A 286,802-nucleotide genomic window follows, 5' to 3' on the forward strand; every position below is an offset into this window, starting at 1 on the left:
CCCATTTATCAATGATCCCTTGAGTACAGGAGCTTTCTTCATTGCCCCAACTGGATATTCTTGAAGATTTTACTATAACTCACTGGTTCAGCTTTAACCACAGCAGTAGTAACGTAATAATTAATATCAATTTCTTGTAAATGCTTTGTTAGTAAATTTAGAAAATAATGATCTCTTAGTTACCCAGGCTTTTATCCCACTGTGTACCCATCCCAGAGCCTTTGCTTACACAGGAGGCTGACACAGTTCCCTATACACCATTTTAGTTGCTCACATAACAAATAAATACTTCATACATATTTTACACACATGCTTGGCACAAAATGTAGAAGTGCACATGCACATGAAACAGGAGTAATATAGTCTGTTCCAGTAGATGCACCCAGTCCCACACACGTCTTCAGACCTGTAGGAGGCAATGCAGGAACTGTTTGTGTTCTGTGGGAAAGAATTGAGCTGCCTTCTCTCCTCTCCCTCTTTTCTAAAACTCAGCGTAAAGCAATGTTAGTAAAAGTGTTCTCTCTTAAATATAAGGAATGTCAGCTGGCTTGAAAAGCACTACCCTTGCCTGCACTTAGAACTATCTGAAAGGCTTCACCTGACAGATAGGAAGACCTTGGACAACCTTTCCTAAGAGCAGAGCAAGGGATAAAGATGCCATCAGCAGAGGATTGGTAGCAAGCATCTGGAATGGCTGTAAAATTTCCAACCAGCTCAGCTGTTTGAAAATAAATGCCATCCCCAACCTTATGGAACTGAGCTGGTACATCTTCAGACATCCCTTACATAAATCTCTTGTACACTCAAGAGATTTATGATAAACACTTGCTCTTTCCTTAACCTCCAAAACCTTTTCCACCTGCTGAATAACTCAAGAGTCTTTCCTCTCACCCAGCCTGTTCAATATCTATATAAAGCCTCTGGAGAAGATTCGGTGGCACCATAGACTGACTTGTCAGCAGTACACATATGACACCCATCTCCACATTATCTTCACCTCCCATGCAAATAACACCATTACTCAACTCTTCAAGGGCTTGACTAAGATCAGCAAATGAATGAAGTTGGCAGAAGCTGAATTGCTGCAAGAGCCTGGGCTGACGATGACATAGGAAAGTATTTTACACTTTGATAATGTCCATTGCTGGCATTAAGATTTAGTGTTAATCTGAATTCCATCATCCTGAAAACCCCATAACTGTTGCTGCAAAAGCCTCAATCCTTCAGCACAATTTCCAATCAGATAACTGAAAAGACTGGACTTGGCCCTAATGCTTGATTTCTACAATGTAATGGACTTAGAACAACCCATGCAAGAATGCTCCTGGCCATTTACTCAGCAACATAAGACCACCAAACAAGCTTAAGCTGTGCTCTTTGCTCTGCTAACTACCTAGTCCCAGCTTAAATTCAAGGCTTTGCTCTTATTTTCAAAGCCTCCATGACTTTAGCAAAAATTGATTTAAGGGCATCCACACCTCTGTAACATGGCACCATTGAAACCTAACAGTTATACTGCTCTGTAACAAAATAAATGCTCACTTTGGAGGGTGTTTGCATCAGGGACAGAGATCCCCTGCTGCCTAGGACACAACCTGCAAGAGACACCCATAAATCTCAGAAGTGCAAGAACAAGAGAGAAAATCCAGGTTGATTTTTTTTTTCCTTTCTCTGTTCCAACTGTACCAAATCCATCAGCATGAACAAGGAGTCCATGTCTGAGAGACTGGAGGAAGTCTGACTTCCAGGGGCCTCCACTGGGAGTTCCCTGGTGTCTGGTGAAAAAGTGAGCTGGGTTGGTAGCATGTTGATGCTTCAGCACAAACAGGCTCTTTCATGCACACATCCGCCCCTTCTTTCAAACTCACAGGAACTTCACTTTCAGATCTGTATTCTGTTGTCAACAGGCTCAAACTTTTGTGGAGATGAGAAGGGAAGGCACATGGAATCACATATACAGACAGACACACATAATTTCAGATGCTTTGTTTTACCAGGAAAGAGTTATTGGCAAAAGCACCTTATGTAAAAAATAGGAGAGGAAATGAGAAAGAGGGATGTCAAAGATGTCTTGTGTTCATTCTCATGAGCTCATGAAATGATTGCAGGCAGACAGATAAAGGTATACAGGAACATCTGAGGAGTCATTGCTTTCCAACACACCAGTAACAGCCAGCAACTCAGAACCTGGAGAGAATCCTACAAACATTTCCAAATGACAAATGAGTCACTAATGATAATTAGATCTGACAGAAATTTATTTCCTCCTAGAACAAATCCAAAGATTGCTTTTCAATTATATGAGATGCAAAACAAGGCAAAAAGTTGAGATACCACCGAAATACACCTGAATCCATGTCCATAACTCACTGCTGCACAGGGAGAGGACGTTGTTTTAAGGTTGCACTCCATGTTACTTTTTCATTTCCTGACCACTGCTCACTTGCAATGCATCTAACTGTGCTTGAATTCCCTGCCAAGGAAAGTAAAGCAGAGGTGCCCCAATAGGGGAACCAACCCCACATGTATCTATACACTATTCAGAATAAGTGCCCTGACAATGCAGAATTTTATGATGCATCTAGCATTCCATGAACCCTCCAGCTGGTCTTGCCTGGGAGGAAAAATATGCATGCATGAGCAGGGATACCATTCAGAGACACTAAAACAGGTTCATAATAAGTCATCCTGTTTTCTTCAGCACAAAAATAAACCCATATCAGGGGGTTTTTTTCTGACAACAGCTGGCAGTAACTTTGTGCATTTCAAATGAAGGTAGACGACTTTTCAAATGGTTAAAAGGTGTGTGAAGTTTGAAAAGCTGGGAAGTCTTGCCAAACTTGACAAAACTTTGTTGAAAGGTTAAACAAAAGTTTCCACTGCAACAACTATTCTGCTTGAAATCTGCCTAAATTTGTTCAGACCTTTGGGCTCATGTGACTAGAAGTAAGTGGCCAAGCAAACCATCAGAACTGAAACTTGGAATCACCAAAGAGGCCCACGCCAAGCCTCTGCTTTGGTGGGGTTATGTCTTGTCAGGCTCCTCCAGTGCTTGATTCCAGCAGCAACATTTGGGCTGGCACATCATGCCAGAGAGACAGCATTTTTGTGTTACAACTGAGAAAACAAGCAAAAAAATAAAAACAAAAATTACACTGATTTAATCATTTGGTAAGGCATCATCGTGGAAGTGTCCAAATTTTAGTGCAAACCACCCTCCTCCCCATTTTCTCCCAAAACTCTTATCTTCTGTTCTTAAACGGACAATTCAGAAAACAGCCAGAGTGCTGCTTCTTTTTTCCTTGTATCCTCTGCCACGCTTGCACATGTGCTTATCCAGTAACAGGCATCACTAGTGAAATGGGATTACGTTCCACTGGTTAAGCGCATGAGCACAGCCCTGGGTGGGGCTGCTGGAGGATCAGCTCTTAATAAGGTGTCCAATTTATAATCTAGCAGGGCGAAGAGCAACTGGCTCTCAGAATGAATAGCTCTTCTGTCTCACCATCTCCTGAGGCTGGCTGCTGGGCCGGCCCGCCTCATCCTTTTTTTTTTTTTTTTCCCCTCTCTGTGTTTCTCTGATGCTGTTATTCTTTTCACTAAGTTTTTGCTGGAAATATAAAGAGGAAGGAAGACAACAAGTATCCACCCGTATCTGGTCACACACTGCAAACTGCAGCAGGATGAGCAAACGCTCTGCTAGCGCAACAAGCGATACACCCTCGCTATTTACTTTTTCCATGGAAGTTTCGTTTCAGCCTAGCACCCTGCTCTCGGGGACCGCCTTTGCGCCCAGCGATGTCTTTAAAAGGGATGCTCCGCGCAGGACGGGCCAGCGGGCACGCCCAGGGCGTGCGGCCGGGGGCCGGCGGGATGCGGTGCGCGGGTGATGCTGTCCCCGCCGCTGTCCCCGCCCGGTGCACCTGCCGGGAGCGGCTCCGGAGGCGGATCCCGGCCCGCGCGCCGCTCCCGGGCACAGCCCCGCACTCAGCCGCGGCCGGGACACCGCCGCCGCTGCAGAAACACCCCGCGGGAAGGCTCGGCGCACCGCTTCTGCAAAGGCTGGCAGTGGCACACCCGAGCATCTCTCTCTCTCTTTTCTCCAGATCTCTGGCCTAAGATTCCCCCTGTCCCGGGAGGCTTGCCGCAGAGCCTCCCATACCTCCAGGAGGCACGTTTAATAGATTTCCTTTCCATGGCGATGAACTTTTCCAGCCTCGGACAAAGCACACGTGCAGCGTGCCGCAGTCAGGAAGGGCTGCCCCTCAGGAGTGACTGCTCCTTGCTACCCACCGGCCTCCTCCCTTTCTGTCTCTGCGCTTGCACTGTGTGCTGTAGAATGACTCTTTCCTGTTTGCAGCACTTAAACAAAGCACAACAACAACATCCCTTAAATACTTGCTGAAAGTACCACCTGAAAACTTTCCATCATTCCGTGCTTCCCCCCTTGCCAAAGCAAAGTGAAAGGTGATACCACCAGCCACTCGATCAATCTCTGTCAGGGTCGGGGGCATCTGGCTCCCGTAAGATTTTTTATAGTAGGAGTCTGCTTCTAGGACCATTGGCTCTTCTGCAGCAGGATGCTGTTTTCCAGATCTGATTTAAGATGAACTCCAAAAGACCAGAGAGAAAGAAGAAGCGGGGAGTGTGCACCCAACTTCCTGGAAAAGACACCCGAGCTGTTCTTGTAGCCTCCTGCAACCACACTCCATCCTCCCCAGCCCCTACAGCTGGTCCCAGCAAATGCCGGCTCTGAAGGCACGGGAAGTGGCCCGCAGCTGGCCTGGGGAGCCTGCCTGGTTTCAGCAGTGTTTTCAATTACTAGCCTGCTCAGCAGCCACATCATGTTCTGTGAGAAATGCTAAGTGTCACTAGCAGTCTCCTGGTCCAAAATGTTTGGGAGAGCCACTGTTCTGTCCCCAGCCTCACAGGGACTCTGCATCTGGGAGGAATGCCTGGGATGGAGAACACAAAAGGACAAGCTGGACTGGAGCACCCATTATGCCATTGAAAAAAATGAAAATAAGATGTCAACAACTTCTATGGGCCTAATTGTTTCTTCTCAAACAGATTGTTAGCTTATGTGAATCAGGGTAGCTCTACTGAGTAAACCAAAGAATGGAACGGGGGAGGGGGATAGCCTTGGGATCAGAGAGGCACAATATGGGTCTTTATCCCCATTGCTTGCTGGCTACTGAGTAACATTAACTTCTTGCCACCCCACCCACGCACCCCCCAAGAGATAGTGGCAGGAGAGATGAAGAGACAGAGCGCAGTAAGTCTGCCTAAGTTTCTGCAAACACTGCCACACAAGGACACCTGAAGGACTGGGGCTTGACTCCCTCTCTCTCTCTGCACCTGCCCTTGCTGCTCAGCTCTACCATCAAACTGAAGCACACAAAACTAAACTGACTAAAAACCAGAAACTGTCATTTTCTGAGCCAGATTTCTCCCCTGAACTGGTCTGCCCTACAGCCACATGCACTTTGGACCAGGTGTAAAGATAATACAACTACTTTTTTCAGTATTTGAAGAGCACATCACACTGCAGCCTGGTGAAACACTGGGAAATCCCACAGTGAGCCACAGACTAGGAAGCTGTACTTTAATTTCAGAAAAACAGAGATCAGGCAGTGAGTGAGTGATGCAAAAGCACCTAGTCAGATTTCTCCACTGGACCTTCAAGAGAAAATAGGTAAAACATCAAGCACAAAGGGCAGCCTGACTTCTCCAAACACAAAATCAGGACAAGCCAAATCCTGTCCAATTGCACAACATTAAAGAGTGATTCTGTGCTCTCTTACCTTATGCTAAGGAAACAGCAATGTTCTGACCTGCAGTGATTTATGTGTAGCAAATTCGTGCCATAAACAAGTGAGAGAAACCAAAATCTCATGCCCTAATCCCTGAAAGCAAAACAAAATTCTTTATGGTCAGCAAGCCTGCTGATGAAGGAGGTAATGCTTATCCTTATTTGAATCCAATAAAAACATCCAAACAAGAGAAACAATGCTCTAAGAGTTTTCTCTGTTACATTTGCAAATAATGTTTAAAAAATAATTAATCATTCCACATGCTTTATAAAAATTAATTTATCTTGATGTCTCCCCAGCTGGACTGGTGTTACTTACTACTTCCAGTGAATGCAGGAGCAAGCTGAGTAAGACAGACCTGGCCCTGTTTTTTGAAGTAACATCTAATTTTCAGTGCACTTCTATGTACAGGCAGCTTCTGTTCATTTTGGCTAGAGCTGTAAGTGATTAATACACATGTAAGACAGATTCTGGATATCTCAAGCTGCAAGGCTAAAATTAAAGCCCATGCTTGAAATTGTGATCCAAAATGACTTGCCCTTGGCTGGGCAAGGCAGGGAATCTGTTGCAGGATCAGGAAAATAAGCCAAGTCTTTAGATTCCTTGGGGCTTGTCTCCACAAGAAACCTAGGGAAGCAACACAAAATTGCAGCATGCCAGGAACATTCTCCCCAGGTGGACCCTTCGGTGTTCACTGCTTTCAAAGAGCAAATTTTAACCCATCCAAAAATTCATCCCATCCCCCACAAACACAGAGAGACCCACTTCTCAGTGCTTAGCACCATCATTTGTTGCCACTTTCTGAACTGAGAGGTGCTCGTGGCAAGAGAAGGATGTGGTGACTCCAGAGGTAGCAATAAGAAAGCTAAGGGTAGGTTTCACTTTGGTTTCGGCAGAAAGCTTCCCCACGAAGGTGTTTTGGTTGGCAATCAGCTCTGAAGCAGCTTACCTGTGTTTCAAAGATGGGTGAGCCACCTCCCACTCAGCACACTCAAGGTCGTGTGTACCCATTTTAAGCAGACATATGGAGGATCTGAATAGCTGCCCACACTAGCTGGAGGACAATGCCAGCTCAAAGGAGGAGCTGTGTGGTTTCATGCTAGTACCAAGCGACATTTGTCTCTGCAATAAACCCTCTAAAGATAATTTAACAATATCTGCACAGGGGACTGGGCTACAGATGCACATCCTCCCAAGATGAGGTGCTGCTGGAGAAGTCTATCAACCCAGCCTGTGACTACCATCCCTACAGGCCTGCTCTGCTCAACTATGCTTGCATGTTTTTCACAATTTTTCAGGCTGAATGAGGTAGGTTAGAGGGAGCCTAGTATTTCAACATTACAAGCTGCCACCAAATGACAGGAAGTGGTCAACTCACAGCTTACTCCCTGGATCTGAAGCAGCAGGAACCTCTGGCACTAGGGGAGAGCTGGGGACAGAAACTTCTGCCACAGCCTACGTGAATGTCTGTGGCCTAAGTGCAGGGTAACAGTGTCCAGAAGTTCATCCTCTGGCTTGTCACATGCCAGCTTTCACATGGAAATGAGCCTGGTGCTAATGCATTAAGCCCTGGCTAACATCTAAAATGGTGTGGGCATAACACTGCTATTATTTAAATTTTGAACTTGGTATGATATAGCTTGACTGGCAACGATCAGTGCAGACTAGGTCTGCCAAAACTGGTGGGTGCAAAGGAAGTGCCACAGTTCCCTGTGGTGAGGATGGCAGCCAGCCACAGAGTGACCACCCAGTGGGTGCATGCACCACACAGGCAAGCCTGAGGTCACTTCACGGTCTTGGTGGACTTGAGAAGAAGAGGAACACTTCAGGTTACAGACACACAACTGTTTGGACTGTAGCAGAGCCCTCTGGTGTAGCTCCCCCTCACTCCTCACAAACCCACACAGAGACTTACACCTGCTGTCCCATGACATCAAGTCAACTGTTTGTGTAGCTGAGCTCCAAAGACTTTTTTTAAGGACCTTTGGGTTAAAAAAAACCCCACCATGCATTCTCCCTGAAATGCATGTCTTTTCTTTGAAATGGATCATTTCACAGGACTGGCTTAAAGGACAGCCAGACAAACAGCTGTATCAGCACAGCCGCTGGAGCAGTAACCTGGGGCAGCGGAGAAGGAGCCGGCTGGAGCAGCCACCTCCCTCAGCTCTGAGCTAAAGCTGGACACCTGTCTGTGACCCAGCTCCACCTATACTTTCCAAAGTGTCTGTTTTGGTTTGGATTGCTTTTCTGGTGGGTATTTTTTCCCTTACATTTCCCAGATAACTTAGACTTATGTAATTGTTCTTTCAATTTTCCTGTAATCTGTTTCAAGTCTGTTGTCCCATTGTCAGTCAAATCTGAAAAAGTTTCAAACATAGCATGACCCTCTAAATCTGTCAGTGTCTGGGTAGAGGCCCAGACTTGTGTAACCTCTGCAAGGGGAAAAGCAGGAGAAACTCAGCTGCTACCCAGTGCTGCCCTTAGCTGACACATGGCTCTGGCCTGTGGCTTCAGAGGGACAGGGAGGGAGCTGAAGTGGTGAATTTGATGCTCATCCTACAAGGCTAGGCTTTGTCACTGTAACTGCTCACGCACAGCCTGCCTTTATCCAGACTTTGCACCTCATGGCATGTAGACTTCAGTGTATACTTGTGTTTCAAAATAAAGCATACTGTCAGAAGTTCCTTCTCTGAGTCATTAAAATGTAGTTAGTACTTTTAAATTCACTCAGTTACTTCTGCATTCAACAAAAGTACTACAGATATCCTTAGTGAAAAAAGGTGATATTTACTTCTGTGCAGGGGCTTATGTGTACCATTTGTAAATTTGATGACTGATGCTGTATTTATACTGCTAAAATGGATTTTCTGGAGGGAGCTCAACACAGAGATGAATTTCATCTAACATGAGAGGAAAAAGGTAACTTGTCAGCCAGATAGGTTATTCTCTGATCTATAAATCAGAGAGAATAAAAATGCATACTGTATTCCCGCCTGCTCCCACACACTCCTGCTTGTCATCGCAAGAGCTCTTTAGTGCCCTGAAATACAGCTTGACAATAAAAATTAATTGAAAGTGTACTACAATCATTAACTTTTGGAGCTTCACAGTTTGCCCATCCTTAAATAATGCTGGTTATAAAATCCTGTTTGCACTACAATTCCTTGGCTCTGTGCCATGTAGCATGTAGAGAAATCAGCAATATGTGCAGCAGGGACTTTGCTGGCTATAATATGAATGCACATAATAGACTTTCTTCTTTAGCTCAGCAGCAGAACACTGACTCAGATCTAGAGACCAGTTATAGTCCCAGTGGTGTTTACTCCGTGTAATTAGCAGTATCAAGTGTGTTGTCTTTTGGGTAGCCTGATTGTTTCCATATGCATGAGCACCTTCTGTGAACGAAGACAGGGCAAGAGGCAGACAGCACTCCACAGCATTGCGGGAAGCACATATGTTTTAAATACCTTATCTCTACAATTAAGAAGAGTTTAGCAATTGGTCATATAAATCTTGGGAAATGGGGCCAGCAGAGAGAGGAAAAGACCTTCTTTCCAAGCAAGAACTTTGCCTGGGTAACTACTTGAACCCAGGTGCTGGAGATGGCGCAGACATCTCCCTGCTTGCTGATGGGAGAGCAGAATGAATCAGTAGCTCACGCATTGCTCCGGGAGGGAGAAGGCTGTTGATGCTGTGTTGGGGCCCGGAGGAAGACAGGGCTGGCATTCGAGGTGGGGCGTGCCTGGGAATGCTGCACAACATTCATCTTAGGGGCAGGTACTTGCTGAAATTCCAATTACTGAGAGAGATGGCTGAGGCAGAGTGAGGCCTTCTTTGCCTTGCAAGGCAATGCATTCTTTTTTACCTCAAGCTAGTGTTTCTGACCTGTCCCAAGGTAAAAAAGCAACTTCAGCCTCACTGCAAGGCAAACCAGGCAAGGTCAAGTGGGGCTGCTGCTGGACTTGCCTACATCAGCAGCAGTTACAACAGGGTTTAAAAAAGAAAAAAAAAAAATCCTTGAGCACAGGAAAGACTGGCTCGAAGGTCTGTTTTGAAAAAAAAAAAAGAGTATTAAAAAAGGGGTTGTTTGGGCTTATTTATCCCTTGTTCTCCCTCTCCCTTCCACACCCCAACACTGCCACATGTGTCAGGCTCTCTCACTCCAACCCTCAGGCCTTTGCCCTGTGGCTGGCAGCATGGCTGGAAGCTGCAGGGAAGTGGGGAGGGACAAGGAGAGCCGTTTCCATTGCAGCCTGGCTCCTCCTGCTCCGTGCTGTCCTCAGGATCCTCCCCAGCCTCTCCTTACAGCAGGGCCCCTCTGCACCGCACCCTTAATGACGGTGTGCCTCGAGGCATGCCTTGCTGATTGGGAAAGGCTCTCCCAAGACATTCCCTCGCACACCTCTTTTTATGGCTGCAGTAGATGACTGAATAAAAGCCACTTTAAGTAACTGTCTTGGGCTGTGTGCTCCATGTGCATCCCAGCATCCCAGGACAGTCTCCCCTCCACGCTCTTCCATGTGTGTGTCTGCTTTACCACTTTGCTAACAAGATTTCAGTATCCATTCGGTAGCACACCACTCCATCTGTAACCTGGACTCACCACAGGAGAGTGCGTGGCCAGGATATCACAACTACTTGGTTGTCATTTTTGCTGCTGCAGATGTGGTAAAGATTTAACCTCAAAACTCACCTTGCAGTGCAGAAAACACATCCTTGGAGAGCACCTTTAAATTTGAGCAAGTGCAGCTAGGCTTACTGGCTGTACCAACTTGCATTACCTAATTTCACCTGCCCTTCTCTGCTTCTTCTAGGAACTACCAAAAAAGCTCCCCAAGCAAGCTTTTTAATTACAAAATCTTCACTAGAAAATACTACAAAGCAATATTATATGCAACAAATCCAGAGAAAACATTCTTCTCTACATGTCTTCTTGAAAATATCTTGTACTTTTTGATTTGAATAGAATTCTGGATGCCTAGTAAGGAAAAAAATAATTTCTTGAAAAAGGAATATGCTGCTCATGGTCGATCATTCATTAACCAGCCTAGCAGTTTGTTCCAATCATGTCTTCTGACATCAGGAATGAGGATGCTACTATTTTAATAATAACCTGTCAAACTGTTTTGCAAATACTCACTGCATTTTAATTTCTTGAAAAGCTCTGAAAAGGTGAAAAATGCATTTTCAGCACAGCTACTGCTGCCTATTCAGAAGAGTATATTATTTCAAACTCAAGATTTGTTTATCTCAGTGAAAAATACAGCACTAAAAATTAGTTTAGTAGTTTTTATATCTATCACTGTTGACATTCTGCATTTATTATTTTCTCAGTGGTTCCTGCCTGGCATTTTTTCTATTTTTTCTTTTCACATTTCCAGTTAAACATCTGCCACCGACAAAAGCACTTCACAGCATGCAGTCACTGTCATTCGTGGTCACAACAGATGCAGGGAAGCCCAGTGTAATCACTCAAACTGAAAAAACATTTTTAGGCAGTGAAATACTCTGTGTGCAATCTTGTGTCCTTACAAACCTCCCTGCAGGTGTGTAACTCTTCCCTAGTGCAGAGGAATGTTTAACGATGCTTGAGGTACTGCTACCAGCTTAGTACTCACAGCACACCACACAGTGCACGCTATTTTAAAGCTTTTGTAAATAATAAATATGTTTTGTGGCCCTTTTGTGTGTAAAATGTTAGGTTAATTGAGAATTTAGTTCAAATTTAGTAAGTAAAAACACAAATGCACTTCATAGTGAGTACCCAGACCTCTGCTACATGCACATTTACATAGAGAGAAAGAGAGGATATCTGGAAAACCACTGTTTCCACTGTGATGGAAATAATATACTGTTTATGTGTCATGTTATTTTGAGTCATTATTAATCTATTACTCAGCCAGGTTTGTAAATGTGGTACAGCACTAAACATTTAGGGTGACATTGAAGATTCTGGCCCTGGCCTCCACAGATGTAGGCATATGTGTAACATGTGCTGAAGTGCTTACAGGAATGGAGCAGAAATATGTATCAAGCCCAAACTTGAAAACAGGTGGGTTTAAGTTATACAAGGACAAAGAACAGTGAACTAATTTTTCAGCAGACGCTTCTAGCATTCAGAAATTAAATGGCTCTTTTTTTTCCAATCTCCACCACCCAAAAAAAAGAGCCCCAAAAAAGGGTTGAGAGAGAAACACATGAAATCTAAGTCATAATTTTAAAACTGAGGCTCCTTTTTACCATGGAGGAGGTGGGAAATCATTTTTTTTTCTTTTTATTCACCAAGGGCTGCCTGTCCAGCATGAGCCCAGGTCCCCAGGCTGCGGGACAGGAGCACTTCCTTGGTACACACCAGGGCACTCCTGCAGGCTGGGCTCCACATCAAGGAGCTGGTCATAGCTGGTATTTTGCAATAACAGAACTGGAGAGGAGAGGAGAGGAGAGGAGAGGAGAGGAGAGGGATGTTATCTTAGCACGTCTCATGGCCACCTCGCTGGGCTGGTGTATCTCCCAGCAGCTGGGCTCCCCCGTCCCCCCGGCGCTGTTCCCGCCGCCGTGCCCTCAGGCCCGGCACATCTGCATCCTCGGGGAGCTGCCCCTTGCAGGTCCCGGTGTGTAGGGAGCTCCCAAACCCAGCAGGGACCCGGCCGTACTGGGGGCCACCCTCCTTTCTCCTGGCCTCGGGCACGGCTCGTTCCCTGAAGGGAGCCAGGAAAGGCGGAGCCGGGCTGGCAGCCCCCATCCTGGACCTCGTGAGCCCCAGCCCCATTCCAAACGCTGGCACCCTCAGGGTGGCACCTGCCCCCATCTTGTCCACACCCCCTTCCCAAATCAGGGCCCTCCCATGGCCTGGAGAGGCCTCGGCGCACAAGGCCGGGGATAAGCGGCCTCCTGGGGGAGGTGGGTGCGATGTCTGCCCCGGCGTGAGGCGAAATCCCTCTCAGCTGCCCGCAGGGAAAGGGAGTGTCCGGCCCAGGGGAACTGACGGAGCGCCCTCCTCTTACTCACCTGCCTGCCCGCCGCTTGGGGAGGCGGGGGGAGGTGTCGCAATTATCTGGGGAAAGGGACGAGGGCCAGGAGCCTGAAAGTGGGACAGGAATGGCGGGGTTGCATGAAGGAGGTGGGCGAGGAGGGGAGCAGGGCAGTCAGGTGTGCGCATCCAGGCTGACCCGGGGACGAGGGGATGGTGGAAGGGGCGCTGGCAGAGGAAGCTCAACACTCGTCCAAGAGCGGCTGGGAAAGCAGAGGGAAGGGGCACAGCCTCACGCTGCTGAGGGTGCAGGCATGGATGCGGGTCGAAAGGGCCGGACAAAGGGCAGGAGCAGCACCGCTGCACAGACAGGCTGGCGAGAGGGAATTCCCTCCTTTCCCGGAGGTCCCAGTCCCCCCTCCCGCTGCCCGCCTGCTGCTGGGGAAACCTGCGCTGCTGCTGCCTGCTAGGAGACAGCTCGGGGCTGCGGGTGTGCGAGGCTTGCTAAATGGAGGCTGTGCTGCCCTGCTGGCTGCTGCTGGGCTCGGGAGGGAGGAGGAGAGGGAGGAGGAGGAGGGAGGGATGTGAAAGTGGGTCAGGAATGTAACTAGACTCTGCCCCCCTCGTTGCAGGCGCAGGCGGCGCTGCCTTAGCGATGGAAAGCAGGCATTTCAGTGTTGATGTTCCCCAGTCCTGGCGGCTGACGGTTACTAGGGGATCCTGAAGGATGTGTTTCCCTGTGACCCTTTGAGAAGAAAAACTTAGTTGCCGCAGTAACCAAGTTTGGCGTGGATGCAATGATGCAGTAAATAGCATAGGTGAGCCTTGCTAAATGGAGGAGGAGGAGGAGGAGGGAGGAGGAAGCTGGAACTGTACAGGCTGGACAGCTCTTGCAGTCGGGTCAGGAAATGTTTAAAAATATCCCAACGAACTGTATTAGTTAAGTACACGACTTTTACATTTTCTCATGCAATAAAACTCTCCGAATTTATCACCTATTTTTGGTAAACTGCTGAGAAAACAGAGATAGAAGTAAACTGCCTTAGTGATGTAGCATCAGGTACAGACCTCATCCACAAGTGCAGCCTGACCAGCCCTTTTCAATGCAAAAAAATTTGTTTGATTTTCTGAATTTTTGAAAGCTAAGGGGTGTTAAAGAAGGTGAAGGCTGGCTCAACACCTTAAGTTTTCATCCATCTTATTTTCAACATTCTTACTTTAGACTAACAATTTTCAATATTGTTACTTAGATTAAAAGAAAACCCATCAATCCTGCTTCTAAAGGAAATTCACAAACTACTTTCGAAGTGGAAAGCAAACTAAAATAACAAGCAAATAATTTGAGGGCTCTTTATGCCTAATTTCTCCCTATGCCCTCCATTTGATTTCTATCTGATTTCTATCTTCATCTAATAGAGAAACACTTTCATTCACAAGAGTAGGAAATAATTTCTCAGAGTTGGAATGAAGAACTGAAAGGAATCACAGAACATGTATACTGTGATACATCAATTTCTTCTTTAGTTTTCTTCCAGAGTTGTGTCTTTTCTTAAACACTGGTATCCTAAAGAAAGAATGGGTTGCTGTACCATGACTCATTCTGCTCCCAGCCTGAGGACCCACAGAGAGCTGAGCTGTCAAGGTTACAGATGCATCAGGAGTGAGGGGACACACGGACTGTCAGTGCAGGCCACACAGCAGATAGGGGTGCATCCAGTCAATGGATGAGGGTGTTTGTGTACATTTCATTAAGGGAACAAAAGTCACTGGAGCAAACGGTGCAGCTATTCCTTTTACTCCTTTGAATATTTGTCAAGGCAGTATTGCTGTGGATAAACATCCCTTTAGCTTATTCCACCTCTGAAAGCTATTCAGTGTTTAAAAGCAGACATGCACTTTAATTCAAGGACATTCAAGGATGCATAATGAATGTTACTCTTCTACTTTTTCCATGAGATAATTTTTCCAGTTGATTTCCCCTATCATTTTCTACTAAAAGATGAGATTAATAAAAAAAAAAAGGATATAAGCAAATTGTGGTGAAATATAACTAATATATTGTACTACTACTCCTGTTTTACTTTTAAAACAAAGTAGAAACTAATAATAGTTTAAGTGCTATGAACCACAAATCTTTTCTTTAACAGAACTCAGTGGAAGGCCTGGGTGATACCTTATAGATGAATGTAGCCTATTGACTCCATAAAGGAAAATATTTAGACAGTCTTCATCTACAGTTTTAGGATCTGTAATGGCTTAGGTATCTCCTGCTTATTTTTTTGGTAATATTTTGGAATATTACTTGGTTTTGTCAACTTTCCTGGCAATGCAGAGCAGTCAGTGGACAGTCTTTCCTCCCATCTGCTTGCCATGGCCTCTGCCATTGAGCTGTCTTGCAGATTGGGGCAGGGGCATCCCACGAGTCTTTGTCATTGTCAGTGAAAATGCCAGGTTAGAAACTTTCTCTCTGGAGACTCCCACAGAAAGTTTTGATGGTCCCACCTATTGCCAGCATATTTTCCCTGTGTGTTGAGGCAAGCCAGTGAGCTGGGAAAATTAAACATTATAGAATAAGCACTTGTGCTACCAACCATTCCTTCCCTTACTGGCAGGGAGGATCTGGTTTTGTTGTTAGTCTGGGGCCCTGTTTATGCCCCTCTGGCCAAGCAAAGGGCACGCTAAGCCTTATGGAAATGTGAAAATCCTCCTGTGCTCTGTGCAGGAGCATGGTGTTTCCTATCCATTCCCCCCGCCCCTTTCTGTAGGGATGATGTGTGAGGAAGGAGGTGTGGCCAGAAAGTTGCTGCTTTCTAGTTTTTCTTGGCTCTGGCAAAGGCCTTTCTGTTCAAGGGTAAATGACAGGGACCTTGATGCCACTCTAAATCTGCAGGGATGTCTTAAAGGTCCCCAGAAGGACCAGATTATGTGACAAAGCATGAAGCACAGCTTAGGTATAACAGAGAATTTGATCTTAAACTGTGGCTGCTTTAAACAGCATCTCAGACTAGACCTCTATTGCCAACATTTGGGCATGAGCTTAGTCTGCAGTGAGAGGCTGGTGGTTAATGCACAAGTGTGGAAAAAGAAGCATGGGAAAGTTCCAGGTTTGATAGCTAAGTCCATCTGCCAAGGTATTTTTGCTTTGTTTTTGCTTTAACTTGCTTTGTACACTGGAAAATCAGGAGGGGGGAAAAACCCCACTATTTAAATAGGGCTTTTTCTAGCTGTGTTCAGCTGAGTCCCATGGTTATTAGACAGAAGAAAAGACGTATTAATTTTTACCAAATCATGTTATAGCAAGCTAGTGTGCATAGTTTAGTAAAATACTTATTTTCTGAGTAATTTTAGCACGTCCTGGCTTTTAAAAGCATAATTTCCAAAATAGATAATAATAATATTAAAAAATATATTAGCTCTACTTAGAGTAAATATATTTTGCTTCTACCTAGCAGAGGAACCATTTTGCATCCTACTGAAGTGGCTTCAAGGGGAGGATAGGACCTTATTAAGATAGACTCAAAGATTTGACCACATGCTATTTTTGAGCTTTAGTTCCTTGGTCTTACCAGGGTGAGTTTCAGAAACTTATGTGTGAACCGGATGAAACAATAGCAGCAAAGGTAGGATGCCATACCAAGCTGAATAAGGACCTCAAAGCCCATTACCATTTTAATGATGACATTGTTAAGCAAAGTAGCTTCAAGATTAAATCGTTTGCTTAATTAAGAAAAACTAGCTACTTATCGAGTGTTTTACCTCTAGCAACCAAAATACAGCAGTGTTTTCTTTTGGAACTCAGCTCATGTAGTTTCAAAGATGTTTGCAGCTGAAGACTGCCAGTCACTCACTGCACTTACGAAACAGGTTTAAAAGCAGACACGAGTAACAGGATGTGACATAGGCGCTCCTCAGCACAGCATCTGACGCATCCTTGTACTTTTCTAATTACTTTGAAAGAGGCTGCTTAAGTCTGGAATGCAACAGGTCTCCCTAAAGTTTGAATCCAACAATAAAGCCTTAAGAAAGGTGTATCCCCGCATGTATCTTATTGGGAATTATTTCAGTGAACTTTTGCTTATCAGTATTGAAAAGATGTGTTAAAACCAGTCTGACAACTTTTTTTTTCGTAACGCCATGTGCTGGAGGGCCTTGAGAAAACACTTTTGAAACAATATCAGAGTTGAGCTACTGAAATGCTTTGAACAAGAAGAATGTTCATTAAACATATTCCCCTGCTTTTTGTCCTGTCCCAAACAACAAAAGTAAAATATTTTACAATTTATAGCCCCTTTTCCAGTGAGATGCTACAGCAAGAGCTAGGAAGATTTGCATCTTGCAAGTAAGAACACGATGGACTTAAAATGTTTAACCTACTCTGCTTTTTTTTCAAAATTTTAGCCGTGAATTTACTGGATCCTGTTTCAAAACATGCATGCAAAAGCCTTAATTACCCACCCAGCTCCCCTTATCTTAATTCACTGTAAGTCAGCCAACACCCACGGGAGAGGCTCTGCAGTGACTGGACCATGAGAGATGCAGACATTTCGTACTTCACTGGAAACAGTCACTGTGGTATAATCCTGCTTTCTCCGAGTTCCTATTAACTAGCACTCCTTGAAGTGAAATTAGGTTTCATTGCCCAAGGCTGTACTCTTTTCTCTCCCGCAAAAGGGCTGTGCTTCAGGTCACAGGTCTGTGCACGGGTCCTCCCACCCAAGCCCAGGGCACAGTGAGAGCGCCTGCCTGACAGATCAGCTCCTCTGCAGCCACCTGGCAGTGCCTGTTCTGCACTGAAGGTCTGAGGAGGGAAGACATGGATACAGAATTTGCAAAGCACACCAGCTTCCTGACTCCCCATTTTCCAGCCGCAGATTTCTCAGTACTTCTCAGCATCCCATTTTTGGATGTGTAACAAAGCATTTCAGGTCAGAATGGGTTAATTCAGCACCTCTGAAAAGTACAGTCTGATTGTGTACAGCTTGCTCTGAAAAAAATGGGACTGAGTGCCACAAAACCAAAAAAAAAAAAAAAAAAAAATTAGAGGAAATTGTAGATGTCACTTTGCGGGAGACATTTCTGACACAAAAACTGATGCAAACAAATAGTAGCACCATGCTAGAGTGAGAGGGACTGGGTTTGAAGCATACCAGCTAAGACTAAACATGAAATTCACCTAGAGAGTAAGAGCCTTCCAGTACAGCAGGTCAGCAGCAGAACAATTTAAGAAAAATCAGGATATTGAGAGAAATGTATTACAAAAATGTACGGCCTAACTCTAGAAATGCTCACGAGACATGCTACCCAGCAGGGAATGATAAAGGAAGAATCACCTTTACATCTAGGGCTGTTTTGAAGAGCTGCCATTGATGGTGGTTCTTCATAGACATTCCTGGGAGCCATGTCTGTGTCTGTTTTAGTAACTAGGAAATAGATGGTGGATCCTGCTATTGGCAGGACCTTTTACACATCCATCTTGCTATTTTCTTTGAAGTCTTGGGTAATCGCAAACAAGAGTCTCTGTAGAGATGATTTCTGCCACACAGGAAACACCTGTACACTCTCCTCAAATTATTTCTCCATGTGACAAACGCACACCAGCTCTGCTGTGTCACAAGGTCTTTTCACCCTAAAAGTTAAGGTCAGGAGTGAACCACATTAAAAAAAGGACTGGATAAGGCAAAATCCTTCCCCTAAACCTTTCTTCCTTTTGCCTCCTACTCTGTCTTCTCTGGTTTTTTTCCCCCTGTATTATTCAACCCACAGTTTGCCTTCCTAGCAGCATCAATCATTCCCCATGTTTATTTTTGTGTCTGTTCCTGAGTCGTCAAGGACCAGCAGATTATTTTTTTACTACCAATGTGTGTAGAGCAGAGCCACAGGCTGGTTTGCACTCAGAAGCTGTAAAAGTAGGAGTGTACCAATCATTGATGCAATTTCTGCAATTTCTAAACATTTTTCTTTAAACATGATTATACAGCTCACACCTCTCTTCCTTGATTAACTGGATCCTGCTCTATTTCATGCACTGAAATGCACTCTTTTGATACAAGCTAGGAGAGGGGGCTCCTGTTCCTGGCTTTTCTACATCTTGCTGATTAGCTGCCCTCTCACTGTCTCTGTTCCTTCAGCTGTGCAGCAGTACTCCCAAAACTGTCTGTTTTATTATAAAGTGAGTTAAGATTCTTGATGAAGAACATGGGATTAAATTAGACAGCCAGAGCTGTTGCAGAAGTATTATATATGAGTATCACTGCAGGGAGAGTTCTCCAACACCTTATTAGTACACACAAAGCAGCAAGAGTTTATTCAAGGTTAGCATCTTCTGCTCTTAAGCTTGGCTATGGTCGAATAGCATCTTAGATAAGAAAATACTTGTGCAGCATGATATCATTAGTGTGGTCTGCTTCAGACCTTGTCAAGATCCTAGCAGAAATATTTGTAATAAGGAAAAAAAAAACCTAATTCTCTTTTAACCAGTTATTAACCTCAAGACAGTCTATACTTACAAGGAAGTAATAAATGGTGTACAAAGAGCCTCTCTTCCTTTGTTCTCCGAAATCAGGATGGTTTCTATTAATTTAAGTGTTCCTATTTTATTACTAAGTGCTTCTGTATATATCTTAATATTGTACAGAAAACTGATAGTAGGTGAATTACACAGTTTTGAAATTCCTTACAGTTATTTCTGTAACTTTATCTTTTCTTGGAGCAGGCCTCAGAAATTAGTCTTATAGGATGTAGCAAATGTTGGATAATTCAGGAACAGTTTTATAAGCTCTTAGATCTGTTGGTTACACTGCCTTTTTTCTTGCTGTTGAATATGCCCAGCCAGACACTGAAGATTTTTTTTAAGAGAAACACAAAGTAACTTGAAATTTATATCCTCCCAATTAAAAAAAACAGTAATTCATTGCACTGAGTCATGTAAACAACTTTGATACCAGAGGCACTGCTCCTTAATCTGATATCTGAATTTATGAATGGATATTTTCGGTTTCATTTTTAAAAGCAACTGAAATGCACATGCAGATTTAGGGTTCTGGATAAGGGAGGAAAGTAATTACATTGCATCTTCACTCTTCTCCAACTCATCCCCTAAAATATAATTTTGCACCAAAGCAGCAGTGTAAGATGCATAACAGTTGTACGTGTTGTACATTTATTAATCTGAAGCTGAGCCTTTTCATCCTTACACCATTTTACCTCCAGGTCCTGTCTGGGTCAGACACACATTTTCCAAAGAATGCCCCAGAAAGCACTCTGCAGGTGATATTATAATTCTGGATATTCCTACAATGGACCAGTGTGTCTGTCTCATGGGACCGAGAATTTTGCTTTGTAGAGTTAATGTTAATGCCAAATGATAAATAAAATGCTGAAATGAAAAGTAGGCCCCAAAGAATGGAAAGCACTGTAATAAGTCAACATTTATATTTCTAACTGCAGATGCTGTGAGGTCTGCAGGAAGGGTTTATGGATGAGACACAGCCAGCAGGCAGCGTGCAGCATCATCACTTTGAGCAGGTTCACCAGAATCCTGCAAAGTCACAAAGCACACAGCTATTCAATGCTTAGGTTAATAGCTCGTGGAGCATTCTGATATTCAGAAGCATTTGGCAAACATCTAGTATTACTAGATGTTTAAAAGTGTTTGCAGGTCACTTTTACAAGGGGATGTCTGTTACACAATATTATTAACTGCTCTCTCTGCTGTTATCTGTGCATTAACCCCTTCCACTGCACCGGGAGACTATTCTGGTGTTAGATAGCTGACTCCATCCTCTAATTTTTCATGCATAGAGACTATAGCAGAATACCTCTTTAGGAGATCATTTTGTCATTGTGTGTACAAATAATTACTGTTTGATAATCAAAGAAAACCTTACTGAACATATAATTTTTCCAATTATCTATACAAACACCTCTTTACTTACGTCACTCTTCTCTAAAGTATTTCTTCATTATATTATTTGTATTCCTGAAAGCCATTTCTTTTGTGTTCACAGCAGTGCTCCTATCTCCCCTTAATCACAGTGGTTTCCACCACTTTTCCCAACTGTTTAGAATTCATTGGAAACAATCTGATTTGTTTCCTTAGTAATAGTTTTCCAAGTGCTTCAACATGCTGCAGCATATTTTACAAACTGTAGAAGATTCTAAATGAATATTTCTCATCAAGTTTCACTTTTAAACTAATCCCAAGATGCAGGAAAATATTTCCATTGATTTCCATCCTGTTTTCATCAGAGATCACACAGCTGGTTATATTAATCATGCTATTAATTTCTAAAATGAGATGACTGTAGTTTGGCATCTAATTTGTACTCACATGCTTAAGTTTCAGAGTTGCTCAGCAGCCATAGAAGCAATGAATGTGCTCCACACTTCTGAAAATCAGGCTGTGTAAGTGCCTAGAAAATACAGCATCAAATATTTGACTAGGGGCATCCTAATAGAAGAAAAAAAAAATAACCTTTTAAAAAATTTATTGAATATGGGTGAAGTATTGCTTCCTAGCAGAAAAAGAGCACATGACTCAATGGATCTCATGCTCATTCAGAAGTGGCAGATCTGATATGCATATTTATAATGTTTGGCAAATGTAGTGATTTTTCCTTGTAAAAACTATGATGTAATTGCTAATCCTACAGTCTGATTTTACATATTTGTTTCACTTTTTAAATTCTAAAAAATGTAATATTGTGTTCTGTAAAATTTGGAGAGAAACAGCTGGCATTGGGAAATGTGACATTATGTATTTTACTGATCCTGAAAGCTTAGTTTAGGCCCTCCTGATTACATGAAGTTCCCTCTTCTCACATAGCCCTGGGATAATTGGATGGTATAGCATTCAAAAGCCTTTTGGATGCTAAAATAATCATGCATTAACCCTACAAACATATTTGTGCTTTGATGTTCTCACCACTTAGCTGCTAGCCGAATAATTACAATTCACTTGTGATCAACTTTCATATGGTAAGAGTGATAGCAATGATAAAGAGAGTGAAAAAGTTGCAATACACTTGACATGTGTTTTTAGTTCATATGAAGAGGGGACATCAATTTATAGGAATTGATATGGAGCACACCATGCAATTAAAACTTTTGTTCCCCATTTCATTGCTGGAGGGAAGTGGAGTTTGTGCTCGGTGGTGGGGAGCAGCCACAGGAACTGGTTGTGGCTCTCTGGCTGAGATAAGTTTATGCTGTTCCCTTTGGCAAATCATTGTCTTATAAATTCCTCCATGCTTTGTTCAAAGTACAGCTGTGTTTCAATAATAACTTATTTCTGTATAATTCTAGTTTAGTGGTTTTTATTACATATGCTGCTAACATTTTCACACGAGTATCCCAGCTGTACAGCAGCCCTCTTGCAGTCAGCACTAGCCCAAAATCATGCCAGGAACTGTCTGTATTAATTTCCATGCTACCAAACTTTTGTATACTGAACTATGATACACCACTCCCATCTTACTTTCTCTTGATTCCACTGTTGTCCCAGCTCTCCAAAACTCACCACTTTTATGCCAATTTAACCTCGATTTACTACCACAAGATTTTGCTGTTGTTCCTACTTACATGCAACATACATGTTGTTCCTATTTTATCCATGTACCAAGTTTTGCAACAGCTCTCAGTTTCCAGATAGGAAATCTGAGCCTGTTCATTCTTTTCCAGTGTGGTTTGGTAATGTGGTGTTCATCATAGGACAGGACGAATGATACCAGCTCTACTGAATCACCACATTCAAGTTAGTGCAGGGAATATTTCCTCTGTTTTGCAGTGTCATTAAACTGGAGTCTAGACCAGGACCATCAACAGGGGATCTGTCTTTGAGATTATCCCAAAAAAACGGCATGGACTGTGGTGAATTCTGTCCATTGGCTGGTGGACCAGGGAGCAATGGAAAAACATCAGTCTGGAGTTTACTGATTAAGTCTGTGCCTGGAGAACAACAGACTAGTTCTTCTGAGGTGAATCACTCCCATTTACAGCAGAAACCACAGTTCTGAATCTCAAGTCACATAGGAGAATATCAACTACAGTCCTTTTTTGCATATAACCATAGCAAAACTCTCTAAATACCAGATAAAAACAAAAGCAATCTTACTTTTCAGTCAGGACACTCATTTTGCTTTCTAGCCTTACTTAGCGTGTGTATATGTGTGTGTAGGGGGATAAGCAACTGTGGAGGGAATTAGTGTACTTCAACAGAAGGTCCTCATTTTTACATGAGGACCACTGTTCTGAAGGCTCTAAGATTAATTCATCACATTCATTTTAATGTGTTTTTTTTTAAATCAGGCTTTTCATCCAAATCTCAAGAGGCAAGAATACAGTTCTCCCATCCACTGTGCCACTGGTCACCTTAGCAGTGTTCTCCTCAGCCTCCTCTTGGATTATCTGCTATATAACTCTTATTCTAGTGACATTAGGCTCTACCCCCAGGACTTTTCTTGGGGGTCTTTTGTGTGTGGTTTTTTTTTTAATTTGTTTATTTGCATTTAATAATTTTAAAAATAATTTTGCTAAATTATTCAGGTTGCTCATTTTATCTTCAGCCATTTCTGAAAGGGAAAGGTCATGGAGGAAAATAGCACAATGAAACAAGCTCAGAAGGTGTATATTAAATGAGCACATAAGATTGTTCAGGAAATTATTAGAGAAAATCTTATCTGCAGTTGCCATTTAATCCAAATTTATAGCTCAGAAGATTATTCATCTGCTGAATTTAAAGAGCCACAGCAGTCTATTACCAGCTCACAAGAGGCTGCAGGAAAAATTTTGCATGAGTGTTAGGATTTCAGGATATTTTCATAGACATTAATCAAAAGAGATTTAATCCTTTGCTGTAAACACTGATTGCAAGCTAAAAATTGGGAGTTTCTGCCCTTTCTAGTTACTTGGAGTTCTTTTGAGGAAGAGGCTGATGTCTGTGCCTTGTTCTTAGAAATCATTTGTTTCAAGAGTTGAGATTTCCACACAGTGAATCATTTCAGGTAACAGCTCTCTTGCACTCATTTTGATAAATAGGGGTTTAGGGTGTTTTTCCTTTTCAAGTTTCAGTTCAGTTAGAGTACAGCAAAGCAATTGAAAACAAAAACAAAAACAAAAACAAAAACCAAAACAAAAAGTTTATCTAGCTACCAAATCTTTCCTCCCTATATGTTCATTAAGAGAAGTTTCACCTTCTTTGTATTGCACAGAAGGAAAGAAGATTATGGAGAATATTATCTGTTAAGTTGAAGACAGGAATGCAGAAAACGTATTGAGAATACTTTCTTGTCAAGAATCCCTTATTTGAAAACAAGTGAATGTTGAATGATAAATAAAGGTAAAAGGACTTAAATGCTCTTACCCACATTGCCCTAAATTCATACACTTTGCAATTACTGAGTTTTCTTTTTGTAGAAGCAAATACTTTCCTGAATGAAAGCTTCAGAAGTTATCTAAAAAATGTCTGTATCTTACACCCCTCTGGTCTGAACAGCTTTTCATTTGCCAGGAAAAACCTTGTGCTGACAGTTTTTGCTGTGGTGGTGGAAGTCATGTCAGTAAAAGAATTCCTTTTACCTCTCTTAATCATGTATCCATTATGGGCAATCTGTTAATAGGCCATGGCTGTTTTGACAAGCAAAGAGCTCTCCTGGTGTAGTTACAGCCCTATACAGTGCAGCAGAGGCATAACTACCCCCAGTACCACTTACAACAGCAAAACTCTGCTTTTGCCAGCATGGTTATCTTATCATTGTCTGAATGACACAAGCTGCGCTGGTGAAAGTATGGTTCTGACTGCATAACTCTGAACATTCGCTGCCTTTGGTAGCACAGCTGGATTGTAAGCTCAGTGCAAACCATATCCCTTTGCACATCTGCCTGCAGAACTTTATGGCATAGACCTGACCCAGTGCAATTTTGCTTCTCATTTAAGGAGGCACAAAGCACAATTTAATAGGTACAAAAGCATAATGACTCTTTTCACACTCATTTACCTGAGCCCCACCATTTTCTTCTGCCTCCTCCTTGATTCTTTGCCTACTGCATCCATTGGCCATTTTTTCCTGGTAGTTTTGTTCTTCTCTTCTCCAAATCCTGTCATTGCAGCCTCCCCCAAGTTATATTAATCTCTGCCCTTGAAAGTTGTCCTGCTTTTTCCTTCCCTGCAGGGTAACTGCTTCCTTGCCTACTTTCTTCATGACTGCTGCCTCACTTCCTATTGCTTCACTTCTCTGCTGCTTGCTGGCCCTCTCTGCTGCTGTGTGAGTGCATCTCAAAGCACTGACTACCATCTTCTCCCTGGAACGGGGATTTCCTTCTTCCCCACCCCCTTTTCTATTTGCACCCTGTAAGCTATAATTAGCTGTGACCCAAAGTTAAGAAAATAAAAATGCAGGCGAGAAAAATCAAGAGAAACATCCTAACAGCAAAACCAGCAAGGGTACAGCCCAAGCTCCCAACAGAAACTGTTGAATTCTCTGTAACTGAGAATACTTGAAGCTAAACCAAGACAATACTGAAAAGTGTACTGTGCAGGGAATTACTGTGGCAGCCTCAGAAAATGGATAGTAGGTGTTTTCCACCTCTAATCTATGATACCAAAAGATAATAAGTGATGTTTCAACTGGATATTGCCACCTTCCTTTAGCTGCCACTCTCCTCCATTTGAACAACTGAACGTGACTTTGCTGTTAACATAAGCATTTATTTTGTTCTTAAACATAAGCATTTCTTTTGATTGTGAGAGGTTTCAGAATCCACTCTCCCTAACAAATGAGACACAAGGAAACACACAGCTGGCTTACTACTTGCCTTCAGGAGGGAAAATAATCACATTTAAGCTAACAATCAATTAGGTGCGAGAGGCTGGGTGGTCAGTAAGAATGAAACACATTAGTACCAAATCACAAGCTGGGCATTAAACACTGACTTCTTTTTGCACACCTGTGGGGTTTTTTTTTTTTTTGCATTGCCAGGCAACAAAAGTTTCTGGGCAACAATGCAGAGTTTTAAAACAAGTGAAAGTATTGCAGTGGGTGGTTTTGCTTATTGTTCTTTTAGCTGTTCTATCTCTACACTTGCACATGGATTATACAACCTGTTTCTGAGGCTCTACATTAGTGATCACAGAATTGCTTGAGAATGTAAATGTCAAACATCTACGCACTAGTTTTTTCATGCTATGTTTTCAAACAGTAGGCTGTGCTGCTTCAAAATTTGCTAAATAATTAAATATGCAGGAGGGAATGTTACTTAGTTTCATTCATTTAAAATATGCTATTTTTCATACTCCTCTTTGAGGAATTTGTGTTACCAAAACTGAAATAACACTCCTGTGCCTCTGTTTTTTGTTTTGGCTATAAGGCTGAAAGATATGTCAGCAGATTACCCTCTCAGTCATTCTCTATAGTTATGACCATATATCCTGCAAGAATAGGTTTAGGCTGGTGAACTTCTCCTGAAAGGGTTTAGAAACACTGGTTATTGTTACAAAAGTTTAGGTGAATAGTTTATGCTACTTTTTACCTCCTGAAAATTAGAGTTGGGGAAAGGGACTAGTTCAGTGTTACAAAAGTTTAGGTGAATAGCTTATGCTTTTTACCTCCTGAAAATTAGAGTTGGGGAAAGGGACTAGTTCATCAAGCTGATCCAGTCCCCAGAAGCAGGGCTGCTCTGCATTGCATCCATCTGCAGGAGACTCCCACAGTGAAAAGAGAGAAGGCGATGGGACCAGCAATTATTGCAGCCAGAAACTTCAAGCAGTCCTGCAATATGTCCTACAGGCTGTGATCTATGGGGGGGAAAAAAAGTGGTGTGGGTTTCAGAAACACTATCTTCATATTTCCATAGGAATCCTTAGCCAAGAGGTAGTCTTGGCTGGCTAGGTGAGTCAGCTCAAGGACTGTTTTGCACTGTTGAAACGTCTCAGAGCCAACAGGGAGCAAACACTTACACATGATCTTTTGCTGTTTTGTTATCGCTAACATACTGTCTGCTGAGAAGAGACACCCAGCAGAGAGGATGGCTTCGTGCCTGGAGAACTACACTGGGATTTTGGGGGAAATACTGGTTTTAATTCCAGCCCTGCCACTACCAGCCTGTTGGGATGTGCAGGAAAGTGCTTTTAAGCATGCTGGGATACATCAGCTTTTTTTTTCACTCTGTAAAGTCTAATGTTAAGATAAGTTTGGACTGAAGCTTTGCCTAGCTCATCCAACGCTGCCCTTGAATATAGTGAGTGGGGTTGTTGCAGGAACAAGTTCCACCACTCCCTTGTTCCCCCACTGCCCAGTTTCCAGAGGCCAGGTAGCTGAGCATGGTGGTGCATCACATTTCCCTGCATGGGGAAAATGGGAATGCTGTAGGATACTGTGTCTTCAGACAAATGTTCTGAGAGAGTTTGCAACTCATGTATTATGCTCTTCTGTGTGGTTTTCCAGTGCACAAATTCATAAAATTTTCCAAGCAATTTATAGGAAATATATTTAATTGAACTTTCCCCATTTTGTTTTGTATAATTACCCTGCCTCTATGGTGGTCACATTTGTCAGTTCTCGTTAGTTCTTAAGGGCTTTTTGACCCAAGAAACCTGTGTCTTGATGAACCCTTCTAAGCAAAAAAACCTTCAACCCATGAGAAGACTCAGCAATGGCATATTCGTTCATTTAAAGAAATAACTGGTTGAAACATAAAGGAAATTCAAACATTTCTTTTAGGTGTTAGGTCTTATAGACTTATTTCTCAAAGCTCTCAGGGTTATATTGTCTGATCCTCCAAGCAGGCTTTTCCCTGTGTTAGTATGTCAGCCGAGTTCTCCCTCTTGGCACGAGTGAGGACATCAGGAAAAGGATGGCAGCAAGAGGACGCCGGATGCTGAGCAGGCACAAGCTCAGGCAGGGCATGGGGCCTCAAATGCCTCTGACAGCCTCTGTGGCTGGACAGCCACAAGTCAGGGTGAGGGAGCTGGGGCTTGGCAGCTGCCCTCACCCAGCAGTCCTGAGGTGTGGTAAAGTCAGGGCCCAGTCCTGCCTCTCAGCATATAAAGTGTGCCTGGTTAGTCAGAGAAATGCCTTACTCCAAGCTGCTTTGGCTGAAAGGGACGTGTAAATTTGCAAGAAATTACAGTAATTTCTAAACACCGTGATCTAAACCAGAGAATGTTGATAATGTCTCATAAGATGGGGGAAAAAAAGATTTTCTAGCTAACGTTTAACTTCTCTCTTAACCCTAATGTTAGCTTTAGTCTCTGTGCTTTAAGACATCCTCAGGTTGTGGCCTTGATATAAGCTATACATCCTGTTTTTCTTCTCTCCTTGAATACCTTTAATCAGCATCTCTGATATTTAAATTGTGGCTGGGGGTGGAGTCGTCCTTTTCTTGGGACCACAGCAGGTGGCTTTTGTCACCAATATTGCTGTGTCATCCCGTGGGGTCAATGAATCTGGTAACACACTAAACATCTTCACAAAACTATTGTTTTTATTTCTACTATTGCTCATTGTATTTAACCTCATTGTGAAGGATCAGAGAGGTGTGTGAGGGTTACACAGAAGCTAGAGAAAGTCTTCTTGCCCCTGAGTGTGCTTACAATCACTGTAGGTATTCATGTCCCAATATCCAGAAAGTACAGAAAATATGAGTAGTCCTAGGAAAAAAACCCCAACTTTTTATTTATCTTGTTACAGAGTGGCCAGAGGAGATGGGATGAACCACAGTAATGCAAATAGTGAAAAGTGCAGAGTGAAGAGGATAGCTGTATCATGTAAGTCATGTAGTACCATTTTGGGAGAGTCATTCATAAAAGTGGGGTTTATTAGACAGAAATTACTTCTACCTTCTCTTTCATGGTAATAAGTAATAGAAAAAAAAGAACCATTTGCTCAACACTTCACATTCAGTACTAGACCACAGTGGTGTTTTACCTCTCTGATGCATTATAAAAGTTCAAATGACAGAAGGCTGAAAAAAGGAATTATTTCATTTCTCTTGCCCACCCATAGCCCAGAATAATTAATTCCTTAACTGTTAAAAGACATATCACTTTTTACTACTTTATAAGCCCTAATAGTTAATGGGTGTTTTAAGTTATGTAATAACTTTTTTTCATCATTCGGTTTGTTTTTGTTTTTGGGGTGTTTTGTTTTGTTTTTGGGGTTTTGTTTGTTTGTTTGTTTGTTGTTTTGGTTTGTTTTTTTTCAGTATTAATGTAACACACCCTAATAGTTAATGGGGGTTTTAAGTCATGTAATAACTTTTTTTTCATAATTGATTTTTTTAATTTTAATTTTCAGTATTAATGTAACACAGTATGTACTGGTTCATGCTTCATTCCATCTTACAGAAAGAACAGGGATAAGTGCTATAAAAATCTATCTGCATATTTTCTCCCAAGACTAAAATCATTATTTTCTTCAATGTGAGTTTTACATGTCCACCTTTTCAGAGCAGATTTCAGATGCTGAATTGAGAAACACTTGTTCTTCTATTCCATATATCTGCTTACTAAACTTCCCACATCGAAGGGCTAATGATTTTTTTTTCCAATTTGAGTTTTACATGTCCACCTTTTCAGATGCTGAATGGAGAAACAGTTGTTCTTCTATTCCATATATCTGCTTACTAAACTTCCCACATTGAAGGGCTCTTAAGCACCTCCAAGGTTATAAAATACATTGAGGATGGGAATCTTCATGTTAAGGTAGTCCAAAATGCCTCCAAAACTATTCTAGAAATATTAGGCAGAGGTTTATGAGACGTGTATTGCTAACCTCCAAATATGATTACCCACACAGGAATTTTCACCAGTTTCAACTGCAGCTACTTGTGTAAATAAATGGGTGTGCAAACCAGGCCCATTCTCTGTGAGTTTGCATGTGTGTGCCATGAAGGCTTAAATCACAGCAGACTTCCAATGTAAATAGAATGTTTCAAGGGCTGAGCCTGAGATGGATAAACTGCTCAGGTTTTTGATTAATTGGATGCCTGTCAGCAAATGATACTGAGTAAAGCTGCTGAACTTACCAGCAGTTCTACCACTGCAGATTGGCAGGTACAATGGGGACAGAGATGAAAAGGTTAAAGATACTTTTATTAAGATAAATTTATTTTTAATAATTTCCTTTTTTTTTGTTTGGTAAAATAAGAACCTTAGAACAATGAGAATGTACTTTCTCTCATGTTTGTTGCTAATATTGTGGGGTAAACTATGATATTGCTCCTCTATCAGTCAGCCACTCTGCTTGGGTAGTACTACTCAGAACTCAGTAGAGAGCACAAGTGGCAAAAATTGAGCCCACAGAAACCACCACATCATACGCATGTTAAAGCTGCAGTTTCACGTTCTGAATATACGTGTGCTACCTTTCAGTTCTGCAGTTGTGGCATTTCAAGCTCCCAGTTCACCAGACCTGTGCGTGTTTTACTCGTGAGCCCAGAAGGGAAGAGGTTTATTACTGATGTGAACCACAGCTCATGGCTTTGAGACAGGACCTGTGTATTCCTGACTTGTATGCCTTTATCCAGTATTTGAAAAAATGGTGCAAATGAAGTTAATCATGACACCTCACACGCAATAGTCTGTGAAAATAGTCAGTTGAGGGCTTACTGCCCCAACCTGGAATTTCACCCTGTTTTTCAGGTGAATCCCTTTTCAATCAGGAGATAGGATACCATGTAAGTTGGCACAACCCTTTTGCCTAGAGGCCATGACTTGATTTCTTTAAAAAACGGGCAGAGACTCCAGGTTCCACATCACCAGTAACAGCTTTAAAAGGCCTAGTTTTAGTAGCTCTAGATATAGTGTAAATAACCATTTCCTTAAAGGTAAACTGGCTCCTCCTATACTTATTAGGCACTCCTCGGAAGCAGGGTTGGTTTACTTTTCTTTTTTTCTCATCGAGGTTTCAGGATGGAGTATTGCCAGGTATTTTGTTTTTATGTACTGTTATTATTTGTCACACAACTCTAAACCGGTACCACCTTTACAGTGAAATCCTCACCACTCTGAACACCTCTCCATCACTTGTTAAGTCTCCGACACCTTTGAACTTCTACTGCAGGGAAAGCGACGGGAAGGATGGTGCGTACGGTGCCGTGCAGCCTAACTACCTGTACGTGCCAGCGGCCGCATCTTGCCTTTGATCAGGCACCGCATTTGCACCTCGTGTTCCTGTGCTGATGTTCACGGTCCTGTTACATTTAACGCGTCCTTTAGGTCTGGATGGATGACTGACCCCTGCGGGGACCCAAATCGCGCAAGGACGAAAAGTTTCTGAGGAGCTAAACACAACCAGAAGGTGCCTCCTGCCCGCGGAGCAGCGAGCTGCGCTGCCCGCGGCCGCTGTACCTGGTGAGGCACCGGGCTGGGAGGCGGAGGAGGATGCACAGACATTTCCACGGCAGCGCAGAGCCCCGGTGAATTCCTTAAAGCCGGCGGCGCGGCACCGCCACCGGCGGCTCCGGATGCGCTCCAGCCCCGATCCGGGAGAGCGGCCGGCCGCCGGGGGACACGCACGGCGGGCCGGGAGCGCGGCCGGCCNNNNCCGCCGGAGCAGCGGGAGGGCGCGGGGCGCCGCGTGGCACCTGGCCGCCCCCCCGCTCCCCCCGCGCCTGCCCCGGGCATCCCGCTGCTGCGCTGCCGGGCGGAGAAGGGAGGGACGGAGGAAGGGTGGGGGGGGAAAGTTGTGCTCACTCCTCTCCTTGGAAGCGCCCCTCCCTCCCCGCGACGAGGGCGAGTTAGAGATGCTATTTGCAACAGGCTGCTGCTGCTGCCGCGGTAGCGCGTCCCCGGGAGAGGAGCCGGAGCGACACGTGATGTGTCTCCTTATCAGGGTGCGCGGGGCAGCGCGGGGGCGGGCAGGGGGCGGGGGCGCCCGCGGAGCGCGGCGCGGCGGGGTCCCTAACCGTGCCCATCTCTCCCCTCCAGGGAGGCGCGGAGGACGGGAAGTTAGCGCGGAGTTGATGAACTTTGCACATCCACAGAAACGCCATTTTGATTCCTTTTTCCGGAACAAGTTTGCGGCTCCCTCCCGTGCGCGCTCCCCCCGGCGCGCCCCCGCGCCCCCCCGGCGGCCCATCCTCCCGGCATGTCGCGGCGCAAGCAGCCCAGCCCCAGCAAAGTCCGGCGTAAGTACCGCGGGGCTGCCCGGCCGCGGAGCTCCCTCACAAAGGGCAGGAGCGTGCCTTAACTCTGGAGTGATCTATTTCTTTTTTTTTTTTTCCTCTTCCTTTCTTTTTCTTAAGGGGGGGCAGGAAGAAAGATGAGGAAAAATAAACTTCTGGGAGGGGGCAGGCGCGGGCGTGAGGACGTTGCAGCGTGTCGGCTGGTCGTGCGACTTATTTAAAAAATGAAATGCTTCTCAGAGGGGGGAAAAAAGTTTCCTTTAAAAAAAAAAAAAGGAGGAAAAAAGTTTGGCTGGCAGCGGTGGAGATGATGATGAGTTCGTGCAGCCTCCCTCTTCCCTTCCCCCGCTCCTCCCTCTCCTCTCCTCCCTCCGCGGCTCCTGTTTTTTTTTTTTTTTTTTTTTTTTCTTTCCCTTTTTTTTTTCCCTTCCCTGTTGCAGACTTTCTACCAACCAGCGGCACCAGCCGCGGCGTTTTGCCTTCAGGACCTGATGCTCATCCATATTAAACCGTCTGAGCTCAGGAATCCGGCCAGATCATCCCCCCCCTCCTGCTGCAAAGTTTATTTTTAACCAGCCACCGCCACAATTTGGATGGGGCTGCGAGGAAGCAACATCTTCTAGCCCGGCTCGCCCCCGTCTCCCGAGCTTGCCTTTTAACTTTTCCTTCAGGCTTATTTTCCTGCCGGCGGTGGCGGCGGGTCCCGCGGCGGCCCCTGCCCGCTGTTCCCGGCTGGGAGGGCCGCGCCGGAGCTGGGAAGTTGGGATGAAGGCGCCCCTTCTCCGCAGGTAGAGCCGGCTTGCGCCGCGCATCTCTCCGCTGACTTTCCGCTCCCCCGGCAGGGCCGGGCGGCCGCGCCTGCCTTTCCTCGGCACCCTGGTACCTCTCCCCTCTCTTCTGTACCCCTCTTCCGTACTTTATTTGATTTTTTTCGCCTTTCCTCCACTTTCTCCACCCGCCCCCCCGTCTTCCTCCCCCTCGTCCCGGTAGGGACGTGCGTGTCCTTTCCCCTCCCGGCCTGCGCGGCGGGGGCGCGGGGGAGCCGTGCCCGGGGAGGGCGGGGGGCGCTGCCCCCCTGGGTCCCCCCCGTCCCGCTGCCTTTGTGCGGTGCCAGGAACACATCCCTACGCGGCGGGGCCAGCGGCGGGCAGGGACGCCTGGGCGGCGTCACCACTACAGGAAGGAGCCGGGCAGCATCCGAAGCTGAGGAGGGGTGTCCGGGCCCTCGCCCCCTTCAGCCCCATCTTGGCGGGGGTGGGGGCAGCGGCGAGGCAGAGGTGACCCCCTCCCTCAGTGGCGGTGTTTGAGGTGAAAACAAAGTTTGTGGCGGCGCGGCTGCCGCCCCCCCGGCGCGGTGCCCGGTGCGGATGGGAGCCGGCCGAGCCCCTCTCTGGGCGACTGCGCTCCCTCCCCATCGCCGTTGCTACGGGCCGGACACCCCCGGCGGCGCCGCGGGGGCCGCGCTGAGGATGCGAGGCAGCTCCTCCTGCCCAGCTCGTAGCACACGGGCTCGGCACCCCCCCGCCCCATCCGCCCGGGGTGAGGGGGCGCGGGGGTCGCGGGCCGGGCCGGGCCGGGAGCGGGGCGCGCCGAGATGCTGCAACTTTTTTTTTTTTCAGCAGAGGAGGGAGGGCGGTGGATTGAACTTTGTCATGTCGCAGATAAGTTTCCTTTGGCTTCTTCTCCCTGCACTTCTCCCCCGCCTCCCTCCGCACGCACGCTTGGGGTTTTTCTTTTTTTTTCTTCTTTCGTTTTTTAATAATTTTCCCCATTTCACTTCTGGGCTGCGATATCTTCGCCTGCTCGGCATCCTCGCGGGGTTGCGCAGAAGGAGGAGAGCGCTTCTCCTGGCTCAGCACATTTCCCTGCCCGGGCCGCTGTGCTGGGCTGCGCACCCCGCGGAGGCCCGGGCGCCTCCGTGCCCCGCCGCCCTCCCACGGCCGCGCCGCCGTGTCCGGCCCGCAGCTGATGCTCTGGTCCTGCTCGCCGAGGAGCCAGCATCCTGCCCGGGAGCCACTGGGCTGGCTGCTGCAGGGAAGGCGGGGGGCATACCAACCATTCAGTTTTAATCCCAACTCCCTCTTTCGCCTGTTTTCTCTTGGAGATAAGATCAAGTGTATTTACTTATTTGAGAAAGTAAACATCTAGTTCAGTGTGATTTGGGGGCAGTGGTCTAGGAGAGACAGCCAGTGCAGAGGATGTTTCCTACCATTCCAACATCCAGCCCCATGGCTTGGAAAAGAAATGGCTTACTAACAACAGGAGCAGTTGCTAAATAACGCCGTGTTGTCACTCCTGCAGTGCACAGTAGACAGCTGTTATGATGGCTGAAGTTTTTTCGTTGAGGTCGGTCGTTTTGACACAAGCACTGAGTTTTGTTACCGCAGTTCCTGTTTTCCACAGGGTCAGCGTGCGTGAAAGGGATGCAGTGACTCAGGGTCAGGCCAGCCATATTTGTTTTAGGTTTTAATTTTCTCTTTGAAGACTTAAGGGTATATAGTCTTTTCTTGGTGGGCCTGCATAATGCCGATTAGCCTTAACCGGAGTTGGGTACATCCAGGAAAGAATAGGCCCTTTTGTTTGTTAGAATCCCAGAAACAGCATGAATCCATCATCCAATCAATCAGAGTACCAGGGCTCTCCCTCACCTGCCGGCAGGGACGCATCCAGCCTCTCATGCTGCAGGGCAGCTGTTCCCGACCGAGTGTGGCCTCTTTTGCTCCCTCACCTTCCTCCTCCTGGCATCCGTATTTGGAACTGAATTAATATTGTGTAGTTGGAAAAATATCATCCTTTAAGTGCAATTGGGTAAACTTTTATTCTCCTTTCACTTCGCAGACAGCTTCTAGTTGTCAAATTTTTGTTTGCTCATCAGAAGTGACTATTTGTGTAGCCACTCTTACACATGTCTTTTGAGAACTAACAATGCTAAGGAATATATATATTTATTTGGCTTACATAGCAGAGAGTTGACTGTTTTTCTGGGGTTTTGGGGTTTTTTTTGGTTTTTTTTTTTTTTTTCCCATCTGGATCTGGGTGTTTGAAGCATCTTATTCTGTCTTAGCTCACCCAGGTTGTGATCCCATTCTTAACTCTTTACAGTATTCAGTAACCCTCTGACAAAATGGCTTTTCTTTTTGATTGAGGATTGGGAAGTAACTTCAAGTTTGAAAACTGGGAAAACTGAATCTCTTCAGTACCTGTCAGTAGTATATGTGATCTCTTTTGGTACCAAAGATAAGTGCAGTGTTTCCCAAAGTGTACAAACACTGACCTATGTAGTGCTTTCCTCACTCCTTAAGGATATTATCACTTTGCCTATGTTGAAGTAACACTACAGTCATAACAGTAGCTTGACTTTAGGCTGTGAAACTTTCTTCTTAAACAGAAATGGTTTTAATTGCTCTCAGTTGGATTGGATTTCTCATTTAAATAAAAACTGGTGATGCACTTACACTGTATAGATTAAAAACATATAGATAAATCCCTTTGGTTATATTCATTATCCCTTGTAAAAGTAGGTGGTGCTTAGAAGGTCATAGGATAAGTGTTGCTAAGCAGCTAAACAGAAGGATGCTAAAATTAACCTGAGTGTTTTTGAAAAGGATTCACTTTTTAAGTTGCAATATTTTTTTAATTGACTTAAAATACACCTTTTGATAGTAAGACATCAAAAAAATGTATACCTAGATGCATAAGTAAAGCTTTCCAGGGGACTGTGTCAAATGTTCAAATTATCTACATATAGAAGTAATTCTACCCTCCCCCAGTACACCTAAATTTTACTAACATCGGGCCCTTGATCTGTGCCCTTTGCAAATGTCCCTCCAGAGTTATCTGTTGCTCCAGGAGCATCTGATGTATGTTGGATAGCAGCCTGTAGGGACAGTCTTGGGAAAAAAGAAACTGCAGAAGTTCCCCAGGAACAGGCAGAAAACAAGTAAATCCTGTTAGTCTGAAATCTATGCATGTGTGGAAAAAGCCCCTTTTAACTTTTTGATGAATGATGCCTAAGTTTGGAAATCTCTGTTTTAGGTGTACACTCTTAAAACATGTGAAATCATGCCTTCCTCTTTCAGCACGATAAAGGTTGTTTTGAAATGAGTGTATTATTGGACCGTGTTACGAGACCAGTTTGCAACTGCTGCCTTGTTGATGTGGTAGCTTCTTTCTTGGGAGATAATTGTCTGTAGAGGAGGATAGTAGTGCTGCTTTCTGTTCTCCTGAAGGTAGTGAGAATGCTTCTTGCTCTCTGTCTTCCACCTCCTTTCTGAATTCAAGCAAGATGGACAGTCATAGGGTTACAGCTTTAAAATATGCCTTTTCAACAGCATTCTACAACTTGGAAAGGGGCCAGGAACTGCTTCGTGTTCTTTTGAGAGCAGCTTTATCATGGATGGAGTGCTCAGGTACCCTGCAGCTTTGCTGGAAAGTCTTTTATGGAGCAGATGTAAACTTTGAGGGTGAGAAGGAATTGCCTTCTGAGACAGTGCAACAGCTTTTTTCTTGTTTTGGGGTAGGAGACTTGAGTAGTTGTTGCTCAGCAGTTAAAGCAGATTTTCTTTGGGAATGCACATGAGGAATCCTTTCTCGGTGTGCATTGTTTTATTTTGTTTGCTTGTTTGTTGCTTTCTTTTTTAATATCCTACATAAACCAGCACCTGTGGGAGCTGTGGCTTCCCCCTCTCCCCCGCGCACATTTAGAAGAATCTTTACAGGCAGTGATTTCAAAGGCAGAACTTGGGTGACATTCTGGGAATGTCACTCTCTGGTGATACACTGAAAAGTTAAGGTATTTGTGTGGAGCCAGGATGGGCTTGAAACTTGCAGAGCTTTGCCAGGCCAGGTTTGGTTATCAGCATTTGATTACAAATGAGCATAGGTGAGGTTGGCTGAGGTGGGAAGTGCTGGCTGTGTTCTGGGGTACTTCTGAACAGGAATTTCAGGAGCATTGACTCTTTGTTCTTCTTTGGTGCAAGAAATCTGATGATGGCTTATCTTTGATGTCTGCCAGTGATGTTTTTCCCACCTGAAGGTGTTCCCTCCACCTCACCCTATACCACCACTCTGTTTTGAATAGCAACATTTGAGGGCCAGTGACTTTAAAGAGTACAAACTTCTGAGACTGCAGTACCTCAGCATCTCACCCTCCTTCCTTCAGTGTTTTACTTGGAGCAGGGTGACAGAAGTTATTTAGAGCTTGTGCTAATGCTTTATTATGAAATGTTGAAAGCAGAAATAATTGCCAGCTGGGGCATATGCTCTGGGCTCCTGTTGAGCGACTTGTTCATGTTGTGGTGGAAAAGGGTCAGAACAAGGAAAAGGGCCTGGACAAAAGGGAGAAGAGTCAGTGGGATACTTGGCTTGTGGCTGCTCTGGTATGAAACCTGTCAGAGCAGCCTCCTGCAGGCAGAGAAGAATCGTCCTGATGTCACTGAGCAACGCCTGGACCTGTGCTTCCTTTAGAAACAGCACAGGCCTTCAAGTGTGTCTTGCTCTTTTTTTTCCCCCCCTAATAATAACATTTCAGCCTTCAGGTTGGCCAGCCTAGCAATCAATAAAGGTGGTTGCCTTTGACTAGGTGCTTTACAAAAATACATAGTTGATGGGTGGTGACTGTTTATTCAGAATGATTCAACTAAGTAAGGCTAAGGGAATCTGAATACCTCTTTAAAGATGCAGAGAGAGGCAGCTGTTTCAACAGCAGGATTCATCTGCAGAGTCCCAGCCATCCACAGAGGTGTTACAGCAAGGGAAAAGAAAAACTGTCAAAATCCCCCAGGGCATTGTTAGGCTTCTGAGCTAAAACAGGTATTCCGAGGACCATTAGAGAGGGAGGCCTTTCAGGTCTTGATGACCTCTCTTGTCTCCTTTGCAGCCTTCCTGTAGAAGCATGTGGAATGCAACTTTCAAATTCGTTTTCCTGCATCTAACCTTCCTGAGTAAAAATGTTTTTTGTTGAATCTTATTTACTTATATACTCTCAGGATTTTGAGAGATCCTTTTCCTTTTGAAGAAGACATCCCTACATCCTGCTGTCTGAAATTTCTTTGAAGATCCATTTGCACAAGGGATGTTATTTGTGTAAGGCTCTGAAAGTGTGGGAAAGGTACTTGCATGCAATGGCCAAGTAACTTCCCAGTATCAGCTTTGAAAAATGGAATTTAGACTTTCAAGTCACTCTGGATAAAAAGAAATGTGTTAAGCTTCTTGGAAATTTTCTGTGCTGATGTGCCTAAGTTACTTGTTAATTTGGTTCTAAAAGAGAAAGATATTTTGTGATTAGTAGTGGAAATTCCAGCCTCTCATACATCTCCACTTGGCATCTCCTGGTAGATACTTTAACAGGTGTTAGCTTGTGCTTTCTTGAAACAGCACAAATGTACCCGTAGGTGTTTTAGGAATGGGGACTTGCATTATCTGTCCTTTGAAAATGGAGGATGATCAGCCGATGACAAACTTTTTTTAGTTAATTTAGGTATGTGCTTCCTGTATGAGGATAAGAGAAACAAAATGCTCACATTGAAGTGTGGCTGGCTTTTGCTTTTATTGTATGTGGTTAGCTGGCTTTAACTGGAGCCCTTGTTAGTCCTGTTTCATACAGCAGGTGATGTCAGTGTTCAGGTGTATCGGTACCTGGGAGTGCTTTGTTCAGAGCTCTTGCATCACAGCAATAAATTCCACTGCTGTGTTCAGGCTGGACTCCTTCACACTGGTAACATTAAGGCTTGGACAAGAGAGAGCTGCTTTGGATTTTGTACCAATATGCAGCACTACTTCCTTGTTAATTTGGACCACTCACAGTTTTGGCTAGGGAAAGACCCTAGTTTAAGTTCCTCTTTTTGTTACACAAACTGTATTTTCTTAATTAAATTAAGTTCATCACATCTCATCGCTCTTTGTGTTTTGAGAACATGAGAAGCAACCAGGTCATGAATACCTGTGTGCTGCTCCTCACCCAAGTGTGCATTTTTTTTCTGATGTTGATGCAGTTGCCAGTGTATTGCGGAAACACACAAGGTTTCTGTGGCATCTATGTGCATGTGCTTACCTGCTTCATCCCCTCCTTTTCCCCAAAAGCATTAAGGTATCCTGAAATGGTCTTCAGCTGGATAACTTGCAGCACAACTCACATACTTAGCTGTGTGTGCATCCTTATGCTTTTGGGGGTGAGGGAGGAGGCTTGCTTTCATAGTAAGGCACTGAAGGTTCAGGAAGGGGAAGCACGCACCATAGAAGGCAGCTGTAGAAGAGCTGTAGCTGGATTACGAAGGGATTCCATTCGTTAGGTTTGACTGTATTTTCCAGGGGAAGAACTGTGAGTGCAGTGACAAGTGCTTCTCTACAGAGATGTAACTTACATCTTGTATTTAGTTGTTGAATATATTTTATATTGGTCTGTTCTTCCAATCACTGCATCATTTGTTTTTCTACCTTATCAGATAGCCCAGCCAGGTGTTGCTAAGTACATCCTACTGTATTTCCAAGTTACAGTCAAGACTGTAGGCATTGGCAGCTTCTGGAAGAAGTCTTGGACCAACTTCCCAGCCCTTCCAGCAGATAATACAGCAGACATGCATTACCAAGTATGTCTTTTCTGCTTGGTAAGATCTCCTGTCACTCTCTGGACTGTCAGGAGCCTGACTGTCCATGTAAAAGGGTAAAGAGAGCTGTATCACAGTGCCCCTGTTTCCCTGGTGTAAACTTGCTTTATTGTTGGAAACTGCTTTTGTTCAAAAAGTGAAGATTTCTTTTAATATCAGTGTTGCCTACACTTTGTGGGAGAAGTATTCTCCATCCTCTGTCTCCATTCCTCCTTTTTGCAAAATTGCTGTGTCTTTTTTGCTGAGTGTGCAGTGAGTACTGTGTACAGCCAAAGCAGGGGGTGAATTTCTAGGGGTGAGGGAAATGATCCATACCTCAGAGTGGATGCCAGTTACTTTGGGAGGAAGCCATGCAGGTTATAAACTCGGCAGAAAGGATCTGGTGGATTCTGTAAACTCTGTGGCCTCAGTAAGTGCAGTTTCAAGCAGTTCCCAATCTCTGCTTGCAAAGCTTTTGGAACTTGTAAGCTCTTTAAATCTAGTGACTGAGGATTTTCCATGCTTCCCTTTTCCCTTGAGGGAAAAAAAAAAAAGTTAGAAATAAATAGTAAGGTTACTCATTTTAAATGCTCAAAAACCAACAAACTAAAGTTGGGGTTTTCACAGAACAAGTAAGTAGATAAGGTGAACAAGGATCATGCCCCATTACAGTTGCTGTTCCATGTTTAAAAAATCAATAGATATGTAAATAGTAGGTAGAAGTAGAAAACGTGTCTTCATTTGAATCAACAGCAAAATTCTTTCAGGCTTCTCTGGACTAAGATTTTATGTGGGGTATATACAGCTGAAAGCTCTTGAGAATTTATAGTATGAAAGATGCCAGGAAACTTTTAAAAACTGAAATACTAACAGTGTCTTTGTATTTTTTTGGTGTTTGAAATTCCTATAGGTGTAGTTACAAAGTCAGTGCATCTGTTTTAGGAGGTTATTTGATAAACAGCAAATGGAATTTGCAGTATCATAGTCTATTTTGACTAAATTCTTCCGTCCAGGTTTTGGGCATCGTTGCAAGTCTGGCTACTGCTGTGTCTTTTTTTTTAATCCTAGAGGTTGTGCTTTTTTCTTGAGTGTATTCAGTCTAGTGAGTAGGAGTAGGACTTGTCCTTCCCAGGCCTGTGCTTCCCTGCAGGAAAAGGGGAATGTAGAGAAATCTCCCCGAGGATGGATTTGGGACAGAGATGGCCCCTGTGTGTTTGGGGCCAGAGTTTTTATTTGCACCATTGCATAACTCAATCTCCATAGAAAGAGATGTGGGTTAGTGGCTTTGCAAGGCCACATAGGCCACAGGCTTGCACGTGGCCATGGTCTGCCCCGAGCCGACGTGTGCTAGCACCACATTGTAGATGTACTGATGCCTCTCTGGGGTTGTCCCGGAGATTCAGGACAGAAGGATCTGCTGTTGCCTGACTTTCGACCTCGTGCATTGGCAGCCTCTCTTGTGCTTGCATGGCCTGAATCGACTGACTTGCAGTAAATGTTTCCGTTTGTGTGCTCGCTGTCTTTTCAAAATGATTGCTAAAAAGTATTTGGGCCAAAAATAATCTACACTGGACAAGAAGATGCCAACAGCATGTGCAAATTGCATGCTGTAGTTACTGTCCCAGCTACTAATTCAAACAGAGCTGCACAGATGTGGATTAGGAAAGTCCAGACTGCTGATTTAAAAATTTCCAGTATTTCTGGTAATGGATGTTTATGTGAGCTGCCTAGTCCAAAGACCCAGGAAATGATCTGGTGGTGGTCTTTGTTTAATTCCTGGTATACAGATGCCAAGTGTTATACTTTGATTTCCTACGCTGTAAACTCTTCAGGGCAGGGATCAGCATTCAATTACTGAGTTTTGAAAAGCCACCTAACACACTGTGGAACCGACCTGCACAGCACTACCTCAGTATAAATGTTTAATTATAACTATCTTCTTACCCCATAGTGGAGCCTTTCCAGATACCAAGGTAGAGGCATGCTGGGAGCCTGCACTGCTCCTGCTGAGGTGTCTCCTCATAAATAGACAGCTTTGGTTGCAAAGCAGCATTTGGGCAGCTCTCATAAACACCTGCTTTGCACGTGAGGGACAGATTATTTATTGATTTCTTTTCTAGGCAGTATAGGTGCAAGTATATATACCTGTTCAGGAGTCTGCCTCTGGTTGTTTGGTTTAGAAGCAAATACCTAGCTTTAATATGTGTTCTAAACCACCAGTCAAATCACATTCTTCTCTCTCCTTTTTGCTTTAGGTCTGTACGTAAAAGGAACAAATATCAGGGTTCTGAAATTAGGAAATTAGAAGGAGAAACTGGGAATAGAAAGATGTCACCCCCTCAGTATGTCACCTTCCCAAGATGAAATGAAGAGCAGTTGCTGGCTCTTACCATTCACAAAGTAATTTCATTCTGTTGCCTTGAATGACTTCTGTTGTAGTTTTAAACTGCATTCTTAAATCATCCCAAAAGTGATGTATGTATCATTCGTTATGTTTATACAGCATAAAAGCATATGGAGTAATGGAAACATGTATGAATTAGACCTCCAGAGAAGACTCCCATTTTAATCAGGTTACTTACTTGGATTAATCCAACCCAAATTTAAAACACATGGGCTCATGTACTAAACTAGTTGCACTTTCAGCACTCCAGGGGCCTGTCTGGGAGTTTATCTGTGCGTTGCTGTAGTCTGTTCCAACCACCTTTGCAGAAGCAGTTTGGTGTTACTAAGGTTGGAATAAGCTGATGTCAGATTTTTGTCCACAGTGCATAGCAAGTAGAGGTCAAACACTTGTGCAGCCGGTGATACTATGACTTGTTAAGAATGTACGCAGCAGGTCGCTTTTCAAAACATCTTTTGAAAAGCAGCCTGTGAGAGCAGTGCCATGTAGGAGAGACACGCATCTTCCTCTGGCATCAGCAAATGGATGCATCCTATCACATTGGACTGCTGAGCATGTTTAGTCATGTTACTGTAATAAGCTCTGAGAACAGGAATGGGTTCTGCCCTGTTGTGCTTCGGGAAGATTTGAATGAATTTGACTGGTTTGTTCCAGGGAAACTTGTGTTTCTATGTGCTGCTTTTGTGCTCAGTACAGAGAAGTAAAGAATCGCATTTGTTTCCGTGGCTGAAGGAGTGTTCCTTTGCACTGTAGGATTGCTAACATTACAGTACCTAAATTCTTACTCTTTCAAAGAGATAAAACTAAAAGCATGACTCCCAGAATTATCAGTGTTTCTGGTGCTGGTAGTATACAAACCTGTTTGGTTTTGGGACTCCCCTTTGCCCAGATGAACTTGAGTATTAGGGAGCTTTCTTGTGCTTCCAGCCATAGCCCTCAGGCATCTCTGTTTTTCCTGCCCTGGTGAATCATCCTCCAACATACACATATGTAAATTTTAAACTGTGCCTTGGTGGGGGTTACCAGGTTACCATCTTCATCCTTATTTTTTTTTCATCTTTTCCTGATAGCACACAAGGTATTTTCTGAATTTGCTGGGGGGGGGTTGTGTGTGTGTGTGCATATGTCAGTGGCAAGTCTAGCTCAAGCCAAGCACTGATCCTGCAGACACTTTAAACACAGATACAATTCTGCTTAAGCAGGTTGTTCCTTTAAAGTCAAAATACTGGCATGGGCAAAAGTTAGGGGAAGTGTTTCGGGATTGGGGCCTGCCTTAAACTTTAAGAAAAAGTATTGGTGACACAAGCCAGAGTCTTTAACCCGTGTGAGCCACATCTCCAAACTCACCTCACCAACTTCTGAACTTCTTTGGGAGGCACTGCTCAGCCCAAGGAGTTGCCACAGCTCTTGCAGCCTGAGAAGAGTCAGTTTTGAAGAGAACTGGCCAGAAATATGGCCACGAACTCAGACTTCTCCAATACACGGTGTGGGCAAGAGTTAAATGAAAGTACTCCAGCAGCTCATGTGCTCTCTGTGTGCGCATACTTTCCTAATCTTGACATGGGGTCTGAGCTGCAGGCTCTGAGGGTGTATGTGAAGCTGGCTTGGCTGTCACCTTTTCACTCCCTGGATCTGGCTGTGGCTCAGCACAGGGACGCACCCCGCCGCTGGGATTACTGGCTGCAGAGAGCCAGCTGCCTAAAACCTGCCCGCCTGGGACAGGCTGGGCCCAGAGGTGCCCTGGCACAGCTCTCCTGCCCTCACACTGCTTCCTGCCCTCGTGGGGAGCAGCAGAGGGAAGAAAAAGTGCTCCACTGGCCTCCCTTTTCTGTGCCTGGAAGATCTCTTGTGCTGTTTTGTGCATGTGGGTCAATCGGGACGAGCTTTCTGCTCCTCTGTCATCATTTGGCTGGAGAATAGCTGCCTCCATGGATGGGTCTGCTTTAAAACAGGAACAGCTGTATGGAGTGGTCTCCATGCTGGTGGGCTGTCCCTGCACATGGGGAGAGGAAAGGCAGAGCACGTGCTTTTCTCCTCTAGGTGACAAAGTCCTAAGGGCAACTTGGTCTCTGGCTCTCCGGGAAGAGAAGCTGCAGTTCTTTCAATCCACAGCACCCTGTCAAAAATCACTGAGCATTTCTGACCATAGGCTGGAAATGAAAGCTGCCAGTCTTTTTTTCCACTTATGTTTTTTCAGAGAGGCTGCCAGTGGCCACCTTGCCCCACCCTGCAGACGTGTGGGCGGGAGTGGGGGTAGCCAGCAGGAGGGAACATCACCAAAAAGGCAGAGTGATTTGGCTCGTGGCCACACACAGGAGCAGGAACAGCTGCCTAGATGGCCCCCGGAGCCTCACTGATGTCAGCATAACCAGCGCTCCTTAAAACACAGCACCGTGTGGGGGGGGTGATGGGGAGCAAGGCTGGGAGCAGCTTGAGGGGGTTAAGCAGAACATAAAACCACTTCCACAGTTCTTTTTTTCTCTCCCCTCTTCTAAACAGACCTCTACTTTCTATAGGAATGTGAAGGGTTTGGGTGAGTGAGAGTTAGGAGGAATTCATAAAACTAAAGCAAGTTACCGAAAGCAAAGAGCAGAAGGAATATGCATTGTAAAATTTGCATGTGGCTGCAGTGTGTCTGTTTGCTTGGGTTTTTTCCTTCTGAAAGAAGTGTGGCTAGGAACAGTTCGGCACTGTTGGATAAATCTGTCAATGCTGTTCCCTCCTTTGTCCCCTATGTTGTCTCTGAGAACCTCTCACACTGTGACAGATCATACTGTCAAAGACCATACTGTGTTTGAAAAGTATCTGGCTTGCCTTGGGATGCTGTATGAAATACGGCAGGATGTGGCATCCTGCAGGGAGCATGTCATGTGCGCTTACTTGGCCTCCTGCATGTGCTTGAGCAGAGGAAGGGAATGCACATCAGAAGAGCCCAGTTGTTCGCAGCTTCCTTCCACTCCCCTTGCTTGTTCCAGAGAGGCGGCACTCCGTGTCACCCCTGAGGTTTACCAAAGCTGCCTTTCCTGGTGTGCTGATAACCAGGTTCCCTGATGGAGATGCCTCTGCATTGTTCAGGGTGGAGGGGGGGTTTCTCTCATGACCTCCATGATGTGGGATGCACGGTGCAAAATTACCCCTGTCATAGGTACTGGACTGGATGAATGTGAGTTCCTCTCAGGCCAAAGATGCCTTTTTCCAGTTTAGTAGCTAACATAGCAGTTTCCAGAAGTCACAAGAGAATCTGACATATAGCTGGAAGTGCTGAGGGAAGAGGATACCAGCTTTTCCAGAACTGTGCAGCTCAATCACAGAACGAGGTTGGACTGGACATGAAACTGGATTCCAGGGTGACGTGGTGATTGCAGCCTGTGCCGGCTTTGCTTCTTCCCACATCTGGGGAGTTGATTCTCCCAGTAGGCCTGTGCCAGCATAGTCCTGCTGCTAGTCTTGTGGTGTTATCCCAACACAGAAGTCGTGCTTTGAATGGCTTGCAAAGTCATAAGCAGCACGCAAATCTAGGCGACAGGGGTGAGCAAGCCTACCCAGGCTTCTTGCAAAGCTGAATTTGCAAAATGCTTTCTCCATCAAGCGCAATGTAATAATAAGTTGCAGGGATTCTGTCTTGAAAAACAAACAGTGAAACACAGGCATTGGCGGGGGAGGCTGTTGTGCTCTTTTATAAGGCTCTTGCTTTTTGTTAACTCAGGTTAACTTTATCAGCTGGATTAATTTTTCCCGTATAATTCCAGAATTATTGTAGTAATTAGGAAAAATGACATAGGGTCATGGCCTCATATGTGGCCGAGTAAGCATATAGTCACATTCTTTTCAACTGGAACAGTGGCATGAAGAATTTCTTTACTGAAGGTCAGACGGAGACAGTAAGGCAGAAAAAGAGCCCAAATGGTGTGAATCCAGTCCTGTGTCTCCACCATTAGATCATGCTTCCTGTCTAGGCTGATGAACCCACATAAAAACCTTGGTTCACAAACAGATGACATTCAAGTACTACCAGCATTGTAAAATATGGCTAGGACTAATATATTTGCTCTGACTTTCATCTTGAGTGCCTAGTGGAACACCTGTAAGTATTTACATTTTAACATGAGCTTTTGTGCTTGTGAAAGCAGACAGTTTGACAGCAATGACCTCTCACACAAAAGCCTGAATAAGTGATGAACTTCCAGCAAATCCATGACCCGAACTCTGCTGGATGCATATTGAAGGTGACAAGTTAATGTGGCCTGTGGCAGTACCAACAAGAGGCCTGGCTCTGTGCTGGGCTCTTCTGGTGGAGGTGGTCCACAAATGAGCCTCTAACAACTGTTCCTATCCAAAGGCCTGGAATTAAGCATGCCTGTATTCACTGCCTGGGTGAGAACCCCAGCAGATGTTTGATGCAGAAAAAAATTAATTTTTTTCTGAAGGTTTCTTGTTCTGCTGATCTGCTCTGGCTCTGGATGAAGGGCTTGGTTTATATTGCAGAGGAGGCAGAGGGGTGGATGTGTCTCCTCCCAAGCGGAGCACTTCAGAGTTTGCTGTGTTTGAATTGAATTGAGTGGTAGTCAAAACTTCAATTATGGGCATCTCCGGAGTTGTACGTGTCTCTGCTGCAAGCACAGTAACCACGGGCCGTCAGACAGGGATGACAGCCTGGTACAGTAACCTCTGAAATCACCCTGACCTCAATCACGTTGAAGCTGTGGCTCTGGTGACATTTCCTCAGGACTGCCCTGTCCTGGAATGAGCAGTTCCTGCTACCTGCTTCTCCAGTGAAGCTTGGATTCAGAGCAGAGAATGCTTCCTCAGGCTGGCAGAAATGCCTCTGGATCTGTTGCAGGAGGTACTTTAGTTCTGTACTGAATGCTATAGAGTAGGTCATGCTGTGTTTTTTGCCTGCAAAACTGAAAACCAGTGGGAATCCTGATTGTGTCTTAATACCAGGTCAGACCCAAAGCTTGTCAAGCCCAAGATGCTGGTCAATGTGGATTTATCAAAAGAGAGTATGGCAAGAGGGCGTCTATTAGTAATGGTTTCCTAATGTAGTCTACCAGCAACATGCTTCTGGAATCCCTCAGGCCAAGGGGTATTTATGTAGTTAAAGTAGGTTCAAGAATCCTTTTTTTTGTGAGCTTGTTCAGTGGCTTTTTGACCCTGTACTGGCTCTTGGTATGTTGTGATGGTGAGTTTTGCAGTTTAACTGCATGCTCTGTTGGAGAGGGGCTGAAAAATTGATTTTCTGAATCTCTCATTTTATGTTTTCACTTAATACTATTTAGGACTTGTACTAAGGGAAATAGCAGGTATTCATTTGCTACCAACTTTCTCCACACCTTTCAGTATTTTCTGGACCTCTGCTGTATCACCTCTGCAGCTTTCCTCCCAGGTTGGAGTCCTAATCTGAGTATCCATTATTATGCAGAATTTGTTCCATACTTTTGATTACAACATTCATCAATGCTTTTAAAAGCTTTGGTTTGCCTAGTTAACATCTATCACATGCACATGCCAAAAATACTTTATTTGCCTAGATATTTATTGCTGTAAGACATATACTTGGACAGGCTTTAAAGATTTCCAGGTGCTGCCATGATTCTGCAGCAGCTTTTTTGTGAAACTTTCTCTATGTTGGCAAGTCACAGTCAGAAGATGATGATTGGTGAGGTTGTTTGTAGGTCTGGCTCAGTTACTTCCATCCTGATTGCTTGAGAACTCCCTGTTTAAATGGTGCTTTTCTTTCTGTTTTCCTTCCCAGATATACTGCTGGTTTCTATGAGCAATGTTCCTGTATCCTCTCACTTAATATGCCCCCCTGCTTCCTCCCTGCAAATGGCAGCCTGAAGCATGCCCTGTGTATCTAAAACCTTGGTGAATACAACTTACCAGAGACAAGGGACATTTGTCCTTGCTCGCTCTGGGTGTTTTTTTAGGTTCCACTTAAATGGAGAGATATTACCCACATTAAAGTTTGCCCACTTACTGTGCTTGCCTGCTGATTTGGGATGATGACTAGGACTCGTCCATCAGTTTATTCTTGGCTGGTATCAGAGGAATTGTTTGGAGCTCACTGAAGTAAAATTAACATATTCTGCAATTCTACTGTTTCTCGATCCCCTTTTTTGTATTTGCTAGTTGTGAACCCACTTGGCCACCTGTAGGACTGACTGGTCCATGTTGGTGGACTTTGAGATTTTATTTTTTTACAAAGGAAACAATTTTGGTTCAGTGCTAGGCATAGTGCTAGTATTTACTTAGTGAGATTGCTTTACAAATCAGTGCTTACGAGGCTGCCGAAATGCAGCCGCTTGTGGAGAGTGAGGAAGGAGAGGTTTGGATCAGGTCATGCTAACCCCTTTTTTCCTCTGTGTGCTGCACATTCTTCACTGCTGACATGGCCTAAGAAAGAACCTTGCCTTTTAAAGCTCTACCTTAACCTGCCCACCAAATGATGTATACTATTTGATTTGTGTTTAGCTGTTGAAAACTTTATTCCAAGATGCCTGAACTGGGAACTTAGTTGCAAGGGTGACACTAGTGATTTGAAACCTCCTGGTAGGGAAAGCCTTCCACAGTGGGAACTCAGTTTTATCTAGGTTGTTTACTCCATGTACTAAGCCTCTCAGGATTGATGAATGTAGTGGTCTGAGGAGAAACAAGCCCTGTTCATCAGGTAGTTCTGATTTATGATGATAATCTTTGAAGGTTGCTGTGTGTAAAACCATTGTAAATAAGTTGTTCAGCACTTAATACTGAGCTCTGTAGGCTTTGTGAATTATATAGTATTTGAAAGTAGCAAGCACATATGTTTGGAGAAAGGGGGAAGGGGCTGTTCTTTTAAACTATCAGGTTGTGGGTGTAGGTCTGATTGTTGAATTCAGAGCTCCTCTTGTATTGTTCTGCTGCTGCTGTATGCATTTAGTGGCTTAAATTTAATATTATAAAGGTCATGTGAGGAGCAAGGAATGAAGCCCTAGCATGGTATATGCTTTGCAGGTGTCTCTCTGCTCTTGGGTGTTAGCTCAGGAAAACCTAAAAATAAACATAAAATAAAGTCATTGTGTATGTGTAAGCAGGAGGGCATGTTTATGTTGCTTTAATTAGAAGTGTTTTCTTGACTGCTTGTTTTCTTGGGGTATGTATTCAAAATAATAAATATTTTAAATACCTTAAAGGTATTCCCTAAAGTGCTAGGCCAGAAAGCTGATAAGGACTTTTTGTATTTGTGTCTTTTCAAAGTTCAGTTTTGGCTCAGTGGGTTCTCTTAGCAGATTTACTGTGCAGCTGATGTAGTTGTGCTAGAAGAAGGAGGTGAGAGGAGAACAGAGGATGACAGGACTTCTGATTGCAGTGCAGGTAGAACAGATTTTAAAAGCCCAGGCAACCATTATTAAAAAGACCATTGCTCAAACCATCAGAACCATCATGTCTGCCTAGTGAAGCAAGGGCCGGGATGAAAGGTGGAAGAATCAAGTGGAATGCCTTTTTGCCAGTTTATCTTTGGACGGTTGTTGAATCAAACATGGATGCAACAAGATGCATTGCCTGCTGGGATGGATCCTTGATCCTGGAATCAGTGCTGCTAGGTTAATGGATTCCTGTAGACAGAGCCTCATTCAAGTTTGCTGTGTGGGTGGGGGGTGATTAGCAAACTGTTGTATCTGTCCTTGTCTATAGGAACTGCATCTGCTGTGTATGTTTGGCTTAGTGTCTTTGCTGTCTTGGAGCTGTGATGTTGAAAAACCAGCACAACCATTTTGCATTTTTTAAAAAATGCTTCATTTGTAACATGTAGGTTCTTAGCTGCCCTCAGCCTACTTGAGGGTGAGAATGAGCATCCCCTCCATGGCTACTGTTAGTTCATAGGTACCTCTGCTGTGATTCCAGTAACTGTAAGAGTGGCAGGCTTATGTTAATAGAGCTATTTTCCCCTCCCCTTTTCCTTTTCCCACTTGCCCCTGTCTTTCAGGTACATTGTGGTGTTTGCCTTTAAAGGTTGTGTTTAACACCACTTGTATTCAGGCATCTTCCCTCCACCACTTCAAGGCAAGTAGTCTTCCAGGTATGTGACTGCAAACAATGCAAAGGGAAACATCTCAATGGAGATCTGTTCTTGATGTTTTTTATCTCTTTGAAGATTTTTTTAAGAGTCTTTTGATATTTAGGTATTTTCTCCCAGCTTTCCCTTTTCTGGTGTGTCTTTGCCTCGGTAAATAAAAAAATTCATAATGACATTGAATTAGTGACTTCAGAATGGATTCCTTGGCAACCTAAACGGGCATTTGACATCATAGGATGAAGAAGTAGTAAAACCAGCTTGAAGAGGTTTGGTTGTTTGGGTTTTGGTTTTTTTTTTGTAATTTGTTTACCCCCTCACCTCTAGCAGTTCACTCGTGCTGTTGTAATCTTCTGAGATGCTGATACAAGTGTTTGTGGGGTTTCACTCTAAGCCTTATCTCTAAAACGTTCTGAGTAGCCAGACCTCTTTAATTTTTTGTGTCTTTGAACAGTCATTCCTCACCAACTTTTGTTTTGATCAATAAAGGGAGGGCAGTCATAGGCTTTCCCTGGCGTGGAAATGAGCAGCTGAAGGAAGGGAAGAGCTTCTGCAGAGATGTCGATCCTCAGTGGAAGCAGCACAAAACTATGTGCTGTTTCTATCAAGAGGCTTGAGAGTTTTAGATGCAGAGATAGCCTCATCTTCCCACCTTATCACACATTCTTTGTTTTTTCTCTTGATGCAAATCTTGTTACTGCATTAGCTGTGTAAAAAATTCTGGAAATCAGGTCTCTTTTAGCTGTTCTTTCTGTTTCCAAATTAATTTCCATCTTGAGAGAGTATCTTTCTTAATCATGCTTGATATTGTGTAAGGAAATCATGTTTCATCACGTAAGATTGTGGTCCAGGTTTTGTTCTGACTGGACTGGTACAAATCTGGCGCATCTTTGCCAGTGTTGGTGTGTCTTTTGTGAAAGAAGTCGGTTTGAGTAGCCGGGGGCAGAGTATCAATCACAGCCCAGAAATACCAGCTTAAGGAAAATAACCTACATCAGTCTTCACTCTTTTGTTGGAATGCCCAGGCTTCTATTATAAGATATGAAACTAAACATATGCTAAAAGCCAAGTAAGTACAAAGACTGCAATACCACATTTCCAAGAAAATTGTCGTGTTGCAGAGGAGCATGGACTGTGAAAGGGCCTTATGGTATCTGCACATTTAATACAGGCTCTATTAGTAGCTATCTTCAGTTACAATAGTCTCACTTGTTTTTAGATTTCTGCAGGGGTTTTTTTGTAACTGTTTGGGGGAGTAGCATATAAAACAGGGCAGCATGTAGAAATCTAAAACTCCAGCCAAAAGACACCTCCTTTTTGTGTCTCTGTGTTGCAGCTGTCTATCTCTTGGCAGCAGGCAGCCTGTGTAGAATGTGAGGTTTTAGCACTGAAACGTGGAAGAGAGAATTAAGGGGTTCTGAACTTCAATCATTCTGTTCTAGAGAATTTCAGTCCTCACCATTGCTTAGTTATTTGGAGACTGTAGGGTTGTTTTTTTTCTTTTCAGTAACTCCTTCTGTTCACAGTAACAGGAGTGTCTCATATAAACTGAGACAGGTTGCTAACTCTTCACTTTCCTCAGTTCTGAGTTTAGTAATCAAATTAATTGGAGCCAGTTGCATGGATATCCAGCTGGGAGGAAAGGCAAAAAAGAATGCATGAATGTATTTTGTTATGGGTAGAAGAGGAGTAAAGGAGAGACTTCACTTTTTCTGCCATGAAACACTTTTGTATAAGCCAAATAAATGCTTTGTTACAGGGATGTCAGTATGGGACATTTTGTTTCTGCATAAATTATGGATTACATCATAACACCTAGGGCATGGTTACACCTTTTAATCTCCCCTTGTTCCACCTGGAAAGGCAGAGGATTTTGTGAGATGAGCTAGTGTAGGAGCTTCCCTCAACACTGAGTTTTTGCATTTTGGAGGAAGCAGATGCATGCTTTTCTACCAAGCAAACAAACTGAAAAGGGAAAAGTATAAGACACTGTGAGACTTTCCATTAAAACCTATTCTTTTTAAATTACTTTGTGCCTTCAGTTATGCAGATGTTTAGAGAATGGAAACTGTGTACTCAATGCTCTGAGAAACTGTTTGGGTGCTGATCTCCATCTTCCTGGTAGCTTAAATCCACGCCATTTGCCCAGGGTTTCCATTATTCCAGCCTGGCCTGAGATGCGGGTTTCCTTTTAGCCGAGGCATTTGTATTGCTGTGGTTGTTACATCTGCCCTGGGCAAGCAGAGAATGCCAGCACAGGCAGTTCCATACGCTGGTGGCACTGCTGCCTCGCTGGCACGGGCTGGGCTGCTGCTCTGACGGAGAAAAGTACGGTTAAAGTTGTTCAGCTTTTTAGTGCACGGATAAAACCAGACTTTTCGCTTCATAGACAGTGTTCGACCTTTCTGAATCATGTAAGTTCTGGTGTGCAAAGGCCGTGCGGTGGTGCTTGAGCAGGTTTCAGCTTTGTTTTGTTGTTGTTGCTGCTGTTGTTCGCAACTTTTAACACGCAGCTTTAAAGGCCTTGCTCTTGGGGAGGCTGGTGTTGAAAGGGGTGGAAATCATCCCGGGGAGAGGAAAAGGACAGGCTAACCTTGGCACCTGGGGCCTGGCTATTATGTTGCACTTCCTCTGCGGGGCGGCGCGGGGCGCGGGGCCGCCGGAGCGATGTTCCCACAGCAAATGGAGGAAGTTCCTCCAGCAGCAGCAGCAGCAGCGCTTCTGGATCTCCTCTCGCCTGGGGGATGGGGCAGGGTGGTGAAAGAGGGCTAGACAAAGCACCGAGGGGAGCGGGTGGGAAAAAGAAAAAAAAAAAAGAAGCCAAACAACAACCCGGATCTTTCAGCTACGTGCAAAGCTCGACAAACTTTTCGGAAATGTGAATACTTCGCGTATTCACCGTTCTGGGGAGGGGTTGGGGAGCACGAGAATGTTTCTTTCCCTGGCGCTGCTGGCGGCGGGGAAGGTACCGGGGAAGGAGCCGGGAAGGATGGAGGGGGGCGGCCGCTCCTCTCTCGCTGGTTGCTGACTAAACAGTTCTGTCAGCTGGCAGTCGGCGCGGCCTGGGGATTTGCGATAGAGCTCCTGGAGGGTGGGGGCGGCTGCGCGGGGGGAAGGGAGGGAAGGGCCGGCCCTGCTGCAGCCGCTGCTGCTCCCTCGCCCTCGTGGCACGGAGGCCTGGGTCCCCTGGGCACGGCCACGGGGAGTTTTGGCCCGAGGCAAAAGTGATGTCCGAGCGAAGGGGATGTGCCTGCATCCCTGTTCGTCTGGGCAGTGGGGCGGTGCCTTGAGTAGCAGCCCCGGCCCGCTGAAAGCCTGTCCTGTGCAGGAGCGTGTTCCCGTCCGACTGGTACCCGCAGCTCCCTCGCCAGCTGTGTCAGAGCCCTCTGGAGCACGTGCTCCTGCCAAAACTGCCAGAGCCGGGTGCTGGGGTGCGAGGAACACGCTCCCATCCCAGCTGGGAGCAGGTTGTGGATGCTGCGGGGCAGAGCTGTGTTTGCCCCTTGGCTGGGCTCTGGCTGGCACTCGCAGTGACAGTGCCAAGGGCAGAGCAGGAACAAGGCTTGGGCAGTGCTCGCCCTGTGCTCTGCCACAGGTAGAGACTGCCCCATCTAAGCGTGGTAGGAAGCAGGCAGTGAATCCTGGCTGCTGTTCAAGTTTAATGTTTCCTTTCTCGGCCTTGAAGGCAGATGGAGCCCAGGGTAGCCCTTGCACAGAGCAGGAGGTATTTACAATGATTCTTTTGGGTTGGTAATGTTAAATTCCTATTTTTCTGCTCCTCTTGTTTTGTTTTCCATAAATCGTGTGCTGTAAAGTTGGAACAGCCTTGGAACAGCTGCGGCTTTTCACCCATATGCTTCCCTCCCCTCCACCCCCTATTAGGAGTAAGTGAAGGATGGGTTGTATGTGAATCACCTCCATACATATTTCACTTCTCCTGTCCCAGCAGTGCAAGACAGAGAAGGACCCTGTCCTGACAGGCAAAAAGGGTGTGTGTCTCAATTGTTTGAGGTCAACTGAGTTAGCCGAACACAATTAAAAAAAAAAAAAAAAAGCTCTCTTGATGCTCCTTAAGGTACAGCCTACCATGTCCAAAGCCGTGTTTGTGGCTGTGCAAGACCAGTTAATGTGCTAACCTGCATCTTAATGAACATTAAGGTAGGTTTTTAGTAATGTTAGTCTGACTCAACGGAGCTACCATGGTTGTAGTCGTGAGTGAACCTGTCCAGCCCATGTGGACAAGCTTGCTGGAGGCTTTCGTTTGCAGGACAGCACCAGCCACTGACGGTCTGAAGGAGATCTGCCTTTTTTTCCCCTTTTTATTTTGCCAAAGCAGAGTGTGCTGTGAAAGATGAGTGGAAGGCTATAGAAAAGTGTTTATATTGTGATGTGGAAATCTACAGATCTCGCCCAAGAACTGCTTTGTTGTACCTTTGTACAGTTCTCATCACCTCAGTGCAGTTCTCAGCAGGGTGTGTTGTGCCTGGCACTCCTTCACAGCACACCTGGATGCCCTTTTATGCAGGAGTCAAGCAGCAGTGTGGTTTTGTAGGGCCTTGCAATCCTTTCCTAAGTGGCCATATGGACGAGCTGGGCAGCTGGACTGCTGTCAGTTTGCTCTCAGCAGTGTAGGTGTCTGCAAGCGGTGTGGGAAGGTTGTAAAGCACTAAAGTATCTGAGTGACACCTCAGTGTCCATTCTGCTTTAAACACTCCGCTTGTGACAGGCCACAAGAGTGAAGCCCTTTGTGAGAGTGTGTTTAAATTGATAAAACTTGAATCCTTAAATATTTAGCTTTTCCCTGTGGTTATTGTAGGTAAAAAAACGCTTCTTTGTTGCTGGTTTTTTGAGCAGAGAAAAAAGTCTTGAGGAGACAGGGAGACACTGAGAGGTGTACATCATCTGTATTTTAAAGCAGGCAGACTGTCTCTGTGAAAATGGAATTATTTTGAGAAGAGGGGGTATATAACTGTTTGAGTGCTTAGGCATATGGTCTGAAATGCTGAATAACCACAATCCTCACTGACTTCACAAGGAACGCTTCTGGAAACAGCTCTTGATGCATTGGGTACAAAGCACTACAAGTGCGGGTAAACAGTTCTTTAAAATATTTTGGCACACTGAGAAAACTTCAGAGAGTGCTACTTGGAAGCTGAACACTTGACTTTTCGTGGATAAGATCAGTTTAAATAGGTGTGTTTTTCTTCCTTCTGTGTGTATGAGAGAGGGGAACAGGAGGGCAAGTAAAAAAATCAGAGGAAAAGACCTCATTGCTGACTGGGGAGACTTGTTTGACCTTCTGAGCCCTGTGCACTTGTCTGTGGTTTGCAGCCAAAGGCTCTCACTTTGAGAGCGCCTTGCTCCTCGTGCTGAACTATTTTTTGACGCAGTGAATGAATGCAATATGTTAACACTCCTGTAAGTCCCAGAATTGCTTGGCTGCCCCTTGCCCTGCCTGCCTTGTGCTGGCTGAAAAGGTACCATTGTTTGTTCTGCAAACAGTGGGTGCTGGTTGTTTCCAAGGTGACTGCGGCACTGTTGCTGCCCTCTAGTACAAAAAAAAAAAATTGTCATTAAACACCTGAGAGCATCCCACTGTCACCAGACAATGGGAGGGAGGCAGGAGCTGTCTGTAAGAGCTCTCTGGGCTGTTACAAAGCAGATGGAGAAAATGCCAGTAAGCTAAGAAGGGGTGATGCACACATTTGGTCTGTGCTACAAAATAGTGTTCCTAAATAGTGCACGGATACAGCTGTTGAAACTGCTGATTGTTTCTGTCTGTGCCGGGAAGAAATTATGATAAATTTAAAGCCTCTGAATAAAACGGATTAACTGGTAGTTGTAGTTTGAGTTTACAGTAGTAATATTCTGCTTTTTCACTTTATTGATAGGATGTTTTGAAGACTGCTCAAGCCAAGGATGTGTGGACTTCTAGAGGGAAAGCTAAAAGAAAACACTCAACAGTTCTGCTAGACTTGCAGGTTTTCAGACTGTTTTGGAAAACAATTATTTGGGGATAAATATGCATCCTCCAGAAAGAGAACCCCAGTAGTTCTTTCATTCCTTTTGTATATTCTTGAAAGGCCTGTGGTACTCAGAACAGGGACTGATTTTGAAGTGTCTAGGTGGATGGATTTGAAGAATTTTTTCAGTCTTCTCCTTGAGCTGCGTGCCCATCTACTCATGCAGCTGTTTGGGGTGGGGGGGATGAGTTTAAAAAGAAAAACAAGCTAACGCTTCTTTTTAATTGGTCATGGATGCTGCTAGCAGAACTTTGCCTCCCCCTGCATCAGGTTTAGTACAGTTCATACGCAGGTTTCAGTAAACATTAACCACTTTTATCAGGGCTCGCAGCATGCTGAATGGTTAGCAAAGAGCATGTACTGAGAGAAACAGAGAAAATGAACAAGTCCAAGGTCAAAAGGATGGTAGGTTTTCCTTTATTAAAATAAGGGGTGGAGAAGGTTGACAACACTTTGTGAAAAAAATAGGCCTGTGTGAAAACACGATGCTTGTCCTTAAGCTTTCATCTGGGTGAGAGTATGTGGGGGTACTGCAAGGAGGATGTGCATCTTGAATTTTTCTTCTGCTCCAGTGAGATGACCAGAACAATCAGCCCTCCTTGCACTCTTGCTGACTGACAGCTTAGCTCCTCGTGACTCAGATCAATCCAGAGCAGAGTATAAGCTTTGCTATTGCTTGTTCCGTATTTGTAGGGGCCTGTTCCCACCCAGCGTCCACAAAGATCCCACTGACTTCTGCAGTGCACAGCCAGATAGAGATCACAGCTCCCTCCCTTCTGTGCCTGCAATGATACAAAGCCATCCTGGTTAGGAGGGGTGGTTAAGGAACTGTGGTTTAGCATTTTGCCTCATCTTTCTTTCTCTTGGGTGACTTGGATGTTTCTTTATTGCATTTGAGGGCTACAGTGCTACTAACTTTTCTGCAGAATGAATTGCTGTAGTGATTAAAAAACAGTTGATCAGCTTAGCAATGAAAATGAGGTAATTGTGGCTAAATTAATGAAATGATTTTACGTTGCGGTCTGGAAAAAAAGCATTTTGAAAAGAGCATGTAATCTGCCCTAATGAAATTTGTTGAAGCATCTGATGCTGCAGTTCAAATTGTAAGTTATTTTTAATTGTGCAAATCAGCATATCCTGTCCCTCCTAGCTCCATTCAAATAATACTTTGCAAAAGAAGCAGCAGCATTCACCTATGTATTTCCTAGAAAACAGCATCACTGAGAGGTTGTACCTCATTGGAAAAACACAGATTTAGTTAAATGATACATCAAACACAGAAGAAATCCAAACCGTGTGTGGCTAGTCTGACAGTAGTTTGAGAAACACCCTACACTGCATGCCCCTCAAATCAGAAACGGGTGCACAAAGTTAAAAATCTCATCTTTGTGGTGACACAGATGATTCAGTGCAGGAAACGAGAGGAATTTCTTTCAGCAGTTAAGCATTTGTGGGGCGGGGGTGTGAGGAGGTCATGGTGTTCAACGCACCCGGTTAGAAACCTTCAGGCTCCTTTCCCTACTACGTTTTATATTGATCCAAATCAGGGCTGATACTGGAAGCATCAGCACGAGAGGCAAATTCCATCCTGTTTGTTCCACCTGGATCAGATGGGAAGTAAAAGAAAGAAAGGAAGAGACTTTTTGTTGGTTTTAAATTTTACCTGCAGACATTAGCATCCTGCTCAAAACCATCCCTTATCATGGAAGGTGCAAGGACTCACTCTGGCATCTGAGCTGTGGGGTGGCTGGGCCAGCGCATGGGAGGAGGGTCACGAGCAGGGCTGCAGTGGTGGCCCATGTTCTTCCTGCTGCAATGGCTGCAAGGTCCCAGGACAGGCAGAGGGAGAGCTTTACATGCAGGCTTGCCATTACAGCTTCTTGAAAGATGCCCTAGTTCATCTAAATATAAAATATGGACTGTGGTTTCAGTCTGAAATATTTGTGGGATTTTACAAAACCACTACAAACAAACAAAGTAAACAGCAGCAAAAAAGTGACACATTTCAGGCAGGATACTTTTTTCCTTTTTCTTTTGCAAGGTGATGCGGAGACTTGTATTCTGTGATTCAGTTTTCAAAGTAAGGACATTTCTCAAATGGAGTACATCTGTGTTCATCCCTTATTCACAGACTTCCTAAAGAGCTTTATATTAAAGTTTTTCAGGAGGTTGGGATGCAATTTTCTTTTCAACTCTGTTGATGTTCTCCCACAGTTTCCCAGGTGGTTTTGTTGCCTTCTCCAAATTTAAAACTAACAAACAATTTCCTAGTAAGTTGATCATGTGTTGTATTAGAAGCCTTTTAAAGCCTATGGAGGGAAATCATGTATGCCACTTGAATTCTAGAATGCAGAGGGCAGGTTTAATGGAAGCATGTACAAAACATTACATGTATGTGTAGACTTTTGCTTGCCTGGGAACTAACCAACGAGTAAAAGTCAGACAGTTTTAGATTGTTTTGATGCATCTGTAAAAGCTTTTGCTGTTTTGTATTTCCTTTAGGTCTCTAGCTGATAACCAGCATTAATGAAGTGGCTTTTTATACAGGTCTATTGAAATTATTTATGCAACTGCAGCACAAGCTTTCTTGCAAAAGCAGTCGTTTGTAGTGCACACAGCTGGTAAGCAGAAGCATTACTGTTCATTCTCCAGTACCTCAATAGCTATGGCTCTGTTCTCCCCACTGTAGCTTGCCGTGCATGCTCCCAGTGTTTATTCTCAACTCCAATGGACCTGCAGGTTTTGGCTGCTTCTGGCACTGAGGTGCAGGAATGACTTGCTCTCTCTTGAAGAACCACTCATCCTGTTTTGGCTTTTTTTTGGTTGTTAGTTGCTTGCTTGCTTGCTTGGGTTTTTTAAAACCTTAGTGGAAAAATACTTTTACTGTCAGTCTGTGGGACCACAGTCCTGTTAACCTCTGAAATGGTTTCATAATAGGCTCTCAGAAGACTATTAGGTGCACTGGGGATAGGAAGAGTTACATGCATCCCCTTTTTAGATATCTTTGCAAAGGCTTCAGTGCCAGAGGACTCTATTAATAATGTCTTAAAACGCATGCTCTCTTGATAACAGAGGGACTCATTCTGTCAGCCAGAAAATTTCTGTCGTCTCTCCTTCACCTGGGCTTGCCTTGGCTGTGGAAGACAGTGTCAGTTCTCCCAAACTGTTGAGATAAGTTTTTAGGAGAAAACTTATATTGGGCAAAATGTGAGAACCTCTGTGCTTCATGAGCACCAGGAGGAAATAGGGTGCACAGCCTTAGGGCACCCAGGAGTGCTTGGGGAGAGTTGTTTCTTATTACATGTCAATGTGCAGGTGGGACTTAATTGTTTTGGTGTCTTATAGGAGCTGCCACTGACTCTCCCATTGAATTTCAGTTATGGTGCATGATGTGAGGTTTTTTTGCTATATTACTTAGCTCAGTAGAATGGAGCAGGCGACAGGTATTCATTAATAAGCCATGCTGCTTAACTGCTCAGCTCTAAAGGGAGTGCTTTTGCATAGACTTGCATGGGTGTCTCGTGCATCTTAGGGACAGGTCAGATTTGCTTTTAGAGATGTCAGGTGTGTGTGGGGCTGATTTGCAGTGTCTGGCATTTCAGCTTCAGGAGCCAGAGCTCCCTAGGCCAAGGGCAGACTGGACAGCATGCTCGCATCCTGGAGCAAGACCTGGACATCCATAGACCTGTTTGGGCTTCCCAGCACAGGGTGCTGATCAGCTGGGCTGTCCAGATGGACTATACATGGGCCAGAAGCTGTGAATTGAACATCCCCAGAGTGAGGTAGCATGGAGCCTGGAGGAGGGGCTTAGTGCACAGCAAAGTCACTGCTCTGGGCAGCTTAAAAGACAGGATTTTTTCCAGTCTTGAAGCACTCGCATAGGGTCTTACATTCAGAGCACTAATGATTTCCTTGTTGGGATTCAGACTCTTTAAAATTTTATTAAAGGAATTGTCTGTGGTGACATTTAGCTAGCACCAGATGTTGGCTTTTAGTTACCAGTGTGGAGGTGGCATGGCTAATAAAGGCAAGGGTAAGAAACTTGTGAGAAACTGCCTGTCACATGCAGCTTTGTGTACTGCAGCCTGCATGATGGCTGTCGCTTCTTCATGGGCCAGCATTCTACAAGAAAGCTTTTTCTTTTCTTCTTTTACTTCTGTACTCTTGACTGGCCAAGTGTTTTCCAACCACATGTCTTTTCAGGTGGTCTTGCTCTTTTGTTAGAGACTAGCTAATGGAAGGAGACTGCAAAGGGAGCTCAGTGGTAGATCTGGGTTTTCTTCCCTTACATTTTGGTATTTCTTCTGAGCATAACTTTTCTGTAGATCATACTTCTCCCCCTCAACGTCTTTTGGCCATACCCTCCCTCAGAAATGTCAGCAAGCGATTGTTTCCTTTGCAGAGCTGCGATCCCCTAGACAGAGGCTTTTCCAGTTTTATGAATGCACCATTTGTTGCTGAGGGCACAACTGTTCGATATAACTGGCTGCATCCCACTCTGCTTGGGCCCAGCATGCACTACAGCCAGGCTATGCATAAACCAGATTTTTGTATTAAATGGCACCATTTTGTCCACAGCAGCAGTCTGTCTGTCTTTTGTGTGTGCGTGTGTGAGACTTGCAGTTTTCAGATGCAAAATATATAAAGAACAGGAGTTTTGCAGAAATATGTGTTGCTCAGTGAGTGTATCATGCTATTTTATGGCTTATTTTTCTTAGGGAGCTCTTGATGAGTGATATTTCTTCATTATTTTGTGTAGGTGGGCCAAGGCAAAAGCATATTTTAAAATATTTTATAAAATGGATGCATGGTATACTATTACAAATGTAGTTGTTTTGTTGGGGACATACTCAATTATAACTTAAAAGAAATTACATGTAGCACTTTGAAAGAGGATATGCTCATTTATGGTTTATTGTTTGTCATCAACCTGCTGTTTATCTCTCCCACCACCACCTTTTCTTGTTCAGTGTCACAGTGACTGTATAGATGGAACCACTTAAAGATGCGCTGCACTTCATATTTTTAATTATGTCTAGGAAATGTCATCTTATACCAAACCTGATGCTCTTTCTCACCACCTGCCCTGCTTACCCCCCTTCTAAGGTCAGCAGAATTTACTGTTTTCAGCTGAAATGCTGTACAGGAGGGGCTGCTGTGCTGGGCCAGGATGTGTCGGGGGAGGCCAGAGGGGCTGCACATCTGCCAGCTTCCATCCCAGCTGGGATTTCTGAGCTCAGGTTTCTGCGGCACACACACACCTGTGATGTTTGGTTCACAGCTAAAATAGTGCCACAGCAGCCCTCTGGCAGTCTGAGATGTGCGTGAGTTGGGGGTTAGTTGGGTACCATGCTGGTGGAATGCTCTTTCTCTGTCGTTTCCTTCTCGGTCCTGGAAAGCAGCTTTTGGAAAGTGCCATCTCCACTCTCAGTTACATGAGCACAAGCTGTAAGGCAGGGAGGTTCCATGAGACTCTGGTCCCAACAGCTGAATCACAGCTTAGGGTTTTAGTCAACACTGCCTTCCTCATTTGTCTCAACGCCAAAAGTTTCTCTTTAGAAGCACAGTGCTCTCTTTTTCCCACCTCACTTTTCTCATACCTGTTGAATCCCCTCCAACAAATAAGAACACCTCAAAAGGCAAGCCCACCAGTTTAGAAATTACTCATTTGTGCTTTAGTAAAAATACTTTCCAAGCTCCATCATCATGGTGTTTGAGAAATGGGGAAAATTGGAAACACCTATGATTTTCCCTCTTTAATGAAGGCAGCACTGAGTAGAGATGAGGAGTCCCCACTTCATGCCTCTCCTTTGGGTACCCAAACGTGTCTGGGCATCAGTCAGTCTTGCCTGTAATGTCCATAATTTGTCCACCAAAAAGAAATAATAAAATTAATCCTTTAAATGTGGAGGTTTCTACACATACCCCCCAGCCTCACCATGTTCCTTCATATATTTACTGCCCACATAATGTTACCCATGGGATGAGGGTGGGAGGGGGAAGCTTGTTCTCTTTCATGTGACTGCAGCACAGTTAATAATTGTACCAGACTTCAGGCACTCGCTTGACCGAAGGGGTTGATCAGGCTCATAATCAAACAGTTTTTTCAGGCCCATCTTCATGCCTCAGCATCCCAGTAGATTCAGAGAAGGAGCCAGATCTGCTTACTCTGTGATTGCTCATTTGTTATGAGCTGGCTGGCATATAGCACAGAGACAAAAGCCACCCTGGCCTGAAAAGCTCCCAAAGAAAAGCAGGATAGTAAATACATCTGTAAAACAGTGTTCGGGTTACAGACTGCATGTATCTCATTTGCTCTATATGCTCATATGCTCACTTGCTCCATCTCCCTGCCCCCTACCTTGCTGTCTTAAAAAAGGGATGGCAAAATGTTTTGATAAATGCATCAACTGCTAAACGGTTGATGTGTTGGGGTTTTTTTTAAAAAAAGAGGAATCTTTGCTCAAGCATATGTTTCCAACACTTTAATCTTTTATGGACTGCATACTTGCTGTGGGAGTGGAAGGGGATGTTTCAGGCTTGCTTTCAGTGTACTTGGGAATCTTTCCCACAGCATGCAAACTCCCCAGAAAACATGTGAAATAACAGCCTGGAAACCAGGAAGTTTCTGATGCCTCACACTCATTGCTCTGAGGGATTTGCTGTGCTCTGGAGGTCATGGAATAATCTTTCTTTTTTGCTGGCTTCTCTAAGTTTATTTTGCACATGATGGAGGGGTATGTGTGTGCTGCTGAGCTTTTAGGGGTCCTCCTTTCTGAAGCATGCTTTTGCTTCTGGTTCTTTTGTTACTGCATTCCCGTGATTAATGTATCTGACGCTTAAAATGGCTACTGAACCACCACCAAGTTCTTGTCACTGGTTACTGACTGCTTAACCCCTGTCAAAAACCACCCAGCACTGCTTGGACTCGATGCTTTTGTTGATTAGCAGGTTTATTTCTGATTTTTGGGCTGTTCATTAACGCTGTGAATACTGTACACAGTGAAGGCATAAATCTGCTATGGTGGTGATGGTATGTCCTGGTGCTGTGCTCACTGCTGCTGCTCCTGCACTGTGCTCTGGTTAGATTTGTGTGGCATGCAATCTTCCAGGTGTGTGTTTTGAGGTTTGAGACTTTTTTTTCCCTTTGTTTTCCCACCCCCTTACCACTTTGTATAGTTTTAAGTTTTTTTGAGGAGTTGCTAATGTCAAAAAGCAGTGATGAAGGTGAGAAGTCTGGCACCTGAGGGCTGATGGTCCTGGTGAGTTGACAAAGGAAGATCCAGTTCCCTCCAGTAAAGAAACTGCAGCCAGTTTCAGTCTGTGATGAACTCAGCGTTTTGTTTTCTGGCATCTCCATTCCGTGTGCCCATGTTTGTGCTGGAGTGTGATGGAGCGTGAAAGGAGTCAGAGGAAAGAAGGGGTTGCAAGCTTGGCTTTGGATGCCAAAAGAAAAACTATGAACAACCTCGACCAAAAGGAGAGTTAACCGGAACATGCCACAAAACAGGTTAGGCAGGACGCAGAAGCCAGATACGAACCTTCTTCTGTGCTTTAAGGCATCTTCAGTACACCCTCCTCCCTCTACCCTTTCAGGATTTTCCCCCCTCCTCCCCGTTATGAAATAGTCCTGTGCCAGCTGGGTTTGGACGTGGGGCAGGCGGATGGTTGCAGCGCTGGCTCCCTTGCTGCCAGCTGTTTCTTAAGAAAGAGAGGAGGGTGCACTTGTCTGTGCCCGTCATCCTGTGGCAGAGGCAGCGCTCGGTGCCTCATGTGCCTGTGTGTGCCTTCATCCCCTCTGCCGCCTCGCCCTGCAAACAGTCCCAGCCGAAAAGTAGCGGGGGAGGAAGAGCAGCAAGGAGACAGGGAATGCTGCCGGGTGGAGCTTAGAGGGCTGATCCTCCACGTAGTTAATCATTACTTGCCACATAACCTGTTCCTGTTTTCTAGAGGTTTCACTGGCACCCTCATCCAGAAGCCTATGAGGAATATGTGAGACTGTTTTCTGAGCAGGATGGTTTGCCTTGCAGCAGGAAGCCCAGCATCTAATATGAGACATCATTTCTTCTGTAACATGTTTATGCCTAATCATTCAGTAAACATACCATATATAGTCTGTTTTGTGCTTGCTCTAACACCCTGCTGCAAGGCGAGTTTGCTGGTACCACACAGATTCCTTAGCTCCTGGTAACTGCCTGACAAATAGGATGTTGCCATATGTAACATAAATACTCCACACAACTCAGTTCTTTTACTCTCCTGCTCATGGCATGTTTTTCTCACTGTGGCAGTCTTAAGTCTGGCACTTAAAAACTGAGGGGATTACACAAAACAAGGTAACTTTTCAAAGGATGGACCAGATCCCATATGCGCATTTTTTTGCAGAATAAAGGTTCCATGCTTCCCCTAAACATCAGATGTTTGTGTTTACGAATCAGTGTTTTGGGGACGTGTTTTTTTTTTCTTTTTTCTCTTCTGTCAACTTTAAATGCTTGCTTCATCCTAGGTTATGGATCCCAAGTTAAAGCTTTGTTGACTGAGAACTCTCTCTTTTAATTATTTTGTTGAATTTCTTCCCTTAACTCTTTCTCTTGGCCTTCTTTCTGTTTACCCTGTGCTAGCAGGGTACTAAGCATTGCAGAGGACCCGAGGAGCAGCACTGTGGCTGGATTCACAGCTAATCAGGTCTCACATACAGTTTGCCTTCAGGTTGTTTTGTTTGTTTGTTTTTAACATTGTGAAATTGCTTCCATAACATCTGCCTATTTCTGTGCTAGGCAGAAGTAGCTCGGGAAAATGATATGAAACCTTCCTACCTACACCAGGGTGGGGTTTTTCCTTTTTGTGCCTTCTCCATCTTGTCCCGTTTGTTGTTGTGTGAGAAGACAGCGCAGTGGTGTGGACCCCAGATAACCTTGCACAGAGCATTCTGGCTGTCTGCTTGGTGACGCCTGTTAGTGTCTGAGTTCAGCAATGTAGTGACTAGCAATGCCTCCTGTACCACTGCGATGGTTGCTTAATCAGGTGCAGGGCCATACAGGTAGATTTTCCTCTAGAGGCTTGCTCCTTACTTAGGCAGTGCTTCCAGAAGGGAAGCCTTTGCAGGGGGGAATGTTTGGGTGTTACATAAATGGACAGAACATGCATTTCTGGGACTCGTCTCTCATTGGCCTGGTCAGAGTGAATTATGTCTGACTGCTTGGCAGTTAATTGGACCATCCTTCCCATTTCCTAAGCTGATAAGCCCCTCACTGTCTGCCTCAATCAGGCTTCTTTGTTTGAGAAGTTACTAATGCTGCAGAAGAACAGAATAACTACTTTCCTGTAACCAAGTGAGGGGCTCTGATAGATAAATCGATGAAGATTCACCCTATTTCTTCAGCCAAATCCTTTCACGAGGCTTACTTGTACACCAGTAGCAGTTGACAGGTACTGAAAAGTAGGTATAGCCGATGTATTTCATACGTACCTTGTCCCTTTTTGAGAGATTGGTATTTGTGATTAAGCGTTCCTACGAGCACCTTTGTGCTGGCACATCCAGCAGCTGTGCTGAATACCACGGGGGTCTGTAGATGTCTCTGTGTCAGGATCGGGTCTCAGAAATGGCTTTCTTTTACCACAAAGCCTTCAGACTGGGACTGTCTGTCTTAATGTGTCTGGATGCTGCCTAGCTTAGAGTGGGTGTTGCCAGAAGGTGAGTAATAAATGGTGATTAATCGTCTCTGAGCTGTGGATGTTTGTATGAAAAAGCACTTGGCTAAAGGCTGTGCTTCAACAAGCTCATCAAAATTGGCCACGCTGGAGACAATAGTACAGCATCCCAAAGGCCTGATTCTTCTGTCTTTTGACTTGTTTTGTTTCAGCTTTTGTGGATTTATTAAATCTGATTGAGGGAGAAACATGGGTCCCTTTGTCTTCAAATATCAGTAAATATCAGTTGAGTGATATCAGTGTTATAGATTGCAAATGGGCTGAGTGATACAGAATCAGGGTGCACTAAAAGTAAACACCCTTTTGTTAGACTGTTCAGTAATCTTTTTAATGCAGAGGTGTGGTTATGAACCTTACCGGTAGGCATCCTTGTGTTTGTGCCACTGAGTCTATGGTACAAATGCATAAGAAAGATGTATATGTACCAATTTCTGTGTTAATTATAATATATTGAAGTTGAAAAGTAATTTTCTATTACAGGAGACCATTTATCCTTTGCAGTCAAAACAGTAAATTAATATAAAACCTAAAGCCATAGTGATTTTTTAAGTAGTTCCCGTTCTGAGTTTACATCCTTATTTGAGCAATGCATTGCATCTGTGTGATTGTACAGTTATTTCTAAAATTTCCTGAAAAGAGGATTCATCACAAAAATCTTCCTTCTCCCTCCATCCTTCAGCTGTTTCTGGCAGCTTTCAGGGTCTGAAGCACAGAAAGCAGGTATTGCAGGGTTTGTTCCTTGCACAAAAATTAGGACTGTGACTTTTTGTTCTTAAAAACCTTTCCAAAATGGGGTTTGTTTTGATGTAGTCAGAGAGGATGTACTTCTGAGTTGGTGGTGTTGAGCCCCGGGATGTCTGTGGCATCGCGGCAGGGTGATAAGAGGACATAGTCACTGTTGAGCTGGGTGGCTCTTAGTGGTGTCCATGTTTGAGGAATGTAGTTATGCCTGAGAAATGCAGGAACCCAGGAGGGCTGAACACAGGGCCTGGTCCATAGGACAGGATCTGCTGGAGGATCTGAAGGAAGCAACCACCAGTGGTGGCCAGATCACATCCTTTCCTCTCGAGGACTTACCTGCAGTCATCAGACCCCAGGCAGGTAGCCAGAGACTTCTCCTACTGTGACTTCTTTTATTAGCATTTTTATTGCCTGACAGCATTCAAGGTGATGGGTGGAGCATTTGCATTTTGGATTTCAAAGTTTCTGGAAGAGAGTTTGGGATGTGTGCCCTGTCTGAACATTATCTTGGCTGGTTCCAGACCAGCCAGCAGACACTCATTCAAAGGCCTTGCCATCTACCATGGGATCAGCGAGCCTCCGGCTTTCTGAGCAGAGGTGATGAGGAAATGAGGGTGAGGAGGTGTCATTGTCCTACAAAAAAAAAAAGAGTTGAAAAGGAAAAACTGGAAAGCAGGCAGTTTGTCACTGAATTTCTCAGGAAGAAGGGATCTGCGTGCTCAGCGGTGGCCGTGATGGCCCCCGTGTGCGCGGGGACACAGCGGCGTAGGCAGGGCACAGCAGCACGCGTAGGCCGCACTGCAGTCCTGTCCTGCCAGCCGGGAATGCAGAGGAAGCGGGAGGCAGCCTGCCTTCTCTCAGACAGCCATCAGGGATGCACAAGTTTAGGAAGTGTTCAGCCTCAAAATTAGGGCAACTTGAAAGTGAATTAACTGCTGGGCCTGTAAAGGAGCTGTGTGTTCAGGTGTGTATAGGACCTTAAGCACAGAAAGGTTTGGGGTGAGTCTGGAAAGGGTCCATGTTTGAGGAATGTAGTTATTCTGGCTTCCAAGGTACTTTTTTTGTGTAGACAGCATGGAAAACGATTGCAAAAACAAGTATTTCAAGACACTTACTGAGATGGGAAACTGGCAGTGTTAAGGCTGTGGCTCTTGGGCTTATGTGACTGTGAGAGAATTTCAGCTTTTTTCTGCTTCCTTTCTCCAAACATTTTCTGAGTTCTGAACAATCTCAAGTGGAATTTATCCTGTGGGCTTAAAGTCAGCAAGCCCAAAAATGCATTGAAAATCTCTCTTGACTTTTAGAATGAGGGTCCATGACAGCAACTGAACTGGAGGAAAAGAAGGTACCTTTAATATTGGCTGCCAATTCCACCAGTTTAGTCTCAGACCTCATCTGCTGAGACATCACACTGTCTGCTCTCACCGTTTTGGAGCGGGGGTACTGGGGCTAACCAGACTAGTTTTCAAGGAGCTTAGTCAGCTTTCAAATTTCCAGGTGTAGTGAGAGTCATCAGGGAGAGGAATGGAGAGAGAATGTCAGTAAGTTGCTCTGCATAAAAGAATCTGGGCCGCCAGGAGGATTTCCAATTGGAGATCACCAGGCAGCTTTGTTACTGCCCCTGTTTTCTCTTGCATGTGGCTCTACAGAGCTTTAACCATTTGTGCTTAAACACTGCATGACAGGTGTTTAGCTTCAGGCCACATTTGCTTTTGAAAGAAAAGTAAGTAGTAAAAAAAAATTCTTCAGCCATTTCTGAGAATGAAGATGACAGAAAAGTGACTCCAGGCTTCAAATTACTTTCATGTTCCCCTTTTTTATAGAAAATAGAAAAAACCTGCAGCAAACGTTGAATCCCTAACAAAAGGGGAAAACATTGACCTTTTCTTCAAGTTCTCAAAGCTGTAATGTTGGGGCATTGAGATTTGAGAAAGACAAAGTGGGTGGGAGATTGGAATTATAGCATCAATTGAGTAAGTTTTTTGTTATCATTGCTGATAATGGCAATGGTGATTTCTCCAGTGTGGTCTGGTCCTAATGTCTTTTGTAATTCAGAAGTAAAAGGGGCAGTGTATGATCCAGTGGAAGCCAAGCATCCTCTGGATGCCTGTCTTGCTTGCAGAGCAAGCATATCTGTCTTGCTTACAGAGTAGGTAATTTCAGCTCTGTAAAGACTGAACTTGGTAACCTAGTCCCACATCTTGAGTAAGCACTTTAGTGATCTTGTGCATATATTTCTGTATTTGTTCACTCTTTCAGGTACAAAACGTATGTGGGGAATGCGTGATTATTTCTCTTGCACCTGTGATGTACAGGTATAGGTATAGAATTCCTGACTGAGGGATTAGTGTAAGATGAAAACACTGTTCTTGTGAATGTTCTTTACTCTGTAGGCACTTCTGCTCCATGTGGAGTAAGGGTAGCTTGAAAGTTGTCAGACAAGATTTGCACTCCTTGCCAAACACCACTGGTCTCCTAAATAAAAACAAGGGCCCAGAAGATTGTAAATACCGGTGCATGTGATGTAAACAAATTTCCTGATTCAGGGACCACTACTGAAGCTAATGGTTCTCCTCCATAGAATGAACCTATTAGTATCAGTTCATTAGCAAGACTGAGGCCTTGATTTGTAACGAGCCCTTAACTATAATTTGCAGTAGCCTGTTGACTGTATCTTACTAAGCTGCTGTGGGTGCAAGAGGGAAACCGATTGAGGCTGGAGTAATACTTACCTTTGCTTCCAGTCAGAAGTATTTAGAGCAAAAAAGAAATGTGCCATACCTGTAGGATCTCCAGTCAGCTTTCCTGCAAACCTTGGCCACAGAGAATTAAATACCCCTGGTGCTCAATACACAGGGCAAAGGCTGATGCTATATTTAAAAATACGTGTATGAAAATGGAACTGGAAGTTACTGCATTTGCAGGTATCATAGCAAGGAAATTTTTAGAAACCAGACCTGAAAGAATTTGCAACAGAGAGTTTCTCAGGATACTCCCTGTCATTTCTCATTTGCTTTGCTAAAGTGTTAAAAGAACCCCTGGTTTCTGTAGTTATGGGTAGCAATAAATTACTTTATGGTTTTGCTTTGATTATATACCAGGTATATGTATAATATATATTTTTTTTGCTTAATTATGTAAGGGGGGACTGTGGAAAGAGAACTTTCAGTTCTTTAACAAGACATTTGATTGAAGTTAGTTACTCATGTTTAGCACCCCAGAGCAATATTGAATAGTTCTGTCCTCTTCTGTTCTAAAGAACTCCTCAAAATGCAAGAAAATCCCTCTTTTGGTTGTTTTCCAAGAGGGAAAAAACTGAATTAATAATGGTTTAAACAGTTTAGTGATTCTTATTCCATTTCTTGCAAACTTCTCCCTTGCCCCTGAGCCCAACCTCTCTGCCCCTCTCCACTAGCCCACAGAATTACCATGCAACTAATTTTAGAGGTGGACTTACACGTTTGTTTAAAAAATGCTGCAGTCTCCATCTCTGGTAATCCACCAGGTGGAAGCAGATGTGTAGAATATCTGTGCATGTATTTGTAAGTCTGGGTTTGAGCAGATTTGGTGTTTCTAAGAGGGCAGTGTGTGTACAAAGACAAGGGAACCTTTGGCAGTGAAATACCATCAGTAAAGCACAAATTTGCAGTTAACCACTAGCAGGGTTCATTGGTGGTTTTCATTCATGCTGGGTAATATTGTGTTAGCCAATTCTTCTGATGCATGGTCAGACATGACTTGCCTTGCTGTTCTGAATTGCACTAGGGAGAAGAGTATCAGGGAGGGGATGGAGAGAGTAAGATAGAAAGTGGTTTCTTAGAGTTGGGTGCTCTTCTTGTGCTAGCAGAGCTTTTGCTCTCAACCTCAAGAGTGCTTTTCTGACCTACAGACTTGCTCATCACTTACTGATGTCTTCCTTGTGTCCATGTCCCCATTAACGACCTGGCAATCCAGTACCTCTGCTCTTGCAAAAAACAGTACCTTTGAAGTTTGGGCAATATCCCTGTAGTGTTTGGCCCTCACAGTGATTTTGCTTTGAGTGTATCTTGGTTGGGAAATACACTGATAGTGCTAAGATTTTTCTTTTATTTGGTTGAGGGATAGGTAGGAGGGCAGGGTGAGTCCTCATGGTGTCAAACAGGAAGCTTGATGTAGCTGAAAGTGGCCTCCTTGAAAGCAGCTCTCCAGTCTGCCAATCTTCTAAAGACAGTCATTTGGAAAGGGGCTGTGCTACCCAGATTTACAGTGTCTGCTCTGTTCTGTGTAACAGAAATGCTGCGGTTGTGTAAAAAAAAACAAACAAAAGACTACTGCTTTTGTTGCTCTTCTGCAGGGTTTGTTGATGGGCTCTCCATTGACCTGTTGCAAAAAAGCCTACTGCTTTTGTTGCTCTTCTGCAGGGTTTGTTGATGGGCTCTCCATTGACCTGTTGCACTAAACTTCATGTCACTGCCTGACAAAACTGGGCTCTTAATAATTTAAAGTTTACTTACAGAGCAAAGCCTGGACAGTACAATGTGTTGAATTGGATGAAATTATTTCCTTACTGACTTGTACTCTTTGAGATTTGCTTAATTCCAAACATGTTATAGAAACAATCAGATTTGCTAAATGTGAAGATATTTGCATTTTAAGTCCAGAGTTGCAAAACTGAGTCCTATACTTGTACTCTGTTCATGTTGGGACAAAAATAAAATGGAGGAGAATCTGAAAGAAGCCTTTTGCATCTCTTGAGGCCCAGTGGGAGCTGAGGGTCAGGATCACTCTGAGAATTAATCAGAATCAGTTCACTAGAGAGTATGATAATACAAGGAAATGATGGTATTGCAATAATTAGCAGAATTATTGCTATATTCAATATTGCAATAAGTAGCAGAAACTTTAAAAATAAAAAGAGAGTGAGAGAAAGCCTGCGCGTAGAAGTGGCCTGAAGGGGAAGTGACCAAGACCAGCTGAGAAACACAGAGAATGGTGATTCAGGAGTGCTGCTTCACTGCATCCGTGAGAAACTCCTGTCTGTCTTAGGAAGGGGAATGAGAGAGATCACAGTTCTGTACAATCTCACTTCTTAATGCAGTTTTGAATAATATGAAACAGTTCTGAGCCTTCCACTTTTCTTGCAGACTGAGGATTTTAAACAAGGAATGCCAGTCCTGCAGAAAAGTGACTGTATTCACAAATCTGAAAGCAGCATGTGACCTTTCTTGTCATTTATAACAAGCCAGAACTTTGCAGAAATCTGCCCAGGCAAACTTTTGGTCCTGCTGTGCCCCAGTGCAATAATTATAATGCAGAAACAGCTGATGGGTCACGTCTCCAGGCCTGCACAGCGTTATGACTTGCTACCTACATTCCATGTTTAGCTTTGAGAGATCAGATGGTGCCAGCAATGTGAGCTAGCAGTGCCTGAGGACATGCTCGGGGCAACACGTCCTGTCCCTCTGCAGCTTTGGTTTCTTTTCTCTACTTCTGTCCCATCCTATCCCCTTAAGGTGATGCATTTTACAATAAATACCAATCTCCCTAGGAGGTGAGCTGCCCCTGTGGAAGCATGTGTACCATTCCCACTGTGCTGTATGTTAAATCCAAGGGCCCAAGGTTTGTAAATATTGTTTCTAAAGTATCTGGGGACTCCAGGTGAGCTGCTTGCCCTACTTGCTGGTGGCCCTGGAGCTGTGGTTGGTACATGTGGCACACGGTGGCAGGCTGTTTCAGCATTGTTACTGATGTGATTTAATGAAGCATGAGTGGTATTGGAGGGGGTACATTTTGTCTTTGTGCATGGGAAAGGGTCATTGACAAAAGTTTACAAACAAACAAATGAGTTGAAAATTAGGCTTAGTTCAGCCATGTGCGGGAAGGGAGGTGGATATTTTGAGTTGTGTTTGTTTTGTGCTTAGCACTGTGCAAAAGTTACACCCAGTCCTTGATGTAGGAAAAATTGGATAGGTAAGCAGAAAAGTACTAGCTCATTGCCTAAGACTGCTCTTGCTCTCCTCATCCAGGGATGCCACGGGAAAGGTGCAGTAGAGACATTTAAACTGTGGTCATTTATTTTATTATGAACTTATTTTCACTGGGTTTAATTGGAAAACTGACTTCAGGTATATTTTTAAATATTTTAATGGCAGAGCTGCTGCAAGTGAGCTCTGAGTTGGAGGGAGGGGGGAGCAGAAGGAGGGAGTCTGGAGATGGAGTCGGTTGTGGGTTTGTTCCACTACATCTTTTCATCTTTCCCTGGTACTGCAGCACCGCAGGAGTAGAGTTACCGACAACATTCTTGCTCAGGTCTCTCATCCCTCACTCAAATAGAGGGTGTAATTTGACTATGTCTCAGCTCCCATGTGTGAAGGCTGTTGATGAAACTGTATGTATGTGCATTTTTAAGTACAAACAAAAACCAAACACAAACAAACGCAAATCTCAATTCAGATCTGTTCCATGATCCTGGATCACCATGTGGTTGTTCAAACTCTAGAACTGGCATGAGGCCGGAGGGAGAACACGTGGCCAGAGCTGTAGGGGTAAAGTGAGGACTGGCAGTCTGTCCTTCTGAATGACAGCTGTGGCTTACATCAGGTTAAATCAGTCTGTACGCTGCAAGCTGAGGCAAAGCAGAACGGACTAAAAGCAGGTTTTCACTTCTAGCCTTGAGTTTCCTGCAATCCTACATCAGCTTGTGGGGGTGCATGTATTTCTGCATCCCAGCTGCCATGGAAAATGAGACATCTTCTTACAGGACAGTTCTCACAGCCAGTATTTACCGAAGTTTTCCTGATTCGAATGGCTGTGTCCACAGCTGTCATGGATAGATTGTGAATCTGGATTTTTACCTCCTGCTTTTCCATTCCCATTAGCTGTTTCTGCCTGCACACAGGTTAACAGTGAGGCCTGCTGGGCTGCTTAATGGGTGGCCTGGCGCTGCCTTTGGGCTGATGCAAATCATTTCTATTGGCCAAGGTTATCTCCTCCTGACCTTGTAACCAGACTTCAGCCTCCCGTTGGCACGGTAATTGTGAAAAGAGGGCTTCTGAAAGAATTCCTAAAGGCTGGAATATCCTTTCTGGTTTTGTGAAAACTGTGGGGTTTTTTCATCATCACTCTGAACAGGAAAGGAAAGTCCCTTAATGTTAAGTTTGCAAATTCAGAGAAGGTTGTGTTTAAAGATACCTTTTTAAAAAAATCCACGGTGGAGACTATAAATTTAGTATGGCAGGAGGCTGCTGTGCTCAATCCACTTTTGCTGCTGTACTTTCTTGGTTGCTTGCTCACTGCACACTGGTAGCTTGCTGTACAGGATACATGGCATCTGATTTCTTCCTAGCCATAGCCTTTTGTACCAAATGTCTTTTACCTTGGTTGCAGTTGGTTCAGTTTACAGGACTAAATGTGTTTGCATGCTTTTGGGATCAACAGGGACTTCTGTTACCTGTGTGATGGAATGAGGCAGAGGGATTAGTGGGGAAAATGGGGAGAGAGGGAGGAGTTGAATGGGGTTTCTTTTCTTTTCTGGAGTCATGAGGCTGCTCCCGTAGCAGAGAGGGAGCATAGTACATGGAACCTGAAGACCTTTAAAGTGCATGCTGAAATGGATGCTGGGAAGATACAGTACAGTGCTTGGGCACAACTCCAAGGCTCCCAAGGCAAGTAATATTTAAACAAGCTGAACAGCCCCTTTCGGCAAGCAGCAGGAAATCCAGCACTGAGCTTTGTGTTGTTGCATGGTCAGCAGAAGATAAAAGCTCAGGCTATGCAGCTGGGGTTCCCTCCTATCACTGGATGGCAAACTGTTAAAAAAAGATAAAAGAACAGAAAAGGACAGGGGGTCGCCTTACTGAAAAGCATTCCTTCATATTTTAAGCCATTGAAGTACTTTGAAATACATTAAGCCTGATGTAAGTCAGGAACAGTGCTGTTGGGGTGTGCTGGAACTTTTACATTAGTTGGCAGGCAAAAGATGAGTTTGTTCCTCTGCTTCATCAGAGATAAAGATTTAACATGGGTAGGACTGTGATATGCATAGGTGCCTCACCACAAGCCCCACAGCAGGCAGGAGCTTCCCAGAACATTATTTTTTAGGAGCATGCATGTAATAGTGGGTCTGCTGCTGACTTGAGGTCTCATTCTAAAATTCAATCAGCATTCAGCCATGTACAGCCTTTCCAGGTCCCACATTCTACAGCTCATCCTTAGTTAGGAACTATTTTAACAATGAGGAAGAGAATTTAATTGAATGAGATTGCTAGTTCAAATCTTCTAATCAGTATTTACTGTATTCCTCCCCTCCGTCCCTCCTCCTTTTTTCCTGCATCACAGCACTAGTGTCTTGGGAAAGAAAATGCTTCGGAGCATTTGTTACCAATTTAGCAGCAAGTACGTGCTCAAATTTGGGATTTCTGAGATCTGTGTGTGCCATATGTAGTCAAAATGTAGTACTTGCAAGTTCCAGTAGAAGGGAATAAACACAAATTTGCTGTTCTGCAGATAGTGTTTCTTTAATCTAATGAGACTTACATTTGTGCAGCCTTTTTGTTTTGGTAAGACGGTTAACCGTCCTCCCTGGGGTGCCTAATTGCTTATCATGAACTAATCAGTCCCCTGGGTATATGAAGGGATGAAACACTGCCAAGATAGAGCCTGTGACTTCCCCCAGAGGTGTGATAACCCTTCCAATTACCCCACCCTTCAGGGAGCTTGCTTACTGCTGTTTTAAAGACCTTGTTACATCAAAAATTGTCCATGTTTGGAGATTTTAGGAAGTTTAATGGAGTGTATTTACTGATAATCTTTTGAACCTGTAAGCTCTCATATTTTTTATGTCAAATTTATGTTGAATATTCTTTCAAGTTTGGTGTGAAAACACTGAACATGTTTCTGCTTATGAAAGTGCCTACCTTCATAGCCCCCATGGCATGCCAGACCCTAACAGATAGGGAAAGGTCCAGTTTCTGTCTTCAGCTGCTATTGGATAGGAATAGCAAAATCTTCTAGCTTCAGAAACCCCATTTGAAGTTCACATGAAGAAATAAGTGAAACAAATCTGCTGGTGACTCTCTTCTAATTTGTAGTAGAATGATAGTTTCACATTACTGTGTGTGAAATGAGTGGGTAGATTAAGAGAAGTTTTTCACCTTACAGTAAAAAATAATTAATTTAACTAGTGGTTTTGCTTCCATTCTCCTTTCAGTTTCCTGTTTTAACTCATTCATAATATATGCTTGTCTGCTGTACAGGTTGAGATGGCTATTGATTGCCTGAATTCTTCTCTTGGAACTCAACCATTCGATATAAAAAGATACCTGAGGCATATAAAGCTTACTACAAAACAATAGTGTTTGAATTGCAAGTGGAAAACAGCTCCCACTATTTAGCATCTGAGTGAAAATATGAGTTCTTGTGTTGAGGTTTCTTTGTCCTTTACTTTTGCTCTGAGTGAACATGATTTTTGTGTGAAATTTGGAGGATTGAATCTGTCAGTTGAGTAGAAAGAACAGTTTGTTCCTTGAAAGAGTTGTAACCTAATCAATGAATAATATCAGGGTTTTTTTTAAATGTTGTAGTTATTTTAAAATAATTCAGGTTTTCTTCACTTCTGGTTGTAGAGTATATTCTAAGTGACCTTAGGAAAATTGATGTAAATAAAAATATTGTTGTAGTGTGTAGTGGCTTAAAACTTTAAAGCAAGGTGATTTCATGCATTGAATTAAAAGAAGGTGGCTGTGTGGGTGTGTGTGTTTATATGCCTGAGAAAATGTAAATGTGGAAGCCATCGCTCCTCAAAAGAAGTGTGACTTTCAGTATCATAGGTCTGATTATGATATTTCAATGTGCTATATGTTCATATTTGAAAGTGATTAGTCAAGTTTCCACTGGCAAACTCTTGCTGTCCTCCTGCAGAAATTGGGGTGGGTGCACAGGCCACTTGATCACTTTTTGTTGCTGTTTGTTCATTTTTCTCTGATTGCAACTACTACTTTACCCAGAATTGGATTTAACCTATACATAGTCCATAAAAGTTTGTTTTAGGCTAATGTTTTTATTAAATATTTATCAATGGAGTCAGCAGAAGGAAATTAATTTCCCTTTTCATATGTGAATTGTTTCAAGAATTATCTGTATCATCTGTTTAATGGAAAAGTGTGAGGCATTAGCAGTAGAATTGGTTTTTTGGAAGGAGAGGGTGGTTTTGGACTAGCAGCAGACGTTTTTGGCTGGAGGAATAGCAAATTGAAACTTCACTTACTGAAGAAACCTGTTCACAATTTTGTCTGTTCTTTTTTTTTTTTTCCCCAGCGTTCCTGAAATAAACTTCCTGCAATTCTTTGCAGTGTGCAGGTGTCCAGACTCCCCTTTACTCATGGTCGCCTGTGAAACCCGTCAGGCAACTGAAGGCTGTACCTAAAATTCTGCTGGCAGTGCAGCACACTGCAGGGGCCTTGATATAGTTACGGTGGACACCCTGTGCAGCCACAGCTGTAGCATCCCCTCGTAGTCCGAACAACTGAGTATTGCGGTCCAGGAGTCTGCACGTGTGGAGGACTGCCTGGAATAGAAAAAGGAAAGCTGCAGAGATTGTAAGCTGCTGCTTGATCCGTGTGGCTCTTGTGCCGAGGAACATCAAAACTTTGCTGGATGGATCCGACAGCTCGTTGCAAAGTAGAGGGTCAGTCCTGCTGGTTATTTGCAGTTATTAACCTTAGTGGATTTTAATTTTTTTTGTTTCCTTTGTTTTTATGTTTTTCTCTGTATGCCTTAAGAGGATTGTGGCCTTGCAACTAGAATGCTCATGTTCAGGAAACTTAAGGCTGTTCCTACTGAAGGGCTTTGAAGATCAGCAGGCATTTCCTCCAGGGTTTACAGCATTGTGGGAGGAAACATTCCTTGCAGAAGTCTTCAGGCCTATCCGCCCGACTTTGGTCATTTCTTACCTCACCAGCACGTGGATTATGCTGTTTGCAGACTGTCTAAGCTGCACGATGACCTTCATGGATTCCTCATGAGCTTTTACAAGGCCAGGCCAGTGTACTTTGTAAAATCCTTTAGAAATGCCTGCTAGGCTTTTAAAGTCCCAGAGCATAGACTATACTACAAGGAACTCAGAAAGTCAGCAGCTGGATATGGTTGTGGATGAAGGAGGATTTGGTGTGTGTGTATTCAGTTCTTGTTTCGAAAATACATTTTTTTTCAGGTCAGATAGAGATCTATTGTTCCTGAGAAGGCTTCTTGTACTCTCTGATAAAGCTGAGGGACTTCTGAATTCCATAAGAAATTGATGAACAAGATCCCTATGCCCTTTCTTTGCATGTGTGTTGCACATTCATTTTGATGAACCTATGCTGTTTCATTTTGTCAGTGTGCTGGAAGCACCTCCCACAGGTTACTTCCACTGCATCTACTTCAAAATAGAAAGAAAACTCATACTGAAGAGTACCACTGGCAAGTAGCTCTGCTGTTTAAATTTTTCCAAGTGGCTTTCCTGTGTGAATCTCAACTTGGAGAGTCTTGCCAGCACTATCTATTGCTGTAATTAATTTACTTAACTAAAAGAAGAAAGAAAAGAATTTAGAGCTCTGCAAACAAGCCCAAAGGCTACTGGCCAGCTGGTGTAAGCCAGTGGGGTGTGCTCACAAAATTTGTGGCACCTTGTTCATAGGTGGTGGGAGAGAGCTATTTTTCTGAAGGCTGGATTTCTTCTTCACCTGGATGAAGCAATGAACCTCAATCTGAGGTGATCTTTGGTACTTTGGCATCTGTGGCAAATACATATCTAGAATAACCCCCTGTAAAATTAAAACTGCTAGTTTGTATCTTTCAATTCTGGCTCACAGTATCAGAACAATGTCAACTGATGGTTGTCTGTGCTTGATATCACATGGAGATTATGTAGCTGGTTTATATCTGTTCCTGGTCCTTAGCATACTGTAGGAGTTGGTTGACTTGAGATCTACTTGTGCCTCTTATGGTGGGGGGCAGATGTTGGCTTTGGCTTGTGGGCTTGCACAGTCCGCTTGGCATGGAGATCCAATCTCAGAAGGAGTGCTACCAGTTATCTTGCTCATGAAAAAGCTGTGTAGGCCCTTGGGATATTGCAGCTGGAGGCTGACATTACAAGTGCTTCCTAGCGTGGATGGGAGAGGGAGGGCTGTACAGCATGCTTCTGAGTCTCTTTGCTCCAGCATCTCTCTCTCTCTCTCTCTCTCTCTCTCTCTCTCTCTCTCTCTCTCTCTCTCTTTCTCTCTCTCCCCTCCCTGTGGCCTATGCTTCCCCTCTGAAAATCTCAAGCTAAAACTCTCTAATTTAAAACTATATTTTGAGGGAAGGGGGTAGAGATATGATTTGTGTTTCTGAACTTTTAAAGTTATCTTGGTTATAGATTGTTGTTGTTGTTGTTTGGAGGATGTGATAGGGGGAATCGTTTCTGTGCTGACCAGAAACAGAATACAGGAAGATACGATGTTAACAAGGTGGGGGAGAAAAGGAGGTGTTTGTTTAGAAAAAGCCTAGTCACTAAAGCCTGTGGGGCAGAGGAACCCTGCTGATAACACAGATGAAACAGTCTGCCTCTTTCCTAACTTTAGAGGAGTGGAGCTTTTTAATAAATGGCTGCCATGTGGCAGCTGTCTCCCAGCTTCGTGAGCCTGGCAGTAGTTAATCCTGTCAGCAAGTCATGCTCCCTGGAAAAGAGCAGTGAGAAGAGCTTCAAACTCTTGAATCATTCTATCTTCAAAATATTTGCATGTTGAATCTGCTTAAAACAAGTTTGGTAATTTGATGTAGGCTTCCATCTTTAAGTAAAATTAAAGTGCAGCTGTGTTGGCTTTTAAATAAAATGTTAGAAATATGCTGAGATACTGCAATTTTTTTCTTTCTTTAAAAAAGTCATTTTAGTTTTGGAAGTGTACTGCATAGAGAAGGGAAACTGTGTTGCTATCCCTGTATGTTAAAAAATTACAGGTTGAGCATTTGAGATCATGGTTTTCATTAAATGTTTGAGGCGTTAAAATTAATCTGTTTACTTCAGTTTGCTCTTTTTATTTTGCTGAGCATGTAATGTGTTTGTCCTTTTTCCAGAAATCAAAAAAACTAGAATTTTGACTTTAAAATTTTGAGATTTTGTGCGGTAATGTAGCACCATCAGATTTTACAGGCTCATGATAAAATCTTGGTGGTTGACAACACTACCACCAGGAAATGGGTTTAAATCCCTGTAATTTCTACTTTTTCTTTTCTCATTTTGCTGTATTATCTTGTGAAGCACAAAATGTTTTGGCAAGATAGCTGGTACAGTGCTCCAAGCAGAGAGTGCGCTGGCATCTCCTGTGTGATTGGGCTGCAAAGGATGAGTTGGGAGCTCTGCAATAAGGAAACTGATGCTCTCCCCCTTGGGCTTGCCTGTGTTTGCTAGCATATGGATGCAGTTAGAGTGGTGAAACACCATGTGGGACATAGCTACTCCAAGAGGAGTTTTTTCCTGGTCTCTAGCTTATCATATTTTCAGAATTATTTTTGTAAAATTGCCTGTGCATTCAGTTTCTCTGTGAAACTCTTCAAATACTCATCTTGGAGGAAGGGAAGTCCAGCCCGAGCAGCACACAAGAAGCAGGGCACTAGTACAGAAGATTTTCTGTGTCTTCCTCAGTGTGATTCATCCTGCCTCTGTAATCCCTGCTGAACCCGTCCTGCACACACATGCAGCTCTGGCTACATGCGAAGAGCAAGTGTGAGGGGGTGAAATGTTTGCTTGTTTCTCCCTCCCAAGATTTGCTTTAAACCTTCACCTCGAGTGCTGGCTCTGAAGCTGCCCTTGGCTGAGCTGCTGGCCGTCAGGGTGAGGGACAGAGATGGGAACAGGGACAGGCCCTTCCTCCCTCCCTCTCTCCCTCCCTCCCCAACAGCTGCAGGCACCAATTGCCAGGGAGCAGCCCGGCCGCATGGTTTCGTGGCTTTCTTCCTCTTGTTACTAATGTGCCTGCTTGTTTCCGTGATGCTGTGCAGAGGAACAACCAGACGGATTGTCTCCTCTCGGGGTGGGTGCCCAGGCATCTGCACAGCCAGTTGGTATGGCACAGGAGCCCCTGTTTTTTCAGTGACACCAGGGGCTATTGATGGCAGGCTGGGGCTGTGCTGCTGCTGCTGCACAGATGCTTGCTCTTGGCCCACCTTAAAAGGACAAGATATCCCGTGGTTTAGGCTGGCCATATATTGTCGGGGATGTCAGCATCTCCGTCACAGCTACCCAGCTGAGCCCAGTCCTGCTTCACCCGCCCTGCGTGCCTGCAGCCTCTCCTCAGTCAGAGAGAGGGGTGCTGTAACTCGGAGTATTTGAAGGGGATGGGGGGGTGTCTCTTTTCTTCTCTGTTACTCAGAAATGTTTTCCATCTGGTCTCCTAGTGCAGCATATCTAGCTCACCCGTTGTGCTCTCGGACAAGTGTCTCGTTCCCTCAGCACAGTACTTGCTTAGGCACACAGGTGATGGGACATTAACCTATAGCTCTCCCCACGTCTCCTCCAGGGTTTTAAGTCAAGTGGGTTTGTCAGGGCAGCATGAAAATGAAAAAATTCCCCATGCAACAAACAGACAAAGCTACATTTTGATTGTTTTCTCATTTTGCAATCCCCTCTTGCTTGTCTGAGATGGCAGCAGCAGCAGGTGATGAGGTTTTGTCTCACAGGGCTGTGCTTCCCCAGGATTGCTGGGGCTCCCCTCGGGCAGGTGCATCTCCCTTTCTTCGGCCTGTTGGGCACAGACACAAGCATGGTGGGGTTGTCCAATCATCCTTGCTTCAGGTTCCCCCATCCTTCTGCTCTCTTGCCTCACCCTGGGCTCCTTCAGGGCGTGTGGGCAGTGGTTTTGGCAGGCAGTGTGATGCCACTTGCCTGACCTGTCCTGCCTTTGCAAGATACTTCCATCCCACCTTCAGGGCCCACTCCCTCCAGTCTCTGGTTCTTCTCTGGAGTCCCACCCTCTCCCACACCATCTTCCAAGGCTGTCCCCTTGCCCAGTGGGATGTAAGCCAGCCCTGGCCTGAGTGAAAGATGCAGAAACAGGACCAGGGAAGACTGGTAGTGTGGGGAGAGACCCCAGGCCATGTCCCAGGGAGTGTTGCCCTGCTACAGCCAGTGCCAGCTCAGGGGAGACGTGAAGGGACTTTCTCGTGTCGCCACTTCATCTAAGGCAAATAAACTGGAGTTAAAGCCAAGAAACACATTGACTTCCTGGAACTCTGCGAGCCGTCCGCACAGCTGTCCCCACTCCCCGAACACATGCAAAGCAGAGCTTATAAGGACAGACAGTATTGCTTTTGTGTCCTTCCTCAGCCAGTGGGGAGGGCGCAGGGGAGGGGATGTACTGGGTAAAGCCCAAGGCCTGTCTTGTTCCGTGTTCCCCCTACGTTGCCGTGATTCCCAGTGACTGGGGGAAGCCAGGCTCCTTTCCCACTGGCCTCACAGCTGTGCAGGCAGGCAAGGATGAGGATGGAGGAGTGTTTGCTGTTGCCAGCATGGGAAGGAATGTCTGCTTAAAGCCACTTGTTTACTCTCCTGTTGCCCTGACTTTATTTTGTTGTCTAAATGTGGTGTTCATGGTCCCAGGTTTGTTAAGCTGTCTTCAAATCTCAGTATCCTTTTTGCTTGAGCAAACTCTTGAAGCTAGCTGCAGTTTTGTGACAAAGGCTTCCTGGAGGACCAGGTACCCACCAACAAGGTGATGCAAATAGCAGAAATGAGGAGCAGCTCACAGCTCCCTTTGGTCAGGGGAGAGAATGCTAAGGTATTAGAAAAGTCTCAAAATGCATCAGCAGTTGCTGATCCTAAGTGCAGCCGTAGGTTTTCGCAGTTCTTGTAGTGCTGTGTGTTGTGTGTGGCACTGTTGTCCCCAAAAAGAGCGGTGCTGGTCAGGACCTCAGTGCAGGCTCAGATCAAACTCTGTGAGGTGATTACCAAGTGTGCTCGGCTTTCCTGTTGGGAGCCAGGGGCTGTCAGGTTTCGCTTTCGCTCTTGGTGGCAGAGCAGCTTTTGCCCGAGTTCTCTTTTCTAGCCTAGCACGACCACAGGCTCCTGTGTGAGGGCTGTTCCACAGCACACAGCACTTGCAGAAGGTGTAGACATAGCTTCTTTATTCAAGTTAGCAAATGAAGCACAAGGCCAAGAGGATAGGCATGAATTTTGTATTAAGGCTGCCCAGTAGCTGTGTGCATTGCTGTAGACCAGCTGGACCATAAAGGTGAATTTTACCCAGGAAACCCCTGCTTTGCCAGTATAGTGTCTCATTGTTACATTAGTACAACTTCCTTGTTTCCAGTGTATTGCACCAATGTAATGCCAGATTATCATGGTGACTCAGAGTTGTTCACTAAAGGCATTAGCTACGTTCAAAATCTGCTATGCTTTTTTGGAGAGAACCTTCTGGTCATCTGAGCCAAAGTCCTGAGGAGTATTACTAGTCCATAAGTCACCAAAAAGGGATTTTCAAAAGCTACATAAAAACTGAATGTACACATATATATCCCATCATGCTTGCAAGGAAATAAAACAGGAGGAGTAAATATGTTTGAATATTTAAAATTTAGCCTAACTGTTAGGTGTTATAGTAACAGCATGCAAAATAGTCTGGAAATAGTCTGGGATCATCTTGTTCTTGTTTAGCGCTTCTTCTCCTGTCCCGCTCCCACCAAAAGATCGTCCAGAACTCAGTTTTAAGGCATGTCCATGAGCATGTGGTTCACTTGTTTATTTCATGTCTGGGTATATCTGTCTGTGTACAATGTAGACATATGGATGTTGTAGGCTCACGTGGTTATTTCAAGGGGCAAAGTATTATATCTGCACTAACACAAGGAAAATAATTGTTTCACTAATAGCTCAGAGTTTATAGAAAAGTCTGTTTTCTTTGATGCTCAGAGAGTACCCTTCAATAGGTGTTACTTCTTTTGGTTGTTGTTTTTGTATTTGGTTTTGAGTTTATTTTGTAGAGGAAAATTGTTACTTACAGGTGCAAGTTCTAAAGCTTTGGGGTAGCATTCTTAGTTTTTATTGTGAAGTGAAAGAGCGGCCACCAGATATTCTGGTGCCACTCTCTTTCTTTCTGTTCTTCCTTTCCCCATGGGCTGCCCTGTACTGGTGCTCCAGCAGTGGTGATGGTGAGGTGATGCTCCCAGTGATTTTCTGCTGTGGGGTGCGGAGTCAGCACCAGCACTTCAGTAGCAGGGGCAGAGTTGGTATTAAAAAAGGTCAGTTGGGAAAACTTTGTTCATTTGGTTTTCCTTTGCCTTGAGGCAGTGCTTTGAATAGTGTTAGCCCTTTTTTCTTCCCACACGATGCCTTTTCACCCTTTTTCCTTCCTGCCAGCTTTGACAGAAAGTTATGTTCAAAAGGTAGTGCGGGTGATAGCGCACATCACTTTTGGGGTGGGAGTGACCATTTGTGCTTGGGAGCGTTTGTGCTCTGGGAGTAAAATCTGTTCCACTGTGTAGAAGCTTAGTAGGAGAGCAGTGCATCAGAAGCAGTTTGGAGTGCAGTGTAGCGATTCTTAGGTATTATAATCTCAAGGGTAAACAGTAAACTTTGTTTATTCAAATGCGATATCTCTCTTTGAAGTTCTGTTCTTGTCTAAATTTGTATACTAGCAGGTCTGGCCTTCATTTAAATGATCCTTGGGGTTTTTTCATGCCACTTAGGGGAAAAAAAACAGTGGGAAAGCCTTGACTAAGCTAATAGTATTGCTAAGATGGAAATGATGAAGAAGGCTCAGGATTCCTGTTTGGACCTCATGGGAAAAAGTGGTTTGAAATGCATGGTGGGGGGGTGCGCATTCCTAAACCTGTCATTTCTTTTCCTTATTTCTTCTCCTCCACTGCGTTCTTTACTAAATACTACAGTATGTTTAATGAAACCAATAAAACTATTTGGCCAAGAGTGTTAATCTTTCCCTGGCCCAATTAGTGCATGGCTTCTACTTTTAACGTTAATGTAGATTTTTTTTGGAAGGCAGAACAATAAGCAGCTTTGTGCTGTGTGTACCAGGTTTTCCCCCTTCTTGCCTGTATTGTGTGTTTCTTCCTATCTATTCCAAAGGGAGAGCTCATGTGCAAAGACAGTGGAGCAATCTGGAACAGAGACTTGTACCAGCTCCCAGGGGCCAGGACGTGCTGCTCTGTGCTTGTGTAGCTGCCTCTCAGTTGCAAGTCAAGTGACTGTGACTCTGAAGACTCATCATTTTTTCTCCTTTCTTCTTCCTTCTCCTGTGGCCTCTGTTCTCCTTTTTGCTTCATCCATGGTGCTGTTCACCAGAAGGCGAAACAGCTGTAGCTGTTTATAGTGGTCTTCAAACAAACAAACAAACAAACAAAAAACCCAAATAAATACACATAAGCAAAGGGGGAGTTGATGGGCTCGGCTTTAACATACAGTGGAGTCACACTTTATCCCAAAGGAGGAAATAGGTCTAGCAAGTGTCTTCCTGTACAGACTGAATGGGAAGCAACAAGGTGGTGGTGGTGTTTTTTTTTTGTAAGCTCTGCTTTTGCAATGTCTTTCCCATTAGCTGGTTGTGTGGGGCATCAGGGGTGGACCTCTGTCAGAAGCAGGAGCTTTAGGCCCCTCAGGGCTCTCTGTGGGATGGAAGTTGCCCCAGTTTCAAGTTGTCAGCAACCTCATCAAGTGGAAGGAACACTTTCCTGCAGAAAAGACAGGTCTCTTGGTGTGGCCATGCAGAGAGGGCTACATTGTCTTGTTTGGTCCTTTCCCCCCCACCATTTGTCAGCACTCTTGCTTAGTCACTTGCTCTCTGCTTTTCCTCCTTTTCACACAGGATGAATGTGACACTGGGGGGTTTCTTCAAAGTAGAAGATGACTTGAATGCTTGTGACCACTTCCCTGTTTCCTAGAGGCTTTGGTCTGATGTTGAATGTAACCTGAGGCTGCGCTGTTTCTCAGCTTATTTCCTGTTTATCCTTTTTCCTGGAGGTCTTTGTTTTCTTTTGAGGAGAGGGAGGAAGGAGGCTCTGTCAGCACAACTTCCACACCAGGGCATTTGGTGTGAGCTGGGAGGGTTTACAGTCCTGAAGGCAGCATGGCATAGGGCATCTGTGCTGGGTGCTGCCTGTCTGATGCCCTGAGTTTCATAGGTGCTGTAGAAGAAAATCCCAACACTTCCCCATCCTCAATGATGGGATTTTTTAAAGAGGAAAAAAAAAAATAAAAACAACAAAAAACCAACCAGCCCAAAGCAAAAAAAAAAAAAAAAAAAAAAAAAAAAAAAAAACCAAACCAAAAAACAACCAAAGAGAAGGCTGCAAGAGAAATCTCTCAGTATGTTCCTGCCTAGAGGCACTCTGCCACGGGTTTTCCCACAGGAAGGAGTGATTTGGCCCAGGGTTCTTATTGTTTCTATATCCTATTACAAATAGAAAGTTATGTTTCTGAAATTGGTGTGTGCTGCTCATGCAGTCTTTGTTTCAGTGGTGCATTTTTGTTTCAGTGGAAAGACAGTGGAAAATACATAGGTAAATAAAAGCATGCAGCAGCAGTTCAGCAGTCTCTAGACTGCTTTCAAAATTGAAAATGTTTAATATTCAGAAAATGGTTTTAGGGACAAGATCTCTGACTACATATATCTGCTTGCCTTTGGAAGAAAATCTTTGGATTCAGAAAAGAAAAATAACTGTTGGCTCATAGAAGCTATGAAAGGCTGTAACAGTATAATATGTAGTTTTCCTTGTAAAAAAAAGCAGAGAGCAAGTTAGCAGGTTTTTATGAAATAGTAGGTAAGGTTTTTTAATGTGTATATAAGCCTGCCTGTTCTGCAGGCTCTTTCTGACATTTCCCATTTTCAATATTGCTAAAAGCAACACTAGGAATTTTCTGACTGTAGTTCTCTGGTAAGCTACTAAGCTGTCTTAAAGTTACCTTGGCAAACACAGGAGTCTTCACAATTACACAATAGATTTTTTTTCCAGGATGTATCAGTGGTGACATTAATGTGCTAGGTATTGACTGAAAGAGGAATGATTATGTGTATTTTGGAAGGAATGGTGTATTTTGTTTGTTTAGGGGTTTTTTAAGGACTAAAGCACTTCCTTTTTTTTTAACAGAAATACTTCAAAATAGTTCAAACTGGTCCTTATTTTTGGTAGTGCTAAGCAAATGGAGCAAGCACTTTTATATTTAGGCCAGTCTTGAAAGTAATTCTGTTGCTTATTCTATTCAAAAGTAAGTCAGCTACCACATAAGTGGTTGAAATAAGATGGGGGCAGGGGGAAAAGAAATAATTATGTTGCTCTTGAATGAGATGGACCTTTTTTGAAAACAAACAAAATTAACAGTAAAGTTACAGCAGTTGCAGCAGTTAAAGCCAAACAAATAAATGGCTCCCATAATTACTGGAGGAAACACAGAAGGATGGGTGTTTGGCCTCACCTTGGAGCAAGAAATCCCTGTGTCACAGGGATCACTAGTAGTTTCTTAACAGAAAAGTACAAAAATAATTAGAGAAAAGTTACTTTGAGTTGTTCAGGTTAGTCTGTTTTTCTGGTTTTGAAGGTGCAGATGGAAGGCAATGTTTGTTAAGTGGTCAATGTTTTCCTGAGCCTTACGCTACCTGGGCTTAGTCAGGTCTCAGGTTTTGTCTCTAGACTGCATCTGTGTGCCACTCCTTACAAGGCTGGCAGCTACATGTAGAAAGGTTGAATCCACTGCTGTGTCTGGCATGGTGTGAAATGAGGAACTGCTTGACACACGGTGGGCCCTTTCTTTTTGCCTGCCTGTTCTTGGGTGCTCCAAATTGTTGGCAGTTGGGGTAACACAGTCATTGATTGTTTTCAAGTGCTGTTCAAACAGCATTTTGTGTTGCATGACTGATTTGCATGTTATCCTTGAGAATATAATTTTTAAAAGAAAGAAACCCTGTTAACTATGGTTTGAAGGCAGTTGTCTCTGTTCTCTTGATAAAAGGAAAACCTGTATTGAGCTTACTGGTTTTGATTTGTAAATCTGAGATGATTAAATGTCCACAGTGTGTTTGTTTTTATAATGAAATAAACATTTTGCTTGTAAGGTTATAAAGGTGTATTTCTCTGTTAAAAACGTATCAGTAGTTTTCCATATTACAAATAACCTTTTCCAGAGGCTATAGCCATGAGTGCTGTGGGCAGACAACTTTTTCTCATGTGTTGATCATTCCTCATCACTTCTAAAAATGATGTTTAACTGCCCTGTCATTCTCCAGAGAGAACAGGCACCCTTCCTTAAACCCCAATGATAGCATGATAAGTTTGTGGTTTCAGAAAGGGGTGTGGAGGAATTCTCTTGGTACATACAGTGGTTACTTACGTCTTCAACTTGTGTGGGAACCTTGGGTAGTGGATGTGAGGAATGTGCCAAATGGTCCCAGAAACCTCTGTAGTAATTTTACCAACTGCTAGAAGGAAGAAGGTGGCCACCATGAATTCATGTACTGGAGTAAATGTTAGTCTTCCAAGAGAGGAGGGGAGCAGTGCATGTATGAGATTGAATCACCTAAATTCTCTAGGCACAGAATATTCTTCCAGCTTCTCAATCAAATGTCACTACTGTCAGTGACAGGCTAGCTTGCTCTCTCTTCCTCTTTTTTTTGCTACTTTAATGCTGCAACCAGGCTGGTGGGGTTTTCTTTGTTTGCCCAGGTTTTCCCCCTGGTAGAAGCAGCAGCATCTCCCAGCCCAGTGCCTGGGCACTCATGAGAGTCGGTGCTTGGCTTCACTGGTGCTGCTGGTATGCTCCTGTCATCAGACCTATGGTAGTCAGGGGAGCCCTCAAAATAAAGGGCTGTAGTCTTACTTTCATAAAATGGTTTCCATAAAAGCTTACTCCCTTTCTCTTTTTTCCTTCTCCCTCATGTAGTGCTAGAGGGTGCTGCTGAAGAAGAGGCTGAAGAGCCAGACGCAACTGTACATACTACACTAAGTGAGGAGACCAGCAACCCAGAAGAGAGCCACAGTCAATCAGGGGAGAAAGATGAAGGTAATTGGTTCAACTGGCTCTGTGACTATAAGTTAGGTCATTGATTAAGAATGTAGAAACATTTCTCACCCATCAATACACCTTATTGTGTGAAGAGTACAAGATACATTGAGCAGAAGCACTGGTGCATACATTTCTTTTCCCATCCCTAACTTTTATCTATTTGAAAAGTATAAAATAGGTTAAACAGAAGCATGGGCACATAAATTCTCAGCTACCACTGCAGGCTTCCAAACAAAGATTTTCTTGGCTCACAGTAACTTGGCACCACATAACTTAGCCTCAAAAAACCACCTGTTTATAATCCTCAAACTTATGTTCCAAAGACAGTATTATGCAGAGATCAAATGTTCACAGACAAACGTGTTCCTCCTTGTTCACCCTCACATACTCTTCTGTTGCAGTGACTTTCTCACAACACACATTAAGATTCTGTGCTTTCCACCAGAGGTGACAGAGGAGTAGACTTGCAGGGTGTTCCTGTTTCTTAGGGAGACTTCTTGAGGGGGAAAGGAGTGTTTAATTTGAAAGCCTATTCCTTTTCAAACCTGTAAAGAAAATAGAAGGCCTTTCCTGTGTGTTTGATACGTCTGTATGTTGAGAAACCCGAGATGAGATTTTAGGTGTATTAGAGATAGGAGCATCCCTGCTACTTACAGCATGTGGTGGAGAAGTTCGAACCTTGACAGCTTTAGCTGTGTCGTTAGTCGTGTATGTAACACATATTCTCCATGGACTAGTATGGCTTGGCATACCAAAACCATATATGTGCCATCTGTGGCAGTAAAAAGGCAATATGGGGGATACAGGGTTTTGTTTTGGTTGGATTTTTGCTACTTTAGCTTATTCCATATACAGAGCTGGTTTAAACCATGCTTAAAAGAGAACCCAGTACCCTACACTGTTACTAAGGCCTTAGTTGTGCAGTTCTGTTTAAAACACATGCCTCTTTGAATGATTGTGCTTGCCAGAGTGTGCATTCATCAGTAGTGCTCTACTATTCCATAGTGATCACAAAGCAGCACAAATAATTCCATTTCACAGCAAGAGAGTATAAAGTAAATCACTCTATAAGCTCCATATTGAATTAAGGTTAAAAATTAAGGAAATGGGCGTGTCCTATGAGAAAAATGTGCACATTGTGCTATGCATCCCAATATGAGAATCGTGGAGTCTTGTCCTGTTATAAGAACTCTACTTATTATGGCCTATTGGCTGTGCTCCATGATGATCCAGCAGAGTGTGATGTGAGTTACAGGCAGCTGAAAATACTGTGGATTGTTTGGAGTTTTTTTTTAAGATGGCCTAGGAACTCCTATGTGTGTTTTTGTTTTTAATTCCAGAGAAGCAGCTGGAAAGCTTAAACAGCTATAAGGTATCACCAAGCTCACCAAACAGTTTGGACGGAGCAGACTTGTCCTCCATTGATGCCATGATGTCAGCAGTGATGAATGTGGGGAAAATAGCTGAAAACGGCGGAAATTCTCAAAATGTCAAATCTCCCTCAAAGTCTCCTGCACCAAATCGGATTGGCAGGAGGAACCAGGTACATAAACCCAAATGCAGGGAGGGCAAAGGGGAGACAAGCAGCTACTTGGAAAGGGATAAGATGTAATTTATGTTTCTTTGATTGTTTTGCCTTTTCTCCCCTCAGTGGTTGTTTCTTACCCTGTTCCTCTATGAATGTTTTCTGGTATCTCTCCAGACCATAACTTAAGAAAACTGTGAATGAGAAGGGTCCACATGCTTGGATTGACACACAAAAAACATTTGAGCATGAGCTCCAGTGTCACGCAATGTTGAGCTCGTCTAGCAGATGCCCCTAGCAGCAAGAAAGTCACCTAAGAATTGCCATTTTGTCCTGCTGCATCCTTTCTCCAGGCTCTTGCATTCACATAATCTCATGAGGGGTGTAGCTGCCCCGTGGAGGGTTCAAGTAATTTATGGTTAAAGGTGGTTCTGGAACAAAACATTCATGAGGATGCTCAGTTCATATGTGTAGTGTAAGGTGAACTTCTTGTTAATAAAAGCCTGAAGAGCTAGTGCAGAATGCCTTGTATGAATTTTGCAGAGTAAATATATGTAGCTTTTATCAGGTTTTTTCCATTTACCCGTTGATGGCACCAGCTGGTAGCAGTATTGATCTAAACAAGTGAAAGGAGTGAGTCGTATCAGTTAAGCTGTAGTTATTTATATCTGTGTTTTTTGCCTGCTGGGCCAAGCTCGACCCAAGAAGGTGCTGCAGAATATAAAAAAAAAAATAAAAAATCCCTGTGGTCATTTGACTTCAGAGCTTGAGGTGAAGCACAGAGACTTTGTAAATGAATCAAGATGTAACAGGGACCAGAAAGGTTGAGAGGCATGACTCATGTGATGTTCCTATAGTAGTTTATTAATAGCTTGCTGAGTAGCTGCCCAGTTGATAGACTTACGACTTGTCTTGGATTTTCTAGCATGAAAGGAGTTAAAAGCCATTAGCTGTAAATGGACATCTTTAAATGAGGAATGGGCAGTATACAGACAGCTGTGTTTGTGGGATTCTATTGTCTAGCACCTGGCTCTAAGTTGTATTTACAATGTTCTCACTTAGGGGCTCCTCTGCTTCCTTGATTTCATCATGTGAAGTGAGGCACTGGAGCCCAGACCAGTCTCAGGGCAGTGCTGTTACACAGCTGTCCACCGGTACACCATGTGGTCTGGCTTCAGGGAAGTTTATTAGTGTTGGTGACCTTTATTCCACCTGGTATTTCGGTGGGCATCGAATCAAAGGAAGCTCGAGAGTAAATGTGACAGGATTAAGAGGGATTCTTACAGCATAAAAATAAATAAATACATTGAAAACATAGTAAATTGCCTATTTGTCTTTTGGCCGAAAGATTGTTAAAGCCAGAGGGGCAAATAGCTACATTACTGAGAAGATAGAAGTGAGATGTGAAATACTAAGTGGGTATCAGTCTTGTTAGCAGGCTCTAATACAGCAAATTTCCACTTTCAGCATTAACAGAATGAAAGCACTGAATTGTTTTAGTGTGTAGCAGTGCAGGGACCTCAGATTCTTGTCAGAATATGCCCCTTATTATAATTTCAAGGATAATAACAGCTGATTTTCTGGGTCTGACTGCTGTTTCCCACGAGCTGGCAGCGAAACATTTTGCCCTGAACCTTTGTCCCAAAGTCTATGGTTCTCTTTATAATGCTGACTTTATCTTGGCTGCCGTCTGCCCATAGCATAAAAAGCATGTTCCCACATCAGCCTGCATGTATTTCAACTTCTCGTTTGCTTCGTTCTTGACGAAAATAAAAAATGTGACAGAGGTGTTTTTTGGGCTGGAGAAAAAAAGACAGACTTAATGCACAGCTCCAAAAGCATTTGCCATCAGTTGAATGCAGAGCAGTTGTGCCAGATTGACTTACTAAAGGGAGAGTAGCTGACAAATGAGCTGCTAATTTTATCTTTCAGTTCAAGAACTGTGTTTTCACCAACTTGGCTCTGGTGGGGTAGCTGAATGCTGTGTTTTAAATTGGTGAATGGGGGTACTCTTACAGTAGGGATGCTAATGTTTTTTGGTCTGGATTGGGTTAGTCAACGGATTTGCTTGAGCTGTGTTACGGTATGCAGCTTGTAGCCTGTCTGACCACTGGAGAAAGTTTGGATTTTAGTTAATAATAAACCTCAGATTCAATACTAATCAGCTCTGGCTGAGCTATAGTGTGTTTCTGATCTTTGCTTCAAGGTTGAACCAGTAATTACTCTATCTTCTGTTAATTCGCTGATTTGAAGAGAAGGCAGTCTGGAAAGCAGGCTTTGAAATCATCAAGTGCATCATGTAGAACTGCACTCGTTTAAAGAAGAGGGGAACAAAAATCAGTAGTGGGTTGATAATTTTGCAGAAATAGCCTGGGGATTAAACATCATCTGAACTGTCAGCACGTATGCAGGGATTTTCCTCACGGCACAGTGTGTTTGTGCTGTCTTGAGCCAGCTTTTAACAGGCTGCTGTATAATTGGAGCTGAACATTACTCCACAGTCAGGTTGCAAATAGTAAAATTAAAGTTGTATTAGTGGGATGGAATGAATGTTTGTGAATTACATGTTTGTATATAAAAAAATGGGGGAGGGGCACTGAGATAATGCATTTTAATTTTCTTTGAGTGTTCAGACTTCATATATAGTAAAATTAAAGTTGTATTAGTAGGATGGAATGAATGTTTGTGAATTGCATGTTTGTATATAAAAATGGGCGAGGGGCACTGAGATAATGCATTTTAATTTTCTTTGAGTGTTCAGACTTCATAATGGCAGCCTTTCTTGCTTTCTTTCTAATGTTTTGCAAGTGCTAGTACATTAAACCTTGGCCTGTATGTGTGGCCTATGGTGATTACCTTTGGGATGTAGAGGCTGAAATGTAGTTGGAAAACATGTACAAGCAAAAGAATGGGGAGGAGTGGGAGAACCTAATCCTTTAATTTTAGAAACAAAGTCTGAAGACTTGTTTTCTTCAGAACAATGGTAAAATAGCTCTTCATGCATGTCCACAGGTTGCAGAGCTTATTGCAAAATTATTATGGCCCTGTTTTTGAAAACAAAACATAATACAGGTACTTCTTAAAATGGTTCCCCAAATCATGCAGAAGGGAATGGAATATTTCCTCAATGAGACATAAAAAAGAACTTTCTCTAACTCTGTGTCAGCATCTCACTATCCTGATGTGCTAGCGAATTTGTCACAGAGACTTGGGTTAGTCATTCACAATGTTGTTTGTGAATGCTTGTGTCTGACAGCCTGGAAATGGTTGCTTCTCAGTTGATGACTTTGGAATATCACTGAGGAAAGAGAATTGTGTGGAGAGAGGAAATGCATAGACACACTCATACCCATCAACTTGCAGCTAAGGAGCTGCTGAGAATGGGTTCTGCTTTTTGCTTGTTTTCAAGCTTTTACTAATTATACTTAAGATAGCCACAAAGAACTTCAGTAGAAAATGTCACTTGGCATAAAAATTATGCTTTCCCATTATTTATGCAGAGATGGTTTTTGTACTGTCTTGTTACTAGAGGTATGCATCATTCTAGTGGAAAACTCTGGTTTAATTTTGAGTGTCAAATCATCTTCCTTATAATACACAGGCGTTGGTGCATAAGCCATGCCTGGCTTCTGGTGAGGTTGTGAAAATGCCCTTTACATCATCCAGTAGCCGTCCTTGTGGACAAATTAAGGCAAACAGCTTTGGTTCCTGCAAGAGTGTCATTTCATCCTTGGCTGGAAGAGTGGTGGCTTTGCTCAATGTCTCAAGGGCATACTTAAATCAGGTTGAGCTCTCCGTGTCGGCTTCATTGTTTGTACTCGTGGTTTGACCATCAACTCCTGATTCTCACCTGGGCGGAGAATGATGGGGTTCATAATGGGTTTTTTTGGAGTCACGTACACTCCTGCATTGTCACCTCTTTCTTGCTATGATCTCATCAGATCTTGCGAGCTTCAGAAGGGTGGGGCCTGGCTGGTGTGCCTAGATGTGATGCTTCCAGCAGAAACACAGGATGCTGAAGGAAATGGTGCTGATGATTCAGTAAATGCCACTCTTCCTTCTGAGTCAGCCATGGAGAACATGCAGCCCCTACAAAAGGGCACCAAGATAGTGCTTTGCCATCAAGATGAGGTGGAAAATCTGAAGTTCTGACAACTTGTGCTATTAAAAATCTTCGGGAAAAATAATGATGTTTGCCCATGTGTTCTGATGATGTTCCAGGAATTACTTTCTGGTCAGCTAAATTCCTCCTGGCAGTTCGAGCTCCTTGCAATTGCCTTCACTTCCTGTCCTAAATTGCTACTGCTGAGTATCTGTGTGCTGTTAAAACAGCTGCTGTACTTCTGTGATAGTTGAAATGGCCCCTGTTTATAAATTCAGAAGTTTCTGAAACTTATGTGAGGGCTCTGTCAGATGATAAATGTGGGTTGTTCTTTTAGCAGAGGCCTTTTGTACTTGGGATGGATTATGTTTTTCCATCCTCATCACTGACAGCTTTCTAGTCCTTTTACACTGATATTCCTTCTGATTGTTTCGTTCTCTTTTGTCCACAGGAAACAAAAGAAGAGAAGTCTTCCTATACCTGTCCTCTGTGTGAAAAGATTTGCACTACACAGCACCAGCTAACTATGCACATTCGTCAGGTATGCAGAGTACCAGCTCTTGGTCTCTTACTTTTATTAAGAGTGTTTCATTTGCCAGGTTGCATTCTGCAGTGGTGAAAAACAATTCCATGTGCAAGCCAATGAAATGCTCCCATTGTTTTGCTTTTATTTAGCCTTCTCTTGCATTTTCTTCAAAAAGCACACCCCACAAACCTAACCCTGAGGTGGGTAATTTTCTTCCCTTCCTTGCCTGGCATTCCACCCCCCACCAAGTGGCTCAAACAAGGATGTGTGTCCTGTTCTGCATTGCTTAAGGTATCCTAAGGATCCGGAAAACCACTTCCATCATGAGGCCTAAGTCCTGTTTTATTATCCTGTTTGAGTACAGATCTTTTTACTGGTCATGCAAATTATGAAGCAGGAAGACATAATTTTTAAATCAACTCAGTGTAGAAGAGTCTCTCAGTCTTTCACAGGATATAGCAGTTTTGGGAGTTGTTTTTTTTTTTTTAACTGGATAATGCACTTTTTTGTCATCTACAGGCCTGTTCTTGCTCCTCCTGAAATATATGCATACTTAATAAGGAGGTTTGCCCTTTTCTCTAGCAGAGGGTTCTGCTTTGGATGCTAAGGTGTGGTTGACAACTGGCTTCACCAGATACTTTTTACTTCAATTTTTCCTCCTGTACTGTAACTGTTACTTAATTATTTTTTTCTTACTCTCCTGGTGGTTTTTTTATGTGAAGAAATTTTTTTTTGTATGTGAAGAAATTTTCAAGTCTCTGAATGCAAGTGAGAAAGAGTGGTACATATAGCACAGTAGCTAATAGCCATAACTTTACCTTGTAATGCATTCGTCTGGGCATAGATGTCTGTATGTACACTCAGAAGCAGCTTAGTTTTGTTGTCTTGCTATGCAGTAAGTTAAAATTTAATATCTTTAAAGAGAATTTGTTTTTAAGTGTCTGTCTTCTGCTGTGAAGTTCATAATTCCATCTTCTTTTCTTACCACTCGTACAATCCCAAACCACTGCACAGCTTAAAGTATCCCAAGGTCCCATATGTCTGATGGGTTGTTGCTGAGTCCCTCTGTATCCTCTTCTGCTGCAGACCCAGCAGAAATGCTGCATTGCAGGCTGTATGAAACAGCTACTTGTGCTGGTGCATTAAGGGTTAAAGATGAGGGGGGCTGGAGTTGAGGGAGGAGGGCTGGGGAGGAGAGGTATCTACAGGGCACACCCTCATATAAGGTGTTGTGCCAAGTAGCTCTTTAGAGCTGCTTAATTTAAGATGTTTATAGTTCTTGCTGATATTTTACTGGCACTTCAGAAGGGGCATTCAATGAAAAAAAAAAATCATTGCTTTCTCCAGCATAACACTGACACTGGAGGGACAGACCATTCCTGCAGCATCTGTGGAAAGTCTCTGAGCTCAGCGAGCTCCCTTGATCGCCACATGCTGGTGCACTCAGGTGAAAGGCCTTACAAATGTTCAGTATGTGGACAGTCCTTCACCACCAATGGAAACATGCACAGGTGAGTGCTGAGCGTGTCCCAGGAGTTTGGAAAGGAAAGGATTACAGCATAGGGGGCTGGTTTTTTTCCTTGGAGAGACTAGCAAAGACACTTAGGCAAAGTGTCTTTAGCAAAGACTAAAGACACTTGGGCAGGAAATGTGGAGTATCTATGACCTACAAATGTGGCATAACACACACTACAGCTACTAGGATGCTTAAGTAGTGGGAGGAAATCAGAACTGAGTAAGATCGTCTAGCTTTCTTTAAGTATTATCAAGAGTTGTTACAGCTTTGCTTTTTTTTTTTTTAGTAATAGTAGTACTATGACAAATGGATTTTTCTCAGGGGATAAAAATATATAGCCAAGCTATATAGTAGATTCTAATTCCATAGCTTCAGAGTCATGGATTCAAGTGGTTGTATTGGAACATCTGGGGTTTTGTTGGTGTGATGTACCAAGTGCCATCTTTGGTATTTTTATCTTGTTTCTAAATACATACATCAACATTTGTTTGCGCTATAGATCTGGCAAAGTCTCTGCAGTCCAAATTTCCAAATGTAGTTTCTAATGTAGGGATGTAGCAATATGTACAGTTGTCAGTGGGGGAAACAAAATGTTAAAGCACATGGATATTCCTTCCCCTCTCTCATCCCTTGATTCAGTATTCATTTATTTGCATGGGTGAAACATCTCAGAACTGATTAAGACTTTATGGATTCCCACATAGCTTTAGTCCCCATATCAAAGAGTTTACAGCCTACAAAGGAACTGTAAGACAGGTGAGGGAAAATAATATTGCTTACAAGCAAAAGGGCAGGAGTGATGGTTACAGATGTTTCTGTGTGGAAAGAAAAAAGTCTTGTTTCCCTGGTTATTAGTAATAATTTTCCAAGCAGTGTGCTGTAGGTGGAATGAAAGGGTGATTTTGATGACAGTAAGAATGATAACATAGTCCTGCACAATGGGAGCAATACCTGCTTGCAGCGTTACCTTCTCTGTATCATTTTGCTCCTGTTAAACACTTGGTGAAAAGAGAGGGAATGTAGTTTTGTGGTTCTGTATTTATTTAAGATTGATTAGAACTGGGGAGAGTTAGCAAGATAGATAAAAAATGAGAAGGAGAGAACACAAAGAGATACTGGCCTTGGGCACTGAATAAACCACACATGTGACTCATCTGACCAGAGGTGTTGTGAGCCTCGTTTGCCAGGTCGGGTCATTACTCTGCATGACTTGGGGAAGGCAGGGCCACAGCTGAGTTGCAACTGATGCCACTGACAGTGTCCAAGGGTGACTTCCAGTGGTGGAACTCTAGGATGGTCAGTCACTTGTGTCTGAATGGCTTGCTGAAGGACTGCTTGTGTGGTTTGAGTTTTTGCTCACTGGGCATCTCTTTTGCTCTCCTAGAAGCAGGAAAGGGAGGCTTCCCGTGAAACTTGACTCCAGCCTGTAAGAGATTGATGTAGTCATCTTTGCTTATACAGATTTCCCCATATAGAAATTCTTAGCATGCTTTTGTAACAAATTTATAGCCAGAATTGCCAGACTCGGTGACTTGCCCAAAAGAAGTAGAGATCAGTACCTTCTGATGAAAAGATAGTTTGGTTTTCATTTTTTCTCTTAACAAGATGATGCCTGAAGTTACCAGGATGGAGTGCTGTATTTACTGACTGCGCAAGGAAAATCTTGATGTTAAAAGTCTTTTTATCTGATAGGTGCCTCTTGGTTCTGTTAAGCTTCTCCCTGTGCAGGTCTGCCCTGCAGCAGCAGAAGGCTGTTCCTGAGTCTGGAATCTCTGCAATGAGTGACCCCAGACCCATGACAAGCAAAATCCTGAGCACACTGAAATATGCTGGTTCTGCTAGAGGAGAGTTGTGGTTGGCAGACTGTGCCTTCTGGTCTTTCAGTGAATAACCTTTTCTCGTTGCTATAACCGACTGTAATACTGGCTCTTGTTGCTGGAGGAAGGCATGAATGTGCAAGCAGGCAGATGAGGATAAATGCAAAGTGAAATCAAATTTTTTATCTGATGCTATGACATACTTGCAAGGAAGATGTTATTTTGCCCACCAGTACCTCCTTCTGAAACAGGTATTTCTGGTCTGAGATGGTGTGAAGTAAATTTCTTTTTCAGGCATCTCAAACTTAGCTGTAGCATCATGTCCAATGGACTGACAGTGCTGTGGCTGAATGTGTCTCACTCAAAACTGCTTCTGCCTCAGGATTCCAGAGCAAGGACCTGTTTGCCAGGTCCTGCCTCTTGTGTAAATCCTGCAGGCCACCTCTGTGGTGGTGCCATGTCTGTTCTTCTGTACCAGCTAGATGATACTACAAGTCCATCTTTCTTGTCTTTTGTGTGCAGTTCCTTTTTTATTCTCTATTTTTGTGCTACAATATCTAAGTAGTGACAGATGTATGTCCAAACCAGCAAAAAAACAACAACAAAAAATTTCTCATGTGCCCCTGGCAGCCAGCAGGGTGGTATCCCTGGACCATTGCACAACATGGGGTCAGAAAGAGAGTTACAGGTTCAGCAGAAATTTGTGATGTGCTGGTAAGGAATCAATGTAACTTGTGAAGGTCATGCAGGAGCTTCCCAGGATTTACTGCACTTACACCAAATATGCTTAGTTTATAGGAGATGAGCAAGGGAGAAGTTGGTCTGCTGGTATCTGAGTGGTGTGAAAAATGTGTAGGCTTATGCCATGTCCATCCTCTCTTCTCTTTTTCCCCCCTGCCATGTTCTGGCTCTTATTTAGCTGTCCATACTATTTTTAAATCCAGACTTTTAAAAGACCTTTTAGGGGAAAAAGTTTGATGGAATGGTTTTGTCCAGGGAAATACTGTGCCATTGGGAGTACTTACTGCTGTTCCATCACAGAATGAAATTTCTGATCTGTCTTTCAACCTCAAAACAGCCACATCATTAGGCATTCAGCTGAGTAGAAGAGGGAAGGACACAAGTTTTGGTTGCTTTTTTGGGTTAGAAAATGATTACCAATGTTGTTAAACTCTGAAGTGCCAATCTTCTCAATCAAAAGTATTTTTTCACCACCTTCACTTTCCCAAGGGAGGAAAAAAAACTCCAGGTCTCTTACTTGATGCTCTTTTGCATTAGAGTAAAACTGCTGTGCAACCGATGAACTTTTTGTGGTGTGAGTGAGAATGCTGTTTCCTGCACATCTCTTCCTTGAGTTACAGTAGCTGTGCTGGGGTGTTGCATGTACTCTTCACTTGTGAAATCAATGCTGGCCTTCCTGACTCCCACAATACGTGCAACACTTCATTTGTAAATGAGTCATAGCATCTCACATGAAGTCCAATTTCTTTTTGTTGTGCTCCTTGGCTCCTGGTCAGCAAGTTAAGTTGAATGGGCACGGCAGACCGGGGTGGAGTGGGAAGGTTCTCTTGTGCAATACCAGTAAGAAAAAGAGGTTAAAACTTGCTTCCTTTTCTGACCAGTGTTACTCTTGGCCAGGATTTTCAACAGGGAACCTTGAGCCCAGGGTATCTCAGAAAACTCTCTTACTGGCTGCCAAGCTGTTCAGGAGTGACCTGTGGGGACAGTCATATTTGGAGAGAGCAAAGGTCTCTGGAGAATGCTCAATGTCCAGAACAAAAATCTGATTTTCTCATTCCTCCTGATGTGCTGTCAGACTCCCAAATCAGTGCTGCTCCTACTGTTTGGGGACGGTTGGTGCAATCTGATACAACAGCTGGAAGATCTGTTAGTGCCTGGTATCAGCATCAGGAATTGCTCTGGAGAAGAACACCTGGAGATGATGCTGAGTTTTTTAGAGTTTTGTTTTTGACCAGTATTAGAAAAAGCAAGTCTTCTTGGAAATAGCAAGCCTCCTAGAATCAGGAGCTGATTAGATATTTGGGAGCATTGTTTTCTTGGGGCTTTTTAAGAATCTGGAGGAAAGAGTTAGATTGTGGTAGTTTTGAGTTCAGCATTCCTGTAACTGGCACTGTAATGATCAGTACATAAGAAAATCTGCAATTTAGTATATGCCTTATCCTCTCCCTCTTTGCTAGAGAGACAGACCCTGTGGCTTTCTCTCAGTCACAGTGAATTAAAGTTGAATACTCCTATCTCCATCAGGAACATAAACTATATAGAGGGGAAGGGGGTGTATAAAGAGTTTTTGTACTGTGTAAGAGCTGGGGATTTCCAGTGTACAGTCTCCACTCAGAAGATTGCAATACGAAAGACTTGCCAAAGGTTTTCCATCTGTACTGTCATAGTAACTCCCTAGGGAGTTTATCTGTGAATAATCCCAACTCCGAGGAGTCCTTTTGGGTCTAGGCTCTGACACCAAATAGGAGGTTTCAGTCTGTTACTCCATCTCTAGCACTGCCTCTCCCCAAAATGCAGGCAGAGGAGTTAGGCTGCTGCTGTGGTTGTAGTGGTGGTTTGTGAGCATTAAGAACAGACCTTGAAGTAGAGAAAAAAATTTTCCTTGACTTACTGTGTTGCATTCAAATAGAATATGCATCAGCCTTCAGTGGGAAGGGCGATGCCTCCACTTTGCTCCAAAAGTGTTTCCTTTGGGGGTAGGATACTTTGCCAGCAGTTCCTTTTCCATTTCTGTGACTAAGGGTAGTCCATGCCTATCACTTTAAAGTCACATTTTCCTCCCTGCCAAAGACATGTTCTCCATGCAACTAGAAAATGTTAATGGGGTATAAATGCCAAAAGGGAGGCGAGAAATGACCTTCCTGCCAGTTTCCAGTGGGAAGCTATTAAAGGCTCTGTGGCAAGTCTGAAGAGTAAAGGGATAACACATGTGTTTCAGGCACAGCTTTCCCAGCTTGGTAAATGAAGGAGCATTGTCCATGGCTGGTTTTCTCCAGACTGTCCATATAAGTCCAGTAATGCAAACTAACTGAAGTGTTTCATTTGAAACTAAAATGGAGAAAGTGTCTACTTTCTTTCTCTTCTTCCATTCCTTGCCCCATACATGACAAAATTATTCAGAATGGCTTTTTATTTACATCCTGCTTAGGTACTTGTGGGCTGTTTATGTACCATCTCAGGAGCAGGTCTCAAAGTTGGGGATTTTTTTTTTTTTTGGCACATGTGAAATACCACATGCAACAACCACATGCAGAAGTCTTTGAAAGTCAGATTGGAAGATCTGGATCACAAAAGCTATGCTTTGAAGCATTCTTACAAAGGGTCCTATCAAAGAAGGTATTTCTTCTTTTAATTAAGAAGGTACTTTCATTTCTCAATCTTACTTTCAGTACTAGATAGTTTTCCCAAACTTCTGATTTTAATATGCCATGGAAAGATAAACAGCTGTCTTTTTAATCAAGGTATGGTAATATTCTGATCTTCAAGTCTTTCTGAAACAACGCTTTATATGTGCACCTGTGTGTTGCTGACTGAGTTTCTTGAGAAAGACAGAAAATGCACATGCTGGAGGGTAATTGGGAATTTTGACATTTTAACCGGCCATCTTCGCTGGCACATAAAGAGAGTGCAAGTCTGGAAGACTGTAATGCACTTCTCAGAAAATGAGTGCTGGATCCTGATAAAGGCATAGGGGTTGGGGTGCATACACTTCAAAGGCAAGAGTCTGTGTGTCGTGTGCAGGCATGCACACAGGTCACCTGTGACTCTGCAAATGTCCAATAGACAGAGTGTCCTCAAGGTCTGGCTGAATCCATCCTCTCCCTGCATTCCACCTGTGAATCGCTCCCATGTTATTTATGGCATTGGCCTGCTTCCAGTACCTTGTGTGTGCTTTGTGGGGTGCAGCACAGTAACCATGCCCAGCTTCCAAGTACAAATAGAATCTCTGTAGTCCAGCACGTGCAGGGTGGCATTTGCTTAAGATGGAAGTTTTGGAGGCAGAACATAGCCAAATGTGATGAAGACCTTTTTTGCTTTCCCAGAAGAGTAGAGGAACTGCCTTATTACAACATGGTTTGCTTTCTGGTGGTTTGCAAATGGAAATTTGGTGTAGCTTTGAAAAACTGAACGTACAAGATCTTGAAACTAAAAACAAATAAAAAAGGAGCTCGCCACACAGAAAATGATTGACACTTCACACATGTGAAAAGGCTGTCTCTCATTGTCTTGTACAATAGAAATGTCTCTTTGGTCATCTCCTAAGGAGATTTTATTTCAGTGTAGTAATTGGTAAGCAGTGCTCTTAAATATTAAGAATGAGGCTGTACTACAGGCTTTTAAATCCATTTCTTATATCTGAGGGGATGATTTAACCACTGTCAGCATACTAGTGAAAGATAAGCTTCAGCAAATGCAAGTGTCCTAATTCTTCAGCAGGGATAATGAACACAAAAGACTAACTTCTGCTTCTAGTAATTGATGACTGTATTTGTGAGATACAGGTGAGATGGGATAGCTGATTTGGTTTTCTTTGCAGTTAAGAATGTTTGTTACATTTTTTGCTAGTACGTTTTGAAAATAAGGATGGAGAAACAGGTGGAAGGAAGCTTTTTGGCCTCTCCTGTCAGCAGATAATACCCAGAGTATGTGTTTGGTATTCTGCTGGAACCCCCATGTTTTGAAGAAGGTTAAATTAGAACAAAAGAGAGGAAGAAAGCCTTTTCAACAACAATACAGCAGTAAGAGAAGAGTCTGTTTCTCTGTGTCTTTGATTTGAATTAGAAGTCTACAGTATTTTTAATTGTTCCTTGAAGAAACTTTTGTCTGTCTCACTGTTGCTGAATAGATTTACTTCTGGAAAGACTATATATAAACTTCCATTTAATTAACATGGCTCACAAATAGGGTGCTCAAAAAAACCCCTCCACCAGTCTCTTCAGCAGTAAAAGACTCTGGATGACCTCCTGTGCCACAGAACCTCTATGAGCCCTCAGAGCTGAAAGGAGATGCCACGATTTCAGATGTGTTACATGCTGCTTGTAAGCTTGGACAGTATCCCCCTTCAGTTATCATTAAAGAACAGCAAAGGAAGTTAACACAAAAACATGAATGCTGAGATCTGATTAGAATCAAGTGAAGCAAGGAAGTGCAGAGTTAAGATTTATATGCAGACCTTAATTAGCTCCATTGTTCTTGAGAACCTAAGCGTACACAATGAGGAACATTATACTTGCATCTCCAGAGCTCCTCAGTACCTAAACATAAGACTTCAGTGTGCTTTTCAGTCCTAGATTTTCTGTGTGTCGCCTTTCTCTGTGTATTCCTCTGCACAATTCTAATCTTGTGCATTGTAAGGCTGTGGGTTCTTATGTTTTGGTTTTCTCTAAGGCAAAAGAAGGGGACACACTTAATGAGTTTCATTTTCTGGTGTGATTTTTGTCGAGGAGAAGGTGGTCTGATGTGGCAGGGTAATGCCACCCTCCTCACAGGCAGTAACATGAATCTCCCAGAACAGAGCGTATTGAGCGTAGCTTAGTGCTGCTTTGTTACCCATGTCACAGTTCAAATAAGCACAAGCCACTTGACAGATTAGACTCTAGTCTCAGAGCACATGGCAGTGCAAAACCTTGATCTTTCCACATAAGTACCCTTTCAGGAATATCACCTCCTCTGAAGGTCCTCCTCTAGAATTCTCAGGGATGTTTCCTCCCCTTCTCACCTTGAAGAGCTACAAAATAAATACAAGCCTTAACTTAGCAAGCACTAGAAAATCCAGGTGATCTTTGTGAAGAGTTGAGTTGCTTTTAGTCCTCTGCCATAAACCTGACATGTGATTCTTGTGGACATGTTAGCTCTCAAGGTTAACAAATAACGTGTTGTTTTGTTCGCTTTTTGGTTGGTGGTTTGTCTTGTAGCTTGTACTTCGGTTGGCTGATTCTGTGTAGAAAATGCTGGTGGTGAGAAAGTTTGCAGAGAGACTTTGTATGTTAAGGTAATCTTTGTTCAGCCTGTTATGCATGCATATCAGAAATACTTGCATCACTTTTCTTATGAACATGTATTCCCTGTCCTCCTATCCCCTGAAAAGATTCCTGGGCAAAGTACCCACGAGAATGAGGAAAAAGTCTATCACAAACTGCATTTGTGGTTGCTGTCATTCCACCTTTAATGTATGTCTTCCAGCTTTACTTTTTTCCCCCCAGTATCTAACCTGCTCAACCTGTTCTAGTTCAGCATGCTGGAACCAGCAAACAGCAGAACATACCCCCTCTCAGGGTTAAAAAGTTTTTTTCTCTTTCTCTCCTCCCTTCTTTTAAAAATAGGCTATTCCATAACAGTAGATAGACAGCATTGGGTGAAGCTTCTATAGCTGTTAAAAAAAAAATTTAAAAAGCAAGTGGAATCCTGTCATTTGGACTTAGCCAGATCCTTTCACTCAGGTTGTTGAGCCATGATGCTCATATGCATGATGTACACAGCTTAGACAAAGACACAGTCTTTAAAGTAGTAGTGCCATTATACAACTGCTAATAGCACACAATATGCAAATACTGCTTTCTGTTTCTTGAAGATATCTATAGATATGTCGAGTTCTTCAGACTGGTCTCTTAGCTGTCTTAGCTGAAGTTTGCTAAACACTGTAAGTGATTTTTTTTTTTTTTTTTTTTTGTAAATCCTCAGAGTCAGCTTTCCAGTGCTGACTCATGTGGAAAGATCTCTTCAAACAGAGAAGGTGTTCAACTTCTGTGTGGCTCGTTTTTTACACCAAGACACTTCAGTGGTATCTTTTTTGACAGTTTCAGACAGAGGAGAGAGAGTAAGGTGACAGTTGTTCAGGACTGTATGAATTCCACTAAAGTGGAATAAAGGGCTAAAGTTCTCAAACTCCTGTAAAGTAGCACAGGTCATACAGGGACTTTCGTTTCCAGTTTGACTAAACAGACACGCAACAAGATGTGAAACTTCTTCCTAGTGCTTCTCTCCTCAGCAAGGGAACACTCTAAGGAAGGAGGACCACATGTTCAGGAACAGGAGAGGAAATGAGCTGAGCACGTGAAACCGCTTTTGCTAGGATGCCATCCTCAGCGCTGGGAAGTTTGCAGTTTGTGTGTGTAGTGATAACCTTTTACTTCCTTGCCCCTTGAGATACTTGGTGGCTGCTGATAGCGGGGTAATGTGGAGAACCTGCTTTTAAGGAAGATGTGCTTCCCTTATCTCGTGCAGCTTCCTTGCGTGCGTGCGTCTGTTGTGTGTGCGTTTGTGTGTGTGTGTGTTGGGGAGAGATACCCTGCTCCATCTGCACAGCGTCCCCAGCACTGCTGGGGCCGTCTGTGTTTTCCTTCTTGAGCTGTGTGACGCAGCAAGTTGTTCTGTGCTGTGCCATCAGGATTGCTCAACAGTGGAGTGGGAGAGGGAACCAACAGCAAGAGGGCTTTGCCTGGTTTTGGGAAGTTGCTGAGGCTTATGTTTGCTTGGTTAAGAAAGGGGTGTGGTTCTGGAGGGAAGGCAGGACATACCTAGGGCTTCTTCGACTGTGTTTGCTCTTTAGGATAAATCTTTTCCCTGTTGTGATATACTTTCTCTGATTTTCTCTTTCCTTCCCTCTCCTTTTTCCTCCTGTTACTAAAATTTAAAATGGCCTTAATTATCCTTACCTCCTAATAACACTTGTTTTCTTTAAACATGAAGTTTCCTGAAAAATCAGCAGTGAAGTAACTGAATAAGGTTATATAGTCTGGTAACTAAAGGACATGCCTGAAAACCACAAATCTCCAAAAAGATTGAAGGAAACAGTTCAGAATGGCCCAGGCCAGATTTTTGTACTTTTAAAAAATATTACTTTTGCTTGATTTTACTGTTGTTAATACACTTTTTTTTTCCAAGCTTAAGGAAGTATGGTGGCCTGAGAAGGATCTTGTTTAATAAAGGAGGATCTTGTCCCATATAAAAGTTTCTTAGAGCTTGGAAGTCTCCTTGCAGTATTTGGCATTGTTAATTTAGGTCTGCTCTGAACATAGTGTAAACTGTGTGTGACAGCTTGGTGAAGAGTTACCGGGAAGTTCATACTGCATTTCCTCCTCTTTTGCCCTCCCTTATGCCAGAGTTGATGCAAACTGGTTTCTTCTGCAGTCCTTTGGGAAGCTTTGCTTTGGAGGCATGGTTTGAATCACTTCCCTGTCACAGCATCATCAGGCAAATATTTGTCTCCCTTTTTTTTCTTTGAGGTGTTTGACAATGTCGCTGTTAGGGAATAGGAGGAACTTTGAGCCAAGCTGGGAATGCAGTTGTATCAATTTCAGCCTGTTTGAACTTGCTGAGTCTGTGTAGCAAGTAGTTGCTTAAATGTGAATGCAGAATAATTATTCGAAGTGGTACCCCCCTCGTTGGATTTGTAGATCATTATCTTTCCTCTCAGGCTTACAACTTGGCTTTATTCACAGCAAAGCAAATTTTTCTCTAGGATAAAAATATAGAATGCTCTGTTTGCATGTGTGTGTATCATATATCCTTAGGTATGATGTATTGGCAGCTGCGTGGCACTGGCTAACTTTGCAGAGTGTCCCGGCAGCACTGAAAAGAGATTTGAAATCTGTTATTCAAATTTAATCACTGGTGGCTTTTTCAGCCTTAGCACACCCAGCCAGCCTTGGTGGATCTGAATAACAGCACTTCTGTCATCCCAGTGATGCCTTCTGCCAGGAGAATCTCACTGTGCCGGGAGCCAGGCGGTGTGGCAGTCGCTGTGAGCTGGGGAGGATGCTGGGGCCATGTCCATGTGGCACCTGGGGGATGCTGAGGGGCAGATAGACCCTGTACCACCACACACTGCCATGTGGAGAGGCTCCCCAGGGCCACGCTGGCCTTGGTGGGCAGCGCAAACAAGTGCTGCAGACTCCGTGAGGATGATGAGGTGTGCTGCCGTGCCGGCAGGGTGGCACTGCCTGGCTGCCATGGGAAGCGCTAGCAGGGGCATCTCCTGCTGGGCCTGCTTGCAGACGTGGCTGAAATGAGTCAGGACATCCCAATCTGATCCTTCCTGGGACCTGTTTGCCCCACCCTACCCTCTCCCTGCAGGCACTGCAGTGACTTTCCTACCAGCACAGCCATAGAGGCCTCTGCTGCTCAGCTTCCTTTGGTTTGTCCCATGCTAGGGGTCAGCACTGGTTACCTCTAGAGTATATGGGGGTGCTTGGAGTTTGTTTTGAAATTGCTCCACAGTTGTAAGAGGGAGTTTCCCCTGTGACTGGGATTTTGGTATTTGTCTCATGACTTGCTGTGAAGAGTGTGTGTGTGTTTGAGGGCTTTTTGGGCCATTTTTGGGTTTTTTTGAGGATACAAATACTAAGCCAGAAAGAGAAGACAAACAGAAACTTGTCCTAGTACAGATCATGTCTGATTTGCAAAATTACCTGCATCTTTTTGCTTCCTGTAATCACAACTGGCAAGGGCAGAGTAGATTGCTCTCTTAAGTGGGTGATGTTGATAATTAACACTGGAAATACATTGTCAATACAGATTCTCTACATGTTTTAACAAACAAACAACTGACTAAACTCTTTAACCCAAGGGCATAATGTTACTGCACTTTTGACTTAGGTTTCAGTCATATTCACGAGACTCTTAAGGAGGGACTTAGCAGCAGGGTATTATATTATTGTTCCTAAAAATACTGCTGCTTTACTTTCTCTTTGTTTAGGATTTACTTCCTGTATGCTCAAATGGCAGGAGCTTTGAAGAGAAGTTGCCTGTGTTTTCCTACATTTCCAGACAATTTGGGCTAAAGTATAATTTTTTAAGAAGAATGAAACAAAAACAGTACAAAGATAATGTGGCATAAAAATATCTGAAAGGAGTGTAATTTTAAAGCTTTCTTTGAGACATTTTGCATTTCATGGGGCATGAAGTACATCATGGTCCAAATTTCATCCTCTTGGATGCATCCTGCACTTCTGTTCGTCCTTATACCATGTCACTAAGTCAAAGCTTTAACAAAGCACGCTGTTTTTTTCTAAACAGAGATGTTTAGTCATGTTCTGAAGGATAGACTTTTTTAAAAAAAAGTATTGAAAAGGGGTTTTATGATTCTTTAGAGTTTGTTTACTGCTATTTGGGAGGAGCAGTGTAAGTGAAAGATCTTTAGACACAAAACAGTGAAAGACATAAAGCAATGGAATCAGCTGAATTGTACTGACCAGCTCAGTCCTTCCCAGACCAGCTTGAGAACTTGAGTAATTCTTTTTGCTGTAAGGGGGAAAAGAAATTGTATTGTAAATAAGGTGAAGGATGGAAAGCACTGATTTTTATTTTTTGCCTTTGATTTGAATGATTGGATGTGTGGCTTCCTTGTCTTCAGATAAGTATCAGATGTATCAGTGGATTTTCCACTTGGTTTTGATACCAAACTGCCTAGAAGTCACGAGGGAGATGAGGAATAATCATGTGCAATACAGTAGAGTATAGGGTACATCTAGTGGTAAAGTGGAGAAACTTATAATAATATGTGGGATATGAAGCCAGAACCTGAACTTGATACTGTCAGATGATCTCTCTGGACTGATAATGCCCAGATTCATTGGCCTCCCCACCGCGTTTCCACAGACGTGAGGGAGGAGGAGGGTGTTTATACATACACTGGATTCTGTGCTCAAGAATTAATCTTGATTTAGATGCTGGGACTTTCCCAACCAGGCCTCAGTGAAATTTCTTGCTGCTCCCCCTCTGGACATGCTGCTCCTTCTAATCAGACCTACCTGGCATAAACCTCTCATGGCTGAAAGCCAGCAGTGCTTGTGCTGCCACAGTTCTAAGGGAGAGGCTTAACCCTGAACCCTGCTCAGGGGCTGCAAATGCAACCTTTTGTTCCATACCTTCCTTTAGGCTGGGCCTCTCAGACAGACAGGCTTTTTTACTTTGGGACCTAATACACATCAGGAGGCATGGAAACTCAAGGTGCAGCTAGAGTGTACTCTTTTCTCCCCAGAATTAAGAGGTGAGTGATTCCCACACATGCCAAGGGATGATTTCTATCCAAGAGCCAAAGTGGTGCTGATCAGGTTATCTGCATGCAAAGCAGAAGCTCCTGGTTTTGTTCATAATTCAGTGGGACCCAGAGCCAGGAGCAGCTGCATCTTGCATTTGCCTCCTTCAGGATGCTTTGGCTGTTCATTCTAGCCTTGAGCCAGCCAGTCAAAACCTGCCCACGTTCTGGTTTTGGCATTGAAACTGCAGGCTGCCCTGGTTTGAGACCTCCAGAAAGCTTATACCATCAATATGCAAATCCCCTTGGCATTATGAAAATACATCAGCCCTTTTTAGAGATCTAGTAAAAACTGGGATATGACCAGCAAGAGCTGCATGTCCCTTCAGAAGTCACATGCTCCCGTGCCCTCCCCATAGTCACCTCCCACAGACACTGTTCCAACACCATCACAAGAGAAAAAGGAAAAAAGCACTTGAGTTCTGCATTTGCCTATTACTACAGAAGTCTCTTCTTCAATGTAAAGTAGCAGAATATTCAGTTGCTGCTGTACTAGTGGAATAGTCACCCTCCTGAAATCATGCTCTGCATTATAGTGTGGAGCTGGAAACTTTTTTTGCCCATTTGTCTTAAAAAAAAAAAAAAAAAAAAGGCAAAAAAAGCCAGGGGAATTTTTGTGCACTATCATCTTAGTCATCCTGCTCATGCGACCCTGAGAGGGGAGAGGAAAGTTGTTGCAGAAGAGGGGAAGTGGAAGGTGATCCTCAGTGGGAGGATGGAATGAAAGGCGGTCAAGAACTTGAAAAAATGTGATTTTGTTGGGAGGGCTGACTGGCACACAGTCCTAGCAGAGTTGGATCCTCTTGGCTCACCTGTGGAATTCTTTATGTAAGGGGCACGGAAGAGATTATGAGGAGAGCTTATTCTCATACAGCTTTGCTGTGTAAAACGTAGTAGATAGCAAGGTATTTCAGGTTTTTTGCATAGCAGTTCTTCAGCATTAGGAGTTTAGTTCAGAGATGGATCAGACTGTGTTTGGAAAAGACTTAGTTTCTTCTTCTCGTTTTATATTTATTTTTTGCAAATTTTTCTGGTTCTTTCTCTGATCTAATTTTAAATAGAGTTCCACCACTTTCTTTGAGAGGTTAATCAAGGCTAGCTAGCACTTAGTGCAAATAAGTCCTCCCTAATATTAAGCTCAAGTGTTTATCTCCTTCCTGTCATCCTGTGTATCATGGTTGGATTTTAGTGTTCTACCCTCAGCACTGTCCCAAGTGCATGTGTACTGGCATGCATGCTGGGGAGACTGTGAGGTGCAGATTTCAGGGCTGTGTACCTTCCTGAACTTCTCTGCTGTACTTTGGTTGCTCTGTAGAATGGCTCAGAGCCACAATTCATTGATGTAATTTAGAAAGAAAAATCCAAGTTTCATCTGCTGTTATTTTGGATGTCTTCTGAGCTGCAGTAGTGGTCACCTTAAAGCTGCTGGCACTTGTAACTTGCATCTGCAACTGAATGTAAGCATTTCTGTACATATCCTTACTTTGCCCTTCTTTTTTTCTGAACTACATTCTCACTTAAAGTGTTGAGTGTTTATTTTTTGGAACTGATGAATGTCATATCGTTTTTCTTTATCACTGTAAGATGCTGAAAGCCAGCCTGACTTATGAGCCTGTATTTTACATTCTAAGTATGCCAGTGTTGTCAGGCCAAAATATGTTGTTATAGTCACAAAGGGAAAATAACTTCTAAACACAGCTTTGTTCCTGTTCGTCTTGTATCTTGGCAGGCTAAACAGTGAGGTTGAATATTTTCAGTGTTACATGTAAGATCTAATCAAGGCAAACTCCTCTAAAGGAGTAAGGCAACACAAATACTTCCCCCCCCCCACCCCCCTTAATTATGGTTAGGAAATTTTTTAAGTAGAAGAAGCCTCAGTGAAGGGAGTGTTTGAAAGAAAGGTTGTGGATGTGACTTGGCATTTGCTGAAGTTCAGCCTGTGTTGGGTGATAAATGTTGTCTCGAGGCAGAATGACATCCATGTTGCAAAGTAAAAGAGAGAGATGAAGATTGTGTCTATCCTTTGTACTTCTTGGTTTTATCTTCCCGCTTATCTTGGGGGATAGCTCTAGCAATCTTTTTCCTCTCCACCCTTAACTTGATGCAGTGAAACTTGCTTAACCTGCTAAAGGAACAACCTGCTGGCTGTAATGTGGGCAGGTTGCGACTCCTTGAGAACTCTGGAACCTGCTGCTTTGGTTTCAGAATTTTCCTTTTTTTCCTTAATGATCACATGCATAGAGCTATCACAGCAGCTGTGATGTTTGACCTACACAGTAAAAGTCAAAGGTGCAGTCAGGGTGTCTTCCTGTTTATAGCTCAATAGCTTAGGCTGCTTCCTTTCAAATATGCAAAACTAAAACATGAAGGGGGTCACCACATTCCTTGCTGTGGTATGGATTTCTGCTGTGGCTTTTAGGACATGGCAAAAGCAGAGACATTGCAGGAGTGAGAACTGCAAGCTGTTGGGCTGCCAGTGACTGACACCAGACATAGCAAAGCCCCCATCACTGTGGTGCTGTACCCATGTTAGCAGGCCCTGCCTTATTGGCAAACTTTACACTTGAAGCACAGCTAAACTGCTTTTGGGACTTGCAGGAGCCAGTGTATTTGCATGCAATAGGTCATGCCAGGCAGACGTGCTAGGTTGGGCTGACACTAACCTGGAGGTCCCAAGGCTTCTCCTGTTGGTGTGCTGTGGATGTGCCATTGCATCTCTCTCAAGTAGGAGCCAGCTCCATCAAAACAAGCAGAGTTCAACAGGTGGACAAACAGCAGGAGGAAAGAACTTAGCCCTAGGGAAGCTGTTTTGCATAGGTAGCTGCTAAACAGGAGTTGTGCATACTTGTAAATGGTTGGAAAGAGACTTTAAAATGGGAAGAAAAAGTCCCACGCCCAATGCATAGTAGTTTTCTTGTTGTTTGTTTTCAGGATGAATGTGATTTAGCTTGACTGATGTTGCTCTCTAGCTATCTGAAAAGTAACTGGCCAAGTAGAGTTAGCTGTGCTTCAGCCAAGCTGCCAGAGGGTTGAGCAGTCAGGCTGCGTGTGAGTGCCTGGGGTGCAGGCACAGACAGGCAAGCAAAAGCCTCTGTCCTCACTTTCAAGAGATCATTAAAACTGGAAAGCAGTCTTTACCAAAAAGAAGTAATAAAAAAACCAGACAAACAGTCCAAACTTCCAGGTTTTGCTTTGCCTGTGCAGTTGAATATTTTGATTTTTTTGTTCCAAGATGCTTTCTGAATTTTATCTTCTATCATTGTGGACAAGAACCCCTTGAAAAATAACTGGTTTCTTCTCTTTTATTCTTGTGTGAATACAGACAACTGCAGCTCAGGCTGCTGTTTTATCACCCATGAAAGAAGCTCTAGCTAGTACGAGAAGTTAGATCAGTGTTACAGGGGAAACAAAAAAACAGGATTGAAAAAAACCAAGGCAGTAGGGTATCTATTGATGCCTTCCTGCAGATTTTGTGAGACAAGGTAGCACTGGATTCGTGTGGATAAATCAGTTGCTGTGGTGCCAGAGCTACCAGAGGGCCAAGGCAGGGGAGTGCACAGCACTCTGTGTGCTGTGTCAGCACTCTGGGTTTTCTCTGGCTTCTGTCAGACCTGGAGAGAGCCAAATGCTCAAACCTTCAGCATTCCTTCTCCTCTCAAATGGGTGATCGGCAGGGAAAGAAGTCAGACAATTTCAGCATCACTTCCATGATTCTGTGCCCAATCTGCTGGGCACATCTGCACACAGATGTGACTTAGAGGTGTCACCAGTGTCCATCCACCAGTTGTGCAACCAGTGAGAGTTACGGGGGATCTGGGGAAATGACAGGTTTTTTCCTCGTGGACCTGATCCTCCAGGCAGCCCCAGCCTCGATGGATGCTGAAAGCAGACAGTAGCTGAACAGGCATTTTCATCTTGCATCGATTCTGGTACCTGTGGTGCTTTTGGCTTGAGGCTGTTCCTGCACAGCACCCTGCAGTTTGAGACAGACTATAGTCTGAGACAGTGATTTAGATTTTTTAAAGCTTCTGAGATTATGAAAGGAAATACTAAAAAAAAGCATTGTGTGATGAGACAGTCTTCCCAGCAGCTCCAGTGGGGTCTGCTGTGGGTCAGTTTGGTCCAGTGTGTTATCTCAAAGTATCATGCCCTTGGCATGCAAAACTAAAAGAGATTTTATGTCATAACACTAAAGCAGTTATGAGGATGTGCAAGACTTGTGTGGGTTACAACATTCTCGCATGTTAGAACATGATATTGTGCAGTCATGTTAAATGGCACTGTCCTGAGATGAGTTGTGGATTCTGAAGGATTTGCCCAAGTGCCATTAACATTGTCTCCATTGTGTTTCTTTGAAGTCAGTCTGGAAAAATGGCAGCTCCCTCCTGCAGTAACATATCTAGCTACTAGGAGCAAAAAATTTCCTTTGTATCTAGGAGCATACATTTGATTTTATTTTCAATAGCAATATAAATTCGAAGTGAGGTTAAAGACCATATCTTTAAAAGAAAAGAAAATGGAAATCGGAGCTTTGAGTTGTCAGAAGAAAAAGCATGGCAGCAATACCTTCTATCTAACTGAAGGGAACTAGACAACAGTGTCTTCCTCAGGTTGCAAACACAAAAAACCAAGAGGCAAATGGTCAGGTAAACAATTACTCAGGTATTGCTTCCTGAGTAATTCTGTTCCTTTCCATTTTCATGTGTCTTTGTAACAAGAAATAGTTGTTTTCCTGGGAAAGCAGGTTTGTGAACTTGCCTTGGCAGTGCAGAGTTTTGCAAGCCATACCTAGTGCACTGTAACAGTGGGACCAGATAATCCTGACTTCAAAGCTGCACTTGAAATTTGATACTGGGGTCCACCATTGTGTTAAGGATGAGAAGGAAACAAATATATTTAAGAAATATTGCTCTGGCTTTGGCATATATAGATCTATTTGAGGTACAGTTTCAAACTCTAGACAGAGAGATGGTTGAAGATGAGGTGCTTTTTTTGCACTGAGAGAAGTGGATGCTAAGCTGCAGGCTTTTGCTTATTAGACTGCCACAAGACAGGGAGGGCTGGGTATGTGGATTGCTGAGCAGGTTTAGGCAGAACCAGGATGATGGGGAATGGGCACAGCGCTCATGGAAGTAGATGTTAGCAGGGCACGTGTCGTGCTGTGAGTTGGGATGTTGGGGAAGGCTTGTGGGCTCCCTGCTGCAGCCCCTCACAGGCCCAGGCACTGCAAAGGGCCCATGCTGGATCATGCCCCAGCTATTTTTCAGAAGTTCAGGCCAGTTTGTGGGATCTCTGATGGTGTCCTTTAAAGGCAAACCTTAGAAGTGGTGTTGGCATTAAAATATACATTGGACTTCCTGCCCTGGATTTGCCTGCTGACGGTGTCTTCTTCCCCCCCCCATTCAGGCACATGAAGATTCACGAGAAGGATCCAAACAGCACAGCGAGCACCACTCCCCCCTCGCCGCTCAAGCGCAGGCGACTGTCTTCAAAACGAAAGTTCAGTCACGATGCTGACCTGGACAGAGAGGAGAGGACACCTGCAAAAAAGGTTCTTTATGGGGCATGAAGCAAAAGATGTTCCTGGTTACCTCCTAAATTGTCAGCTGTTTGGTTTGTGCAGTCAGCACAGGCTTGTTGCAGCTCTGTATACGAGTTACCTTGCTTATCCTGTGTAGCCAACAGAGTTGTCTGGGATTGGACATTATTTTCTAATTTCAGAGATTGAAATAATTCAATTTTTAAAATTCTTTATTGTTTAAATTTTTGAATTTGCTTCTGATTTATAAGTAATTATTGTTGGACGACAACAGAATGTACTGTTCTTTTGCTGCTGCAGCTTTTCCCCTAGCTTTTTTCCCCCCTCCCTTCTATTTTGTAGTATTCTTGGAGTATGGTGATTTAAACTTAAAAAAACCTCAATTTTTACTTCAAAAGCAGCAGCAGCTAAAGTCTGCTTTTGTCTAGATTTGGAGGGAAAAATAAAATCTACAGTACATTTCCCTTTCATAGTAGCATAGTCCTGCCTTATTGGAGTTGCAGTAGTGACCAGAAAATATTTATTTGAGGGCGAGACGTTTCCATTTTTAAAATTAAATATTTGAACACATCTCAGTCATTTGTACAAAATGTATGGTGTCTGCCAAACTTAACTTTCTACTTACTATCTCTAAATGGCAAGCTAGTAGCAGTTCCATTTAGCACAGTGTCCGTTGCTCTGTGCATGCTTTTTCTCCTTCTAATCAGAAGAGAAGTATAGAAACATGCAGAAGTTCATTGCTCCTCCCTGAACCACTTGACTTAGCAGTTGGCAGTATCTCAGTGGCATAAATAATTTAGGCTGACAGCTCCCCTGGCTTTCTAAAGGGGGAGGAATGCTAGTTCAGTGGTATATGAACACATGATTTTTTAAGTTCTTCAAATCACAATTCCTCATTAGAACTGATATATCTGTGACTCAGCTGCACACTTTATCTTCTACCGAGCCTCCTTTTCTGTCATGCATGTTCTTACACATGTGCCAAGGCTCTGTCACTTTTACCATCACTCCTGAGGAATGTTTTTGTATTTGCTTGCAGCAAGGTTACACATGAAGCCTGCAACTTTTTGTAAGAGAGACTTTGAATGGATTGCAAGTTTGGTTTGTTGCTTACAAGTTGGTCTAGTGAGGTTTTTTTTCCCCTTTTTCTGAAGGTTGTCGAGGATGGCCATTCCGGTGAAGGGGATAAGAGGGCTGACGATGAAGTTTATCATTGTCCAGTGTGTTTCAAAGACTTTTTTTGCAAGTATGCGCTGGAGTCCCACATGGAAACACATCCAGATAATTCATTGAGGTAAGACATAGTACCCAGAGTGTCTCTGGTCACCAGACAGTCTGAGGAAGCCTGCTGTGGAAGGGCAGGAGCCCCTCAGCCTCCTGCACTCTTAACTGCCCCACTTTGTGGTTTTGAGCAGGTTTTTAAACAGTTTGCCTCATATTGTGTCATCAGGGTGCTGTAGGGCTTAATTTTATTATTTTTTGCAAGTACAGGAAATCTTGCCAGTTAATAGCTGGAAATGTTTTTAGAAAAAATTAAAGCCCTTCTTCATCCCGTTGAAACACATCACTGTTACATAAAACTGTAAAATGCCAACATTGCAAAATTTTAACAAGATAAACTGAAGATGCTTAAAACTTGATTAAAAAAACTTGATAAAAGTATTGAGGTATCATCCTATGAGAGTATTCTGTTTGAGGAGAAGGCAGCAGCTGGATAGAAAGGGTTTTTCAGTCATTGGAGTGAGTGACGGTAGATGAGTTTCTGGTTTCAGACTTTCAACAGAATGTTTTATGCTTTTCTGCCTTTTGAGGTTAGGGAATTATGTGGATTTTGGCTTAAATGAGCATTTCTTAACAAGAAAAAAATTATTTATTAATTGTTCGGGAAGGTGCTTGAATGTTGTGTTTTGATTCAAGTAATTGCCTCTGGGACTCCTGAAACTGTTTTACTTCCTGTTTTTTACCATAGAAAAATGTAGAGCCAGATACATGAAAATATAAAAGAAATTTTTCATGTCTAGTTGCAATATATAGAAAGGAGATTGTCTGTTTGCAGGAGCTTGTCAATATTTTAAACTTATTTTGAGACATTTAACTCTAATGATCTTTTTGAATGGGTGAAGAATTCAGCATCTTGAAGTGTCAACACTCACTTCTGGATACAGGTTCTTAACAGAATGGCATGGAGCAGAGGCATCCCATTCTATTAAATGGGATTAATTCTATTAAATTTTCCCTTTCCTAAGTTTTTGTTTAAAAAACCTTGGTAAACACATGTAAAATATTTTTAAAGGTGTTGTTAATGTTGCAGTTACTGGGGAAATGAGTTGAAAGCTTGGTCCATTCAATAGTAGTTAATTAAACATACTTTGCTGTTTCTGAAGTAAATAGGGTAAATTTTCATTATAGATCAAAGCTGAAACAGTTGTTCTCCGATAAGAGCTCTGCAACCCCTACAAAATAGAGTCTGGAACAATTTTGCCTTACACTTCATGCTTTAGAGAAAGCAGCTGACATATTAGGTCATTACCCTCACTTTGAAGTTTCTCTGAAGATTGGACCTCCTTGCAAAGTTATACTCCATGGACCTGAGTGGAGAAGTGGATTTTCTTGCTTTGATAAGATAATGGAATAAATACCCTTCTAGCTTGACTGCTTTGCAGTGTGCTGTGGCAAGGCAGAAGGACACAGTGGCTGTGCAGACATGCTGTTCCTCTTTATGCAGCTCTTGCTCTAGTATTAGACTTGCTTTGGGATAATATTCTCCTGAAATGGGTTTTGCTACCCTTGATTCTGTTGAGCAGCAAAGATTAGAATGTGCCCCTAAATCAAAGTCACAGTTGTCAAGCTCTGTGGGTATGATTTAACACTAGTGCTGGGATGCTTATCTTTATAGAATTGTCTAGGTGATAGTAAGGGGGTTTTTGTCAGGTATTTGCCTCAGCCATTTAAGATGTGTCAGTGAAGACAGGACAAGGAAGATGTGGTCCTCTCTGGGCAGCTAATATATTAAGGTGCAACTTAGCCTGCCCATCTGGTTTAAACCACACCTTTTGTCCTAGTCTAGACAAGTCAAATGACACTGTCTGCCTGGCCCAGCCTAACAGAAAATCCTCTAGTAAGCAGAGCAGTTTGGATTGCTGTTAAGGTGACTCTTTCATCCCAAACGAAATGGGTTAAAATCCTTGGCCAGCAGGGGCTGTAATCCCCTGGTTCCCAGGGTTTTGCAATACTGTTTGTAGGATTCAACAAGACACAGAGAAAGTAGCATGCCTTTCTCAGTCCGGAGTACAAGTGATTGAAGTCCTTTCGGTGAGGCCTAAGGGTGGTTTTTTGAGTGAACGAGACAAAGAAAGGAGAATATTTTGCTAGAGTAGCAGAGCAGGAGACCTTTGTATACGGGTGTACTTGTGGCAGGGAAGCAAACTGCAGAATGTTAGAAGGCTTTCATCAAATCCTGTTGTTGCCTTATTGTAGAAGACAAGGGGAAGTAACTCTTGTTAAAAGTTCAGACAAACAAAAAAGCACAGTAACTGTGTTGTGAGCAAAGGGCAGGGAGTCTAACACCCCCAGTCTCCTTTTATTGCCCATATTGTAAAAGCAGAGTCACTTGATGAGGAACCTGAGAGGGAAGGTACTGGATGTGTATCCCAGAGCCAGATACTCTGGCTCATTTGGTGGTTCATTTGGAGCTATTGCAGTAGGCAGTAGCCCAGCACAGACTGTTTTGTCATGAACAAAATAAGTGATGCTCAATCTGCCTAGCCAATGCCTTTCGTTGTAAAGGACAGGTCAAACATCCAATTCCTTTTGGCCCCCCTAACTCCTATATAAAGGATTGCAGACTGGCTCTGAAGCAGTGCACCAGTGTGCACTGCCTTGATGGTGCCACCAGCCTCCCTTCAGGCATGCATCCCCAGCCGTGGCAAGGTGCCAGGGTGGCAGGAGCTCCTGCTTGGCTTCCCTGTGGTTATTTCATCCTGCCATTTCAGTGCTGCTGTGTAGATACAGCCTCTTGGCCCCCAGAGTCTGTCTGTCCCCACCACCTTCTGCTAAGCAGCAGAAAAGGTAAGGCTGTCTGGCAGCCCTGGGATTAGTACGTGAGCAGCTAATTTACAGGGTGGGCCATCACCCTTCCAGATACAGTCAAATGAACAACCTTAAATCACAGGGTTAGCTGTTCAAAGTCAGATGAAAAGACACTCCCCATTGTCTTGCCCAGAACTGCTTTTTCATGTAAAACCCAGAGCAGGGAGCACCTTATTGTTTACTTGCAGCAGAATAAACAATTCTTAATCCACTGATTGTGTGAGAGGGGCTCCTGCTTGGGAGAGTATCTCTTGATTATGTAAAATCCTAAATCGTGCATCTTTGTCTCCTAATTACGGTAGAAACTGCCCTAGTCTTGAGACTAATAATGGGGCCCTTTGTCCCAGTGACAATGGGCTGTGGCACTGCATCTCCTTCATGGCATTACACCCCCTGGTCAGTCTCTGTCCCTTTGAAGCCCTGTGTCCTGCACCCTAATTAAAGACATGAGCTGGCCCCCGGCAAGGTTGTCTGCAATGCCCATTAGCAGTGGGAGGTGGCCCAGGAGTGCTTTCTGACCCTCTTGGCCTCTCTACCTGGATTATTTAAAGAAGTCTGCTTCCCTGCAGCTGGGGCCTCAGGACATGGTCTATTTTGGTGAGTTTGTATCTGAGTGTTGATATAATTAGCAGAGAGCTAAGACACTGCACAGCCAATAGGGAAAATGAGAAACCTCACAGAGCAGGGGAGTTTCTCTGGAAACTTTAGTGGCGCAGGGTTGCTGTCAAACGTGAAACTGTGCTTGTAAAGGTCACCTGACAGCTCTGAGCAAAGTCAGCAGAGGAAATGTGAGGATTTCCCGGGGAGAAACCTCTCCAGATGCTATGCTGGGTTTCTCCTCTTTCTTTTGCAAATACAATGGAACAGGCCTAGAGTAAAATGTGTAGCTTTTAAAAAAAAGTATATGAGCTATACAATTCGTTTAGTGCAGTATGCTGTACCAAGAGCTAAAGTATTTTTAATTTTTCTTTCCTCACAGCAGCAAAGAGACAATTATGCAGCCTCTCATGTCTAGGTATCTTCTGGCGGAGAGGAGGAGGGAGCTGGCTGTGGTGTTGCAGTTACCTCCTTTCTTAGACTCATTCCAAAATCATTTCTCAGCCAGGACAGTTGTGCACTTTGAATGTGGTAAAAGGCTGCTTCTTAATGAATATCATGAGGCTTTCTGATCGCATCTGGTTCAGTGTGGTATTGCCTCCAGTTACAAGATTTGGTTTTGCTATATTTTTGTAAGACACAAGAAATAAGTAGACACTGCAGTGTGAAAGTTACTCTCTGCCTATGTCACTGAGCTGACCTGGTGACCAGAACCAATAGGTGCCTGTTGCCATGAATGAATTCAGGGGAGATTAAGTTTTTTGACCTTCTATATAGCCTGTCCAAGCAGTGATTTAATATATTAAGCTTTGTAACTTGAAAATCCTGGGCATATTTTCACAAGGACAACAAAAGCAGTTCTCTTCCCCCAGGGTTATGTGCTTCTGTAAAACCTCCAAACAAAGAACACCAAAAGCTGTTCACAGCCTGCCTTGTTCTTCAAAACAGCCTGCCCAGGTTTTGCTGAAATTGTGTAGAGGTTGAACACTGCCATGGAAAGCTATTGTTTTGAACAGCTCACAGATCAGTAACTGGCACAGCAACAGAAAAGCTCAGGCCCTGGACAGAAAAGTGTTAGGAGTCTCACCATTAGGATCTGTGGTCATCTGCCTCTAGTTTTGCCAAGATGACCACTGTGAGTTCGTGTTTTTGAAAACAATTACAGGTGAAAAACGCTGTCATTGTTTCTTGGTGTTACCTGGCTTCACCAACATGGAGTGGACAACTTAAAATGCCATAGCAATGTTCTTCTGGACTCTGTGGGTAAATTGAAGATATCTGTCACGTGCAGCTTGCAATTCAGGCAGGTCACCAGTTTCCTCTTTTGCCAGTACATCCACATTCCTCAGTGTGTGATGGGATGCTGCCAGGCACCTGGACCTATGTCCCAGTCTTAAATCATTTTAGATAATCTGCATGAGCAGCCCCATTTAAGTCAAGACAAGAGGGAAGTGGGTTTTGGGTGAAAGAGATACCTTTCTACTTAGAAAATGACATGTTTATTGCCCAGTTACTATTCTTCAAGGCAGTTCTGCACCCTGGCTTTAGGGAGATAAAATAGTCAAGAAAAGAAATGAATGGAGATTGAAAATGTATGGAGATTATTTCAGTCATTAGCACCAGTAGAAAAGACTAGTACACTATTAGGTTGTTTTTGAAGCAGCCGTCTGACCATGTAAAAGTACATTGAACTGAATATTAAAAGGGAAAAAAATAAAACAGCCAGGAAAAGACCCTTAAGTGTCGTTCCTGTTTTTGCAAATGCCTATCTAAGCAAGTTTAGGAATTCATTTTCTATCTGTTCTCTCCTTATATAGTAGGGATAATCCTTCTGGCTTCCTTATTCTGAAGCACACTGCTCTCTACATGTGTCAAGCCTTTTGTGGGAAGAGAGTGTCAGTGATGCTACAAACATGCAGGAGTGAGGATGTTTGAAAACTAGATGTTGTTTGCAGTTAATTTTACTGTGAGACAAAACTGTGGATTCATGGTGGGAAGAGGAAGCTTCTTTCTGCTAGTTGACACTGCTGTTATTGGAAGCAACTTGAAGGATGAATGACAAGTCATCTTCATTCGGCATGGTGAAGTTATATACTACTTTTCTCTCTGTCACAACTGTTGATGTGCACATAGCCTCATTCCTTGTTAGCATTTCAAAATAAGAACCATTGTGCTCTTTTAATGAAGATGAATAATTTTGAGGTTGTTGTATCCTACACTGTTGTTCAGAGGGATGAAGAGCACTCCAGCATAGACATGTTCATGGACCTCTTTGAGCTCTGCTTTTGGCATCCTATATTTTGGGCCCAATACTTCCCTTTTTAGTACTGAGATTGTACTAGCAAGGACAGTTTAGGTAAAAATTGCTCTGGAGTTATTGAGAACTAACATAATTAATGCTACAAAACTTGTTACAGCCAAAGATGGAGGTGATACCCTTCAGCTCTCAAGCTGTTTGCTCAATGTCTTTCTGATAGAAACTAGGAACTGACTCCTAATCTCTTGCTGGCAGCATTTTCAGTGCAGGAGCAATTCCATGAGACAGCTGATGATGATGAAGTCCAGCTCTGGTAAATGCTATGACCAGAAATATGCTGTGGTACAATGCAATTCTTGGTGAAGCAGAGGAGAGGGTAGGCAAGCAAGCTGGTGAATGCATCCTTTTACTGAGCAAATGGAGAAGTAGAATCAGTGGGTTGTCTTGCAAAAGCAGAACAGAACTGCATGTTACGTGCTTTCTGAAGTTCCTGTTCAGAAAAGAGAGCTGGGAAACATCTGAAGAGCAGCGCGAGTCCAACGCCGGCCTAGAAGTGGTCAGCTCACATCAGGGAGCTCATTGTGTGAGGAAACTGGGAATCCAGAGCAGCTGGATAAAAATATGGGCTGGTGAATGGACACAGGGAGTGATGCTCTCATGTGAAACTGTGTGCCCTGTCACATGGTATTGAATATCTTAGCTTGGCTGCCAGAATAGAAAGTGGGTAAATGCAAAGCTGACTGTAGAGGAAAGCTGCTTGTAAAAGGGCATGCAGGAGGGAAAAGGGGCTGAGCCAAAATAGGTTATTAGCACGCCTGCCTGATCCTAAGGAGGAGGATTTGTTTATTCGCAGGCTCTCTTGGAGTGCTGGGTGCTGCGCAGCGTGTTGGCAGTCATGTCTGCATGCTGAGCATATCTTAACCTGCAAATGTAGATAAGGGCAAGGGGCTGCAATCCAGATTCAGCTGCACCTATTGGTGAGCCCTGTTCTGATCAGTGGATGCTCATAGGATAGAGAAACCCCTGGAGATGTATTTCTCCTTATGTTACTCATGAAAAGCAGCGGCCTTTTTTTAACATTGTAGACACATAGATATCTTTTTTAATTCTTGCTGTTAATTTAAAAATTACAGAAGTACTTGGCTTTCATATTTGAAAGATGTGTTAGAAGATAGGAAGAGCTTTTAATTTCTTACCTTGAAAGAATATCAGAAGGTTCACATGAGTTTGTGTGCACAAATAACTGTTGTGCAGCTTCTAATTTTGGTAGCTGTAGAGGACTATTCCGGTCAGGCTTTTTTGCCCCCCAAATATGTTTGCCCTAACTATTAAACCCTTCATTGTTTAAGTTGATCTTCATCTCTTTCTCTGTGATTCTGTCCAGCCAAATTGTTGACACTTCTGTTTTTTAAAACTTTGACCTTTATTAAGTAAAAAAAGTAATTATGAGAAAATGCCTACTTTGTGTGAGTGTCTGCAGGCCATCTCCCCTTTTCCCATTATTTTGTTATAGTTGCATGTTAATTGTGTTGAAGTACTACTGTTTCTCCAGGGTAGAGGTGTTTAAATCTGGCACTGTTGAACTGTTGCTGGTAAGTGCAATTCATTACAGTGTTAGGAAGAAGTTTTTTCTCATTTTTCTTTGCTCACACACAAAGGAAGTTTAAACATGACACGGCATGGCTTGTGCCTTTTTATTAAACCTTACAGCAATTAATTTCACTGGAGTTACTGGTGCAGACACTGGCTCTGCTGCATGCTGACAAATTTCTGAAGCACAACATCACCCTGGTTTATATCGGGTCTGTCCTGGCTTCTACACGATACTTTTCTTGCCTGGACTACAGTGCAGCTGTAGGAATGTACATAACGCTGTGCATCCCTCTATTAATAGAAGGGCTGGTACAGGGGGTTCAGCCTTGGCTGCACCCAAGGGTGGCTTCTTTGAGGGAGAGGATTAAAGACGGTGACAGACAGAACACTGGTAACAAAATCAGATGCCCAGTGGGGTGGTGGAAGGGGGGGAAAATTTAAAAGAAAAGTGCCTCTTTTGCCGAGGCTGTGAAGCAGCATGCACTGAACATCTCGCAGGCTGTGTCCATTCCCTTAGGCACCAGGGAAGGGAGCCTCTGCAGCTGGCAGGGAGTTGGCTCCTGGTGCTGCTTGTGGTTCCAGCACAGCCCCATAGTGGTGGAAACATCTTGCAGGCTGTGTCCATCCCCTTAGGCACGAGGGAAGGGGAGGGGAACCTCTGCAGCTGGCAGGGAGTTGGCTCCTGGTGCTGCTTGTGGTTCCAGCACAGCCCCATAGTGGTGGGCGAGGTCGAGGTGGCAGAGCAGCAGGTCCTGCGGGGTCAGACACGCTGGGGAGGGAGGCAGGAGCGAGGAGCACTGCTGCTTTTCCATCACTCATCTGCAGCACATGGGAGAGATTAGTGCGGCTGTTGGATGTTATTTCCCAAGGCCCTGGGTGTGGAGGCCAGGAAAGGTTATTTTTTGGTTTTCTTATCCAAAAGGAGATGAGTATCTGGACCTGGGTGGGGTTGCACAGGAGCAGAAACCAGTTGGCTCTTTCTCATCTCTCTCACTTTGCCTTGTCCCAGAAGAAGTGAAAGAGAAGCAAAGGAATGCTTTCCTGAAGGGGAATACGTCTGTAACCTGCTAGCTTTTCTTTCACAGATGGTGAAAGCCCTTGTGTTTAAAACCATCCTTTCCCCATCTCCCCCTCCTTGCCAGGCTCCCCTGCAGCGGGACATTGCTGGTGTGGAGGCTGGGAGCCTGCTCCCACCACCGGTGTGGATGTGAGTCATCAGCAGGGAATCACCCATCTTTCTCCTCTACCCGGTGGTGTTATTTTTAGGTCTGCATAGGAATTTCTTTGCTCATGAGAGCCACATTAATTCTTCAAATAACTTTAAGAGAGAAAGGAAAATAATAGCAACAGAAGTAGAAAAATACACAGTACCAACTGGGAATTTCAGTGGGAGGAGTTAGACAACTTCATAACTTAATTGTGTATTAATGACTTCTGTCTCAGGATATGTTTCATTCTTTTTGTTTGTTTTCCTTGCTTCTGTTTGTGGAAGTTGCTAAAGAACACAGACGGGAAAGGAACATAGTGGTACCAAGCCTTTTATTTTTGATAAGGCCTGGAAATTAAGACTGTTTTTATTTGTTAACATCCACAATATGGGCAACTTTGTATTAGTGAGCTGCCTGGGTGAAAACTTCAGGTTTTAGTCTGTGTGGTTTCAGAAGTGGAAGCAGAATAATGGTAAAAGTCACTTGCTCAGCAGTCTCGGGTAATGCAGAGCATAGTGTTTAGTTTAATTTCTTGGTAATGTAATGGTAAATACAAATATTTGGCATTTTTGTCTTGACTACTGAAATTTAAAATCTAGCAGGATTTAGTGGTTGTTTGCCTTACTCTTAATCAAAATCAAGACTGATTAATTTTGCTAAAAATTTGGCTCTGCATTTTCTTTCTGAAATGTCTTTCTATTTCTTAAAGAAGAACAGCTATTTCCTCTACTGACAAGTTGGAGTTGTCTCAGAGGAGAGTGTAATGCAAGGCAACAGGCACTGCTTATGTAAACTTTTCTTGCAGAGGTGCCACTTACAAAGTGTAGCAAATCCTGCCTTGCCCCCTTGAACGAAAAAGCTTTGCAAAGCACTGACTGTTTCTTAAAATGTTTTCTTGTTAAAATGATTTTATATCCTAATTAGCATTACAGATTTCAAGAATACTAACTTATTTTAGAAGAAAGGCTTTTAGTGGTGTGTTTTTACAAAAGATGCATGCAATTGTCTGCATTTAGAAAATTTTAAAAAGAAAAGAAGAGACAAAGGTGCATTAGTGTAATAATAATTAATCAGACCTGCCTGGTGCCATACATGGCCTGAGCACCGAGGGCAGCCTGGTTGTTGCATTTGTTATATTTTGGTTCTGCTTTTGTGTTCTAGGAGTTCTCTTTCCTTACCTGCTTGTTTTTACATTTCTGCCAGTGAGCCACAGCCTTAGTATTATATTTGCATTGTTGTAGATATGAGTAAGTTCAAAACATAAAGGCAATTTAGAATTAAAGTAATTTTAAAGGGACCTTAGCTGCTAAAACCAGTTTTTTCCTTTTTATTTTAAATTTAGTCTCTATACTTGGAACTGAACAGCTTTTTTCTCCCTACTTTGTAATCATATTTATAGAAAAATTGAAGACTGTGGCCAAGACCAGCAGTCACATGATAACACAGCAACTTTTATTAGATACATCTGGAAACTTACCTTGCAAGTAGAGTGCTTTTATCTCTGCACAGGTGTTGAGCCACTGCTTGGCCTGTTGTGCTGACAACTTCAGAACCTGTTCCCATCACTGTTCTCTGCAGCCATGCTGTCTGTGTTTGACTTGGAACTGCACATGAGCAGACTTGTGAAATTTTAAGGAGAGGGAGACTTTTCTGTTGGGTTTATTTATGTTGTTTTGGAGGTTTTTTGGTGTGTTCATGTTTTTTTTGTTGTTGTTGGGTTTGTTTGGTTGGTTTTTGTTGGGTTTTTTTTAAAGTTCATCTTGAGCAAACTATTACCATGTGTTTCAGATGCTTTATTTGATATGCTGGACTTTTCAGACTTTCCACAATTACTAAATTTTTTTAAAAGCAGTTTAAACAATATGCAAAAACGTTCATGTCACCTAGGATTCTTTTCTCTTTTCCTTTTTAAACTGTAGGTCTAGGTTTAAAAGTACTATAGGCAGTGACACTACTCAAAGATAGAAAATAGTACTGATGACAAAACAGAAATTAATAGTTAGACTTCCTTAAAAAAAAACTAATGCTTCCAGTTAATGCACTGTTAGTCACTCCACTTACTCCATTTTAAATTAACACAAGACTTAGTCAGTGCAGTGATGCTTGCCTTAACTAGTTAGGTTTTGACACTTAGTAGCTATCAGCTTTTCTTGGAGGTGCTAGGAGTCCATACTTGGATCACAGAGGAAGGCAGAAGGCATCCACAGCTCCTTCCTGTGTGGTTCTGTAAGCTGTGCCACCAGGGCAAGGTGCTGAGCCTGGGTGCAGTGCGTTTATATGCCCTGAAGAGCCCTGCAGCTTGAGATGACAGGCATGATTTATCTGTATGTTTCTTTTTTCAGCCAGGTGCTTCTTTCTGACCTAATGAAAAATGAGCTTAATCTTTCTCCCACACTCTCCTTTTTGTTTGCTGCTTCTTCACTCACAGCAAGGAAAATAAAAGATAAGGAAGAAAGAGAAAAATAAATATGCTTAATAAAAGAGAAAGCTTATATTCCTTTTATAAGATACATTACTTTTGTTTGGGGGAGGAAAGGTGGTTCCCTGTGCATGGAAAACACCATTTTTAACTTGCAAATTTTTACTGTCCTGAGGCTAGCAGTTGATACAGGTGTACTGTGAAGGACTTTCACATGGGTGTTTGCTCTGAAAGATTAGCTCTCAAGTGCAGCTTTTGATGGGAGACCCAAATAATAAAGTAGTGCTGAAAATCAGTGTGTTGCAAGAGGGAGGTGAGGTGGAGTGCAAGATGAGCAAGGTACACCTCCCTGCTGTGTGGGATGTGTGGCTGTTTGACAAGGAGCACTGGCTCCTGCTCAGCCCAGATCCTGGGGTACAGTGGCAGGAATCAGTGCTCCCAGGAGCTCTGTGGTGCCATCACTGTGCCTGCCTGTAGCTGTGCCTGCCTTGTCACACACAGGGGGATACAGCTGCTGCCCTGGGTTCCTGGGCCCAGGACAGGCCAGGCACGTTGGGACCCCAGAGATGCTTCAGGATGCCCTGAGGTCAGGTCTGTGTTCCTTTGCAGAACAGCTTGCAGTGCTTCCAGTGGTGCAGGAGAATTGTTTCCAAACCCTCCTTGTTTGTATATTGACATACCAGGAGGAACATGTCAGAAGCACTGCTTGTTTTCATGCAAGGTATTTTCATCACCTCTAAAAGCAATTAATTTCAGTAGCCTGCAAGTTCTTCAGGTGACTGCTCATAGTTTTTTAATGCTCTCTGGCCCCTAGTGGTTTTGGTGGTTGTGTTTTTGTCTTCACTGAAGATGAAAGCTTTGCATCACAGAATAGGTGCTGCTAAGTGAGCTGGAGGAGAGCTGTAGATCCTGGTGCTGAAGAAGTACTGTGTGTTGGCCATCCCACCCCACCCCCCTGAGACTGTTGTCACACTTGGCATACCTCTTTGAGTAAACATTAGCTTTGTAAATGGCATTGGTTTGGTATTTAATGGAATGCAGGAACTATGTCAGCAGTAATTATACAGGTAGGATGCAAGTGAATTGACAGGAGGGTTAAAACAGATTAAACCTTCAGTGCATATTTATGTCCAAGCTTTCTGGGTACTGTGATAACAATGGCCGTGTTATATACACTTCACACTTGCTTCTTTCACCACTCAGGGACTGTGAGTCCAGTTGCTTTGTGGGTGACTTGGTTATCTCTTAGTTTTCAGAGAATAAAAAAATGGCTGTGGGAGTTTATGTAGTGATAAAATGAACAACAATGGGAGTTTGTTAGGGATAGGACAGGGAGGGCGTGGTTTCAAGATTTTGTCAGAAGTAATTTCTAATTGCAGGATGTTTTTTTAATGAGTAGGCACATGTCCTTTTCCTTGATGTAGAGAGCAAAGACAGCATGGGGAAAACCAAGGCCATGGGCACATGTGAAAAACTCCTAGTGCATATAATATTCTCAGTGACAAAATCTGACTGCCTCAAATCCACTGGTATTTTGCTTCTGGGGAACCCATGCTTTGGCTGGGAGCTGGACCTATAACCACAAGGAACTTGAGGTTGTGTGAAACTGTGTGTCACGTATTGAGTGCAGAGTGGACATGACCTGTCATGCTGCAGAGCTCACATACCAAATATTTAAAAGGCAATAGGCTTGATGTGTTGACCAAATGTTGCTGCATAGGCCTTTCTGCCTGCAGCATAGCTTTGATTGTTTAATGCAGTGTTTTATGTGAGAACCCTTGTTTAGCTGAATTTGAGATTTGAGAACTTAAGGAAAACAAGAAATCACAGCGATAGAGTGTGGGTAGGAAAAGACAGTGCTTCTGCATTTTTCTTCAGGGCAAACTGGCAGTGAAGGGGGTCTAAAAGCGTCAGAAGTGTTGAACCTGTTTCAGGTCTTGCTCCTCTGAATTTTTCTCCCATTCAAGGAGCAGTAGTTTTCCTTTTCAAACAGTCTATTTCTCATAACAGCTTTAAAAAATATATGTTTAAAGTTTATGGAAGGCAGTGTGATGAAGATTCACACACAGGTATTTGTGTGGCGTGCAGTAATAAGTTTTAAGTAGTGGATGTGAAAGGTGCTGCTTTTACCTTTGCTTTCTACTTATGTCAGATTTAGGCTTTCCTTGTTGCTGATTTTTTAAAAAATGTTGTTTATTTAACAGGACTTTTCAGTAAAAATGCAATTGTGTAAGGCCATTGAAATATTTTTCGCTGGACAATGAAAAAGTTTTCAGAAGGCTGTTATCCCAGCTGCCATTCTATGGTTTGCCCATGTGAGATTGTCAGTTCTCATGTTCTTTAAACTTCCAGTGGACTTACTAGCCAGAAACTGGTAGAAAGTGACTGTGACCAAAATGGCCTTTTGTGGTGATAGGTTTTGACATGCTGTGGGTTTATTTTGTACTTAGCAGGTTCTTGGTATCATGGGGTGAGAGGAAAGAGGATGTCCCAGTGCAAGAAGAATGCTAGTTCTTAAGCTTGCAGCAGTCAAGTAAGTCATTTCTGTTTTATTCCTCTCCTTTCCAGGTGTGACATCTGTTGTATCACCTTCCGTACTCATCGGGGCTTACTGCGCCATAATGCAGTTATCCACAAGCAGCTTCCCAGAGATCCCATGGGAAAGCCTTTCATTCAGAACAACCCTTCAATTCCAGCAGGCTTCCACGACTTGGGATTCACGGACTTCTCCTGTAGGAAGTTCCCCCGCATTTCTCAGGTACTCTCTCTTGTTAGTAGCTTAAGGTGCCAGCTGCTACAGTGCTGATCTGATAAGGTCATTGAAGGATTCATTCTGCATGTAGAATATTTTGTGGAAGGTACATCACCACAGTTTGTGTAGGCTTTAAGCACTTCATGCCTCTCCCTTTTCTTTTTTCATCTAAAGAATACTGGCACTGGGTAATGTGCCAATAACATTACAGTTATCCACTGTAATGGCTTTTTCACCATTACAGTGGATAACTACCAGTGTAAAGATGTATAAAAATTTTGAAGGAAAACTTGGATTATGTTGGATCCTTGCCCCTTTGAGCATAGCCAAAAAATCCTACATCTGAAATCAACATGGAGTACACATGGTAAAGAAGACATTATTTATTTTAGTTTACTTTAACAAGGATGTAGTTGGGGTATGAAAGTTTTTAATACAAAAAACTTTCATACCCCAACTACAAAAACCTTGCTAACTAAACAGTGACATCTTCAGTGATTCCCTCACAAAACACTCCACGATGTTCCTCATGTAAGGTTTGAGGGACAGTGGATGGGGAAAGACAGGGAGGTGGTCTGTAAATATTCTTCTGAGAGCTATAACCCTTCCTGTTGGGTGATAAGATTCCACCCTCTGTCAAACTTTGCCTATCTTAGTCTGGGTCTGGATGAAGCTGCATTATCTATTAAAAAATCAACAGCACTATCCACCAGGACCATGCTTAGTTTCTGGACTTTTCTTAATCTTCTGGGGTTAAAACATTTATTTCCAACTCTGTTGACTGCAAAGTGGTAGACTTGAAATTTGCTGCTGGACCAGGGGAGCATGTAGGTCTTTCTGTCAGTCTGTTACAGTTTTAGTATAAAACTTAAAAAATCAAAAGAAAGAACTTTTAAAACAAAGTTTATTTCTTTTGTAATTAATGACAGACATTTAAAGTTATTAAGGGATTTGAATGTTGGTATTTTCCTTTTGTAATAATTTTGCTTGCACTGTGAGAGAAGATTTATAAAGTATTTAGAGTCTGTAAAGATCTTGCCAGCCCTCTATGAGTATTTTTCTTGGGAGAATAAATGTAATCAGACTTCCTTAACCAAAAACCACTCTGCTTTAAGCTCTGAGTTTCATTGATCTGCTTTTGGGGGGTTTTATTTTGATTGGCTTACATTGGTTTAGCTTCTTCTATGCCTTTTTTTTTTTCTTTTCTTTTTTTCTTCCTCCTGGTTTCTTTGTAGCAGAGCTAGTCTACTGCCTGGCTTCCTTGCTGTGTAATATGCTGAGGCTCCTGTCCTGTCAATGACACAAGAGAAGTTTCTGGTGGGGAAATTTAGGATGGAAAAGAATTTGAGAGTCTGAATAGCTTTCTGAAGGAGTTTACCTTTATAGAAGGGAACTTGTGAAGGAGTTTACCTTTATAGAAGGGAACTTGTGGAGAATCAGCCTCTAATTCAGAAACACCCCTTAGGAGACTAAAGGCTGTGAAGTGGGAATATCTCCCTTCCAGGTAGGGGAGGGCTGCTCTAAACCTCTTAACTTAGTCAGTGGAAGAGAGAGTGAACTGTTTATGTTTTGCAGCAGCATGTGATGCCTTTCCAGTTTGAGATTCCTACTCTAAATATTTTTGCATGTCTTGCAGGTCTGGTGTGAAACAAATTTGCGAAGGTGCATCAGTGACTTCCATCGATTTATTTGCGAGATGTGTAACAAGGCATTCCCCATGCTTTCAGCACTCAAACTGCACACAGAAACTCACGTGGTGGATCAGGGAAAAGACAAGCACAAGCCACAGTCCACAACCCCACCCAGTGAGAACCCAGACCAGAAAGCCTTCATGGCATCCTTGGGCCTACAGTACACCAAAGACATCAAGCCTGTCAAGCAGGAGGACAATACACAAGACGAGGTCCAAGAAATGCGGCTCAGAGCTCTGAAGAGTAACCTACCTCAGGAACCTGGCAGCACCAGTCTGCTCAGCCTCTCTCCTCTGGAAGCTGCCTCCATGGGAGGGTCATTTTCAGTCCTTCCCCCTACAAAAGAAAACATAAAGCTTCTCTCGCTGCAGCCTTTCCAGAAGGGTTTTATTATCCAGCCTGACAGCAGTATTGTGGTGAAACCCATCTCCAATGAATCTGCCATTGAGCTGGCAGACATTCAGCAGATCTTGAAGATGGCTTCTTCTGCTCCTCCTCAAATCAGTCTTCCTCCACTTTCTAAGGCACCTTCTGTCCCTGTGCAGTCTATTTTTAAGCATATGCCACCACTGAAGCCAAAGCCTTTGGTAACACCCCGAACAGTTGTTGCAACCTCTACACCTCCTCCTCTTATCAGTGCCCAGCAAGCCTCCCCTGGCTGCATCAGCCCAAGTCTCCCACCTCCCCCTCTGAGGCTGATCAAGAACTCTGTGGAGTCTGCCTCCAACTCTCATCTCCCCCAGGCAGGAGCCAAATCAAGCCCTTCCTCACAGTTGCTCCTCCAACCCAAAATAGAGCCTTTAACTCAGCATGAGATGAAGACACAGCTGGAGCAGGACAGCATCATTGAAGCTCTCCTGCCTCTGAGTATGGAAGCCAAGATCAAGCAAGAAGTCACAGAAGGAGACCTCAAAGCCATCATTGCAGGGGCAGCAAACAAGAAGACCCCGACCATGAGGAAAGTTTTGTACCCCTGCCGTTTCTGTGACCAGGTGTTTGCCTTCTCTGGTGTCCTGAGAGCTCACATCCGTTCTCACTTAGGTATTTCCCCGTACCAGTGCAACATCTGCGACTACATCGCGGCTGACAAGGCAGCGCTGATCCGGCACCTGCGGACGCACAGCGGGGAGCGGCCTTACATCTGTAAAATCTGCCACTACCCGTTCACAGTGAAAGCCAATTGTGAGAGGCACCTGCGAAAGAAGCACCTGAAAACAACCAGGAAGGATATCGAGAAGAACATTGAGTATGTCACCAGCAATGCCGCAGAGATGGTGGATGCCTTCTGCTCCCCGGACACGGTGTGCAAGCTGTGTGGAGAGGACCTGAAGCACTACCGGGCCCTGCGCATTCACATGAGGACGCACAGCGGCTGCCAGAAGAAGAAGCCGTTCGAGTGCAAGGAGTGTGGCACGGCCTTTTCGGCCAAGAGGAATTGCATTCACCACATCCTCAAGCAGCACTTGCATGTGCAGGAAAAGGAGATTGAGAATTACATCTTAATGGTGGACTGCAGTGCCCAGGAAAGCCAGACAGACCCTTCTTTATTGGAGGACAGCACTTATATGGACCACAAGCCCATGACGCCTTTCCTGGAGCCACAAAACGGCTTCTTGCTGGGAACATCATCTCACGTTTCCATCAAACGTGAACCTGTGGGCAACTTCCCCATGGATTTTGATGAGCCATTGGATTTCTCTCAGAAGAGCAAAAGCCTGAGTGCTGTGCAGGTGAAGCAGGAGAACCTGTTTGGTTCATCTCTGCCCCTTTATGACTGTTCCATGGAGCCTATCGACCTGTCCATCCCCAAAATCCTGAAGAAGGATAAAGATGATGTCCCCTGTGAAGCCAGGAATCAAGAGCTGGCTGCTTCTGGGAACAGTGATAAAGCCTATAACTGTCTGCAGTGTCCTTTGGTTTTTGGTGCCAACGGGAACTCAGAAACAAACCGGGGTGTCAGACATCCCCAGCCACTGAAAGGTTCATTGCATTTGACTGTCCCGACCATTTCCCCGGCTCTCCCTGGCAATGCTGCCTTGCTGAGACCCCTGAGGCCTAAACCACCACCACCACCTCTCTTGCCAAAGCCTTCAGTAACTAAAGAGCTGCCACCATTGGCTTCCATTGCACAGATCATTTCATCTGTGTCTTCTGCTCCCACTTTGCTGAAAACGGAGCCTGCAGATGCCAGTCCCAAGGCAGTGAGCGGCTCCGCTGGGTGTGACAAATCAGGGAATGCCAAAGCTAAAGTGACAATCGTGACCACCGTTCAGAGAGACTCCAGCCTGCCCAGTGACCTGTCTCAGGCTTGTGATCCAGAGCAGACTCCCGTTGCTGATGCGGGGCTGACTAAGAAAAGAGGTAGAAAGAAAGGAACGAAAAATAAGCCCAAACTTAGCAGTAGTGTGGATCTGGAGTCAAGTGGGGAATTTGCCAGCATAGAGAAGATGTTGGCTACCACAGACACTAACAAATTTAGCCCATTTCTGCAGTCCACTGACAATTTCAAGGAAGAAAGTGGCAGAAATGGAACAAGTGAGGATGAGAAGGAAACTGCCAAGGATAAGCTGCTGAGAGGGAAGAGGAATGCTTATTCAGACTGCCTGCAAAATATCCCCTGTCCTTACTGTCCTCAAGTCTTTCCATGGGCGAGTGCCCTGCAGCGGCACATGCTCAGTCACACAGGTAAGGGTGCTCTGTGCTCACAGTAGGTTGTAGCCCCTGAGGTTGTTCCCCATGGAATGGCCTCTCCATGGAGGAATCTTCCTTTGTCTGCTGTCTGAATTGTGTTCTCCTTTATTATTTTGCTAATCCCTAGCTGTTGCTGTTGAACAGTGGTAGTGGTAGACTTTTCAGAAATAGAATAATCTCTTTTTCTTTGAGTATCAGAGGGTAAATAAAACCGTTAATACTCATTTGATTTCAGTGGAATAATTTAGTGTAGCTGGAAAGAGGCTCAGGTTTCAGTTGTTTTGCTATTATTGTCTTGTCTTGAAGGGGAACATGTGTGTTAAATATTTAATTGTGCCTTACGTGGTTTATTTGTCTGCTTCTGATGGCTGTTTGTTGGCATCAGTAATGATAAAAAAGATCTCTAAAAATGAGAGACAATAAGTGTAGAACTGGGCAGGAAAATAATATAGTGCTTAGCATTTTTTTTTTCTTGTGGTGGCTTTTATTTAACAGATCAAAGGAGGATGTGAGAAATGGCTCATCCTCAGCATTACGTAATAGCTTGCCTCTAGGAAAAGTTTCTCCTCAGTGATAGACAACTTAAGGTGGGCACATGCCCGGAGGTGTGGAGATGTGTATGGAATCTCTAGCATTGTGCTGCTGTGTAAGTAACCTCAGACCTGGTGTAAACAAAAGGAGGAATTGGGTAGGGAGATTTATTCTAGGTCTGGGGTTATTTTTTGTTCTTCACTATAAAGGAAATACTGTATTGAATGCTGTGCAGATTTGAAGTTCCCTCATTCTTCCACCCACACTGTAATAAAGTAATTAGTAGATTCTCATCCTGCTCTGGAGGGAGAGGGCAAAGCTCTGCTTGCTGTTGCGCCCTTCAAAATCAGTCACAGTTGTTGATATTATTTACTTCCTTATGCATCTCAGCTCCTGGCATAAAGACTAAAAATCAGGGATTTTTATAAGAAGCATAGGGGATTTGAGTATGGCCTTAGAAAAGTTAGCCTTTTTTTGGGGTGGTTTTGTGGGGTTTTTTTTTGGTTTTTTTTTGGGTTTTTTTTGTTTTTTGTTTTTTTTTTTTTTTGTTGGGTTTTTTTGTTTTTTGGGTTTTTTTGGGTTTTTTTTTTTGGTGGGTTTATTTTTTGTTTGTTTGTTTTCCTTTGTTTTGTTTTTTTGGCGGGGTGGGGGTTAAGAAAATGAGGTTTCCTGAAATGACTGATGCATGTCTGTGCTAAAGAGGGAAACCTGAAGAGGTAAAAGAGGTTAGCTAAAGGGTTTAAAGGGAATCTGAGCTGTGGAGCAGTCCCTATTACAGTTTGCTTTGGGTGACACGAGGACATAACTTGAAAGGTATCAGTGCAACAGTGAGGCTATTGTTTTCAGGTCCACAGAGACCAAATTATTTCATCTTATTAAGCATACAGTTTACTTTGTGGTGAAGGAGAACGCTTTACTCATATCTCAATTGTTTTCCAACACCCTGGTCTCCAGAAAAAATACATAGTTACTGAAGAACTGTTCATGAGACAGAAGACAATGGAGAGACTTTTCCCAGACTAAGAGGTTTGACCTGCTTATTGATGGCAGACTTCCAAGGTAGCAGCACTGGTGTAAACCCTTAATGAAGACAGGAAAATTCACTCAGCCATGAATTACACTGGTAAAACTTGTCTCCCTTACGACCACCAGGCTTGGAAGGAGGCACTGTCCTTTTAGAAAGCCTGCTGGAATCCCCACAAGGAGAGCAGGCAACTGTGGCCATAAAAGGACTAAATCCTCGCTACAGATACAGGATTTTTGGTGATACTACAGCAGTGGCATAATCACATTCCAGTTGGTGTTCTCTGGCACTGATAATACTGAACTCTTTTCTGATCATCATCTTGGTGTTGAGAGGGACTTGTTGCTGGAGGACCACCCCACAGCAAGCTTTGGCTGGCCTTGGGGCATCTGCCTTCAGATGGCATGAGTGTTTTCTTTCTAAACTGGTGATTTCCAGCAGCTCCCCTGTGGCAGCAGTGTCCATGAGGCCTGCTGGAGGGGAGGGGGAAAGCTAAGCTGGGAAGGTGGAGGAAATTCAGGCCAGGGATGTGGAGCCAAAGCAAGCCTGAGGATGCATTCAGGTGGAGCAAGCCCTGCATTTTTGTGGTGGGTGTCAGGTGCTGGTGGCATGCAGGGAGTTTGGCAGCTCTGTGGTAGATGCAGCAGTTTGTTGGCTTTATCTTCTGGATGGGCAAACTGGTTTTCTTGTGGAGAAATCGACAGTGTTCTAGTACAGCACAGTGTTCCTATCCCCACCTATTGCACAGGCAGATAGCTCTGTTTTTTAAACTGAGTTAAGGAAAAAAATTATTTGCTAATCTTTGTAAAGAGAAAAAGTGAACTGTTATTGTGTGTGTTTGATGGCTGCTCCCTGACCTGGGTAGAGAAAGGCTGAACAGGCTGATGTGAATGGGATAGATGAGATTCCTGGTGATCTGCTTCCAAACTGCATCTGTTGGATATGTGATCCATAGACAATCACAGCAGGCAACCTAACTGTTTAACACTGCTATCAAAAAACCCCCAAAAACCCAAAGCAGTTGTTTGAGCTAAAAAGCAGCACCTAGCTCTTCTGTGTCTGTTTGTAGGAAAGTTGTTATTGAGGTAATTCGTGTAAGTGGTCTAAGTTAGGATGAGGAAAAGGTATATAATTCTGAGCATTTAAGTGCAATCTGTATATTATGAGTTTTGAATTGCTATATCCATACAGACATAAGAAGGTTTTTGCAAGTCTGTCATTCATGTTCAATAACATTTCAACACAGAGGCCACCTTCCATGTAGTGTCAAGGTCTTATTTCCCTTTTGTAAAAGTGCAAAAATGCGCATGGTAGCAGTGACCCACATCCCTCATGCAACCAGAAGTGTCTCTTGTGGAAGCTTTTGCCCTGCTTATCCTTGCCTTAACACCACTGTATGTTTGGGGTTTTTTTACATTCAAAAACATTTCCATGAAAAGCATACACCTTCCTCAGTGGTTTTTTATTGTAATGGTGAGCTCACAAGTGGAACACTGGGAATTTGGCACAGCTTGGTTTTATACAGTGCCTAACACAGTAGCTGTGTTTTGTTTGAACATGCTTGAACACTTGCTTTTAATACTTTCTTTCTTTTGATGTCTTTAATGTATAATTTACTTTTCTATGTTCAACACAGTTTGCTGCTTTTTTTTTTTCTCTTCCCTGCTGCTCTTGACTTCTTAAATTCTCAGAATCGTGACTAAGATGTGCCCTGCAGGTGATGCAGTTGGTTCTGCTCCTTTTTACAGGATGTGGATCAGACTAGGTTCAGTATAACATTACAGTAATGGTGGTTTTTAACCACCCGTTTGTTATAGATAACCTAATCTGTTTGCAGAGAATCACTTGAGAATATTTTCAGAGGGTTACTGGCAGATCTTACTTGGCCCAAGATTAAATTTTGTAAAAATTGAGATTTAATAGCAGAGAGGATTTTTGGTTTTGCTTTGTTTTGCTGCTACAACAGGAACAAACTGTGCAAGGAAATATCTATAAACAAAATAAAGGAATAAATAAATAGAAAACTCTTACATCTAGCCCATGAACTTGAATGATTCCTGTTGATTGGAGTCACCAAGAAAAAGAACTTTGAGGCATTTTTATTCTTTGCTTGTATGATTTAAGTCAAAGTAAAATTGTAAACATCTTTACTTTGCAACATTTGTAGTTACCATGGTGAATAACGTGTTTCTGCTAGGACAGCAGTGGCAGGAGATATCTTGAGGACTGATCTTGCATACTTTGATTAGTCAGGTGACCCTTTATACTGAAAAAGACACTCTTCAAATGACTGGCTACTATGAAATGTCCAGACTAGGCTAGTAGTGCTGTGCTGCTAACCAAAATTTACAGTCAGTCCCAAGTCAGTATTTAGGCACAGATGCGCTTTAATACAGGCCATGACTATTCATATGGAAAAATTTAATAAAAAAATCAAGTCACATTGACTTTTTAGGTTATCTTCCAGTGAATAAGTGCATTTTATCAGAAGAGCAGTTGCCTTTAAGGGACAAATACAGAAGGCAGAGAAAACTGCTGTTTTTGAATGTTCTGGTTTTGTGCCTTTAAAGGTGACATTTTTGGAAAGCATTGCAACTTCAGGTGGGAGGATTGGAGTTTGCACAGTAAGTGGAGTTTTTGTTTGGGTTTTGAGACCCCCAGCTAGGACATCTGTGTGGAAAGAAGTATATTTTATCTGTTGCAAATATTGGTCTGCATGACAAATATTTGATTGATACAAACATTTTAAAGGCTAAAAATATGAGAAAATTGTGACCTGAGATGCAGGTTGAGTTTCAAGTAATTAATCCTCAGCTAATCCTGTCATTGCATGCTTGAAAAGAAATGTGGAAAGGAATTGGGCTACCATGAAGCAAAAGGATTTCTGCTTGACTTTGAAGTTTCGTATTTGCATTGTGAATGAAGCCAGATAGAAGTGCAAAAAACAGTGATATTTGTAGCCATAAATTTATGGGTGAATTAGCAGGCATCTAAAAGGAAAGAGTGACTTGAAAGCTTACAAAAAAGCAGTACCATGATACAGCGAAAAAGTTGTGTTGATACTGGAAGAAAGTGAAGAGAAAGAAACAGCTCCTGAGATGTCTGCAAGATGCAGGGAATCCCTGGTACAGGTTGAGATGTTAACTAAAACAGAACCAGCTTTCAGAAGATGAAAGTGAGAGAGATACCCACAATGTTGTGTCAAAGAGGCTGCTGGCTGTGGCAGGGGGTGGGTGGTGTGCCTGTGTTTTCAGAGGTTTTGGGTGTGAGGTGTAAGGTGTGACAGGAGCTGATCTCTTTTTACAAGTAACTATCCTCTCAATTTCTTTCTTCATCACAAAGATATCTTGCAAGATTGCCTTCCTCATTGCACTGCATGAACGTGGCTTTTCTTTCAACTTTTCCTGTGTTTAGTCCCCTCCCTGTTCTAGTCATTTAAATGAATTACAGACATGAAAAATTTTCTCTTAAGAGAAAATAATTTACTGCTCATTCAACATATGGGTCTTGATTCCACTGAAGTCAGTGGAGAGATGCCCTGTGGCTTTGATGGAAATTTTATCCAATTCACATAGGTGATAGGCATTTCCAGAGAGAGCCTGCTATTGAGGAGCTTGCAGTCAGGATGTTGTGGTTGGTCACCAAGTAGTAACAGAGGCAAAGGATAAAAAACCAAGGAAGTTTCTTATTACACACCAGGGGGATATTCATACATTTTATCTTGTGTCAGACCAGAAGCCCTTCCCCTCTAAGATATGTGTCATTTCTACCAAATCTAGCAGAATTTCCACAAACCTGGAGTTGCCAGCTGCTACCTGAGAACAAATGTGTTTATCCCCCAGCCCAAGGAAGAGGAGGTTGCATCTCACAGTGGCACACACAGTTTTTTCCCTGCTATTCAGAACACCAAGGCCAAGTTGTAATTGGTTGGGCTGAACGCTGCAGACAAGCAAAGCATTAGAATGTGAGAAGTGCCCTTCCACATTGGAGCAGTGGTACTCCTGTCTCCACTGGTAGCAGGAGGATGTGCTCTTTAGTGTGAGCATGCAGACACAGCAACTTCCTCTGGCCTGTTGCTCTTAAAGCTCTATCAGCATCCACAACTGCTTCCTTGGGGTTGTGTGTTTGAGGGCACATCCCTGCCCACTCCCTTTACAACCTGTTTGTGGAGTGCTGTCTGCAGGTCCTTCCAGCTGTCTTCTCAACCTGCTGATGCAGTCTGGTTTAAATTTGGCTGCTGCTGCAGGAATGATCCTGGAGAGACATCAGCAATGGTTTCGAGTCCTCCTGCCTGGATGTACCTGCCAGTACTATATTCAGCATCACATAGGCATGGTTTAGATTGTTTAACCTTGTGTTAATCTGCGTTGAAGCTCACCTACCATCATACTGCCCCCTCTGTCTTGTCAGTAGTGAAAGAGGTTGGCTGTCAGACCATGCAAGGCTCTGTTGCAGGCAGGTGAGTGGCATTTAGCCAGAAAGGAGGAGCTGACACAAAACCAAGGGTGGGCACAGTCACTCCGGGTTTACCGTGCTGACCAAATGGGATGGGTGCAGGAAGGAAGCTCAGCAGATGGTGGTACATGTCCCTTGCCTGAAAACTGCTTGCACAAGGGAGCTGTTGCTGTGAGTTATTCACACCTCCAGTACAGACAGTGTCACTTTGTGTCACTTTGAGTTGGTTTCATGGGAGAATTGTTGGAAGTAACAAACTTAAAAGCAGCAAGAAGTTGGCTCTGTCCGGGTAGTTAAGATTACAAATGAGTTATTACTCTCAACCCTAGGGTAGCTGCTGATCAGATTGCACAGTGTGCCCAGGATTTTGCTCTTACATCTCCATGCACCAGTTTGTTTGGGAAAGTCTGCTGTCTTGCCAGCCTCTCTCATCCTTTCTGCTTCTTTTAATACAGCAGGTTGTCTTGCAGTGATTCAAATGTGGTAATACAGGTCTCAGTACTAGTCTGGCTTTGCAATCTGCCATGCTGGGGACCTGTTACGACATGGTTTGATCTTGCCTATCATGAAGAGACTAAGTTGCCTCGTTACCATGTTCACAGCCTGTAACTTCAGAGGGCTGTAGCACAGTGTCTGCGGTGCCACGTGGGCCCATCCTGCCTATGCAGACAACAGATGGCTACAGCATGAGAGAGGAAGACTCATGTTATGACATGATCTCCTCTGAGAACAAGAGTCTGCAGGAAGGGCTCTGAAAGTGCTCACCTCTGACAGTTTTCCTGGCAGAATAAAAACTTAAATGTCCTCCTTGAGTCGATTGAAGACTTTCTTTATAGTCAGAGGGGTCCTAAAGCAGCTCAGCTGTTCAGTGGTGTGAGGAGGCAAGCATTTCTAAAGCCTCTCAGACGAGCACTGGTGCAGCACGTAGGGTGGGTAGGACACGGGTGCAAGGTAGATGTTCTCAGCAGCCGGCGCCGGGCTGGTCAGGGTGGTTCGACCTGCCCCCGGCAGACAGAGCCTTGGGCCATGGTTGGATAACACAAAGTGCTTATTGGCAGTACTGGCTCGACCTGTTCCCAACTGTTCATCCCTGCAGCTGTAGCTGACCCAGCTGCCCAAAAAAATTAAAAGGGCAAGGGGAGGGACTGGTAGTCATGAGATCAGTTCCCGGATCTGGCTGGCAGTACAGCCCTAAAGGAGCACACTGATGCAGCTGAGGTGTGGAGCTAGCATCATCTTCTGGGAGGCACTGGGGGTAGATGCTGTTGAAATTGGCTTTGTTGTCAGTGCTTTGTGTCGTCCAATAGCAGCTTTAGGCATCAAGGAGGGAGCCCAGATCCGATAGTGCACACAGTTATAGTTACCACCACATGCACTTTATAGCACAGCTTAGCGTTTATAAGTGGCTTCACCAAGCGGTGGTTAATCTCTGTTCAGAATCATTCTACAGCTTTGGACTTGTGGTCTCCCTCCATTGTCAAAAAAATTGGATTTCCAAGTCCGAGGAAGTAAACTAAGAATTTGAAACTGTGGCTAAGTTTAAAATGAGTTGGTTTCTTTTGGTGCTGGCTATAAAAGGTGGGTAAGCAGCATGCTCAGGGCTCACGTGCAGAGTCCTTGTGAGGGCTGTCCTTGGAAGTGAGTGGTCATCTGGATTTCACTGTATGCCAGAAGGAAAGGGAATGAAGGGAGATGCTTGGATGGTGTTTGGTCAGCCATAAATGAAGGAAAGCTTTAGGGAGAGGTGTAAGACAGGAAGTGCAATTCAATAGAGTGTCAGTGGGAACAAGTTTATAGAGGGTTTCTTTTGGTCTTGTTTTAAACCAAAACAAAAACAGGATGGTGGTTTTAGAACAGGATTCAGAGATGAGGAGGCTGTGTAAGTGATGGGGCTTGCTCATATCCTTGCTACATAGGGAGGAAGGGAATGGTCTGAAGTGCCTGAAGCAAAGTGAGGACATTTCCCCCAGCTCACAGCAGTGAGACCAGCGGAGAGCTGTCCTGGCAGAGAGGCATACAGGGAAAATGTGGAGCAGCTTAATTCATTGCCCACTTTCGTCATGTTAAAGCAGCCCTGCCTTTGTCTCCTTAGAGCTGTCTTAATGCTCCCTTCTTGCAACAAAATACAGTTGACAGAGATGTGGGATAGGAATGGGGTAAGGGATTATCTCTTACATAATGGAGAAAGAGAACTTAATAAGGAAAGATCCCTTTTGTAAAGAGACTTGCCCCTAATGTGACAGGGTCGAACACAACTCCTCTGTGTTAACTAGACCAATATTTACAAAGTATACTCAACAGTGAATTTTCTGATTAGCATTTAGCAGAATTCATCTTTGCTCTAGATATCTGCCACGCTGTGATCCCTCCAGAAATCATGTGAGCCCTGGGTATAGTGGGGGACTTTTTCCAAACTGTTCTAGCTGTCTGTACCTCTGAACTACATTTGTGGGTATTTCTTAGAGGACAAAGGGCTTGAAATCGTGTTTTCAGTGTCAGGCAAAGTTTAACAGCTGCTCTAGAGCCAGAGCTCAGGGTATAAAGCAAGAGTCATTTGCTGCTGGGGTTGGCCCGAGTGCTAGAGCTGTTGTGTGAAGATACTGAGGAGATGGTGTATAGCCTGCTGGCTGTATTGTCAGCTCTACAGCAAAATGCCTTTCTGCTGAATGGTGCAATCCATCGTAAGCTCAAAGGGTGGGTTTTGCCCCTGCTCCCTTAAATGTAGATTCCCCCATGGTAGGTGCAGTCAGAGCTAGTCCTGAAAACTTTTCTTCATTACTTCAGCTACTCTGTTGAAGGTACTGGGGAGTCATACTGTGTGTTAAAAACAGAAAGTGGTTTTTTTCCCCAGAATTGTTTTTCTTTTTCCCCAGACATATTCGGTTCCATTTACTGTAAATAGTCCTTTTCTAGCTTGAATATTTTCATTTCAGAAGGCTTGAAGACACAGCCGAAGCTCTCTCAACTGTGTGAGGGATGATTAAATATTTGATTTGAGTGTGTGCAAGTGATATAGTGAAGGTGGCTGAATTTTATTATTTAGAATGTTTACAATAAAAATGGACGAAGATAAAAACCCAAAATTTTTCAAGTGGGATCTCTGGGTTTAAAAGATGTTCTCCAGTTCATGGGTGGAAGTAGAAGCAGCATTGTGTGAGTCCAAAAAATCCCAAATTTACTAGAACTGCTACCACCTAGTGGTGGCTGCCTCTATTGTAAAATATAAAACAAGCTGGGGTTATTTCAGTTAATGTAAGGAAGATAGTAAATCATCAGCTCATCTGACTGATAATGCCAACTGCTTGTACCACATCCATTTCCAGTGGTCTGTTTGCTCCACTTTTGGGGATTATTTATGTGATGGGTTTTCTAACTCTTCTCTTGGGATGTTAGGAGTGTTTGTCAATAAACACTTGCTTTAGCACCAAAATGTTTTTCATTACATCCTGTTTTCTCTACTAACTCTGTAGCATCTCAAGCTCTACTATCTATTCCACCATAGTTCCAGGAAAAAATAAAACCATGTGTAAAAAGAATCATGCCACCAAGCTTCCCACCTTGATCTGTATCTCCTCTTTCATCTGAAATTTTTCACATTTGATGTCCTTCTTCATAATTTGGTTTGCATATGTAGAAAAGCAGTTCCCTCCTCTTTCTTGCCACCAATAAAAGATGAAGTGGATTCTTCTGACTGGGCTGACAAAAGACTGCAACTTGATTCATAAATAGACTTCAGCAAAACAGTCTTTCCTTTCCTCAGTTTGAAGGAAAAATTATTTTGGCTACCTTTATCTAGTGGTTTCTTCCATGCAAGCAGAAAAGTTTTTGGATTCCCAGATGAAGTCCTTGAGGTTTAGCTTATGAATACATCTCATGAGAAGTTCTTTTTTTCCCAGGAGCTGATGAGGCAGCAGCTGAGTTACCAGTGGTTTTTTGTTGCCTTCTTCCCTATGTCCTTACTTCCTTGATCTTCTCCTCTTTCTCCCTTACCCTGCACATCTTTTTTGACTCTGGTGTCAGAATTGAGATCTTCAGATAGTATCATGTCACCTTCTTCTCTTCATTTTGGGGGAGTGACACACTGGTTGCACATGACAAGGTAACGTGCTGCTCCCATGGTTGCTGAAGAAGTGGCAGTGGGTGGGAGCCTTGAGAAGTGGATTTTTCCACTCTCGTCCTCTTGATTCACCAAGTGTAAATTCTGTGGGATAACAAATGGACTGGAAAGCATTTTACAGCCTTAGTAAGTGAAAAATGGGAAAGAGGCAAAAGAAACAGCAGGCCTTTCCTGTGCATCCTGTTTCTTTCACTGCCTGGAATCGAGTGACTGCTCTGCAACATAAATCATCCAAATTCTGGAGATGGGAATTATCCATGTGAAAGGAGCTCTGTCTTGTTGGAGGGATGTTTGCCCAGATCTGAAGGTTCAGTCAAAATCCTCCTTGTGTAAGATACAAGCCTGCTGGAGCTGTATGGCCATCAGGGTTTCTGTTGCTGCAGTGGGCATGTCAGAAGGAAGAAAACAGTAGTGCAGGCCAGGTCTAACCTCTGCTGGAGTGAATGCAGCAGCTGCCAGTGAAAGACTACCCTTGAAGCCATGCCTTGCACTGCAGAAGTCCCACACTGGACCTGGCTCAGTTGTCTTCACAACCATTCACATCTTCACAGCTCCCCTGCTGCTATTCCAGTTTATCAGAAGCAGAACTGGGCTCCTTCTCACCCGTCCCCAAATAACCAGGATTTGTGCAAAGCAGCTCACTTTTTCTCCAGCTGCAGAACCAACTGCACGGGTTGGAGATAACCACAGAGCAGCTCAGCTGGTCAGGAACTGCTGCTTTACGTGAGGTGCACGCTTGAAGTTTCCTAAGGGGCCTGTGAGACTCCTTCTTGACATGAAAAAGAGCAGCTCTGGTTTGTGTAGGGGAGGAGGAAGAGCACTCCCCTAAGCATGTAGAAGTGTCAGCATATCCCTGGCTATGTCACCACCTGAGTTTTGAATGTCCCTTCAGGGCTGCCAGGCCCACAGGAGCTTCAGAAGAGAAGGCCTGTGTACATTTGTGTTCCCAGGGTTTGGAGTGGGCTTTGCCCTTTGTGAAGGCACATTGTTTAAACTTAAGAGTTTGTTTTTCTTGATGTAGAGCTCATGTGTTTGCCTGTGCCAGTACATCACTTACCTGTGGACCACCTAAACCTTGAAGTGTTTTTCTCTTGTGCACAGGAAAATGTAGTTGCAGGCTACACGTACAAGAACAGAATAACAGCTGGGAAGAGGCCCAGGGCACAGAGGAGAGGAAAGAAGGAGATAGAGTTCAAGTACAATTCACTAAAGAATCAGTATACTGTAAGAAAAATAATATATTTTTCCAAATACTAGAAGCAGAAGAAAAAGCTATGGAAAAATTGGAAAATCATGAATGATATATGACATTGAATGTTGAAATTGGGACTTCTGTATTGAGAGTTTTAAGACACAATGGTTTTGGCTTGCTCTTACCTTGAGTGCCACCCATGAATATTCTCCTCACTCACTTTGCTTCTGATATTTGTTTCATGTTGAAAAACAGGACAAGTCTCCCCCTGCATCCACTGTTTTCTGTTTGGTCAATAAAGAGTTACAGAACATCTCTATGGGTACGATTAAGAGGAGCTTTTTCCCATCTTGGTTTCCTTGTGCTCTTCACTCATCTCCATCCTAACAGAGCTCACGTGGCTTCCTGCCCCTCTCCCTAATGAACCCCCTCTGTGCTGTTGCTGGCAGCCTTTCTTCAGCCTAACACACATCCCATCAGGGGAGCATTTCCTGACCCCACAGGGGATGTGACAGGGCAGCCCACGTCTGCTTTCAGATGTCCCCATCCTCACATTCTGTGGCCTTACACACAGATTAGGGCTTGCTTGCGTGTTCTAACGGGCAAATAATTAGATGAGCAATGAACTTTGTGTAATCCACTGTCTGTGTAAACAGATCTGTTCTGATTAAAAGGTGAGATTACTTTTTGTGATAGGTCACTTCTCCCCCTTAAACTCCCCCAAGAAAAAGCATATCAAGAATTGCACACTATTAAGTGATCATTTGCTATTACCAGAAACACTACTACATTTTGACATTTGTTTAATGGCCATTTATTATCACTAGTGAGGGGAGATGGGACCAGTGTAAATTGTGTTGCAAGACTACATTCAAACTAATAAGTGCCTGAGAACCATCTTCTTATCTTCTGTTTTTACTCCTTGCTTAGGGAAAAAGCCTGTAATAGGAAATCTGGGCAGTTTGCAGACAAGCACATGTTGTACTGTGTCAAACAGAGAGCTTGCACTGCTCTCCTGGAGTTTCTAAATCCCTGTAGTTACTCAGCACCTATCGCTCTTGCAGATGAATGTTGAAATGCCGGGTGGGTTGTGGGCTCCCTTTGCTGCTTGTTGTCAATAAGCAGGAGGCGGGGTGGAGGACTTGAAGTTTCAGCTTTCAGAAAGCGCCACTTGCGAACTTCGTGTCCTGGAACAATTCCTGGGAAGTGGCACTGGGGATGCAGTTACATCAGCAGCAGCTGTGGCCTTCAGAGCCAGACCAGCTTATTTCCTATTTACTAATACACTATTTGTGTGGAGCTTGGAAGGAGTGCAGCTCCAGCCCTCTGTTCTCCTTAAGCACCTTACCTGTTTCAGTTTTTTGGGCATATGTTACATCTTCAGCAACATTAATACTGCAGGGAGGTAAGTAAGCGGAGGACACCATTAAGGACCACATCTTAGCTAATTTTTGTCTTCTTGTGAGATAATTGTGAAACAGCAAAGCCTGTTACTGTCCCCTGGCTTTATGTTTTGATTCCAAGTGGCATATCAGAGACTCGGGTGTGGACAAACTTCCACATCTTCCACTTTCATAGTGTAGACCCAGTTTTTTTAGCCAACTTTTGTTCCTGTCTGCACTAAGTATTCACATTTAGTTGTACCAGGTAGTTGTATGAGGCCGTTACATTTCCTTGGAAGAACATTTCTTGCTACACAAAAATTAGTTTGATAAATATGTGGATTGTGTATTATTTCAATCTGTTCATGTTTTTCATACACAAGTTTATTAGTAATACATCCATGTGTCTATGGTCAATTTGTGACAGTGACCTCAGCTCTTCTTCGGTGTTTCAGCATATTGTGTTCTCTGGTTAAAAGTGATTACATTAAAAATTATTGCAGGAAGCTGCTGATTGTGAGTCTGTTTTGGAAAAGAAAGCATTTTGTAAAAGAGTTTGTATCATCTTGTTAATTGGGTTCTGTGGTATTTTGATCTCTTTTCAGCTGTAAGTTACTGGCCTAGGTCACAGACAAGAGAAACAGATGTTGGGATGCTTGATCAGAAGCAATGCTCTTGGGTCCATGTGCAGGCTCACTGGTGGTAGTTGGGAATCATCAGGGAACATCCTACTGAGAGTTTCTCTGTGTTTCTTTGCAGAGAGCCAGGCGGATGCAGAGACACTAGCTGCAGGAAACAAAGCCTTGAACCTGAGCTGTGGCGAGAAGGAGCAGTCAGAGGAAATGACAGAGCCACCAGAGAGTGAGCGCGGCCCCAAGGAGGAGCAGAAGGCCGATTCCCTTCTGGCAGAAGAGGATGCTGAAGAAAAAGTGGATGGATATGAAGAGGGCCCTGAGGAAGATTCTGTAAGTAACAAAAGTCTTGACCTCAATTTTGCCAGCAAATTAATGGACTTCAAGCTGGCAGAGAGTGACCAGAGTGCAGGCAGCAGTTCTCAGACTGAAAGGAAACATGCCTGTGACATTTGTGGCAAAACCTTCAAGTTTGCTGGCACTCTTAGCCGTCACAAAAAGGCCCACATTCGTGAGGACAGAAAGGATGAAAGGAGCAGTGAGGATGAAAGCAAAAGCATTCAGGATGATGCAGGAGCTCCCTCGATGCAGGACTCTGGTCTTGAGCAGGAAGAGTCTCCGCTGGACTTGAAGGTAGTGGAGTCTCCTGTGGACTTTGAGGCAACAGGAAAGGAGAATGAAGAGAGCGAAAGCGTCTCTGAGGGGGAAGGCACAAAGTCCACTGAGAAGAGCAGTGATGACAAACCAAAGACTGATGGGGCTAAGAGTACTGCAAAAGCAGACAAAAGAAAGAAAGTCTGTACTGTGTGCAACAAGCGTTTCTGGTCTCTGCAAGATCTGACGCGACATATGCGGTCTCATACAGGTAAGAGGAGGCTTGAGGGCAGAACAGACCATGAGGTGCCCCACCAGACTGAGGTATCTGCTCTGGAGGTGCCCAGTTGCTGCTGGCACTTGAGGTTGAAGACACTGCTTTTAGTCCTAAAGGTATCTGCAAGGTGTCTTCTCTGCCCCAGTCCCCCATGCTGCATAAAAAGCCTATGGAAGGAGCAAGAATTGCAGCCACTGCCTTATTTTCAACTCCCAAACTGTTTTTCCCCATGATTGCTTGCAGAGTTCAGAGGTGAGGGCATGTGTGGAGATCCCTGGGCAGCTTCTGACTCCCTTCTTGCCATGTGTGTGTGGCTTTACTTCTTCCCAATATTTTGACCAGCAGTGGAGAAACTGTATCATGAGACTTCACCTCTGAGTCAAAGTTTAGAGAGAGAGAGAAAGAGTCTGGTCTCATCTGATGATCTGAGGCTAATATGGATAACATGCTGGTGATGTGTGTGACCTGCTGCTTGGGTGGAAGGCAGAGATGCAGTGGGCAGGGAAGGTGGAACACAAGTAGTGAAACACTTGCCCAGTGACTTCACTGGGCAGTGGGATTGCTTTATGTGATAGGCAGATTGCAGCAGTGCCTTGCAAATGACGTGAAGCCATGAACCAGCTCAAAGGTGAATTAATCATTCATTCTTATTAATTATGTATTTTACCTGCCAGCAAGGTGCTCCGACATGGGAAAACTGGTCCATTTTGACATTTTATGTCTTTTGAAGGTTCTCTCTGCTGAAGACAAGATCTTCACCATTGACAAAATATTTGTGTTGTAATTGACAGTGATTTTTAGAAAACTACACCAAAGAGTAATGCCTGAATAGGTTCAATCCTTCTAAATCATAAATATTCACCTATTGAGTGCAAAACTGACCTGTTTTCTTCTGCCACTGAGCCACAAGTGAAATGTGACAGGTCTCATTCTAGTGCCTATTTTCATACAAGTGCAGAAGCTTCAGGGAAATGCTGATATCTAAAGTACTGAGCTTTACCCCCAAACAATGTGTGCCCATGGACGTTTCCATACTCTCTGTTTTAATTGTTTTCATTGCATGCTGGGTTATTGTGGGCTTTGTCAGTATGTTTTTTTCCTGTTTGTTTCTCTTTCTTATTTGACACTTGAAAGATGTTTTAACATAGAATAGGTGTGTAACAGGAACCTGGCACAGTGCTATCTTCAAATTCATAAATGTAACTATGACCTACCCCCACTGTCAGATCAATGTATTTTCAGCTGAGGATTTTGCACCAGTGCTGTGGGTTGACTCTTCTCCTTGTCTCCTTCCCACTTGTTCAACTGTAAAATACTGTCAGGTTGTACATTCCTTATACTTCAGTTTTAATGTGTGAGGTTTTTTAAAGATACCTGCAAGGTTTTGGGATTTGTTTACTCAGAAGAGGAACATTTGGGACACACTGAAGTGTGCAAGAAACTTCTGCCTGCCTACCTCTTGCCTCATTCTGATGCTCATTGGCACAAGATGATGTCTTGATGGAATTGCAGCACTGAAAAGTCTTTAAGAGGCACAGTTGGAAAGGGAGGACAGGTTGGGGTGAGACCTTTGGTTCTTCAGGGCAGACAGCACCTTGGGACAGTGTGCGTGGTTTGTATTTTGGGAGAATTTTGTCTGTGGGGCTGTGGTTGCTTTGTTTTTCAAAGAGTTCCTGCTGAGGAAAATATTCTCCCTCTCCACATCTGTCTGGGGCTGACCTGCAGCAGAGAGCCCATGTGGTAGGCTGATTTCATAAAGGCTTTTGAGTTCCAGAGATTGACTGTAAACTTCTACCAGAAAAGTGGCTGACTAAATTAAGCAGGATGCTAGTGAGCGCCTGATGCTTACAGGGTCTTCTTCCCTCCTCAGTGCAGTGCCTTGCCAGGATTGTCTACAATCTTTCTCAAGCTTGTAGACACTTAGTTCAATGCTCCATTTGTGCTGTGGACATTTACCTGTATTCAGGCTTGCATTCCAGTTTGCAAGTTTTGTATTCAGCCAGTTTGCTAGTACAGAAGCAAAAAATCTGCATAAATGTGATGTTTGATGTAGGTACTGAATTTGCAAAGTGCAAAGTGTTTCATGCAGCTTGAAACAAGAGGAAGGCACGTGTGTGACCTCACAGCTGACTTTGTGTTGTCATTCTCTTCCAGGTGAGAGACCTTACAAGTGTCAAACCTGCGAACGGACCTTCACTCTGAAGCACAGCCTGGTCCGTCACCAGCGCATCCACCAGAAAGTCAAAAACGCCCGAAACCATGGGAAGGAGAGTGACAAGGAGGAGACGCAGTCGAGGTGTGGAGAAGACAGCGAGAATGAGTCCAGCCACAGCGGCGCCAACCCCATCTCCGAAAGCGAGTGCGACTCCGCGGGGGGCGTCGGTAGCCACTCGTCCCTCGCGGGGAGCCGGAACGAGCCCCTGGCCGACCTGGTCACGGACTCCCCCTGCGGAGAGGAGAGGAGCGGCGCCTGCCTTGCCGAGCCCACCAAGAGCGCACAGAAACACGCGGCAATAGACCAGGAACCGCGGGGCAGCTCCGAGCACGAGAGACCCTCAGGTTTCATCCAAGACTTGCTGGAGATGCACAACGCTCCGTCTCCCATGAATCACATCCTGGCCTCTGCCGACAGTGCGCCTCAGCTCTTGGGGGTGGAATGACTTGCTAGGAGGTTGGACACGTCTCGGCAGGCAAACTGAAGCCAGCAGAGCAAGGTTTCTGGAGTCTGGTTTTGGAAGAGCGACCTTACAGCTATGGGGAGAGTATGGCAGACTGGACCTGGTGCCATATGCCTTTCAGTATAATAATGCAAGAGACTACCGTATATACTGATTTGAGTGCCTTACTACTTTATTAGATCTTTTGGTATTATAGATTTTTTTCAAAAATGATTTTAATATTTTAAAGAATTATTTGGAGAGGACCCTTTTTCATTTAAGCATTAATGTTACCTTTTGTATTGGTGTGCGTGAGCTTGTTCTTGTATATCTGTGATAGTCGCTGTGTTTGTTCTCTGAGCTGGAAATGGGGCAGTGGGGTGGGAGGCCCTTGGATACCATAGCCAATAACTGGAAGAAAAATGATGTGAATTTCATATGAAATAGTCAGAGGAGATGCAGAGGAGACGTTGATTTATTGTTTTTTTTCTCAGTAGATATTCTTGCATTTGCCACATGGTGGAGCATTAAGCCTGTTCCAGGCATGAACAACGTGGCAGTTGAAGGTGTTCAAAGTGGTTCAAGCCAAAAGCAGGAAACACAAATTAATTTCAACCTCATGCTTGTTTCCACTTTTCAGCATTAGAAGTGGTCTTCTAAATCCTAGGGGTTTTTTCTGGCCGTCACGGACTGAGCGTGTATACAGAGAAGAGTTACATAGCAACGTAACCTATGGAAATTATGCACCCGCTGTTACATATGTTTGATTTGCTTCAGTATATTATTATTATTATTATTTTATTATTATTTTATAAATCCATCAGTTCGCTTGTCTCTGCAGTCAGCAGAAGCCAATGGGCAATATTTGCCCACGGAGATGCGTAGCGCAGCTTGGATCCCGTCTCGGAGTGTTCTTGACTCATCAGCTTTCACCAGCCTCTCCTCCTCCTGTTGTTGCAGCTCTTCTACTGTACTTTCCATGAACCCCTTCCTCCGACCGGAGCGTCCCGCGGAGGCCAGCGAGGTACCGTGCCCGTGCGGGGGCACATCTCCCTCGCGCCGGGCACGGGCCAGAGAGGCACCGCCGGTGCCGCAGTGACCTCGCTGCCGTCACGTCGGTGACGGTCACTCACAGAGCAAAGTTATTCCGTCTTCCAGTGGAAAGCAAGAGAGAAATGCGAGCCTTACCCTCTCGTCTTGCTTCTGTCGTGTTCTAAGAGCAAGAAAATACTACTGGTAATAAAACTACAGATATACGACATTTAAAAAATAAATAAAATTAATTTAAAAGAAAAAAAAAAGAAATAAATTCTTCCTGAGATTTTGGGGTTGATGCTTGAAGACTTGAGGTGTGTGTCTAAATTTCATATCAGTAATTTAACCCCTTTAATGCTGGCAGCTGGAACTTCTCCGTATGGCTCCTGTTGCCGGCAACAGGTGACAGACACTCCAGCCACCAATATTGAAGGAGTTAAATGAAATGTATCCTACTGTAGCTGCGCATTTTTAGGAGTGCCCAGCATTTTTGTTGTTCTTGTCGTTGTTGTCGTTATTGTTGTTTGTTAATTGTCCTTCAGTCATGACCTCTGGGACAGACAGAGCCATAATAGCATTGCCGGAGCCTCACTGTGCTATTCCACCACTGCAGTCCCCAGCCCAGCCCGCACTGTGACCCTCCCTCCTTCCCACCGCAGAATCGCTTTTCCTGCTCTCACCAGACATGGAGGAAGTGGGCCTCGGACCCAGTCTATATTATATAATATATATATATCTATATATATCTATATTTTAAAAATTCTCTGAAAAATTTCTGGAGACTGAAATCTCACTGTCCAGAATTCAAAGGAAGAGAAACGTTCTTGAGTAATATTCTTGCAAATAGAATAAGAAAAAATGGTTGAGGTATATGTGATTTCTATTTTTTTTTGTGTTTTGTTTATTTTTTTTTTTAATTTTTAAATAGGGATGTTTGAACCAGTTCAGAAACGAAGCTAATGCCAGATATAGATAAATCAATCACAACCAATGATTCATTTGAAACTCTACCCAGGTGCATTCTACTTAATTAAAACCAGTTCACGCATCCCTTAAATTGTTATTACTATTATAATTATAATAATAATTATTATTATTATTTTGGGTATTTTTTGGTTTTTGTAATTTTTTTGTTTGTTTATTTTGGGGTTGTTGTTTTGTTTTGGGTTTTTTTTTTTGTGGTTTTTTTTTTTTGCAACTCTCCACAAGAAACTGCGCAATACTGTGGGGGAGAAGCCATTACTAAACTATATGCTGCAGAACAATGTAGCAAGTAATTAATTCCCAGCAGCCTGCCGGGACATCTGCTAGCAATAATCACTATTGATTTAAAGCTTTATTTAGCCTTTATCTATATCCTAGTAGAGTATAAGGTCTTGCCACATTTTATTGACATTTTTATTAGTTGAGTTTGACTGAGAACTGTTGCTGTTGTTGGGGTTTTTTTTGTTTCCCTTCCTCCCCCAATATTAAACTGTGAAATTTATAATGTGTTTAAACTATGGGTGAATCTTAGGCTTTAGTTTGCATGTTCAGCTAATTTGTCTCTATACGATTTTCGTTTGAATCTTTTTATTTTTTTTCCTCTCTCAGGGCTTTTACAAAAAACAAAAAAACAAAAACAAAACAAAAAGAAAACAAAAAAAAAAGATCTAAAATTCTTTTGCCTGAGTTGCAATGGACTTAACATGGAGATAATTCAATCACTACATTAAGCACTTGACTGTGAAAGCGCAAAAAAAATAAAGGAAAAAGAAAAAAAAAGAGAGAACCTTGTTTGAGGCTGTTGTGAAATAACTTTAGGGGGCTATGTGACAGTCTGATTCCATTTTCAGAATGATTCATCTTCTCTTTCCTCTCTGTGTGTCTCCTTTCTCTCTCTTCTCTCTCCACGAAGGAAGTTTAATCCTAGTGATTTCATCCCATGCAGGAAACAGTAATAAATGTGTAGAATTCATATTTTTCTAAAGGGAACTTAAACTGCTGCTACGAATTGTGTACAAGACTGGTTTATGCCACATGAACAGAGAATCACACATAGTTTTGGTACTTTTATTCCTCTTTTTTCAGTTGTACAGTACTTCCAAATTCAAAATAAAAAGTAAAACTTGTTCTGTATCAAACCATCTAAGCAATAAAATGTTATATTTAAAAATTATAGGTTATGAAATGGGCGTGGCTCTTCTTGTGGGTTTGTGGTGACTTATTCTCTGCCATAGCTCTGCTGGAGCACAGTGTGAAAGCTGGAGTTTTTGCCAGTAGATCACTGCTTCTCTTCCTTTGGTTGATCTGAATTTGAGCTGGAGATGATTGCAGCACTCTGAAAACTCGTGTTCATTTTGACCACCATTTTCTGGCAGCCAGGCCCCTTTGAAATGCTGCTTGTCTCCCGGTGCAGTTCCTCAATGCAGCAACTGAAGACAGCAGAAAATGCTGATTTTCCTGCATAGGCAGGGTCGGGATTCTTTTTCAATTAATGGTAGCCCCACGGTCACATAGGTCAGCATCCTCTCAGCAGGTAGTGTACCAGTCACTTTTTTTATAAATTAGGTAGGTTTCTGCTACCATAGTTTCCTTCTTGCATAAATGTTTATGGCTGCAAACTCTTCAGGATGTATTCAAAAGCCACGTGCATATTTCATAAACAGAGACAAATCCTTTGTTTTAGCTTGTCAGAGCTGCCTTAGCTGCATTTTATATGCCTTCCTATAAATAAAACCCATTTCACAGGACAGTGAGCCAAAGAATCATCTGAGTTGTGCATCCAGCTCTCGAGACCAGGGAATTGCAGTGAAGCAAAGCATCCAGATCTTCCTAAGTCCTGCTGCGGTGGTGCTTTCTGGCAGAGAAGTGAACCAGGTTCAGAATGAGAGACAGACCTGGGGGCTGGACTGCTGCTGCTTTCCTCCCTCAAGCCTCCTGCACCTTCCCAATGGAGGTCAAAATGCCTCACAGCACTTGCTCTGCTGAGGACCTTGGTCCCTCACCCCAGGGAGGGACAGGTTAAAACAGAAGCAGCCAGCCAGCCAGCTCAGCCCCAAACCAAGGACACCTGATGAAGTGGGGCTCTGAAGGCTCTCTGGGTGAGCTCATGGGGTGGAAACATCATTTCTGAGGGAGGAAACCTGCAGAAAATAATTTTCCCTCTCCCACCCACTGACCTGAATCGCCTCTCCTCTCGTGAGACTGATGGGAAGCTCGCGTCCAAGTGCCCCGAGGACCTGTCAGGAGGTGTAAAATCAAATGGGATGAGTTTATGTGGCTAGGAGTGATGGTGACTAATAACTTACAAAACAGATGACTTAGAGAGCACTTGGTTCTTGGCCATGGAAGGGTACAATTGCAGCCCTTTTCTCCTGCCTCAATTTGACAGTGACTATTGCTGAGTTGGGAATTCGCCTGCTCTTCATGCCTTGGACAGGGTATCACCCTGCAGGCCAGCTGAACTGTGCTCCTTGCTGGCATTTCCCTTTCCCTCTTCCTGCCTCCATTCCTTCCCACACTAACACCCATGGCAGTGACAGCTGGAGCTGGCCTGAAACACCAGGTTAGCAGAGGTGGGGAGGTGGTGGTGGTGTCCGTGTGCCTCCTCCAACTTGTGGCTTTCCTCACCTCATTCCTTAAAGCTTTTTTCCCACCTTGGGAAGGGTGAAGCTGAACTTAATTCCTGACATGGACAGGGAGAGTGGTACCACCCCTCTTTGAGGCACTGCTGTGCTTTGGGAGTGGAGCCACATGCTGGCCCACAGCATTAAAGTTTGGGGAAGACCCAAGTCCTCTACCACCACAGGGATTCCTTGGCAGCAAGGGGCACCAGGAAAGTGGTTTTTCTGAAGTGTGGAGTGTGACACTGTGGGGATGGGCAGGAGATAGCAGAATTGGGTGAAAACTGCCCCAAAACAGAATGTGGAATCTGGTTGGAGTGTCTTTTTTTTTCTTTTTTTTTTTTTTTTTTTTTTTTTTCTGCGAAAAAGATGCAAACAAGTAAAGAGAAAGGAATAACGTTGCTTTTCATTATGCAGCTGTCTCAAAGTAGCCAGCATTTGTGAGATGGGAGGGCTGTACACCTACACCAAGATCTTCAGAAAGTGAGTGCTATGAGAAATGATTTGCTGTTGACACTTAACAGTTTTGGCCTGTTCTGTTGGAAAAAGCCTTTCTCAAACAAAATGAGTCACAATTCAACTAGCAAAGGCAGCCAGGGACAAAAGTTTACTTGAAACCTTTCCTTCTTCACAAGTCTCCAGTTTGGGGAATCATACATGTCATTTTCTTTCAGCATTTCTGTAGTTATGATGGGATTGAAAATGTCACTTTTGGAAACTCTGAAGTTCAGGATTATCTGGAAAGGGAGACTCAAGACCTGAGCACAGAATAACCAGCATTTTCTGTACGTCAAAGAAGCACCATTTTTCATCACCCACTCTGGCAACACACACAAAAAAGAAAAGGATGGAGAAATGTATTGGATTGTTCAGTTGGAACATCTCTTAACTGCTGGACTGTGGAAAAAGGGGCCACACCAGGACTTCCCAAAACCTGAGTACTGGAGTAGCCAGCATCAGGAAGGGAAGTGAGTAAAACCTGTACAAGGCACCAGCATCTTTGGGTGTCGTGGGTCAGCTGAGCCCTGCAGCTGAGGAGGAGCTGCACTGAAGGACTTTCTCCCTTTCATCCCCTTCCTTGGCAGTAATTAATGTGCAGGGGAGAGGCTGCACCCACACTGCAACAGCCAAAGGAGCTGTGAGGGACATACTGGGATTTGGGCTCCAATCTGTTGGGAAATAAAGGAATTGACTTAGATCTTGAAAACCTCCTCCATGTCAGGGAGGAGCTGAATGATCCATGAAAAATGGTCTGAGGTTGGAAAGGGGGAAGAGTGTATACCAGGAAAGGTCTAACCTGCCAGTGGGATGGCTTGATCTGCACACATATCTGCATCTGAGGGTGGGTGGTGTCTGAGCTGGGAACATGATGGGTCACTTGGCTGTGTGTGCTCTGTAGGCTGGAAGCACCACATCACTGCAGAGATCCCTGGAGTCCTGGGTGTGCTCTGGAGTTCCTGGGTTTGGCCACCAGCCCCACATTGGAGCTGCCCTCTTTGCCCATGTCCTCGTGTGCACACTCAGGGAACAGAGGAAACAAACATCCAGGAGCATAGTGTTGTCCCTGTCTGGAAACTGGTGACTGCCAGTACCTGCAGATTTGCTGGTGGATCAGAGGATTTCCCTAGTCATGGGCAATTAGTGCCATGCTGGATCACAGGATTAGAAAAACTGGAAACAACCCTAAAATGACAGGAGGTACAGTACAGCTGGATTTCCTGAGCCAACAGCTCTGCTGAGAGTATGTATGGTCAGTCTGTTCCTCTGGTTTTGATAAGAAACATTAACACATTAACAGGTTTGTTCACAGAGCCCCTGTCAGAGCCTAAAGCATCTCCTCCAGATGCAGGGTCTTGCACTCAGCAAATTCAGACCTCTTGGCCTTTCTCCACACAGCCTCCATGGTGTCCTTCCTTGTCCCCTCAGTTGAGGATTGTGTTTTTGCAATGCAGTTTCAGGGAATGCATTTTTAGGTGATTTAAACTCTTCTCACCAGTCCTGAAAGGATGATTTATGCCAAGTAAGCCCAAGGTGTTTCCCCCACAGGATGAGTTAGTGTCAGACACAGATGCCGTGTGTCCTTGGCCCTGTGACAAGTTAGGGACTCACTTGTCCAGTGGTGTCCATGTATTTCTCAGGAACTATCAGAGGACTGGAGGGGAAGGGAAGGGGCAGGGGCAGAACAGCACAGGGAGGAGTGCTCTGGAACAGAATACCTTGGTGTTTTTAGGATTTGTCACCAGCTGCACCACTACAAGAGGTGCAGAAGCTGCAAGAGCACCATCCCTGTGGGCCGCCAGGCCTCAGCAGTGGCTTCACCTGGGCAGGGAGGCCTATTTAAAACAAGGAGAGGGGTGAAGGTTGGGCTGTGGGCAAGGGGACAGTTGTTTGTGAGCAACACCAAGTTCTGTATTGTAAAAACATGTTTATGAGGCTGTTTTTCCAGAAGTATCTTTTTTTTAAAAAAGAGTCAATTAGTACTTGGGAGAAGAAGGGTGGAGGAGCAGAGGGCAGTTGGCCTGCTCAAAGGCAGCAGTGAAGACACAGACTGCTGCATTCTGTGCTGTCACTGCACAGAATGGATGCCCAAAAGATACAGGAGCATCTACCTTGCTGTGTATGCAAGTGTCATCTCAGGTAAGTGACATGTAACCTGCACACGTGCCAGTGTCAATGGGCTGCCTGACAGATGACAAGCTTGACTGAACTCTCTGGGGAGATGTAGACCTCCAGAGTATTGCCAGGAAAGTGGCTCTGATGCATTTCAAGATGTGTCTGAAATCACCCTGAAGAAGTGAAACTAAATGGAGCTGAGAAGCGTTGTTGAGGCTTTTCAAAAATTCTAGTATTGCCTCCTTTCATTTCTCAAGACCCCCTCTCAGAATACTAAAAAAAAATCCTCACAAAAAGGAAGCAGAAGTTTTTCATATATTAAACAGTAGTAAAATGGGAAGGCTTCTCTGGCTCACCCAACCTCACTGCGTAATGCAGTAGAAAATGTTGTAGCAATCCTCCCAACTAGTAGGAACTGAAAATAGCTTTCTCCTTTGCTGTGCTTGTTTATTTCTCCTGTGCCAGATCTGTCTCTTGTTTGGCAGGGAAAACTGCCAGGAGTGTATGAGGAAACTCTGGGCGATGGTGTTTGGAATACGCTGTTGTGAAAGCACTTGAACTTCTCTAGAGCCTTTCAGCAGAGGGTTGTGAAGCAGTTTACGAACATCAGTTAATGGGAGGCTGTAAATAAGAGAAATCTGCTGGAGAAAAGGCTTTTCATCACGAAAGGCCTGATCTGTTTTCACAATCTCCGAGGCAGAGGTTAATGCAGTGAAGGCCAGCACTGCTGTGGGCTGACTTTCAGTCAGTAATTTTTAGCCTGTAACCACACGTGGAGCACAGCCCTGCTGCTCGGAAAATGTGCCAAGGTTGGGACAGGATGTCAGCCAGAGGGTCAGTGGCTCCACGACAGGGCCTGCCCCAGCACTGGGGTATGAGGAACAGCAGAAATAAATGCTCCTGTGAATGTGTGCACACAGGTCCATGGGCCCTGGCCCTCAGACATGGAGTTATTTTTGGGTAACAAAAGCAATTGGTGTGTTAGCCTTTCCTCCCTTCTCCTGTTACCTGACCCTGCAGAGAGTGACAGCCTAGGTTTGTTGTTTGCAATGAGCAGCATCTGACTTCCAAGGAATCTGCACCCAAAATAAGTATTTGTACTTGATTTAGGGTGATGCCAGTGCTAGCTGTGAAATGCAGGCTTGCTTTGACCAATATTCCTCCCAAGTTTTTGCAGCTGAAGCTTTACTGCATGACCTGTGCTTGGGACGGGCAAAACCTGGCTGTAAATAGAGATTGTAACCTTTGGCATTGCTGTTTAATTCTACCAAAGCCCAGCCCTACTTGATGCATGGGGCTCCTGGGCAGCAGCTGGGGAGGAGGCAGCACATGTACCTCCCATGTCCTACTGCCTGCACTGCTGCTGAATGGCATCCAGCACTCCCAGATTTGCACACTTTGCCAGAAAAGTCCCTTTTTGGTGGCAGGACATTTAATAACATTTAATCTGCTGCCTTCAAGATGCCTGTATGTCTGAAGCTTTACAGGCTCAAAGGTCATGTGCATCATCAGGTCCACAATACTCCACAGCCAGAGAAAATCAAAGTATCAACGTGCCTGCATGCCCACAGCAGTCAGTGCAAGTCTGCACCACAACACAGTGAGCCTGATCTTTGATCTTGTGTCTGCATCACTCTCTGTCAGCATCCTGGAGTTCAAACCACAGAGGCTGCCTAGCACAGCTACCCAAGACCCAGAACTCACTAGAAAATGAACTGGGGCTGTAGGTGAGGGAAAGGGAGGGATCTGGACAAGTGAGCAGCCTGGGCACCCTGTGGTAATCCATTTTGGAACAGGATGCAGAGCCACATGCTGCCTTTAATGCATTTGGTTATTACTTTTTATGAATTTGACAGCTTTTAACTTTTCCTGAACCTTAAGTCTTTTTAGCAGCTGCAAAACACCTGCTTAAAAATTAAGGTACTTAATTACAAATGATAGCAGCTTCTCCACCAGCTCCTTCAGGCAGCGTTTTACTGAACTGCAGCTGAGGGACGTTTTGCAGTTTGTCAGCAGGTCCTTGGTGGCCTGTACTTATTCCCACTGTACTGCATCAGTGACATCTGGCTCCATTCAATTCTATAAATTCAGCAGAATGGGAATGACAGGGTGATGGTCCCTGAGGACTGCCAGGGAAAGGAAAGGAGTAACCACAAGGAGTGCTGCAGCTCACTAAAGGAACAGTAAATGACACCCAGTGAAATGCTTTGCACAGGAGCAGGAGTTCAGCCTCAGGAAGACCTTGAGGAAATGTCTTGCCCTGCATAAGCACAAAGAAAAACTACAGAGTGATTGTTCTGGCTGCATGACTGTGACTGATGCCTCCTACTTCACCCTTGGTGTACCTTTAGCTGGGGTAGTGGTAATGGAATGCTGCAGAACTGCAATCTGCCAGGCCAATACAATGGTAGAAAGGAGATGGTGCCTGAGTAGTGTACTTTCTAAAATACAAACTAAATCCTGCTTCAGTTTTTTTTCTTTGCTGTAGTGCCTAATAGCAAGATATACTTCCTGGTTTCCAACTTGCTTTATAGCAGCAACAAGTCAGGATTAGTTGGGCAAAATGTCATTTCCAGCTGTGAGAAGTAACTCCATGCTCTATGAATGAACCACTATTACAAACTACCAAGCATTAACCAAGCCTTAAAGACTGGCTCTAAGGAAAATATGACACACTTCCAAATCAAGTGTTTTAGGGTATTTGAACTTGCTTCTAAATATAACCTGTTATTTCAGTGGCAATGTTTGGCATACTGTGCTCAACAGTCACCAGATGCTATTTAAATTCTAGCTTTTCCTTTCCAATGGAAACCTGCAACAGGGCATTTTCACTGCCCTCCTTGCTGTGTAGACTCCTCTTGAAGAAAACAGGGTGTTTGTTTGTTCTTTCTTTCACTCTTGAAAACTTATGGGTGGAAAACTTGCCAGCTGATACTGGATCAAGTCCACTCTCAGGGCAAGGTCCAGGCCCCTGCTTGCTTCTGCAGGGCTGTGGATCCAGGCTCTGCCAAGGGAGTTCCTTCAGTGTTCTGAACAGTCTGGGCCCCTTGATTCAGCTTGCAAGGAAAAGCTGAATGGGAACCTGTCTGTGTCTGAATGTGGTCACAGTACACATGGGGTCAAAAGATGCAATTTAATTTAACTTCTAAGGAAAACTGGCTAAGGAAAACACCAGGTGGCAGAGGCAGTGGATCTCTATAAGCACCACCTCTGCAATACCTTCAGCTGACCCTGTAGGTGGCCACAGCCCTGAATTTTTTTGGAAGCAAATTCCAGACACCAGCATTTACAGCTTTTCTGAGTTCAAGCTTCACATTTGTCAGTTATTTTCTGAACAGCACAGAGAAGTGCAGTGCTCAGATTTACTTCAGTGGCCAAGATAATGGAATGATTTAGAAAGGCCAGACACAGTTGCTCTGACCCCTCCCTTTAGATGCTGCTCTTTGAGAAGGGGCTAAAGCTCTCTATGTGCTTGTCTGTTCTGAGAAGCAGCTGTCACAGGCTTGGGAGATCCCTCAGCTGGCAGATCTGGGAATTGCTGCCTGTAATGACTTCCATCTAGTGAACCTAGTACTGTGTTTTACCTCTGGGGTTAATGCTGCAGCACTGCAGCCTCATCTCTGTGGCAAATACACGGTGTAGCTCCATCCAGGCCCAGCAGGGCAGGACTGACCCTCCTTCACTAGAACATGGACTGTGGGGTCTTCTTGCAAACCTGTTCAGACCATTGTGAGACCAAGTGCCTCAACTCCAAGTGTTCTCTTTGCTGTGTGAAAGAGACAGCTCTCAAGTGACAGATTCATTATGTGAATTTAGGCGGCACAGGGAAAACTCAGCTGTGATTTCTACGTAGGCTGAACAGATTGAGAGTGATGAGGAAAGGCAGGTTAAACTCTGCTTTGCCTTACCAGCTAAGGGACTGGAATGTTGTAATGCTGAAATGTTACTGCATCATGGTTAATATAAATTTATAGCCAAGTTTACACAAAGGGACAGGAAAGACAGCCAGACAGATTTTTAAGACTTCATCTTGGTCTTGCTATCTGTTCTTTCTGAGCCAGCTATTGCAATCTATCTATCTTGATCTTTTCAGTGAAAGATGAGGCAGGCTTCAAATTCTAGTCGTTTATGTGTTCTGGGACCTAAAAATACATCAACACATCTGCTTTTAGTTTTTCCCTCTTTTACCCACAGATATAGCTCACAAATACAGGGGTCCCAGCATTCTTTATTTTTAAACCTTGTCTTGTTTTTTGTTGGATTTTTTTCCACCAGCAAGTCTTACCTTCTTCTGTTTGCATGCAGAACACCTGCTGGAACTGCTATTTTCAGAATTACTGCATGGAATGTAAGCATTTGCTTGGTCACACAACAGCATGCACGTAAAAACTGGAAGGATTTGGCCTTGTGCTTCAGCAACCTTTAAGCATCTTAACAGATCCTTTTAATGCTGCCTATGGTTTAACATGAGGTTATCCTTCTAGAAATGTAGGGCACTGTGGTTTGCTTTTAACCCATCAGAATTCAGGAATTTACAGAACATTTTCCCAGGGCCCTCCCTTAAAAGAAGTCTAATCTTAATTATTAGTCCATTGTCTGAAACATCACAGAGTATTTGCTCAATATTATTTCAATTCCAATTACACATGTAGAAAGGCAAATTTAAGAATGGCATGTTTTCACACATTGCATATTTGCCACTACTGATTGCTTATCAAGGAAAAGGCCTTTTATTGGTGCCATATTCATGCTTTATTAAAAAAAAAAAAGAAAAAGCTACACAATGCTAAGAAAAAAAAATCAGTATACTTTACAAAAAACCTGCAGCTGTTTTCAAGAGATCTGATCTCACTTATAAATGCAAGTCAGCAGGTAAGAAATTAAATGATAATTTAACACTTCAGTTGCAGTACATCACCTGAACTTAATCATCCAAAACAATCAGCCATTCCTAAAATGACTGTTGATTGTAGCTACATAAACAATCATCTGTATCAACTGATTAGAAAAAATCCCTGGGAAAATTTAGAGATAAATGGAAAAATATCAGAAGAATGTTACTTAGCCCATCTATAAATTTTTGCAGAAACTAAGAGATCTTTCTGGCTTTGCTCTCCTCTGTATGTTAACTGCAACTCCTCTTAAAAATGTCAAAGTGTAAAGCTGCTAAATTCTGGTCAGTGAGGGGATTAAATTAGTACAGTATGGATCTATGTGTACAGTTGCCAGCCATTTACACTAGTGCTGTGTCTTACTATCTCCATGGAAGTGTATTGTGCAAGTCCCAAACAACTTCAAAACACTCTTGAAAAGCCCTTATGTCACTCCTATGAGGTAGGTACTGTCCTTCCTTGGAGAAGAGAACAGGCTCTCTACTGCTCAGTACATCAAGCACACTGAGAAACAGGACAACCAGCCTACTTTAGTATTTGGCTTCCCTGGATTCAGAGCTCTCACCTGCAATATTTTGTTGAGCACCATGCATTCTAGGAATAACCAGTAAATGATACTTTTGATTACACCTTATCAAGCTAAGGAAGACATTCGGCATAAATGTTTTAGAACAAGCAGAAGCACTGCCATCTCTAGTCTGCTCTGTCCAGCCCCACAGCCTACAACTTAACAATTCATGGAGAATGAACTCAAATCCTTGAGTCTGACAGCAGCCACTCTTCTTCCTCTGATGGAAGGATACTGGGGAAAAAAATGAACCACTGACAGAAAGCAGACAGCATACAGAGGGCTACAGGTATCACATGCAGCTCAAGGGTAGCCTAAATTAATGCTTTGCTGCCTCTGTAGATGTGAACTCTAAAGATGTTTTTCCTACCCCAAGTGTAGAATTCTTAGGTCTTCACAATTTTTTGAGTAAGATAAGGAGCTGTGAGAAAGGAATTCACAGAGGTCCTTCACTCTAAGCCCATAGCTCATTTGCTCTCCAAAACCATTTTAGGATCTTTTACTAATAAAGAAACCCTAGCCCACAGCTTCTTTCACAGTTGTCACTCTTCCCAGAACCCCCAGGAGCAGCTGTGTGGCAGTGTAGTAAGCTGGCTGAGAACTGGTAAGAATGCTGGATTATACAGATGGTTGTGCTGCCAAATGGAAATGGGTGGCACAGATAGGCAGAATTGCTGCTGTCTCATCTTTAAGTAGCAAAACTACACCCTACTCAGCTGAGAATATTAATTATATCCAGCAACATACCTGCGACACTAAGCTATCCCTGTTTAAAAGTTGAGTATAAAATTCAAGTACCAAAATAAAAGTTTATAACCAACAGGATAAAGCAACAACTCTATGCCCCCAATTTAAGAAAACTGAGTGTAATAGATTGGCTTATTCACTAGAAATAATACTAGAGATGCAAAAGTTCAGTTACCACCGCATGCTGGAATGTTACTGCCAAATTTCAACTACAGAAAATTAATGAGAAACAAGTAATTAAAAAATGTTATGACATTCATCATGAGCAGCAGTGGTCTACTGGCCCCTGCTCTTATGAACTGCTTCTGGCTAAGGAAGTCACTATGAACCATCTACAGTGAATGCCAAGTTGTATCATCAGAAAAACAGCCTTGGTACACCTGGACTTTCCCACTGCTGCTTCCAGTGCAAGCTGCCTTCTCTGTTCTTTCATGCTTGGAACTTAAACATTTGGAAGACAGACACTGACTGCAGAGAAGAGAGCTCAGTCTTCAAATACTTCTTATTTGTAGAAATAAAACTAGGATATTACAAATTAATATCCTCAGTTCTGATCCTTTGTCTTTTTTCCTGGCATACCACTGTATCACCACTACCCCCCCAAAGAGTACCTTTAAATCTCAGGAAGAATTAAGAGTATACAGTTGAAGATGACCTATTAGAAGAAGATGAAAAAAAAACCCTCTCAATGCCAGGTTAGAGACACAATCCAAGAGAAGGAACTTCCAAGTTCAGTGCACCAGGTGCTGCAATCACTATGGGGCTTTAGCATAGGAAGATTTTAATCCATAAACACTCTGTTGAATCAGTGCAAGCTGGAATACAAGCCTGCCAATCTACCACAGAACCAGTCAGATTATATCACTAAAGGCAAATAAAGGTGTCCCAAACAATTTGAGTGGAGATACACCTTACGAGGGCAGCATTCAACTGTTTCCTAAATTATCTGAATGACAATAAGCAACCTTAACTGCAAAAAATATTCTGCCTGGACTAACTGTATTTTCAGGAAGTTGAACAAAGCATCTTCTCCACAGCAGTGTGAGTCAATAACACAGTTCATTCTGGCAAAGTGTGCAACAAAATAGTGCCAGCACAGGTAGATTCAGAGCCTAGATGCTTCAAACACGCTGTGGGCAGGATTTGGAAGGATCACTCAGCATTCACTGGCTCAGAAGTTCAGTCCCTGAAGACCAAGTGTAGAACTAAAAGGGCATTTTCACAGGTGGGGATGAGAAAAGGGAGGAAAAGAAGGCAACAGAGGCCTCAGATCTATGCCTCTTCCAGAACTCAACAAGCCTTCAGATAACATTCAGACATAGGAAGAGAGGCAGCTGAGATGCAAACAGTTCAAGCCTTGCCCAAGCAAACTTATGTTCTGCATATTGGCTCTTTTCCCTGTCAGCCAATTCCTGAACACATTGGATGTGGATCAATACCTCAGTACCCGGTAATCATGTAAGCCACAAAAGGAAATCTTGCTTTGATTTTGCACACAGCTTTTCTGCTTGACTACTGAACCAACAAGTAGCTAATGATGAATCTGTGCTACTAATTAAGAAAGACTAAATGAAAAAAACCTCAGACCAATGTACTGACCAGTGTAAAGAAGCTGAGATTTAAAAACAGTAAATGGTGAATTAAATACTTTGCCAATAAAAAGAATTATTTGAATCCAACTTTTTCAAATTCATTTTTAAGTGTGTACAGCAAATCCTTGTAAAGCCTTAAAAAATAAATTGGCCTTTTGATACATATGACATTCTAGTTCTTAGGAGAGAGAACCAAGAACTCACTGAAAAGTTTTTCTGGCTTATTCAACAGTTTCTCGAGTAAACATTGCAGAACTACCACTATAATCTGAATACCTAAGATGCTGGCACAATTCAATAACTAACCATTTAACAAACTGGGTATAAAAAAGAAATTTATGTAGTAATACCAATTCAGCACACATATTCCATGCTTCACAAGTTCTGCTGCTGTGCAAGAGTCTTCCTAACATCTATGCAGCTAAGTTCAGATTTTTAGGTCACTGCATGCCCAGATCAAAACAGCAGCAAAATATCTACCACTACAAGCAGGTATACCCAATTGTGCCTTTAGAATGAAGACTATGCAGAAGTTGAGATGATCAGTGCCTGGCCACTGAGACAGGACCACACACACAAACCTCAGTGTGCGCACCTTGTAAAGAGTAATGTTACTGACTGAGCAATAACAATTGCATTCAGGTTCTGATACAGGTATGATACAATCAAGACAGATTAAAGTCACCAGACATTCAGATTAGGGAGAGGAGAAAAATCCTTCAATGACAATGTACAGATGACAAGCCAGCATTACAAAGAACTCTAAAGGCACATTTCAGGTAACACGTTTCTGTTAAGACCAACTGCTTACACACGCAGGCACAAATCTTAATGGCTACCTCCCCCGACCCCCAACAATTTAAAAAAAAATTAAAAGAGAAGTGCATTTTCAGTAATATTAACACCATTCAGTTAATTCATTCAGTCCAAATGTTTAGCAGTGTTTTCCTTATGGTGGTATGGGTTTTCTGCACTACTCCAATCCAAAAAAAACCAAACAGGCAGAATTAGTAAAGGTTCAACTGTTGCACTAGTTAACATTACTCATCAGAGCCCACTGGTCTCTTCTGTGCCCTCTTGTAGGGCAACCGCCTCGGTGAAGCCTTATCTAGATTAAAAAAAAAAAAAAAGAGAAAGAGATCATTGCATCAATTGCAAATGTTACATGAGCATGTACTTTTCTCCTCCCAAACACAAGACAAGCTGCCCTTCTAGCACAATGCATCACCACAGAGAAGTCAGTTCAAGCACCTTGTTAAGGCTTTTAAACTACCAGCACCATAAATAGAAGGTAACAAAAATATGTTTCCATTCTGCAACATGCAACAACAGGGTAATGTTTGTTGTATTTGTCAGTTACTAAAATGCAAAAACACCCAAACCCAAAAAAACCCTATGTGTCATCCCCATGTGAAACTCCAGGCTCCGCTGCTCAGAAAATTTTCATGTTCAGTAATTACACTTTTAGAAAATTAAATGAATTATTTTGATGGCCACTGCCTTGAGTTTACACGGCTGCAGAACATAAGATTGACTCCTCTTTAGACAGCTACGTCTTGCATGTAGTATGTCCACATTCATACAACTAACAGCAGAAGAAAACTGTTGTGGAAAACTGCACTTTTCCAGGAAGCATCCACATTGACTGGGTGATCTTTAAGGCCCCTTCCAAACCAAACCATTCTATGGTTCTATCATTATTGCAGAGAATACTTTCAATAACCTTCAATACTTCACATGAAGTGCTAAAGTGACTGCTAAGTGCATCTGGTGACTGATTTTCTTACACAGAACAATCTCCAATAACCTCCCTGGTTAGAGTATGTGCAAACACAAGGAGCAGCCATGATGCCCTTACAGGCTAATCAGTACAGTATGAAGTGTCAATAATAAAAAAGTCAAGAATATCTGAGATCTTGAAGGTCATTATTTTAAAGAGTTCTAGTGTAGAGCTCTAACTGAAACGAAACTGGAGCTGAGAAAACCACAAGAACAATTTTACCATTAATTTTTCCTAAACTTCAAGTGTTCAGATATGAATACTTATTTGGCTTAAGAAAAGGATGGTGGTGGGGCCTGAACATGACCAGAATTGGAACCCTTTTGCTCTTTAGCAAAAAGTAGCATTTAGACCTTCAGTTTTTCTTGCTAGATGGAGGCTTTTCAAATTCCTGTGTCTGGATTTTGCTCTATTCTAGTGGATTTTATACTCTTCTAGTGTCTAACAGAAAAAAAGGGTACAAGAAAGCTTTTATCTTCACAAGTAAACCACTAGTCTTTAAACCTATGTTGTGTAAGTACTCTTAAAAAGGATAAAGGAATTAAGAAAGCCCAAAGTCATCAACTCCTGGCACAACTTCGTACCATAGCTAAGGCCTCTGGACCAAATGAAGCTCAGAATATGCTTATTTGATCAAATCTGCAGTCCTTGCTAGTAAGGGTAGCACCTGAAAAGGGTTTTCAAACTCTGCATCTTGTGTAGGATGCACTTCACTGAGGCTTTCCCACCTCACAGTAGTGACTGCTACTGATGGCAGGACTTTATCAGCCTGATACACCAAGGAAAGCAGGGAAGGCAAGATAAACATCTATCTTTTAGAAAAATAATTCTGGGAACAGTGAGAGAAGACAATATTTCATCAATATTCTACTGAAACTATGTTTCTACAACATAACCAGAAATATATCCACAAAATACATGAAAACATAAATTTAGATGTATATAAAATGTACACCATTGCATGCATCTGTTCTGCATCTTTCACTGCTCATGCTACATCACCAGTCACAGCATGCAAGAAGCTCTGCCCAATTATTACATGGACTTCTATCCATGCCTATATTACATGGACAACACACTAAGCACTTTTCACTCTGCAGCTCACAAAGAGTCTGCCTCACCTCTTCTACTTTGCACTGAAGCCATGGGAAAGCAAAAGAGAAGAAAGAGAAAGAAGTCAGAAATATCCACAGTCTAAATAAATCAGATATTGGGGTTAGTGCTGGCATTTCAGGTATTAAGCAGAACTTTTGGATTTGTGAAGGACATCAATAACAAGTATTAATGTGACTTTAGTTAAAACACACTTCTAATACTTATTTAAGACTTTGGTTTATAGGCAAACTTCCAAACAACTTACAGGAACTCTGAGATGACCTCTACTTTCTCCTATTTAAACCATCTTTGCAATCCAGGTTTTGGGTAGACACCTTACACTGTTGAAAAATATTCTACAGGACAAATTGTAAAAGTCACCTGTAGTCATTATCTCATCAACCAATGAAGTTTGTTCCACCATGAATGGCCTGCTAAAGTAATAATCTCATCCTTAAGTACAGTGCTTGAGACAATTTGTTATTCCCTACATGCTGTTCTAAGAAATTGGTATCAGCTACTTACTCAGTTACAATTAATTGGTCAAGTTAAGTTTGTTGTGGTGTAGTTTGTGAAAGGCAGACTACTTTACTTACTTATTTGATTTAAAGTTTCTTGGGGAATCCAGCTCATATCAACATCGTTCTGATTTGATGTTCCCATCTCTACTTTCTGTACCGGTCTTTTCCTCTAAAAATTCAAGAAAGAAGAAAGATTTTTTATTTTAAGTAAGACTTGGGTAGCACAAGTATTAGAAATTACTAAAAAAGCAATATTTAGTGAATTACAATTATTTCACTAAGGTACAAACTTAAGGCTAGTCAATGCACAGAGCTGTCTTTCCCATTAGCAGTTTATTCCCCCAAGCTTTGTATTACCACTTCTAACACCTTACAACACTTATTCCACATTAAGGCACCAAGATTTCATACACACCTGGGCAAACTCATTACACCTTTTCCTGATGATCTGTCAAACTTTATGATGACAAGTTTTATTTTGCTTTCTCAGATCAGCACAATATTCTCACATGTGACCTGACCTTACAAAATAATCAACATTATAGCAAAGCTTTGCTAAGAACTAAATAAAGGACTGAGAGCTGTTTTCCCCTGAAGTCTGACCTGGATTAGACTAACAGGCAGAATTACAGAGCATGGGGGAAGTAAGTAAGTAGACACAGACACTCAGTGATTAGAAGGTATTCCAATTCAACCACTTCAGTGTGGAGCCAAAGGGCAGACCCAAAGTGCATGAGGCTCAGCAATCAAAGTATCTTCCATCAGGAACATTTTTTACGAACACTCTAGTTTCCCCAGTAATCTCTAAGGTTCTAAAAATAAATCTTGTACCTTTACCATCATATGCCAGAAGCAATCACTGAATTGCTTTCTTTTTACATCAGAAAGGTTTTGTATTAACAAGTACACAGACAAACACGCTACCCACCTTCCTAGACTCTAGTAACTGGTGTAGGCCAACAATGACCAGCAGACCAAGTCCAGCGAGGAACATGTACATGAAGATCCTTTAAAAAACAGTTTAAGAAACAATCCATTAACTAAAAAGGTCAAGTTTTGAAGACAGCTTATGAAGAGGCATAGAAATTAAGCCAAACTTTGGCCACATGTCCACTGAAACTTTCCGAAGAACTTCTGTAAGGGGCAAGTGAGGAAAATACCCAAGGAATCTGAAACTAAAGTTCTACCAACCATAATGTAATTATTCTGACTTCGATTTTAGAAACTGTAATCATAATTCTGAACAACAGAACGTTTGAAAAATGCTGTATAATTGGAAAAGTGTTATAATAAATAAATACTGAAATTTAGTAACCTCAAGAATTCTTTTGCACTACCATGAAGTTTCAAGAGATTGGGTCACAGGAAATATTTAGGTCTGTGACAGCTTTAATCCCTTACAAAATCCTTGAAAGTCTTTTATATGCTTTTAGCACGCTATTGCAAAGCAAGTACTGCTAGGACACTTAATTTGCAACAGAGCTTTGAAAGACTTTGTTTATCTTGCTCTGTATTCCACAGTTACAATTCTACCTACAGAATAAATTTTCTTAGTATGTGCATTCTGGTTTGTTTTGAAGAATTTTATCTGAAGTACCTGTTGATACTTAGCAAGAGGTAAACCTAAGTTATAGCTAAAATTGATTTGGGGATTAAGGAATTTACAGGTAAAGAATTTATTCCAAGCTGAACATCTGAACTCTCATTTATGATAATGAAAATGATGGAGTTAAACTGAAGAAGATACTTAATTTCAATACCTGTTATAGGGCAATTATCTGTTCACAGGACATTCACACAAACTGACACTAGTATCTGAATTGTTTTGAGTGCTCCTTTTTCAAAGCATCACACATTTTCATGTTACAAACTGATCTTTCATTTATACTACATTGTATTTGACATACATTACATTTGAGAATTACAAATTAAGGCAACTGCTATTTCTTTTGGATAACCATTTTTAAAAGGAAGCTTGCTCAACAGGCAATTTCTACCTGTGCTAGGACAATTCACATATTCAGCATTGTCTACAATTATTTCTGAAGATTGACTTTTTTAGTACACAGCTTCACTTAAAATTCCATTCCAGTGCTACAATATTTAATAGCATTTTAGCACAGCATATGCTTGAAAGATATTTGGTGTGTCAGATCTAACCAAATCTGAAAGAAATCACTCCTGAAAGATACCTACTATAGACAGGGCTTAGAGGAACTCAGTCATTCTTTGCTGTGCTATTTGGTACTCCAAATACATATTTTAGTTTATGTAAACTTAAGATTACACTGCAGTGTTCCAGAAGAAAGCTATTCCAGCCCTGACAGCAGGACCCACAGCCTGATACTATGGACTCTCTGCATCTTTTAGGAAAAAGCACAGCAGAGTAACGGAAGCTTAACAGCTTTGAATTGCTATGTAGCTGAATAACATCAGGTCCAGGCATAAGCCCTCTGAGCTAAAGCACATCTGCCAACTTCTCACTGACACAATACCAGTCCTGAAGATTCCCACTAATAACAGAGATCATAATTTTGGGAAAAGTCTGTATTTTCAGTCTGTCAAATGCTGCTACATCATACACAAAACACAGCAGACCTAATAAAATTACAATATGAGAACTATTTTCAATGGCACCACAAATAACCTGTTCTACCAGTGCACTAACTAAACCTGGATCTCCAGTGTCCTTACGTTTCTCCATCCAGCCCATCTTCTTTTTCAATAATTGTAACAGTTTGATTGAAGACAGCATCTTGAAAAACATTGCCCTAGAACAAAGTTTGCACATAACATTTTAAATTAATTTCTTCAACACATACACAAACGTTTTTCCACGTTATTAGAGAAATTCTAGAAAGCAGCAACTCCTGCACAAGACTTTCTTAAGGTGGTAAGTTATGCTCAACACATAAAAGCACAAATGTTTGGTTGCCCTCTACAGTTCTAAGACACCCCAGCTTCCACTGTTGATACAACTTTAAGTGCATGTAGGCAATCACTTGCTGTGCTTATGTATCCACGGATTTGCTTAAATACTACAGAGGCATTCACTTTCTGGAGAGGTACTTGTCTAACCTCCAGACAAATAGGAAGATTCACACGAATTGGAGCATGGAGCTTACACTTGCATCTCTGTAGTTGAGATTGATAACCAGACCGAAAGGACGACCTCCCATAGGCTCAGCAGGGATGAAGGAGTACTCAAACGTGGCTTGTCTCTGTGGTGGAACTACTGTGTTCAGAGAGAGAGCTGTGAAGTTCTGGATGTAGAACTGGTAGTCTTGAGGGTACCGGAAAGAAGCATCGAGAGACTCGACAATGAAATCCTCTGTGCCCTTATTGGTGAAGCCCACCAGAAATTTTACAATGTTGTTCGCTGGAAAGTCTGAAACACACACACAAAAAAAAAAATAAACCATAATAAACCTCATGCACCACATACAGCCAATTCTAAACAGAGAGCATCTAGAACAGACTCTGTGGTTTCACTGTTTTAGGCAAACACTGAGGTAGTCTAAGAAACAGTAAAGAGAATGGTGGATTAGCAGAGGCCTCTTACCTTCACCTTTCACAAATAAGATGGTTGTATCAGCACTAGGTGAGGCTTTAGGTTCTCCTGACAAGTCTTCTTCTTCTTTTTCTTCTGTCTAAGACAAGAGACTTTTTTGAAAAATCCTATAATGAACAGTGAAGCAAAAACCATGCTTGCTTCATGACAATCCCATTGTCAAAGCATGCAACAGTGGCAAATATTTGAACCAAATCCTGCTCTTGCAGGATTAGCACCACAGTCTGTTCTCCTTCTAGATTTGCTGAGCATCCCTTTCAGCATTTATCTTTATACTTGTTATATTTGACACAGTGACTAATCTGAACTACATTTAGCTCTATTGAAGGGTTTGGAATCAAAAAGCATCAGTAAGGCTTCTCTTTGGGGGTGGAAGGAAAAGAATAGAATCTAAATGTTAAGTGTTCACATCTAAGCTATTTCCAGTTAGAAAACAAGTATTTCAAAATAAAGACAGCCATAAAACAAATCAGTTACTTTCACTACAGGGAGTGTTTATGGCAGCTTTCTATTCAGTTTTAATTAGTTAATTGTTACGTATGCCTGGAAATGGTTAGGCTATTGGAACTATGTAAGCCCATGGACTCACTTGTTCAAGTTCATCTTGTGATGAATCACTTTTTAATTTGACAAATGCAAGCATTAAGAGCTTATTTTCCATTTGGGGATGATGGGATCATCACCATCCCCACCAAACAAAAACAAGGCTGACCCAGTATCGAACAGTCTCAGCTAAGTGCTGGCAAGTCAGTTGGATCATTTGATTTCAGTGCTTAAACAACCTCCTGAAGCAGTGGAAATCCTACTGGATCAGTCACATATGTACCATGAACTAGGGAACCAGAGCTGAGCATGTAGCATCTTGATTCCAGGACCCTATGAAATACCCTTTTATTTGAATGACAAATAAAAGAAACTGCCTAAAAAGCATCAAGTTTTGTACCACAGGCATAGACTATTTATTAAAAGGAAATTACATCCAAAAGTTAACTTAATAATAGTCTGACAATATTGACTAGTATACCTTCTACAGCTCTTCTGTTTTTGATTTTCTGGGTAATTTTATGAATTTGTGTTGTAAATTTAGTTAGCTGTATTTTTTTTAACAAGAGTTTCAGAATTCATTTTGAGCTTAACTAAAAACCAAGACCCTGATGTCCCTTAGAAATCAATATCAAAGAATCCAGAATGAAGTAGTTCTATCCCCCAGTGTTCTCAGTTTACTGAGGTGCAGCTTCAAATAAAAAGGGATTACAGAGTGCTCCTATGACAACGTGGTTCTCTCACTCAGTGGTTTGGGCTTTTTTTGGTGGCCTACAGTTTTGATAGTCAGAAACCAGATTGTCCCCATGTGGTTTTTTCAGCTGGTAATTCAGAAACAAAAGACAAATCCTTCTGACACATCAAACTGAACACAAGCTTAGTCAGATACATGGAAACAGACACCTGAAAACAGCAACGTAAGTAAACTTAGCTATTTCAGTTATCCAGCTTCAAGCACTTCCGGTCTAATTCACACTTTCGAAGTAACATTCATGTCCAATTACCAAGTCTGTTGGCTCATCTTCTTCAACTTCAGCCTCATCATCCTCATCTTCAACTATAGTATCTTCCACAGCTTCCTCATCCTCTGTAGCATCTTGAGCTGCAACTAATAAACCTGCCAAAACAAAATGCAAACACAAGAAAATCTTTTAAATGTCTGGTTAATCAACAAAAAACTGAAGTTTAACTACAATCATTCTCAAACTAATGCTTGAAGAACTTAAAAACCTTTCCAATACATTGTTTTGAAGCCTCAGTTGCAAAAACCTCCTATTCAAAGGATGTCTGTGTTGATCTTTCAGCCTTATTCCTTCACTAAAAACTTTCTCACTTACTCAGTCATCTGCCACTACGTTTAAAACCAAAAGTTTACAGCTGCATGACAAGAAGTTCAGCATGCACACAGCAATGCCTAAATTTGCAAAAAGCAGCCAATCGACCTTATAAGCTATTGTTCAATCACATTAACGTACGAAAAGAATTAAATTTTGCAATTATAAAAGTGAAAATAAGGCATTCCTATTGCCAGGAAATTAATTTAGTAAGTACTGTTTCTTCTAAGACTAGCAAGTCCAACGGGTAATTAGCACACTGGTAGCAGAACACTTTGAAAGGCACCTAAAAAGTTACTATTTTTTTTGGTTCTTATTTTCATTCAAGTTTTGAAACCTAAAGAATGTCTTTTTCACTACAATCTCCTCAATATGGTGTACAGCCATCTACCAACAGAACCACACCACCAGTCAGAAAAGAAACATGACCTAGAGCCAGGCTCCAAGACAAGTGCAATCTGACAGTCCATTGCCTCTTTGCTTTCGTGGAGCCAAGCCTCACACATTCAAACACTGGGCAAATATGATTAATAACAATCCTGGCCACGGGACAAAGTTCTGCCTGTTTGCAGTTCAGAGCACATGCAAGCAAGGCTGAGATCTAAACCATGTGCACAAAACAACAGGTTTGGGTTTTATTTTTTAACAAACATAACATTTTCTGAATATGAAAGAGTAGAAATGAATGGATAACTGAATAACATAGGTCTGAAAAAAGACCTAGCTGCTATAAATACAAAAATTAAAAGAAATATTTAGGAATTTTAATGGGAAATAGGAATCCTTGAGCAGGACAAGTATCCAAGGACTTAAGAATTGCCAGTCAGTGGTAGAGAGAGCAAACCCAACCTCTCCTCTCAAGCATCTTTAGAAGGCACGCTCAAAGACTTGTGCTCAGCCATGTGCAATACTTAACCTAAGCCTTAACTACCGTGATTTTATTTGATGTTTTAAACTTGTAAGTGTGTAAAATTTAATGTCTACAAAAATTCTTACACACAAAGGTGAGGGGGCTTTAAATTAAAAATGAACAGCGCACAGCTAGGCTGTAGGCACCCTTTGCCATCTGCTGCCCAGCACACCTCAGAGCCCTCACGGAGTGTCCGATGGATGTCAGAGGGGCTGATGATGTGGCAATAGCGGGAGAGCTCTGGGAAAGGACTCGCACACGGCGTGAGCTGCAGCCCACTGCAGGGGCTGGGCGAAGAGCCTGCCCAAACTTAGTAGTAGCGAGGCAATTTCCAGATCGTGAATCAGATAACGCCACAGCGTAAACAGAGATTAGCGCTCCTCGGTGTCGCCAAGGACACTCGGGGGTGGCGGCACACGAGGTGGGAAGGCAGGGTGGCAGCCAGCGCATCTGTTCGGGAACGCGGGACCCAGCACCGCCGGCCAGCGGGGAGAAGGGCAAACGCGCTGCCGCCGCCTCAGGAGGGGCTCCCCGGCTCTCCCGGGCCGCTGTCACGGCCGGGCCCGAGGCCGGTGCCCGCGGGGCCCTGCCCGACACGGCGGTCGCTGCGCCGGGAGGGCCGGAGCGCCCCGCTCCTCGGCAGCGACGGCCGTCCGCCCGCCCTCACCTGGGCCGCCGCGGGCGCCCCCGAGCAGCAGCGCGGCGGGGAAGACGAGCAGGGCGAGCAGCAGCAGCTGCGGCAGGCGCCTCATGGCCATGGTGAGGATGGCAGCGGCCGCGGCGAGCCGACCCCTCCCGCGCAGCCTGTCCCAGCGCTGGCTGCCGCGGCGGGATGGCTAAATGGCGGCGGCGGCGGGCGCTGGAGCTGGAGCGGCAGCTGGAGCCGCCTCCCCGCGCTGCTCCATCCGGGGCCGAGCCCGCCCCGCTCCGCCTCCGCGGACGTGGCTCGGCCGGGCAGGAGGCGCGGCGGCCACGTGAGCCCCGGCGGGGCGGCGCTTCCTGCGCTCCCGGGGCGCGTCCCGCTCCCGGGAAGGGCCGGCGGCACCGAGCCGCCCGGGCCGGGAGCCTCTGGGCACCGCTCCGGGCCGTCCGTGGTCCCGCACCTCCGCGGTCCTCGTGGCGCTGCAAAATGCGGGATTTGAGGATGTAATCTGTCAAACAGCAGCTAACAAGGAAGCTCTGTGTGATGTCCGGGTGTTAGAAAGACAAATTACTCGTCGGTAGAAGCGACTTGCTGAGGTTTAGGCCTTGACACGCTGCAATGGTCTCAGACCTAGGCAGAGCCTGGGGAGAAGGATGTAGCAATAATAGTGGATACAAAGAATGCGGAATTTACAGGCCACAAGGACATTTGGCAGAACTCCCGAGATAAGGAGGAAACTTAATAAACCTTGTAACTGTGCTGAATTACCCCTGAGTGGATAAAAGGCAATTCCGGCAGGTGGAATTGACTCACAGACCACTGACCCCAGAAACCCCCTGACTCCTAAGAAGACAAAGACAGAGCATGCGGATTAATTTGCATGGGAGACTCATTAACCATTAAAAGAATACAAATTAATAAGAGAAATATGTAACTTGTAGATAATGAACATTAATGCCTTTGTGTACTGAAATGTATAAATAGTGAAAAGTTTGGATAGTTGGCTTGGTAGTGCTGAATTTCAGAATACCATTGAGCAGCCAGGCTGTTGCAACATTGGAAAAAATTATCAATGTCTCTCTTGAGTGTGAAATTATTGGCTTATTGCACACCAGGTATCAAGCCCAGTTTTTTCTGGACAACAGTGGATCCCTTCCAGCTTGTTCTGTGATTCTGTGGGAAGTAGGCCAACACACCTCCAGAAAGACCAAGGATAAAGCACAGTACTGAAACAAAGGTGCTATTGAAATCTCCTAATTCCGTGTTGCTCTAGAATAGCTGGTTTTGAGTCATATATTTGATGGTTTAATTGAAAGTTTCCCAAAGCATGATAGGCAATGAATATGATACTGATACATTGCCCTTATCTCAGTAGACCTTTTGTTAAATGCAGTGCAAGGGATGTTAAAAGGAGAGCTTTCCCAAACCCTACAATCAAAACCTTCAGTGAAAACAAAAATGGCAAGGCCCAAGCCAGCTTTCCTCCATGCTTTCTCTTTTCTCCCACAGTTTATTCAGCAATTTGCATACAGAGTAAAATTAAACAAGAGTAGAGTTAAGATACATTCTACATTTTGAGGTAACTTTAATTTGTCATTTGGGCATATGCAGCTTGCTCTCATGACAATGGTAAATGTAGTCTTGCAGCTTTCATTTTTCAATTTCACTCATTTGATTTTGAACCTGCAAATTACACTAAAAAATTATCAGAAATAACCATTCTAGCTAAACTTAATCTTATTTTAACATGCCAAAAATGTTACTGAAAGGCTGTTAAGCATTGACTGAAAGTGGCATGTAAATGTGAACACTGGAAAACACTCATTGCTACTGGTAAAAACATTTCTAGTCAGATAACATCCACCCAATGGTATAATATTACTTTTTCTGTAAAGGTCTTTCACCAGCTAGCAGTGTCTTTATCCTAGTCGTGGTTTGGTTGTTTCGGAGGAGTTTTTTGGCGGGGGAGGGGAAAGCAGCTAATTATTTTTTCTTCAGGAGAGTAAAAGAATACTGGCATTCTGTAGGAGGTTTCCTATATAACACTACCAGATCTGAAGCACATTGTATCTTCTGCACAGTGACTATGTACTTTAAGTGATGCTTTTGTGAGTTAACTGTTCTTGGAGTTACTCATTAATTTACCTGTGTGGTGCTCTGACTGGGTTTGTATGTTGCAAAGGTGCAGAAAGGTGTTAATTAAAAGAGCATCTGAAAATAATTGCGGGGACGTTGACCGGCTTCAGCAACACACCAAGCCAAGACTGGCTCCAATGTTACAGCTGTACCTGAAAGCCAATTAGACTGCATTTGTGCTAAGTATTCTACCCATATGAAACAAGTTATAATTTGAAAGAAAAGTCTCTATGAAAATCTGAAACCAGCTGCAGAGATGTTTTCTGTTCTTTTTGCATGGACTGCTCTGTGCGTTTATTCACAGCCATAATAAAGTAAGTGTTGACAATATTTGCCACTATTGTGACATTGAGCTTTGACATCTGTTATGTTGGATGGTAATTCTGAGAATACGATAATTGTATCCTGCATTTAAAAGAGGGGTTTTGGTTGGAAATTACACTGCTAATTCTGAGAAGACTGGAGTTCATGATGCCCCTGGGAATGTGATTGCAGTCACGTACAATAATTGTATCCTGCATTTAAAAGAGGGGTTTTGGTTGGAAATTACAGTAAAACTGTCACGAGGAAATATGCCTTCAGTTTCATAATGAGCGTTAAGAAAAGGGCAAGCATTCCTAGTCTGTGATCTAAAAGTAATATTTACCTTATACTTCCATTTTGAACTTCTTAAATGAATCTCCCAGATGTGTTGTCTCCCCTTTGAAGATATCAGCAAAAGGCAAATAACTGTTTATATAGAGACTTATGTTTGCTTATCAATAATTGTTTTTGGCATGGCCAAGGGTTCAATAATCAGCTGGACTATCATTATTTACTCGGTGCTTTCTATGAGAGATTAATTCAGCAATGCAGTTTTAGGAGCAGTGTCACACATACAGTCCTAACCCGTTTTCTGCTTCCCGTTTCTCACTTTTGGATGGCATACTAAGATGTGTCAGGAAAGAGCTGGCTGTGTTATAATCTGACTACGATAGAGAGCTTGTTTGTATTGTAGAAGGAAATTTTATTGGAACAATCAGGAGGATCACTTGCTCCCTGAGTTTTCCTGGAATTTTACATGTTAGCAAAATGTTTAGAGAGCTTTTTTTTTTTTTTTTTTTTTTTTTTTCTCAGCTATTTTTCTGTGGACATTGCTGTAAGGTGTTAATACCTTGCAGTTGCTATCACATGCCAAGAACTGCATTCTTCTCAGTTCTCTCCAGATTCAGGTTAATGCAATAGTTTTGATAAGTAACCCACTATTCCAGTGCACCCCAAAAACTTAACTTATTCTTTTTGCTTGCTATTTTCTTCAGAAACTTTTCTGGGGCTCACAGATAAGGCCAACTTTTTTGCTTTCAGAAACTGTCAGAAGCTCTAAAATTTTCTTCTAATAGTTGGTGATTTTGTACCCTTCCATATTTTGTCATGCCTGCTGAAATCAGAAGAAATAATATTACTTTCTAAAAAAAAATTGTACTAAGATTTATCTCTTCATTACTTTCTGCAGTTCAGAGAAATAATTATATGGGTATTGAATTCTCAGGGTTTTTTCCCCTTTAATTGCTATAGTACTTTTCAAAATTACAAACAGTTACTGTATGTGGTAGTTATTAATAATTCCAGTGAGAATCTCCCACTTAGACCTGTCAAGCTGACATTATTCTTTCTCACCACTGATTGTAACTGTGGGGAATCAACATATCTGAAACTGATGCAGGCAGAAAGAGGTCATACAGCAACCCCCATTCCTGGAAGTCCTGTCAGTTGCTTCTGACTGGGTGGTAGCACAGGAGACAAACCAGTGTTCACAGGAGCTCTTAATGAGATCTGCTCATTTTTTGCCTGAATTGTGGTGGTTCTTTGAAGCCTGGTGCTTTCCCAAGTTTTTTGCTGGAAGGAATTTTAGCTACCCGATTGCAGAAAATTGTCTCAACCACACACGGATTCTGTATTTTATCTAAGGAAAAAAAAAAAAAAAGAGAGGAATACCTCTCTAGAGATCTCTCTTACAGAAATACATGAGAAATTGTGTACCACAAACTTGACTGAATAATTAGATTTTTTTTTTTTGAGAAATAGAAAAAAAATCAAATTAAAACTGTAATAATGTAGATAAATTAGTAATTGTTAACTATGATTTCTTAATCAGATTTATGGATTCCAAATGCTCCATAAGATGGTAACTGAAAAAGGAACTTCAGGGCTCCCTCTGGCCTTGCCCAATGTTGCCCAGCTTAAGATTCTGTGCAACACTTGGGCTGGGGTGATGGTTTTGCCATATATACAGCTTAAAGCATACGGACTATTTTTAGCTGCCAGATTTTTTATCTTCCCTCTGCATGAAGAATAGAAACAAAGTTGTTGACATTAAAAGATAAAAAGCTATTTTTATTCTACACTGCAAGTTAGTTATTGCTACTAATTCAGTGATAGGTTGGCTATTTGGTAGATTTGTGTCATTGTGCACACGGATTTCCTAAGTCCAGTCTTTCTCACCCAGGGAGTGCACTACAGCAGTATTTGTTAGCAGCACTGAGCATATCCAAACAATCTCCACTTACTACTAATTCAGTGATAGGTTGGCTATCTGGTGGATTTGTGTCATTGTGCACATGGATTTCAAAAGTCCAGTCTTTCTCACCCCGGGAGTGCACTACATGTGCTACAGCAGAATTTGTTAGCAGCACTGAGCATATCCAAACAATCTCCACTTTCTTGGTTTTATCATTGTGAGTATTGTCACATAGGGTGAAAGCAAAATTCTATTTTAAGCCTAAAGTACAACAGGGAAATAAAATATAGCCAGTAAGAGAATGTGTACATGTAATTGCATATGGAGTAATCAATGAGTAAGAAAGCCACCTATGGCTAAGGTAGAGTTGTGAATGTTAAAGGGAAAAAAAAAGAAAATTGAAGATTTATTTCTAGATGCTACACTTCATGCCATGGGAAATGAACAAAGCAGATCTGTTTTCTTGGTGAGTGACTTCTACATCTCTAATCATTATTGGATTGCATCTAGAAATTTGTCTTCAGTTTTGAATGTTTCCCAATCCGTGCAAGACACAGACAAAACTATCTGCAAACTTCTGCAAAGTTGAAAAGAGAAGGTAACAAACTATGTGACATTTACATTCTGAACCTTTCATTCCTTTTTCCCTTGAAGAAGTAAAAATGAAAAAAAGTTAATTATCTTAACTTTTTATTCCCTCGTTTACTTGAAATAATAAATTGCAAAGTGTTTCATCAGTGTTTGAAATTAGATTATTGCATAAATAGCTGTGTAATACAGAATTTCACACTTGGACTCAAACCCAGTAAAGGACTTCAGGAGCACTATCTCACCTTTAAAGTTTTTAAAGTAGCTTTTTTGACAGAACCCTCAGCTGTAATCTATGTAAGTTTGTCCCTAGAAGGGAAGGGGAACTGCTGCACCTGGCAACTGGGAACTGCTGCACATGGCAGCTAGGATTGTGCATTATAGATACTTTCAGTGCTTACAGTATCAGACTGAATTATGCTGTAGCTGTCTGTGGTTCTCTGACTGTATCATAGCTCCTTTGGTTTCAAGCTGCAGGATGTGGTTTTTGGTGTTTCACCCTCTGTTGCTGCAGCTTTTGGTTCTCCCTTGTGAACTGACAAATCTGTTGTTGTGTTTTCTTCATCTCAGCTTGCTCAGTTTCAAGTTCTGCTTGCAGGGTTTTAAGCCAAGGAACCAGCTTGTTATATTTAGATAGTGGCTGTTGACTTTCTGCCAACTTGCCATCCCTTTCTCCCTGGAATTTTGTTTGCAAGGACAGGAGCCATTTCTGTGTACATCCTCCTTCCTCCCCCAGCGCTGCAGGATGCTGGCCAAGGAACCAGGCAAGGGGTAAGGTTTTGCTATCTGTGGATACACTGTGTGCACTCCATGTCATGCCTGCAGATGGAGATTGTGTAGCTGACACTGAGAAAGGCTGCCTTGGCCGAAGGAGGAGGCCTGTGGAGATGGAAAGGTCCTGTTCTGGCTCTGAGGAGTGAAAGAAAGTTGTATCACTGAAACGTCGAAGGACACAATGGTCAAAAAGTAACTTTTGTCGAATTAAGCGTGGTTTAAGGATTAAAGCATGCATCCCTGCATGTGTTAGCAAACTTAATGAAGAACATCCTACTGTATATATGACTCTCACTCATCTCTCCACCCAAGTCATGCTGTACACAAAGAAGGAGAAGGACAATAAGATTGGGCTGTGCACAAGGAGCTGCAAGGAGCTCCCTGTTCTGTGAGTGGAGAGAATCCCTTCAGTGGGATCATCTTTATCCCTTCATTTAATCTGCCTGTTTTCATTCTTCCTTGGCAGCAAGTAATATCCCAAAATGCTGGAGTGAAGAGTCCTTATCAACTTTCAGCATTTTTGGGGGGAACAACACTTTCCATTATCAACTAATTAGAAGAAGGAGAGGTCACATGGCTTGATAGCATTCTATTCAGGTGGAAAAGCAAATGAGGAAAAATGTGAGTAAACTTCACCCATACTGTTACTGTAGTAGTGGAGTTGTGTCATTCTGCTGTTGCAAAAGAAGAGGGGACACCCTCTGTATAGTTTATGCAAATTATTTTTTCACCAACTTCAGTGGAAATTTTCCATCTGTGAAGATAAGTCAATGTGGGCAAAATTAATGAAAATTAAGAAGTTCACTCTTCTACGGTGCCTACAGTCCTTGCACCTGCATCAAGTTCCAGTGGAGTGACAAGTCTAAAGAGTGTAATTTTCAGATTTTGGCCTAACGTAAAGTAATCCCCGATTTTAAAGCAAGAATTTAAAAGAAAGAAACAAAACCCACCAAGAGATCAAAATTCAGCTGTTGGCTAAACCATTTGATTGTAGAAAATGAGGAAATAAATGTTAACATTAAAGAAAGAAGAAATTAAAAAGTCTTCCATGCTCTATGCTCTCTTTACTGAATTTTGAGAGGGCTGATTAAAAGGAGATTCTACTCACTGAAGACAAAGAAAGAAGGCAAAAACTATGTTTGAAATGCTACTGAGTTAGTGTTGGAAGAAGGCTATACATTTTTTTTTCTGAATTTCCTAGATATATAATAAATTTAGTAATGTACAGGAGTCGAGTTTGATCCCCATGTTTAGATGATTTGGGTTACTTTTTTTCTTACACCACCTGTAACAGAAAAAAAACCAACATCTTAGATTCTGCCAAAAACCCTCTGAGAATATTTCCCCTTTTATTGTAGTGTATTACACTGTTCTTTATACCTATTTTCAGTTCTCCGTTTGACTGTATCAGGCCTGGTATGTGCACTGTGTTCTCATGGAAAGAATCAGATGATAGACTCATGTTATTCTCTCCAGCTGTTTGGAGGCTATATTTGTTGTCCAGTGGTTGCCTACCAAAAGCATGTAATTTGTAACTTCTTTAATTTTTAATTTTAATTTAATGTTTTAAACTTGTAATAACTGTAATTAAACATAATTTAATTTAAATATTAATTAAATTTTTAAATAATTTGTAATCAAAATGGGAACTGCAATGCAAATGCATTGTTCCCTACATTCATTACTCAGTTAATTCAAGGCACAACTCCAGCATCTGCATTTTGTATTCTTAGCACTTCTCTTTTATGTTATACATCTGTGAGGCCTGGCACTTACATATAAAATTTTGCAATATTAGTGTAAAAATCCACTGCTACTAATTTTATCAGAGAAGGGTATTTTCATCATTCAAGCTTCCATGGAATCTTACCGTGGCTGCTTCTGGAAAGGGAGTATTGCTAGCTGAGTTCAAATTATCTTCTCCAGGAAACTGTTTCTCAGTATCAAAACCTGAGTATGTCTTGAATAGAGGGGTGTTGAGTGAGAAAATAAGACATGCCTGTTATATAATGCATAACTTTAATAATGCAATCCAGCAGTGACTCCACACTTCTGCAAATGGCTCCTCATGAGGACCTACAACAGGCTTAACTGATAATTATTCTGGCAATGAAACATCTCCCAGGCTCCTGCATTCTTTTTCAGTATTGTCTTCTTTTTGCCAGCCCAACACTTTCCTTTGATGTGGTTGTTCTTCCTTGCCTAGGGATTCCTTCTCTGGGAAAAATGTATCCACACCCAAAGACTGCTTCCAATTGACTCTGCAGAAAGGTATTTTGGTTCTAGAGCAAGTGTTTCTATGACTTAGGGATTCTGTTGTTTTCTGAGAGGTATTCCAAAATTTATATGGACTCAAAAGAAGAATTAAGTTTTTTTAGAGTGTTTTCAGAAGATATTCATGGGGATAATACAGCTGAGGAAAACAGGTATTTTGCTTGGAACTCAATGTATGTATGACTTGGCCTCCTCAGTGTGTATCCTTCTTCATCAGGAGTCCTCCATCAAAAAATATGATGGAACGACATGAACCTTCACGGCAGTATTCAAGTATCATATTAGCTAATTTCTCTTTCATATATATGTGTGCCAATTCCATTTAAACCAATGTCTTGTATAAAGTGGAAATATAGCCTAGAACATTGGAATGTCAATCATACTGCAGGAGATAGAGAAGATCCTGGCCACTGGCTGTGTTGCTGTAATAGCTGCCCAGGATACAGATGCCATTTTCCATTTTCAGATAGGTTTTTGTGTCAATCACCTAACAGTCCCTTGACCATGCATTGTTCCCTCTCTCATGTCTCCCTGTGCTCTGTGCAGTCCCTGTTGTTCATGTGCTTCACTCATGCCATGGCAGTAAGAGCTGACCTCAAAATCTAACAAAGTCTGTTAATTTAAACAGGTTTGCACCAGCTAAAGATCTGTCAGACAGCACTGTGAGCTACCAAGTACTGCCTGGCATACTTTGGCAGGGGAGGGGAGTGTGAGAGATAAATTTCATTATAACTTGCTCCTCCTAGCACATGGCACTTGAAATCCCTCTCATGTTTATCCTCACCAACAAGAACGTACTGCATGTCAGATTTTCCAAGATGGGCTCAGAAGCACAGGTTGCTTCACAGAGCTGGCAGGCAGCGTCTTTTCTTGCCACTGAGTTGTACATTTCATCCTGCAAATATGAAAAGGAAGCTCTTGGTGGTCCTCTCAAGTCAGTCTTCTTCCAGGAAGGAGCAACACTGCAGTGCTCCCAAGGATTCTGAGTATGCTCTCTGTATCCAGTTTCCCAGCTTCACTGTGAACAGAATATATACCTGTATTACATAAAATGTTGTGTTAAGTACAGAATTAGTGCATCTTCCAGTGTGACCAAAGATCTTTACTCTTAATCTTCAGGACATACACTAATGTAGCCATAAGAACAGTAAGGGAGGTAGTATTTCCTCCATGAGGAGTCTCATGTGACAGGGAACATGGAGCTACAGTGGTCCAAGATAAATACATTATATTAGGGGTGATAACTGGTAGATCTCTGACACCTTTTTCCCCTTTCTCCTTCTGGAAGTATCACTATTGCTAAATACAAGGTCTGATAGATGCTGTCCTCCCATGGATTAGGGGTGATAATTGGTAGATCTCTGACACCTTTTTTCCCTTTCTCCTTCTGGAAGTATCACTATTGCCTAGTGAATTGCTCGTAGAACAGTCTGTGCCTGCTTCCAAAGGAGCTCTTAAAGCCTGGGACATAAAAAGTGTGCTGCACTCCAAGGCTGTCGAAAAAGTTACACAGAAGCCTGAAGCATAGAAAGAATAAAAATGAATGTAGAAATCCTCTGGCAGTGTTATGTTTCAAACTGTCCCTTGTCATTACAATAAATGGGTATATTTACTTAAGAGCACTGAATAATTTATTAGAGAGTGAAAGAATCCTGTAGAGCAGCACCTTTTCTACGCACATGGATTAACCCACGTGGATTAAGAGTCCTCCAACACCTGGCTCTAGGAAAAAGATCAGTAAACAATTGATCTTAATCCGATTTCTGTTGTAGGTGGCTGTGCATTGGGAAAAATGAGCACAGAGACTCTCAAAGAGTTGACTTCATGGAAGTGTTGCAGATGCAAATGACACCTATTGTATCAAATCTATTTTAAAGGTATCTCTGCACAAGCACCCATGTTTTCTGCACAATCACAGGGTTTTTTATAGCTTTTATACATACCACTTGGATTATGCAAAAACATCTACAAAAAAAAGAGTGCATTTTAAAGTTTTGCCCTTATGTACCAGGTAGCAAAAGCCCTGCACTCACTTTTATTTTCTTAATCCTACGTTATATTGGCATTTAAACAGTATATAATAGTATTATAATCTGTTTATAGATTAAGCTAAAATTCTTCTAGCCAGGCTTGCAAATTTGGAGCTCCTTTGGCTTCAATTAGAGCTTTATTTTAATACAGACTGGGATTTAATATTTCAGAGTACACCAAATAAAACTTCTCAGTATTTACTACGGAGGACACCTATGTTTTAGGGAAAACAACCATGAACCTGTGGCAGGAATGGTCATTCCCAGTCAAGAATTGAGGGTTTGAAAATATGCTATTTCTAAGGCTAAAATATTAAACATTATACAGGGCCACAGCTCAGTGTTGATGTGTCGGCAGCTGCTGGGGATTCATAGAACCACAGAAAGGTTTGGGTTAGAAGGGACATCCAAGATAATTTATTTCCATCCGCCCTGCCGTGGGCAAGGACACCTTCCCGTCCAGCCTGGCCTCGTACACTTCCAGGGATGGGGCATCCACAACTTCTTTGGGAATCGTTTCCCAGTGCCTCAGCACCCTCACAGGAAAGAATTTCTTACTAATATCTAATCTAACCCTACTCTCGTTCAATGGAAAGCCATTCCCCGCTACAAGCCCTTGTAAACATTTTCCAGTGCCTCAGCACCCTCACAAGAAAGAATTTCTTACTAATATCTAATCTAACCCTACTCTCGTTCAATGGAAAGCCATTCCCCGCTACAAGCCCTTGTAAAAGGTCCCTCCTGTGCCGGCTCCTGGCCCTCCCGCTCGGGAGCCCGGGAATCGGGCGGGAACGAGAGCGGGAACGAGAGCGGGGCCGGGAACGGTGCGGCTCCGTCCCAGCCGCGCTCGCCCGCGATGCTTTTGGTCCCTGTGGCGGCGCCGTAGCGGCCGGGCCGGGCCGGCGCCTGCGTCCCGCGGGCATCCCGGCTGCCGCTGATTCCTGCTCCCAATTCCTGCTCCCGATTCCTGCTCCCTGCCGCCGCCATGGATTACCGGGCGCTGGTGATGAGCCAGGTCGTGCCCGGGCAGTTCGACGATGCGGACTGCTCGGACAGGTGCGGCCGGGGCTGAGGGCGCTGGGGCCGGGCCGGGCGAGCACGCGGAGCGGGAGCGGGAGCAGGAGCAGCCCTGGGATTTGGGCGGCAGCGGGGAAGGGAGGGCGGGCGGTGCTGCCGCGTTACCGGAGGGGGTGAGAGGAAAGGCTGCGTGTGTCTCTCGGCTTCCCTTTTCCATCGTGTGTGCTGCTTTGGGGCATACTTGTCCTGGCAGAAAGCCGTGACGCGGTGCTGGCATTACAGAGTCGTAGCATCAGTTGGGTTGGAAAAGGCCTCTGAGATTATCCAGGCCAAGCTGTGAGCCAGCACCACCGTGCCAGCTAGGCCGTGGCACTGAGTAACAAGTCCAGTCTTTCCTTAAACACCTCCAGGAACGGTGACTCCACCACCTCCCTGAGCGAGCCATTCCAATTTCCTGGGAAGAAACTCTTCCAAATTCTCCTGGTGCAACTTTAGGCCGTGTCCTCTTTTCCTGTCACTCGCTGCCTGGGAGAAGAGACCGACCCCCACGTGGCTACTGCCTCTTTCCAGGGAGCTGTAGAGAGTGACAAGGTCCCCCCGAGCCTTCTTTCCTCCAGGCTAAACACTCCCAGCTCCCTCAGCTGCTTCTCACAGGACTTGTGCTGTCTGGAGCCTTCACCAACTTCATTTCCCTTTTCTTGACCTGATCCAGCACCTCAATATCCTTCCTGAATAGAGAGCCTCACAGCTGGACTCAGTGATTTGAAACACGGGTGAAGATGTGAAGTCATTTATGGGGATAAGAGTATTGGATTTGTGGTGACTGTTACAGTCATTTTTAGTTATAGAGTTATATATCTGTGTTTCTTTTAAGTGAGTCAGTGGAAGACACAGAAGCCTGTAAGGAGGGTGAGGTGCCTGAGAAGTGCCAGTTATGCACGTGTGAAGAAGTTAACGCTGAGGAAGGAGATGGTGATGATGACAACGATGCTGAAGAGGAAGATGAAGACTGGGACTGGGATGATGAGGTGGGAAGACTCACGAAGCGCCACAATGCTGCTGCTGGGTGCAATCCACAGGTATGTTGAAGGTTATTCTGTGGGCTTTGAGGGTGCCCAAGAGCTAATGGGGCCAGCCTGGAGGCTTTGTTGTTGTTAGTGTTGTGTTGAGGGCAAATGCAAGGAGAATTTTCCCTTGAGAGAATCCCCTTCCTTTGCATCTGTTCCTGTGACCTGCTGTATGTGTATGTACATTGTAGCCAGAGCTCCATTCGATTGTCTTGTCTCAAACCTGTTGCTGGATTCCCTGTGTCACTGCAGTTTCCTTCTCTGCCTTACCTTCCTCAACTTTTCTTCTTTGCTCACCCTTAAGATGTTCCTGACTTTTTGGTGTTTGTCCTCTGTGTTTCTGAGCATCTTCCCCAGCCTTTCCATTTATTTTTAGACTATCTGCTAGTCATATCCAGGGTGAAACTAGTTTTATTTTTAACTTAATAGTGAAGAAGGCAAAGAAAAATACAAGCATGGGAAATGGAGGGGGGTGCTTGAAGTGAATTAATTTAGAGTGTATGGTGTTGGCACAGAAACTCTGGTGTTGTGCAGAATGGAAAGCACCCGTGAAGGTAAGAAGGGTGCTGGTTCTCACATCACTAACTTTAGTGTTTTGGACACTAAAGGTTCAAAACTTCATTTTTCTCATGGCTACCAGCTTAGCAGAACAGCTGAGGTAAATCAGAGTGGTGCTGATCATAGCATAGCATGTCTGGCAGTGCTTGTCTTGGGTGGTGTATTCTTGCCTTTATTTAGAGGTTTATGCTGTTCAGTGATGGTGAAATCACGTTCAGGTATCAGTTGTGTTTGGGGAGGACTACATGTAAGAATAAACAGAATCTTGGGAAGTTTTCTTAGTTCATTACCTCTGCATTTTTTCCCTCTTATTTTATTCCTTGTTTCTGTCTTCTGTGCTCTTCCTTTTACAGACAGAAAAAGTGCTGTGTGAGAGACCTGTAGCTTCCTAGACTAAAAAAATAACTGGTTTGGAGCACTTCTAGAATTCTAACTGATGTGCTACCTGTGTTTTCTTTTCTTGATTTAAGTAAAATCTGGTGTTAATCCATATCTGTTTCCTTATATCCCATGTGGTTTTCATCTTGGAGCTTTAGGCATAGGCATTTGAGATGACTTCTCCAATGAAATGGTTTGAATTTCAAGAGGGTTGTGTAAAGGACATCACTTATGTTAACAAATCCTTTATTTCAGGCAAATAGACAGACTCCTAATTGCTCTTCAGCAAAACTGTCAACCCCTGCAGGCAAGGTTTTAAGAAAATTTGAACACAAAATCAATTTAGGTGAGTATAATTGCACTGCTGTTTGTTATTTTAAACAGTTAGCACTCTGTGGCATTCTCAGACTAATTCTGCTTCTGCTGAGCTAGCACTCACTGGAGTGGGTGAGTTAGCCATTGCCAGAGAGATTAAAAATGGCTTAACAGCACTCTGTGGCATTCTCAGACTAATCTGCTTCTGCTGAGCTAGCACTCACTGGAGTGGGTGAGTTAGCCATTGCCAGAGAGATTAAAAATGGCTTTTCAGTACTTGAAGTCGCCTTTAGTCTTCAAGAACTGGCTGTCATACCCCCTTCTCTCTCCACCTTCAGAACCATATGGATGTTTTCTTGGGATTTTATGTTTCCCCTTGACTTCTCTAGGCAATGTGAAGTCTTTCTTCCCTGGATTCTCTCCAAAAGCTGTTTGGGTGGAGGGAGGGTATCAACTCTCTGTTGTGGTGTTGGTGATTCCCACAGCTGCCACCACAGCTGGATTTTCTAGACAAATGCAGTCCCCTGCAGCATTAGGGGGGTACATTATGCAGCAGTTGTGTCCCAGGGGCAGAGTTCCTGTGCTAAGTGAAGAGGCTGCTGTCCCAGCTGGTGTGGTTGGATTTTTGCCCTGAGATGGAGATGGCTGCTCAGCACAGCCTGTCAGGACTGGGGGTAGCTGTGATTGGCACCTTCTGACGGGGTAGAGATCAGAGGTTGGGTTTTCCTTTATAACAAAGTGGTGCTAGGATGAAGGCTGCTGGTATTTGTAGCCAAATACAGCAGCTTTTGTATATTTAGCATTTAATCAAACACCATTTAAATGCATTGTTGAAGAAAGTCTGGAAGGCTATTGCTTATTGTGTTAAGAAAAATGGTATTTGAGAATGCTTCATAAGAGAAGAACAGATAAATTTATTGGTGAGATGTTATCCAAAAGGCATTACTGTTATCACTTTTCCAAGTCTGTGGAATTGTCTCACTCATCTGAGTTGTTACCTTACGGTCCTACTCTGAAATGTAAGCAGAGTGAAGTGTTAGGTTACCCCTGGTGTGTAGGAAACTTCTTTGGGTTTTGTTTTTTTTTTTTTAATTTCTTCTTATGTATTTTTCAGATAAGCTAAATTTTGATGACTCTGTTATAAACAGAGTCACAGAAAAGTCTAGACAGAAGGAAGCAGACATGTGAGTATTACTTATGCTTCTATTAACAGATAAATTTATTGGTGAGATGTTATCCAAAAGGCATTACTGTTATCAGTTTTCCAAGTCTGTGGAATTGTCTCACTCATCTGAGTTGTTACCTTACGGTCCTACTCTGAAATGTAAACAGAGTGAAGTGTTAGGTTACCCCTGGTTTGTAGGAAACTTCTTTGGGTTTTGGGTTTTTTTTTTTTTTTTTAATTTCTTCTTATGTGTTTTTCAGATAAGCTAAATTTTGATGACTCTGTTATAAACAGAGTCACAGAAAAGTCTAGACAGAAGGAAGCAGACATGTGAGTATTACTTATGCTTCTATTCACTTAAATACTTTAAGCCCAGCAGTATAGTGCTTATTTCCTTGTTTAAATAAGTTTGTTAAGAAAAGTGAAGTTAAGAAGTAGTCTACATGCAGTTTGCCCTTTGGTCTTCAACTTCTTGTTTTCTAAATTAGTTGTCAGAATCATCCCAAAGCTTTGATTCTTTTGTCACAGGTAGCACATCTGATTGTGTTGGTGTAAGACAGAAGCCATGCATATAATTTCCCTAGAAAAGACCCTTTGCTACTCTTCTTTTCTAAACACAAATCCATAAGCCACTGAGCTAAGAAGGTGTTGGAGGCCTTAAGAAAGTTCCTCCTGATGATCTGGTGATGGAAAAGTATTTCTTCCTAAGAATTTTTTTTTCAGCCTGCAGCTTATAGCCCTAGGTTGTTGAGACAGGTACAGTTTTCTCCTGCATGAGCATAATTCAGAAAAAGCAGAAAAATAATCTATTGAAGTGAAGGACTCTGATGTTAATGGTAGTGGTTTGTTGATTTTTTTCCATTCCATCCCTCTGTCTGCAGGAGAAACCTTTGGTTTTGTATGAACTGAAAGCCTTACTTCTTCAGGCTGTCATCTTACCTTTGGCACAGAATGTCACAGTTTGCTCTGTCAAAGTACCGAGCCCATATGTGGGATTGTAACATTTTATTTTCACTTCTGCTAGGTACCGAGTCAAAGATAAGTCAGACAGAGCAACAGTAGAACAGGTAAGTCCTTTGTTCATCAAAATTCCCTTTTATCCAGAGTAAATAGTGTAAAATTTTTGGAATCAATGAAAAAACAGAGCAGGAGCAGAGTTTTGGAATTCTCTTTCATTTGTTATGCTGATGAGACCTGTCGTTTCTTTCTTTCTTTCTTTCTTTTGCATATGAAGGTTAACTTTGGTTCCAAAAACATCTTAGACCTCATTGTGATTTGTTCATATGTGTAATGCAGAATTCCATTTTAAGCTTTTATCAAATTCCAAGGAACAAGAAAAAATGCTGAGTTTGCCTTTTTTCTTCTATAGCAAGACTGAATTATTATTGGGCTGAGCCCACATGGCTGTTCTATTTCAGTTATGGTATCTGTATCCCAAGAAAAATCTTACTTTAAAACATTTAATGCAGCTATGGGTGGGACATTATTTCTTTGTGTCTTCTAGAGTTAGTTTGAAGACCTATGCTTGGTTAAAAAAAAATTTTGAAGAAAAAGTGAAATATCTTCCTAGATTCATAGCAAAATTCTGAGTGGTTGCTGTTCAAGTTATTATTTGATCCTTGAAAACAGTCTGATGGCCAGGGTTCTTTAATATTAAAGTAAGACTGGATGGTATTATTTAGTTTTTTGTCCTCTGCTGACTTTCCTGTATTAAATTTGAGGTGTTGGACCCAAGGACCCGAATCATTCTCTTCAAGATGCTCTCTAGAGGTATCATATCAGAAATCAATGGCTGCATCAGCACAGGGAAAGAAGTAAGTTTTATTGCAAATAATGTAGTAGGCTTTTTTTTTCAGCAAGGTGGGTGGAAGTTTATGATGCTCAGAAAATGTAGTGAAGCACTTGGGCTTAGTTCTACATATTTTGTGTTGCTTGATTGGTAAGAAATTTTCTTAAGAAAAAAAATTATTTATGTTAAAGAAAACCAATTTTCCCAAGTATGAAAGATTTCTAGGAATGCTTTAATATTGTCTTAAATTTATGTTGTTAATTGCATCTTTCAAGAAAAAGTTTTGGCAAAGTCATGTATACCCACAGTATTAAATAGTGCCTAAAAAACCATACAAACCCAGATAATTGTGATTAAAGACATACTTCTGCCCTGTGTAGAGGTGAAAACAAGACATTTGGGCCATGCTTTAGGGCCTGAACAGTGCACAGGCTCAAGCTAACCCTTCACACAAGGGCTTGTTTCAGTCTCACAAGTGTGCATGAGGCAGAGTTTTCTTGTCCAATGCTGATTTTGTTCTGAGGGAATTGTTGCACCCCTGCCTCATCTTATGTACTTCCTGTAAGCTTCCCTTCATGGAAAAAGGATTGCCCTGGTATGAAGTCTCCTTCATAGGGGCTGGGGTGGGATCAGCCCTTTTCCAGGTGTCAGAATGAAAGGAAGAGAGAAGATTATGTTGCTTTAAAGAGCTTTTCTTTAATGTTATTTCTTCCCTTTTTAATCTGATAGGCCAATGTATATCATGCCAGTACTGCAAATGGAGAGAACAGAGCAATAAAGATTTACAAAACCTCCATTCTGATGTTTAAAGATCGGGATAAGTATGTGAGTGGTGAATTCAGGTGAGTTTGACTTCTGTCTGATTTTACTGGGGAAAAGGGATTGTTTTGAAAGATGTTAAAATTACTGGTGCTCATGCTGCATTGATAGACTAAGAGTCCCTGTTTATTTTTTTATTTAAAGATTTCGTCATGGATACTGCAAAGGCAACCCAAGAAAAATGGTGAAGACATGGGCCGAAAAAGAAATGAGGAATTTAATAAGGTGATTTTTCCAATTTTTATTTCATCATGCAGAGGCTACCGAAATTTTTAAGTTTATAGGAGTTTATAAACTTTGAAGTTTATAGTTTATTGCTAGACTGTGGCTACCACTACCCTGTCGGGTCTCTGGAGTGTTCAGGACAGTGTCTTAAGCTTCATTATGGGAGAGAAACAAAAGGGGAGGGAGGAATGAAGATCTTCTTTTGTTTTCCTGCTAATGCTCGAAGCTCTTCAGTGTCTGAACTCTGTCTGACATGACTGAACAGCAAGGAGAAGCTAGAAAGGGCTCCTGCTGAGCAGCAGCACGCTGTGTGATATAGGTTAATCTAGGATTAACCTGAACTGTCTAAAGATTCTTTGACACAGCACTGCTTAGAAAAGGGTCAGAATGGTTTTTGTGTGCATTTCCTAGTTGTTCTTCACAAGGGAGAGTTTCCTGAACTCTCACTGTGTTATGTTCAAAGCTGCAGAGCTCCTTTATGCACTGGTGCAAAGCAAATAGAGTTTGGTTTTATTTTTTTGGTGGCTTTGTTCCTGTGTTTCAGGTTGAATACAGCCCAGATACCTTGCCCAGAGCCAATTATGCTAAGGAGTCATGTGCTTGTCATGGGCTTTATTGGTAAAGGTGATAGGTAAGTATCACCTGATATTTCTGAGTATCCTTAGAAAATCAATTTTTTTTGTTGATTTGTTTTTGTTTTTGTTTTTTTTCTTTTTTAATTTAGTAACAGCTTTTCCCAAAGGTTTATTAAAACCAACCAAACCAACCATCTGAATTTACCTACAGTTACTCTAGGCCTGTAAAGTTAACACGCATGTGATCTGTGGAATGGTCCCAGACATTTGTCAGCTACTACTGCAAGCAATCTGTGGGATTGTGAAGCCTCAGTTGTGTGCAAAATTAATTCATAAAGTGGCTGAACCAGAGATTAATGCTGGAAAGGCTTGCTAATCATACATGAAGATAGTTTATTGTTTTGTAGTTACTGACATTAATGTAGCATGGTCCAAATTAGCTCCTGTTGAAAATAGAACTCCAGAATCTTTGGCAAGCCTGTAGCAAAGTTTTGCTCCCCTTTCTTCTGGCTCCTTGCACTTGGTTGCACATCCTGACTTGCTTGGGAGTGAAATCTTTCACTCAGGGAGTGAAAGATTCAGTTAAAGCATTTGCAGCTGGTGTGAAAAAGGAAAAAGTATTTAGTTTCTGTTGGTTTTTTTTTTTTTGTAATTTCAAGGCCTGCTCCTCTGCTGAAGAATGCTCAGTTGTCTGACTCCAAAGTCCGGGAGCTGTACCTACAGATCATCCAGTACATGAGAAGAATGTACCAAGATGCCAGACTTGTTCATGCAGATCTCAGTGAATTTAATATGCTGTATGTTTTTAATCCTTGCTCTGAATTGTGACATCTAAAATGTATGCATTGGCAGCCTCTGTGTGAGAGTACTGATGTACCTTTCAGCGAGGGCGGGGTCCTTGTCCTTACTGGGTTTTGTAACTTTTCTAATTAATTATGTAGCTTTTAGCCCAGATCTGAGCTTTCTCTGTTAAAAAAAGCCAACAGGCAAACAAGCAAAAAAAAAAAAAAAAAAAAAACATAAAAGAAGAAAGAAAAAAAGTTAAAAACCACAACAAAACCCCCTCATGACCAGAAAAAAAACCCGTCAACTCTGGGAAAAATTAGTAATTTATCATTTTTATATAAGGTATTTTATATTAGTTAGGTAGAATTTCACTGCTCTATTTTTATAACTTGTTTCTTGTTTTTTTTTTTTATTTTTCATGCACCTCTCTGCTTTTTTTGCTCATGAGCAGACTATTTTTAAAAAAAGTTTAATCATACAGCTTGTATAGAGGAGGGAAAGGATTGACTAAAAAAGCCACTCTGGCTCTAACATGCAAGGCGTATGCTGGAGAAAGAAGTTAATATATTTTTTTTGCTGGTTCTTAAGTTGGAGGCATGCTTTGTTCCCTGCCCCTGAGCAGTCTGGTGGAGTTGGTGCAGCTGTGTGTGGGTTTCCTTGCAGGTACCACGGGGGGGACGTGTACATCATCGACGTGTCTCAGTCCGTGGAGCACGACCACCCGCACGCGCTGGAGTTCCTGCGCAAGGATTGTGCCAACGTTAACGGTGAGGGGGCTGCACCTCAGCCCTTGTGCTGGCAGCTGGTTTATTTAGCAGGATGGACTCAGTTCACTTGTGTTCTTTCAGGTGTAACTGACTGCAGAAGCTGTCAAAATGCCATTAAAATACTTCCTCTCCTATGCTCTTGTGACTTCCTCGGGGAGCAGTGTTATGAGCTGAGTCCAGAGTAGTGCAGCCTATTCTGCTAGAAATCATGTCTCTGAAATGAGTCACGTGGCTGAATCTCACTTAGGATAGATCTGAGATCACTCCCAGTCTGCAGCAGTGCTCACCCCAATCAGTGAGCTGAGTCCAGAGTAGTGCAGCCTGTTCTCTAGAAATCATGTCTCTGAAATGAATCACGTGGCTGAATCTCACTTAGGATAGATCTGAGATCACTCCCAGTCTGCAGCAGTGCTCACCCCAATCTTAACTTCCCTTACGTAAAATACTGTGCAGACATACCGATGTGTTGCCTTCTGTGTGCTGTATCCTCATCTGGGATTCCTCAGCTGGCAAGATGTTTCTGTGTGTTATAAATTTCCTTGCACTAAGGGCAGCTGAGAGGATTGAGGCACAGAGTAATTAATTAGAGATGTTATCACTTGTCATAGTATTTTGATAAGTTAAGTTTAATGGTGTTTTTCTCTTGAGAATTTGGTCTTCATGTGTGAATATGCATATTGTGTAACAGATACACACCTCCTGGTAGGGTGTGTCCCTGAAGACAAAAAAATCTCTCTTTATAGGCTGCTTTTGTCCTCCCTTTCTTTTCAGATTGACTTTTTTCTTATTTTACAGAGACTCTTAAAAGTCTGGCGCATAATTAGGAAAGATCTGTGTGCATGCTGTATATTTGTTGATAAAAGTATGCTGCTTTTTCCTTATTCCTTTTCAGTTCATGCATTCCTAGTAACTCCCTTCTGTCTCAGCTAGTCAGACCCTTGCTCTTTATTCATGTCTTTTGACTTACTCTCCCTAAATATTCTAGTGTCTCAGTGACTTGCAGTGGTTTTGGTGTTGTTTTGTTTGTTTTCTGTCACTGCAGCTTTCTCTGTCTAAACCTTCTACAGAGACTCTAAGAAACACCTGGTTCTGCCCTAGGTGTGATCTTTGCAGAGGCTTGTGGTTCCACGGGCATAGACAGCTGCCTCCAAACTAAGTCCTTTTCTAATCCTTCTATGATTAATTTCTCAAAGTGAGAGATCTTCTGGGAATTTTAGTAGGAAATACTTGTTAAACAATCCTTGTTAAAGCAGCAAAGTGTCACTTGCTACTGTTTTTCAGAACGGAAATGCAGCCTATGAATTTGGTCATAACTGATTTAAGAAAGCAATTCTGAGTGCAGTAGCGAGGAAGGTTGTAGGATATCAAAGTGTCTTCCCTTTGGGGTGGATCCTGATGTACTGTATTTCAGTGGCCACTTGTTTCTCTCTGGCAAAAGTTTGAGGTGTCCATTCCTTATTTGAAATACATTTTTTTTAATCTTAGTCATTAAAAATACTATACCTGTCTTGAATTCTTTACTTCTTAGCCTGTACTTCATTATGTCAGGATCCTGCTGAAATTGATTTGGCTTTTATATTTATGCAGCTTTATTCCTTTTTGTATTTGTTGCATCTGGGAGATGAACAGTTTTATTTCAGATGACCAGGAAATCATCTGGTAACTAAACTCTATATGATGTAGAATGTGCTTCTGAGACTTTCCCAAGTCATTAGAGTTGTTGGCTTGCTGGAATTGTCACTTTAACATCCAGGCTGTGTAGTTTGATGGAGTTACTAACGGGTTTTTTCTCTCCCGTGTTTCCTGGCAGACTTTTTCCAGAAGCACAATGTTGCAGTGATGACAGTGAGGGAGCTGTTTGAATTTATTACTGATCCTTCTATCACAAGTGAAAACATTGATGACTACCTGTCTAAGGTAAGACCTCATGGCCTTGTTACTGAGTAAGGGGACAGTAAAAGCAGATCTAGTTCAAGCTCCATCATCTCATTTGTTCTACATCCTAAGGAAGCCAGCACATGACATTGTTGTGCTAGTGCTTCAGAAATTCATATAGGTCTTTTCCATTTATACCATTGTAGGGTGACACTGCTTTCATTGCAAGTTTTCTCAGAAACTCTGTGTAATCATGAAGACTCAAATGTCTGTTTGAGGTGCTGCAAGAGCCTGGGTGCTTTAAGTTAGCTCTTCCATTCTGGCAAGGAGGGGCTCTGCAGAAATATAATCGTGCTTATACGGAGAGTGGTGTTGTATGTCCTGTAGCCATGCTGGGCCTGCTGCAGTTTGCTCTGGGGGGAGCAGCTGCTGGTGTGTTTTTCTCGCTGACACAGCCGGCCCTGAGCTGCAGCTGTCAGTGTGCTTCGCAGCAGTGCTGCTCACCATTAGGTGTCGCTGAAGGCATTCCCACTGGGACTGCTGGAGTGCGTGTGAGTGACCGTGAGCACAGGCAGAAACGCAGATGGGAATAGTTGGATGTGATTCTAAAGGCTTAGTGCTGCGATTCTAAAGAATGATAACTTTTTTGTAATGTTTTGTATTTCTTTAGGCAATGGAAATAGCATCGAAAAGAACAGAGGAGGAAAGATCCAGTCAAGATAAAGTGGATGAGGAAGTGAGGATTTCTGTTCCTGCTATGAAATTAATATTAACCTTACTTCTTCTAAACACTGAAAAATGTTCTGTTTTCTTTGGAAAAATGTGCAGCTGATGATAAACAAAACATTGTTTGTGATACTGAGATGTCTTGACCTAGTTGAGATTTGAAGTATTTAAGGGATGCCATGTGTAAAAGCTGGCAGCAATAAGCTGTTAGAAGGCAAACATTCTATTTCCTAAACCAGTTTGTTTGCTGACATCTGTGTCTCTTGATGTATCTTCCAGTTCAGGTTTAGTTAACAAAAAACCTGAGTAGAGAGATCTGGTTTTGCCAGTGGTTTTGGGCCAGTGATACAGAAGGCTATTTGGATAAGTGCATTGGCCAAATTGCCTACCTAGCTCTGCTCCCAGTCTAATTCAGTTCTTCCATTGCTTTTACATTCAGTGAAGCCATCTCAAGTCTACTACAAAAAGCTGTTAATGTTCTGGAAATGCTTGATGTAAAGGTAGAACCATTTCTATCTTAGACTTAACTCTCTATTCCAGAAGAGTCTAAAAAAACCCAAAACCATCAACCAACAAAAACCTCTTATCTTGTGGGTCAATACAACTTGATTTATTCAAGACTTTTTTGTCTTGGAGCTCAGCAGGTTTCACTAACTGCTTCAGGCTTTGCCAAGGAAAGATGTTTTTTGTTTCCCACTATAGCCTCAGCATAAAACTACTGAGGTGTAGAGTCAGATTCTAGTGTATGATAGCAAGCCCATCTTCTGCAAGCAAGTTACTCCTTTGTTTATATGAGGTACTGACCTGTAACAGAGATGGTTTTGTAGCAGCTAAGTTCAGTTCATTTGTCTTAGACTTTCCATGTGACCATGGCTAATTTGTGCCACTTCCCTTGGAAAAGAGTAGAGCTGAGTAAGGGCAGCTCTGTGGAAGTGAGGGCCTGTGCTTTGTGCACAGCTCTCAGATGAGCAGTGATCATGAAGGGTGCTGAATCTGTACTGGGATGGAACTGATACTACGAAAGAGAAGCAAAACAATTTCTCTGATCTGGTAGGGTCTTAAGCTTGCTGAAAGACTGTTTCAAATGTGACAAACTTTAAGCATGTTACTGATAGTGCAGTTAGTTTTTATTGTACTGTACTGCTGCAAGAACCTTTTTTGAGTTGTACTGTAGATTGAAGCGGGTATTTTTACATAAAGAGATTAAGTTCTAGCAGTGAATTTCAATGGAGTTGCCTCCTGAAGGCATTATAAACATTACAATAAAAGCATTAGAAAAATTAGGATACAAAACCTTAGGACTCAAATAGGCTGAGAGATGGTTGGAGAATTTTGTAAGTGGGCTGGTGTGAGTCACGCTCACGGAGCCTTATTAATTGTGATCTGTCAGTAATGTCTAGGTTGCACATTAAGTCTGCCCCTACAAAAAATAAGCAAACAAAATACAGCTCTGTAGTTCAAATCGTAGTGGCTGATTGCTATGTTTATTTGTTGTTCCTCTGATTGTGATTATTCTCCTAAGGATGCATAATTAGGAGAGAAGACCATCATGACACTATATGTAAATTAGTAAGTCTGTGTTTCCTTTCACTGTGCTAGGTATTTAAGAAGGCCTACATACCTCGGACTCTGACTGAAGTTAAAAACTATGAGAGGGATGTGGACATAATGATGAAATTGAAAGAAGAGGATATGGCACTGAATGTTCAGCAAGATAATGTGAGTAGACATGCTGAGGACCTGCAAAAAAGAGAGAGGGAATATGAATTCTTACTGGAAACTGTTAGCAACAAACAAAACCAGAAACTTTGCTACCAAGGTGTGGAATACTAAATATATATCATGCTTTAAAATTGTCTGGTTAGTGCTTAATGCTAACATTGTGGATTTTATCCTGGTCTTTATTTCTTTAAAATTATTTTTAGATAGTAATTTTCTCTGAGCACAAAGAATTGAAATGTAATTTGATGATGTAATTTCTTCCTCTCTCCCTTGGAGCAGATTCTCTACCAGACTGTGACAGGACTGAAGAAGGATTTGTCTGGTGTTCAGAAGGTGAGAGGGTCTTTTTGAAATCCTTCATTTTAGCCATTTTCAGAAATGTGCTTACAGGTAGTTCAGAGAATGCCTGGTCCTGCATCTGACACCATGAAAGAAGCCTTTGTGTGCAGATTGATCATTTTTGTTAGGATGGGTCTGCACAAGAAATTATTTGCTTCCCTGCACTGTGGCTGATGCTGGGTTGCTTGAGAATGGAATTAAAATCCTTGCTGTGGCCATGATCTCTAAAGTTAAGGTGACAGTGAGGGAAGGTGTTTTCTGATTATGGAACATGTAATTGATTTAAACTGTTGCATGACTGCAAGTTTGGATATGTTTCTGATATCAGATATAATATCAGATGTGTTGATATGACAGTGTATCTGTTGTAATGTTGCATAAAGAACAGTCCTCCAGTATAAGCCATAAAATATTATGTCTTACTGTGTCTGAAGTACTTGACAGTGACACTTCTGTAAAGTAGATTGGATGAGAAGTTGGATACAGAGCACTTGGAGCCATGTCATTCAAGGCAGAAGCCCTGTGTGGGTTCCCCCTCTTTACTTTGTCAAAGTTCTCTAGCAGTGGTGTAGACTCTTGATTTAAAATGGAAATATAAATATGGATAGGATCAGGCTGTAGCACAGTCTCCAGGCTTGTTTAAGAATAAGTGAGTGTTCCAGTGCAGATATTTGTGTTTGCAATATAAAATACATATAGTGCCCCCAAGGTAGATTTGGGCATGATCCAAGGATAATTAAAAATAGGCTTCCACATATGTTAGCAAATTGCTGTTTAACTTAGGGAAATTAGTTTGGAAGTGCAAATAACAGCTGTGCTTTGAGCCCTGGCCTAAAAAAATCTGTGGTGTACATTCTAGATTCCTTGTTCTTAGTTTGGCTTAACCTACTTTTCATGCTTTATCTTGAAACTCACTGAGGGCTGTGGTAAGGGAGATAGCATCAGATTGCTCAAGGGCTTCTTTGCAGCAGATTCAGTTTTCTTTTTTGTGAATATATATATATACATTGTGCATGTATATGTGTGTATACTGCCATTAGGTTTCTTGGTTTTGATTTGATATAGTTCTTGATGTATCTTGCAGATTCCTGCACTCCTTGAAGAGGCAGACAATTCAGAAACAGACTCTGATGATGATGATGATGATGGCGGCAGCTCAGAGGACTCTGATTTGGGCTGTAAAGAATCTGTACATCCCAAAGATAAACCTGCTGAAGTTAGCATGGACAAAAAGGTCAGCTGGCTGGGAATTGTTTATTTTTTCCCACCTTTGCTTATATGACACAAAAAACCCCATCCAAACTTAGTGTCTCTTATTTCTTCTTGTCTGAAACAAGCTGTGGACCTTTCCAGTTGTGGAGAACAAGAGCAGAGGCAGTGAATTTCATTGGGGATGCTTTATTAAAGGTGGTTTTATGTAGAGCAGTGTGCAACACAGCTCTCTGTAGCTTAGGCAAAGCTAGAAGAAAGACCTCTACAGGAAATTATAGGGCTACACAAAGTAGAATTCAGTGAAGCCTGGGCAGCTTTTCAGTCCCTCTGGCTACTCTTCCAGGCTTTGGTGTTCAGGTTTGTGGCTGTGTCCCTGATGAACCTCCTTATGCCCAGACAGCTGAGACCACTGGATCTGTAGAACTGGAGATCTGGTGACAGTGTTTGTACCACAGTGGCTTTTGCAGTACCATTAATACAGGCTGGCTAGCTTTGCTGTGGGCAAGAGATGTAATGCAGTCCAGCAAAGGGATTACAGGGATTATGGTCTGGGGTTTGGGTTTTCTTTGAGGTTTCATTTTCTAAACTGTGGAACAATATGCTCAGTTTTGGTGAGGCTTTCCTGCAGAGTATCACTCATGAGTGAGAGACTTTTGGCAGCCTTTTAGGTGCTGGGGGAAAAAAAAAGAATAAAAGGAAAAAAAAGGCAGGATGAAACTTGCAGGCTTAAGGGATTCAAGATTTGGGACATTGCATTTTAGGTTTTTCTTCCTAGAAAATGTAAGATAATCTATTTCATACCTGTCAAATAAGAATGCAGCACTCCACTACACACTGCCAGTCTTGAGCTGCTGCCTTTTAGATGTGAAACAGGGAAGTCTTGGCCACTTTTCCTCCTAATTGATAGGTTTTCATTTGAACTTCTTTTTGTGTGAGCTGAGGGTTTTTTGTAACCTGTGTGTATAGCTGTAGGTTGAACAACTGATTAGCAGCAATTACTTCTACCTGCCCCTTCCTCTTTGCTGACTTTTTGTTTTCTAGTTGAGTCTCATCCCTTCTGTGTCTGGCACAGATTTACAGTGTGTTGCAGTAGCATGGCATTCTTTCCTGCCAGTCCTGCTGATGATCAGCTTGCTCTATCATCACATACTGGATCAATATTTTTGTATGACACATAGAAACACATACTGTAGTAGCCCTGTGGGCAGCAGAAAATGTAGACCAGACAACCTGTTGTAATCTTAGGTGTAAATAGCATGAGTTAAGAGTGCCTCTTGTTCACTTGCTCAAAGGTTGCATGAAACTCAGCTTCTAACTATTTTGAATTTTGCCTTGTCATTACCAATGTGCAGGTCTGGGCTGCATCCCCAACCTGTATTTCCTTTTTCCTTTCCCCTCACCATTTCTATTGATTTATAAAATTTATTTATCTTGATAACCTTATTTTTATGTCATGTGTTAATTAACTTGCTAATGTAATGATTGATTTACTTGCTTAAAACTCTTCATTCCTTTCTGGCTTTAAATGAATGGTGTTTGATTCCTTATAGGAAAGGAAAAAGATGGTTAAAGAAGCCCAAAGAGAAAAGAGAAAAACCAAAATCCCAAAGCATGTGAAGAAGAGGAAAGAAAAGACTGCAAAAATGAAGAAAGGCAAATAAAATCATCTTTGGCTCAGAGAAAGGGATGATGTGTTGTGGATTAGTCAGTCACCATCTTTTTTTCTTTATTAAAAAATTAAAAATCCTTTATTTATATAGAAACAGTATAAACTGTGAGGGTGGTTTTGTTAATAACTTGGTGAAGTTGTTTGAACAGAGTGTATGACATGGGTTTCTTGATGGGAAGCAATGAGTCTAAGATTTACACCTGCTAAAATTCTTTACCTGTGCAGGTTTGACTGTTTTGCTAAACTCACATTGATTTGTTCCTGTGTTCTAACTGCCCGTGCCTTCTTCACAGCATGGCAGCAAATAGAGCTCTGCAGGCTCTCAGAGTGCCCTGGGATAACCCTGCAGGCATTGTGCCTTTGCTGCCTCCCTGTGCTTGCGTCGCCATTGATGGCCAAGTGCACATGTGGCTGCAATCCCCAGTTCCACCTTCACAGCCTCTCTGGTGCCTTTGGCTAGAAATCTCGTAAGAGAGGAACCCAGCAGGGCTCTCTTTTCTCTCTCTGCTCCCTTTCTCCATCCACACAGGGGTTGATAGCACTCTCACATGCAGTACTCATGTAAGCGTAGGCAGTGTTACTGGAGCAAGCAAGACTGGTATTTTCTCAGCAATGGGGATGTTTGTTGGGACACTGAGATGAGAAATGTGCATTTTAGAAATTGGCATTACATCAGGCACAAGAGAGGGGCCAGCCTCTAACTTGGAAGTGAAGGAAGGAGGACTTGCAAGACCTATATCCAGAGGTGAGGGACTACTGGTCATTCTCGTAACACCAAGGGCTTAGATGCTGCCAGAAGCATGGACACCTTATTTTCTGCCTGTGTACAGGTGTATTCAGGCAGAGGTGGCCTCGGTGATGGCTGCCCTGAACCTGGCTGGTTGTGTTCATCCATGCAGTGCTGAAGGTGACTGAAGCAGTAACAGCTTTGTACACTTTGTCCTTGAAGTCCCATTGGACTGGGGACTCTCCCTGCTGACTGACAGGGCTGTGGTGTGCATATCTGCCATGATTCATGAAGACAGTGCACCAGGAAGTGGGTGTAGGGCCTAAACGTTGTGGATGGAGTGGGGAATTGTGTCAGAGTTGTTGCCTTTCCCCAGCAGCAAGCTGTGCACTGGGTGGACCTTGGTGTTTTTAGTGAAGTGGGCTAAGCATAAATGACTGAAGCTGTGTGTGCTTTGTTTTGTGTAGCTCAGCAGTGGATGACTCCACGAGGAAGCTGGTCCGTGGCTGATCAGTGTGAGTGGGGGCTGTCAGACACAAGAGACAGCCACCTTATCTTTGGGGGTGGGTGCTCTGAAGGCAGGGATAGGTGCTGGTTCTTGGCAAAGAGCCTGGGAGCCCCAGAGACAGAGCATGTCCCACGGGGCAGTGTTTACCTCCTTTACCTGAGCAGACACTTCAGAGAAAGGAGGTTGCTCTCATCTGTGCTTGAGGCAAGAGGAAATGTCCCAGCCCACATAACCTTGTCTTCCCTCCAGGCCGTGCTCCACAGCCTTATCAAGTTTGCCTAGCTCTAGCTGTCCTGTAGCAGGATCCTGGATCTGTCATTTTGGACTGGAGCCTTGCTGGCAGTGATGTGCAGCAGGACTGTCTGTGCAGGCTGTTCAAAGCATGAGCTGCCTGCCTCAGGTGTTTGCTGGAGGACAGGTACACACAGTCAGGGTGCTGGCAGGGGACCTAAGGTGAAGCACAGCCAGAAAAGCCATGTGCAAGTGTGGGGTGTGTGCTTGTTGGAGGTGGGCTCTGAGTGCAGTTCATGTGTCCTGGCCACTGCAGGCCTGACAGGCACTAAAGTGAAGCAGTCCACAGGAGTGGGTTGATGGGGAGCTTCTTGAGCCAGAGCGATGAGATGAAGCATCTTCCTGGTGATCCCTGAAGCAAGAGAATGGTTGAAGAATACTGCACGTAACTGCCAAAAGGCACTGGTCTGATTGGGTGTGGGGAGGATGAGGATGGGATGGCATGACTTTGTATCCTGTGCTAAAGAAGAAACTTCAGAGCAGCACAGATACTCAGTTAACCTGCTTTTCCCCCAGAGATGAGGCTCCTACAAGGCCCACTCTGCCATGGCAGCATGTTTTTGCTGTGCCCTGCTGCTGGCACCTATGCATACAGAGTAGTATTACCATATATGCCAGTTCTACGTATAAAAACAATGGGGACAAAACCAGCTCAAAGCTAATGCTTCCCCTTTATCTTCCATAATTTTCCTCCTACCCCCTCTTCCTCCACTCCCCAAGATTGTACGTGCTGGTAGGGTTCGTGGGTCTCTTGTGGGCTGTTCCAAGAATCTCCATGGTGGAGGTCACCTCATGTCATAGCACAAGCAAATAGAGCCTGGAGAGGGGGGCTGTGGGGTCCTGGTGGGCTGTGGAGCCAGGAGATGACCCTGAGATGTCCCAGCAGCAGTGAGACTGAGCTGTGCAGGTGTGATACCTACCCCTAAGACTGAGAATTCCCCTCTGTTGACTGCAATCAATGTTCCTCCTCTGCTCCGCTGCTCACTGGGTGTTCCAGTGTCAAAGTGGAACACTCAGATTACTATTTTCTCCCCTTTTGAATGAGAACATCTGTACTGAGGCCGTGCCATAAACTCTCTTGCTTTGTCACTGAGGCTTTGGGAATGTTCCTGCAAGCAGGGCTTTTGATAACTGGTATGTTTTTCAAAGCACAACTGTTTTGTTTTCTGTCTTCTCTGAAAATGGATTGGAGTCCAGTTCTGTCAGGCAATCCAAAGAAATTTTTACAGCTGCAAAAGCAGAACATTCAAGTACTTTGATACTCCTTGCTGGCTTAAAGTAGTGGAGGAGGATTGGTTTTAAAAAGACACGATAAGGTGCTTTATGCAGAGGGCAGGCTGTGGGTGGGTTTTGGCAGAATGCTGCCTGTGGTGTTTGCACCAGTGTGGGTAAGAATGGGCTTGAAATTGGCTGTCTAATCTGAGATGCTGTTAATTTTATTATTATTATTATTATCATATATATATATATATAAATAAATAAATATATGGCCTGAGCATCTGAAAGACATCAAATTCTCAGGCACAGGTCAGATGCTTGGAAAAATGCACTTCTGGAAATTGGAGGCCAGAAGATTTAGTGACATTAGAAAGCTTAAGAATGTAGAATGGGAACACTTACAATTGTGTTATCAGAGATAAGATTAATGTCTTTTGTACATTTTTATCTTCCTGGGCCTTTCCAAGTAGTCCTGTCTTTGCAGTCATTCACTGGGATTCAGTGGGAGAGGACTGGAAGGAGACACTGCTAAATAATATATGTTATGTTCCAAAAAAGTTCATTAGTGAGGTGGTGGAATTTTTGGGGTGGTTCAGCCCCCCACTCCCCTGAAGTTCTGCAGTGCTGTAAGGCTGGTTTGCACTCTGAGCACTTGGCACCAGGCTTGGTCTGAGGTCTGTGCCAGGCTGGTATTTATTTGTTGCTTTTTCCACGTGATATATTTTATTATAAGTAGCAGCAGAAGCATTGGAAGGTGGAGTTTTGTGGATTTGGTTTCCCTGTGATGAAGCCAGTAAAACCAGCTTTGTAAGGATACGTCTGCTCAGAGGATTTGATTTCCATGCTGAAATATTTTGATTAAACAATGCCACAGTGCACAACCAGCTGTGGCAGGCTGCACGCTGGCTTTTGGCCTGTGTGCTCAGGCAAGGGTCTCACCTGGGGCTCTCTGAGACACAAAAGAAGCAAGGCTGACATTTTCTAAGACCAATGTGTCCTTCAGATTTTGGTCACAGGTAGTGGAGGAGCTGATGATGAAGAGCTGTGAGGGCTGGATTTCAGAATACCAGGTTAACTCAGAAAGTTAACTCAGAATTTATTTCGAGCTTTCTAGGGCATTGCTGGAAAAATAAACACATAACTTAATGACTCATTGTTTTTACAGTTGTAATTTTGGTCCTTCTGAACTGCTAGTAGACTTTCAAAGCAAAATGCCAACCTTTGCCTTAGCATCTCGTTACTTTTCTGGTCTTGACATAACCTTATGTTCCTTGTGCTAATCTTTGTGTCCTCTAGAGGGAGAAGTAAGTTCATGCTCAGGAAAGTGCCAAGGCTCCTTTAATATGTCAAAAGTGCTTATTATATTTCAATCATCTACATAACTTTCTGTAAATTTTGATGAAGTTGTACATATACCTAGGTGTTATTTTGGGGTTTTTTTCTCCTGAATTTGTAGTTCTTGTACAAGGTTTTATATCTTGAGGGCTCAGGGGCATAATTTGTTCTGGGCCAGGCCAGGCCTTCAACAATGGTATGAATGCTGGGTTTAGGAAGAGGTTCTAGATGGCAAACACCAAGAAAAATTCTTTCCCCCTGTTCAAATGATGAAGGCTCATGGTAAGAATCTAAAAAACATTAAGGATATCATTCTTCAGCTGCCCAAATTCACAGGCATAAACATCCATCTTTTGTGTAATGCAATTGGTAGCAATCATTTTGCCACAATCACTAGCCCTAAACACAGTTTGAGTTGTTGATAGATGCTGGCTTGTGTTCCTTTCCCTTCCCCACCTCCCCTCCATAGCTGTTTAGAGGTTCTAGATGGCAAACACCAAGGAAAATTCTTTCCCCCTGTACAAATGATGAAAGCTCATAGTAAGAATCTAAAAAATATTAAGGATATCATTCTTCAGCTGCCAAAATTCACAGGCATAAACATCCATCTTTGTGTAATGCAATTGGTAGCAATCATTTTGCCACAATCACTAGCCCTAAACACAGTTTGAGTTGTTGATAGATGCTGGCTTGTGTTCCTTTCCCTTCCCCACCTCCCCTCCATAGCTGTTTCTTTACTAAGGACTGACATAAGAACAAACTTGGCCCTTCTTGCTGACATGCAACAACCTGCCTCCGACCTCTGCAGCCTGCCTGGAACTGTAAGCTTTCCTAGGCAGCAGTGTGAATGCTAGACCTAGCCTGCAGCAGTAGGTTTAAGGCTATCTCTCCAATCTAGCCCAGAGATCCATGTCTGCAGCAAAGGCCACGAGGCTGGGGCTTGCAGTTGGCAGGTGTTGCTTGGGGGTTTTGTGTGTTGTTTCCTTTTTCCTCTCTTTTCTTTCCCCCTAAGAGAGCAGGCTATGGTTGCAGCAGGCTGCTCAGAACAGGATGGAGGGTGGCCAGTGACCCTTCTCCTGGCATTAGGACTGGGTTAAGGCCTGGCACGAAGGCTGGTGATGGGGACATGAGGACAGGAAGCCAAATACATAGTTATCTGCTAAAGATGCAGAGCATTTACTTGGCATTCCTGCTCTTGAGCATTCTTTTCATCCCTTTGGCTAATCTGAGCCTCAAACCCTGAAGCTGAATGTGAGCCCTGTGCTCTGTGCTGTCACTTCCCTCCCAGACTCAGCCAGGGCTGATTCTCTATAGCTGACTGCACCCCCTACCCTCTGGGGTCTGGGGGCAGATCCAGTTTTTTAGTGCCTCCAGCTCTGAGTGTTAACCCCAGTTCAAACTCTAGCCTTGCCCTGAAACTGGAAAGTCCAGTATTCCCCAGACATCATTCTGGGAGGTATGATCAGAACCAGCTGGCACCTAAACAAGAAAGATACAAAGCTGGTTCTGCAGCCCCTTCACTCCATAATCTACACCCATGATCAGATGGAGCCAGCAGCTTGCCAAGCTGGAAATGTCCAGAATCAGCCTAGAGTTTGGTGGTACTTCCAGGCTCCAGAAATTAAATTCACTATTCATTCCTCTCTGTCTTTAGCCCTGGCTGTGAGTTGTCTGAAAGATGGATGAGACTCAGGATGGGCAGCTCTGAGAAGTCTGAATGGATGTTTGATGCTGAATTCTGAGCAGGGAGATATTGCAGGTTTGCCACCAGTGCTTTGTTTAGGGATGTGGACAGCAAGTCTGAAAAGGTGTAGTATCTTTCTGGATTCTCCACTGTGCAGACAGGTATTTTTATGGTAGGTAAATTAAGGTTGTCATGTTCATAAGGTTGCTGTTGACCTATAAAGAGTCAAAGCAGGTTGGAGTCAAAGTTTGGACAGGGAGGGCTGTGTAAGCAGGGCTCTCACTAGATCTAGTAAGGATTGAGTGCTCAGGTGAGCTTTGGTGTGTAGAGTTTTTTGGGGTAAGGTTTGCTCTGAGGTGGTAAGAGGAGCAGTTTTGGTCTGCATGCCACGGTTTGCATTTGGGATGCACAGAGCCCAGAGAGCTGTGAGTTGGCAGGACGAGATGAAGGCTGATACTGAGTAGAACTGGAGAGCAGAGGGTTTGCTGCTTGTTGCTGTTTGAAAGAAAAAGTCTCATTTATGTGCTTGACATAAGGTATTGCTTCTAGTTATTTTGCTTCTTGTTAGAAAAGAAACTTAAGGAATTGTTTGTTGTCTCTCCTTGTCAGGTTTCTCATTCTGTGGTCCTCAGTCAGGCATGAGCTTGTGGAGTGTAAAGTGGACATGTGTTGCAGAACAATGCTATGAAGAGAGCTATGAAGAGGCTTTTATGTGGACTTGAGAGCTACCACTGTGCACTGTGGACCTCAGGTGTGACAGACACCTGGACCCTGGAGGAAATGTAAGGAGGTGTTACCATCCTGTGTGAAACACAGCTTGTACAACTTGCTGTGCTCTAATGGTGGTGAATATGGGAATCCACGTTCCTTCGGTGGTGGCTCAAGTGATGGAGCAGTGGTCTGGAGAGAAAAAAGTAGAGAGGAAAGAGCAATTGAAGAGGAGAGAAGGGGTTGTCACTTTGTGGCTCTTCAGCCTCTTTTGCACCACTGCTTGTTCTGGATGCTGTGACCAATTGGTGCTTTCCAGTCCCCCTGCCTTCATGATCCAGCCTTGTCTCAGCTCCTCACATTCACTACAGGCTACGTACCAGCTACAAATGGGGAAGAACAAATGAACAGCAGGGAGAGTTGGAGACTCTTCTCAGGGCAGTTTTGACTAGTTTGAAAAGCCACTCCCTGTGGAAGTATGTGGCTGAGGTGGCAAATTTGCAGTGACTTGACTCCCTGACATCAGGTGCATCGGTGCAGCAGAGGGTGCAAGTCATTACTGGGGATGGGAAGGGACCAGAGCAAGGGCTCAATCCTGCTGGAGGCTCAACTCCTGGTGCAACTGAAGGAAATGGAACTTCGAGCCTGACTTAAAATGGGGCTGAAGAGCTTGCAGCTGAAGAAGGGGTTTCTTGATCGTGTCACATTTTTGGTGTTCTGGCACATTAGTGTTGGTGGAGTAGAAGAAACTGAATGGTTCCTTCAAAGTTGTTTTAAAAGCATTTACAAGAAGAGTTCAGAAGAATCCATTGTGTACTTTTTTTCCTTTTCCTGAGCTTCTAAGGATTACTGCTTATAGCCCTGAAAAATTAGAAAATACCCTAATTGTGAAGATCTCTTTTCAGCCATCCAAAGTGATTGCATTAAGATGTCATTCAACATTATACACATGGTGGAGAGAAAAGCCAGTCCAGGTCTTTCGTCAAAGTTGAACAGGCTCCAGCCTGTAATGGAACTGTTTATTTGTTTGAGAGTGAAGAAAAGACAGACAAAATTTGTTATTGTGTAAAGGAATCAAAAACCAATTTGAACTTGCCTTCAGTGTTGGCTTTCCAAGTATTTAAATATAAAACTTTCCTAAGACCTTGGCAAATCCCTGTCAAACTTATTTTATGGACTATTTCCTTTCTCACAGGTGAACCAGGAACACTCTCATCATTCTTTTCATGTGGGGAAACAAGTAGCAATGCCCACAGATGCTACTACAAAGTGATTTTTACTTCAATAAATAGAAATGAGATGTTGGTTTTCTGTGACCAGCCAGGCCCTTTTATAGGAAGCCCATCAATTACATTAAGTGCCCTGTGGCTGCCTATGGGTTGTGCTGTGCTGAATTAAAGGATTACAATTTGTATGGGATTAGCAACCTGAGATTATCTCAGCTGGTCAGACCAAGGTTTTGGGATCAATCCCTGTATGGACCATTTGCTTCAGAGTTTGACTCAATGATCCTGTGGGTCTGTTCCAACTCAGAATATTCTGTGACCTGGAAATAAATTAACTATTTCAACAATGTTGGTGCTTTTGCCCTTGCTCTGTGTATTGCTCTGGGAGATGTTTAATGAGTATAATTTTTTGATGATACATGAGGCTGGGTGATGTGGTGTTCTCTAGCTTTGTACTGGCTGGGATGGTGAAGTGTTAGAGATGGGAGCTGAGAGAAATTAAATCAGTTTAGTGGCAAGGCCTAATTGAAAGTGAAGTGCATTTTGATCAAATCCTGATGGTAGCTGGTACAGGGAGAGCTACCAGGAGAACCTATGGTTTTGTACCAAAAGGAAAGGGGACAAGTGAGGGAGAAAAACAAGATAACACAATTGAAATCCTTAAACGTGAAGGTGCAGAGCGTGTAGAGTCATTGATCAGTGTGTGCTGTGCTCTCAGCCTTGCCTGCCTCCAGGGTGCCAGTGCACCATAACAGCACCTTCAGACTTGGGCCACTCTTTGCTGATGCTTTTTGTTACCTCACAGTTATCTTAGCCAGGGCCATGAAGAGACATAAACTCCCAGTCCAACACAGCAGCTCTTCCAAAAGCCTCCAGTGGGTGATTATTTCTCAGAATTTGTTTTGGATTTGATGGGTGGTACAGGCAGAAGACACAGAGATTCATGTGGGAAGGCAGCTAAGAGCAGGCATGTCAAAACTGTAGCTTGTTAGGAGTGATTTTACTTCCAGGGCAGCCATATCCTCACATCACCCAGGCTACTGGGCCTGGCAGGGTTCCTCAGGCTGCAGCAGACAAGGAGACTGAGCTGCTTGTGCTTGGATGGGGCTGTGATGCCCACTGCCCTGTGGTTGTACATTTTGGGGCAGTTTGACTGTGACACCTTGTGTGAGAGAAAAAGCTGCAGAGCTTTTCCAGGCTTTGTCAGAGGCAAGACCCACAAGTTGAATGAAGGAAATATCTCCATGGGTATGGCTGTAGGAGCAGCTTCACAGTGCAGGGCTACGAGGGAGTTTTGGTGCAGACTATTTACAGGCTGCTTTGGCAGCTGTCAACATTTGTGGGAGACGTGAGCATGAAGGAGTGGATTAAAAGAGCATGGATGTGTAGAGTGACACCTGGAATTCCTCTCATTTGTAAGAGGAGGATGAGCAACTTTTGTGGGCAGGAGATGGACAGCAGGGGATGTAGTGTTTCCATTTCAAAAGGAGGATTCCTCCCCATCCCTCTTGCAAGCTACAGTGAAACCCTTCCCAATGCTACGGGCCAAATTTTATTCTCAGTTACACCCATGCAACCTTACCGAAGTCAGCAATTGTCTGTTTTGCAACCCTGACCTGATGCAATAACTCGAGGGTTACGTATCTTAGGGGTTCAAGATGTGCCTGCATTCCCAGCACAGTGACAGTGAGCAGCGTTGGACATGAAATTGCTGCTGCCCGAGTAATTGCTAAAGAATAACTGAGGTCAGGAGCATTGCATGGATGTAACTGACTGCATGGGGCTGGGAATACTCATGCAGCATCTGGGAGTTCACTAGGACCCAGGAGAGACCGACCCATCTCTCCTTCCAGCTGGAATGCCACTTTCCCACATCAGACACTCCCATTAGTAATTATACCCTTTTTAGACTCACCCTTTAGCAATTACTCGTCTAAGCCCTGCCTCGAACTGACATCATTGGAAAGTCCAATAAAAATATGACAAGCCTTTAAACCATCCCAGGAAAGCAGAATGCTGTATTATTAGCAGCATTTCAATGCAGCTGTTTGATGGTGATTTTCTTAACCTTATCTCTTAACAGGAAGAGTTTGAGTTCCCTCCCAGGGAAGAGCCTGAAGGGTCAGCAAAGGCCCTGCCTCATCCTCAGTGACGTACTGGCCTGAAAGGGCTCCCTGTCAGTTCCTTCCTTTTTCTTCTTTTTAACTCATCTTCGCAGTACTGAACACATTCTTCTTGAAGACCCAGTCTTAAGCTTCTCAGACTGCAAAATATTGTTCATCACTAAGTCAGTAGCTGTTTTGATTCTTGTTTTTCAAAATACTTCTACATCCTTTCTTTCAATTTTTTAAAGTTTTATTTTCAAAACAAAAAACCACTTCTTTGAAAACATGAAGGTACATTCAGAACTTGCATTTGCTCTGGGAGAGAGGAAACAACAGTAACTTGCTTTACTTTTTTAATACTTCTTATGGAAGGAGAGGGTGATAAAACTTCAAATTGTTCCGCTAATTGGACCCTCTGTAAGGACACAGAAAGTTATCACTATTTTTGTTACACCTGAAGCTGAAAAGTTGAACCTGAGTCAGAGCAAAGAGTTGAGAGTTTTGGGTTTTCTCTGCTATGATCCTCTCTGAACTGGCATGCAGCTCATCCTAATGACATCAGAGTTTTTTGGGGTTTGTATTTTAATTCTTGGCTTGCATGGGAATAGTAGTCTAGAAAAGAATTTTCCAAACTAATAATAAGAAAGGAAACTACATGCTTGAAAAAGTCAAGGAAGCTAATTGGAAAATTTAGCAGGAAACGATTCCTGCTCTGTAACACCTGATGATGGAAGCATGAGGCTTTGCAATTGTAAACAGATTTTCTTTCCACCCTGCTTGGCAATCATCTTCATTTTTTGGGTGTAACCCTTTCATGTACGCAGCTGCGCTCCCCATTCCCACAGCCAGGCACGCCGGGTAAACCCTTTGATCTCTCCTTCCAGCCTTTGCTTGCTTGCATTGTGTTTATTACAACTTTTTCAACTCCTCCAGAGCAGGGCGTGATGGATGATCCTCGAGGATCTGCCCTCTAGATCTCTGTGATTGTACTGAGTGGATGGTTTCTCCCTGACAGGTGCAGGCATGTTAATTTAAAACCAAAACAAAACAAAAATCGTTTTAGTAAAGCGAAACCTACGTGGTGTTAACTCCTTCCTCTGCTGTTGTGCTCAGGGCGGGAGAGCAGAGGCTTTGCTGGGCTTCCATTCCTGCCTCTGGCACCATCACCCCTTTGAATCACAGATGCCTCACCCAGTCCTGGCTCTTGTCATTCGGCACCAGCTGTGGCTGTTCCTCCAGAAGTGGGATGCACCAAGCCCCGCTCCAGCTCTCTGTCTCTTGGCAATGTGTTTTTGCTTTTACTTTGTTCTCTGCAAGTTGTTTTGCCTTGTGTTTGCTGTGCCACTGACCCACGGGCCACGGGAGTCCAGGGGCTTCTCCTGCAGCTCGCAGCAGACTCGAGGGAGGGCTCGGATCAAGCCCTGTACTCATGGCACAGTGAAGCCTCTGTTAACATAAATCTCCTTACTCTGCCCTGACAGATGCATCAGACTGTTCAAAAAGGTACTGCTTGTCTTTCCAGCAGCTCCCCTGCCCCTGAACTACAGTGGTATTTGCAATTGTTCACCATGTTTGCAAAACACCAGAAGTGAAAACAATTGTCCAATTCTTTTTTTTCCTCCCTCTGATTTATATACTTTAAAAACTAGTTGCAGACCTCAGGCTGTTTGCAAATCATTAGTGCTTCTTCTTGATAGTTTGGAGGTTGTAGCATGACTGTGCTCAGCCAGAGCAGAAGCTTCTGAAAGATGTGAAATATCTCCATTCCCTATTTTTGATATTAAAGAAACTTTTTAATTTCTGAGGTGCTACACATGTACTCTTATCTTGTCCAGAGAAATTCAAGAGGCACACAGGATATTTTGATACCAGGGAGACCTAAGCAGCTTTCCCATTAGCTCTGTGCAGGTGCATTGGCAAAACTGTAGCTGTCTGTTGTAAGAGAACATGGAGCCATTTTCTGCATATGCAATTTGTGAAGCAATATCAAACAGCACATCTAAAAAAAAAAAAGTGTTATCCTGAATGTTTATGCAATTTGGAGTGAGGTGCATTTGGGTGGGCATGCATCACTTCAAGCTGATCCTTTAAAAAATCATACTGTGGATTTTTCTTTAATAATGGAGGAAAAAAGTCACATCCCCAGTCCACCATTTGATGCCTGAGGAGTTTGCATTGAATCGTACATTGAAAGAAGATGATATACAAAGAACATGCGTCAGCTCAGCTACTTTTTAATCTGTTCCATGATTTGTCCACACTCAGCAGCTTTTTTTTTGGCTGCAACTGAAAGCCAGGGCAGTGCTTCAGGCAAGGGTGTCACCCAAGCTACCTCAGTTGATGAAACTAAAGTTGCTTCCTGAGCATTACTGTCCTGTACATTGCTGGATGAGTTGGTTCTGCATCTGTGGCCAATTTGGATATCTGCAAGTGATTTACTGTGCTCTGAAATGCAGCTGCTTCATGTACAGCATCTGATCTGGGACCACCACTGGGAGTCGTCCTTGCTGAAAGTCAGGGAGAGATTAAAGCCAGCTGAAGAAAAAAGAGATTATTTTTATGGTTGTTCTGGATAGTGTTTTTCCATTAATTCTTTTCATAAAAGATGGAAAACTCTAATCCTCCAAAACATCTGAGCTCCAGTTTTTTTTCTGGTGATTTCCTTTTGGTAGTGAATTATTGGGAGATGGCAGGAAGAAATGCAGAGGGCTGCCTCTTCTGAAGCCTGTGCAAGAGATTTCAAAATAGGAATAAAAAATCCCAACATTTTTGTGAGTACTCAGGCCTGAATTAGCAGGGAAAATTCATTTGGATGCATTTGATCTTGATGATTTGAAGGCAACAATCCTTCAAGGCCTTGCAAATGGGGAAGCCCCACAGGGACAGGCTGAGAAACAGCAGGAATCCCATCTCCCTTTTCCCTTATTTTCTCATAGTTATCTGAGGTACACTGACTACCCCTCAGAAAGGTTTAGTTGTCATGTTTGTTGGCAGCAGAGTGTGTGTCATGTAGGTACACGTGAAAGCATTTGGTGTGAATATTTCCAATATTCCCTGAAGTGTTACTTAGCTAGCACTTGGATAGCAATACCAGATACAGTCCACAACCAGTGTCACAAAAACCAGAATGGCCTGTCAAGTATGAGTGTGGGTATTAATGCAGGGATTAATACAAATACAAATTTTTGTTATGCAGAGGGGTACTGACCTTGTCTGTACTGATTTTAAATTAAGTATAAAATGACTATGATCAAAGAGGTTCATCAGAAAAAAGCCAATACAGCACAAGGTCAGAAAATATAATGTTTCTTAATTTTAATGAAAACAGATGGTATTTTTCCAACTTTTGAGTCTCTGTAAGAAAAAGCTCCAACAACTATTTTTCATCTCTTTCAGTGAAAATTATGTGTAAAAATGTGCCACAAATGTACTTCTTGCAACCACAATTCATTAATGTAAACCTCATGAGTCTACTATGTAGGACATCTCCAGCTTTGACTATTTAGACCATTAAGAAAAAATCCCTTTTGATATTTATTCTGGCTGAGAAGTGAAGATAATACAAATAATGTTAACATATTTACAAAATCCAGCAGTGCTGGCACAAATATGGAAGTGTCCTAAAAAAGAAAAACACACACAAATATGTAACACTTAGCCTGAGAATGTCAACATTTTGGAAAGAAAGTAACAGACTTATTTCTTAGTTATTTCCATTCTAAGTTAGCGCAGGGGGTGCTGTCCCACAAAGATATTTCTGACCTGATTATGACTCTTCATGGGCACGCACTTAACACTGAGATGTGTGTTTGCATACCCTAAGTATCAGGGAAGGGATTGCATGAAATAGATTCATGTGTCCTGCATATTTTTTGGGTATGAATGTGCATCTGACCTTTGCTAAATTTGATTTTGTCAGAAGAGCCTGTATTCCACACATGGGCACTGTGCAGCCGCTGGGGAAACGAGCATTCCTCAAGCAAGTGTGGAAGCAAATGTCATCTGCGGTCCTTGTCTGATAGAAAAGTCAGGTTTCTTCTGGAAGGGGCTGTGCTGCAGGATGCCTGGTACCCCTCTTCTTGGCTGGTTGGTTGTTTGCTCTCTGGGGAAGGGATAGGATGGGGAAATCAGTTAATGATGATGATGATGATGATGACTGATTGGACTGGACTTCATTTCAGTCACTGCAATGCTCACCGGCATCAAATGCAGCACCAGCAAATGTGTCAGGCATTCAAACCACTGCTCTGCTGGGAAAATGGAGCCTCAGGAGCAACACAAGGATGTCTGTGGAAAGCCTCACTGAACTGGGAGAAGCTGTACATATGTGCTTACTGAAATCAGCTTTTGGGTGGAGCACAAATCCTAATTTTTATAGGTACTCTGGTGGATCTGTTGTTCTATGTGTCCATTACACCCATAAATACCCGTACAGTGTAATTACTGGAAAAGCAAAGTCAGTTACTGGAAGATTACTGCCATGGTAATTAAAGAGTTATAGAAAAACAAGGAGCTTTCACCATTTACTAGGAGAGATGTCACCCCTGGGGGAAGGCAAAGTGAATGCAGAAGCATGACCATGGAGGGACGTCATCAGTGGGCTGAGAAAATCTTCAGGCAACATGGATGGATGGATGGATGGATGGATGGATGGATGGATGGATGGATGGATGGATGATAGAGGCTTCCACCAACACCTGTGACACTAAGGAGAGAAGGAGGCACCATAGCTTACTCCTGCCTGTGCTCTTTCATGAGGCCCTGTGTAACCACAGCAGCCCTTTGTGCTCCATATCAATGGCAAGAGAAGAGCAGATAGGAAGAGCAAAGCACTGCAGGACTTCATTCACAGATTTTGTAGTATTATTTCCTGCATTGTAGAAAGGTTTAAGCAAGTTTTGGGTGCCCTTTTTGCTGTAGGAGCCTCTTTCCAGAAGAGGACAGAAGCTTAGTAGTTGTGTGATAAGCAAAATTTGGTGTGGGGAAGAAACATCATCACTATCCCATGTTGCCATGTGAGATCTCGCTGTGGTTCATCTGGGACTGGGTAGGAGCTGGGCACACAGAGAGGGATTGCTCAGTCTCTTCCCCAGCCAGATAAAAAGGTTTTCAAATAAGGAAATTGATTAAATAAATCATCAAATCCAGCAGGCACAAGCATATGCTGGAAACTGTCCCTTGCCTTTTTGTTCCATTTGGGAAAAAGAGGGTAAGAGTAGGATGGGACTCATAGAAGCAACATCCTGAAGGATTAGTTTTACACACAACCATGGGGGTGAGTCACAATCTGGGGCGTTGCAGCAAAAAGGACTGGACTCTCCTGACATCACTGGAGACACTATTCTTCCCCATCCATTCCCAAAGTGGAAGATACTGCTGCTTCTATTTGCGCCAGCCAAGAGAGTAGCAGGTCTGGACTAGTTGTTAAAGAATGTGTTTATCCATACCAAACTGTAACATACTAGTGAAAATATTCTTGTAGCAGAAGCTTACCTGGCCAGCTAAACTAGGAAAATCTTACTGGGCATTGCAGTGATGATGTGGATTTTCCCTCCTTCCCTCTTGTATCTGTTGTGTCACTTGTATTCTCTGCAGGCAAGAGACAAAGTCTAGCTTGGCTGAGATCCTTCTGTGATATAAAATATATTATTCAGTGCTCATTATTGGTATTGTTTGCTTGGATTATATTGTCTTTTCAGATTGAATACAGAGTACATTAAAAAGTACACAGTAATAAAAAGTTACAAGCAGTGGAACTGTAAATATATTTTGGCCCACTCTTCAGCTGCTGTAAATTATTCTCTATGCACTGAAATCTTCTGATAAAGTGCTTTTTACATGGCATAGTAAAATATATGTTTAAGCAGGTTTAGGAAGAGACATTAATAAAGCTAAAACCATGTGACAGGCAGTTCGATAAAGTGGCTTCAGATAAAAAGCTTTTGACAGAGGTATTCAGCAGGATGGGTTTATGAGCTCTCTTTCTGTGCTGATTATTGCATGTGCTTTTTGAGTCAGAAGGAAGGAAGGATTAAAAAAAGAGCTTCTCTGAAAACCATGTTGAAGGATGACATTTGGTATTGGCAGGAGGCAGCAACATTAAATGTGATTAAACACTACACACCAACCGTGTTGCTTCACATAAAACTCCTTGGCATGGGTTACAAGGCACGAATTGGGCACTGAGTCCTTCCCTGAGCTTCTTACCTTTTTCTCCTTGGCCTGGTATGCTAATGAAAGCCCTGGCCCTGCTCTTTCATCTTGTCCCACATTTTTCTTTGTTGATGTGGAAAAGGAGCAAGGGAGGGGGCCTGGACTGGAGAAGGAGAGATAAAGCAAGTTTGTTTTTGGCTGAGTCAGAGGACAGTCAGATGAGAGTTTTCTTTGTAACTTATTAGCTGCATTAATCACTGGGACTGCAGCTACTCCCACTGATGGCCAGAGAAGGGCTTCAATTTCTCACAACTCTGCTGATACCAAATTTGCAGAGAGTTCTCTGCAAAAGCACTCTCCTAGTGCTACTGTCCTAGCAGGTACAATTAGAGTGCTTTAATAGGCATGCAGGACATGTGGAAATATTTTTAATTATATTGCATTAAATACAGCACAACCTCACAGTAGGAATGATCTCTTTATGTCATTTCAAATTAAGTGAAATTATTTTGTGTAGTAGTGATGTAATAAGAGCATCCCTGGGCAACTGGCTAAGACTGGCTGTTTCATTAAAGGAAATAAGGTCTGGGTTCGGCAGTGCTAGGTTCATGGTTGCACTTCATGATCGAAGAGGTCTTTTACAACCTAAATGAGTCTGTCATTCTATGATAATGCTAATACTTTATCACACTGCATGTACTGACAAGGGGCTTAGTGAGAAGCAATCAGTTTGCTTTGGACTGGGTGAAATCATGGGTTGAACTTGCAGAAGTTTTTGACTTTTGAAGTTTTTGACTTTTGAAATTTTTCTAAACACACTTATGTCAGGATAATGTAAATTTCTTCCCCTGTTCTCCTTTATGAAGAAAAGAAGGGAGAGGTAAGATTTCTTTGGTGAACAGTTTATCCCAGTGGAAGGAAGTTCAGCACTTTAGCCCACTGGGCTTTGGCAAATGCCTGTCTGAAGATTTTTGGGCTCCTAACTTTCATCTGGATCCATACCCCTGCTTTCCAAGCAAAGCTTTTCTAAAATAGCTGCCTGAGTAACTATAAAACCTAGAGAAAACAAATGGGACTCACTAATGCCTCACTAAGGCATCTCTGAAAAGTTTCCTTTTAAACAGAAGAACACTTTCCTGGAGGAGCAAAAATGACAGATTATTCATTTTCTGAATGAAAATAGCACAAGGATGAGGGGAGGTGGAGTAAAAGATCACAACCCTCTGAATTATCCTATAGTCCTACTCTTGTCAATGCTGCCAGCATTAGATCCCCATATGCTGAATTGTCCCAGTTTCTTTTTGTTTGGATGTGCTCAGCCTCTGCTCAGCCAAAATCAGCTCCTTTTCTTTCTCCCTGTCGGGTCTCCTGTCAGTGCTCACACAGGGGGCCAGGTTGCAGCAGCAGAGTCTTCCCAGGCTGACCCTCCTTCACCTCTTTGTCTGGAGCTTACCCTCTTCCCCCTGGCACTGCTGACATTTCCCACTTAAAAAAGCCCAAAGGGTTTCCTTTCTCCCTGCCCTATGTTTGCTGGAGCTGATTTAATGTCTGAATATGCACAGCACACGGGGTCCAGTTTCTATTTCCCTGACTGCCCAGAGCATGTGGGGTTTTATATGGCCCTGTAAAAGTTATATCTTAGTCTCCACAAGTCCCACAGATGAATGCAGGCAATCCCACCTGCTCCCAGCACCAGTCTGGCAGTGCAGGCATTGCACCTATCCAGCCCCATTGCTGCAGGGTCTGTTTTATACCACTGCAGGCTTTTTTGGGTTTTCCACCCCTCTCTCTCTCTCCTTTTTGTTGTTGGCAGTGTGATTGCTAACCTGGGCAGTGATTTTCAGTCTGGAAGGCAAGTGAATGTCAGGGAGAAGCTGGAGGGTGTGCAAATAGAGAGTGGCACATGTTCCTGGCTCACTGGTACAACATTGTGGCAGAGCGGACCTGCAGCTGCCAAGGGAAGTGGGCATTTCCATTTGGAAAATGGAAAGCTGACTGGATCCACGCTGCAAAGCACTCCCTCTCCACTGCTGGTTGTCCATATGGGTTTATTTTCAACCTTTATTGTGGTCCCTTCTATAATCACAGCTTGCTAGACCTGTAAAAACAGCGCCTTGTTCTCTCTGCAGGGCTGCCTGATAATTACTCACAGCCATCAGTGGCAGAACCAAGCCAGGCAGGCAGCCAGGGGGCATGTTCCTACCTGCAGCTCATCCAGGAGCATGTTCCCACCTGCAGCTCAGTGTGAAAGATGGTTTATTGATAGTGAGGGGATGGGAGTGGAAGCTACCTGCCTCCCACACCCATTGCTCTGTGCTAGGGCAGCTCCATGGCAGCTGCGTCAGGGATGCATGGCAGAGGCAAATTCTTCCCTCCTGGCCCAGGAAAAGGGCCTGGCCTTTGAAAAGGTCAGATGCAGTGTGACTTTGGAGAGTCAGTAGGAAATAGTGGGAAATAACTCCTGGGGAATCTGGCTGGCATGTTGATGTGGTTTTTTCTAAAGGTGGCTATACTCTGAGACTGGTAGCCAAGACCAACTCTTGGCTGGTCAGTTGAAAGTCCTTCACAACTAAATGCATTATGGAAATACCTGTGGACAGCCTGTGCTTTAAGGTAAAGGCTTGGAATATTGAAAACTTGTATGTGCAACCTGCTTCTCTATTCTTTGCAAGCTCACTCTGTAGGTTCTCAAATATCACCTATCAGAGGATCTGCATGATTCTTTTAAAAGATGGATTTCTAGACCATTGACTGTTTCAGACCACTTTGCATTAGTACAGAGGAGAAAAGGAAAATTATCCCTTCTGTTCTCTCAAAAACCAGATGATTCTTAGCACTGTTACAATCATATCCATCAGAGCATTATCCAAACTTATTTTTCATGAGCAATGTTTCTTTCTGAAGACCACTGCAGGAGGGAGTGTGCTGGAGCTAGATGGAAAGAAAGTCTGGGCAAAATTTGAAGCCTCTGTGCTCCTTTCCCCATGGAATGTGCTCACCCAAACTTTCTAGTTCCCACACTGCTGTACTTTCCTAGCCTCACTATTCCACAAGGGGATGATGCTCAATTGCATTGCTCTAGCAATCACACAAAGAAGGGAGGTGGGCCCTGGCCAACAGGGCTGGGACAGTATAGACATAAAGGAGATAAACCCCCACAATATTTGAAAACAGCAATTTCTGCTATCCAGTGGTTAGCTGCAGTGCAGCAAATCCATCCCTTGTGCACAGCCACTGATATCAATGGATTTAAATGCAAGATGTGCTTGGCTCAGTGGGTGGAATCAAATGTTTCTCTAATCTAGGGATTTTCAGATTAGCATCCAGGATCTCAAGTTGCAGAGAGAGACCACTGTCCTCCTTGGACCTCCCAAGCAAGTTGCAGGAGCCTGGAGAGTGGGGCAGGGGCCTCAGCTCTCCCAGGTGATGCAAAAGGGGGCAGAGGGCCACATCCTTACCCTCTTCTCATGCCTTTTAATTAGCTGGAACTCAAACAAGCCTATTGACAGCTGGGATAATTTCATTTCATATGTTGGCAGGGTGGAGGCCTGCCTGTATTTCCCAGTTCTTCAGGACATGTGTGAAAATGACAGATATAACAAAAGGGACCATGAATGGAACATGCTGTGAAAAGAAGGTAATTGTTTTGATGAGATTGCATTTTATAAGTATAGCAACTCTATAACCCAAAAAGGAGTTTCTGTGCCAAATCCTTCTCTGTTAGAAATAAAACTATTTCTACATAAATCAAATATTTCTCCAGGCAGCATGCTTCTACAAACTGAGTTTGTTTGCCAGTCACTAAAATTAGTCTGCAGTTCTTTTGCATCTCAGGAGACCTTGGTTCTACTGTGCATAAGTGGAAGAACTAAAAATTCTGCCTGCAATGTGGATGGACACTTACATTTCTTAGTCTAAGTCAAGAGATTTAGATATAAGAATACCTAGCTAGTGTCAGACAACACCTGATCTTCTGCTAAGTCCTCCAAGGTACCATAAGCATGGGGTGCTACTTCACAGGATGAAAGGAATTTCCTTTTCTTGTACCAATACTGCTTGTTTCAGTCAGAGCTCCTGGGGGAAAGGGATCATGCTGCAAGAAGACCACTGTGAGGACTTCTTGGTTTTGGCCATGCCCCATGTTACCCCTCCTCTTTTCAGGAGGTAAGTTTGGCAAGAGCCAGTTTTCCATTGTGCCAGCCTCCCTCAGGATATGCTGCCTGGCAGGGTTGCGAGGGGAGGGGAAAGGCACAGCAGCTCTCTGTTGAGGCAGCACCACTTGAATGAAGCATGCCTGAAAAATTCCTAACCACAGACCTGCTGTTAGCTGCAGCAAGATAAAAGGCATATTTTATGAAAGTAACACATTCCAGTGTTGCACGTGTGAGTCAGGAGATGGACAGCATGCGCATGAGTGCTTGTTCTGTTTGTTTGAGGCCATCATTTTGCATCTATAGGATCAAATGTTTATTATTTCTGCTTAATAACAGATCTTGAGACCATCCCACCTGGCTGTGAGCCACACAAGGGGCGCGTAATATGCTTTGTTATTTTACTGTGGTTTTCTGTTTTGTTGAAGGAGATTCTTTTGAGTATGCTATTTTCTGAGGTTAAATGCAGGAGAAGAACTGTAGTAGCTAGAATGATTTAAGGGTAAAAGAGAAAAAAGGTTTGTTTGTTTGACTAGAAATCTTTTGTCAGACCAAGTAATATGGCTGGAAAGATAGACATGCTTTCCACCGCAGTATCCCTTTGTCATGTCTCTTTTTTTCCCACCTAAGCTTTCCCAGCTGATCCCATACAAGGTGCCAGTTCTCCCATAGCAGGGTAGGACTCAAGTGCTCTTGTACTATTTGATAATCCAGGGATAAGGGGAAGTCAGACTGCCAGCTTGTGATCCAAAATGATCCTTTGAAGACAATTTTTCCCTCTTGAAGCCCAACATAAAGTCTCCGAAGTAAAAGTGGAATTACCTACCTTTCCAAAAGTTATGCTTTAACTCAGCCACAAAATGTAGGTTTGATAAAAGATTAGATTTACAAGGTGAGATAGCATAGTTTGCCTTGTGCCAGGGATCAATTATATTATCAAACCAGTTCCTTCTGGCTTAAAAATTTCATCTCTGTGAAAGGCAGCCCACTGTTTTAAGCTATGGCTGTATGCAGGATAGAGCACACTTAGAAAATGCTCTCTGTTACATCTCTTTCAGCCATCTCGTGCTGGCATATCCATCTGTTTATTGAGCTTGTTTTTTTCCTTTATCGAGTTTGTTGTTTTCCTTTATCGAGTTTGTTGTTTTCTTACGAGGTGATTGGTAGTGGTTTGCTGACCTTCTGACAGTGTCTGAGGGCACAGATGAGAAGAAGGTGTGGAAAAATACCCTTTACCTGAAGCAGAATGAGATTCCTGCAGTTGTAGGGCTGGTGGTACACAGCTGGATGAATTTCCCTGCTCTCTTCTGCTGGAGCTGCATTTTTGCAGGCTGTGGGAGCCATGGGATCCTGGGGCTCTGTAAACCTGCTGGGTTTCAAGCAGGGATAAAGCTCACTTTGAGCCCTGTGCCTATCCATGCCTGCACTGCTCCTGAATATTCATGTTACCTTACAAGGTTTTGCTGCCAAGGCTTACACTGTACCACAGTTTTACTGAAGTAAATCCTTATTACTGGGCCAATCTGCCCTCTGCTGAAAAAATTATAACATTCATAGAAAACATGTATATTCTTTGCAGAAATATGTTGTGTCGCTCTTTTCTGCAAGAAGTGACCAGCCTTCTTCTTGGAGTATTAAAGAGAAAGATAGAGTTAGTAGGATTGGAGAGGTAAGATCTGCAAATCATACACAGAAATTTTTTCTTGATTCCATTAAAAAATGACAAAATATATTCTTTCAACAGAAATCATCAGTATTTAAAACTTGCAGGAAAAACCAAAATTGTATTTTTGTAAGTCCTTGCTTCACATAATGGATTATCCTAAATGCATCTATTGCTGAAGTCAGCCTTCCTTCCTGCTCCCTCTCTCCAGGTTTTCCTGTCTCTCTGCACTGAGTTTGGAGCCTCTTGCTTTCACAAGCGATGCCCTTCCTGACCCCTGTCTCTGTATCTGCTCACACATTCCTCCCTTATCTTGCTCTCAGGCTGCTCCAGATTCCCTCCAGACCATAGCCCATACTAGACCACACGTGTTTGCAGAGCCCAGCTTGGTGCCTTCTAACAGAACTGGCTTTCATCCTGACTCTGAGTCATATGACCTTCCTCTCTTTTTTCCACAACCTTCTGTATATGCATGAACCCTTTAAACAGCAGCATCCAAAATGTTTCTCCATCCACCTCCATATTTGTAAGTCTGCATATATGATCAATGTTTAAATTAGGTAGCTGCTATGCTATTCTGAGTCTGTTCTAGCTGTATTTTACCTAGACTTTGGTGACCTCTGGGCAAAGGCTCTGCTGTGCATGCTTATAAATCATTAAATACGCCATTAATGCTCAAAAAATAAGAACATTATTCATCTTTGAAATGACTTTGAAATTAATTTTTTGTTTGAAGCAGCTTAGGAAAAATCTGTGGGGTGAAAATTTAGTCAATAAAGTCAATGGGAATTCTGCCACAGGGTGTTTTTGAGTACAGTCTTACAATTATTGTTGTCCTGTTGCAGGTTTAGGTTATTAGTTTTCTTTTACTTTATTTTTATATAGATAAATATCATCTATAATAAGTTCCCTTTCTCTTTTAAATGTCACAGATTCAAATGTCTTCTGGCTTTGCAAATTTGTAAAGTTGACTACATTTTGCTTGTTAAAATAATGTGACCTCAACAAAGCATATTTTTTTCCCAAATGGATCACATGGGACAACACCTCTTTCAGGGTGATACCCAGCTCCAGGGAGAGAAGACTCTAAAATACACTGAATGCGTGTTGCTATAACACGCCTGTGCCTAAATATGTGGTGCTGTTACAAACTTCAGCCCTGTAGAAACCCTACTGTTTATCATTGTGAGAGGCTCCACCCCAAACAGTAATTAGAGCGAAGCTCCTGTCATAAATCCGCTGGCATCCCAACTGAAGCCGGTGTTCTCTGGAAACAAAGGTTATCTCCTCCTTTTGCTGCAGGTCCTTTGAACTTCCTGTGGTCAGGGAATCCTCCTGGTTTCAGCTAGAATAACAATTATGAAACTATCCCTGCTCTCCTGGCTGGGGTTCATGTCTAATTAACTTTAACAGGAGTCATAATTTTAAGAGTGATTTCTCAAAAGCTTTATAACTCAAGACAATTAAAGCTTGAGAGAGAGCGCGCGAGACAGGGAAGGGAGGAAAACAGAGGCACTCCTTGGGGCAGGGCACTTCATGCGTATTAAAGATGTGACTCATTCCTGCCTCTAGTCCCAGCAGAAGTAATACCTTCTGAATAAGTTCTGCGTGCTAGATAAAAACTTGTTAGCTGGTGCAAAAATTGTATCGTGCGTGCCAGAACAAGCACCCTGATGGGCTATTCCCATCAAAAACAAGGCACACGGCAGTGGATTTTTCAGTATGTTGGTGTAAATTTTGCACAGGGTTTTCAGCTGTGGAAACTTGTCAAAGTCTGCAGAAAAAAGGGATTAAGGGGAAGGAAATGCAGACCAATGAATGAATGAATGAATGAATGTAGTCGTTCTTCTGGAGCAGGATGTTTTTATTCTTGTTATTCATGAAATACGTGGTAGTGCATATAGAATACACCCATCAGTCAATTTGATAGGCAAAACCTGATTTTCTTGAGGACATGTGAAGCTAGAAGGGAGATTATAGCCATGTAGAACATGAAAATCCTGGGAACCCCCTAGGTCTGACTTTTTGTGTGTTTATTTAAAAGTAGCTCTGCATGCAGTACTGTATATATGATCAGTATTATCTTAAGCCAGGGCATCCCACAGACCTCTCACAGACATGATGCGAGGACAACATCTTCATGCATGAAGGATCCAGCCTGCAGCAAACATACAGGAAATCAGGTTTTGTGACAGAAATCTGAAATGTTTGTTTGAAATCTGAAACGGTTTTAAGGAAAACTCCTGCTGCTACTACAGAGGTGATCCCTCTCATTACTAGTAGCATGAGGATTCTAGAGGAAACAGTGGTTTTTTACCACAAAATTGGCTCAGAGCAAGTTTAAAAGCACAGCATACACAAAATCCTAACTGATGTTCCAGGGGATCTGTTGCTAAACCCACAGTGGACTTCACTGAAGGACTGTATCCACAGTTTCCCCTGGAGCAGCCTTCCAATAGCCCTGCAGAAAGCTGCTCACCTGCTCCAGATGAAACAACACAACAAAATGAATGTCTCAGTATGACGAGAGACTACGAGTGAGCCTACACAACCCATGGCCTGCTGGGGAAGCAAACCCTGACTGCCTCGGGAAAAAAAGTCTGACCTAGGCAGTGGAGCATCTTGTGTCCTTGGAGCTGGGACCTGGGAATTTTGTGCCCTCTGGGAGGGAGAGAATTGATTTTCTCAGTGTAGAAGCCTGGGGGCAAACCAGCATATAAGTGGTATGGACAATCAGGGGCCCAGGAGTGAAAGAGGGAGCAAACCGCAATGATAGTGTTGATGTGTCCTAAGGATGATGTCTAATGGTTTTACAACATATTGTTGTAAGCAATGAACATTAATCTTCAACTGTAAATGAGCTTGTTTGCCATTTACTCGGAAGAATTTTGCATTGTTTTCTGCTTGTTACGTTTCTAATGTTAGCATAGCTGTTATGTTGTCTCATCTCATTAGTTTTTTGGATAATTTAGCACCTTTTGGAGATGTCAAAATACAGAGGATATTTTTGGAAAGTATTTTGTCACTATTGTTACTGGCAAAATTATGATCAGCTCTAATGTTTTAGCATGCTTGAATGAGAATATCACTAACACTTGAACACATCTTTGTCCTTTATTCTTCCATTACAAAACCAATACTGACAGTTCCACCTTCTCCTAATTGCTATCATCCAGCAACAAGAAATAAATTTTAAAAATCATGCCCTAGGAAAAACCTTGTCTTTGTCCACCCAAAAGGCAGAAATATCAGGGTCCCTACTGAGTTTGTCAGAATTTGTGTGTATGCTACGGAATAATAAAGAAGGTGATTTATGTCTTTTGGAATGAGGATATTCCAGAGTAGGTGTGGTGGGATCATGCTGCTAGCAAACCTTTTTGAGGGACAGTGGTAAATGCAAAAGCTTTGTAACATGAATGAGGAGGTGTGGATTGGGAATAGTCAACATGGATTTACCAAGGCTGGATCATCAGATCACACAGGCTTTGCAGGACCTCTAGAGGTCTCTCATCCCACCCCTCCACAAAGTAGGTCCAGGTAGAGCAGGTTGCTCAGGGTCTTGCCCAGCTGGATTTTGAGTATCTCCAGGGTGGAGACTCCCCAGCCTCCCTGGGCACCTGCTCCAGTGTTTACCCTCATGGTAAACTTATTTTCCCTAATATTGACTGGGAATTTCCCCTGCTTGACAAAACTGATTGCTCTGTGTGATAAGGGAAGAAGAGCAGTTGTTATCTGCTCTGAGTTTAACTTAGTTAGGCATGATTTCCTAGAGCACCTTCGTATCTAGGCTGGAACATTCTGGTCTGAACAGGTGGATTAGTAGGTGGGTGAAAGACTGCCTTGCTTTTTGAGCTCAAAGGGTTCATATTCTACCTGGAGGCTTTTATAAGCAGAATTCCTCTGGGATCTATTCAGGCAATTTAATATCTTTGTCAGTGATGTGAAAGTGGAGACAGTGTGCACCCTCATCGAGCCTGCTGCTGTCACCAAACTCACCAAAGGAGAGCGAATGACACGTGCCAGGGCAGAACTGCCAGAGCAGCTGGAGGAAGGCACTGAGAGGAACCTCATGCAATTGACAAGGACAACTGTGAGGTCCTGCAACTGGTGTGAAGCAGCTCCTTGCAGCAGCACAGGCTGCTGCTGAGCTCTGCAGGCAAAACTCCACAGCCAAATATGTCCAATACACATGTGAGCCCCTTCCTTCTCCTGCCCAGCACCTCTGCATAGGAGCTTTCCTTGGGCACAACGTCTCTCTCATTTCCTGTGTGCCACTTCCCGTGTGCCCTTTGCCCAACTCACAGGAAGGTGGAGAAGCCCTGAGTGCTTCTGCCTCTCCCAGAAGAGCCAGGTTGTGCTTCCTCTTGTTCTTGTCTGCATCAACAAGTTGCATTAGCTACAAAAGCACAAGAAAGCGCAGTGCTCTACACAGCAGTCCAGTTCATAATTATTATTTTATTGCTTTCTTGCAGACAAAACTTTTTTCAAGGATGTGGCTAGAGTCTGTCCTGGAGGTGAGGCCATTCCAGTCATGTAACTGGCAGGACTGGACTTGTTCTTAATTTAAATTCATATTACATTTAGCAGAGTGGCATGGGAAAGTGAAATTTCTGCTTATATTGAAGGAAATCATGTATACAGGACATTATGTACGTATATACATACAACTTTCATATTGAGTGAGGTTTTACAGGATCTGTTCACAGGTGTTTTAAACTGTACTTGAGCACACTAAGGTCACTCAAAGCTATGCACAAGGCATAAGAGGCATTTGTACAGTGAGCTGATCTGGATTCCTACAATGCCATTTGGAGGTAATTTTCTAGCAATCCATGCAGAAAAAAATAAAACTATTGACCCCTCAGTGCCAGCACAGGAGCTCAGAGCTATGCCAAGAAAGTTAACACAAGTAATCATTTTTCTTCCTTGCTTCCCATCAAAGTAATTTTGTATGTAGAGGGTTGACTCCGGCTGGATGCCAGGCACCCACCAAAGCCATTCTATCACTCCCCTCCACAAGTGGACAGGGGAGAGAAAACAGAACAAAGGGTCAATGAGTTAAGGACCAGGAGAGACATGACTCACCAAATATCATCATGGGCAAAACAGACTCAACCTGGGGATGTTAATTTAATTTATTACTAACAAAATCAAGGTAGGACAATAAGAAGAAAAATAAATCTTGAAAATACCTTCCCTGCATCCCTTCCTCCTTCCCATTTCTACCTCCTCTGCCATGGTGGCACAGGGAGACAGAGAATGGGGGTTATGGTCAGGCCATGACAGAACATTCCTTCTGCTGCTCAGAGAGCAGCTTCTCCTGCTCCAGCTTGGGGTCCTTCCTGCAGGAAACAGTCCTCCATGAACTTCTCCAGTGTGACTCCATCCCATGGTAACAGTTCTCCACAAAGTCCTCCAACATGGATCACCTTTCCACAGGGTTCAGTCCTTCAGGCACAGCCTGCTCCAGCAAGGGTCTCCTACAGGGTCACAAGTCCTACCAGGAGACCCGCTCTGGTGTGGGCTCCTCTTTCCACAGGTCTACAGGTGGAAAGAGAAGTCTGCTCCAGGGAGCTTCCCACAGGCTCATAGGCATCCACCTGCTCTTGTGTGGGTCTCCTCCATGGGCTGCAGGTGGATCTCTGCATCCCCATGGTCCTCCATGGGCTGCAGGAATACAGCTGCTTCCCTGTGGTCTTCACCCCAGGCTGCAGGGGAATTTCAGCTCCTGGAACACCTCCTCCAGCTCCTTCTCCACTGACCTTGGTGTCTGTAAGGCTGTTCTTCTCACATATTCTAACTCTGTTCTTCTCTGGCTGCAAACAACTTCTGCAATATGTTCTTAAATATGCAGTAATTCTTAAATATGTAAATATGTTATCACAGAAGTGTTACTATCACTCCTGACTAACTCAGCCTTGGCCAATGATGGGTCTGTCCTGGAGCTGTCTAGCACTGGTTCTGGGGAAACTTCTTGTCAGTTTCTCATAGAAGCCACCCCTGCAGCCCCTCTGCTACTTCAGACCACGCAAACTCAACACAGCTGCCAGCCTTGCTGGTTCTCATGCTGCTAATCATGCAAAAAATTAGCATTTTTATGGAAACAGCTGATGTTTCCTAAAGGGACCTAAATCACCCTAGCACAGAAGTGGATCTAAACAGAGGAAATAAAACAATAGCTTTATTTCCTACATGTCTTACTCAGACCTACTTACATAGAGAAGATATCGTAGATACCCACACATCCAAATCAGATGGAGAACTGGGAAGAAAACACTGATGCAAAGTAGCTTCTTTAGCATCTCATCATATTAAGACTTTAACTCTCTGGTCTCTTTATCAGACTTTTATAATTACATGGAGCAGAGAATGAGAAGGCAGAAAACTAAATGCAATTGATTCTGCTATTTGAACTACAAGGTTCGTGTACGTGTTTGGGGGAAGGAAGCAAAGCACAGCAGTTCCTGAATGCTGAGCAGCAGAACTACAGCAATAAGTGAGGAGGAAGAGAAGGAGGAAAATATTGTCTCAGAGAAGCTTAGGCAGCACTGGAATTTGGTCTAGATTGGAGAACACTTCCACATTTACACCACCACATCTTGAAAGCTGTGGAAATCACAGATGTTTCATGATCTCCAGTGGCTGCCTTGCTGTATTCTGGTCCCTCTGATGAGAACTGCTCAAGGTTTAAATGAGTTCTAGCATAGGCTGTGCTTTTATAATGGAGGAAAATACAGCTGGAATAAAAGAGCTGCCCTTTCTGATCAACATGACTCAGCTGGAGGGAGGAGAGAGGCTGACTTCCAACTTCTCACTTCTGAATTTGTCATTAGAGAGTTAAGGGGGGGTTGTGTGAGAGAGAAGGCTGCCTCTTTTTCCTTTATTTTCTCACTTGTACTGCAAACTTGATAGTAACAAAATCCCCTGTTGAATGATGAGAATAAAAAGGACTCTTAGGAAACTTTCTGAAGTCAATTTCAGAAGTTATTTATTTAAAAGGCTTTTTCGCACCCATCAATTCTTGAAGCTGCCTTTGCCAAGTAGCGCAAGGTCCCTTTGGTGTGGTGAGCTCTTGCTGGCTAGGTGTACAAGCATGCACAGCTGGAGCACACAACACTGTGATAACATCTGGAATTTGTACAGAAGGTATCTTGGTAAGGAGGTTTCCAATTCTACCAGAAGATAAATTGCCCTCCATAGCCTCAGGGCTTTGGAGAACAAATATTCCTTTAAGGATGACACCTCCGCTCCTCAGCTGTGAGAAGAAGAGCTTCTGGCACAGTAACGAACTGAATCTTTACTTTCCCTGGTTGTTATCAAAGTAGTTGTGGTATGACCCACAAATTCAACATGAAATGACAGGTCTGCTTGCAAAAACTAGTGCAAAGTGAGTTAATTTGCATTTCTTTACATATATTAGATCCAATTCTCCATTATCCTCCACATATATACCTTGTATATACCATAAAAGCTCAGCATAGGGGAGATGTGCATGAAAATCTTTTTATAAAGTTTTACACTCCCCTTCTCCATTAAGTTGGTAAAGATGCTTGGAACCTTTATAACTGCTCTGATCTGGTATTCCCTTTTACAAGGTATTTTAAATTATGGTGGTAACATTTTAATAAGGCTATCAGTGCCTCAGGACAGTGCTATAACCCAGTTATTTGAGATGTTGGGATGACAAACATCTGTTACGATGTGCAACCTTGCTGATGGAAGATTTGCTCTAATGACGGGGAACTCTCAGTGTCTACAGGGCAACTGTAGAGGCTCCCATTTGATCCTTCACTTTTATTTCAAAGAATGCACAAGCAGAAGAAAGGGATGGGTGTCAATAAAATCATGGTGCTCCTTATCCCCTTGGGCTTGAAGACACCTGGGTGATAATTAGAGCAGCCCCAGTGTGAAGCAAGTGTAAAGATCCTTTGAGAGCTTCTGCTGTCCTACTTATCACCTTGCACTGTGTGGTTGAACAGCTCTGTGGTATCTAACAATTACCAAACTGTCTGAATAATAAGGGGCAGATGCCCCTTGCCAAAAGTTCATATTTTATTAAAATAATTCATAAATTAATGCATTTTGCATGCATGGGGTGTGGCTTGATCCAAGATTTTTGTCCAGCTACTAAAGAATAATTAGTCAGAAATAGCCTTCTATTGCTCTCAGCACTTTTAAGTATCTTGAGATATGTTAACTTCTCAAGCTCTAGCAAACATCACCAGGTGATGGTGAAAGAAACAGAATGGTGAAGTGAGACTTTAAAGGAACCATAATAATGTTACATTAAATATTTTGTACAGTCACTGTTTGAATGCTCCACTTGCAGCAATATGAAATGAGGATCTGTGCAGAAATACTGCATGCATGCTCTGTGGGTCATGGTAGGACCATGCCAGGAAAACAATGTCCCATGCTGGTCTCCTCTAGCTGAAGCTGAAGAGGGAGGCATCCTGAAACTTTTTGTCTGAGTAGTCAGTCAGGTTTGTCAAGGCTGACACATCCCTTACCACACCCTCTACTTTTGCATGGTATAGAAGGAATTGTGCAGTCCTAAGCTTCATTCCTCTTGATGAATTCAAAGACTTTTTTTTTTTTTTAACCCTGCCAGAGACTGAGGTGGTAATATTCCAGGGATTGTCTGAAAGGAGCACAGTGGCCATTCAGGAACCTGGAAATGACAGCTCTCGGGAGGCAGTCCTGGACTTCACTGGACACCTGTAAATCTGCCTGTAATTAGACATCATCTGAGTTCATTTAAGATATATCTTCCCCATGACAGGGATACAGGATAGGACACAGGCTCACAGTGAGCACCTTGTATCAATTGCACCCTGCCCTCCAAAAACTCTCCAAACATTCACTGGGGCATATCTACATTTTAAAGTGCATTTTGCTGCAGGACCCTGTAAATCTGCCCATAATTAGACACCACCTGAGTGCATTTAAGATATATCTTCCCCATGACAGGGATACAGCTGAATAAGTTGTCTGAGCCCTCTGTTTGTTATTAATGACATTTTGGACCATGCCTGCTGTTGCTCAGAGGTCTTCCGAGTGGCACCAGCCTCTCTTCACCTGCATAGAACAGCTCAGACTCTGGAGTATTAACTGTGAGTTTTCTGGGGAGAAGTCTGCCCAAGCAAAGCGAAGAAGTGGAAATGTCCAGGACATTTCACAAATGTCATCACAAACATGGACTTTGTGAATGCTGCCACTCAGCCCAAGCTGCCTCTTCCCAGGCAGCCCCTGCACAGCAGAGGTGGTGCATGTCAAACACTTTACAAAGCCACATAGCCAGATTAGTGGCTTGCACGTGCAAACTTGTCCTTACTGCCCAAAACTGTAGGAGTTAGGAACACAAGAGTCATGTACTGGTTTACCTGGATGATTTGATGTGTTTGGAAGGCCGGAGCTAGTTTTTTTGCAAGCTACCATAAAGGAAATCAGTTACCAAGTCAAATTCAGATTTGCACTTTGAATGACAGGTGTCACTGCTTATCAATGTGTTTCAGCTACTTTAAATGTATTTGGTTTCTATGCAGGCAAGGAGGGCATTAAAGAGAGGATGCCATTAAATAAGCTCAGAAGAGGCCACGTGAAATAGGAGGGGCTGGCAACTACTGCCAACAGCAATGAATGTACAAGCCATTGAGGGGAATTTCACAATTTTAATAGATCTTTACCTTAGGAGACAGAACTCTGCTAAAGGAGAGAAACTCCAAATTACTGCATTTTATCCACTCCTGCATGTAGTTTTCCTTAGGAGGAAAATCGTGCAATCATGGTTTGGTTTGAGTGGGAAAGGGCTCTAAAGGTCAGCTACTTCCAATCCCACTGCCACGGGGAGGGACACCATGAGACTGACGTTTGCAGTTTATTGGCTATTTGCACTCAACAACTCTTTGATACCAAAGAAAGTAAAGGAACTTGGGAAGTGGCCTTAGGTACGTCAGGACTGGGCCTTTCCAGGAATAGTGGAGCAAGATTTAAGTGGGATCATCCAGCTATTACACTGATATTTTCATGCATTTCAAGCAATATCTATGTGACTTGATCCTGCTTCAAGATAACTGAGTCCAGCTAGGGTAAGCACCCAAGAAACACTGACTACTTCAGCAAATTTAATTATTTGTATTTATGTATTCAGTTTATCCATTAAAACGTCTAAGATAGGAGAACTGTGCTGCTCACAGTATCATCTCAGTCTTATCCTCTTGTTCTCATTTCAGTGGGGCTAATTGTGCAAGTAGGACCATCAGAACCCAGTCATTATTTATGTATTTAAGGATTTTTCTGCGTGTAGGATTTTTCTCCAGGTAGCAGTGACTCATCCAGGCCTCTGGGTGTATCAACACACGCTGTCTCCATCACAGATAATGGTGTGTCTCACTGAGCTGGCACACCAGTCCAAGCTGAAGGGTGGGGCTCATTGGAGGTGGTGCTAAAACTCAGCAAGAACCTCAAATCAGCGTAATACTTTTGGATCTCTAAAAATGCATAAATATAAATTGACAGCTTTCAAAGGGACTTGCTGGGGAAAAAAAAGCTCCATGTTTGTATGTCTGAATACGAATACCTAGCTTGATACACCACCATGCAAAAATTTGACTTTTATGTATATTGGTGGTACCAATTCAGAGATCTGAATTTAAGTTTCAAAAAGTTTGGATTGGAGTATCAAAGCACAAAGTTCAAGTTTCCCTCACTCTGCATTTCCTGCCTATTCTACATCTGCTTTCTACTTTTTCCATCCTTCTTTGCAGCATTAAGCCTCTATATTTGTTTTTCTTACTCATCCTCGTTTTGTATTCTGCTCCCTTATGGCTTTGAAATGTAATGTCAAACCATCCAATCGTGCAGATGTAATCTGTATTCAAAACAGCATCCCAAATCCACATATATACACAAATATATATGCATATTTGTATGCATATATATATATATATTCACTCATATGTAATGATTCATGTTATATATAATACAGCATATATATTACAATATAAAAGTCACTGCATGACTTCACATATAATAAGCCACCTTGCATTCTGCCTCTTCGTAGCGCTCTTTACAGCTCCAGGCGGTGCCACCAGGATGTCCTTCAGGACCAAGCAACCCCACGTTTGCTTGGAGGAGCTCTTATGGCTCCTCTACGCCACACTTTGCCCATCACCTCCAGCAGCAGGGCAGGTTCACATGTGACCTGTGCCCACAGAGTCCTGTCAGCTTCAGTGGCGCTCGGGAAAACTGCACTAGTTTGGTTTTCTCTTGAATAGTTTAGGAAGTCTTGCCCTTTGATACTTTTATCTAGTTCTTTCTTACTGCCCCATGACCTATCACTTGGATTTAGAATACTAGGAAAATGAGGAGCGCAGAAAAGACAAAAACAAGCCCAAGAATTTATGCATGGTGTGGCCTGCTGGTAATCCCACACAAATTAAAAAAACTTCCAGCAGGCGTGCTGTGGCAGAGCATCAGGTAGCTGATACGGCTGGCTCATGTACTGCACATTGGGATGAAAGCCTCAGGATTATTTCAGGAAAGCCTGGCACGGTTATTCACGAGTGACTGCTGCTTCTTAAAAACTGCCAGTTTTGTCTTCAAACACCATGGACAAGAGGCCAGACCACCTGAAGCAGTGCCACTGACCGAAACTATCTAAGAATTGGTGCTCACTTGACACTTGAGACTAATCCAATGGTCACTGGCTGGCAACAAAGGTCCCTCTGGGCATCCGACATCAAAGTGCCTTTGCCAACACCCTGTACATGCATGGATGTGTTAAAATTACTTTGCCTCCTAAGATACGGCCTATTTGAAAGTTAAACACAAATTTCACAGCACCAGAAGGCAGGAATCAACAAAATCTGAGGAGAAAGACACGTTTAAATGCCTGTTTCTGCATATCTTCTTTCTCAGGCACAGATGCAGTCAGCGCACGGCACTAGTCCAACATTTCATGCACTGGGGCACAGGTTTCAGCCCTGTTTCAGAAATGCACTGGGCTTGGAGTGCCCAAAGCCCTCCTAAACATGGGACCCTGTGTATTTTGGAATTGATGAAACACGCAGGTCATTTTCCTGACGTGCATCAACACCCTGTGATGCGCAGGGCAGAGGGCAGCTGCCAGTGGAACAGACACATCCTCGACGGAATGGTGCCGATTTACCCAGCGCTGCCGTGCGCAGGTGCCGGGTTCTTTCCGGAGAGGCACCAAGGTGTTTGCCATCGAGGGTACCCTGGCCCTGTCCATCCTCCCCGCAGCATTCCCAGCCCTCGGAAGAGCCGCTCCATACTCCGCGGCTTGGGCCGCAACTCCAGAGGAAGCGCCAGCCCGCAGACACGGTACAGGCCGGGAGGGAGTTTCCACTGGACTCCAACCTCCGCTGGCGACTCCTGAGGGCAGCACACGCACCGGGAAAGGCGCTGGAAACACCGGTGCGACGGCGACAGAGGCCGCGCGCTGCCCGGGCGGCCACCGGGGAGCGACACCGCGGCGGGGCGGGGGCCGGGGCCGCCGAGGAACCGGGGCGGCCGCCGAGGAGGCGCGGAGCACGCAGGCGAGGCGCGGCTCCACGCCCAGGAGCGCCGCTTAAAACCACCACGGAAAGGTGTGGCCTCGCCTTTCCTCTGCCGGCGGGGAGGGGACGGGACGGGACTTCTGCTCTTGCCGCCGCCGCCGCCGCCGCCAGCAGCCCTCCCATCCCGCCCGGCGCTCCTGCCCTGCCTCACCTGCGGGCCGCCCCGACCGCCGGCTCCCGGCCCTCGCCCGGCCCTCGGCGGACTGCGAGGGAGCGGCGGCACCGCGGCGGGCGCTACCGGCCGTGAATGCTTTTCCTGCCGTCGGGTCCGGCCCGGTGTTCCCGTCGCTTTGCCCCTCGCCCCGCGTCGCCCCGGGCGGCTCCCGCGCTGCCATGAGCATCAACGGCGGCTCCCACCCGCGCATCAACACGCTGGGCCGCATGGCGCGGGCAGAGTCGGGCACCGACCTGCGCTACGAGATGAGCTCCCATGTCGGGGGCGGCGGCGGCGGCGGCGGCGGCACCACCCACACGCACACCCACAAGACCTACTACTACCAGAAGACCTACGGGGGGGACTACGCCTCCGACGGATACGGGTAGGTGCGGGTCCAGCCGGCCCCGGCCCCGCTCCCTCGGGGCCGCCTGCAGACTGCTGCCGTGAGCCCGCTCGCGGTGCCATTCCCTAGGTGCGCGAGCTTGCGAGTCTCCTTTTGCTGTTCCTCCCGGAGGCGTCTTAACTTCTAAAAGACTTTTAAAATGCAAGCGAAGAACTTAAAAAAAAAAACAACCCCAAAACACTTTTAGTGGTGACTCTCCTTGAAGAGAGTAGCAAGACTAAAACCAATGTGTCCCGTTTGCACTGAGGGCTGTAAATGGGTCGGTGCTGGCTCTATTGACCCAGGAGTTCTGTGCTGATAAACCCCTGCTTTGCTCAGTGACGCAAAACAAGCTGAGCTGAAGTGAATTGCTTTATACCCCCTACACCCAGGCTCTGCCTTCCCCAACCAGTTGCATAACTAGGGCTGTAAAATCATTTCAGCTAGTGGGAAATGTCCTGTTGCTAATTTTTGAGTTTGTTTCTAGCTTGTGTGAGGCCTGGGAGTTTAAGTCACGATCTTTTATAGAGCCATCCCTGACATTTGGTGGCAATGGGGCAGAGATACGTGACAAGCAACACTGGTCTCCTCGCCTCTTACCTTTTTAACCTTTTGCTTGCCCTGGTGCTGTGAGCACACTCAAGATCTTGCAGGCAGGGTGCCAGCTGTGAATCCTGGCTTGGGGAATGCCTGTTCTCATGGATGTAGGTACCAGCAATCTGTGCACGTCAAGTCTGACAGGGGCTTTCTGCCGAGTGCAGTAATCATGAAGACTTCTCCATTTATCTCCTTGCCTGGGAGTTCACAGGACTGAAAAGCAGGCAGCAGTCAGGGTCACTGAAGGAAGCAGTGCTGATGTATGGTACAGCACCATCACAAAGCACAGCTGGTGATGACCTGTCGGTGTGTGTGGAGTGGCTGTATTAAGTCTGTTGGTCTCATTATGGATGCCAGTGACTCAGAAATTAGTGCAGGAGCCCTGTCATGTATGTTGTATTAGAACTTAAGCCCTAATTTTATGGATAGTACATAATTAGATTGCAAAAGGGTGGGAATTAAACATACATAGTAAATAAACAGCAGATGAGAAAAGGCAGGCTTTTTTATACCAAGCAAATCTATAAGTGGCCATAGAGAGTTAGGGTTATCCTAGAGAGCACAGAGTGCTCAGCTTAGGAAAGTCTGACCAGTTGCTAGAGGACCACTGAATGAATGAAAAACTTGCATTCTACGGATTTTTTGTTTATTACTTTGCCCAGTTCTTAGTTTTAGTTCTTTGTTTGACTTTTGGTTTGTTGTGTGCATAGGTAATTTAGTTACAATGAGTTGCAGCTAGAACACATCCAGTTACCAATACAGTAGTATGATAATATCTATTTATTGCTGTATAATAAGAACAGTTCAGTACTGTAGCATTGGCGAGTGCACACACTAGGACTCCAAAATGCCATTGCTGCACTGCCTGTGTGAGGATTTGTTTTGCTAGTCCTGCTTCATTGCAAATACCTTTACTGCTTACAAGAGACAGCCATGAAAAATGAATGGCAGTGCATGTTACTTCCCGGCTGTTCTCTTTCCCCTCACTTTTCACTGGTGCAACTCTGTTTGGATTCAGCAGGGTGATTTCCATATCACTCCCAACTTTCACTAGAGGAGAAATGCTTTCCTTTAATTTAGCATTCTTTGGCTACAGTTACATATTTTAAACCTGTCTGTAGTTTGTTAGGCTCTTCTTTCTGTAGCATTCAGTGGCGGTGCAGCAAGAGTGGAAAGGACAGACCTGATCGAGAGGTTAACAACCTTATATCAACATTCTTTCATTTGCTTTTTTTAACATAATATTCATATCTCCTTTCTGGGGACGTATGTCTGGCAAGGAGGTTGCAATGAAAGTTCCTGTTCACTTTATTGTGAGATTTCTGAGAGGAACTAAAGACAGTTATTATTGAGATGACCAAAAAAAGAAAAAAAACCCACATTTACATATTGTTTTATGTGAAAAAATCTGACCATACCAAATACTTTAAATATTTTTTTTTTGCAACAGAGTATGTGTGTTTGCCACCTTACTGAGTTGCATAGGTTTATTTTTAAGCAGTGGTGATACGCGTTGAAATGTGTCTCAAAACAAGTGGTTTATTGTCAGTTAATGAAAAAAGCAGTTTTGCCAGATTTTGTACGTTTGTGTGCAGAAAAGCCACTAAATGCTCTACATGTTGTGCTATTGGTTCAGGGCTATCATCTATGGAACTGGTTTTATTAACTACATTTAGCCTGACAAATTCAGTGCCAAAGTTTAGTGGCACCTACTGAACTCAGAAAATGAAGGCTTCTTTTTTCCATGGGGAAGATCACTCTACCCTAATTTTTAAATGCAGCAGGATTCAAGTTAGGGTCTAGTCTTGTAAGTTTTGGGGCGTATTCTGCCAAACAAGTCTGTGCTGAGTATTACATTACTCACAGAGCAATATGAGACGCTCCCTACCCTTAGGGCTCAGCAAGGTGCTTTTACAACATTCCCTGTTTCTTCTGGCTTGGGAACTCGGGATGAGCTTGGCCCGGAGTACAGATACTCAGCTTGACAGTGACTCACACGCTGCTAAACTGCCAATTCATCAGTCAAATGTTTATCAATGTCTTTGCTATGGAGATAGAAAATCTGATAAACCGTGAGAGAAAAGAAAAAAATGCGACGTTGTGCAGTTTTCTTTGCCATTGCTGAGATTAGGGGAAAAATAGCCTAGGATTCATGGTCACTGAGTGACATGCACATAAATTAATTTACACAATTCTACTTAAGGATTAATGTAACTTCAGTGCTTCAAGTTGGAAAAGGAGTTAGAAAATTACCTGCCCTGCCCTGACGCTACTTTGAGGGACCAAGAAACAAAGTAAACGTGGAAAAAACCGACTCAAAGCCACACTTTTGCCTTTCCCATCAGTCTCTCAGGGATCTGTAGAGCCCTGGCTAGCTGAGTGGGGGTAGAGCTGGCGTGGTAACTTCCCCTTCGAGCTGCTCAGACGGCGAGGGAGGGAGGAATGTGCGTGAATTGCTGCGGAATACCTCCGGCTGGCAGGGAAGCGGTGCCCGCCGTGAGAAGAGACTCCGGCTGAGCCTTTCCCGGGTCCCTTTTCCGTAGGGACGCGCAGGTGTGGGAGCCTCTTGTCAGAAGGGTGTCTGCTGCCTTTCGAGCGGCTGCTCTCCGGCAGAGCTGTATTGCCACGGTCCGGGCTAGAGCCGGCGTGTGGCACCTCCCTGTCCCGGAGGCGGAGGTGGGAGAGGCAGCTGTGAGCAGCCTGCTGCATCGGGCAGGTACGGCCTTTGGGAACGGTTCTGTCCCTCCTGGTGATTCACACCACTGGGAAAAAGCACCAGGACTCTCTGTGAACGGGTGTGGCACGATCCCTTGTGAAACCCTGCGTGCTGCGAAGGCACTAAGCCTCTGGAGTCCTAACAATTCAATAATTCACTAGTGACTACTAGATTTTCCCCCCTTTTTAATGGTATTTAGAGCCTGACTGTACCAGATGCAGAGGTCTTTTGAGGTTTCCAGCCATCATGGAAGCCCTAGTCTGTGTGCGTACTTGGCAGATGGGACTAGTTTGGTGAGGCTGTGGTGTGCCAAAACTGGTCCTAGTTAGAGCAGAGACATATGGGGAGAGCTCTTGATGATTTGACAGTTTGTATTCACCTCCTTTGAGGCAGGAGGGGGAAAGCTGGACTGCAGCACTTCAACTCCTGGTTATTTTCTTGTGGATGTCGTGATTCACCCCCTTTATGCTGTTGCGTTTTCCAGCATACACACACCCAGCTGGCAGGTGGTGGCAGATGGGCGGTGGTATGTGCAGGCTCTGTGCTGGGAATGCAGATTCCAGGTCAGGTTTTTCTTCTGACTTGCCTACCCTGGGCATACCAGGTAATCCCTTTATGAATCTTTTGCTTGTTCAAACAAGTTTGTGTGGAGGGGGATGGGAAGTGTGAAGAAAAAGAAGCGCAGTTTTTTTGCTCTTGTTGAGTAATGGGAATTGTTCAATGTTCTGGATCTGCTAAAAGACTTTCTTTTAAGGCTTCCTTCATTTTTTTGATGAATTAAAAAAAAATTAAAAAGCATTGGGTTTTTAAAAGGCTGGAAGTTCTGTGGAGGGCTTGGAAAATTTAACAGGGAGTATTCTAACTGGTTTTAATTAGTATCTTCATGACAAGAGCAACCTCTTTGTGCAACCTCCCCGAGCTTTAGGGAGTTGTGAAGCTGGGAAGGCTCCTCGGGTTTGCTGGATGTGTTTCTGTGTCTCCTTGGCCCTGCTTCTCTGGGCACTGATCACACTCTGGATAGCCCAGCAGCCTCTGGATGTGCAGTAGCAAAGGCAGACACTGGAGCAGCCCCCACAGTGGAGGTGTTTGTGCTGGGCTGTGCAGGTCTTGAAGCAGCAGGAGGCACATGAGAAAGCAGAAGGTGGCTGGCTTCCTGCCCCATGGGTTCTGCAGCAATATCAGCCCCCACAGTGAGCCTGTGAGGGTGCAAGCTGAGTGTTTAGAGTAGGTATTTGGTGTATTCAAAACACATCCCTTGGGATAACATTTTGACTGCTTGAATAAATTTGTGCCTGCAGTACCCAGCCCTGCTGTGTTCTGGGGAGGTGGGCACTGCTGACATGTCTGTCTCTACGCCCATAACTCATCGTATGGCCTTGAACATGTTTCTCAGTCCCTTTTAAAGGAAAAGCAGGAGTAGTTCTTTCTTGTTTCAGTAGAACTGGGGGTCTTGTAAGGATCTTGGGTACTGCTCATCAGTTAGACACAAATCCTACTTCAGACACTGGGGATTCAACAGTAATGGCTGGATTTAGCTCTGTTGGGGTATATTCCAGCAGAGGAGTGTTGCCTGGGCTGCTATCCTGCCCAAATCCCAGTGGCAGCAGGGGTTGGGCTGCCCTCTCATTTCTCAGGGAGAGCAGGAGGGTATAATAGCAAGGGAGCAATGTGTTCTGCCTTGACATGCACTGAAAAGGGTGGCTCCTGTACAGAATGATGACAGGGAGATGCTATGCCTTTCCTAGGGCTCTCCTGACAGTGGAGAGCAACAGGCCTACATTTCAACATCCCAAGAAAATAGCAATTCATCTGTGTTTTGAAGTGTTTTCATAATTTTAAAACAAAGACACTGCCCCCTTTTGTTTTCCTTTGTTCCTTTAATAGTTAATGACTATTAAAATTAAGTTATTTTAATGAAGAACTCTGCTTAATAAGACCTTTTTGAAATTAATGAGTTGCCTTCCAAATAAGTGCCATGGTCTAAAATGAGTTGTAGGGACAAATACGTAGTTAAGGTCAGAAGCAGTCCAGTCTGTTTCCCTCAGCACTGTTCTGCAGGGTTTACAAAACCAAAGCAGCACAGCAAATAGTCAGGTTATTGCAAATGTATATATTTATTTGTAATAGACCCTGCACTCTTTTGTTATGAGTCCTGCTAAAAGCCTCCAGTTCTTGCCAGTTCTGCTGGAATGGTTGATAACATATACTGCATTTCCAGGGGTGCAGTACAACAAATGAAAAATCTGCCCATATTTTCACTGCACGGTGTGCCTACAGTGTTGGCTACAACAGGATCCTCTTCATAGATGCAAGGTTTAGATACTGCCAGAGTTAAATCAAATTGTTATAGCAGCAGCAGGTGTTACAATGACCAAACATTACTCTAAACTCGTTCAGTTTCATGTAAACAAAATCAGACAAAACAAGAGAGACACTGACAAAATACCGTGTAAAGTAACCCACTTAATCTGTGTTCTCTGAGGATTGTTGGTATCCTACCTTTTTCTAAGGAACATAAATATATTTTTATGTAACATGTAGGTTACACGTTTTTACTTTAAAAATCCAGCTTTGTTCTTGCCTGTCCAGCATGTTCAGGGCTTGCCTCAGTTTCTTTGGTCCAGTATTTTCTGTGTTGGGTATGGTTTTACTTTAGCTGTCTGTTTCCTACTGCCTTAAGGTTGGTTGTCTTATTACTCTGAATTGGAGTTTCTGCTTTGATCTGCTCATCCCCATTAAAGGCCTGTTGGCTTCATTAAGAGGTAAATTACACTGAGGGGCTTTGAAACTGCTAATGGAGCGCCTTCCTGTCACATGGAGAAAAGTATTGGAGATATGTCCCTGTGAGACTGTGCTAGTGCCATCTGATGTATCAATATCAGTGTATGTCTGTTAAGGTGTTGTCTCGCCAAGTATTTTTATTTTTAAAGTTCAGGGATTGATTTATGCCCTTGGGCATGTTTGTACAGCTAAATCCCCTTCAGATTTGGAGTTCTTGATTTCTGTTGGCTTGGTGGAGCTATGCCATCGAACATCAGTTCCTATGCTGGTTCTGATTGTGCCCCAATAACCCCATGTACCTCTGTTTTGTCTTCTGACAGATTGAAAGCCAGTGCCTCTAACAGGCCTTGACCTTTTTATCATTATCACAAGATTAATCTCTGTTTTTTCACTGGCCAAACTGGTGAGATTTTTAACAACAAATAAAATGTTAATAAAATAGTGTGCTCTTTTCTGTTTTCAATTTGTGTTGCTCCAGCTTCCATTATTTTGGTTATATCTTTATCTCCTGGATTGGGGAGCCTTAAATATGTGCTGCTTTCTTCTTGTGAAGGTCCCTGTGAACAGTAAACAAGTAACTTGTTGTTACTCTGTTTGAAGACCTAGATAGGGCATACTTAAGCCTCTCATTTCAAGGCCTCTGCTTCTGCTTTTGAAACATTTTGTGCATCTATATTTAGCTATCTTAAGGTTTTCAATACTTTAAATTATTTGGGCAATAATTATGGATGTGGCATTCAAACATCATTAGAATGAACACAAAATTATTGTATTTCTACTTCTTTATATTTTAATTTAATAGTTTGATTTAAAATAGCTTTTCTTCACAATTTCTTACCATGTTAACTATAATAGCTATTGTTTAGACCTCTTGTCATGGTGGAGTAATGTCTTGGAGTTCAATGAAGTTACTCTGAAGCCAGTGGAGATAGACTGACTGGTTATAGTATAAATCTGGTCACCTTCTATACTTCATCTATACTTAATTTGGCTTTAATGGATATCCAGCGTTTGTAGCTGCCAGAACATGATGGAAAAAGTGATTAAAAAAACCCCCAACTTTTCCAGTGTTCTAAAAAGAGAAAATTGCTTGGAAGGTTCCTCTCTCTTCTTTATTATGTTTCATTCATGACAATAATTGTGGGTGTAATTAAATGTAAATTTTACATACAGTCAGATATTTCTATATCTAAACACAGCAGTGATGCCTAAGGAGAAGGAATGATTTAGAAAAGGAAGCTGCCAAGAAGCCTGGCACAAAATCAGCCCTGTATGTTATTTTCCATAATTGTTTTCTTTAAGCTGTTTCCAAGACACACAGGGGTGCATAGCACAGTGGGGTGCAGTGTTTGTGTAGCCAAGGGGTCACAGTACAAGCTGGGGGTGCGTGTGTACAGCTTGTTTTATGTCACCCAGTGACTCTGCAGTTTTGTCTCTACACTTCTGAGGGTCTGTTCCCTCGTATGGGGGAAGCTGCTGGGAAGTTGCTCAAACCTTTTCTATTTGCTCCAGATGAGCTGATAGGAGAATGGCAGGCGGCTGGTGCATCAAAAGCACATGCTGCAGAAGAGCTCTTAAAAATATTGAATGCTTCTCACCACTCCAGTGATTTTGCCAAGGACAGTTCTGCTTTTTCATTGTCACAATTCCTTTTGTGAAGGATGGTCAGAGTGTTCAAGTCAGTGGAAAGATTTCCATTGAATCCAGATTGTTTGCTGGCTCTGAGTTGGACAGGTTCACACTGGTACTGTTGTTTGCATTAGTGTTGTAAGGAATGTTTGTCTCTTTAGTGATTTGTAATGGAAAGGGTTACCTACTGTGAGCACAGGAGTTAGAAAACTAGACAAGGCTTGGAAACACTTTAGCTCTTACTGTCTGTTAGATTAGTTTTAGTTTCACTGGCAAGCCAGTGAAAGGAGCCGCCTGGACTTGCTTGGGATGTCTGATTCCATCACCAAGGAATGCTTTCCCACTTGAAGCACCTAACCCCCATTCAACTACAGTTGCTGGCTTTGATGGCTGAATCCTAAATGCTGGAAAAACAACATTCTGGCAGTATGGATGCAGCAGATTATGTGCAAGACAACAATAAAGACCCCGTTACCTGACTTGTTTTTTTCCCCCCACTAGTGTTTTTTACTTGGAGACTCCAAACTCACACTTTATGTATTTGTAAGAAAGCGTGTCCTCTGGCTCCAGGCTCTACATCTATTTTTGTAGTAGCTTGTGTATCTTGCAATTCATTCCTAAAACACTGCACTAGCTTTGTGCATTTCTGCTGATAAAAGGGCCCTTCTTACACTTGTGTGGACTTGTGTGCTTCTGTGCTTGCCTAGCTGCAGATCCTGCTTTCCTTGTATGCCCTGACATTTGATGGCTGGTGTGATAACATGAACAATTACATCACACAAAGGCTATGCTCTAATGTATTGACTTTAACAAAGATTGTGAATAATTCATTCTTGCTGTAATGCTGCCAAAGTTTTGTCTATCAAAGCAGCAAATACCTGTGCTGGAAGAAAAACTTCCTCCTTTATGGCATGCCAGTTTCCACGTTCTACTCTGTCCTGTGGCAAAGTCAGTCCATGCCTGCTGTTGCAGGACTATAAAGTGGCTCTGCCATTGTGGAATTGTCGTTAAAATTTCCCAGTGCAGTTGAAGTGTATGTGTCTCTGTGAACCTATATGAGGTGGATTATTCCATGCAACTTCTCTTAACTGTTCTGAATTTGTTTCTCGTATTTTTTCAAAATGCACAGTTGCTCTGTATTTACTTCAACTTTTTTTTCTCCTTCCCTACAACAGCCAGAATGGGACCTGTACCATGTCCAGACGCCAGAACACCATCCAGGAGCTTTTGCAAAACTGTTCGGATTGCCTGACGCGAGCTGAGCTCATAGTACAGCCCGTGAGTGCTTCTTGTTCTCCTTATCCAAAGTGATTATGAATATTACATACATATTCTGTGTTGTTATCTGGACTCACAGGCTCTGCTTCTTCATCTCCTTTCTCCCCTATCAGCTGTTTGTGAGGCAACTGAGAGTGGAATGACATACTTCCTTCTTAAGTCTCTTCCTTCCCTCTGTACAGTGTTCAGTAAAACTGATTGAAGTGCATCTCATTAATGAAAGGGGTCTTCTTGATTTAAAAAAACAAACAACAAAACAAACTCACCCTCAAACAGATTCCATTGCATCTTATTTTTCAGTTTTAGATCAGGATCACTGTCAGCACTCACACCTGTTACTAATGATTAACTTACACTCTCTTAGTGTGTTCTGTAGGATATTGTCATCATTTGCAGGGCCATAATGAACATGAGCCACCTTAGGAAATACCTTCATTACCTTTATTTTATTTTTCCAGATGATTCCTAAAGAAGTAAATGAAACTAGACTAAAGTTTTCCTGGCTGTTTCAGCTCAAATACATACACATAATCTCTGCAGTATGCTACTCTGGTACAAACCCCGAGTGCTTGGGGGCAGGTTACTCACTGAGGCTAAATTCACTCCTGCAAACATGGGGCGTTCTCCGTTCCTGCTGAAGCAGAGGAGGTGCAGGGTGGTGAGTGCATCCTGCTGCTGAGGCCACTGAGATGTGAAACACTTTAACAGTCCTGGCAGTAGATGTGATTTAATGCGCACTTTTGGACCCTCTGTAGACAGAAAATTCTTTCAGACATGAACTCTGTGGTTAGGAGTTCATTTCCTTTTCAGAGATACAGGACGTGTGAGCATGTTTATATAAAAATCAATGCCAGAGTAAATACTGCCTTTTGTTCAGGATTAATATTATTCCAGTGAACTTGAAAGAAAGAGATGTTTAGTTCCAGCTTGGTGCCACAACATGCATTGCCTGCTTTGTTTCTTTCTAAGGGACAGAGCAATGAGGTCCATAATATTTTATTTGGAAAGTCAGGTCACAGCTGCATTGTGTTTTGCTCAGCATGGCTGTTCAGTGTGTGATGAGGTCAAAGAGCCATGTCTTCCTGGTTGAAACACCATGGCCGTGCTGGTCCAACTGCACCGAGAGGGTGCATGGAGAATTTGCCTAGACTGTGGGTGATAAGGTGGGATGTAAATGCGATGGAGCATGGAGCTGGACCCAGGCAGATGGTTCTGCTTGTGTTTTTGCTGGAGAGGGAAGTCTTAGAACATCAGGGAACCTTGTAGAAAATCAGGAGTAATATCTACCATCTCCTACCAGGGCAGTGTTTCTTCTCATCTTCTGAACACAAAAGCATGATGTCTTTAGAAGTTAGCACACCATGTGAAGCCTTGGCTCCACTGAAATAAACATCAAGATGTGCTGCTCTTTATAGAAAGTTTTGTTTGATAACCACATTTTAATAATTTTTTTTTCCATATTTTATTTTAATAAGCACTTTCCAGTGACAGTGGATCATCAGCCTTCTGCCAGTAAAACTGGCAGTCAGAGACCTGGCAGTTGAAACTTAGCATGCTTCCCAAAAAAAACCCTAGTCCTCACAACACCTTTTTTAAGGCAGCCAAAGGAAGCTTAGGTGATGAATATTTTATTTAGTCTCCCATCTTTTTTTTTCATTAGGAATTAAAATATGGAGATGGCGTCCCACTTAGAGGGAACAGGGATCTGGAAGAGTGTTTTGCACAGGCAAATGACCAAATGGACATCCTGGATGGACTGATCAGAGAGATGAGGCAGATGGGCCAGCCCTGTGACATGTATCAGAAAAGGTATTGTCAGGGAAGGGTTGGGGTGGGGAATGTGACTGATAAAAGTTTGTGGTACCTCAAGTGCTCACCTTCCCTGGTGTTGCAGGATGTAATAGGAATCAGTAAGGTGAAACTAAATCTGTTTGGTCACACTAACATGGAGAAGGGTCTTGCAGTAATATATTTCTGATAGAAATTGATGCCTTAGTTGTCTCCATGAAATCTTAATCTGTATATTTTTTCCACGGTCTTTGCTTTCAGCACTTTGTTTTGAATAGCTGGTGGTCCAGTAGGAGAGATAAATTGCATTGTGTGTGTGTTTTCTGGGTGCTTTGCTCACAGGCACTAAGTGTTTCCTTCCTTTTCAGGCTTCTTCAGCTCCAGGAGCAAATGCGTGCCCTGTACAAAGCCATCAGCGTTCCCCGTGCCAGGAGGGCCAGCTCCAAAGGTGGTGGCTGCTTCTCCTCTCAGAGTGGCTCGGGCTGGGATGAGTACACAAAACGTGTCACAAGTGAATGCTTAAGCTGGATGAGGCAGCAGAAGGTAAATCTGTGCAAAACACGGGGACAATGCTAAAATTTGGTGTTGTTTATGAATGTCACCTCCCTCATATGTAGTAATGTTTTGGGTGCCAGTAGAAAAGTAAAGGTACATGTGAATGCTTGCATGTTATTCCAAGTTCCTTTTATTACCCTCCCAGTATTATACATACAGTGAATTCTCACTGAAATCCAAACATGGATTGGAGTCTTCTTTTGCAGAGGAAGAGGTATGGAAGTTAGATTTGAAAGCTAAATGAAACACAGGTGTTAACATAACAAAAGCATTGGCATATTTGTGTTAGAGATTATTATGCTCAATATTTCTCTCCTTCCTTCCTTGCACAGATTTCCTTTGATTCACATTTATTTCAACCCTTTACACAGACAGGACCATCTTCATTGACTGAACCATTGTCCAGTGTTTTGCAGTTGCTTTCCCCCTCTAGTCTGTCTTTATCACAGAGAGGTAGGGCTGATTGCCATGGGACTAGGCTTTCAGAAATCAGTGCTAAAATGCACACAGAAGTGCTGAAGCTACTGTTTCTTGCATTCTGAGAACAAATTCGCCAATTCACAGCTGTTACTGATGTAACCTGGAATGGAAAACATACACTGTTTTTTGTGCTTCTGAGGTGAAAGTTGTGTGTTGAAGTGAAAGTTATGAGTTTGTGGTTAGACAGCCCTTTCTGAGAGACAGGTAGGGAGGATGGAACAAGGTGGCTGAAGTCACACTTTGCAGACTTCTTGTAAATTGAAATTGCATTATTTTTATCTCTATTAGGTTGTTGCTTTGCGATTCTGTCATTATTATCTGTGTATGGCATTTGCCAGGTGGCTCCTATGCAAATCAAATGAGGAGAGCAGAGCTCTGTAGAGTTGAGTATTTTTAAGTGAGTGCTAGTTACAGTCCAGTCTCTCCATGTGGCATGTTTTAGAGGAGGAAGGGGATGTGGAGATGCACTCCTTGAGTGGTAATGTGTAAAGCATTGTGCCTGGACAGCCACAACTGACATCATTGCTCTTCACATACTGTGGGAGAGGAGGCTGATTGTCAGACCTGCCATGGCTTGAGGAGTGATGTTGGACAGACTCTGGGCATGCTTCCAGCGATGAAAGATGGTGAACAGGCTGCACCTTCCAAAGACACCACGTGATGCCCTGCTCAGACACTCCTTGCTAAACACAGGGAGCATAAGCAACTGCTTTATAGCTGTGTTCCCACACTAAACCTCCTGTGAAAGTAAAAGGCTCTCTCTCTTCCCCTTCATCCCTACAGCAAAGCTGAGGTGGGGCCAGTAAGCACTTACCTCAGTGGGAAAATTTATTTTGAACTTGCTATGATGCTGTTTCTTTCTGTCGTGCGTTGCTGTGTCCCACTACTTGCTCACATTGAGACTAGGATAATGTTTCCCCTAGTAATGTGGTGAGTTGTGGGAAGAAGTTCTGAGCAGCTGAAGTTTTTTGCTGTTTTTCTGGTTTTTGTCTGCATGGTTTGCTGGTAGGAGAATCAGATGGTAGGGAGGGTTAGTCAAATTTCCAGCGCAGAGCTGGGGAAACTGCAGTGAAATCCAGACAGCCTTTGTTAGCATATGGCAGCCAGCCATGACTGCCACTGTTGCTACAGTCTCTTTAGACTGTTTAAATATAACGAGAAGGGTCAAAGTCCTCTAACTTTCAAATGGCTGAATGAAAAATGGTTTTGTTTCTTGGATCATTTTCAGCACTGCCTTTGAACCCCTACGCTTGAGTTCTGGCTTTATTGTCATCTGTTGACTCATAGAGATTTGACTCCAGGCTGGTGATTACCAAATTCAGTTCCAACCCAAGATTAGGATACCTCTTTCTTTACTGGGCATGTGCATAGACAGGCATTCAGATAGAGCTGTAGTGTCTTTGCAGCATAAAAGAGCATTTGGAGTTTGAGGAGCTGAATTTAAAGTTAGGTCGCTTTTAATATTTAAAAAAAATGAAGCAAGGAATGCAGTCAGTTTTTGGGTTAGTAATTATCAGGTGCATTACTGTTTTTCAAGGCTGTTTCTAGACATTTTTTCTTGGCATCCTACAATAAATGTTGCCAAAATGCAAGACAAACAACACATTTTTTAGTAATTTCAGTTTCTCTTCTGTGGAGTTTTTTTAGTGTGACTGCATTTAACTGAGGTTGTCAAAGTTTACATGAGCAAAATTAAAATGGAAGTCTGGTGTACTGGGCTATAGAACTTAATTGGGCATTTTCACATGAATTGCATGAATAGCATTGTTTGATAAAGTCATGGGTTGTTTTCAGAGTGATAAGAATGTAATTTTACTGTGGAACATAAAATAACAGTTTGGTCCAAAGACAACAGATGAAAATACACTACTGAGTGTGCTTCATCTAGTGTAACTTTAAACAATTGAAATATTTTTCCTATTTTGCTTCTTCTGCTTTGGGAGCCTGTCACACAGTTTAATTGATGGCAATTTAAAGAAACTGTAACCCCCTATGCTAAACTTCTCTTTATTTCAATTTTACTCTCTACCACATAGTCTGTTTCCTTCAGTTCAATTCCTTTATGCTCCAATTTAGTCAGTAATGTTGGAAATGAAAGTACCAATCCTGTTTCTTGTTCCTAGGTTGAAATGGAGCAAGTGAAATGGGGGTTTGATGCAGCATCCATTGAGCAACAAATTTGTGAGCACAGGAGAACCCACAATGCCATCGGAGACTATCGTTGGCACCTGGACAAAGTCAAAACAGATCTGGTAATTGCTGTCCTCCCTTACACTGTGCTTGGTCTAGCTATATAGCTTTGGCTTACTGGTGTTTCACTACAAAAAAAGGAATGCTTGAAAGTTCATCTGCTCTTCAGAAAGCACTGGTGTCATGATAAGAACCGCTTCCAACTCTTAATTCCTCCATAATTCCTCAGAATTTTAAAATAAAAATTTAGTAGCTATTTAGCTTTTTATTGTTGTGCACCAAGGCTGGCAAATAAGTATTGCTATATTATTGAGATAGGTGTCTAAGAGTGATTATTCTCACTTGCTGGCTCAGTATATTAAACAACAAAAAGTGAAAGAATAAGGTGAGTGCTCAGATGCAGCCTTGAGTCATCAGGTTTATTCTGTGAAAAATGCCTGAATTCTGGGCTAAGATTAAAGCTTTTCTTATGTGTTGATATTATTTTTCTTTTTTTTTCTTCTGAGACTAATGTTGCCCGTTGAATTTTGTGATTGGAATAAAGAAGTGACTGAAAATGCAGTGTTAACTTCCTCTCCTATCAGCCCAGCAGTTAGGTATAGGATAGAGGAGGCTTATTTAATTTCCATTCATCTTTTCTCTTATTTGGCAGGAGAGAGTTCAATCTAAAGAAAAGGTAGTCTGTTCTGGAGCCCTGATCTCTCAACCAAGCTGAAGAGTGGAAAGGATTTTGCTCCCTTTTCTGCTTCAAATAGGAAAGGTGATAGTCTGCCCTGTGGAATACCAGTTCCAAGGCTGGGCAGGTTCCCAGCCATAGAAATGGGGACGAAGACTGGAGCTGTCTGCTCATATCATAATTTATACTAGTTCACAATCTCCAAGGCTTGCTCTAGGACTAGCTGGTACAGGAGTTAGGTGCAGAAAGAAATCCAATTTTGAGTCATGTTTTGGTGTTACAGATTATGTGCAAGCTTGGTTATATACCGAGCATCCATGAGAGTAGCAAGTTTGTCTAAGCCTTGGTTTTGTGCTTCCTGAGTCACCCAGTGGAGCAAATCTGCTATTGACAGATGTCTCTTGCAGGCATTTGCATGTTACCACCTGCAATTATTATGATATTGACTCTGTAAAGTAAATACCAGTAAATAGGCAACTTGTAAAAGGCTCACTAAGTGTTTGCTGTCTGTGTTCCAGCGGGAGAAGGCTGCAGTTCATCAGCTGGAGGAGGAATATGAAGGCCTGCTGGTAAGTAAGGAATGTGGTCATTTCTGAGACCTTGTTTGCTTTATTAACACCTGTGTGATTGTCAAGGGATACTTCAGGTTTTGACAGAGTGACAGATGCACATTAAAATAACTATTCAGCAGTAAACTGAAAGTGCTTTATAGCTTCTGAAAGATTCACTTTGAGTCATGGACTTGAGATTAATGCATTGCCTGCTGTATAATTGACCTATTCTCACAAGGAAGTTTCTCGTTTGTACCTGGTGAAGGGAGTTGGTCACTAAGCAGGCAAAGAGTAGACCTTTACCTCCTTAATGGGAGCAAATGTAGTGATGAAATTAGGATGTATATGAAACTTTAAAAGTTACTCAAAGGTGGGACTAGAACCAACCAAATTCTGTGTAGGGCTGTGCATCTTCCCTGCTGCAGATCTTCATGTAAAACACAGTAAGAATCTTGTGCAAATGGTTTATTTAACACTTGGGATCAGAATCTGATTCCTGGCACCTGATTTCAAGTAACAGGATGTTTATTATGATGTGAAGACAAAGAATTTTTTCTTGAAGTGTCAACTATGCAAAAGATGCTGCTGTAATATCAAGGATGTACTATGAGCAGCAAATGCAAGTAAAAGGATGTTAAATGTTCAGGCATTTCTTGTACTTCCCCCAATGCCTTTTTGCTTGCCTTCCTACATGTCTGCTACATGTGTGCTAGAAATAACTTTGAGAAGGTGCTGACATCAGGTTCCTATTCTATAAATCCTGACACATTATGCACTGTCTAACAGGTTTCATGGTTCAATAAACCCAGGCACATCTGCTGTCCATTGCCAACAGGTTTTACAGTCATGTTGATTGTATTGTTATTTTGCTTAAAAAAACCCAAAAAACCAACCAACCAAAAAAAAACCCCACAAACCCAAAAAAAGACCAAAAACAAACAAACAAACAAAAAATGCAAAAGCCATGCTGTGCTCTTAGCTTCCCTTTCTCCACCCAGCTCAGGCATTTATATGTTTATGGCTTCTCATTTCTGTACTTCCTTGCAGAAATATTCCTTTGAGAGAATGGATCAGCTTCGCCAGTTCCAGAACCTCATCCAGGCCACCAGCAGAGAAATCATGTGGATCAATGACTGTGAGGAAGAGGAGCTCCTCTATGACTGGAGTGACAGGAACACTGATATTGCCAGGAAGCAAGAGTCCTTCTCGGTAAGATAGCTCAACTTCCCTGTGCTTTCCATCAGTCCTCTCTTGCCCTCTCTTGGAATAGTCAGCCTCTCTTGGGAAAAGCTCATCACAGGGTGTGTTTCTTCATGAAGTTCCTGGGGTTTTTATCAACAGTTTTCAATAAAATACTATGTAATAACCTTCTGAGTCAGGACAGGACATTTTTTGGAGGATTGTGTTCCCATTCAGGGAGTTGTCATAGTTTATTTTGACCTTGGAATGTGGCCTTCTTGGTACAGTCCACTACAGAGCAGTGATCACCTACAGCTTGTGCACACAGTCATTGTGCTGGCATGCCAAACTAAGGGACTTGAATCCAGCAGTTTTAATTCTCCCTGCTGGGACTGTGCAGGGCTCAGAGGTCCCCATATTTGGCCCTGGTTATCTGTCACCAGGAAGGAGAGCTGTGCTCTCTTCCTCTGATGGTTCTGCCAGTGGCACACTGCATGCATGGTCGGATGTAGTTTGCCCCGCTCCTTGTCGTCTGTGGGTGTGTAGGGAAATGGGGCATGTGTGTTTTGTTTAACCAGTATTGGTGCTGATCACCACATTGAAAAAGGAATGAAAGTTCGAACTATTATGAAAGTGCCTTTTTTTAGTTCAGTTATTCTTGATGTTGCAAGATGCAGTTGTTTTTGCTTCCATCATTCTTAAGAAAGGCAGAACTTAATGTGCTTTGCTCTCTGAAACAGCAAGCCTAGAGACTTGAATTGAGATGATTGCACCTTCTTTGATTCTACTGTCTTCATAATTAACTTCAGTACACCTAATGGAAACTCTTTATACTGTTAGAGGGGATAATTTTATATTATCACAACTATCTGGGAAATTTTAAGCAAATGAAAACACTGTTCTGCCTGTGCAGTGTACCTTTGGAGTTAATTTAATACTGTGCTTTGGTTATTTAGAAACGTATGAGTGAACTGGAGGTTAAAGAAAAAGAACTCAACAAGCTAAAGCAAGAAAGTGACCAGCTAGTGCTCAATCAGCATCCTGCTTCAGACAAAATCGAGGTGAGTTAGACTTTGTGTGATTTCAGTTGCTCCTTTAGTTGCTATATGAGATAAGTTCTTGGTGAAGGTTCCCATACAAAGTGCTGCATTTGGGCTCAAGAAGGGTTTGCCTGCCCAAAATCATGTCCATTTTACCTGTCTGTATGGGCTGCTCTAACAAATATTACTACCTTCCTCTACAAACATATCTATTAACAACTGCATGGTGATAGATGCAAGTAAAAATGAATTCTAAGCTTAGGGCGTTATCTGAGTGTATTGAAATTGCTGTTTCTCGATTTGTGCTGACTACAGTGAAGGAGAATTTATGATAGGAAGGTATGTCATTGCTGTTCTGCTGTCTTAGTAGGCATGTTTTGAAAAAAGCCACACCCTTTGTTGAAGGTTTATGTTTAATCCAGGTGCAAATACTTTCTGCAGCTGAAATTCATAGTGCCTTTCGGTGGCTTAGCCAAGATACTTTTGCTTTCACAGTTTGGTGTACACTTACTTCTTAATTAAAAAGGCAGCAACAATTTGGACATTTTATTAGGAGATGCTGTAGTTATTGCAGTTTCAAGAGTGCATAAGAACTCTGCAACTGAAGAAGCTAAAAGGAAAAAGAAATAATCCTTTCTGCCTTTCAGTGTGTTTACTTGGTTAACTGTTATCATATTATGTAAAATCCTCTTTCTCCTGTAGTCAGTTTCTCTCTTAAAGGAAAGATTCTTTTAAGCTCCAGCAGTGAAGTGAAAGTTCTGTGTCATTTTTTAAAGAATATACATGGCTGCTTGAGTGTTTTGAATTTAAAAACAACAAGCATAAAATACTATGTTTGGAGGTGTTCCCTGAAAGAATGAGTACATGGCCATTTGCAGCTGAAATACTTTATTTGCACTACTGTTTGTGCATTTCACTCCTTTTTGTTAATGCACCTGGGGCTTTATGTTGATCAAACAAATTCAGGTCATGAACAGATTTCTCTTTGTGTCTCACAAGCAGGTATTTAACTCATTTCAGTTAGGTGGATGCTTAGAAGTTGTGAAACCATTTGCATGAATTACATCGTTCTGGTGTCCGTGAATTTGTGTTTGCAGATTTTCATTTGCATTTGTGTGGAGTGTAGATAATTTTGCTTGAGTCTAGGTATGGGAGAGAGATCAGTGTGGTGGCCTGACTTTTGTATATTACTGTCTTTCTTAGGCCTACATGGATACATTGCAAACTCAGTGGAGCTGGATTCTTCAGATCACCAAATGTATTGATGTCCATCTGAAGGAGAATGCGGCTTACTTTCAGGTGAGTAGTGATGTGGAGAATTCACACTACTTTTAAAAAGTGTGAATCCCATCAAAGATGTGCATAGCACACTATTGCCATGTTATAAATGTTACCATTGTGCCAGAGGTGAACTGGGATTTCTCATTAAAGGAATCCATCAGTTTTTAGCAGATGTTTTTAAGAGCTACACACAGCCAAATTCACAACTTTTCTCCCGTAGTTCTTTGAAGAGGCCCAAGCCACAGAGTGCTACCTGAAAAACTTACAAGACTCTATCAGAAAGAAGTTCATCTGTGATAAGAGCATGTCACTGCAGACTTTGCTGGAACAGATCAAAGAGCTGGAGGTATTGTCACACTTGCCTGACAGGTTATGTTCTGCTTTTCTGGGAAACCAGCTGCCCTCTTTAGATACCAAATGTAAACTCAAGTGCACTGCAGTGTTTAAATACAGTACTGTATAAACTTGAGGCCATTATATTTTTAAATCTGGAATGAGTCCAAAAAATCCCCAAGTTTCTGACATCCTAACAAATGGGAAAAAAAAAGGAATACTTTTATTCTTAGGTGGTAGAATAGATTTTACCAAAGGATAAATGCATTTGATAAATGATTAATCATGTCACTCTATCACCATAGTCTCTTTGAAAGGATGGAAGTCAGCTTTTTTAGCTGTTTTCTTATCATGAGTTAAGCACTACAGTCCCAAATTGGAGAAAAAATGGTCAGTGGTGTAAAAGGCCAATTGATGAAGTTAGGTTTGAAAGTGTAGTTGTTCAGTTTTTTTGTAAGCATTAATTTTTTTAGATTCTTTCAGTTTATGTCTGTGTTTCTTAAACACTGCTTTAACTACATTGAAGATCTGTATGAAAAACCTGCTATGCAAATTTTGCAAACTTTGCATCTTGCCAGAGCTGCAGAGATACTTAGATGTTTCTCAGCTCTTTTTAAAACTGCAGTTTTACATTGTAGGTCAAGGACTCATCCCATTTGAACTAAAGTAAGTTTTGCCTGCTGTAAGCTCCAGATGTATCCCTCTCTTAATAAAACAGTGGGAACAAGATGCCTGTTCTTTTTAGAATAAATTTGTAACATATAATTAATCTTTGCAGAATGAACGAGAGAGAATTCTTGAATACAAGAGGCAAGTGCAGAGTTTGGTGAATAAATCCAGGAAGATTGTGCAGCTGAAGCCACGTAACCCAGACTATCGAAGTAACAAGCCCATTATCCTCAAGGCTCTGTGTGACTACAAACAGGATCTGGTATTGTATCCCTTTTTGGCTGAGAATGAACATTGTGTAAACTAGAACACTGCAAATTACTCAGTAAGCAGACCACTGAACTGAAAAAGTGTAAGCCCTTTATCTGCTTTTGGTCAGCATGAATTTCTTTGACAGAAGAAGCTCTGCCTTTCTTGCCACTATGAATAAACAAGTAGGTTCTTATTGTTTAATAAATCTAGTCAAAGTTACTATTATTAATCTATTAAATAGCATTAATACTCATATTTCAAATTGGAACATAAGAGTCCTATTGCTAATAAGATTGAAATTTTTGTACAGATGCCTCTATGCATCCACACCTTTTTTTTCGTGACTGTTCACCTTTCCAGTGCCTCTGTGGATCCTTAGGTGAACAATTCATCTAACAAAAGTGAGGAATATGCAGTTATTCATTGGTATTCCCATTTCTTTCATGGATGGGCTATGAAATGAATTATGTTTTTTCTTCCTCCTTAGTACTGAGGCTGCTTGGGTTTATTTCTGGTTTTTTTCCTTATCAATAAATTTAGATGTGCTTTCTGCTTATGTGCATTTTCCTGCACCATGGCCACACCCGTGGCTGCCTGGTGTCAGGATTTCTGGCAGTTGGAGCTGGTGAATCTGGCTCTGCCACACTCACTCCCAGTCCCTTTACAAATATGGATGCAGCACTAAATGTCCTCATGCCTTCAGCTCACTGGCTTAAAGCCACGCATGGTTGCACAGCTTACCAAGCCATGTGTCCACATTCAGTCTTTGTCAGGACAAGCCCCAGGTCTGATGATCTAGCAGACTGGGGTTCCCTGGCTCACTCTTGGGCTTTTTTTGGGTTTTCTTCACATGTAACCCATATTCAGGGAGAAGGGGTTGATCTCTACTGATCTATTGCCCCAGTATGAAGCTGAGATGCACACCCAGACCTGGCAGCTGGCAAGTGCTCTTGCTTCTGTCATCTAGGTGCATCTCCCTTGTCTGTGCCTCCTGGAAGCCCCACCTTACTTAACTAAGGAAAGCCACTGTTCTTCATCCCTTACAGAAAACGGTGCGCAAAGGAGATGAGTGTATCCTGAAGGACAACAATGAGCGCAGCAAGTGGCTGGTGACCGGCCCCGGAGGAGTGGATATGCTGGTGCCATCTGTCAGCCTTATCATCCCACCCCCCAATCCATTGGCAGTGGATCTTGCTACCAAGTGAGTTGCTGCCTGAGTGTGGATGCTTGCCACTGGGGTTAGAGTTCACTCAAAATAGCTACCAGTCTCAAAACATGTTCTGTGCCTTGATCAGAGTGCACTGTCCCTGCCCCTAAAGGTGGGGGTTAAGGACTAGACCCTTGCCTTGAGGAAGCTCAGTTCAGTGAAACTTGCTGGGATCTAGGTTGGGGCCTAGAAATGTTTAAAAGTTAATGTCTATGTGGTTTTTCTTATCTGTACTAATGAGAATCGTTTATAAATTAATTTCCAAGATTTTTTTCAAGTAGAGAACGAGCCTTAACACACTCCACATCTGGTGGATGTTTCTTGGGATGTTTTGTAGCTGTGCGACAAGGACAGATGCAATTTGATCACACTTTTTTTTTTATTTTATTTTCCTTCATGCCAGAATTGAGCAGTACTATGAAGCTATTTTAGCTTTGTGGAACCAGCTGTATATCAACATGAAGAGCCTGGTGTCCTGGCATTACTGCATGATTGACATTGAGAAAATCAGAGCCATGACTATTGCCAAGGTAAGACACCAGCTGGCCTTGACTGCAGACCAGAGACATCCATGACCTGATGTCTGCTGTCCCAAGCAGAGACCCTGCAGTATCCTGTGCAGATGTATGTTCTACAAAACCACAGGCCTTCCTTTTGCTAGCTTGCACAAAAACTTTCACATATGGAAGTTGTAATTTTATTAAAGGAGAAACAAAATACTTTCCTACTCAAACAGATAGGCAAGAAGATTAGCTAAGGGAATTTATTACATACTTGTTGTATTAGCTCCCACTGTACAGGGGCATGGATAAACAGAGTAAGAGGTAGAATTTCAAACTGCTGTTAAAGTATGAAATGATGGTAACAAGGATTGGTTAACTCAGATGGTATTATTACCATACTTTTAGAGGCAGTCTAGTTAGGATTTATTCTGAAGTGTGATTACTTTGGGTTTTTTTATAGATTTATGATATTATAGTGTTCTTTAATGATTAACTAGTCATAAAACTTCCCCAATTGCTTTTTCCCCCTTTTATTTCAAAATTCCTTTCTTCCTTTTTTCAGCTGAAAACAATGCGTAAGGAAGATTACCAAAAAATAATAACTGACCTAGAGATCCATTATCAAGAATTCCTCAGAAACAGCCAAGGCTCAGAGATGTTTGGTGATGAAGACAAACGAAAGATCCAGACTCAGTTCACTGATGCTCAGAAGCACTACCAAACCTTGATCATACAGCTGCCTAATCAACCACGACAGCCACAAACAGGTTTGTTGTCATCCTCGCTTTTGTAGAGTTTGGATTGCTGCATTTTCTTTGTGCCAGAGGTGGTGGGTGGTGCATTCTTTTTACATGAAAATGTTGTCTTCAGCATATGAATAGGAATATGTTTAAGAATTGTGCACAGGGGAAGATTTTCTTCTTCCTTCCTTTGATGGGAATCTGGGAATATGCTCTAAAACTCATAGTGCTTTAAAGCTCTAAAAACTGCTGGGAAAATGAGAGGAATTTAGTCCATCTGATATATTTTCTCTTATTAGAAAGCAAAATCTCACTGCTGCGTTTTAGGAAGCAAGTTTATATTTTTGTGAAGGAGGGATTTCATTCCCTGAAACAGCTGCCTAAGGGCCCAGATCTTCCACCTGTCCTTAGTTCTACAGGTCAATTCAGTGCTTGGATCACTTGGGCACTGCCTTGATTTCCTACATGTTCCTGCTCAGTTCTCTGGCAGTTGATGCTTACCCAATTAATTTTACCATTTCAGTGGTCCCAACCGAGAGCTGTCCCGTGGGTTCCTCAAACACCATAATCATTAATGAGAGAAACCGAGAGTATGAGAAGCAGGAGGCCTGGCTGCTGATGGAGCTTCAGAAACTTCGGCGTCAGATTGAAGCTTCTGAGATTCAGATGGTTCAAAGAGCTCCTCTTGGAGTGGATCAAGGGGCTATGCACGACTTTTCAGCCAGAATAAAGGACTTAGAGGTAACCATGGGTGTTTGTCTTTGAGTATCTCAAGCTTTGTATGACTCTGTGCTGCAATTCTGTTTATGATCAGCTGGGAAAGACACAAATCCTGTGCAGAATAATCTCAGTTGGAGGCTAACCATAATGATTTGGATTAGAATTTACCTTCCAAGCAGAAAAAGTTGACTCTTGAATTTTAGAAATCAAATTTTGCCAAGCAAGGAATACAGAAAGACTGATGTCAGGTCGCTGTCAGTTCATGTTAAGCCTCATCCAGAGTAAAGCACCACTAAAATCCTTTACCAAGGACTTCACATAACCACCTACCTGTAAAGTGCTGTCTGTGGGATACAGACTGGATACACGAGGCTTACTATCCCTCTTCTAGCTCTTTAGATTTGTGGGAGACCATGGAGGGAAGATTGGTACAAAAAGATAACAGGTTCAGCATACGAGGAATCCCCATGGGGCAATGGGGTTGCAAAGGCCTCAAGAGCAGAAGGACCTTGGCATGTCAGAGCCAAGTTTTGGAGTGAGTTTTGAAGTGTAGATGCTCAAAAATACATATGACCTATTGTGGACAAAAAAGAAACTGCTCCGTAGTGCTTGCCTTGAAGAAAGCAAGCTCAGCCACTTCTTCAGTCCTCAGTCAAGCTGGTTATGTAAGAGCAGACTGCTTGGATAAGGAGACCAATTCCGTATGAATATAGAATAGAATGATCATTCAGCCAACCAAAAATGTGTAAACCAGGCATTTTCTTTTCCCTTAGGGTGTGCAGAATGACTCTCAAATAATGGCTGAAACCCTCAATAAGCATAAGGACTTGCTGCCTAACTTCAGAGGCTGTGAGAAGTATGTGTACTTGCAATCAGAGATAAATGCCCTCTTTCAAAAACTGGAAAATATTAATGGTGTTTCTGCTGGCTACTTAGACAGGTAAGTAAATTGAGACTATTGCAATAAATACTTACTTTCTCCCATAATTTATAGTCCAAAAAGCTGCCTTTTGTTATCAGTAGTGTAAAATTACACCTTTTTGTCTGCAAATTGTGTACTTGCTGATAGAAACAGACAGGTGAATTTCTTCTCTTTTCTGGAACACTTTAAAAAAAGAAAGTGACAAACATGGGTATCACAGAAATTTCATATGTTACCTATTTTCTTTAGCCAATCATCTGCAATTAATTAAAAATATCACTGTTCTTTCCATAGTCCATAATGGATTTGTCTTGTATAATTTATTTTAGCTTGAATGCACTGAGGTGTCTGCTCCAGGTTATTCTGCAAACAGAAGATGTGATCAGAGTTTTTGAAGTGAGGCTGTCTGAAGAGGAGACTGTTCCTTTGGATCTTGATAAAGTGGAGGCTTATCGGGCTTGTCTGAAGGTGAGGGGCCAAACCCAAGGACACACCAAAACAAAATTCGTAGCTGCCAGCACTGATCTGTTGAGCTGGGGGAACCCTTCCAAAACCAGGAGATAGAAATGCTGATCCTGTTTTTTTTTATGTATAAACATACAATATTTTGTAAATCAGGCCTATTCTTGTTGGACGGTTAAGAGAGGGGATTGTCCTGCTCTGTCTGCACTGGTGTTCCCTCCCCTTGAGTCCTGTGCTCAGTTTTGGGTGCCACAAGATAAAAAATAAATAAAGTTATTAGATAGCATCCAAAGGAGGGCTGTGAGAATGGTGAAGGGCTTTGAGGAGCAGCTGAGTTTACTTGGTCTGTTCAGCCTGGAAAAGAGAAGAGTAAGGCGAGACCTCATTGCTGTCCACAGCTTCTTCACAAAGGGAAGAGGAGAGGCAGGCATTGATCTCTTCTCTGTGGTGACCAGTGGCAGGAGCCAAGGGAACAGGAAGGAGCTGTGTCAGGGGAACTTTAGGATGGATATCAGGAAAAGGTTCTTCATCCAGAAGTGCGCTGGGCACTAGAACAGCTCCCCAGAGAAGTGATCACAGCACCGAGCCTGACAGAGTTAAAGAAGGGTTTGGACAACGCTCTCAGGCATATAGTGTGACTCTTGGGGTGTCCTGTGCAAGGCCAGGAGTTTGATTCAATGATCCTTGTGGGTAATTTCCAACATAGGAAACTGTGATTCTATGAAATTATTGAAAATAACATACAGGTTATTATTTCTTCCACCCCCTGGTTGTTGCTGCCCCCACAGCAAGGGCAGCTGCATGGAAGGTTTCTGTAGGTCTCATTTGACATGACAAAAGGGTAAATGGGTTGTGCTCCATTTGCACCACCTACACACTTTTTCCCTACTAAAGGTAAGAACAGAAAATAATGAAAGAGTTCTTGTTCTCCCAAATGCATTCAGTGCACAAAAGGACTGGCAGATAAAGATGGATAAAAGACTGGATCTGCAAGACAACTTTGTGCTCAGCAAAGCAGTTATTTTCCTTTTCCCCTTGTACAGGCTGAATACTTTTCACTTTAAGATTTGACATAGACACTGTAGCAAAACCAGGACACTCAATAGCACTCAAATTTACTTGTTACACCTAGAGGACAGCAAGGGCAATTAATAGCCTATATGCAAGAAGGGAGATATTGCCTTCTTGCATATAGGCTATTAATTCACTAATGATAAACACAGATAACAGTGTACAGAAATGGGTTACAGAGACCTTCCATGCAGCTGGAGTTGCTCTTAGCTGGTGTAAATTTGAGCTACACCAAAAAAAAACCAACAAACCCAAACCAAAAACCACAACCAAAAAAAGGCTTGAGCATATCACTGATTCTTAGCTAGTGTAAATTTGAGCTACACCAAAAAAAAAAAACCAAAAAACCCAAACCAAAAACCACAACCAAAAAAAGGCTTGAGCATATCACTGAAGGCTGTAGCCATTCATGTGACTGGGGCTACAAGGCAGACCACTGCCTGTGCTGTATATTCCATTTGGTGATGCCCACAGTATGCAGGTAGTGTACATAAACAAGTGTGTGTGCGTGTGTGTGTGTGAAGAAACATCTCCATGGTAGATGTCGGGCAACCATAAAAATGTAAATAGGAAAACAAAACAAAACAAAAAAAAACCTGTGCAGATTTTTAGGTGTTTAAATATTGGATATGCCACTCCTGAGGCTTGATTCCACAGCTGTTGCAAGTGTAGTAATCTTTTATACTTCAGTGAAATTTTCTAGTCAGTTGTTTCTAGGAACAAGCAAGGCTCTTGTTCTGCTTTGGTTGTTGTCTTGTTCTACTCTGCAGAGTTCTGAGAAACTGAAATGTTTGCTTTAGAATATAATAGCAGAGGGCTTTGGTTTAACAAATTATTTAGTCTAACTTTAAACACATTTTTAAGCTGAGCTGCTCACCAAAATAGGTGTTTCACTTTAAATATTTTAAGTTCAGCTGACATATATACATATGGCACTATACATACCTTACTGAGTTAAAAACAACATCTTTAGATCCCAACATACTCTGCATGCTGTTAAATTGGTTAAGTATCAGAATCTTCTCAAGAATAATTAAATGACAACTTTTTTGTTTTTTCTCCAGAAAATGAAAGCAGACCTAAATATGAAGAAGTCATTACTGAATACCTTGGAAAATGAGCTGCAGAGAACACTTCAGATTCACTCACAGTCTTGCCAGTCATACACCCTGTATGACATGGACATTGGAAAGTACTGTGACAAGGTTACTCAGCTAATAGACCGCTGGCAGAGGGCTGAGAAGCAGATTGATAACAGGTTTGTTCATGTTTTCAGAGCATTTTCCTTATTGCTATTGCTACCAAGATCATCTTAGCAGTGAATTCTAAAAGACCTGATGTGCACTAATCTTTGCTTCCAAAGGACAAATGGTGACTTCAGGGCAATAAGACTCGAGCTATTGTGAATAGGTTGAACATACTTCAAAAGGAATTCTGTAAGACCAAGCAGAAAAATGTAGTTAGCCATGCAAATGTCTAACCTATGGGCTAAAGAGTTGTTAATTTCTTTTTTTTAAACTCTTGCTAATGTTCTTGGATTAAGTACTTCCAGTCAGTATTTCCCCCCTCAGAAAAGCAACCATGCTTATTTCTCAACACCCTGTACTAGAGGGTTGAAAAGGTAACACTAAGAATTAAGTAACAAAATCGAACCTTGAATCTAAATTGTGAACAGAAGGCATATTCTGGTTGTTTGAGGGGGAGAGGTAGAGGTTGGGGTATGGCTTGTTTTAGTTTGTTTTATTTTGTTTTTATCTGAGGGCAAAATGTAGTCCTAACTGGTTGCTGATTCTTCAGTGAAAATTGAGAACAAGAGTGCTGAAGTCAGCAAACTTGATTTTTATCACTGCAGGTTTTATTTATTCCTCACTTTGACAGGAAGGCCCAACCTCTGTATATTACAGAGTTACTCAAAAGTGAGGTATTAAAACCCCATGTTGGGTGACTAATAACCAGTGCAATTCTCATTTATTTAAAATTTTTGTTCAGAATCTCCTTTTCAGACCTTCCCACAGTTTTATGTAAGTTTATTTGTATCTTATTTCTGAAAACTGTGTAAAGAGAGAGAAAGAGAATGCACTTTGCATTTTTACAGGTTTTTCCCTTTTTTTCCCTAGGTCGTGGGATTTGGAAAGGCAGATCAAACAGCTGAAAACCTACCGAGATCTCTACCAGGCTCTTTGCAAGTGGATCTGTGATGCCAAGCGTCGGCAAGATGCTATTGAGTCCATGAAGCTGTGTGATACCAACACTATCATGAGATACCTACATGATCAGAAGGTATGCAGCCCCTGAATGAGTTGTCTTCAGCCATCTGGATTTTAAATTGTTTTGCTGTACAGAAAATATTGGTATCAATGCAGTCTGCAATACAGTGGCCTGTTTTGAATTATAAAGTATGCAAGCTACCAAAAAACACCACATATGTAGAAGGCAGGAGGGAGGAAATATTATTGTCCTCATTACTTTCTGTCAGCACTGCAACAGATTATGAACAAGACTGTGTTTGGCTCCTACACATTCACTGACACTCTTACACATCAGCTTTGAATTAATTCAAGGGACTGTAAGATGGTGCAACTTATGGGACAAATTACAGCACAAAAATAAAAATCAAGTAAATACATCTAAGCTAAAGTCAAGGAACTCTGCCTTCCCAGCTCTGGAGATTTTTCAGTTGCTGAATGTTTTCTCTGAGAAAAACCTTCTCATGCTCAAAGAGCTTACTGTTGTAAAAACTGCCCAGGTAGAGGTTATTTCAGGTCTCAGCCTCAGGGACTCCTGCTTCAGGTGTTTTCTGATGGAGGCAGCATGTACAGGAGGAAATACTGGTAAATCTTGCAGGAGTGTTTCATGGCTCACTTTTCTCTTGGCAGAACTTGCACAGTGAAATCTGTGGGAAGCGAGACAAAGTCGAGGAGCTTCTCAAGCATGCAGATCAGTGCTCAGCTGCAATTAAGGTACTTGGATCTCAGCATTTTTGTGGGGTGTGGTTTTTCATGGTCAGGCACATCCCATTGTCTCTGCTCTGCTGACGGGTGAAAAGTCAGCTCCCTGATGTGTGTGTACAGAAATTGCTGGGGTGAAGTGCTTCTGAGTACAAAACACAATGAAAGCAATTTGTGTACTTGCCACCTGAGGACTATGGGATCGTGCAGCAGATACCAGTGAGAGCTTCTCTTCAGGTGAATCAAAGCCTCCTTCTAGCCAGACCAAACTTTCCAGTTCACGTGTTAAAAAGCATAAGGAAGTCAAGAACAGATTGGTGCTTAACGAATTAGGTCTGATTAGGGTCTGATCTAGGAGGCAAGACAAATGCAGATTAGCAGGAGGAGTGGTGTGCAATAGTAATGAAAACCAATAACATACAGAGGAAATGGTTTTGTGGTCCTTGCATTTTTATGTCATCTTTATATCTGTGCTTTCTCCAGCTCAGTCTTACTCTCTGTGACAAAGATTTTGCTATATATGTGACATGGTATATGTGATACAAAAGAGATGCAGAGACTGTTATTTCTGATGAAGTTTTGGTGGATAACAGTACTTAGACCAGTTACTCCATAAAACTGAATCTTTTCCATCTCCATGTTGCCCTCAACTTTCAGAAATGGTTGTATTCTTGTTTTTGTAAAATATTTTTCCTCTTTTTCCCTTGTCATCCTCCTCCATGAATCTCCACAGGGGTACTTGAGCTGATTAGCTTCTGTTTATGACAGAGCTATGTTATGATCATCTCTACATGGTCAGAAATATAAACAAGGGGAAAATGTAGCTTTTCATTAAGGAAACAAAACAAAAAAACCCCAAGAACCTGCATTTTCTGAAATAGATTCACAGAGAATTATTTGGCAGTTTCTAAATGGATCTTGCATTTGTCTTGTTTTTCAGGATTATGAACTACAAGTTGCTTCCTACAGTTCAGGATTAGAAACATTGCTCAACATACCTATCAAGAAGAGTGTGGTTCAGTCTCCTGCAGTCCTTATTCTACAAGAGGTACCTTTCTTTCCTCCCTTTCAGTCTTCTGAATGCATTTTGTTTGTCTGTGAGCCCTTGTGAGTCATACCCAGCTGTATTCTAATACTTAGCACTGTCACTGGTAATGTGTGCTAAGCACATAAACACAAGGAATTAGTGCAGAATAGTCATTGTGCTGTAAAATCAGACCTGGGCTTGTTCAGACATTAGATTAGCCCTCAGGAATTTATCTGATTCCTATGCAGTGTCCACTGTATACATACTGTGAGAAAGGTAGATTAGTGCCCCAAGTGGTTTAGGCACTTTCAGCCTGGGAATTAACTGCTATTAAAAATTTATCTTGAGTTACTTGTGACTGTCAGACAGGAAGAGCATGATGAACCAGGGGATGAAGTATTGAATTTAATATCACATCAGCAGTGGGGGGCAGACAATGCTGAAAAATCAAAAAAGGTGTGGATTTTTCATAAGGAAGAATTCGCACTTTTGGGGTCCTCAGAATGTTGTGTGAATTTGTGAGGAGTAGAATCTGCTTTTTACTTTGTTGAATGATGTGTTTGCTCAAGTAGATTGGAATCCTTTAAATGGTCTGGACATAGGTATGTTCATGTCTAACTCTAGTACAAGCTGCTAACAATTCTGTTTCTTTTCAAGGCTAATGAGGCTCAGTCCCGCTATATAGAGCTTCTGACAAGATCAGGAGATTATTACAGATTCTTGAGTGAAATGTTAAAGAGCATGGAGGATCTGAAGGTATTATTTTATTTTCTGTTATTTCATTTATATCACTGATCAGAGGCAGAAGGTACAGTATAAAATAGCTCACAAAACTGTATCCAGAACTCAGAGGTGTCCTACAAAGGAGGCATATCAGCAGAGTCATGCATCTTCTGTGAAAGGAGTAGTGTTATAAAAAGGGACCTCCAAGGTGGTGTGTGAAGTGAGGTAGAGAACCGATCTCTTTGGTTAATAAGGAGGTGCTCATCAAGGCACGAGTGATCCTTCCCTTCCCAGCCTTGACTTCAGTGACAGCACAGATACTTCAGTGCTGAAAACTTGCTCCTCATGGTTGAGGACACCTCATTTTAGACCATATTCTAAAGTGTTTCGAAAGAAGCAACTTCTGATTTGATGCAGTTCAGTGAAACAGAGAGGCCCATTAAAGAAGTTGCATATATGGAATGTGATTTTTCACCTGTTTGAAAACTGGGGAGGTTCTAAAGATGACTGTTCCATGCTTAGCTGGTGAACTTCTGCTGCACCACATTTTCCTATCAGTAGCACACCTCCCTCCCCCTATAAATCATCTTTTCCCCTCTGAAAGTCATTATATGTTGATTTTTGCATAAGGCTTGATTCTGAATGAATAGATTGCAGAAGTTATCTTGATGACATTAAATAAAAAGGGGGTTTAGATCTCATTGAAGCAGCAAAAAAATTAATTTTTAAGTTGTCAGTGTTACAATGTCTATTTTATTGCATGTGATGATTTTGAAACAGTTGTCAAAATATTTATGGGAGGTTTTTTTGTTTGTTTTTCTGCTATCATGTTGCAGATGAAAAACACCAAAATTGAACTCCTGGAAGAGGAACTCAGACTTGCTAGGGATTCAAATTCAGAGACAAGCAACAAACATAAATTCCTGGAGCAAAATCTGCAGAAGTACCAGATGGACATTTCTCAGCTCAAGGCAAAGCTGATGAGCTTGGAAGAAATGAAAAGACAAGCTGAAATGGATGGAAACTCTGCTAAACAAAACCTAGACAAATGCTATGCCCAAATAAAAGATCTAAATGACAGAATAACCAGGTTGACTTATGAGATTGAAGATGAGAAAAGGAAAAGGAAGTTGCTGGAGGATAGATATGAGCAGCAGAAGAATGACTATGACCAACTGCAAAAAACAAGGCAAAATGAGAAAGACAGCCTTGGTTGGCAGAAGTTAGAGTCTGAGAAGGTCATCAAGGAGAAGGAGTACGAGATAGAAAGATTAAGGGTTCTTCTTCAGGACGAAGGCACACGGAAGAGGGAGTATGAAAATGAGCTGGCTAAGGTAAGAAACCAGTTTAGCGAGGAGATGAGTAATTTAAAGAACAAGTATGAAACAGAAATTAATATTAAGAAGACAACAATCCAGCAGATAGCTGCACAAAAAGATGATGATGCAAAAGGCCTCAGAGCCCAGGTTGACAGACTGACAAGAGAGAACAGAGACCTTAAGGATGAGATTGTGAGGCTGAACGATGCCATTCTGCAAACAACAGACCAACGGCGGAGGGCAGAGGAAGATGCTCTGCAGCAGAAGGCTTGCAGTTCTGAGGTGTCACAGCAGAAGCATCAGTTAGAGCTGGAGCTGAAACAGATCATTCAGCTTCGTGGGGAAGACAACTCAAGATACAAGCAGGCTCTTGAGGAGGCTGCCTCAACTATTCAGGATAAAACTAAGGAGCTGGAAAGGCTAAAGCTTCAGCTTCAGGAAGAGGCTAAAAGCCGATGGGAACTTGAAAATGAATTGGCTAAGGTAAGGAACAGTTATGATGAGGAAATTATTAGTTTAAAGAACAAATATGAAACTGAGATTAATATCACAAAGAACACAATTCACCAGGTCACCATGCAAAAGGAAGAGGAGACAAATAATTATAGAACACAGCTTGATAATGCCATGAGAGAAAATAGGAATTTGTGTGAGGAAATTAGGAGACTGAAGAATACGATAAGTCAGACAACAGATAATCTACGGAAAATAGAAGAGAATGCTCAGCAGCAGAAGGCAGCTGGCTCAGAGCTTTCTCAGAAGAAACAGCAGTTGGAGATTGAGCTAAAACAAGTTATTCAGAGACATTCTGATGAAAGCATGCGGTACAAACAGTCACTTGATGATGCTTCTAAAACCATTAAGGAAAGAAACAAAGAGATTGAAAGGCTGAGAAAGTTGTTGGATGTAGAAACAAGTCAGAGGAAAGAAGTGGAGGATGAGAACAGTCAGTTGAAAAGAGTCCAGTTTGACCTGCAGAAAGCGAACACGAGTGCAACTGAGACAATTAACAAGCTGAGGATCCAAGAGCAGGAACTGGCCAGACTGAAAATTGACTATGAAAGAGTTTCACAAGAGAAAAAAGGCAGGGATCAAGAAAGTGCAAAGTTCCAGAGCACTATAAAAGACTTGCAGATCCAGAAACATAAGCTGGAGGAGGAGCTTTGCAGACAGAACAAAAACTTAATGGAGGAAACATCCAGGAGGAAAAAACTGGAGGAGGAAATAGAAGGCATGAGGAGATCTCTGAGAGACCAGTCGGTTAAAATAACTAATCTCACACAGCAGATAGAGGAAGTATCTATTGTGAAGAAGAGGAATGAAGATGACCTTAGACACCAAAGAGAAGTATTAGATGGTCATGTGAGAGAGAAGCAAAGATACATGGAGGAGTTAAGAAAATACACATCTGATATTGAGACTTTACGTCGTCAGCTGGTCCAAGAACAGGAGCAATTAAAACAGGCTCACCTACGATATGAGCACTTACAGAAAACCTCTGAGGAAAAAAGCAAAGCCTTGAATGAATGCAAAATAGAGATCGAAAGGCTTCAGTCTCTCACCGAGAACCTTACCAAGGAACACTTGTTACTGGAGGAGGAGCTGCGAAATGTTAGATTGGAGTACGATGACCTCAGAATGGTCAGGAATGAAGTTGATGAGAAAAATACCACCATTGCTGAACTAAAGAATCAGCTTCAGATGAGCAGCAAGCAAACCCTGGAACTTCAGGGGTTGCTTAATGATTTACAGAAAGAAAGGGAAAAATTGAGACAGGAAATTGAAAAATTCCAAAAGCAAGCTCTAGAGGTATTCACACATATTTTGATCCCAGCTTTACTGTTTCTCAAATATATAATTAATTGCAGTGTCGATTTGAACAAATTAATTCACTCTTTGCTGTTTGAAGTCACTGTACTTGTGACTAACATCCCCTTTATGACCTTTCCTCATGGTTAAGTTTTAAAGAAAAATTGCAGGATTTGGCCACTTCCTTAACCTCTGCTTGGGAACTGTTCTAGGGAGCCATAAGCTCTCATCACCTAGGAGAGCTTTGTTCTCAGGCCTTGCCCCAGCAGAAATCTGTGTTATGTGCCAGTGTCCAGCCAACCATCCTATGGAAAAATGGGAGCATGTGGAGTACCACTGTGTTTTAATAGTTCTCTGCTGGCTGTGTGCTTCCCAGGCTGTTTCAGCCAGGACAAGTTAAAGCTGTCCTTTGAGGCTGACCTGAGTGCTGTCACAAACTAAACTGGCTAAAAACCCAGAAGCAACAAGCTGTCGAGGTGCTGATTAGCTGGGTAAGATGTTGACTCCAAGTGAGGATTAAGAGTCCTGTTGTCAGCTGTGCCTAAGGTACTAAAAGCCTGTCTTTCATGGTCTGTTTTGGTGATTTACGTTCCTGAGTCACTAAGGGCATTTGCAAATTTTACTATTGGCCCTTACTTCTTAAACTTCAGGTGACAACATAAACAAGTTAAAGAAAACATTTTTTAATATTTTGTTCTTCTGCCTGCTTTCTTGTTCAAAGAGCTATTCTTTAAATATATACAAGTGAGCACTTGTGAAAATGTATTTTTCCCTAGACTTGTCCCTTATATTTATCTTCTCATATCCTTTATTCAGTTTTTCTTTCCTTTATTCTAAAAATCCTAGTGCTGATATTAAAAAATACTAACATTTAGGTAATACCTATGCATATATATATATATATATGTACATATATATGCATGTATTACAAGTAGATAAACTTGTATTCAGTTTAATATGCATACAAACGTGCATGCTTGTGGGTGTTTGTGCTTATGAACACATACATGAAGACACTGCATGAATTAAAATGGAAGGCAACACAGGTAAAATTGTTTGGAGTGACGTGTGAAACTAACAGGAAAGCAAAAATTGAGTTGTATGTTTCCTTTTTATCCATGTATGAGCAGTCTTTAGCTGATGCAAATTCCCCTGGATTAGTAGGACTGCCAGGACATCTGCTGGGCATCAGGCTATTTATGAGTCTCAAATGCTCTGTGTATTTGTCAGTGTACTGTGAGAAGTATCACAAAGTTACAGAGAACTAAACCAGCTGAAAGTCGAGGCTGTGGGTAGGAGAATTAAGTCTCTTGAGTCTCTGGCAGTACTGCAGACACTGTAAGTGAAGGGATAATGTGCCTTCTCTGGTGTATGTGTGTCTGTAATCTTGGGTAAGATGCTGCTGTGGCTAGAATGTTTTCCAGTGGGAGTTTGCTGCAGGTTAAATGACAGGCTGGAGAGCATTGTAGGCAGAGGGCATAACTCTGATCAGCACAAACTCTAACCATCCTTTCTTGGTTTATTTCTCCTCCACAATTTTAGGCATCCAGTAGGATTCAAGAATCCAAAAATCAGTGTAGTCAGATTATGCAAGAAAGAGAAACCCTGCTGATAAAAATGAGTGCTTTGGAGCAAGACAAAGCCAGACTGCAGAGATTAGAGGAGGAGCTGAACCGTTTGAAAGTTACCCTGGAGTCAGAATCACGTTTGAAGCAACGCCTGGAAAGTGAGAAGCAACAAATTCTGAATGACCTCAATCAGTGGAAGAGCCAGCACTCCCGAACAGAGGAATCCATAAGGAAGATCCAGTGTGAGAGGGAGAAGAGCGAGAGGGAGAAGAACAGCTTGAGGAGTGAGATTGAAAGGCTGCAGATGGAAATCAAACGGATTGAGGAGAGATACCGGTGCAGACTGGAAGAGACTGCTGTCAAAAACCAGTCAGAGTTGGAGTCAGAGCGTCTCAGGCTGCAAAGAGAGATTGAGAAACTCAAGCAGCGCCCATATGGGGCTCACAGATCTACACAGACTGAGGAAGACTTCTGTATCGATGCCTCCAAGCTGGTGTTCAGTGGGCTGCGGAAGAAGATCACAGCCATGCAGCTGTATGAGTGCCAGCTGATAGACAAACTCACGCTGGATAAACTGCTGAAGGGGCAGAGGTCGGTGGAAGAGGTCGCAGCTGACATTGAACCCTACCTCAAAGGGGCAGGTGCTATTGCAGGGGTGTCCCTTTCGCCCAGACAGAAGTACTCCTTTGTTGAGGCCAAACGGAACCAGCTGCTCACAGCAGAAAACGCAGTCCTGCTCCTAGAAGCCCAGGCAGCAACAGGAGGTGTGATAGACCCACACCGAAATGAGATACTGACCGTGGACAGTGCCATCGCCAGAGATCTGATTGACTTTGATGATAGAGAGCAGATCTATACAGCAGAAAAGGCTATTACAGGATTTAAGGATCCTTTCTCAGGCAAAACTGTACCGGTATCTGAAGCCATCAAGAAAAACTTGGTTGACAGAGAAACTGGAATTCGTCTGCTTGAAGCCCAGCTGGCTGTAGGAGGGATAGTTGATCCTGTTAACAGTGTTTTCTTACCCAAAGAGGTAGCTTTATCTCGTGGGTTGATTGATAAAGACCTGTACAGGATGCTAAACAACTGCCAAGGCAGTACAAAGAACTTCATTGATCCCACCACCAAAAAGGCAGTCACTTACATGCAGCTGAAGGAAAAATGCAGGATTGAACCACACACTGGTCTGCTGCTCCTTCCAGTGCAGAAGAGGAGTATGTCATTCCAAGGGATCAGGCAGCCTGTCTCAGCAGATGCACTGCTTGAGGCTGGAATCATTAAGGAATCAACAAGGAATGACTTGGAAAGAGGTGCAATTACAGTGGAAGAAGTGAGTGAGAGAATTATTGATTTCCTTCAAGGCTCTAGCTGTATTGCTGGTATCTACAATGAGTCTACTAAAGAGAAACTTGGCATTTACCAGGCTATGAAAATAGGTTTGGTGAGGCCAGGGACAGCCCTTGAACTCCTAGAAGCCCAGGCAGCCACAGGGTTCATAGTGGATCCTGTCAGCAACGTGAGGCTGCCTGTTGAGGAAGCTTACAAAAGAGGCCTTGTTGGAATTGAATTTAAAGAGAAACTTCTCTCTGCTGAAAGAGCTGTCACTGGGTACAAAGACCCAGAAACTGGAAACATCATTTCTCTGTTCCAAGCAATGAACAAAGAGCTCATAGAGAGAGGCCATGGCATTCGTCTGCTGGAGGCACAGATCGCTACTGGAGGGATCATCGACCCCAAAGAGAGCTACCGCTTGCCGGTAGAGACGGCCTACAAGCGTGGCTACTTCAATGAGGAGCTCAACCAGATCCTTAGTGATCCAAGTGATGACACCAAAGGGTTCTTTGATCCCAACACAGAGGAAAACTTGACCTACCTGCAGCTGAAAGAAAGATGCATAAAGGATGATGCAACAGGGCTCTGCCTTCTGCCCCTGAGAGAGAAGAAGAAGGTGGTGCACACCTCACAGAAGAACACCCTTAGGAAGCGCAGGGTGGTCATTGTAGATCCAGAAACAAACCGGGAGATGTCCGTTCAGGAGGCGTACAGCAAAGGCCTCATAGATTATGACACCTACACAGAACTAGCTGAACAGGAGTGTGAGTGGGAAGAAATAACTATCACAGGATCAGATGGCAGCAGTAGAGTCGTTCTTGTGGACAGAAAAACAGGTAGCCAGTACGACATCCAAGATGCCATTGATAAAGGCCTGGTGGAGAGGAAGTTTTTTGACCAGTACCGTTCTGGCAGCTTGAGCCTGACCCAGTTTGCAGACATGATTTCCTGCCGTAATGGCACTGACGAGGTGTTCCGGCATGAGTCAGTGACTCGGTCTCCCACCGTGCTGAGTGTCAGGAGTTCTTCTTCAGTGATCAGGAGCGGTTCTTTCTCAGAGACCCCAGATGAGTGCAGTCCTATTGCAGCCATATTTGACACGGAAAACTTGGAGAAAATCTCCATTTCGGAAGCTATACAGCGGGGCATCGTGGATAGCATCACTGGGCAGCGGTTGCTTGAAGCCCAGGCCTGCACCGGTGGCATAATATGCCCTACCACTGGCCAGAGGCTTTCCCTCCAGGAAGCCGCTAGCCAAGGCATCATTGATCAGGATATGGCCACACGTCTGAAACCAGCCCAGAAGGCCTTCATAGGGTTCGAAGGCATAAAGGGTGGACGCAAGAGGATGTCAGCAGCTGAAGCAGTGAAGGAGAAATGGCTGCCTTATGAGGCTGGGCAGCGGTTCCTGGAATTCCAGTACCTCACTGGAGGTCTCGTGGACCCGGAAGTGCGTGGAAGAATAACTACTGAGGAAGCCATTAGGAATGGATTGATTGATGGTCGTGCTGCCCAGAAATTACAAGACACCAACAGCTATCCCAAAATTCTGACATGCCCCAAGACCAAGCTGAAAATATCCTACAAAGATGCAATGAACCGGTCAATGGTGGAAGACATCACAGGGCTTAAACTGTTGGAAGCAGCCTCTGTTTCCTCTAAAGGCATCTCCAGTCCCTACAATGTCTCCTCGGCACCTGGCTCTCGCTCTGGCTCTCGCTCTGGCTCACGTTCAGGCTCACGCAGTGGGTCAAGGAGAGGAAGCTTTGATGCCTCAGCAAGCTCTTCATATTCTTACTCATACTCAGCCTTCAGCAGTGGGTCTATTGGGCGCTAATAACAAGTGAGGGAATGTGTCTGCATTTTATTATAGTTTAGATTATCCTATATTCCATTTGCTAAAAGAAAAAAAACAAACAACAAAGTAACTCAAAGCAAAGCCTTGAAGTCTTTTCTGGGTGTGTTACACTTTTCTACTGAAAAAGCTGTAAAGTGTTTGAACGCAAACTTATAGAATATAGATTAGGGAATGCAAAAGTACGATTTGTGAATTTTGAGTTTTGGTTCTCATTTCCTCTTAGTGTTAGGATTTTAATAGGTCTCTGTATATTTTAAATACTATGTCATGTGCCTTCTCCCGTTATCCATTACTATCAACCTATAAGGCGATAACTGAGGTTTGAAAGTCTTGCAATAGTTAACTTTTTATCCACATAGACCTTTTTCAATTTGCTATTATGAATAAAAGATATTAACAATATGGACACCAAATGCCCTTAATACTGATTTAGAATCTATACCATAAACATGAAACTGCCTTTCAGATGCTCTACTTCTTTATGTTTGGCTAGCCATTTTCTGAAGTATAACTTGGTGGATGTAAAGGGCTATTATTAGGCTGGGCTTTTGTTTTACTGTTAACCCATATACAATTTTCTACTGTTTTGCTTGATTTCTCTGTAACAAAGAAAAAAAGAATCTAACTGTACCATGTGAGCTATTCTGGACAATAAACTTCTGAAGTTTTAAGGTATTTGGTGTGTACTTAATAATTCTATCTGTGGACATTCTTGGAAGTGCAAGTTAGAGAAAGAACCATTTTTAAAAGAAGCAGACATTAGCTTTGTTGTAAAAAGTGTGCAGGCACATTATATTTCATGATGCTGAGCCATCACTTTTATGAATGAGGACTTCTGATTCTTATTTTTCAGTAGGAAAATGGAGGTAGCACCAATAATGGAAGCTGTGCCCCAGAAGCAGAATTCCTGTTTGCACACTTTTTTATAGAGTTGATGATGATAATAGGAAGCATATTTTTTCTGCTTGTGATCCAGCTCATTGTCTCTGCAGCTACAAGGGACTGAGTCAGATTCTCCCTTACACATCCATGCAACTTTGGACAGTGAGCAGAACAAAAAACTTCCTGGCCAACTGTGGCACAGGAACATATTTCAAAACCTGAACAATTGCCTCTTGTAATATCCTTTTGCCTCTTCTGTTGGCTCCTGAAAGCCTAGCTTGAGAAAACCACAGCAGTGTATCAGTGCTTGCATGACACCTTGCTATCATCAGTTTTATGTAGGCTGCTGGCATCCTGCTGACTCCTTTTATTTGAGCTGAGAAACCAGAGCAGGACTGAATGACCACAGTATTAGAGGACACAAGAGTGATTTGATACCACTTCAGCAGTGCAGAAAGTGACTTGTATACATGGAGGCTATCCTGTCCTCTCCCCTGTGACACACAGTGCAGATACCCCTGGGTAGGCACAATGATCAATCAGTTACAAGAATTTAGTATGGTTTTATACAACTGCTTCAGTGACATGCTATACTTTTATACAGCACATTAGTGACAAAACTGTTAGTATAATTTGCCAGTAGCTGAAATAATTTCTTCCCTTAAGTTGTTCAAAGCACATACCTCCTTTTAGCTGTGAACTGCGTAGGAAGCCTGCTGCTCTATGAATTTTAGTTCCTATAGATAGAAAAAGATGATGGGCATAAATGTTAGTCACTGTTAATTATGCTGCCTAATTTTTTTGTAGAGTGCTTCTTTTGTGCAGTAAGGAACAGCACATGTTCTGATCCTGCTGTCTCTGGATGAAGTTTGCTCTCTGGTCTAAGAAGCATTTCCAGTGTTTCCTGAAGATGATGGCTGTGTATAAAATCTCTGCCATATATATAAAGTATCTTCAGTTACTGGACTAAGAAATTATTGGGACTCTTACAGGTCAGTGTTGGAGACCTCCACAGAAAGTAGGTGAGAAAGTGCGTCCTGTCTTCTAGAGAATCTTCAGAGCTTTGGAGATTTCTCTCTACAGCTGAGTTTATTAGCTGTACCACAGAGGAAGAGTCAATGACTGAAAGGCTTTCTGACTGCTAGGGAGAAACAACTCTGTAAGGAAAAAACCCAAAACCTGCTTAATAGAATCCCAGACTGATTCTACAGCACTGCTAGGGAGAAACAACTCTGTAAGAAAAAAACCCAAAACCTGCTGCTGCTGCTGCTTAATAGAATCCCAGACTGATTCTACAGCATTAAAAGACTGGGGGTTCCTAGGGTCTACAGTAAAAATAAAGCTGGTCATTACTAAAGGAATGTTCACTTTTGGGTGCACACACCCCTGCAGTTTGCATGGGCTGAGAAATCCTGCACACTCCACAGCAGACTGGGCTTATTCACAGCATTCCTGGCATCTCTGTTAGATTGTTTAAAGCTCCATCTTTGCATGCTGCTTTTCTTACTGCTCAGTCAACATTTTGACCTCTCACAGTGACCAGAATAGATGATGAGGCATTCCTGGCACCTCTGTTAGATTGTTTAAAGCTCCATTTTGCATACTGCCTTTCTTACTGCTCAGTCAACATTTTGACCTCTCACAGTGACCAGAATAGATGATGACACCACAGAAGTTATGGTGACAGTGCTTTCTCCCTGCACACATTCCAGCAGCAGCTGCGAGTGTGGTTTAGTGGTGGCTTTATGTGGCCAGAGGTGTGTGAGGCCCAGGTGCCCAGGGTGTGAGTAGCAGCTGAGCCAGAGTAGCAGCAGGTGGGGCAGGACACTACTAATGTGGGATGCTGAAGAGATAAGTGGAGAGTTTTTCTCCACCATCAAAAGGTGCTGAGGAAGGAAGTTTGGAAGAATCTCTTTTTTCTGTTTGCATCCCTATGGGGATGTCAGCTGGCAGAGGCATGACAGGTGAGCACACCCATCAGGGCAGTGTGGAGACTGTTTGCAGCAGTGCTCAGCATTTTGGGGCTAGGACAGCCTTGCCTGGGGCTTGAAGAGTAGAAAAGCTTTGGTTTGTTGTAGTGGGGTGTAGCAGGAGCACGGGCATGAGTTGGGGGCTGCTGCTGTGCATTTGGGGCAGGCTGTTCATAAGATCTGTAGCTCTTCTGCACCAAAGGCGAAATGAACTGCATTCATGCATTTTAAAAAGAATTACTGGTAACTTTGGATGATCTCTGCTGCTGAGACAGTAACTCCTTGTTGTTGAAAAGCCTGAGTGTACCTGTTGGTTCAGCTTGTAGCTGTAAGCACTTCCCTGTTCAGGAGGAATGCTGAGCTGGCTGTAATCATTGGCAGCCTCGTACTTTCCAGCCACTCCTGTGAATTTGCTGCCTCTTGCTTCCTCCTTGTGCCTCGGGGTAGATGATTCTCACTCTGTTCAATGGCAAATGTGTCCCCAGTGTGCTGACTAGAGGCTCAACTCTTTAGAGAGCTGGTCTTTGCTCTGAGCAGGATAGCAATTCAGTCATGAGGGTTTTACTGACTGATTTAATGGCCTTGATGTTGTGAATTTGCTGTCCTTCCTTTTGAGGTTGGGAAATAGCTGCTGGTTAGGGCCCAAAGTGTGTAATGCACCATGAGGTTTGCACAACACAGCAGTGCTCAAGACATAGTTTTGTCTGTCTTAGGCTATTTGGAAATGTGCACTGCCGTCGTTAATTAATAGTCCAGCCCTATCATTATGGAAGAGGGGTGGGGAGATTTACAGAATAGCTGCAATATGACTTAGTATAGCAATGTTTAAATTACTACCAAATTGTAAGTATTTAGGCAGAAGGTGGGATTTGGTTGGTTTTTGGGTTGAGGTTGTTCCAATTCTTATACATTTTTATAATATAAATCTGAAAGAGTAATTTATTTTGCTGAGTTTCTGTGATCCTCATCTATTCTGAGATGAGCAGAATTTATGTGCTGTGTAATGCTCTCAGAATAATGTGACACTCAAAAATACTTTTTTTTACATGGCCAAAAAAGATGAGACCAGTTCCTGCTGCTTTGACCAAGAGTGACTCTGAGACAGGGTGAAACTGTACTAGTGTAAAATTTGAGGAGAATCCAAGTGTAGCACATACTCATGAGAAATACCAGTGAGGATTAGGAGGACGGTGGAAATAGAACAGCAAAGCACTGGGTAAGGGCATGCCTTCTCTTGGATTCTCCAGTATGTGCAGCACCCTCCTCATGCAAGTCATGGAATCACTGAGGACAGTAAAAACCTCTAAGATCTTTGACTGTTAACATAACACTGTCAAATCCACTACCAAACCGTGTCTCTAAGTGCCCCATTTAGGGCTTTGAGGTCATTATAATTTAATCACCATAGGGCAGATGCTTAAGGGGTAGTGGCAGGGTTCCCTGGCACTGAAAAGGCTGCTGGCACACAAAGCATCTTTCTATCCCTTTCCTTCAACAGGCATGCTTGTGCCATTTCTGTCACCAAGAGAAATGACTAGGGACACATCCCATAAAGTGCCTGCGTGGTGGGAACTGTGGGACAAACTCAGTCTCTTGCAGAGGTTAAATGAGTACTGGCATTGCAGCACAGCTACAACAGTAAATACATGGAAACAGCTGCTGAGTACTGTTATTTGATTACAAATAAGTACCATACTGTATACAAAGCTGTCCACTCCTAAAGCATCTCATTTAATGGTTAAATTGATGGTAAATAGAGGTTGAAAGTATTCCATAAGAGGTGGCTCTCATTCAGTGTGAACATTACCTCCAAGACCATGGCATCTGGTTAAGCTAGAGAGACCTCTACCCAAATTGCCCCTTTACCTCTTACAGCCTTTGTCTCTTGCAGGACACAAAATAAGAGAAGCACATCTGGCCACAGCTCTTCTTTGTGAACTAACCCTAGGGGCTTTTGGATTCCTACCTGCATTCCCAGCTGTTTCTTTCACTCTAAAAAATCCCTTAGGTCCTCTGGGGCCAGGCTCACCATTAAGTCTAGGCAGATTAGATTTCTCTTTTTTAAAATGTTGCAGATTTTTATTTATTTATTTTTTAATTAGGCCAAGAGTAATGTGGTTGTTCTTTTTTTTTTTCTTCTATGAAAGCAAAGTACTGGAAAGTTTTTTACAAGCAGCCAAGGGTAGAACTGGGATAGTGCTTGATTTCTTGGCTGAGCTAAGGAGTTTAAAAACATAATCCAACGTTTCTTTTTCATATGGTTTTATTTTTAAAACTTTGTTATTAAATTCAGTTCAAATTTTAAATGTTGCTATAAATATTTACATTTAGGAAATAGCAGAAATATCTTTAAACCTCTTTACCTCTTTTTTCATCTGTAAATCTGTTCACAGCATTTAGCACATGTTTCAAAATAGCTGTAATTGATCTAGCATTGTCAGTTTTTCTGAAAAATTGTTTGAGGGGTGTGTATGGATGAGAGTAGGAGGAATGCACTTATCTATAGCCTGGAAATTTTAAAGCCTCCATTTCTTTCAGGTTGCTGTTAGAAATGATAACCTAATGTTGCCCAATGTATTCTTGTCTGTGGGCCCTCTGCTGTGCAAGTTGGAGGAGGAAGGGCATGAGTCCCAGCATTGTTAGACACATTTGACATAACTGGCCTTTGCAGATGACATTGTTCTATTAAGAGAATATTGGGATGGAATGGAATTTTTTTATCAGAAATTTTATGGGTCTCTTGTGATTTGACACCTCAAAACACAGGAGAAGTGCCACAGCTTTACATCCAGCCTGCAAAGGACTCCTATATGAACAGTGGCTGCCTGGTGTGGGCAGTAAATGGCACATCCCTCAACATGAGTGATCCAGATCATTCCAGAAAAATACCTTGGTATGCTCATATATGGACCCATGGGCTGGAATATCTAAGCTGCCTCTACTGCAAAAACTGAACAGGTTGTAAAAGCAGGGTGAGCAGGCTCTACTGAAGCCATTTGACAAAGTGGGCATTTTGAAGGGATGTGCTATCCCATGTCTGATGTACTTAGCAGGCCAAGTTAATGGGAAAGCCAGGTACCTACAAACCCTTGGTTTGGCAATTGGAGGGATCAGGTGTTGTTTACCCTTGCCTGCCTGTGATGCCATCCTGTATTCCAGCACTTGGGATGGATGTCTGGGTACTGCCACACCTTAAGGAGTGGTTCCTTGTGTTCAGGTCCAGAGTCTGCACCAAATTGCCCAGTTGTCAGATTGCATCACAGGACTGGTCATCTGGTAGGTATAGAGAAAGAGTTTGAACAACTATGACCTGTGGCAGGTGGTGATTAAGAGAAAATTCCTTCTATTTGGGACCTCAGAGCAATCACGGTGACATCAGAATTTGTGGGTGGTGAGGAGCTAGTATTGGGAGATGGGAAATATCCTTGACAAAGCTCATTTTTCTAAGGCCTTGAGGCTGGCAAATGTAGGAATTTTTGAATGGGACCAAGTTGCTTGTGTTGCATACACGTGGAGCTGTGTGAATGTGAGCTTTAGAAAGGATAAAATTAATGATAACTGGATTTGGTATCATTGGGGCACTTCTCTCAGAAAGCTCACCACTGTGTTGCAATTAAGCTATGCCGCATTTCTGGAAAGGGACAGGGAGGACACTCAAGAACTGTTGGTGTTCTTGAGCAGAGGGTGAGACTTGCTCACATATTAGTGGGTATTGCCCTTCAGTTCAAGATGGAAGGGTGAAGAGGCACAACCAGTTATGAGAACTATTGGCAGAGGAAGCTAAAGAATGGCTAATATTTCAGGAGTCACTTTTAAAAGACCATAAAGTTAATTATATAAACATAAAATTTAATTATATAAACATAAAAATTAATTATATAAACATAACCTGCCAAGACAGATCAGGCTTTCTGGTGGACACAACTGTTAGATATGAGAGTAAACCCTCACCACTTGTTGATGCAGTGATGAATGGCTGAGAACTCTGCATCTGGAGGAGCAAATTCAGGAGGTGGCAAATGCCAGTAATATAAAACTCATTTGATTTCTTATAGGTAGGTGTGGGAAGTGCTATGAGAGCAATTACAGGTTACTCGTTGAATTAGCATTCTCAAGTTCCCAGCAAGCAAAGATTTCCCATTGGTGTTTGAATCAGGCTCTATTTACAACTGTGGACATTTTACTTATATTGACAAGTCAAGCAAGAACTATTTTCAGTTCCCTGTTAGCCTGTTCCAAAGGACATAAAAATTAGACCTGTTCCAGAGGATATAAAATAGCAGGCAGTGTCTCAAGCTCTCCAATAATGTGCACAGAGGCTGCATAAAAGTTCAGTTATATATTTGCTTGACATTGCTTAAGAGTGCATTAATTTTCTTTAGTTATTTTTATATATACTTAGTTAGAGGTTTGTAACTTTGCCTTCCACCCCTACCCCCTACTCCCCTTTGTACGACACTCTTGGCTTATTCTTCTTCTAAAGGTCATTTTTGGAGCGGGTTTTCTGACATTTGCCTGCTTTACCATCCTTTAATTTTAGTATTTGAAATACCTTTATATTAAAGTCAAATTCAGACTTGGATCTTGAACTCTTTCAAAGTTTTGGTGAGCTGGTTTCCAGAAATACATATGAAGATCTTTCTTCCCTCCATCCCACTTCTGGAAACAAAGGTGGCTCCTAAAAACAAGACTTTCCCCTTCTGCTGGAAACCTTGGAAACACCTGTTAGCAATTCTCATCATGCCTTGTTGAGCTCTGAATGTTGCACAGTGCCATGTGCATCTGCTCCCTTTGTCCCTGCCACATCCCAGATATCCGCATCATTCACAGGGAGGTTGTAGTTATGTGTTTCCCTGAGAAGGAGCTGTTAGGCCTCAGCAGCAGGGTATCTTCCTGCCATCTGCCAGCTTTCCTCCAGACATGAATGTCCTGCTGGGCTTTGCAGCAAACTGGAGATGGTATTTGAAGAAGTAAAAAAAAAAATTTAAAATGCTGCTTCTTACTATGTTGGCACATGAGATATGCATTGCCACGTGTATTGATACTGCACTGGGACCTAAAACTGGTACCCAAGTTCCACTACTGAAGATGCAGGCTGTGTGTGTTGTGTAATACAGTAAAGCCCAGTCTTCTTGGGGAGCCTCCTTGGCCCTGCTCACTCTTACCTCCTGCCAAGGCAGTTGAAAACATCTGGGATCATTCATTTCCAGAAAAGGGCAGTAAATGGCAATAGACTTTGATATAAGCTCACTATGCGGTTAAGATGAATCTTAGGAGAGTTTGAAAGCCAGAATTATAATGAATTATGAAACTCCTATTTATTTTTTAGTTCTGGAGGAACAATAAAATAGCTATTTCTAGTTCATTTTTACAGCAAGCCTGACTAGAAGGAAGGGAGAAGCTTAGAAAGCAGTAGCCAAGGTTATTACTGGATTGCACGGCAAGCCTCTTGGTGTAATCATAGTAAAAAATAAAAGACCGTGAAATCATCTGGAGTTCTTTAGCCACTATCAGATTTTTGGCAAGGCTTTTTGCAGTAAAGTCAATTGTGTAGTGTTGGATGGTAAAGTTTTGGAAGACGTTACTTTCTGCTATCATTTTATTTCTGTTTGTTCTTCATCCCAGTTATTTTGAGTACTGTAACTGATTTAATGTTCCAGCCACACTCTATTGTCTTTGGGACCCAGAAAGCTTTTCTTATCTCCTAGTGCTGCTATCCCTGGGGGGCCCTGAGCAAACAGAGAAGTCTTTGTCAGGATGAGCCTTTTTGCCTGAAAACTAGTTTCTTTAGCATTTTGAAGCAAACCTTAACTCACTTCCCTGAACTGCCATTCACTCCTGAGATCCCACGTACTCTTCATCACTGTGAAAATGACAAATCACTCCAAATAAAACTCCTCATCTTGCTCAATATTTCTTGGTTTTTTGGAGGATCTTTTTGCTATTGTTTGTATATATAAGTGAATTTAATCCTCTCCAATAATCTTGTTTCATACCACTAGATAGTAATTTCCAACACAAAACAGGAACTGCTTCAAAGCTGGAGGTTTGCCCATAGTGTTCCACTTGCATGCTTTTAGTTAGACATCTTCAGGAATAAGAGTATAACTTTGATTTCAAGCCACCTGAACAATATATCAAACAGTTTTTTGCTTCTCCAGTTCATGGTTACCCAAGAAAAGATCCTGACAGCCTTTCAGGGGAAGGAATATTCTGCAGGCTATCATGCAGTGGAATTCAAGCATTGCAGTTCCAGGAGTAAGAAGGTGCTGTTTCACAGCAAGGATGTTGGCTATTTCCAAAAGGAGGAAAAATAGGGTAAATATATTTTTGTTGTGGATCCCTAAAAATGACTAAAAAAAAAAAATTATGCTTGCTTTACAGAAATTTCTGGCATCGTTGATATCAGTGATGTAGGCCCTAACTCAAAATGACCTTATTTAATATCATATGCTCACCTTCTCAATCTCTCCCGTACCTCCTATATAATCTTGACTAAAGCAAAATTAAAGGATTGGTGCTGTAAATGAGTTGCCTGAAACTTCATGTGGCACAGAGTATATGATATCAGAAAGATTGTGATCCTCTGAGTAACAAACATTAGAAAATATTTTGCAAAGACCACAGTCAGGACTAATCACCTTGTATAGTAATAATTACCTTAATTTTTAGAGTAATGAGTAAAATTATCTCAAGGCTGCAGTGTTTCTGCCTATGATATAGCTGTATGTTTGAATCCTGTCCTTTGGCTGATGCAGTGAGATTGTCCAAGTGCTCTGGGTCCTTCCTAAGTAGTCTGTGCAGAAACAGCAACCTTAGGAGTAGGCAGGTTTTGGTAGTCCTAGTCATTCAGGTAAAGCTGCTGCTGAAGATCACTGAACATTCTTTAAGCCTGGTTTTTGCAGTCTTCTCAGTGCTCAAATTATCAGTCCTGCTGGAACCAGGAAGACTCATTTTTAGGAAAGGTGTTTCCATGAGTGAGCAGGTATAGGAATTTTTAAAGGTGTTTTTGTTACAGTGATGGAGTCTAGAATGTGTTGAACCTGTTGGCATCTCTTGGGAGCACCAGCACTGGGATAAATCCTGCATTAATCCCACTTTTGCTGACTTTCCTTATACAGCCTGAACAGAGATGAGATGCTGCTGGAAACCAATGCATTAACAACTCCCTTGTCACCAAAAAGCCAAACCAACAACAACAATTGCAAGAAAAACACACAAAAAAAGAGGTGCAGAAAAGGTGTATCTGCTCAGGAATGATGTGGATTTAGGACTGGCTGCTGCTGGCTGTAAGCCACACCAGCTGCCTGTCCCAGTGGCTGATACAGATACTTAATGAGCAGTGATGTGTCTCAATGGATTAAATCAGTGGAAGGTGGTAAAAGAGATTGTCAGTTGCACAGAGGTGGTGTTTGGACTGAAATTTGTCCTAAAACTAACATTTTC

The 286,802-nt window shown here is 42.9% G+C and overlaps 4 protein-coding genes across 20 annotated transcripts; 3 read left to right on the forward strand and 1 right to left on the reverse strand.

Annotated features, from left to right (window-relative positions):
* The first annotated feature begins 31,446 nt into the window (after window positions 1-31,446).
* RREB1 (ras responsive element binding protein 1) lies at window positions 31,447-153,462 on the forward strand. Of its 9 annotated transcripts, none has more exons than XM_039712020.1 (12): window positions 31,447-31,611; window positions 31,706-31,905; window positions 88,295-88,414; window positions 89,758-89,960; window positions 94,496-94,585; window positions 95,918-96,081; window positions 114,369-114,513; window positions 115,656-115,795; window positions 129,233-129,422; window positions 131,053-133,792; window positions 147,259-147,996; window positions 150,157-153,462. In XM_039712020.1, exons 2-12 carry the CDS (start codon window positions 31,866-31,868, stop codon window positions 150,660-150,662), a joined length of 5,076 nt encoding a protein of 1,691 aa, XP_039567954.1. In that variant the 5' UTR covers window positions 31,447-31,611; window positions 31,706-31,865; the 3' UTR covers window positions 150,663-153,462. The 9 variants fall into 9 exon arrangements, with proteins under 9 accessions (XP_039567954.1, XP_039567961.1, XP_039567955.1 ...); XM_039712021.1 differs by lacking the exon at window positions 31,447-31,611 and adding an exon at window positions 76,711-77,080 and having other exon boundaries at window positions 31,620-31,905; XM_039712022.1 differs by lacking the exons at window positions 31,447-31,611; window positions 31,706-31,905 and adding exons at window positions 32,348-32,690; window positions 76,711-77,080.
* SSR1 (signal sequence receptor subunit 1) lies at window positions 153,135-176,439 on the reverse strand. Of its 5 annotated transcripts, XM_039712028.1 has the most exons (12): window positions 176,133-176,438; window positions 174,226-174,338; window positions 172,670-172,757; window positions 172,233-172,495; window positions 171,802-171,878; window positions 170,036-170,114; window positions 169,183-169,276; window positions 168,613-168,627; window positions 166,756-166,819; window positions 162,198-162,249; window positions 154,856-154,915; window positions 153,135-154,533 (listed from the first exon to the last, which is right to left on the reverse strand). In XM_039712028.1, the coding sequence occupies exons 1-12, from the start codon at window positions 176,221-176,223 to the stop codon at window positions 154,378-154,380; spliced, it is 1,152 nt and encodes a 383-aa protein (XP_039567962.1). In that variant the 5' UTR covers window positions 176,224-176,438; the 3' UTR covers window positions 153,135-154,377. The 5 variants fall into 5 exon arrangements, with proteins under 5 accessions (XP_039567962.1, XP_039567963.1, XP_039567964.1 ...); XM_039712029.1 differs by lacking the exon at window positions 168,613-168,627 and having other exon boundaries at window positions 176,133-176,439; XM_039712030.1 differs by lacking the exon at window positions 162,198-162,249 and having other exon boundaries at window positions 176,133-176,417.
* Window positions 176,440-187,307: 10,868 nt separating this feature from the next.
* On the forward strand, window positions 187,308-203,429 carry RIOK1 (RIO kinase 1). 2 transcript variants are annotated; one of them, XM_039712207.1, is made up of 17 exons: window positions 187,308-187,463; window positions 188,299-188,503; window positions 189,683-189,773; window positions 190,857-190,926; window positions 191,932-191,974; window positions 192,629-192,721; window positions 193,426-193,538; window positions 193,660-193,740; window positions 194,285-194,371; window positions 194,975-195,112; window positions 195,765-195,868; window positions 197,679-197,785; window positions 198,414-198,479; window positions 200,069-200,188; window positions 200,471-200,524; window positions 201,615-201,764; window positions 203,293-203,429. In XM_039712207.1, the coding sequence occupies exons 1-17, from the start codon at window positions 187,393-187,395 to the stop codon at window positions 203,401-203,403; spliced, it is 1,704 nt and encodes a 567-aa protein (XP_039568141.1). In that variant the 5' UTR covers window positions 187,308-187,392; the 3' UTR covers window positions 203,404-203,429. The 2 variants fall into 2 exon arrangements, with proteins under 2 accessions (XP_039568141.1, XP_039568142.1); XM_039712208.1 differs by lacking the exon at window positions 190,857-190,926 and adding an exon at window positions 191,168-191,237.
* Window positions 203,430-225,667: 22,238 nt separating this feature from the next.
* LOC120503555 (desmoplakin) lies at window positions 225,668-277,179 on the forward strand. 4 transcript variants are annotated; one of them, XM_039712143.1, is made up of 24 exons: window positions 225,668-225,706; window positions 247,199-247,301; window positions 248,962-249,110; window positions 249,458-249,632; window positions 252,248-252,376; window positions 253,509-253,559; window positions 254,589-254,750; window positions 255,677-255,781; window positions 256,964-257,059; window positions 257,262-257,387; window positions 258,153-258,305; window positions 259,342-259,496; window positions 259,906-260,032; window positions 260,568-260,772; window positions 261,269-261,486; window positions 262,239-262,405; window positions 262,717-262,855; window positions 264,985-265,178; window positions 266,038-266,200; window positions 266,797-266,880; window positions 267,809-267,916; window positions 268,553-268,651; window positions 269,455-271,746; window positions 273,289-277,179. In XM_039712143.1, the coding sequence occupies exons 1-24, from the start codon at window positions 225,681-225,683 to the stop codon at window positions 276,481-276,483; spliced, it is 8,421 nt and encodes a 2,806-aa protein (XP_039568077.1). In that variant the 5' UTR covers window positions 225,668-225,680; the 3' UTR covers window positions 276,484-277,179. The 4 variants fall into 4 exon arrangements, with proteins under 4 accessions (XP_039568077.1, XP_039568076.1, XP_039568078.1 ...); XM_039712142.1 differs by lacking the exon at window positions 225,668-225,706 and adding an exon at window positions 237,299-238,300; XM_039712144.1 differs by lacking the exon at window positions 225,668-225,706 and adding an exon at window positions 237,299-238,300 and having other exon boundaries at window positions 269,455-270,420.
* Window positions 277,180-286,802: the final 9,623 nt, after the last annotated feature.

Source organism: Passer montanus, unplaced genomic scaffold, assembly GCF_014805655.1.
Source record: "Passer montanus isolate IOZ18808 unplaced genomic scaffold, ASM1480565v1 scaffold26, whole genome shotgun sequence".
NCBI lineage: Eukaryota > Metazoa > Chordata > Aves > Passeriformes > Passeridae > Passer > Passer montanus.

Excerpts from the sequence above, each read along its gene's own strand:
- RREB1 (XM_039712020.1), top strand. The coding sequence starts at position 31,866 with ATGTCGCGGCGCAAGCAGCCCAGCCCCAGCAAAGTCCGGC. Across the intron at positions 88,415-89,757 it reads ATCAGGGGAGAAAGATGAAG|AGAAGCAGCTGGAAAGCTTA; the intron begins GTAATTGGTTCA and ends TTTTAATTCCAG. Across the intron at positions 96,082-114,368 it reads ACCAATGGAAACATGCACAG|GCACATGAAGATTCACGAGA; the intron begins GTGAGTGCTGAG and ends CCCCCCATTCAG.
- SSR1 (XM_039712028.1), bottom strand. The coding sequence starts at position 176,223 with ATGGCCATGAGGCGCCTGCCGCAGCTGCTGCTGCTCGCCCTGCTCGTC. Across the intron at positions 154,916-162,197 it reads CTGCATGCAAACAGAAGAAG|GTCCTCGGGGCACTTGGACG; the intron begins GTAAGACTTGCT and ends ACCTCCTGACAG. Across the intron at positions 154,534-154,855 it reads CGAGAGGAGAGGCGATTCAG|AAAGCACCACCGCAGCAGGA; the intron begins GTCAGTGGGTGG and ends CTTCTCTGCCAG.
- RIOK1 (XM_039712207.1), top strand. The coding sequence starts at position 187,393 with ATGGATTACCGGGCGCTGGTGATGAGCCAGGTCGTGCCCGGGCAGTTC. Across the intron at positions 187,464-188,298 it reads GATGCGGACTGCTCGGACAG|TGAGTCAGTGGAAGACACAG; the intron begins GTGCGGCCGGGG and ends GTTTCTTTTAAG. Across the intron at positions 195,113-195,764 it reads CTCAGTGAATTTAATATGCT|GTACCACGGGGGGGACGTGT; the intron begins GTATGTTTTTAA and ends GTTTCCTTGCAG.
- LOC120503555 (XM_039712142.1), top strand. The coding sequence starts at position 238,095 with ATGAGCATCAACGGCGGCTCCCACCCGCGCATCAACACGCTGGGCCGC. Across the intron at positions 266,881-267,808 it reads AGTGCTCAGCTGCAATTAAG|GATTATGAACTACAAGTTGC; the intron begins GTACTTGGATCT and ends CTTGTTTTTCAG. Across the intron at positions 268,652-269,454 it reads AGAGCATGGAGGATCTGAAG|ATGAAAAACACCAAAATTGA; the intron begins GTATTATTTTAT and ends ATCATGTTGCAG.